Source organism: Engystomops pustulosus, chromosome 10 (genome assembly GCF_040894005.1).
Source record: "Engystomops pustulosus chromosome 10, aEngPut4.maternal, whole genome shotgun sequence".
Classification (NCBI taxonomy): Eukaryota; Metazoa; Chordata; class Amphibia; order Anura; family Leptodactylidae; genus Engystomops; species Engystomops pustulosus.
This window is the reverse complement of record NC_092420.1, coordinates 101,656,989-101,896,055: the sequence shown is the minus strand read 5'-3', so window position 1 is coordinate 101,896,055 and position 239,067 is coordinate 101,656,989. Positions and strand designations below refer to the sequence as shown.

The window sequence follows — 239,067 nt, the reverse complement described above, 5'->3', positions numbered from 1 at the left end:
TAAGTATAAGGGGAACATTTACTGAGAGCAGTGCAGACTGCACTATATGCAGTGTCCGGTGTAGTGTGCAGGCGGTGCCAGATTTAGGGTGACCTTTAACATGGGGCGTGCGACGCACTTCTGGTGCATATTAAATCCTTCACTGCAGAAATTTGTTTGGCGTGAAGAACACTGCAGGCGCGACACAAAAGTGGTGCGGACACTTCTTATATACCTCTACAAGAGGTTGTACTAGCAAAAACGTGCAAAGTCCGACAGAAAACTGTCGCAAAGCTCTTAGTAAACTCGCCCACAGAGGAACTTAAAGGACATCTACCACCAGGATGAAGGACTGTAAACCAAGCACTGACACACAGGATCCACTCTCCTTTACGCTTTTTTTGCCCTTGTTTTTAAGAAAAAAAAAGCTATAAAAATTATGCAAATGAGTCTGAGGGGCTCCATTAACACATATGGAACCCGTAGCCCCTCAGACTCATTTGCATAATCATAAAAGCCTTTTTAAAAAATTATATATATGCTTAGAAAGACATCTGTGCACGGCAGGTGTGATGGGCTCCTGTAGTCTGTCCTTAGTGAAAATGAGGTCCCTGGTGACAGGTTCCCTTTAACCAGTCATCAAGCCACCACAGTTCCAGACATGTCCGGTCTCACATCTCTTAGACCGTATCTCCAGGTCAGTATTGACTTTTATCAGATCATCAGCAGGCGGATGCCCTGGGGGGACCTTCCTAATTTACAAGTTATGTCCCAGGACCCCCTTTTATTTAGAAATTAAATGGAAAATGACTTATCCGACCCCCCCAGTAAGTTATGGTTTAGGGGACTTATCCTTTAGGCTCTGTCTGGGACTTGGTTGCCATCTTGAGAGCCGCCATATTGGATGAAAGGGCACACCTTCTCCAGTGTGATGTTGGTCGTGTAGAGGATCAGAGAGTATCTGCAGTATCTATAAGCCTCTAGTTGTGAGCGATTCCCCTTGATGTGGGGGGTCTTGTCATTCGTGATGTGGGGTCTCGGGGGTCTCTGATGTTTGCATACAGGTGGGGACGTCCTCATCTTTCTTTCCTACCGTTCACACATCAGCCAATTATTTAGTTACAGAATATTCATGTCCCCCCCCTGGATACTTGGAATTCATCACAGACACAATGTAACAAGTTCACACTTCTCACTTACAGGGAAAAAAAATCGCTTTTCTTTAAAATACAGAAAAAAAGGTCAATTTTCCTGAACATTTATCTCATTTTGCAGTTGCTACGGCAACAAGAATATTCCTTAGATATGAAACGGTAACATTTACTATCGTCTCATACGACGGACATAAAAAAATGTCTTTGTATCCGATGGAAAACAAGATGAGAAAAACTTCACAGATGTAAAGCCTGAAGTTTTCTGAGGTCACATCCGGCAGTGGGGGTTCAGTGACCCCTCTGATTCCCATGTGTGTGCTCCCAGCTTCTGTCCACTCTGCAGCCATCGCCATCTAAGAGGGTCACATGACTCAATCTCACATTCTCTATACTCATAATCACTGCTACCTGCAGCCACCACTAGGGGGAGCTCACTGTATACAGATTATTCAGATCTCTATAAGCCCAATACTAGTAGTATAAACCCATATGCAGTTACCCCCCTCTAGTGGTGGCTGTGAGTACTATTCGTATTACTAGTACATACGTGGAGGATGCATTACCACCATCTCAGTGCTTCCCTCCCCATTGTATGGATTATCATCAGTACCGGGCAATGTGCTAGCAATAGTCTTACATGTATAATGCAGCTGGATAAATGGAAGGACATACAAGGTGCCCGGACATGGTGCTGCCAAATGCTTCCCAATCTTTCAAATAGCCAGTACTGGTGCTTAAAGGGATCATCCCAGATAAACAAACCCACACTAACTATCCAGCAGTACAACTATCCCTATATTGTTCCTTCACATGCCCGGATACTATACATACAGTATTCGTTCTCTTCTAGCTCAGAGAGCCTCCAGCTTCCCTTGGTAAGGGGCCTTTTTCTCTTCAGCCTAGAGAACTCCAATATTCACTCCTCCATCAGAGAGATGCTGGATTTATGTGACTCGCCGGAGAAAAATCAGCTCCTCCCTCATTCCCCCTCCCTCATAATAACACTTTATAATAATAAAACTTTATTTATATAGCGCCGTCACATTCCACAGCGCTGTACAGAGCAATAACAAAATCAGATGAAACCAAAGGAAAGAGCTTACAGTCTGTAGGAGGAATTCTCTAGTCACACAGCCAGCATCTCTCTCATTCATGAGGGAGGGGGGAAGATCTGGAAAAAAATTAATATACCCGAAAAAGTCAAAGATCAGACTCACACTGGGTCATTTCCATAGATGGTGAGCAGGGGTGTAACTAGGTGAGGCAGGCCCTTTCCTGCTCAAAGGACATCTACCACCAGGATGAAGGATTGTAAACCAAGCACTGACATACTGGTGTGGGCCCCCTCTGGTAGGATCTGCTACCTGAGGGGCTCCGGGCTCCATAGATACCAATGGAATCTGGATTCCCTAAGGCTCATTTACATCATTTTTTAAAACTTTTTTTTCTTAAAAATAAGGGCAGAAAAGCTAAAAGAAACACAGATCCTGGCAGAGGGGGCACACACCAGTCTGTCAGTGCTTGGTTTACAATCCTTCCTCCTGGTGGTAGGTTTCCTTTAAGACTCTTGTCAGACATAACAAATAATACGTTAGTATCTCTGTTGCTTCCAGGCATGTCAGAGAAGAGCACAGTAAGAGATTTGCATGAAGAGGTTTGGAGAAAGTTTTTCGACCAATCAGGGGAGGGGACATAAAGAGAAAAACTCCTCAATCGTGCGACGTACCGGATCTTTACACTCGGAAGCCGAGAACCGTCTGGAGTAAGCGTGTAACTTTGATACTTACCTATTGAGGTGTAAATGTAGATTTTTGGACAGGTGCATTGTTGTTATCTCAGAGTTTCTTTGGGATTAATCGTTGTCTTAGTCATATATTATTATACTGTGTGTAATCGCATTGTGCGGTGTATTTGGCGATACGTGAGATGTTTGCATGTACTATGTATGTGTTATGTACTTATGTATGTACTATGTATGTGTTATGTATGTGTTATGTATGTGTTATGTACTTATGTATGTACTATGTATGTGTTATGTATGTGTTATGTACTTATGTATGTACTATGTATGTACTATGTATGTGTTATGTACTATGTATGTGTTATGTACTATGTATGTACTATGTATGTGTTATGTACTTATGTATGTGTTATGTATGTGTTATGTATGTGTTATGTATGTGTTATGTACTATGTATGTACTATGTATGTGTTATGTACTTATGTATGTGTTATGTATGTGTTATGTACTTATGTATGTGTTATGTATGTGTTATGTACTTATGTATGTGTTATGTATGTGTTATGTACTATGTATGTGTTATGTATGTGTTATGTATGTGTTATGTACTTATGTATGTGTTATGTATGTGTTATGTACTATGTATGTGTTATGTATGTGTTATGTACTTATGTATGTGTTATGTATGTGTTATGTACTTACCTGCCCCCGTGGAGATGGCCGCGTCTGTCTCTTCTTCCCACGTAGTGACGTTTTCTCACATGACGCGATCACATGATCAGGACAGCTCCGCCCATCTGATGACGTGTTTGGTGGATACTTTTAAGGCCCCTTTCACACTTACGTTTTTCATGCGCGTTTTCTGCGGGTGCTTTTGATGCGCAGAACTTGCATTGCACTCTGACCCATTGTAACCAATGGCTCTTTTCAGACTTGCATTTTTTTTCATGCACACACACGCGTTTTTTTTAGTGAAAAACGCACCATACAAGTCTATGGAGACGCATCAAAAACGCATCGCACTCTGAGACACAGGCAAGTGCAAAGCGTTTTTCACGCATCAATTGCCATAGAAAAGATAGAGCTCAGCCCTGAGTCCTGAAAAACTGAGACACTGAACAAACTCTGACTGAAAACTGACTGCACTCTGATGGAAAATGTGCGTTTTTCACTGACCGGACCCTGATCGCCCCCTGATCAGACTCTGACGTGATCTGCAACGCAAGTGTGGAAGGGGCCTAAGTGTCTTTTTTGTTCGCCCGAGAAGTCGGTCATGAGTAAGACGCCATGTGCCGAAACGCGCAGACCCTCTGGTATCGCCGGATGCTAAGTTGTAGGACGTTTTTAAAATTCTCAATAAAAAAAAGTTTCTCCTATATCCCGGCGGTCAGTGAGTTATGCCGGACAATTTATCTCTTATATAAGAAGAGGTTATGATTGAGGGTCCGACAGCTGGGACCCCCAGCGATCAGGAAAATGGACCCCAGGGGGTCTGGTCCTAACAGGTGGACTCTAAACTATTCTCACGCAGTGATTTTTTTATGCTGATTTTGTGGCATGTTGTAGGGTATAACAAGCTTATTGGTGGGGGTCTGACTGCGTGGACCCCTACTAATATCAGGAATACCAGTAATTCAGAGAATGGGGGTCCTGTTCTCACTAAGTGATGGAGCAGCATGGTGTGCGTGTGCCCTGAAGATCACAGCGCTCAGGTATCTCCAGGAGTCGCTTAGACAGCGATTGGGTGTGCTAGAGATTCAGGAGCGCTGTGCTTGGCAATTTCTGACACTCCTATTCTATGGAATGGAGCAGGAGGGCAGATCTTCACCATGCTGCTCCATCATTTAGTGAGAACAGGATCCCCATTCTCTGAATTACTGGGGGTCCATAGAATAGGAGTGTGGAAATTGAAGATCACAGCGCTCAGGTATCTCCAGGACTCGCTTAGACAGCGATTGGGTGTGCTAGAGATTCAGGAGCGCTGTGCTTGGCAGTTTCCGCCACTCCCATAGTATTGAATGGAGCAGCAGAGCAGATGTTCATTCAACCTGCTGCTCCATCAGTTAGTGAGAATGGGACCCCAGTTCTCAGTGGGACCCCCATCTATCAGCTTTGGGGATAACATGACACAAAATCAGCACAACAAAATCACAGTGTGAACACAGCCTTTGAGTCGGCCTGGCTGATAATGTAAGGATGTGCAGAGCTCCGCAATCTGATGGCTCCAGTATAATAACAGACCCCCCCGCCCCTCCCGTCTTCTCTCCGTGCGTCGCTCGCTATTCAATAGTAGAAATACTCCGGTGACAAAGCCGCAATCTTAAAAGTAAAAACCCTGTGTTTTCCTAAATCGCTATTTGTTCCATCAGCAGTGAAGGAAGGAGCCGTTCATGCAAGAAATTCTCATTTAGCTTCGAGACGGCGGCGTCCATCAGTCTTACGGAATCTGAGAGCGGCCTCCGCTGACACTCGCCGCTGTTTTGCTACAACAATCCTCTTATTATTTTCGAGGGCAGCCTCTTGTTTTCTGGCGTCGGATCAGATCACGTAGATCCGTCTCCTTAGACAAAGGCGCAGTCAGTACCGCTGAAATCTTCGCAGACTGCGCCATAGTTTTATAGTGTCGCTGGTATGTCAGTGTAAGGTGTAAATTATTGCTTTTATTTGATATTTTGTTGTAGTTTATTACCATTCTTTTCCTTCTGCATACAATCTTTCATCCTGGTGGTAGATGCCCTTTAAAGGAAATCTACCCCCAGAATAAATCCTCATAAACCCGGGACATTACTAATATACCCAGGCACCGGGACGTATGCTCAGCCCGACGCTCAATCAATTGTTGGTAAGTGGGCCAACTGCTTTCATTCACTTTGGGCGCTACTACGTATCTAATTTTTTGCGCCATCTCATCCCAATTGTGTTTAAACTTGCTGCAATGATCAATTACTCACTTTCGCAGAAATAGCAATGGTGGGGCTCATTTACTAAAGGTCCGCGGACTGCGTTTTTGTTGGGTTTCCCAACGATTTCCATGTTGCGCCGCATTTAGAAGGAGTTTTTGCCGCACGCAATCGGATTTTGGCGCATTTGCGCTGGCTTTCATGCGACACAAATCGGGGAACGATCTGACGGATTCGGACAACACGCAGGATTCAACAAATTGTGCCTCAAGACAATGCACTTACATACACCCGGAAGAAGCAGGTGAACTCCGGCGGACCTGAGGCGTCACGGAGGCTATGGACCCGCTTCTTGTTACTGTCCCCACAGTCTCCATTGTATAGATGGATTACTCTGCATTATCCAAGGTAGACGCTTCTATCACTACCTCCCCTGCCCGAGACCACCAGACACCACCAGCTTCTATCCATTCACTGCCCTAGACCACCAGACACCACCAGCTTCTATCCATTCACTGCCCTAGACCACCAGACACCACCAGCTTCTATCCATTCACTGCCCTAGACCACCAGACACCACCAGCTTCTATCCATTCACTGCCCTAGACCACCAGGGATGTTACCCATTCATTATAACTTCCTTCAATACTTTAGATCACAAGAGATGTAACCAACAACCCCTTTACCACCAGGGATGTTATGAAAAGAGTAAATTACTCTGAATATGAGAAGTCCATTAGCTGAATGTACATGTAATGAGCTCCTAGTGGAGGAGAATTGGGTGTAGTAGTACATGCCGCCACAAGACAGAGTGTAGTAGTGTGTGTGATCCACTAGAGGGAGCTCTAGCATTCAGTATTGTCAGCATTTAGAGCTGTAACCTGTAGTATCACACAGCGGCCACTGCAGGGCGCATGTATGTATGAGGATCAGGTGATACACGGTGGTCCCATCTCACACCCATGCTACGTTCAGATCCCACCTACACCATCTCAAATATTAGGAAACACTTTAAGGCTTATATTATGATATTTCCGTGACCAAACAATAGGAAATATCCATTATAACATTCAGTATTATTCCTGTCGCTCCCTGGATCCAGTCACAGGATATAAAACGCGTTGATTTAGTCGCTTAGAGCCGAGACCCGGCCACAGGTTTTATTTCTGCAATCATTGTGGCAATTCTCCTGAATTTAATGCAGAATATTTTATTGGAGGATATTATGGCGCTGTATAACTTTATCGCTTCGGTAATGACTGCGCCAGGCAGAGTCAGTATGGCCGAGCGCAGTAAGGCGGGGGAGGGGGATAGTGGTTTTATATCGAGCAGCTGGAGTTTAATAAGAACAGAAATGAAGTGACTTGACAAACAGGGGCTCCTTTCATCATATATCACAATGGTGCAAGGAGTCCTGTTCCCGGCACTGTGCTCCATCCGTGGAATCTGGCCAGCCCATGACCTGGTTGTTACAGACTGAGTAAAAACTAAGTCATGAGGCCTTGGTTCGTTTGCTAATGACCCCTATCACACTGGGAAGGAACCATTTTTGAGTCCTCCTATGAGAATTGTAGTATATTAGGTTCAGCAGATGCCCTACTACCTGGACACTATCATCACAGCAGGGATGCTGCAAATGTCACAGACTCGGCTCGTGAAGAAAGCTCTCAAAATATAGATCCTGTCTGTACACTGAATGCTTGGCTCAGTAGATTTACAGAATCTCACTGGATCTGCCCCTAACCACTCATGGGTGCTATGGGCAGCTTGTAACTGACTCAGATTTAGGGCAAAGATAGGAAGAGGTTGGTCTCCTCCCTTTCCAGTGCTAATGAGCAAGATTCTTTACAAGTCGAAAAAGAAAAATGTTATAACTTTAGTAAAAATCATTATAATATTGGAGTTTAAAATATATTGTTCTGTATCCCTAAAGACAAAAATCATGCAGTGCAAGTATTTGTTTAATATGCATTTGGGGATCTTCTCGTCTTCTGCCACATAAATTATTTAAAAAGTAAACAAAAAAGTTCATGTTATTGAAAATTATACTATTAAAAACTAGTTTGTCCTGCAAAAAAAAAACCCTCATCAACAAAGACACATTTTTTTAAGTGATTGTAGTTGCAATCAAAAGACAAGAATTAATGATAAGAGCGCAGGCTCTGCCTCTATACACTCCCCCTCCTTCTCCTCCGCAGACATGAGTGTTACTGCAGGACCGAGAGTGATGTCACTATCATGTGACTGATCACATGCTTTCTGCATCACTGCAAGGCCCTCTTAACCTTTTGTGCTGCCAGGGAATGGGACCAGAGAAGAAGTTAGCTAGATGTGTGAGTGAATGGTTGTAACAGAGCTTTGTGTGAGTATGGATATAGCAGAGCTGTGTGTGTATGGATGTAGAAGAGCTTGTTTGTGTGTGAGTGTATGCATGTAGCAGAGCTTCGTGTGAGTGTATGGTTATAGCAGAGCTGTGTGTATGGATGTAGTAGAGCTTGTTTGTGTGTGAGTGTATCCATGTAGCAGAGCTTTGTGTGAGTGTATGGATATAGCAGAGCTGTGTGTATATGGATATAGTAGAGCTTGTTTGTGTGTGTGTACATGGATGTAGGAGAGCTGCGTGTGAGTGTATCCATGTAGCAGAGCTTTGTGTGAGTGTATGGATATAGCAGGGCTGCGTGTGAGTGTATGCATGTAACAGAGCTTTGTGTGAGTGTATGGATATAGCACAGCTCTGTGTGTATGGATGTAGTAGAGCTTGTTTGTGTGTGAGCTTATGGATATAGCAGAGCTTTGTGTGAGCTTATGGATATAGCAGAGTTGTGTGTATGGATGTAGTAGAGCTTGTTTGTGTGTGTGAACATGGATGTAGGAGAGCTGCGTGTGAGTGTATGCATGTAGAAGAGCTCTGTGTGAGTGTATGGATATAGCAGAGCTGTGTGTGTGTATGGATGTAGTAGAGCTTGTTTGTGTGTGAGTGTATGTATGCAGCAGAGCTGTGTGTGTATGGATGTAGTGGAGCTTGTTTGTGTGTGAGTGTATGCATGTAGCAGAGCTTTGTGTGAGTGTATGTATGCAGCAGAGCTGTTTGCGCTGTGCTTGTTTGTGACCAACCAGAATTTTTACTATAAAAAAATATATATTTTATATGTCACGAATAGAATATAGAAAAAGTCCAAGCAGCACGGCAGTATTATCAGAAAAAAGCACAAAAATTAAGATTATGTGCAAAGCCGTATTAGGTCCGGGCAGGAAAGGACCATCCAAGTAATAATAAATGAAAAGGCAGCACAAAAAAATTCTGGTGAAAAAACGGTGGTTTTAATCCATAGAAGACGACGTTTCAACGTCGTCTTCTATGGATTAAAACCACCGTTTTTTCACCAGAATTTTTTTGTGCTGCCTTTTCATTTATTATTTATTATTTTATATGTCAAATATATTTTCCTTTTTTGGATGACTAAATCTCTTTTTTTAAAGTCTGAAAAATGCAGTAATTTTTATTTGTATTTTGAAATGCACGATCAGTGCGCCAGGTTCTGTAATAATCTCAGTATTGTTCCCATACGTATAACAATCCAATGAATAAGATCAGGAAAAGAAGGGAAGGGAGGTGGGGGGGGAAGGAAAGATGACTCAACCATCCACTGCTTGTGGTGGATAGTCCCGGTAATTATGATGGGACCCCTCACTCCAGAGTATCACACCAAAACAGTGCCACAAAATGACACAATAGGAACCAAAGTTACCTTCCCTGAGGGAAGGAGAAAGGCACTGATACAATTTTAGAAATGTCAAAAATATCCTTTATTGATACAGCAATACATAATGCTGTTAAAATCTATTAAAAAGACCATGAAAACAGAGAATGTGGCCTCACTGTGAAGGAGGTCCACAGGATACAGTATGATACAAGGTGGTAGGACACAGAAACAGAAGCAGTGGTCAACCGATGGGCAAGGTGGAACTATATTGTATATGTATAACAGGGGGAACAAGGGTAGCAAATAATATAGACGTTGTTCATGGACAGTGCCAATGTATACAATGAACAAGGGGTGCTTGGCGAGTTGTGTGTTGTCACACCAAGTACCCTTAATGGGAGCTACCACTTCTTACCTAGATCGTGATTATGTTCCAACGCCCGGGAAGACCACCTCCCCGACGCGCGTTTCGGCTCGGGCTGAGCCTTCGTCTGGGGGTGGCGTCCTCCCGGACGGGAATCTCCTCTTAAATCATGAATGGAAACCCTGAAACCCCAGGGGCTCAATGAGACACTGAGCTTTGCTCCGTTCCTCTAATGGGCAAACCACCCACCATATCCTCACCCCATAGGCTTTTGGGCCATTGGACCTTATTGGTTCTATATGGGTCACGACTTGCATTTGCGCACTGGCGTCATCATACACCAGCTTTTAAGTGTTTTTAACTAAACAGTCCTTGCAATTTTTGTATCCTAGCCAGATACTTTTTCTCCCGGCCGTTCTCCTGAGTCACTTCGATGCTACAGATATGAAGATCACGGACCATTTACCTAAAGAAATAAAACGGCAATGTACCCATAGAGCCATGAGGTTATCTACATCCTGGGACAGCTGAGTATGAGTACATCATTGGTTATACCAGACTGTGGGCATCCACCCACCTTTGAACCAAACAAGCATCCAATGCCTCAGCATTATATAGTCTAAGTTACGTCGCAACAAGATACTGGAAGGTGTGACAGTAGATACAGGTCTTAACAACAACAAAAAGTGAATAGTTAGCACTAGTTTATAATCAAAAGTCTTATATGCGTTTAAGGTATTATATCTACAGTCCAGCTTACATTGACATATGTCGAGTTATTATACGGAACGTTATAAAGGTATATGGAATGTTAGAATGGTAAATCTTGCTTTGGCCATACATCACTGTTATCACACCCCATACACCCCAATCTTCCCTCACCTTTTGGCACTTCACTTTCCCTTCCTCACGTTTATCCCCCTTCCCCCTTCACTTTCACTACACACATACCAGTGTGTTAATGTATATATACAAAGTAGATTTGCTTGTCTGGGATTTAACGAACTAAAGATTTTGTGGCCATTAAGGACTTACCTAACGACAAGGGTATCACATCCAGCCATAAATGGCTATTGAACTAGATTGACCGTAGCCGATGATGTTGTACTATAGGATGGTTGCATTGTTAATAATGTTTTTATACAGTATAATGCAGTGTCACCTCTTGACACATCAATATTAGTATATGTCGATTCTGTATGTCATTTCCCATTTTTATGTATTTATTATAGCACATGCACCTTATTACTCTAATTACACCATAGATTCATCATACTAGTCTATATCATCAGACACACCTATAGATACACTACATATTTTAGATACAACGTCACTACAGCACTTTATACTCACATTTGCCGAAGCACGTTATACCTTGGGCATCACGCTATACACAAGACATGCTAGACACATTTAAATTTTGTTACTTTAAAGCACGGACTTCATTAAACGTATTTTAATCATAACTGTGTCAAATATACACTCCATGGCCGTAGTAACTCAAACACATAGTACCTCTACTTTCGAGTGTCCGGTATCATAACTCGTCTGATTGATTTCTATGTCCCCATTACCTTGTTGGTCGGACTGCAGCATCGGCGCATGCGCCATGGTACGCCGGTTTCCATGCTGTAGTCTCCACCGCAACCGCGGCTCCCCATAGACACGGTACACGTGACCGATCGGTCATGTGACATGGCCACGTCATAGGCCTCACACGATCTCGGTCACGTGACCGGCCACATGCAGTTTCATTGGTCCATTCATGATTTAAGAGGAGATTCCCGTCCGGGAGGACGCCACCCCCAGACGAAGGCTCAGCCCGAGCCGAAACGCGCGTCGGGGAGGTGGTCTTCCCGGGCGTTGGAACATAATCACGATCTAGGTAAGAAGTGGTAGCTCCCATTAAGGGTACTTGGTGTGACAACACACAACTCGCCAAGCACCCCTTGTTCATTGTATACATTGGCACTGTCCATGAACAACGTCTATATTATTTGCTACCCTTGTTCCCCCTGTTATACATATACAATATAGTTCCACCTTGCCCATCGGTTGACCACTGCTTCTGTTTCTGTGTCCTACCACCTTGTATCATACTGTATCCTGTGGACCTCCTTCACAGTGAGGCCACATTCTCTGTTTTCATGGTCTTTTTAATAGATTTTAACAGCATTATGTATTGCTGTATCAATAAAGGATATTTTTGACATTTCTAAAATTGTATCAGTGCCTTTCTCCTTCCCTCAGGGAAGGTAACTTTGGTTCCCCTTCCCATACGTATAATATATCACATGTTCTGTTTATGAATGGGAGGGTGACATTGTTACATTATGGCTTCTGGTCCAGCCCAGTCAGTGCAGGAGATATGTGACACGTGGCAGCACCCCCACCCCCGGCCGTGTCTCTTCTGTGGTCCCTGTCGTGGCTTCACAATGGGACTTTTTGAGTCCCGACCTTCAATAACAGAAGAAATCACTTGTTCCCCTGCTGAATGTGTTATTTATTTCTGGAAATGTCCCCGTGGCCGCTGATATGAAGGTCACTGCTCTGCAAGTCGATAAGTTTAAAAAAAATCCGCAAACTAGAGACATTTGGAGGAAAAAGGTCACCATTGTCGTCAGGATGGTAAGGTCATGCAAGGGTTAACCCGTAATAATAAGATTACTTATAATATAGAAGACCGTCCTTATCAGATATATGACTATTATTTGTTCATAGAGGGCACCTCCACAAGTGCCGCATTCCCTCCATTATTTACCAGGACAGCGCCGCACTTCTAGTAGTGGGGGTTTCTGGTATTGCAGCTCTTCCCAGTCTTTTGTATCAGGTTCACTAACATTAGCTGTAATACCAGACACAGCCACTACACAAAGCACAGCGCTGTCACTATAAAACAAGGAAGGGATCGTGGTGCTTCCCGTGGCGGCTCAGGCGATACCTGTGCGCTGTGAGCAGGAGGGGAAGAGATTTTATTGGGTCTTTAAGAGAAAGAAGGACATCAATCCTTTATTTTCTCAGTGCATTTAAAGAGTTAAAGGGGGTTTTCTAGGTTCAACAGGAAACCCCTGCAGGAAATATGAAAAAAATCTAATAAATGATACTGGTCTTGTACAACCCGCTCCCCGTGGACTTTGTCACATGACAGAGATTATTTCCCATGAATCCCTAGGACTTGCAACACTTTATCCTTTCATGGATATTATTCCTTCTGGTTGTAGCAATCATGAATCATTTAATCTCTCCACTGTCAGATGGGAGGTGCCAGTAAATCCAGTAATTTACTTTTGTATATATTATGGGGGAAATGGAAATTATTGTTTACATTTATTATTTATGTTATTTTTCTTTTATTTGTGTGATTATTGTTACGTTTTGTATCATAAATTTTAATAAAAAGATGTACAATAGGCACAGGGAGGGAGAAGTGCCGAGAGCAGGAGGGAGGGTGAGACATGCTTCGGCACAGTGTAATAGCCTGTGAAGCTACAACACGGAGGGGCTCTGGCAAAGCTCTCCAGAGCCCTTCTTACTCATTAGCATAATTTTACATTTCATTTTAGAAGGCAGGAGGCAATGGGTAACAAATATAAGAAGATCCCACAATCCCATTGGCTGGATCTATGAGTAATGTCCCGGGTCTATCCGGATGGATTTGATGATTGATGACATCTCCGTTTTGTGTCAGTATTGTCTGTTTTTTGTTGATGTCGGCAAAAATTAGACCGAAGTCCACGTGCATGAAAAAATTAGGGTCAGTTTGCCATCAGTGAAAATCTTACAAAGTAAAAATCCTCCTACTGATTAGTCTCCGGAGGTTACAAAAAGTTGGAGTTGATGGCGGTGATGAAACATCCCCTTTAAAAACAAACAAATATGTTTAACAGGAGCGATATTATCAGTATGAAACAAACGTATCATTAGTTATGAATGAATTATTATTATTAGTGATCATCTATGGCTGAAGCTGACGGCAGTGTCTCTACAGCTCCCCCGCAGGAGAAAGTCAGAATTACACGGCTCTCCTAGCAATGCACAGACACTCCAGGTCCTCCAGGCTGAGAGTTGCTACTAGTATCCAGTATAAAGATGAGAAATATTATAGACAGTCACATCTAAACTTCTGACTTAACGCGTTCCGTAATTTTTTCTCTCCAGCTGATGCAGCTTTTCCGCCGCTCAAAGTCTTGTTCTTAAAAGCCGTTTTAATGGCGCAGCAATTGTTGTATCCGGAGGGATTGTGTGCGGGTGTCTTCATTATGACTGCCTCCGCTTTAATGTCTTGTAATCATCGTGCGGCTCCGTTGTAGGTTTTTTTTTAAAACTCTGCGATTCCTCGCTAAGTGCCTCTGCGTGCGAAACGCGTGGCTACAATGGCCGCCAGGATCGCGGTGATTAGAAGGTAATGTACCTCCGTCTAATTGTTTCAATTTCATGACTAAATGTTTCCAGCGTAGATAATTCTGTAGATGTTCAGATCCTACAGATATCACAGTATCTGAGACACGGCGTCCCCGGACCTGCGGAGGAGAGCGGCCGCTACGCGCCAAACAGATGGGAATTTTGTACATTTTAATTGAAATCATATTTCACGTCAGATAATAGAGCAGGAGACTAACAGCTCCCCCAAGCGAGGCTGCGGAGCGTAATGTCACATGAGCGACGCCTCCCGCCCGGACGCACAGCTATAAGGTGTCCTGTGTCTGACTGATGGCCCCTCCAGGGCAGGATCTGGCGTAATATCGTACGTTATGCGGAGGCTTCCAGGCAAAATAATTAGTCTGGTTACGATCTAAAGCAGCTGCAGATAATGAAGGTAACGCAGCGGCCGCAACTACAAGGAACTCTGGATACTCAAAAGGAACCTATCAGCAGTTTTGACCATGTAAACTGCAGACAGAGTTAGATATTGTCCCTGGAGAGATGTGTAATCAGACCTTTGTGTGTTTTGTTAGTAGCAGCAGGACTGTGACATATGGATTTATATTCTTGGATTGAGGGCTTGTCCTCACACTGCTGTTTTCTAAGCTCTCTGCAACTCAAGCTCAACTGCCTCAAAGCCCCTGCCCTCTGAGTTGAGTGACTGCTGTCGTCAGGGAAGGCATCAGAAATTTTGGGGACCTTAAACAGGCAAATTTTGGGGGCCTAGCCCATCCCAGCGTACACATTCCAATATACTGTAGACCAAATTACATATATACAAGAGATTGGGGGTCATTTACTAAGGGCCCGAATCACTTTTTTTTCGTCGGGTTGCCCGAAAATTTTGGCACACGCGATCGGATTGTGGCGCATCGGCGCTGGCATGCACGCGATGGAAATTGGGGGGCGTGGAAAACCTGACGGATTTGGAAAAACCGCCGTATTTATAAAAAAAAAATGTGTCGCTCGACACGCACTTACCTGCACCCAGGATAGCTTGGTGAACTCCGACGGACTTCAGCGCAGCAGCGACACCTGGTGGACATCAGGCGCACTACCTTAGTGACTCGCCAGAAGACCCGAATCATCGTCGGAGAACCTGCCGATGGATCGCGAATGGACCAGGTAAGTAAATCTGCCCCATTATCTACTCTTGTGGGTAGAAAACTGCACGGTGACTTCTTGAATTTCTGCTGAATTTGCCCCCAGATGACTTCAGTTCCTTGCAGCACATTCCCACACTGCGCCCCTAAAGATACTGCAGAAGTAATATATAGCCTCACATCACAACTGCCCTCCCAGAAATACCAAATATGCACTGAGACTCCTCCATAAATCCTGAGATACAATTCTTCTTGAATAAATTAAATAGAACCCCCTGAAAAAAATATAAATACTGTGCCCCTAAATCAGCATCTGTGCAGCCGTCCTGTAATACATGATCGTAAATACTTTATATTCTTTGCTGTTCTATTTAATAATACACATATACATTGTATATCACTCCCTGATCATGAATTTTATAATATGAATATTATATAAATTAACCCCCCCCCCCATAATTAATAATAATACATATTACTCCCATAATACCTGGAAACCCCCATAAATGTTGTGGCTCTCAATTACTTATGGGAACAATATATGTAATTACTATTAATTATAGCGGCGAATCATTAGTGAGAGGAAGCTGCTGGACATTTCATTAGTGAGAGGAGGCTGCTGGATATTTCATTATTGAGGAGAGGCCGCTGGACATTTCATTAGTGAGGAGAGGCTGCTGGACATTTCATTAGTGAGGAGAGGCTGCTGGACATTTCATTAGTGAGGAGAGGCTGCTGGACATTTCATTAGTGAGGAGAGGCTGCTGGACATTTCATTAGTGAGGAGAGGCCGCTGGACATTTCATTAGTGAGAGGAAGCTGCTGGACATTTCATTAGTAAGGAGAGGCCGCTGGACATTTCATTAGTGAGAGGAAGCTGCTGGACATTTCATTAGTAAGGAGAGGCCGCTGGACATTTCATTAGTGAGAGGAAGCTGCTGGACATTTCATTAGTGAGAGGAGGCTGCTGGACATTTCATTAGTGAGAGGAGGCCGCTGGACATTTCATTAGTGAGAGGAGGCCGCTGGACATTTCATTAGTGAGAGGAAGCCGCTGGACATTTCATTAGTGAGAGGAAGCTGCTGGACATTTCATTAGTGAGGAGAGGCCGCTGGACATTTCATTAGTGAGAGAAGGCTGCTGGACATTTCATTAGTGAGGAGAGGCCGCTGGACAATTCATTAGTGAGAGGAGGCTGCTGTACATTTCATTAGTGAGGAGAGGCTGCTGTACATTTCATTAGTGAGAGGAAGCTGCTGGACATTTCATTAGTAAGGAGAGGCCGCTGGACATTTCATTAGTGAGAGGAAGCTGCTGGACATTTCATTAGTGAGAGGAGGCTGCTGGACATTTCATTAGTGAGAGGAGGCCGCTGGACATTTCATTAGTGAGAGGAGGCCGCTGGACATTTCATTAGTGAGAGGAAGCCGCTGGACATTTCATTAGTGAGAGGAAGCTGCTGGACATTTCATTAGTAAGGAGAGGCCGCTGGACATTTCATTAGTGAGGAGAGGCCGCTGGACATTTCATTAGTGAGAGAAGGCTGCTGGACATTTCATTAGTGAGGAGAGGCCGCTGGACATTTCATTAGTGAGAGGAGGCCGCTGGACATTTCATTAGTGAGAGGAAGCCGCTGGACATTTCATTAGTGAGAGGAGGCTGCTGGACATTTCATTAGTGAGGAGAGGCCGCTGGACATTTCATTAGTGAGGAGAGGCCGCTGGACATTTCATTAGTGAGAGAAGGCTGCTGGACATTTCATTAGTGAGGAGAGGCCGCTGGACATTTCATTAGTGAGAGGAGGCTGATGGACATTTCATTATTGAGGAGAGGCTGCTGTACATTTCATTAGTGAGAGGAGGCTGCTGTACATTTCATTAGTGAGGGGAGGCTGCTGGACATTTCATTAGTGAGAGGAGGCTGCTGGACATTTCATTAGTGAGAGGAGGCTGCTGGACATTTTATTAGTGAGGAGAGGCCGCTGGACAATTCATTAGTGAGAGGAAGCTGCTGGAAAATTCATTAGTGAGAGGAGGCTGATGGACATTTCATTATTGAGGAGAGGCTGCTGTACATTTCATTAGTGAGGGGAGGCTGCTGTACATTTCATTAGTGAGGGGAGGCTGCTGGACATTTCATTATTGAGGAGAGGCTTCTGTACATTTCATTAGTGAGGGGAGGCTGCTGGACATTTCATTATTGAGGAGAGGCTGCTGGACATTTCATTAGTGAGGGGAGGCTGCTGGACATTTCATTAGTGAGGAGAGGCCGCTGGACATTTCATTAGTGAGGAGAGGCTGCTGAAAATTTCATTAGTGAGGGGAGGCTGATAGGTGTAGAGGATGTCCCCTGTCTATGGTGATGGTAGAACCTCCTCTCCTCTAGGTGTAGAGGATGCCCCCTGTCTATGGTGATGGTAGAACCTCCTTTCCTCTAGGTGTAGAGGATGCCCCCTGGCTATGGTGATGGTAGAGCCTCCTCTCCTCTAGGTGTAGAGGATGACCCCTGTCTATGGTGATGGTAGAGCCTCCTCTCCTCTAGGTGTAGAGGATGACCCCTGTCTATGGTGATGGTAGAACCTCCTATCCTCTAGGTATAGAGGATCCCCCCTGTCTATGGTGATGGTAGAACCTCCTCTCCTCTAGGTGTAGAGGATGCCCCCTGTCTATGGTGATGGTAGAACCTCCTATCCTCTAGGTATAGAGGATCCCCCCTGTCTATGGTGATGGTAGAACCTCCTCTCCTCTAGGTGTAGAGGATGCCCCCTGTCTATGGTGATGGTAGAACCTCCTCTCCTCTAGGTGTAGAGGATGCCCCCTGTCTATGGTGATGGTAGAACCTCCTCTCCTCTAGGTGTAGAGGATGTCCCTGTCTATGGTGATGATATAACCTCCTCTCCTCTAGGTGTAGAGGATGCCCCCTGTCTATGGTGATGGTAGAACCTCCTCTCCTCTAGGTGTAGAGGATGCCCCCTGTCTATGGTGATGATATAACCTCCTCTCCTCTAGGTGTAGAGGATGTCCCCTGTCTATGGTGATGATATAACCTCCTCTCCTCTAGGTGTAGAGGATGCCCCCTGTCTATGGTGATGATATAACCTCCTCTCCTCTAGGTGTAGAGGATGCCCCCTGTCTATGGTGATGATATAACCTCCTCTCCTCTAGGTGTAGAGGATGCCCCCTGTCTATGGTGATGGTAGAACCTCCTCTCCTCTAGGTGTAGAGGATGCCCCTGTCTATGGTGATGGTAGCACCTCCTCTCCTCTAGGTGTAGAGGATACCCCCTGTCTATGGTGATGGTAGAGCTTCCTCTCCTCTAGGTGTAGAGGATGCCCCCTGTCTATGGTGATGATAGAACCTCCTCTCCTCTAGGTGTAGAGGATGCCTCCTGTCTATGGTGATGGTAGAACCTCCTCTCCTCTAGGTGTAGAGGATGCCCCCTGTCTATGGTGATGATAGAACCTCCTCTCCTCTAGGCGTAGAGGATGCCCCCTGTCTATGGTGATGGTAGAACCTCCTCTCCTCTAGGTGTAGAGCATGCCCCCTGTCTATGGTGATGGTAGAACCTCCTCTCCTCTAGGTGTAGAGGATGCCTCCTGTCTATGGTGATGGTAGAACCTCCTCTCCTCTAGGTGTAGAGGATGCCCCCTGTCTATGGTGATGGTAGAACCTCCTCTCCTCTAGGTGTAGAGGATGTCCCCTGTCTATGGTGATGGTAGAACCCCCTCTCCTCTAGGTGTAGAGGATGCCCCCTGTCTATGGTGATGGTAGAACCTCCTCTCCTCTAGGTGTAGAGGATGCCTCCTGTCTATGGTGATGGTAGAACCTCCTCTCCTCTAGGTGTAGAGGATGCCCCCTGTCTATGGTGATGGTAGAGCCTCCTCTCCTCTAGGTGTAGAGGATGACCCCTGTCTATGGTGATGGTAGAACCTCCTATCCTCTAGGTATAGAGGATCCCCCCTGTCTATGGTGATGGTAGAACCTCCTCTCCTCTAGGTGTAGAGGATGCCCCCTGTCTATGGTGATGGTAGAACCTCCTATCCTCTAGGTGTAGAGGATGTCCCCTGTCTATGGTGATGGTAGAACCTCCTCTCCTCTAGGTGTAGAGGATGCCCCCTGTCTATGGTGATGGTAGAACCTCCTCTCCTCTAGGTGTAGAGGATGCCCCCTGTCTATGGTGATGATAGAACCTCCTCTCCTCTAGGTGTAGAGGATGCCCCCTGTCTATGGTGATGGTAGAACCTCCTCTCCTCTAGGTGTAGAGGATGCCCCCTGTCTATGGTGATGATATAACCTCCTCTCCTCTAGGTGTAGAGAATGCCCACTGTCTATGGTGATGGTAGAACCTCCTCTCCTCTAGGTGTAGAGGATGCCCCCTGTCTATGGTGATGGTAGAACCTCCTCTCCTCTAGGTGTAGAGGATGCCCCCTGTCTATGGTGATGGTAGAACCTCCTCTCCTCTAGGTGTAGAGGATGTCCCCTGTCTATGGTGATGGTAGAACCCCCTCTCCTCTAGGTGTAGAGGATGCCCCCTGTCTATGGTGATGGTAGAACCTCCTCTCCTCTAGGTGTAGAGGATGCCTCCTGTCTATGGTGATGGTAGAACCTCCTCTCCTCTAGGTGTAGAGGATGCCCCCTGTCTATGGTGATGGTAGAACCTCCTCTCCTCTAGGTGTAGAGGATGCCCCTGTCTATGGTGATGGTAGAACCTCCTCTCCTCTAGGTGTAGAGGATGCCCCCTGTCTATGGTGATGATAGAACCTCCTCTCTTCTAGGTGTAGAGGATGCCCCCTGTCTATGGTGATGGTAGAACCTCCTCTCCTCTAGGTGTAGAGGATGCCCCCTGTCTATGGTGATGGTAGAGCCTCCTCTCCTCTAGGTGTAGGGGATGCCCCCTGTCTATGGTGATGGTAGAACCTCCTCTCCTCTAGGTGTAGAGGATGCCCCCTGTCTATGGTGATGGTAGAACCTCCTCTCCTCTAGGTGTAGAGGATGCCCCCTGTCTACGGTGATGGTAGAACCTCCTCTTCTCTAGGTGTAGAGGATGCCCCCTGTCTATGGTGATGGTAGAACCTCCTCTCCTATAGGTGTAAAGGATGCCCCCTGTCTATGGTGATGGTAGAACCTCCTCTCCTCTAGGTGTAGAGGATGCCCCTGTCTATGGTGATGGTAGAACCTCCTCTCCTCTAGGTGTAGAGGATGCCCCCTGTCTATGGTGATGATAGAACCTCCTCTCCTCTAGGTGTAGAGGATGTCCCCTGTCTATGGTGATGATAGAACCTCCTCTCCTCTAGGTGTAGAGGATGCCCCCTGTCTATGGTGATGGTAGAGCCTCCTCTCCTCTAGGTGTAGGGGATGCCCCCTGTCTATGGTGATGGTAGAACCTCCTCTCCTCTAGGTGTAGAGGATGCCCCCTGTCTACGGTGATGGTAGAACCTCCTCTTCTCTAGGTGTAGAGGATGCCCCCTGTCTATGGTGATGGTAGAACCTCCTCTCCTCTAGGTGTAGAGGATGCCTCCTGTCTATGGTGATGGTAGAACCTCCTCTCCTCTAGGTGTAGAGGATGTCCCCTGTCTATGGTGATGGTAGAACCTCCTCTCCTCTAGGTGTAGAGGATGCCCCCTGTCTATGGTGATGGTAGAACCTCCTCTCCTCTAGGTGTAGAGGATGCCCCCTGTCTATGGTGATGGTAGAACCTCCTCTCCTCTAGGTGTAGAGGATGTCCCCTGTCTATGGTGATGGTAGAACCTCCTCTCCTGTAGGTGTAGAGGATGTCCCCTGTCTATGGTGATGGTAGAACCTCCTCTCCTCTAGGTGTAGAGGATGTCCCCTGTCTATGGTGATGGTAGAACCTCCTCTCCTCTAGGTGTAGAGGATGCCCCCTGTCTATGGTGATGGTAGAACCTCCTCTCCTCTAGGTGTAGAGGATGCCCCCTGTCTATGGTGATGGTAGAACCTCCTCTTCTCTAGGTGTAGAGGATGTCCCCTGTCTATGGTGATGGTAGAACCTCCTCTCCTCTAGGTGTAGAGGATGCCCCCTGTCTATGGGGACACACTGCTACATGCACATGCACACAGTCACACTGCTACATGCACGCAGTCACACCGCTACATGCACACAGTCACACCGCTACATGCACACAGTCACACCGCTACACGCACACAGTCACACCGCTACATGCACACAGTCACACCGCTACACGCACACAGTCACACTGCTACACGCACACAGTCACACTGCTACATACACACAGTCACACTGCTACACACACACAGTCACACTGCTACACACACACAGTCACACTGCTACACACACACAGTCACACTGCTACACACACACAGTCACACTGCTACACACACACAGTCACATTGCTACATACACACAGTCACACTGCTACATACACACAGTCACACTGCTACACACACACAGTCACACTGCTACATACACAGTCCCACTGCTACACGCACACAGTCACACTGCTACACGCACACAGTCACACTGCTACACACACACAGTCACACTGCTACATACACAGTCACACTGCTACATACACACAGTCACACTGCTACACATACACACAGTCACACTGCTACATACACACAGTCACACTGCTACATACACACAGTCACACTGCTACATACACACAGTCACACTGCTACACACACAGTCACACTGCTACATACACACAGTCCCACTGCTACACACACAGTCACACTGCTACACACACACAGTCACACTGCTACACACACACAGTCACACTGCTACACACACACAGTCACACCGCTACATACACACAGTCACACCGCTACATGCACACAGTCACACTGCTACACGCACACAGTCACACTGCTACACACAGACAGTCACACTGCTACACACACAGTCCCACTGCTACATACACACAGTCACACTGCTACATACACACAGTCACACTGCTACACGCACACAGTCACACTGCTACACGCACACAGTCACACTGCTACACATACACACAGTCACACTGCTACACACACACTGCTACACACACAGTCACACTGCTACATACACACAGTCACACTGCTACATACACACAGTCACACTGCTACATACACACAGTCACACTGCTACATACACACTGCTACATACACACAGTCACACTGCTACATACACACTGCTACATACACACAGTCACACTGCTACATACACACAGTCACACTGCTACATACACACAGTCACACTGCTACATACACACAGTCACACTGCTACATACACACTGCTACATACACACTGCTACATACACACAGTCACACTGCTACATACACACAGTCACACTGCTACACACACACAGTCACACTGCTACATACACACAGTCACACTGCTACATACACACAGTCACACTGCTACATACACACTGCTACATACACACAGTCACACTGCTACATACACACAGTCACACTGCTACATACACACAGTCACACTGCTACATACACACAGTCACACTGCTACATACACACTGCTACATACACACTGCTACATACACACAGTCACACTGCTACATACACACAGTCACACTGCTACACACACACAGTCACACTGCTACATACACACAGTCACACTGCTACATACACACAGTCACACTGCTACATACACACAGTCACACTGCTACATACACACAGTCACACTGCTACACACACAGTCACACTGCCACACACACACAGTCACACTGCTACACACACAGTCACACTGCTACACACACAGTCCCACTGCTACATACACACAGTCACACTGCTACATACACACAGTCACACTGCTACATACACACAGTCACACTGCTACACACACACAGTCACACTGCTACACACACACAGTCACACTGCTACATACACACAGTCACACTGCTACATACACACAGTCACACTGCTACACACACAGTCACACTGCCACACACACACAGTCACACTGCTACACACACAGTCCCACTGCTACATACACAGTCACACTGCTACACACACACAGTAACACTGCTACATACACACTGCTACACACACACAGTCACACTGCTACATACACACAGTCACACCGCTACACACACACAGTCACACTGCTGTTCTCTGTTAGGCACTGTCTCTCCTCCCCTCAATCACAGTCTTCCCTCCCATTTCCAGCCCCAGCAGCTTCATCCTTTGCTCAGTACAAACACAGTAAGTGTCACCCAGGCAGGGACCCTCACATGCCATTACAGCGGCAACAAAGAGCCCCCTGACTCAGCCGGGAGACCGTCTCCTCCAGCCGGGGGAAGATGGGCAGGAGGGGGGGTGCCCACACCTCTCCATTTGGTAAGTCCTTTTACACTGCTGCTTGTGGTATGGTCCATTCTGTGCTTGGGGGGCTCCGGCTGGCTCTGGGGTCTGCACTGGATACATTGTGCACAGTTGTATCTGCATAGAGGAGGATGCGGTTACATTGTTTCCCTGTGGTGCATGGATGGATGCAGGGTCCTGATGGGGGAAGGGGGGTGCTCTATAACTGGGCCTATGCCCACCATTGCCATCCCTATAGCGGGACTATCCTGGGTGCTTGTGGGCTCCCCCTTCCCCCCAGGGCTGATTTCATGAGGACAATACATTGTGATGCCAGAGCCAGACTGAGATGTGAAAGTTCCCACAACAAAGACCCCCGAGCGCCCGCAGGAGCTGCCACCGGCCTGCCTGTTTATTCCATGCAGGATACTATTATTATTCCAAGAAGGAGCCCGTGTCAGGTGCAGCGAGGCGATCCCGAGGTCACATGAGGGTGACTGATCAGAAGAGCTAGCAATCACCTTACAATCCGTGTGATGGGATTTTTTTCCGTTGTTTATGGTGGGAAAAGTACCAGGAACTTGGTTATTGATCCCTGGGTTGGGGTGGAGGGGGTGATGTGGTTTGGCTTTTTCGGTATACAATGCACAAAGATACAAAGCAATGGTGCGGGACTACAAGTCTCAGCATGTCTTTGGTGTCCTGTAGATTGCATATGTCTAATGAGTCGAGGTAGGTAACTACTTACAGGGTCGACTGGGATAGGAAAATCTTTATAAGATGGGTATTAGGCAACAAGTGAATCAGCCCCATCGACATATGCGTGAACACTGCCCTACTGTGCCAAATTATTAATACAATGTCCACATTATACCGCCACATCATTCCCACACAATACTGCAATTCAGTCTCTGAATACAATGACAACAAATCTGGTTACACAATTCCTAAAAACAATATAGACATACAATAAATTATACCACCATGAAGTATACATAAAATACTGCTATGCAGCGCCTAGTGCCGCCATACAGTAAGCTAAAAATACTGCTATACAGAAAGCCCAGTGCTACCATACAATATGCAGATATCACCGCCATACAGTAAGTAGATAATACCGCCATACAGTAAGTAGATAATACTCCTATACAAAGCCTAGTGCTACCATACAACATGCAGATATCACTGCCATACAGTAAGTAGATAATACTCCTATACAAAGCCTAATGCTGCCATACAGTAAGTAGATAATACTGCTATACAAAGCCTAGTGCTACCATACAACATGCAGATATCACCGCCATACAGTAAGTAGATAATACTCCTATACAAAGCCTAGTGCTACCATACAACATGCAGATATCACCGCCATACAGTAAGTAGATAATACTGCTATACAAAGCCTAATGCTGCCATACAGTAAGTAGATAATACTGCTATACAAAGCCTAGTGCCTCTGTACAGTATACCAGTACTGATACATGATACTGCCATACAGTAAGCAGATAATACTGCCATACAGTAAGTAGATAATACCGCCATAGAGTAAGTAGATAATACCGCCATAGAGTAAGTAGATAATACTTCTATACAGTAAGTAGATAATACTCCTATACAAAGCCTAGTCCCTCTGTATAGTATACCAGTACTGATACACAATATACCGCCATACAGTAAGTAGATAATACTTCTATACAGTAAGTAGATAATACTCCTATACAAAGCCTAGTCCCTCTGTATAGTATACCAGTACTGATACACAATATACCGCCATACAGTAAGTAGATAATACTCCTATAGAGCCTAATGCTGCCATACAGTATGCAAATAATACCGCTATACATTGTTTAATGCTGCAAAATAGGCACTTCACTAGATGATACAGATCCACAAAGACAACATATTTTATATAGAGGATCATGGTTTGGGGGTGTCTGACCACTGGGGCCTCCATGTATCAGCAGAAGAGGGAACCCTAGTACCAGTGAATGTGTCATCATGGTGCAGGGGCTCCAAGCTCCCTCAGCATCCCCTGAGCCTGCGTGTGACCATTGTTCTGTATGACCCCCCCCCCCCTCTCATAATCCCAGCCCCCCCTATGATCTACCGTAGATGGGGGATAACTTGTCTTTGTGGGAAAACCCATTTGTTTTTGTCCTTTGGTTCTAAACTGGATTTTCCTGAAGTTTACAAAAAGTTGCAAAGACGCATTTCCCCGTGGAAAAGGGTTTTTAAAGTTCTCTTTGTCCAAACACATTTAAAGGGACGGCACAACCATGTAAGGTCCATAATATCGCGTGGAGCTGCGTACACCCGGCGAGCACAACTTCTTCTGGGATTATCGGGTGCTCGGCTCCCAAGGATCTGATCCTATTGACCTCCAATGTGGTAGATGGAGGAGGTGGTCCTGATGCTAGGACTTTTACAGAGAGTTTTGTAAATTGGGAGATTTTAGGTAAAAAGTTGATGAATGGGCATGAAATAGTTAACCCTGGACTTCCTCATTACCCTCTTCTGTCGTTTAGTAATTTCCTCCGACCTCCACGTGGTGCAATGATTACTGGAACATTGGCCAACATCAACACGGTAGCATGTCGCCAGCATTGACTTCTCAACCCCCAGATTTTATCTTGGGGGACAAATATGAGATCAGAGACATTTCATTATTATTATATCAGAGTCTTCTCATTACACCACAGTGTAGTCATCGGAGTCATCTCTGGATATAAGAGTCAGCAGAGTCATCTCATTATCACTAGATAGAAGAGTCAGCAGAGTCATCTTATTATCACTAGATAGAAGAGTCAGCAGAGTCATCTCGTTATCACTAGATAGAAGAGTCATCAGAGTCATCTCGTTATCTCTAGATAGAAGAGTCAGCAGAGTCATCTTATTATCACTAGATAAAAGAGTCAGCAGAGTCATTTCATCATCATTGGATAGAAGGGTCTGCAGAGTCATCTCGTTATCACTAGATGGAAGAGTCATCAGAGTCATCTCGTTATCACTAGATAGAAGAGTCAGCAGAGTCATCTCATTATCACTAGATAGAAGAGTCAGCAGAGTCATCTCGTTATCACTAGATAGAAGAGTCAGCAGAGTCATCTCGTTATCACTAGATAGAAGAGTCAGCAGAGTCATCTCGTTATCTCTAGATAGAAGAGTCAGCAGAGTCATCTTATCACTAGATAAAAGAGTCAGCAGAGTCATTTCATCATCATTGGATAGAAGGGTCTGCAGAGTCATCTCGTTATCACTAGATGGAAGAGTCATCAGAGTCATCTCGTTATCACTAGATAGAAGAGTCAGCAGAGTCATCTCATTATCACTAGATAGAAGAGTCAGCAGAGTCATCTCGTTATCACTAGATAGAAGAGTCAGCAGAGTCATCTCGTTATCTCTAGATAGAAGAGTCAGCAGAGTCATCTTATTATCACTAGATAGAAAAGAGTCAGCAGAGTCATCTCGTTATCACTAGATAGAAGAGTCATCAGAGTCATCTCGTTATCTCTAGATAGAAGAGTCAGCAGAGTCATCTTATTATCACTAGATAAAAGAGTCAGCAGAGTCATTTCATCATCATTGGATAGAAGGGTCTGCAGAGTCATCTCGTTATCACTAGATGGAAGAGTCATCAGAGTCATCTCGTTATCACTAGATAGAAGAGTCAGCAGAGTCATCTCGTTATCTCTAGATAGAAGAGTCAGCAGAGTCATCTTATTATCACTAGATAGAAGAGTCAGCAGAGTCATTTCATCATCATTGGATAGAAGAGTCAGCAGAGTCATCTTGTTATCTCTAGATAGAAGAGTCAGCAGAGTCATCTCGTTATCACTAGATAGAAGAGTCAGCAGAGTCGTCTCGTTATCTCTAGATAGAAGAGTCAGCAGAGTCATCTTATTATCACTAGATAAAAGAGTCAGCAGAGTCATTTCATCATCATTGGATAGAAGGGTCAGCAGAGTCATCTCGTTATCACTAGATGGAAGAGTCATCAGAGTCATCTCGTTATCTCTAGATGGAAGAGTCATCAGAGTCATCTCGTTATCACTAGATGGAAGAGTCATCAGAGTCATCTCGTTATCACTAGATGGAAGAGTCAGCAGAGTCATCTCGTTATCACTAGATAGAAGAGTCAGCAGAGTCATCTCGTTATCACTAGATAGAAGAGTCAGCAGAGTCATCTCGTTATCACTAGATAGAAGAGTCAGCAGAGTCATCTCGTTATCACTAGATAGAAGAGTCAGCAGAGTCATCTCGTTATCACTAGATAGAAGAGTCAGCAGAGTCATCTCGTTATCTCTAGATAGAAGAGTCAGCAGAGTCATCTTATTATCACTAGATAAAAGAGTCAGCAGAGTCATTTCATCATCATTGGATAGAAGAGTCAGCAGAGTCATCTCATTATCACTAGATGGAAGAGTCATCAGAGTCATCTCGTTATCACTAGATGGAAGAGTCATCAGAGTCATCTCGTTATCTCTAGATGGAAGAGTCAGCAGAGTCATCGCATTATCACTAGATAGAAGAATCAGCAGAGTCATCTCGTTATCATTGGATAGAAGAGTCAGCAGAGTCATCTCGTTATAATTAGATGGAAGAGTCATCAAAGTCATCTCATCATCATTGGATAGAAGAGTCAGCAGAGTCATCTTGTTATCACTAGATAGAAGAGTCAGAGTCATCTCATCATCACTGGATAGAAGAGTCAGCAGAGTCATCTCACCATCACTAGATAGAAGAGTCAGCAGAGTCATCTCATCACTAGATAGAAGAGTCAGCAGAGTCAGTTCATCATCATTGGATAGAAGAGTCATCTCGTTATCACTAGATGGAAGAGTCAGCAGAGTCATCTCGTTATCACTAGATGGAAGAGTCAGCAGAGTCATCTCGTTATCACTAGATGGAAGAGTCAGCAGAGTCATCTCATCATCACTAGATAAAAGAGTCAGCAGAGTCATCTTGTTATCTCTAGATAGAAGAGTCAGCAGAGTCATCTCGTTATCTCTAGATAGAAGAGTCAGCAGAGTCATCTCGTTATCTCTAGATAGAAGAGTCAGCAGAGTCATCTTGTTATCTAGATGAGTCAGCAGAGTCATTTCATCATCATTGGATAGAAGAGTCAGCAGAGTCATCTCATCATCACTAGATAGAAGAGTCAGCAGAGTCATCTCGTTATCTCTAGATAGAAGAGTCAGCAGAGTCATTTCATCATCATTGGATAGAAGAGTCAGCAGAGTCATCTCATTATCACTAGATGGAAGAGTCATCAGAGTCATCTCGTTATCACTAGATAGAAGAGTCAGCAGAGACATCTCATTATCACTAGATGGAAGAGTCAGCAGAGTCATCTCGTTATCTCTAGATAGTTCCTCAGGATAGAAGGCGATTGCTGTGATCCCATCTACTGAGCCGTATATATATATATACAGGAGGGGGGGGGTGATATATATACAGGAGGGGGGGGTGATCCCCTGTACTGAGCTGTATATATATATATACAGGAGTCGGGGGTGATCCCCTGTACTGAGCTGTATATATATATATACAGGAGGGGGGGGGTGATCCCCTGTACTGAGCTGTATATATATATATATATATACAGGAGGGGGGGGGGTGATCCCCTGTACTGAGCCGTATATATATATATACAGGAGGGAGGGTGATCCCATGTACTGAGCTGTATATATATATAGATATATATATATATAGGAGGGAGGGTGATCCCATGTACTGAGCTGTATATATATATATATACAGGAGGGGGGGGGTGATCCCATGTACTGAGCTGTGTGTGTATATATATATATACAGGAGGGGGGGGGTAATCCCCTGTACTGAGCTGTATATATATATATATATATACAGGAGGGAGGGTGATCCCCTGTACTGAGCCGTATATATATATATATACAGGAGGGAGGGTGATCCCATGTACTGAGCTGTATATATATATATATACAGGAGGGGGGGGGTGATCCCATGTACTGAGCTGTGTGTGTATATATATATATACAGGAGGGGGGGGGTAATCCCCTGTACTGAGCTGTATATATATATATATATATACAGGAGGGAGGGTGATCCCCTGTACTGAGACGTATATATATATACAGGGGGGGGGGTGATCCCCTGTACTGAGCCGTATATATATATACGGGAGGGGGGGTGTAGCCTTCATGCACATTTCCGTTTTGTTATGGTCCCTGATTCCGTGCGTTTCCTCTGACATTATGGGGGGTAGTTCTAGTTTGAGGACTGGTGATTTGATGCAGTACTGCATTACACCTGCAGGTGGCGCTATTATTGCAGGTTCCAGCAGTGGATGTGTCAGGCAGCACGGGTTCAGCTCTTTCCTTAGACCCACACCAAAAACTGCAGCAAATACTCCAAGTGTCTGTCCAGCTTCACAGGGATGTAACACTGATCCCCCCCCCCCCCGCAAGGGATAATACAGCGCCACCTACCTGCTGTACACAACCATCTCTATCATAGTTACTGCACGTCTAAGAATAATATGTAATGACTTTTTAATTTTTTTTTTAAATTGAACAATACAAATAAACTGAAATAACATGAAATATAACTAAATCCCTCGCCCATCACCCTCCCCCCAGACACTGGTCTAACGTCCAAAGTTCGCGCTATATAGTCCAGACCAGTGCCCAGGATCGTACAGTCCAAGTACCGTCCACCCCCCTCCCAACCTAACACCCTAACACCAACACCCCAAAACCAACCAACCTATATACACTCACCGGCCACTTTATTAGGTACACCTGTCCAACTGCTCGTTAACACTTAATTTCTAATCAGCCAATCACATGGCGGCAGTGCATTTAGGCATGTAGACATGGTCAGGACAATCTCCTGCAGTTCTCCCGAGCATCAGTATGGGGAAGAAAGGTGATTTGTGGCCTGTGAACGTGGCCTGGTTGTGGGTACCAGAAGGGCTGGTCTGAGTATTTCAGAAACTGCTGATCTACTGGGATTTTCATGCACAACCATCTCTAGGGTTTACAGAGAATGGTCCGAAAAAGAAAAAACATCCAGTGAGCGGCAGTTCTGTGGGCGGAAATGCCTTGTTGATGCCAGAGGTCAGAGGAGAATGGGCAGACTGGTTCGAGCTGATAGAAAGGCAACAGTGACTCAAATTGCCACCCGTTACAACCAAGGTAGGCAGAAGAGCATCTCTGAACGCACAGTACGTCCAACTCTGAGGCAGATGGGCTACAGCAGCAGAAGACCACACTGGGTGCCACTCCTTTCAGCTAAGAACAGGAAACTGAGGCTACAATTTGCACAAGCTCATCGAAATTGGACAGTAGAAGATTGGAAAAACGTTGCCTGGTCTGATGAGTCTCGATTTCTGCTGCGACATTCGGATGGTAGGGTCAGAATTTGGCGTCAACAACATGAAAGCGCGGATCCATCCTGCCTTGTATCAGCGGGTCAGGCTGGTGGTGGTGGTGTCATGGATCCATCCTGCCTTGTATCAGCGGCTCAGGCTGGTGGTGCTGGTGTCATGGATCCATCCTGCCTTGTATCAACGGGTCAGGCTGGTGGTGCTGGTGTCATGGATCCATCCTGCCTTGTATCAGCGGGTCAGGCTGGTGCTGGTGGTGTCATGGATCCATCCTGCCTTGTATCAGCGGCTCAGGCTGGTGGTGCTGGTGTCATGGATCCATCCTGCCTTGTATCAGCGGCTCAGGCTGGTGGTGCTGGTGTCATGGATCCATCCTGCCTTGTATCAGCGGCTCAGGCTGGTGGTGCTGGTGTCATGGATCCATCCTGCCTTGTATCAGCGGCTCAGGCTGGTGGTGCTGGTGTCATGGATCCATCCTGCCTTGTATCAGCGGCTCAGGCTGGTGGTGGTGGTGTCATGGATCCATCCTGCCTTGTATCAGCGGGTCAGGCTGGTGGTGGTGGTGTCATGGATCCATCCTGCCTTGTATCAGCGGCTCAGGCTGGTGGTGCTGGTGTCATGGATCCATCCTGCCTTGTATCAGCGGCTCAGGCTGGTGGTGCTGGTGTCATGGATCCATCCTGCCTTGTATCAGCGGCTCAGGCTGGTGGTGGTGGTGTCATGGATCCATCCTGCCTTGTATCAGCGGCTCAGGCTGGTGGTGGTGGTGTCATGGATCCATCCTGCCTTGTATCAGCGGGTCAGGCTGGTGGTGGTGGTGTCATGGATCCATCCTGCCTTGTATCAGCGGCTCAGGCTGGTAGTGGTGGTGTCATGGATCCATCCTGCCTTGTATCAGCGGCTCAGGCTGGTGGTGGTGGTGTCATGGATCCATCCTGCCTTGTATCAGCGGCTCAGGCTGGTGGTGGTGGTGTCATGGATCCATCCTGCCTTGTATCAGCGGCTCAGGCTGGTGGTGGTGGTGTCATGGATCCATCCTGCCTTGTATCAGCGGCTCAGGCTGGTGGTGGTGGTGTCATGGATCCATCCTGCCTTGTATCAGCGGCTCAGGCTGGTGGTGGTGGTGTCATGGATCCATCCTGCCTTGTATCAGCGGCTCAGGCTGGTGGTGGTGGTGTCATGGATCCATCCTGCCTTGTATCAGCGGGTCAGGCTGGTGGTGGTGGTGTCATGGATCCATCCTGCCTTGTATCAGCGGGTCAGGCTGGTGGTGGTGGTGTCATGGATCCATCCTGCCTTGTATCAGCGGCTCAGGCTGGTGGTGCTGGTGTCATGGATCCATCCTGCCTTGTATCAGCGGGTCAGGCTGGTGGTGGTGGTGTCATGGATCCATACTGCCTTGTATCAGCGGCTCAGGCTGGTGGTGCTGGTGTCATGGTGTTGTTGCTGCCCATGTCCATCCCTTTATGAGCACAATGTACCCTGTAACATCTGATGGCTACTTTCAGCAGGATAATGCGCCAGGTCATAAAGCTGGAATCATCTCAGACTGGTTTCTTGAACATGACAATGAGGTCACTGGACACAAATGGCTCCACAGTCACCAGATCTCAATCCAATAGAGCATCTTTGGGATGTGGTGGAACGGGAGATTCGCTTTATGGATGTGCAGCCGACAAATCTGCGGCAACTGTGTGATGTCATCATGTCACTATGGAGCAAAATCTGTGAGGAGCTTCCAGCACCTTGTTGTATCTATGCCACGAAGAATTGAGGCAGTTCTGAAGGCAAAAGGGGGTCCAACCCGTTACTAGCATGGTGGACCTAATAAAGTGGCCGGTGAGTGTACACAAGAACTATAACTACTATATAACTATATACACACTGTACACAAGATACCAACACATTAAACATATCAACATATAACAAAGCAATACCATAAAGCCCAGTTTCGGCAGCTGCAGCCCCTACATCACTATAACCTCAGAACACAAAACAAAAATCTACTGTGCAGCTTCAGCCGACTAAGGCACACTAAAGGAGAAGCCCCTCCAAAGGAGAGAGGTCCTCCCCGTGCCCAGCCCCTCATACTCCAGAGAGCGCACCTTCACCAGGAGGGAGAGGACAGACTAAGGAACACTAAGGAGAGAGGCCCTCCCCGTGCCCAGCCTCTCATACTCCAGAGAGCGCACCTTCACCAGGGGGGAGAGGACAGAATAAGGGACACTAAGGAGAGAAGCCCTCCCCGTGCCCAGCCTCTCATACTCCAGAGAGCGCACCTTCACCAGGAGGGGAGAGGACAGACTAAGGGACACTAAGGAGAGAGGCCCTCCCCGTGCCCAGCCTCTCATACTCCAGAGAGCGCACCTTCACCAGGAGGGGAGAGGACAGACTAAGGGACACTAAGGAGAGAGGCCCTCCCCGTGCCCAGCCTCTCATACTCCAGAGAGCGCACCTTCACCAGGAGGGGAGTGGACAGACTAAGGGACACTAAGGAGAGAGGCCCTCCCCGTGCCCAGCCTCTCATACTCCAGAGAGCGCACCTTCACCAGGAGGGGAGAGGACAGACTAAGGGACACTAAGGAGAGAGGCCCTCCCCGTGCCCAGCCTCTCATACTCCAGAGAGCGCACCTTCACCAGGAGGGGAGAGGACAGACTAAGGGACACTAAGGAGAGAGGCCCTCCCCGTGCCCAGCCTCTCATACTCCAGAGAGCGCACCTTCACCAGGAGGGAGAGGACAGACTAATGGACACTAAGGAGAGAGGCCCTCCCCGTGCCCAGCCTCTCATACTCCAGAGAGCGCACCTTCTCCAGGTCACCCAGAATGTTCCTAAGCACCTCATCCACCGGGAGGATTTTACGCTGCATCGATACTAAGCACCGTGCCTTCCACGTGTGGTACCTGACCACTAGACTGACTAGAAATAACGTGCAGCGGTCCCGGCCACCCAGGCCTCTGAATGCTCCATAGGCCCACTCCGCATAGGAGAGACCGGCCAACCCGGGCCAATGGATGGAAGCGCCCACCCGGTTGTACACCTCTGTGTTAAAGGGGCACTGAAGCAAGAAGTGGTCCATGCTCTCCAGCAGGCCACCGCACTCCTCCCGGGGACAACCCCTTTCCTCAGAGCTCCTACACTTCAGATTGTCCCTCACACACAGCTTTCCATGGAAGCAGCGCCAAGTCACGTCCCAAAACTTCAAGGGGATCCTGATGGATTCAATAAACTCAAACCCACCCTCAGATCCTGACTTGGGCAATCCCTGAGGGCCAGAGGCTTCTGGAAATGGGTCAACAGAACCCTCTTGTCAAGGAGTTTCCTCGACATGGTCCTGATCTCCCACATTCCCAGACCCCACCGGCGAATCACCTTCAGAACCGGGGTAGCGTAAGCCGGAAGATGCCCATGCGGTGTGCGAAGATCCTTCACTTGCCCTCCTGTCTCCCATTCCTGGAAGAAAGGCCGAAACCATCCCCTGCAGGAGTATACCCACGGAGGAGCCCTCTCTTTCCAGAGGTTTGCTACATTGATCTTAAGAAAGGTATTCACTAGGAACACCACAGGGTTGACCATACACAACCCTCCTTGTCTCCTCGTGCGGTAAGTAACCTCCCTCTTGATTAGGTTCAGCCTATTCCCCCATAACAGCTGGAAGAACAGACTGTACACCCGAGTCCAGAGGGGTTCTGGCAACATGCACACACTGCCCAGATAAATCAGCAGCGGGAGCAGGTAGGTTTTGATCAGGTAAACCCTTTCCCTGAGGGTCAAAGACCAACCCTTCCACTGGTCCACCTTCTGAGCGGCGATCTCAAGCCTGCCGTCCCAGTTTTGCATGGGGTAATCCCCCTGGCCAAATTCGATGCCGAGAACTTTGGCGGAATCTTGGGGCCCTGGAAGAGTGTCCGGGAGATCAAAGCCTGGACCTCCCTCTCCCAGCCAGAGACTCTCACACTTATCCCGGTTGATCTTGGACCCAGAAGCCTCTGAGTAGAGGTCGACCTCTGACATCACCCATTGCGCCTCCCCTCCCGAGGACACAAAAACAGTGACATCATCGGCATATGCTACCACCCTTAGAGTGGCTTCCGGTGCTGCCCGATCCATCCCGACTCCCACCAACGTCCCACAATCAACCCTCCTAAGGAATGGGTCGATTGCGAACACGTACAGTAGTGGGCTCAGAGGACAACCCTGGCGAACACCAGACCCGACCTCAAAAAAGCGGCCAATCCAACCGTTCACAAGCGGGAAACTCTCTGCCCCTGCGTACAAAACTTTCAGCCAATTGACAAACCCACCCGGCAGGCCATACCTCAGAAGGACAGACCAGAGGTACTCGTGGTTAACCCGATCAAACGCTTTTGCCTGATCCAAGGACAGCAAGTACCCCTTCCAGTTACCAGCCCTGCCCTGCTCCACTGCCTCCCGGACACAAAGCACAGGACTAAATGTACTGCGGCCTGGAACAGAGCAGTGCTGGGTCCCCGAAAGGAGCCGGGGTGCAAACTGCACCAGCCGATTAAACAGCACCTTTGCCAAAACCTTTCTGTCCGCATTGAGAAGCGCTATGGGACGCCAGTTCTCAATACGAGATCGGTCCTTACCCTTTGACAGAATGATCAGGGCTGACCTCCTCATTGACTTCGGCAGAGCGCCCGAGGAAAGACACTCATTGAATACCTCAGTCAAGAGGGGAACCAAGGCGTCCTTAAAGGTCTTATAAAACTCGGATGTTAAGCCATCCGGACCCGGCGATTTCTTGAGGGCGAGCCCTTCAATCGCCAGGCTGACTTCCTCTTCCCTGATCATCTCTGTCAAAACATCAAGAGAGGGGTCTACTCCTGGCTCAGGGACAGTTTCAGCCAGGAAAGCCAACATAACATCTAGATCCTTCCTGCCCAAGAGGTGCGAGTAGAAGGATCTGACGACCTCCAGAATCCCTGATCTGGACCTTTTCAGGGATCCCGTACTGTCAACCAGTCCCGTGACAACTTTACCACTCACTGAGATCTTGCAGTTTCTGTAAGGGTCGGGCGAGCGGTATTTCCCGTAATCCCTCTCAAAAACCAAAGATGCGCGTCTATCGTACTGACACCTCTTCAGCAAGGATTTCACTCTGGAGATGTCCTCACGACTACCTCCAGTCGAGACGAGATGCTCGAGTCTCCTCCTCAGGCCCTGATACAGGTGGTACCTGTCCAGGCTCCTGAGGCTCGAGAGCTGGCGGAAGAATCTCGCCACCCTTTTCTTGAGCATCTCCCACCACTCTGACTTACTGCTACAAAGGCCCAGCAATGGTACTTGGTTCTGTGCAGCTACCCCTATAATAGGTGAACCCCGCGTGGCCTGGGGTGTGCCGGATGTGGACATCCACCAGGCGAGCCTCACTAGCTATGCTATTAAGAGTGACGCTATCATAAGTCAGCTTGTCTCTGGAACCTCCCCTATCCTGGGACCTCGTGACAGCATTGAAGTCCCCTCCAAAGACCACCTGCCGACTTGTGAAAAGGTAGGGCTTGATCCTCATAAAGAGACACTTCCTGTCCCACTTGGACTGGGGACCATAGATGTTAATAAGACGAAGTTCTTGTCCCTTCATGAGGACATCCAGGATCAGGCACCTCCCCATTTCTAACTCAATAACTCGTCGGCATTCTACCGGTGCGGTAAAAAGGACCGCCACTCCGCTATACGGCTCGGCCGCAAGAGACCAATAGGAAGGCCCGTGTCTCCATTCCCTCTTAGCTTTAAACACGGCCGCCAAATCTGGCAGCCTGGTCTCCTGCAAAAATAAAATGTCGGCTTCAGCACGGCCGAGAAAATCAAAGGCCGCAAATCTAGCCGCATCAGACTTAATGCTGGCGACATTAATGGACGCCAGCGTCAACGGAGTGGGTGCCGCCATCATGAGTGATTGAGTTAGACGGCTTTCTTTTTACCCATCTTACCACCACCCTCGGGAAACTTTTTAGACATATTGGGGGTCATTTACTAAGGGCCCGAATCGTGTTTTTCCGACGGGTTATCCAAATATTTCCGCATCGGTGCCGTCATGCATGCGATGGAAACCCGACGGATTCGGAAAAAATGCTGAATTTTAAAAAAAATAGTGTCGCTTGACACGCGCTTACCTGCACCCAGCGTAGGACGGTGATCTTCAGTGCATTCCGAGGGAATTCAGCGCAGCAGCAACACCTGGTGCACAACGGGTGAACTATCTTAGTGAATAGCCGGAAGACCCGAATCCTCCACAGAGAACGCGCCGCTGGATCGCGATTGGACTGGGTAAGTAAATCTGCCCCATTGTGGTGTCCATCTCCCGCACCTCTGATGTTTCAGGGGCAGATCCAGGACCTGCCCCCTCATCCTCGTCTCCAGACTCTGGGCCAGTCTCCCCTTCTGAGGACCCTGACTCCCCAGGGGGAGACTCGGCACCCCCTGCAGGCCCCTCCGCCACCTCTGGCCCTTCACCCTCAGCCTCTCCATCGGCAGGAGAGGCTCCATCCAGGGCCAGGAATCGATCTCTCTCCTGTAGACGCTTCTCTAGACGCCTTAGCTGGGCAGGCGTCTTTTTCCTGTCTTTCTTCCCTGGCCCCTCTATTCCTCCGCCTCGGCTAGTCCCCTCCCCAACAGATTCAGCCTCATGGCTTTCATCCGCTGAGGCTGAGCCCGCATTAGCGAAGGAAAGAGGACAACGACTGTATGGGTGACCGAGATCACCACACAGGTTACACCTAATCTGCCCTGTACAGGATGCAGCGAGATGGCCGACACCCCCTGTGACACAGCTTAGGCTGCCCCCGGTAGAAGATCAGGATCCGATCCCTCCCCAGGAAGGCTGATGAAGGGATGTGGGCGACTGAGTTACCTGAACGCCTCAACTTCACCATGACGGTCCAGGCCCCTGACCAGATACCATACTCGTCTCTATTTTTTTCGGGTACTTGCAGTACCTCTCCATAACGATTCATCCAGGGTGGTTTGCAGCCAGATCTTGTGCAGTGAGCTCTGCAGATTTTTGTGGCAGATAACTTTTAAAAAAGCATTAGCAAAGCGAGTGTATGAGCTTGGCGGCGAGTGTGCATTGATCTGAAGTGTTTGCAGTGTCTTAAGTGTGACTTACGTTTAAGGGAAAGAGTACTTTTTGGATCCAGCAACAAATAGATAAGTGCATCTACATTTTTTATTTCCTGATATTCATTGTGTGATTTTTATTGCAACCAATCTGAAGGTATTTTACTTGCATAATCTGTATATTGTGTGGGGGGTATAGGGAGGCATTCACCTTGCTTATCTAGACAGTATAGTCACAGGTGCTGCCTAATTAATAGTGGGGTGTGGCTATCTAATTAGCAGCCTTTATATACTTCTGTGGTCAGTTTGTTTGGTGGTTTGCAGCCAGATCTTGTGCAGTGAGCTCTGCAGATTTTTGTGGCAGATAACTTTTAAAAAAGCATTAGCAAAGCGAGTGTATGAGCTTGGCGGCGAGTGTGCATTGATCTGAAGTGTTTGCAGTGTCTTAAGTGTGACTTACGTTTAAGGGACTTAAGTTTGAGGGGCTTTAGCAGGTACCTGCTGTGTTTTGTGTTACTTTGACTGTAAATTCTTCTTTCTGTGCATAATTCTATTGTAATCCCCATTAGAATAATGGACTCCATAAGTGGCATTGCTACACGGTGTACATCCTGTGCCATGTATGCTTTCCTTGAACAGCCGTTCGAGGGGGTATATACTGCTGTGTGGGGTGTGTGAGGGGGAATATACTGCTGTGTGGGGTGTGTGAGGGGTATATACTGCTGTGTGGGGTGTGTGAAAATTGCTCATCTGGAAGCCCAGATTCTGGATCTAAATGAGCAAGTTTCAAGGCTGCGGGCAATTGATAATATGGAACGAAGTTTGCTGCTCCTGGAGCACAAACTCTCTGGGGAAGATGGTTGTGGGGAGGGAAGTATGGAGGTGCAGAGTGAGGGGGCAGCTAGTTGGGTAACATGTAGAAGGCGGGGTAGAGGGAAGAGTTGCAGGGAGTCTAGTCCTGATCTGGTGCACCCCAATAAGTTTGCCAGGCTGGTGGATGAGGGGGATATCAGCTCTGGGGTAGCAATGCTGCAGAAAGATGTGGCCGCTAGCAACCAGGGGAATGTGTGCTCCAGTAAGAAGGGTAATGGGAGCACAGGCAAGGTCAGACAGGTGCTGGTAGTGGGAGATTCCATTATTAGGGGAACACACAGGGCAATCTGTCACAAAGACCGTGCATACAGAACAGTGTGTTGTTTGCCGGGTGCTCGGGTTCGGCATGTTGCGGATCGGGTTGATGGATTACTGGGAGGGGCTGGTGAGGAACCAGCGGTCATGGTCCACATTGGCACTAATGACAAAGTAACAGGTAGGTGGAAGGTCCTTAAAAATGATTTCAGAGATTTAGGCCATAAGCTCAGGGCAAGGACCTCAAAGGTAATTTTCTCCGAAATACTGCCTGTACCACGTGCCACACCAGAAAGGCAGCGGGAGATCAAGGAGGTAAATAAGTGGCTCAAAAGTTGGTGTAGGAAGGAGGGGTTTGGGTTCATGGAGAACTGGGCTGACTTTTCTGTGGGCTACAGGCTCTACAGTAGGGATGGGCTGCACCTCAATGGGGAGGGGGCTGCTGTTTTAGGGGAAAAAATGGCTAGAAGGTTGGAGGAGTGTTTAAACTAGAGACCTGGGGGGAGGGCAACTACACTTGTGCAGGGCAAATAGACGGTGTACATAGAGAGCTGGGAAGAGCCATAGTCCATGGGGGAGGAAGGGGGGCTGGAATGAGATTGGGGAATAAGGACCAAAGGAATACGGACAGGGAAAACCATATAAAGTGTATGTACACAAATGCCAGAAGCCTCACAAACAAAATGGAGGAACTGGAACTCTTGATGTTGGAGCGGAAATATGATATAGTGGGTATCAGCGAGACATGGCTGGACAGTAGCTATGACTGGGCTGTTACTATAGATGGTTATAGTCTTTTTAGAAAGGATCGTATAAATAGACAAGGGGGAGGGGTTTGTTTATATGTGAATTCTTGCCTCAAGCCCGTCCTGCGAGATGACATCAGTAACGGAAATGTGGAGTCCCTATGGGTGGAGATAAGAGGAGGGAAAAAGAATAATAAAATATTACTAGGGGTTTGTTATAAGGCTCCAAATATAATGGAGGCAGCAGAGGAAATGCTGAGAAGTGAAATGGATGCGGCTTCAAAGCACAAGGAAGGACTTATCATGGGGGACTTCAATTACCCAGATATTGACTGGGGGGCAGAAACCTGCAGGTCCTTCAAAGGCTGCAGCTTCTTGTCAACAACAAAAGACCATTACCTGGCGCAACTAGTCCTGGAGCCAACAAGAGGGGGGGCACTGCTGGACCTTATCCTTACCAACAGACCTGATAGGGGATCAAAACTACAGGTTGGGGGGAACCTGGGGAATAGTGATCATAATATCATTGATTTTGTATTACGCTTTACTAAGCACGTTAGTGAAGGGGCAACCAACACTCTTAAGCTTCAGGAGGGCAAATTTTCATCAACTAAGGGAAGACCTTAAAGGCATAGACTGGGATAATGTTCTCAAAGACAAAAGCCCCCCCCAAAAATGGGACTTTTTCTCATATATTCTGAAAAAGTCCTGTGAGAAACACATACCTTATGGGAAAAAGCATAAAAGGAACAACAAAAAGCCTATGTGGCTAACTAGTCTTGTAAGGAAAGCAATAAGCGAGAAAGATAAAGCGTTTAAGGTGCTAAAACGTGAAGGTAGCGATGAGGCATTACAGGATTATAGAGAGAAAAATAAATCCTGTAAAAAGCAGATAAAGGCCGCAAAAATAGAGACTGAAAGAAATATTGCCAGGGAGAGCAAAAATAATCCCAAATTATTTTTCAAGTATATAAATGATAAGAAACTAAAAACAGAGAGTGTGGGTCCCCTTAGAAATAACATGGGGGTCATGGTGGAAGGAGATGAGGAAAGGGCCAATCTACTGAATGTCGCCTTCTCAACTGTCTTTACCCAGGAAAATCCCCTGGTGGAAGACACAATGAGGAATAATGCAAATTCTTTTTATAATGTCAACAGTTTAACCCAGGAAGAGGTACGGCGCCGCCTCGCAACCACTAAGATAGATAAATCACCTGGGCCAGATGGCATACACCCCCGGGTTCTGCATGAATTATGTACGGTGATAGACAGACCGTTATTTTTAATATTTGAAGTTCACTGAGGACTGGTTATGTTCCACAAGAATGGCGCATAGCAAATGTGGTACCAATATACAAAAAAGGATCAAATAGCGATCCTGGAAACTACAGACCCGTAAGTCTAACTGCTGTGGTGGGGAAAATATTTGAGGGGTTTATTAGAGATGCTATCCTGGAGTATCTCACTGTGCACAACCTTATAACCCAGCGTCAGCATGGGTTTATGAGAGATCGGTCCTGTCAGACTAATCTGATTGGTTTCTACGAGGAGGTAAGTTCAAGACTGGATCTGGGGGACGCTGTGGATGTTGTATATCTGGACTTTTCAAAGGCATTTGACACCGTGCCACATAAAAGGTTGGTATATAAAATGAGACTGCTGGGAATAGGAGAAAATCTGTGTATTTGGGTAAGTAATTGGCTTAGTGATAGAAAACAGAGGGTGGTCATTAATGGCACATTCTCAGATTGGGTTGATGTTACCAGTGGAGTGCCACAGGGGTCAGTATTGGGGCCCCTTCTGTTTAATATTTTTATTAATGACCTTGTAGTGGGTTTACACAGTCAAGTTTCAATATTTGCAGATGATACTAAGCTGTGTAAAGTAATAAATACTGAGGTCGATAGTTTAGCATTACAGAGGGATTTGTGGAAGCTTGAGGGATGGGCAGAGAAATGGTCGATGGGGTTTAATGTAGATAAATGTAAAGTTATGCACTTGGGCCATGGAAACAAAAAGTATAATTATGTTCTAAACGGTCAATTACTTAGTAAAACTGAAGCTGAAAAGGACTTGGGCGTATTGGTGGATGGTAAACTTAATTTTAGTGACCAGAGCCAGGCGGCTGCTGCTAAAGCAAATAAAATAATGGGATGTATGAAGAGAGGAACAGATTCTCATGATAAAGACATAGTTTTGCCCTTATACAAATCCCTGGTCAGACCACACATGGAATATTGTGTACAGTTTTGGGCACCAGTATATAAAAAGGATATAGTAGAGCTGGAACGGGTGCAGAGGAGAGCAACCAGGATTATTAGGGGAATGGGGGGACTAGAATACACTGACAGATTACAAAATTTGGGATTATTTAGTTTAGAAAAAAGACGACTGAGGGGAGACCTCATTACAATGTACAAATACCTGAACGGACAGTACAAGGATCTCTCCAAAGATCTTTTTATACCTCGGCCTGTGACCAGGACAAGGGGGCATCCTCTGCGCCTGGAGGAGAGGAGGTTCTTCCATCACCATAGACAGGGGGCATCCTCTACGCCTAGAGGAGCGGAGGTTCTACCATCACCATAGACAGGGGGCATCCTCTACGCCTAGAGGAGAGGAGGTTCTACCATCACCATAGACAGGGGGCATCCTCTACGCCTAGAGGAGAGGAGGTTCTACCATCACCATAGACAGGGGGCATCCTCTACGCCTAGAGGAGAGGCGATTCTACCATCACCATAGACAAAGGTTCTTTACTGTAAGAGCAGTGAGACTATGGAACTCTCTGCCGCAGGAGGTTGTTATGGCCGACTCTATGTACATGTACAAGAGAGGCCTGGATGACTTTCTGGAGAGAAAAAATATCACGGGTTATGGGGAAAAAACATTTATTTAATTCTTGAAGGTTGGACTTGATGGACTTGCGTCTCCTTCCAGCCTTATATACTATGATGATGTCAAAGCAAGATAGTGATTTGTTACGGGTAAGAACGGTCACTTTCTTGACTTCGCTCTGGTGGGACACTGCTTGCACAGCAAAGTCCCACCACTCGGGCTTGAAGTCCATCTTCAGCAGCAGCTCAACTACCCGTGCCCGAGGGGGACACACATCACTGCCACGCCACCGAAGACGCACCACATTCCTACGGTTAGCACCCGGCCCGGTTGTCGGGAGCGACCATGGTGTCTCCCTGCCTCTTTGCTCTCGGAAGGCAGACAGGCCGTGCCTCTCTATCCAAAATGACAAATCAACCTCCTGCCCAGCTACATTGATCGTCCTTTCTCCCTTCTGTAAGGCCTGCAGGAGGCGCCGCTGCAAAAAGCCGTCCCCAGAGCCCAGAGACGAGGATGATGGAACCCTACTTCCCCCAGCAGCGACACTGGCATAGCTCTTAATAGGGGCCGCCACTGGGGGAGCAACCGGACCAACCCCTGCACCCACCACATTAACACTACCCACCTCCATGTTACACTCAGCCACGCCACTCACACCACCAGTCACTCCATCACTCACCCCCATAACTGGTAATGTTTTTGCACCACTCACACCAGCCACCACAACATTACTGACACCACTCACACCATTCACATTATCCACCACAACATTACTGACTCCACTCACACTGGCTGGACCAGCACCAACATCAGGGGACATGACCACCTCCGCATCTTCAGGCACAAGGGATGGGGGTCCCCCCGCAGAGCATCTCCCAGAGGGGACCCCAACTTGTGTCACACTTGTGCCCTCCGCATCATCGGTAGCAGATGTTATTTTACTTTTCTTAGAGGAAGGTAGGAGTCGCCGCTGATCTTTGGCTGGTATGTGGCACCGCCGATCCCCACCTTCCTCAGCACTCCTCTGCAGACTATCTCCAACACCAACACAAAAGAGAACTTTTTGTTTGGGAGGTTTGGCCCTCAGCCTCAGCGACCCCTTCACACTGCCGCCGCCGCCCCCCACCTAAGTGGTCAGCGGCAACAGCATGAAGAGGCACCGAGGCACTGGAAGCTGCCGGAAGGCACCACAGCACTGGATTTCGATGGTATCGCCACTGCCGAGACGCCCTCCCCTGCTCCCCCACTGTTACCACAAACAGAGACGGAGCCCATCGCCACATCAGATGTCACATCTGTAATCTCCCTGCACCTTTGCACCAGGTCCACAGCAGAACTCGGGGGGGTTTGGGTAGCAGGGCTTGCACAGTGAGCTGACAGCCTTGGCGCAGGCACATCACAGCTCCTCCCGGGAGGCATAGGTGGATAAGGACTCCCGGGGCCCCTGCACCGCCCAGCCTCCCCCCGCATGGTCAGCCTTACCTCTGTGAGCACTCCGCTTCATGGCTCCAGCCCCGGAAGGACCGCTCTCACCCGCACCATCATGGACATCCAGCTTCTTATTTTGTCCCTTCACATTAGACTCAGGGGGAGCAGGAGCCGCATTGCTACGACTCCTGGTGGAACGTCTCACCCCTGAGTCCTCCATAGCTCTGTCCAGTAGCTGGCTACCCCTGCCGGCCTGGCCCGGGAAGTAGGAGCCTGGGGCTTGCCGCTCTGGCTCATGCCTGGAAACCCACTCCCTCCCTGGGAAGGGAGAGAGCAGGCCCCAGGTGGAGGTGGATTATTCCTGGAGCTCAGAGCAGCAGCAGCACACAGCCTCTCACAGCAACAGACAGGGATAACGAGCTAACGAGCTCCAGAGATGCACTCACTATTCTGCTGGTGCAGTCATTCTGTATAATATGTGAGTTTCTCTCCTAGGGCTTGCACAGTAAACCAGTGACACCAGTAGATATTTCGGTATAATCGCACATTATTGCAGCGGCTCCAGACATAATCGCTATTTACATGTATTAATATTTAGGCAGTGACCTCTGATGAATGTGTAACTGATGACTAGTCGCAGGTTCCTGGGACATCACTTTCTATTCCTGTCAGCAGCGATTACCTGAGCGCGGATGTAGGAGCGTCGCCGCAGCAGAAGGATCTCAGCTCCGCCGCAGAAGAGTCTGAATATTCTGTGATACGTATAATTATAGAGCGAGAGTCTGCAGCGACGTGAGGTCACTCATATAAAGCATCAGAGAGATGATGTCACTGATAATAATAATACAAAGGGTTAATGGGCGCGTCCTCAAGAGCAAAGGTCATCGTCAGGAAAAGTGATTAATTCTGATTAATTAACATATTGTTCAGAGATCATAATTATCTCCAGTCTTGGGGATTAGATTTAAAGGGATTGACCAGGGTTTCATTTTAACGAAGTAAAGTGTAGTTACAGCTTCCAGCCACTACGGAGCCACCTGCTTTCAGGACTCTGTATATGTCAGGCAGAACAGTTGATGGGTGCAGTGACCTGGTGTTGACCCCCCCCCCCCCCCCAGGGGTTTTGGCCTTTCCTGAGCCTTTTTATACCTGGTTTAACCCTTTAACCTTGGGACGACCCCTTTAAGTGGATGTTGACACATTAATGATCATCTGATCGCAGCAAATCCCGTGGAGGAAGGTCCTGCTGATGTGTGGAGCGCGATGGCGGCCACTGGAGGTGAAATGTGGTATTACATGCTGATTACATGATCCATATAATACATGGACCTCCAGGGGGGGGCAAAGGTTTGGGGATTGTTGTAGTTAATGGAGGAACTACCCCATATGGGTCTATGTGTCTGGGTTGCAATGACTGGTTAAAGGGCTTGGCCAGTGTTTTAATGTTATTCTCTGTCTATAAGAGACTATGGCGAGTACTTTCCTTGCTGTGAATAGATCCCTGCGCTCGGACCTTCATCAATTGGTTACACCCAAATCTCGGTCCTACCGTTTAATGTTGAGTTTTACAAAACAGATCTGTACTACAGAGCCGTATACATTTCATATACCGCCATATGGTGCTAATGCAAAGACCACGATAATACAACATACTGTAAGTAGAGGCACAACACGGGGCCATGGACTCTTCTAGACTCTATATTATGGGTCAATACAACAAAACGGCACTGAGCATGAGGCCCAATCGCCTGTCACCCCCTAGTGGTCGGGCAGGGTAATGGCGCTCACCCACAAGCACTGGCTGGATGATAATGAGCCCTCACCACCATCTTTTCGGCGGCTTCTCGTTCTGCGCCTCTGATCGCTGTGAATGGGAATTTTTGCTCTTCCCTTGAAGAAGATTTGAGAGATTGTTACAGAATGAGACGTATTGTACCAGGAAATAAGAGACCTCGTATCTGAGTGGATATTGATTTGCGATAAAAGCCTTTTGGAGATGAGTTTCCCCCGAATGAATTTGCTTTCAGCTGCTTTGAAGGGGAAACTTTCGTATAATTTTGCGGTTTTAAGTGATTACACAAATGCCGAATAAATCAAGATCCATAAAAACAGTGACATCATTATTCAGGAGCCGCTTTATAGGGAAACATTCAGATTGTTTCATACAAGTGTAAGGTCAGCTCTTCATGATGAAATCAGACAGGGACACATCAAGTATCACATCTAAGAGAATATAACTACTATAATACTGCTACCTACGTACAGGAATATAACTACTATAATACTGCCCCCTATGTACAGGAATATAACTACTATAATACTGCCCCCTATGTACAGGAATACAACTACTATAATACTGCTCCCTATGTACAAGAATATAACTACTATAATACTGCCCCCTATGTACAGGAATATAACTACTATAATACTGCTCCCTATGTACAAGAATATAACTACTATAATACTGCCCCTATGTACAAGAATATAACTACTATAATACTGCCCCCTATGTACAGGAATATAACTACTATAATACTGCCCCCTATGTACAAGAATATAACTACTATAATACTGCCCCCTATGTACAGGAATATAACTACTATAATACTGCCCCCTATGTACAAGAATATAACTACTATAATACTGCCCCCTATGTACGAGAATATAACTACTATAATACTGCCCCCTATGTACAGGAATATAACTACTATAATACTGCCCCCTATGTACAGGAATATAACTACTATAATACTGCTACCTACGTACAGGAATATAACTACTATAATACTGCCCCCTATGTACGAGAATATAACTACTATAATACTGCCCCCTATGTACAGGAATATAACTACTATAATACTGCCCCCTATGTACAGGAATATAACTACTATAATACTGCTACCTACGTACAGGAATATAACTACTATAATACTGCCCCCTATGTACAGGAATACAACTACTATAATACTGCTCCCTATGTACAAGAATATAACTACTATAATACTGCCCCCTATGTACAGGAATATAACTACTATAATACTGCTCCCTATGTACAAGAATATAACTACTATAATACTGCCCCCTATGTACAGGAATATAACTACTATAATACTGCCCCCTATGTACAGGAATATAACTACTATAATACTGCCCCCTATGTACAAGAATATAACTACTATAATACTGCCCCCTATGTACAGGAATATAACTACTATAATACTGCCCCCTATGTACAAGAATATAACTACTATAATACTGCCCCCTATGTACGAGAATATAACTACTATAATACTGCCCCCTATGTACAGGAATATAACTACTATAATACTGCCCCCTATGTACAGGAATATAACTACTATAATACTGCTACCTACGTACAGGAATATAACTACTATAATACTGCCCCCTATGTACAGGAATATAACTACTATAATACTGCCCCCTATGTACAGGAATATAACTACTATAATACTGCCCCCTATGTACAAGAATATAACTACTATAATACTGCCCCCTATGTACAGGAATATAACTACTATAATACTGCCCCCTATGTACAAGAATATAACTACTATAATACTGCCCCCTATGTACGAGAATATAACTACTATAATACTGCCCCCTATGTACAGGAATATAACTACTATAATACTGCCCCCTATGTACAGGAATATAACTACTATAATACTGCCCCCTATGTACAAGAATATAACTACTATAATACTGCCCCTATGTACAGGAATATAACTACTATAATACTGCCCCTATGTACAAGAATATAACTACTATAATACTGCCCCCTATGTACAGGAATATAACTACTATAATACTGCCCCCTATGTACAGGAATATAACTACTATAATACTGCCTCCTATGTACAAGAATATAACTACTATAATACTGCCCCCTATGTACAGGAATATAACTACTATAATACTGTCCCCTATATACAGGAATATAACTACTATAATACTGCCCCCTATGTACAGGAATATAACTACTATAATACTGCCCCCTATGTACAGGAATATAACTACTATAATACTGCCCCCTATGTACAAGAATATAACTACTATAATACTGCCCCCTATGTACAAGAATATAACTACTATAATACTGTCCCCTATATACAGGAATATAACTACTATAATACTGCCCCCTATGTACAGGAATATAACTACTATAATACTGCCCCCCTATGTACAGGAATATAACTACTATAATACTGCCCCCTATGTACGAGAATATAACTACTATAATACTGCCCCCTATGTACGAGAATATAACTACTATAATACTGCCCCCTATGTACAGGAATATAACTACTATAATACTGCCCCCTATGTACAGGAATATAACTACTATAATACTGCCCCCTATGTACAAGAATATAACTACTATAATACTGCCCCCTATGTACAAGAATATAACTACTATAATACTGTCCCCTATGTACAGGAATATAACTACTATAATACTGTCCCCTATGTACAGGAATATAACTACTATAATACTGCCTCCTGTGTACAAGAATATAACTACTATAATACTGCCCCCTATGTACAAGAATATAACTACTATAATACTGCCCCCTATGTACAGGAATATAACTACTATAATACTGCCCCCTATGTACAAGAATATAATTACTATAATACTGCCCCCTATGTACAGGAATATAACTACTATAATACTGCCCCCTTGCTGGGAGGTTGTGTGAGAGCAGAGCTCCTGAAGTCTCCTGATGCCTGGAGACAGCCCAGGGCGGGGCCACCCTGGGTGGGGAGATTCCCCAAGCAAGGCCCAGGCTTCCAGGCCTACACCGGGAGTGAACTCCCAAAAACTTTCTACCAGGGATGCAAATCCCAAAGTCATGAAGAGTGAAGATTGTGGACGTGATGTCGCTGTATTGAAGAAAGAGAAAGATTTGAACATGAATACTGCAGTGAAAGCAGCAAGTTCTATGACCAGCCAGCGTGGAGGAGCACAGGTGATGCAGCAGAGTGTGAGATCAGCAGCAGGTGCACAGCCCCCCACTCCTGCACCCAGACAGAGGAGAACGTCTCTGGAGAGACAGACCCTGCAAGAAAACCTGCAGCAGAGGGATGTGGTGTCCAGTATGGCCGCTACAGGCCGCACCAGGTCAGCAGTAAAGCCGCAGACTGTTACCATGAGCACTGCTAAGTGTGAACAGGCCCCTGCCAGTGCAAGCCACAAGCCTGGGAAGGAGACGGGTGCACCCAAACCATCTGGAGCTGCACCCCGACCAGCACAGCAGGGGAAGGAGACCGCACGGGCACCGGAGCTGCAGATGGCGGAGGAGATACCGACCCTGGTAAGGAGGATGGGGGAGCTGACTAACCATAAGAAAATGCTGCAGATGCAAATAGACTGTATGTATTCACTTAGAACTGCGCACCCTGAAAGCAGCACTCTGTATAACTCCAAGCTGCAGGGACTAGGCATAGAGCTGGCACAGGTGGTCAGGGATATGGACTGTGTCCTGGAGAGGATGGGACCCCTGGCCGAGTCTTACAGGAACCAGGAGCGCTTCTCCCAGCAGAGGCAGAGCTGTGACTCTGGGCCCCGGGCCCCTACAGCACAAGCAGGACCTGCCCCCCCAGATGTCCCCCAACGTGTGACACAGATTATCAAGCCTGCGAGCTTCTCATTCCAGAAGGGACAGACACCAGATCAACCGCAGAGCTCTGCAGCGGTCCCAGAGCAGGTGCATGGACCCGAAGTACCACAAGTCCCAGCAGTGTCTGTGCAGCAGAATGGTGAACTTTCATCTATGGGTCAAGGTGATGCGGTGACCCAGGAGAACTCTAATGTGCTTGAGACTGGGGACATTGTTGGACATTCTGCTGTAACTGAGGGGTCGGGAGACGGAGGGGACCCTCAGTCTATTTGGGAGGTGCAGCCACAGGGGGATAACATAGAGGTGGATGGGGGGCAGGGGGCTGTACAAGATAATGTGTGTGACTTCCCCCCTTTAACATCGAGCCCCCTAGTAGAGTCAGGTCCCTCTAGATCAGACCCTCCCCCCAATACCCGTAGTGAGCCCCATCCGGAACCTCCTAAAAATGCCTGGAGCCGCGGCGCTCCCTCCTTCACCTCCGGCGCACACAACTACTCCGGGCAGGCGTTTAAGAGGAGGAATGTGGTGCGCTTTAAGATCAGAGGCGCTAAGGAAGATCTCCCAGACAGGAGGTTTGTGGTGCGGGATCTCCTGTGTCGCCAGATGGGGTTCTCCCCGGATGACATCCTGGCAGTCATCAACCTGCCAGACAGACAGGGCTACGATGTCAGCTTTAAACTCATGTCCAGTCTGGATAGGTTCTGGGATAAATTCCCCCGGCTTAGGGACACTGACGGCTGGAATAAGTTTATTTTTGTCCCCATATCCAGGCCAGGTACCGTGGCGCTGAATATAATATTCTGGAATGAGTCTGTTCCTCCTCAGGATGTTCTAGTGTGGCTCAGGCGCCATTGTGATCTGGTGTCTGACCTCACTAAGAACAGAGACAGTGATGGCATCTGGACTGGTGGGTGGAAGGTGCTGGTAAAACTGCGCCAATATAACAACATTACCCTGCACCTCCCAAACTCCTTCTATATAGGCAGAGAGAAAGGTGTATGCTTCTATCCCGGGCAGCCACGGAAGTGCTTTAGGTGCGGTAAAATCGGTCACGTGGCCAAAGTATGCACAGTGGCAAAATGTAACCTGTGCGGGGAGGTCGGTCATCTCAGTGCCACCTGTGAGACGGTCCGATGTAACCTCTGTGGAGAGATGGGCCACCCACACAAGGAATGCCCGGAGGCCTGGCATAACATCGCAAGGGACTTATCAGATGATGAGATGGTGCAGGAGGCAGACGCCTTAGAGGAGGAGGCCCTGGTGTCGGGGCAAATTCTGACCAGGCGGGAGGTACAGGGGTCAGGTGATGCAGAACCCCAGCAGTCAGACAGCGCTCAGGGGAGTGTGGAGGTTGTAACCCAGGAGAAGCCTCAGGCAGCCACCTCTGTAACAACATCTGAATTTGAGGAGTCAAAAAAGAACAAGAGGAAAAAAAAAGATAAATCCTCTCGTAAACCTGAGGAAGATTGTAATTTAGGCCCAAAAACCAGGAGAAAGTCCAGTGGTGATGCCGGGGTCATGGTCCTATCTAACAGATATGATGCTCTGTCAGAGTCGGATGGGGATTATGAGAGAGAGTTACAGCGCATTCAAAATGAGTGTGAGGTGGACACAGGGGATCCTCCAACTAAAAAGAAGCCCCCTCCTGTAGAGGCTGCTGAGGAGTCAGACATGGAGACTGGTGGTGTACAGGGGGACTCTGACTCTGACTCATGATGATGGGGGTCACTGCTCTGCTTTTTCTCATTGTGATGGCTGGGTTCTCTCTAACAGTTGCTTCCAGCAACGTCAACAGTATTAAAGTAAGAAGGACCAGACACGCTGTGTATGACCACCTGAGATATCTGGACGCTGATGTCATCTTCCTGCAGGAGACCCGTCTGACCACCTTAGGGCATCTCCGTGAGGCTGAGCGTGAGTGGCGGTCTGGTCCTTCTTACTGGTCACTGGCTGTGGAGCCCTACGCCGGGGTCGCCATACTGTTTAACACCACAGACGTGACGGTGCACAGGCTGACGGAGGTCGCTATGGGGAGGTGCCTGGTGCTAGAGGTGACCATCCATGGTAGGCGGCTCCGGCTGATCAACATCTATGGCCCACAGACAGTGACAGAGAGAATCCAGCTGTTCAATGAGGTGAAGCAGCATCTATTTACCTCAATCCCTGTGATAATGGCGGGCGACTTTAATGCTACCATGACATCGGGTGACAGGTCCTCGGGCAGAGCAGTGGTGAGAGACTCCAGGGTCCTACAGAGCATAATATCACAGGCAAACCTACGTGATGTATTTACCTTGGACGGGAGGAAGCCTCGGTACACCTACTCCTGTGCTGACAGGCATAGCAGAATTGATATGGCTTTTGTGAGTCCCTCGGAGAATGTTAGTGGGATGAGCGAGAGAGTTGTCCCATATTCTGACCATCTGGCCTTATTGTTTTCCATGGGAGCCTCTAACCGCTCAGACATTGGTCGGGGGTTATGGAGGCTCAATTCCAGCATCCTGGATGATGTCTGTGTCCAGAATTGTATCCACTCCCTTTTTCAGGACCAGCTCCAGAGACAAGACTTCTACAACAATATATCTGACTGGTGGGAGAACGTCAAGGAGGAGATCAGGTCCCTCTTAAGGAGACTGTCAGTGAAGAAGGGTAAGAGCAAGTACAGCCAGTATCTCAACCTGCGGAAAGAATTGGAGTCACTGTATTCGGCGGGCGGGGATGACAAACAAAATATTGACCGACTGAAATCTGAAATAAAGCAGTATCAGTACAGCCGCTACACGTCCCTGGTAATAGAAAGAGATTACGGAAAATTGGGCGTTCCTGATCCGTATGAAAATTGCCGGGAACGTGTGGCCAAGAAATCGATCACAGGTCTCACTGACTCCCAGGGAGTTTTACAGGAATCTCGGGAGGGTATCCTGGGGGTGGTGAGATCCTACTATGCTGAATTATTTCAGAGGAAGGTTTTGGATAAAGACAAAATGGCTCAATTCTTGGAGGCAACTCCAGGCCCTGACACTAGAGATTTGGACTTTTCTCCTTTGACAGCAGGAATAACAGAGGAGGAGGTTAAAGAGGCCATTGATAAGTTACATCTGAAGAAGGCACCAGGTCCTGACGGTATTACAGCAGAATTCTATAAGAAGTTCAGAGACCTCTTAGCCCCGATCCTTGTGGATGTTTTTACTAATTGTCTAGAAAATCACCTGATGCCTCCATCCATGAGAGTGTCCTCCCTTATTCTGCTGTCTAAAGGGAAAGAGCCTAGTGACATCAAGAACTGGAGGCCGATCGCCCTCTTGAATGTCGACAGGAAGATTCTGGCAAAAATTCTGTTTTCTAGGTTAGTCTGTTTGTCCCCGGCACTGTTGGCAGGCTCTCAGTACGGCACAGTAAGAGGGCGGAACATCTCTGGAGCAGTCATCTCGATAAGGGAGATGTTTGAGAGATGTAAAGCTCTGAGGTGTGGGAGATATGTTGTAGGTCTGGACCAGGCTAAAGCCTTTGACAGGGTTGATCACGATTATCTATGGGCCACTTTGTCAAAGTACGGTATTCCGGGACAATTTATAGATTGGCTGAGAACTTTGTACAGAGAGGCGAAGAGCTTTCCTCTGATCAATGGTTGGCAGGGGGACACTTTCAGGGTAGAGGCCGGGGTGCGACAGGGCTGCCCCCTGAGTCCGCTGCTGTATGTGTTTGCGATAGACTTGTTTCTGCGATCACTGCAGCGGTGTGATTTTCAGGGGGTGCCGGTCCCCCATTGCTTGCCCCTGGATGTTGTTGCCTACGCGGATGATGTGACTGTGGTGATATCTGAACCTCGTGAGGTGGAGATGTTATCTGCAGCCATCAGAAGTTACTCAGGGGCCTCCGGGTCTCTGGTCAACCTTGAGAAGAGTCAAGCTTTCTGGACATTGGACACTGCTGCTGGCTTTGATCTGCCACAATTCGCCAAGGCCTCCACCCATATTAAGATCCTTGGGGTGAAATTTGGGAGGGAAGATAATGCCAAACTAAATTGGGAAGAGAAGTTGGAAACCGGAAATGCAAAGGTTCAGCGATGGAAGAACTGGAGGCTGACCTATAGAGAAAGGGTTACTCTGCTGAAGACTTACCTGGTCCCTGTCTTCCTCTACGTCTCTGTCGTATTTCCTTTGCCAGAATCTTTCTCCGCTAGGCTCTTTAGCCTGTTCTTCCAGCTTTTATGGGGGAACAGGTTGAACCCAGTTAAAAGAGGGATCACCTACCTGCAGAGGAGAGAGGGTGGGCTGGATATGTTAAATCCAAGGGTCTTTTTTGACTCCATGTTTCTGAAAGTTAATTTTGGTTGCCTGGACTCAAATGATGGTCTCCTGTGGGTAAGTAGTGTCAGGGACTGGATATTGCCTTTTGCAGAGTCTTGGGTGCGAGGCGGCAGTCTCAAGAGGGGCCGATGGACTCCTGGCTTCCTCCCCCAGTATCTGGAGTATGGTCTGAGGTGTTTGAAAAAGTGGAGAATAGATAAGACCTATCTGGAGAATAAGACCAGGAAGGACCTCTATACCAGTGTCTGTAGGACCTTTTATTCGTTACAGCCAGCTCTGAGGGACTGCACAACGGCCACCCTGCAGGAGAGTCTGAAGCTCCTTAATGGACCGAGGCTTCCCGCCAAATTCTATGACATTGCCTGGTTATCTCTGCATGGGAGGCTTTTCGTCAAAGGAAATTTAAAATTCCTGAGTCTTTCTGATCGTATGTGCCCCCTAGGATGTCAGCAGGAGGAGACTATGGAGCACTTTACCACCGAATGCCAGGGAGGGAGGCAGATATGGCAGGAGGTGTCCCGCAGGCTGAATATACCAAGGCTGCAGTCTCTTAGATACCCAGATATCATCTATGGGGTAACATCACACATAACGGACATTGACCGGGGGACCATGTACCTCATTATCACCATCATAAAGTATTACCACTGGCACAACAGGACCCGAGTCTCCATCCACAGCGAGACCTTCCAGCACATGACCGCAGTCACACTCATTATGTCTGAGCTCAGGTGGATCCGATCCATAGAGATTGGGAAAAGTGATGGGAATAGAAAGTTATGGATGAATTTATGTCTATACTGATGCATCATGTAATTCTGTTTATTTCTGACTTTTTTTTCCCTTAAACCAGTGATGGACACTTAAGTTATTACAAATGTATTTTTGATGTATGATTTCTTGTAAATTCTGATAAGAATGTATAATGTATTTTGTTTGTTTTTACTAATAAAAATTGCCCCCTATGTACAGGAATATAACTACTATAATACTGCCCCCTATGTACAAGAATATAACTACTATAATACTGTCCCCTATGTACAGGAATATAACTACTATAATACTGTCCCCTATGTACAGGAATATAACTACTATAATACTGCCTCCTGTGTACAAGAATATAACTACTATAATACTGCCCCCTATGTACAAGAATATAACTACTATAATACTGCCCCCTATGTACAGGAATATAACTACTATAATACTGCCCCCTATGTACAGGAATATAACTACTATAATACTGCCCCCTATGTACAAGAATATAACTACTATAATACTGCCCCCTATGTACAGGAATATAACTACTATAATACTTCCCCCTATGTACAGGGATATAACTACTATAATACTGCCCCCTATGTACAAGAATATAACTACTATAATACTGCCCCCTATGTACAGGAATATAACTACTATAATACTGCCCCCTATGTACAGGAATATAACTACTATAATACTGCCCCCTATGTACAAGAATATAACTACTATAATACTGCCCACTATGTACAAGAATATAACTACTATAATACTGCCCCCTATGTACAGGAATATAACTACTATAATACTGCCCCCTATGTACAGGGATATAACTACTGTAATACTGCCCCCTATGTACAAGAATATAACTACTATAATACTGCCCCCTATGTACAAGAATATAACTACTATAATACTACCCCCTATGTACAGGAATATAACTACTATAATACTGCCCCCTATGTACAAGAATATAACTACTATAATACTGCCCCCTATGTACAGGAATATAACTACTATAATACTGCCCCCTATGTACAGGAATATAACTACTATAATACTGCCCCCTATGTACAGGACTATAACTACTATAATACCGCCCCCTATGTACAGGAATATAACTACTATAATACTGCCCCCTATGTGCAGGAATATAACTACTATAATACTGCCCCCTATGTACAGGAATATAACTACTATAATACTGCCCCCTATGTACAGGAATATAACTACTATAATACTGCCCCCTATGTGCAGGAATATAACTACTATAATACTGCCCCCTATGTACAAGAATATAACTACTATAATACTGCCCCCTATGTACAAGAATATAACTACTATAATACTGCCCCCTATGTACAGGAATATAACTACTATAATACTGCCCCCTATGTGCAGGAATATAACTACTATAATACTGCCCCCTATGTGCAGGAATATAACTACTATAATACTGCCCCCTATGTACAAGAATATAACTACTATAATACTGCCCCCTATGTACAGGAATATAACTACTATAATACTGCCCCCTATGTACAAGAATATAACTACTATAATACTGCCCCCTATGTACAAGGATATAACTACTATAATACTGCCCCCTATGTACAAGAATATAACTACTATAATACTGTCCCCTATGTACAAGAATATAACTACTATAATACTGCCCCCTATGTACAGGAATATAACTACTATAATACTGCCCCCTATGTGCAGGAATATAACTACTATAATACTGCCCCCTATGTGCAGGAATATAACTACTATAATACTGCCCCCTATGTACAAGAATATAACTACTATAATACTGCCCCCTATGTACAGGAATATAACTACTATAATACTGCCCCCTATGTACAGGAATATAACTACTATAATACTGCCCCCTATGTACAAGAATATAACTACTATAATACTGCCCCCTATGTACAGAAATATAACTACTATAATACTGCCCCCTATGTACAAGAATAAAACTACTATAATACTGCGCCCTATGTACAGGAATATAACTACTATAATACTGCCCCCTATGTACAGGAATATAACTACTATAATACTGCCCCCTATGTACAAGAATATAACTACTATAATACTGCCCCCTATGTACAGAAATATAACTACTATAATACTGCCCCCTATGTACAAGAATATAACTACTATAATACTGCCCCCTATGTACAGGAATATAGCTACTATAATACTGCCCCCTATATACAGGAATATAACTACTATAATACTGCCCCCCTATGTACAGGGATATAACTACTATAATACTGCCCCCTATGTACAAGAATATAACTACTATAATACTGTCCCCTATGTACAGGAATATAACTACTATAATACTGCCCCCTATGTACAAGAATATAACTACTATAATACTGCCCCCTATGTACAAGAATATAACTACTATAATACTGTCCCCCTATGTACAGGAATATAACTACTATAATACTGCCCCTATGTACAGGAATATAACTACTATAATACTGCCCCCTATGTACAGGAATATAACTACTATAATACTGCTCCCTATGTACAGGAATATTACTACTATAATACTGCCCCTTCCAGTGTTCCCCATCGCTCCTCACATGGTCTTGCGGTTATATTTCTGTATTGTGTGACTTTTATGTTACATTATTATTATTGAGCTGCCACATATTTGCAATGACTTTAGTGCGTTGTGTTTTCCTGTCTGATTGCGGAGCAGTGATATGATCAGCGTCGCTGTAGATGGAGGTGGCAGCCGCACTGAATACAAAGTATCGGAGCCCCCGCCCCAGGGCGACCCCCCTCCCCCCGGCCCGCTCCAGGGATTAGACCCAAATCTTCACTTTGTCTAATTAGGAAGAATCTATAGATTTTCTTCATCTTTTCAACATCCTCTGGACGTCAAGATGTCCTGACAACCTGCGCATCCAGATATTAATAAATCCGCCAACCCCTTAGTGACAGCACAAGTATCCACCGCCATGGACAACTACATGGGAACAGCCGCTCACACATTCACAAATCTGACAGCGATAATATCTGTGATTTCTCCGAACACGTCCTGAAAAGCGGAAAATATTCTTATACAGAGCAAATGTCAAATAAGAGCAAATCTAAAGAATCCGTGAAAAATTGTACCGCATTATACTACTTACGGTATAGTCTTGTACATAGGGGGCGGTATTATAGTAGTTATATTCCTGTACATAGGGGGCAGTATTATAGTAGTTATATTCTTGTACATAGGGGGCGGTATTATAGTAGTTATATTCCTGTACATAGGGGGCAGTATTATAGTAGTTATATTCCTGTACATAGGGGGCAGTATTATAGTAGTTATATTCCTGTACATAGGGGCAGTATTATAGTAGTTATATTCCTGTACATAGGGGACAGTATTATAGTAGTTATATTCTTGTACATAGGGGGCAGTATTATAGTAGTTATATTCTTGTACATAGGGGGCAGTATTATAGTAGTTATATTCCTGTACATAGGTGGCAGTATTATAGTAGTTATATTCCTGTACATAGGGGGCAGTATTATAGTAGTTATATTCTTGTACATAGGGGGCAGTATTATAGTAGTTATATTCCTGTACATAGGGGGCAGTATTATAGTAGTTATATTCCTGTACATAGGGGGCAGTATTATAGTAGTTATATTCTTGTACATAGGGGGCAGTATTATAGTAGTTATATTCCTGTACATAGGGGGCAGTATTATAGTAGTTATATTCCTGTACATAGGGGGCGGTATTATAGTAGTTATATTCTTGTACATAGGGGGCAGTATTATAGTAGTTATATTCCTGTACATAGGGGGCAGTATTATAGTAGTTATATTCTTGTACATAGGGGGCAGTATTATAGTAGTTATATTCTTGTACATAGGGGGCAGTATTATAGTAGTTATATTCCTGTACATAGGGGGCAGTATTATAGTAGTTATATTCTTGTACATAGGGGCAGCATTATAGTAGTTATATTCCTGTACATAGGGGGCAGTATTATAGTAGTTATATTCCTGTACATAGGGGGCAGTATTATAGTAGTTATATTCTTGTACATAGGGGGCAGCATTATAGTAGTTATATTCCTGTACATAGGGGGCAGTATTATAGTAGTTATATTCCTGTACATAGGAGGCATTATTATAGTAGTTATACTCCTGTACATAGGGGGTAGTATTATAGTAGTTATATTCTTGTACATAGGGGGCAGTATTATAGTAGTTATATTCCTGTACATATGGGGCAGTATTATAGTAGTTATATTCTTGTACATAGGGGGCAGTATTATAGTAGTTATATCCCTGTACATAGGGGGCAGTATTATAGTAGTTATATTCCTGTACATAGGGGGCAGTATTATAGTAGTTATAATCCTGTACATAGGGGGCAGTATTATAGTAGTTATATTCCTGTACATAGGGGGCAGTATTATAGTAGTTATATTCTTGTATATAGGGGGCAGTATTATAGTAGTTATATTCCTGTACATAGGAGGCAGTATTATAGTAGTTATATTCCTGTACATAGGGGGCAGTATTATAGTAGTTATATTCCTGTACATAGGGGCAGTATTATAGGGGTTGTATTCCTGTACATAGGAGGCAGTATTATAGTAGTTATATTCTTGTATATAGGGGGCATTATTATAGTAGTTATATTCCTGTACATAGGGGCAGTATTATAGTAGTTATATTCCTGTACATAGGGGGCAGTATTATAGTAGTTATATTCCTGTACATAGGGGGCAGTATTATAGTAATTTTATTCCTGTACATAGGGGGCAGTATTATAGTAGTTATATTCCTGTACATAGGGGGCAGTATTATAGTAGTTATATTCCTGTACATAGGGGGCAGTATTATAGTAGTTATATTCTTGTACATAGGGAGCAGTATTATAGTAGTTATATTCCTGTACATAGGGGGCAGTATTATAGTAGTTATATTCCTGTACATAGGGGGCAGTATTATAGTAGTTATATTCCTGTACATAGGGGGCAGTATTATAGTAGTTATATTCTTGTACATAGGGGGCAGTATTATAGTAGTTATATTCTTGTACATAGGGGCAGTATTATAGTAGTTATATTCCTGTACATAGGGGGCAGTATTATAGTAGTTATATTCTTGTACATAGGGGGCAGTATTATAGTAGTTATATTCCTGTACATAGGGTGCAGTATTATAGTAGTTATATTCTTGTACATAGGGGGCAGTATTATAGTAGTTATATTCTTGTACATAGGGGCAGTATTATAGTAGTTATATTCTTGTACATAGGGGGCAGTATTATAGTAGTTATATCCCTGTACATAGGGGACAGTATTATAGTAGTTATATTCCTGTACATAGGGGGCAGTATTATAGTAGTTATATTCCTGTACATAGGGGGGCAGTATTATAGTAGTTATATTCCTGTACATAGGGGGCAGTATTATAGTAGTTATATTCCTGTACATAGGGGACAGTATTATAGTAGTTATATTCCTGTACATAGGGGGCAGTATTATAGTAGTTATATTCCTGTACATAGGGGGGCAGTATTATAGTAGTTATATTCCTGTACATAGGGGGCAGTATTATAGTAGTTATATTCCTGTACATAGGGGGCAGTATTATAGTAGTTATATTCTTGTACATAGGGGGCAGTATTATAGTAGTTATATTCCTGTACATAGGGGGCAGTATTATAGTAGTTATATTCCTGTACATAGGGGGCAGTATTATAGTAGTTATATTCCTGTACATAGGGGGCAGTATTATAGTAGTTATATTCCTGTACATAGGGGGCAGTATTATAGTAGTTATATTCTTGTACACAGGGGACAGTATTATAGTAGTTATATTCTTGTACATTGGGAGCAGTATTATAGTAGTTATATTCTTGTACATAGGGGGCAGTATTATAGTAGTTATATTCCTGTACATAGGGGGCAGTATTATAGCAGTTATATTCTTGTACATAGGGGGCAGTATTATAGTAGTTATATTCTTGTACATAGGGGGCAGTATTATAGTAGTTATATTCTTGTACATAGGGGGTAGTATTATAGTAGTTATATTCTTGTACATTGGGAACAGTATTATAGTAGTTATATTCTTGTACATAGGGGACAGTATTATAGTAGTTATATTCCTGTACATAGGGGGCAGTATTATAGTAGTTATATTCCTGTACATAGGGGGCAGTATTATAGTAATTACATTCTTCTAAACACTTTGGGGCAGTATTACGGAAGTGACTTCTTAGTATTTTCCCTTATTCCCTTATTATGTGCCCTAAATTTGAAGTACGATATTTTTTATTGGTAAGATCCCAGTAAGAGGCAGAATTATCGCTGTTATTATGTATAACCACAGATAACACATTGAGCAATTATTGTTGCAATGTAGAAACTTGGCATAACTTCCTTTCCTGCCATCACTTCTGCTCTTTATACTTTCCCATGGTGTGAGACCTATGAGCCTGTGGTTCTCTCTCAGTCCAGTTTCCCATTGCTGCTGTGATATGATATGATGAAGATCACGTTTCATTCCAGGAGTTTCCAGCATTGTGATCCTGATAAATGTGGATTCTGAATACATAGTTACCGTGAGCTCCCCCTAGTGGTGCCTAAAGGCAGGAATTACCTTAAAGGGGTTTTTCCACTTTCAGAAAATAATTGATATTCTTTGTTTTATGAAAAGTTATACAATTGTCCAATATATTTTCTGTACCAATACTTCACCGTTTTCCAGATCTCTGCTTGCTGTCCTGCTATAGGAAACTTCTATGTATATATATATATCCAGTTGATAGTAATCTGTCCATGTGATGTGATGGAGGTGCAGGAGCCATTGGTATCACACGACCTCCTGCTACTCTCAGTGATGATAACGGCTCCTGCACTTCCATCACATCACATGGACAGATTACTATCCACTGGAAGTAAACTTCGAAGCTGTCTATACAATGACAGCAAGCAGAGATCTAGAAAACCATGAGAAATTGATACAGAAAGTAGAACTTGTAGAACTTTTCATTATACAGATAATATCAATTATTTACTAAAAGTGGCCAACCCCTTTAACAATAAAGGTTTTCACGAACAGCGCCAATGTTGTCTACTGGCCATGTCTAGTACTGCATTATCCAAGTAAATGAGGCAGAGCTGCAATACCGCATCCAGCCTGTGAATATAAGTGGCGCTGTTACTGGAGCATCCACATGATGGTGACAATTCTCGTTTTTCTTGCCCTTTAGTTGCTCGCAGTGCAGTCTCTATAGTGAATGCGGTTTCTGGCCACAAGTCGTCGCTGCCGGAGAATAATAAGAATTGTTTTTCTCCCGTTTGCAACAAAACGCTCATTTGTCACAGTCCATAAATAGCGGAATGTAACCGCAGGCAGATATCAGCCACAATCGCTGCCTCCATCTTACTGGTCACTCGCCCGGATCTCAGTCACATCGTGTACAATGGACCCATACGCTGCGACCTTTAACCTGCACTTGGGGGGGGGGGGCGCTAAAACGAAATCGTCTTCTGCTGATATATTGAGCTTATGGAGAAGACATTATTCTGATACATTGTAACAACAAACAGCTGTGAGAAGAATAAGGTCCTGCAGGCAGAGGTCTTTTAGATTTCCTGTCCCATTGATGGACATTGTGTAATGCTTGATTTCCCCTGTGGGGGCGCAATAGGAGAAATGAACACCTACAGAGATTACAGCTGATCACTGGGGGTCACAGCAGAGGGAACATATTGTGCAACATGGAAAATCACCTAAACTAACCCACAGCAACTAAATATATCTCTGAAAGCTGCTGTCATACAGCAGTACAACTATCCCTATATTGTTCTTTCCAAGGCCTGAAGAGTCTGTACAGTTAGATCACCATCTATGCACATGACCCCATGTGAGTCCGCTCATCATCTTTCCTCTGAACTGTGTCCGGCATATTCATGTTCTACTCATTCCCTTCTTTGAAGAGAATTCCCAAGGGAGGGATGAGCCAATTTCTCTCAGCCAATCACACGCAGGCAGCATCTCTCTCAGCTGTCAAACTGTAGTGCATAGGGCCCACCAGTAACAATTTTTTTGGGGCCCACCACTATACAGCTACATGCAAATATTACCATCTACAAATCCATAAGACTGACCCATTGCTCTAGTCGTTGCCTTCACCTGTTATGGTTCTAGGATCCCTGTCAGTCACCTGCTGACTGGCCATTGCCTTTAACGTAGGTCCTCTTGGTTTAGTGAGTCTACCACATATGCCCATAAAATAGGTCCTGGGGGCCCACCAAGCTCAGTGACCCACCGGTGGGTTCACCTGTACACCAGTCAGAGCCTGCCCTCAAACACTTCAATTAACTCCTCCCTCGGGAATCCACTTTTGCGAGTCACACACAGCTTCTCTCTCATTCCTGCGGAAGGGTGAATGATGGGACAGATCTGAGAAAGGAGGCTCCTTGTCTGGAGGAGGGGCTGAGCTAGAAGAACATGACATATACATAGGTGGTGAGTCGGCTTTAGCAAAGGACTGGGGAACTTTACAGGCATGGGGGGGAACAATATAGGGATAGCTGTACTATAATGGCAGTTTTCAGAGCACATGTAATTAAAGGGGATGTTTCTAGTAGTCTGTGTAAGTGCTATAAATCAGTAGTAGATGCCCTTTAATACTTTGCCTCATGAACCCCTTAGGTAAATGTGAAGCTAGCCTTGTCTGACACCGGTTCTGGCTTCAGATAGTGATCATCTGTGATCGCTAAGGACACCTGGTATCAGCCACACCATTCGCTCACAGTGGCCTCTAGTGGTAAAATGTGGTATTACATTCTGGCCATTCAAATATATTGTCCACATCATAATCCTCGCCGGCCCATAGAGGGGAGGGGCCTAATAGGTCAAGAATAATCCCAAATTATCTACAGATAGAGATATCTACAGTAGAGAAAATGACGTGAAAATGAAATATATAACTATATATACAGCGTCTAGTATATACATCTCCAGGTGGAGCAGGATGTGAATTCCAGGGACGTGACATTAGGTTGATGAGACGGGGGTGGGGGGTGGGCGGGGGAGCACCGCTATGTTACCATGTAGATTCCGGGATGGAATATTTGCCCTGCTTTCTCCTGATTGGCTGCTCCATGTTCTATTTTAGAAATTCTATATAGAGATGAGGGTGCGGATATGAATTTTTAATACACATTCCTCAAACCTTGGAAAGTAGAAAATTTCCTTATAGCTCAATCCGCAGCTGCTCCAATTATTTCAGAAAATGCAGTGGAAATGGGAGAAGGATGCAGGATTCTGGGGCAGGAGCGTCATCTCGCCTCTAGGTCACTACCTTTACAGGTATATAACGTAGTAACAAGTGCAGAAGCCCCTTTTTTGGAGGTTTCAGACCCCCATTAATCAAGTATCAAGCTGTATAAGGACTTTCCCCCAGAAACTGGAATATAAATCCATATGTCACAGTCCTGCTGCTACTAACAACATACACAAAGGTCTGATCACACATCTCTCCAGGGACTATACCTAACACTGGCTGCAGTCTGTATGGTCTAAACTGCTTATAGGTTCCCTTTAAGAATCCTGAGTTACAGATGTACAGAGGGCACAGTGCACAGCAGTGTAGGTACAAATGCTTATTTCACAGTCCTGCTGCTACTTACAACATACATAAAGGTTTGATCACACATCTCTCCAGGGACAATACCCAACACTGGCTGCAGAGAACACAGAACACAGCAGTGTAAGTACACACACTTCATGCACTTGTAGAAGCTACAATCCTGGAATATAAATCCATATTTCACAGTCCTGCTGCTACTTTAACCATAAATACAGGTTTGATCACATATCTCTCCAGAACTGGAATAGTAAGAACATATCACAATCAACATACTAGAATATCACTGCAGAAGCAATGTCAACAGCTTTATGTTCATACAGTAAATTAAGCAGCTCCTCTTGCCTCTCTCACAGCAGGAAATCCCAGCTAGATGTAAAGTAGCTGTAGAGATTTAGTCAGTGAAGTGTTAAACTGTCACCATCTCTGTGCCCAGCATTCAGTGTCAGCATCGGTGGTGGGTGCTTCCTGTCCCATCATCCTCCGTGGTCAGTCACTGATTGATTCTCTACTGCCTCCTGGTGGACACCGTACCTCCTGCTACCGTATTACACATCAGTACCCGATATTATTAGCATTTATGTTATATCTCCAAAAGTGGCTGATAGCAGAACAATAACATTACAATGTCATCATTCAGATTTCTCCACATTTCGAGTAAAAGTTGCATGAAGGTGTAGTAGTGAAGTAGTTTAAATTTTTGCCACATCTGGTGTAAAAGTTGCATGAAGGTGGAGTTATATCACAGTTTGTGTAAAAGTTGTATGAAGTTCGAGTTTTATGGGAAAATATGCAAAAAGTTTTCCAGGATGGGATAAGGAAAACCACACCTCTTGTGCTACCTTGTAAGGCAGCCCCCCTTATCACCAAGCATGACTTTCAGGAAGCCTAATGACATGAGGCAAGATTCAAACCAAACCAGTCTATCTATTCCAGCAGGAACAGACTCCCAGCTGTAGACGGCGCTGCTTCTACCTGGTTGTATCTCTACAGAAGAGCGCAGGGAACTGGTACTGCTGAGTGTAGTAAGAGCTCTCCTGTTATTACAGTTTATGTAAAAGTTGTATGAAGGTGAAGTTTTATTACAGTTTATGTAAAGTTGTATGACGGTAGAGCTTTATCACAGTTTGGGCAAAAATAACATGAAGGTAAAGTTTTGTAAGATTCGGGGTAAAGGTTGCAGGAAGATGGAGTTTTCACATTTTGTGTATAAGTTGCATGAAGGTGGACTTTTACAATAGGGAAGTTTAGGATTACTGCACACAATTTGTAGAGATGACGCCTCATCCTGTAATCTTCAAATTCGGGTAAGGCTCAGCTCGTAACCTCGTGTACCGGCTCTAGATTCTTTGGGGCTTATTTACTAAGGGTCACGGATCGCACTTTGGTCAGATGTTTTCGGGATTTGTGCGGCTTTGACAGGTATAACAGGTGTCTGCGCTGGGTTTGTGTCGCACGGACAATGCACTTTGGGTGAACCACAGCGGAGGGGTAGGTGAATGAGCCCCATTGTGTCCGGAGCTTTCTTAGATACTAAGTAGCTGCAGCTAATGGTCACGGAGCTGTGAAAGATGCACGTGATCGGTAAGGGTGATGCCATTTGGTCCATTTTTAAGGAGTCCGTTAAAAAACGCATGCGCTAAAATACGCATCTGTTTTTGACAGTTTTTACCAATTATCTTAATTAAAACTGGTCAAAATGCGGGGGCGTTAACAGGGGGGGTGTAGAGGGGTGTGACAAGTGGAGGGCGTGACAAGGGGGCGTGGAGGGGGAGTGACAAGTGGCGGCATGACAAGGGGGGCGTGGAGGGGGAGTGACAAGCGGAGGGTGTGACAAGGGGGGCGTAGAGGGGTGTGACAAGCGGGGGCATGACAAGTGGGGCGTGACAAGCGGGGGTGTGACAAGCGGGGGTTGTCCCGTTCGGGATGTTACTGGCCCAGTGGCGGTGCACTCGTTGCTACCAGTGATTTATCACAGGAGATCTTAAAGGGGTCGTCCACTTTCAGCAAATATTTGATAAGGTTTTTGTAAGGAAAACTTCAACAATTTTCCTATACACTTTCCGTATCAATTCCTCGTGGTTTTCCAGATCTCTGCTTGCTGTCCTGCTATAGGAAGCTTCTTTATTAACGCCAGTGGATAGAATCTGTCCATGTGATGTGATGCAGGAGCTCCTATTACTCCCTGAGATACTAACAGCTCCTGCACCTCCATCACATCACATGGAGAGAGTCTATCCACTGCACAGCAAGCAGAGGTCTAGAAGACCTGAGGAATGAATCCGCACTGTTGGGGGTAACATGTGATCTCTATATCTTTAGCTGTAGTTCGTCCTGCGGATCCGGCTGCGGGGAGGATCATTCGTATATTTTCATATATTTGAATAATTGTGCAGATTTTTTTGAAAAGGAAAATGAAATAAATGTTAGAAGATTTCAGGTAAAATCTGATGTAATTTTCACTTTCTCTCATCTAAAAATGTAACGAGGCTTCGCGCTCAGGACCCGGGGACTCGCGGCTTCAAGGGAAATAAGATGAATATATTTTGTTTTCCTAACTTCATCCAGGAGACACATTAGTGGCGGAGGCTGTGGGGGCGGCGCTGGTTTTCTTGTGATGTTAGTGGCGCAGTATTACAGGGTTACAGTATTATAATGTTACGGTATTACAGGGTTAAGTTATTACAGTGTTGCGGTATTATAATGTAACAGTATTGCGGTATTAAAGGGTTATAGTATTAGAGTGTTACAGTGTTGCAGTATTACAGGGTTACAGGGTTATAATGTAACAGTATTGTGGTATTAAAGGGTTACTGTATTATAATGTTACATTATTACAGGGTTACAGTATTACAGGATTGTGGTATTAAAGGGTTACAGTATTATAATGTTACATTATTACAGGGTTACGTTATTACAGGGTTACGGTATTTATTACTGGGCTCCTGACTTGCTGTTTGCTCAGGGCGGGTGACAGCGGACCTGCTATTCCTGTATCTCCATATACTCGCACATAAGGGGCAGTGTGAGCGGATAGTGGGGGTTGTAGCTCCTCATGTGAACATAACCCAACACTACAACATTAAAGGGATTTTCCCAAAAACAACTGGTTCCCGATTCCCAGCATCAGTTTGGAGCTGACCCAGAAGTCCAATGTGATTTACGGGTTTCAGGAAATCCCATGATCGCTGCCGCTTGTTCTGCCGCTGCCGAGTTCTGCCTAGAAACCCCTTTAATATGGAAACCCCATTTAAAGGAAATCTATCATCATAATCCATTATTAATAGCTCCAGGCACCGGGACTGTGGTATCCATGGCCTCCTTCCTTCTAAAATAAACTTTTAATGCTAATTAGTCTAAAGGGCCCCTGAGGGTGCTACCAGAGCCCCTCCATGCTGTTGCTTTCCAGACTGTTACACTGTGCAGGAGCACCCCCCCCCCCCCTTCCACTGTGTGATATTACAGTAGGCTGAGGGAGGGGGAAGTGGTAAGGAACAGGGGAGGCGTAGACAGTGTAACAGCCTGTGAAACTACAGCACAGAGGGGCTCTGGTAACACTACTGGCTCACTAGCTTGATTTTAAAAGTTGATTCATTCACGTGTTCATTGATTTTATATCTATTTTATTTATCCCTCTCAGTGCTATCTGCATGTTAAATTTGCAATGTGAACTACCCCTTAGCACAACCACCTCCATTATCTGTATAAAGTGCAGCTAAGAAATCGCTTTTACATTCCCTTGAATGCTTTTTCTATATAGCGCCAACATTTTAACAGTGGCAGTGCCTGGTATTGCAGTTTAGAGCAGATCAATTCCATCCAGGTGAAAAGACAGAGCTGCAATACCAGGCACGGCCACTAGTAAACATATGGAGCCGCATCTACCTCTTCCTTTGGTGCCTAAAATCATTTACTTTAGTTCATAAATGTTGGAGAACCCCTTTAAGTCTGGTACTTATTAGCGGGATACAGGTCCCCCCCCCCCCCCCCCGGGATAATCCTGCTGACAGGTCTACGAGCCCCCGAGCATCTGCACTGCCTCATGTTTTATTACTTTTAATAACATTTGTAAATGCAGCGGAGTCTGACACTTGTTATATATAAGTATCAGGTAAGTATTGCAGCCTCTGTGGGGTCATACTCTCCTCTGTGGGGTCATACACTCCTCTGTGGGGTCATACTCTCCTCTGTGGGGTCATACTCTCCTCTGTGGGGTCATACACTCCTCTGTGGGGTCATACTCTCCTCTGTGGGGTCATACTCTCCTCTGTGGGGTCATAGTCTCCTCTGTGGGGTCATAGTCTCCTCTGTGGGGTCATTCTCTCCTCTGTGGGGTCATACACTCCTCTGTGGGGTCATACACTCCTCTGTGGGGTCATACACTTCTCTATGGGGTCATACTCTCCTCTCTGGGGTAATACTCTCCTCTCTGGGGTCATACACTCCTCTGTGGGGTCATACACTCCTCTATGGGGCCATACTCTCCTCTATGGGGTCATACACTCCTCTGTGGGGTCATACTCTCCTCTGTGGGCTCATACACTCCTCTGTGGGGTCATACTCTCCTCTGTGGGGTCATACACTCCTCTGTGGGATCATACTCTCCTCTGTGGGGTCATAGTCTCCTCTGTGGGGTCATAGTCTCCTCTCTGGGGTCATACACTCCTCTGTGGGGTCATACACTCCTCTGTGGGGTCATACACTCCTCTATGGGGTCATACACTCCTCTGTGGGGCCATACTCTCCTCTATGGGGTCATACACTCCTCTGTGGGGTCATACTCTCCTCTGTGGGGTCATACTCTCCTCTGTGGGGTCATATTCTCCTCTATGGGGTCATACTCTCCTCTGTGGGGTCATACACTTCTCTATGGGGTCATACTCTCCTCTCTGGGGTCATACTCTCCTCTCTGGGGTCATACACTCCTCTGTGGGGTCATACACTCCTCTATGGGGCCATACTCTCCTCTATGGGGTCATACACTCCTCTGTGGGGTCATACTCTCCTCTGTGGGGTCATACACTCCTCTGTGGGGTCATACACTCCTCTGTGGGGCCATACTCTCCTCTGTGGGGTCATACACTCCTCTGTGGGGTCATACTCTCCTCTGTGGGGTCATACTCTCCTCTGTGGGGTCATACACTCCTCTGTGGGGTCATACACTCCTCTGTGGGGTCATACTCTCCTCTGTGGGGTCATACACGCCTCTGTGGGGTCATACACTCCTCTGTGGGATCATACTCTCCTCTGTGGGGTCATAGTCTCCTCTGTGGGGTCATAGTCTCCTCTCTGGGGTCATACACTCCTCTGTGGGGTCATACACTCCTCTGTGGGGCCATACTCTCCTCTGTGGGGTCATACTCTCCTCTGTGGGGTCATACACTCCTCTGTGGGGTCATACTCTCCTCTGTGGGGTCATACACTCCTCTGTGGGGTCATACTCTCCTCTGTGGGGTCATACTCTCCTCTGTGGGGTCATACACTCCTCTGTGGGGTCATACACTCCTCTGTGGGGTCATACTCTCCTCTGTGGGGTCATACACGCCTCTGTGGGGTCATACACTCCTCTGTGGGATCATACTCTCCTCTGTGGGGTCATAGTCTCCTCTGTGGGGTCATAGTCTCCTCTCTGGGGTCATACACTCCTCTGTGGGGTCATACACTCCTCTGTGGGGTCATACTCTCCTCTGTGGGGTCATACTCTCCTCTGTGGGGTCATACACTCCTCTATGGGGTCATACTCTCCTCTGTGGGGTCATACACTCCTCTGTGGGGTCATACTCTCCTCTATGGGGTCATACACTCCTCTGTGGGGTCAAAGTCTCCTCTGTGGGGTCATACTCTCCTCTGTGGGGTCATACTCTCCTCTATGGGGTCATACTCTCCTCTGTGGGGCCATACTCTCCTCTGTGGGGTCATACTCTCCTCTGTGGGGTCATACACTCCTCTGTGGGGTCATACTCTCCTCTGTGGGGTCATACACTCCTCTCTGGGGTCATACTCTCCTCTGTGGGGTCATACACTCCTCTGTGTTGTCATACTCTCCTCTATGGGGTCATACACTCCTCTATGGGGTCATAGTCTCCTCTGTGGGGTCATACACTCCTCTGTGGGGTCATACTCTCCTCTGTGGGGACATACACTCCTCTGTGGGGTCATACACTCCTCTATGGGGTCATAGTCTCCTCTGTGGGGTCGTACTCTCCTCTGTGGGGTCATACACGCCTCTGTGGGGTCATACACTCCTCTGTGGGATCATACTCTCCTCTGTGGGGTCATAGTCTCCTCTGTGGGGTCATACTCTCCTCTATGGGGTCATACACTCCTCTGTGGGGTCATACTCTCCTCTGTGGGGTCATACACTCCTCTATGGGGTCATATTCTCCTCTGTGGGGTCATACACTCCTCTGTGGGGTCATACTCTCCTCTATGGGGTCATACACTCCTCTGTGGGGTCCAAGTCTCCTCTGTGGGGTCATACTCTCCTCTGTGGGGTCATACTCTCCTCTATGGGGTCATACTCTCCTCTGTGGGGCCATACTCTCCTCTGTGGGGTCATACTCTCCTCTGTGGGGTCATACACTCCTCTGTGGGGTCATACTCTCCTCTGTGGGGTCATACACTCCTCTCTGGGGTCATACTCTCCTCTGTGGGGTCATACACTCCTCTGTGTTGTCATACTCTCCTCTATGGGGTCATACACTCCTCTATGGGGTCATAGTCTCCTCTGTGGGGTCATACACTCCTCTGTGGGGTCATACTCTGCTCTGTGGGGTCATACACTCCTCTGTGGGGTCATACACTCCTCTATGGGGTCATAGTCTCCTCTGTGGGGTCGTACTCTCCTCTGTGGGGTCATACTCTCCTCTGTTGGGTCATAGTCTCCTCTGTGGGGTCATACTCTCCTCTGTGGGGTCATACACTCCTCTGTGGGGTCATACTCTCCTCTGTGTGGTCATACTCTCCTCGGTGGGCTCATACTCTCCTCTGTGGGCTCATACTCTCCTCTATGGGGTCATGCACTCCTCTGTGGGGTCGTACTCTCCTCTGTGGGGTCATACACTCCTCTGTGGGGTCATACTCTCCTCTGTGGGGCCATACACTCCTCTGTGGGGGTCATACATTCCTCTGTGGGGTCATACTATTCTCTGTGGGCTCATACTCTCCTCTATGGGGTCATGCACTCCTCTGTGGGGTCGTACTCTCTTCTGTGGGGTCATACACTCCTCTGTGGGGTCATACTCTCCTCTGTGGGGTCATACTCTCCTCTGTGGGGCCATACACTCCTCTGTGGGGCCATACACTCCTCTGTGGGGTCATACACTCCTCTGTGGGGTCATACACTCCTCTGTGGGGTCATACTCTCCTCTGTGGGGTCATACTCTCCTCTGTGGGGCCATACACTCCTCTGTGGGGTCATACTCTCCTCTGTGGGGCCATACACTCCTCTGTGGGGTCATACACTCCTCTGTGGGGTCATACACTCCTCTGTGGGGTCATACACTCCTCTATGGGGTCATGCACTCCTCTGTGGGGTCGTACTCTCCTCTGTGGGGTCGTACATTCCTCTGTGGGGTCATACACTCCTCTGTGGGGTCATACACTCCTCTGTGGGGTCATACTCTCCTCTGTGGGGCCATACACTCCTCTGTGGGGCCATACACTCCTCTGTGGGGTCATACATTCCTCTGTGGGGTCATACTCTTCTCTGTGGGGTCATACACTCCTCTGTGGGGTCATACACTCCTCTGTGGGGTCATACACTCCTCTATGGGGTCATACACTCCTCTATGGGGTCATACACTCCTCTGTGGGGTCATACACTCCTCTATGGGGTCATACTCTCCTCTGTGGAGTCATACACTCCTCTGTGGGGTCATACTCTCCTCTGTGGGGTCATACTCTCCTCTGTGGGGTCATACACTCCTCTGTGGGGTCATACACTCCTCTATGGGGTCATACTCTCCTCTGTGGGGTCATACTCTCCTCTGTGGGGTCATACACTCCTCTATGGGGTCATACTCTCCTCTGTGGGGTCATACACTCCTCTGTGGGGTCATACTCTCCTCTGTGGGGTCATACTCTCCTCTGTGGGGTCATACACTCCTCTGTGGGGTCATACTCTCCTCTGTGGGATCATACACTCCTCTGTGGGGTCATACTCTCCTCTGTGGGGTCATACTCTCCTCTGTGGGATCATACACTCCTCTGTGGGGTCATACTCTCCTCTGTGGGATCATACACTCCTCTGTGGGGTCATACTCTCCTCTGTGGGATCATACACTCCTCTGTGGGGTCATACTCTCCTCCGTGGGGTCATACACTCCTCTATGGGGTCATACACTCCTCTATGGGGTCATACACTCCTCTGTGGGGTCATACACTCCTCTATGGGGTCATACTCTCCTCTGTGGGGTCATACACTCCTCTGTGGGGTCATACTCTCCTCTGTGGGGTCATACTCTCCTCTGTGGGGTCATACACTCCTCTGTGGGGTCATACACTCCTCTATGGGGTCATACTCTCCTCTGTGGGGTCATACTCTCCTCTGTGGGGTCATACACTCCTCTATGGGGTCATACTCTCCTCTGTGGGGTCATACACTCCTCTGTGGGGTCATACTCTCCTCTGTGGGGTCATACACTCCTCTGTGGGGTCATACTCTCCTCTGTGGGGTCATACTCTCCTCTGTGGGGTCATACACTCCTCTGTGGGGTCATACTCTCCTCTGTGGGATCATACACTCCTCTGTGGGGTCATACTCTCCTCTGTGGGGTCATACTCTCCTCTGTGGGGTCATACTCTCCTCTGTGGGATCATACACTCCTCTGTGGGGTCATACTCTCCTCTGTGGGATCATACACTCCTCTATGGGGTCATACACTCCTCTGTGGGGTCATACACTCCTCTGTGGGATCATACACTCCTCTGTGGGGTCATACTCTCCTCTGTGGGGTCATACTCTCCTCTGTGGGGTCATACTCTCCTCTGTGGGGTCATACACTCCTCTGTGGGGTCATACACTCCTCTATGGGGTCATACTCTCCTCTGTGGGGTCATACTCTCCTCTGTGGGGTCATACACTCCTCTATGGGGTCATACTCTCCTCTGTGGGGTCATACTCTCCTCTGTGGGGTCATACTCTCCTCTGTGGGGTCACACTCTCCTCTGTGGGGTCATACTCTCCTCTGTGGGGTCATACACTCCTCTGTGGGGTCATACTCTCCTCTGTGGGGTCATACTCTCCTCTGTGGGGTCATACACTCCTCTGTGGGGTCATACTCTCCTCTGTGGGGTCATACTCTCCTCTGTGGGGCCATACTCTCCTCTATGGGGTCATACACTCCTCTGTGGGGTCATACTCTCCTCTGTGGGATCATACACTCCTCTGTGGGGTCATACTCTCCTCTGTGGGATCATACACTCCTCTATGGGGTCATACACTCCTCTGTGGGATCATACACTCCTCTGTGGGGTCATACTCTCCTCTGTGGGGTCATACTCTCCTCTGTGGGGTCATACACTCCTCTGTGGGGTCATACACTCCTCTATGGGGTCATACTCTCCTCTGTGGGGTCATACTCTCCTCTGTGGGGTCATACACTCCTCTGTGGGGCCATACTCTCCTCTGTGGGGTCATACACTCCTCTGTGGGGTCATACTCTCCTCTGTGGGGTCATACTCTCCTCTGTGGGGTCATACACTCCTCTGTGGGGTCATACTCTCCTCTGTGGGGTCATACTCTCCTCTGTGGGGTCATACTCTCCTCTGTGGGGCCATACTCTCCTCTGTGGGGCCATACTCTCCTCTATGGGGTCATACACTCCTCTCTGGGCTCGTACTCTCCTCTCTGGGCTCATACTCTCCTCTGTGGGGTCATACACTCCTCTGTGGGGTCATACTCTCCTCTGTGGGGTCATACTCTCCTCTATGGGGTCATACACTCCTCTCTGGGCTCGTACTCTCCTCTCTGGGCTCATACTCTCCTCTATGGGGTCATACACGCCTCTGTGGGGTCATACTCTCCTCTGTGGGGTCATACTCTCCTCTATGGGGTCATACACTCCTCTCTGGGCTCGTACTCTCCTCTGTGGGGTCATACACTCCTCTGTGGGGTTGGGGGAGGTATATTTTCGGCCGGTGTGTGAGCAGTGAGGGGAAGGTGTGATGAATCAGTGTGTGGGCCGGGCCCCGTCCTCCCGCAGCAGCCGGAGCCTCTGAACAGGTTTATTTTTAACCTAGTTATAGAGAGTGTTGTGCGCCTCCTCATGTGCCGCTCCTAAATATCCCGGAGGAGACGCTGCAGGAACATGGCCAGTGCCGGGGAGGAGAACTACTACGGGAAACACGGTGAGAAACCTTCTGTCAGGTGCAGATCCTATAGGTGTCCTGTGGTCGCTCAGAGGGCGATCAGACGGGTTACTATAGGATGTATAGGATTTAATCCGACTAAACAAATACATTGTATTATACCCTGTGACCCGTGTGACCCTGTGACCCGTGTGACCCTGTGACCCTGCGATCGCGCGGGATGATACGACACAACATTACAATGTATCTCCCGGTCATTGGTCACAAATCACTGGCGACTTTTATGATGGATTTACGTTGCGTGTGAATGCGACACTTTGTTGGTTTTCCGGTTTCTAAGTTTTGGGTTACAGTCTGGGTTTAGTCCGAATTTCACATTTACCATCAATCACCGGATCCGACTCCTTTATTAATATTTGTGACCACCAAGAAGTTATTGCGACTTCTAGTTATAAAAAAAACAAAGATACAGTGACAAAAATTGTGACACCCGTAAAAGGGTTTTTACCTGGGGGGAGGGGTGGGGGGGAGTAATAAAAGTAAAAGCTGCTTTCGGTGACTCTTGACTCTCCTGACATGGCGCCAGGTATCGGCTGTTGTGTGACCGGTGAGTGGCTTTGGCCGTCACACGAGCAGGAGGCGCCGCTCTTGCCCTGGAGGACTCCGCAGGTCCTTGCGAATGTCCTGTTGATGTTGATCAGATAAGTGTAATGCCCCTTTTCCCCTGCGGTGGCGCTGCAGTATAATGAGACACTTCCTGCAGGTCCTTCTATATCTGATCGCCGGGGATCAGAGGTGCGGGACACATTCCGATCAGTTCTACATTGGCCGATGCTTCGTTACTGGTGATTCGTTATGGTAATTATAATAATGTAATATTATAAATACAATGTCATAATAAATATATAACAATCTATTTCATTCTTGATGTTTTTATAGTCGTTTACATTTTATTTGCAGTTGCTCCGTCTAAATAAAATGTAAACGACTATAAAAACATCAAGAATGAAATAGATTGTTATATTTATTATGACATTGTATTTATAATATTACATTATTATAATTGCATTATCTGATTGGCTGCAGTAGTCACCTGACACTTGTGGCCTGTGACCGGATGCTGCGTTGGGGACTTGGGTTTGTCGGTGACTTTTAGTTTTTTATCAGTTTTTTTTCGGTAGAGATCACCGTTTAGCTCATTGCTGTAGCAGGACTGGCGGGAGGTGAATCTCTGGTCCTGATGATCTTCATTTTATCTCCTATTCTGTGGATTGAGATGAAAGAAGTTAAACCCCTTTAATACAGCAAGATCCCCCCTCTATAAACAGCGCCTCTCATGTCCCGGAGGACTCAGCATGTCCTGGTCCACCATAGACAGCCCATTGTATAGTGTAATACCACATTTCCCCTGTGGTGGCGCTGCAGTAAGATGAGACACTTCCTGCAGGTCCTTCTATATCTGATCGCCAGGGATCAGAGCTGCAGGAATCTCTATGATCATCTTCTAGGAGCTCGTTATCGGTGAGATCTGAGTAATTAGGGACATTCGTTAGGATAATTGCTCAGTGTAAATGAAATGAAAACAATAAACTATAAAAACATCGTGAATAAAATAGATTTTTCGGGGATAAGATTAGAGCCATCCGTTACCCGTGCGCTGACGGTTATTGCTTTGCTTGTTAGTTGTTAATTGTCGTCTTAACGAACATCATGTCCTGCAGATGCTTGGTGGATACAGACTTAAAGGGAACCTGTTCTTAAAGGTCTATTTGGGACACTAAACCGCACAGTGGCTCAGTGGTTAGCATTACAGTCTTACAGCATGGTGGCTCAGTGGTTAGCATTACAGCCTTGCAGCATGGTAGCTCAGTGGTTAGCACTACAGCCTTGCAGCATGGTGGCTCAGTGGTTAGCACTACAGCCTTGCAGCATGGTGGCTCAGTGGTTAGTACTACAGCCTTGCAGCATGGTGGCTCAGTGGTTATCATTACAGCCTTGCAGCATGGTGGCTCAGTGGTTAGCATTACAGCCTTGCAGCATGGTGGCTCAGTGGTTAGCATTACAGCTTTGCAGCATGGTGGCTCAGTGGTTAGCATTACAGACTTGCAGCATGGTGGCTCAGTGGTTAGCATTACAGCCTTGCAGAGCTGGGGACCTGGTTTCAAGTCCCAGGGTCAACATTTGCAAGAGTTTGTATGTTCTCTCTGTGTTTGGGTGGGTTTCCTCCGGGTCCTCCTGTTTCCTCCCACACTCCATATATACTGGTAGGTTAATTAGATTGTGAGCCCCATGGGGACAGGGACTGATCTGGCAGCTCTGTGCAGCGCTACAGAATCTGTGTGCGCTATATAAATAAAGGAATTATTATTATTATTATTATTATGAAACCCGGCGGTAAGTGTCCGTTTCCCTGCAGTGCCTCTAGAGGGGAAATTATGTATTACACTGCGATCCATTAGTCGTCTGCGTCATGAAGGACAGGACAGATCCAGATCAAGAGACGCTCTTGTTGGGGGGTCCTACCCTCACACATCTGCTGTTCTTAGCAGAGAACAGGAAGCAGACAGCGCCTTTCCCTGTGTAGTGGCTGAATCAAGTCACTGCAGCTTAGATGCCATTCAAATAAGAGAGAAAATCTGCAGTACCCTGATCTGACCACTCTACAGAGAATGGCGCTGTCCTCATGTATATCATGTGCTGAGTGCAGCCGATCTGTGTGTGTGTGTGGGGGGGGGGGGGGCGGTGGCTGCTGGACCTCTAACATCTATTCTATGGAATTGTTATCTAGACTTTTAGCCATTCCCTTTAAGAAACCGATCAGTGCCAACGGACCTTTAATGTAAAAAAGAATTTCGATCTTATACAACTTCTTATTGTTCATTATAATCCAAGACCTCTTCTTGCTGTCAGTGTATAGGGGCCATTCTTCTACAGGTACATGTCCTGATCGTGTGTCCTTACACAGCTGCAGGTCCGTTACAGTGTTTCAGGGATAGCTGAAACTTTAGGGTATTACTTTTAGGTTATGTGTTCAGTCTCTGGACTCTCTGGCAGCAAGCAGAGATCTTGAAAATAATCTAATTTTATTAAAACATGGAGGTCTAATGAGTTATTTTGGTTTTGCTGATGTGTCTGGGATCCTGCGCCCTCACACCCGTCACACGTCACCCGAGGGACTGATAAGGGATCTGCAGTACAACAATGGGGGGCAAAGTCTCCTGGTTAATAGGTTAGATATTAGGGAACCTGGATGTGTAGTCAATGTCACCCATAAAGGGAAAGAGAAACTCGAATAATTAAAGGGATATTCCAAGGCAAGAACATAGCGCACTGACCCGGCGGTGGTCCCCAGCCATTGGTCCACTAGGAGTGCTGTCTGTCATGTGACCTGCAGAGGCCAATCGGTAGCCTCAATGGACCTAGTGGGGGTAGAATGGAGTCTGATGGGGGGTCCGTAACCCCCAACCCAAGAAAACCTGGAGGTCTATTACTTTTTATGTTATTTTATAGTATTACATATGCAACATCCCCCACCGGGGCCTAGCTCTTGAGATGAGGCCTGGAGTCAGCCGGAATAGTCGGTCACAGTGTTAATAACTCCTTTTAATTTTTTAATTTTAAATGCGGTGGTTTTTACGAATCCGTCGGGTTTTCGTTCGGCCACGCCCCCGATTTCCGTTGCATGCATGCCGGCACCGATGCGCCACAATCCGATCACGTGTGCCAAAATCCCGGGGCAATTCAGGGGAAATCGCCGCAAATCGGAAATATTCGGGTAACACGCCGGGAAAATACGAATCGGGCCCTTAGTAAATGACCCCCATTGTACTTCCTACCAGCAGCGTTTAATATTCCAGGCCGTGTACATCCATTGCCATGTGAGTGGGGGGGTCTCAGAGAGAGAAGCCGACACCGATCAGCAGTAACACCCCCATACGGTGGTAATGCAGTATATGGCAGGAGCAATCAGACCCCCTAGGGCTCAAGTACCTTTATGGTTTTTGAGAGATGGGAAATGGAAGGGCATCCGCAGACACGGGGTTAAAGGGATTTGCTGGGTCTGATAATGGATCCTTAGTATTGGTGATCAGTATCAGATTGGTGGAGGTCCATCACCTGGCGCTGATCAGTGACATCCCATCACGTCCCCCGGGACATTTGCTCCAGTGCAGGGCGTAACGAAGGGCGTAACGCGGGTGAATGATATCTCACACCTGTACATTAATAGAAGGGGCCGAGCGAACACCTCCCTGTGATAACTAATTCAATGCTGCCGCCTGTGACCCACTGAAGTGCAAACATAGGATGTGATTAATGCTCCAAAGATAGGGATCACGCCCCGACACCCATAGGGATCAGTAACAATCCTATACCGGGCACAGCAAAGACTCCAAGGAACAACCCGAGAGTAGGAGATGTAAAGATTCACTGCCCAGGACCCCTGTGGGCTTTATCATCAACCCCTGCAATGCCCTGGACCACCAGGAACATAACAGGGATCAATGATAGGGATCGCATCTGCGCCAATCATAGGGATCAGTAACAATCCTATGCAGGGACATTTGCCAAGAACAGTCCTATAGTGGGAGATGTAAACTGTAAGTGCCCAAGACCCCTATGAGCCCTGCAATGCCCTGGACCACCAGGAACATAACAGGGATCAGTAAGAGTCCTCTACAGCAACGTTACCCCAGTTCACAACCTAAGATTGAGATACATAAACTGTCAGTGCCTGAGGGACTTTATCATCAACCCCTTCTGCACCTGGGACACCCTAGACCACCTGGGACATTATCAATGATAGGGATCACGCTGGGATCAATAACATTCCTATACAGGGACCTTTGCTTAACCTAAGATTGAGATATATAAACTGTCAGTGCCTCAGGGACTTTATCATCAACCCCTTCCCCACCTGGGACACCCTAGACCACCTGGGACATAACCATTATTACAGATTACACCCGGCCACGCAGGGGGACGACTGATATAGGGACATTTCCAAGAGGGACACCAAAAAAGTAGACGCTGCTGAGAGTTGCACTATACAATTTAAGTGCCTCAGACCCCCAGGGACGATATCATCAATCCCACCCATCCGCTAGACATTACCGATATCACCCGTTTCCTAGTGGGACCCTAACAACTGGTACCACAGGAGAAAACTAAGAGAGGGAGATATATGCCCTGGAGCCCTAGTGGCCCCTATTATTTGGACAGTAAATAAATGGATTCTCTTGGCATGGAGTGTGTGACGGTATTTACATAATGAATGGCAGTATTGGGTAGAGGACATGGCGCTGTTATGTGGGCTCTATATGGGTGTAGTATTTTGATACAGTATAAGATGGAAGTATTATTCAGCATTGTATGACACTGAGTGACAATATATGTCAGAGTGATGTAGACACCATTGTATGTCAGTATTTATACACTGTATGGCGGTATTTATATACTGTATGGCGGTATTTATACACTGTATGTCAGTTTTTATACACTGTATGGCGGTATTTATATACTGTATGGCGGTATTTATACACTGCATGGCGGTATTTATCCACTATATGGCGGTATTTATACACTGTATGGCGGTATTTATACACTGTATGGCGGTATTTATATACTGTATGGCGGTATTTATACACTGTATGGCGGTATTTATATACTGTATGGCGGTATTTATATACTGTATGGCGGTATTTATCCACTATATGGCGGTATTTATACACTGTATGGCGGTATTTATATACTGTATGGCGGTATTTATACACTGTATGGCGGTATTTATACACTGTATGTCAGTTTTTATACACTGTATGGCGGTATTTATATACTGTATGGCGGTATTTATACACTGCATGGCGGTATTTATCCACTATATGGCGGTATTTATACACTGTATGGCGGTATTTATACACTGTATGGCGGTATTTATATACTGTATGGCGGTATTTATACACTGTATGGCGGTATTTATATACTGTATGGCGGTATTTATAGCCTGTATGGCGGTATTTATCCACTATATGGCGGTATTTATACACTGTATGGCGGTATTTATATACTGTATGGCGGTATTTATACACTGTATGGTGGTATTTATATACTGTATGGCGGTATTTATACACTGTATGGCGGTATTTATACACTGTATGTCAGTATTTATATACTGTATGGCGGTATTTATACCCTGTATGGCGGTATTTATACACTATATGGCGGTATTTATACATTTGTATGGTGGTATTTATACACTCTATGTCAGTATGTATATACTGTATGGCGGTATTTATACCCTGTATGGCGGTATTTATACACTATATGGCGGTATTTATACATTTGTATGGCGGTATTTATACACTGTATGGCGGTATTTATACACTGTATGGCGGTATTTATATATTTGTATGGCGGTATTTATATACTGTATGGCGGTATTTATACACTGTATGGCGGTATTTATATACTGTATGGCGGTATTTATACACTGTATGGCGGTATTTATAGCCTGTATGGCGGTATTTATACACTGTATGGCGGTATTTATACACTGTATGGCGGTATTTATAGCCTGTATGGCGGTATTTATACACTGTGTGGCGGTATTTATACACTGTATGGCGGTATTTATACACTGTATGGCGGTATTTATAGCCTGTATGGCGGTATTTATACACTGTATGGCGGTATTTATACACTGTGTGGCGGTATTTATACACTGTGTGGCGGTATTTATATACTGTATGGCGGTATTTATACACTGTATGGCGGTATTTATACACTGTATGGCGGTATTTATATGCTGTATGGCGGTATTTATATACAGTATGGCGGTATTTATACCCTGTATGGCAGTATTTAAATACTGTATGGCGGTATTTATATACTGTATGGCGGTATTTATACCATGTATGGCGGTATTTATATACTGTATGGCGGTATTTATACCCTGTATGGCGGTATTTATACACTATATGGCGGTATTTATACATTTGTATGGTGGTATTTATACACTGTATGGCGGTATTTATACACTGTATGGCGGTATTTATATATTTGTATGGCGGTATTTATATACTGTATGGCGGTATTTATACACTGTATGGCGGTATTTATATACTGTATGGCGGTATTTATACACTGTATGGTGGTATTTATAGCCTGTATGGCGGTATTTATACACTGTATGGCGGTATTTATACACTGTATGGCGGTATTTATAGCCTGTATGGCGGTATTTATACACTGTATGGCGGTATTTATACACTGTATGGCGGTACAGGAAGAAAGGGGTGAGGGCGGCACAGTAAAGCAATCGGATTAAAATCCAGGTGGGTGCAAGCTCTACGAGCCCGACTCGAGGCTCCAAACGGATCCAAGGAAAACAACAGGAGAGCAGCACTCCGTGGTGGTCAGTATTTATTCATACACCAGTGGTAGTACAATGCGACGTTTCAGCTAACTCCATGTAGCCATTTTCAAGCAATGTTGCTTTCACATTGCTTGAAACGTATGGCAGTATTTAAATACTGTATGGCGGTATTTATACCATGTATGGCGGTATTTATATACTGTATGGCGGTATTTATACATTGTATGGCGGTATTTATATACTGTATGGCGGTATTTATACACTGTATGGCGGTATTTATATACTGTATGGCGGTATTTATATACTGTATGGCGGTATTTATACACTGTATGGCAGTATTTATATAATGTATGGCGGTATTTATACCATGTATGGCAGTATTTATATGCTGTATGGCGGTATTTATATACTGTATGGCGGTATTTATACCATGTATGGCGGTATTTATATACTGTATGGCGGTATTTATATGCTGTATGGCGGTATTTATATACTGTATGGCGGTATTTATACCATGTATGGCGGTATTTATATACTGTATGGCGGTATTTATACCATGTATGGCGGTATTTATATACTGTATGGCGGTATTTATATACTGTATGGCGGTATTTATACACTGTATGTCAGTATTTATATACTGTATGGCGGTATTCACATACTGTATGGCGGTATTTATACCCTGTATGGCAGTATTTAAATACTGTATGGCGGTATTTATATACTGTATGGCGGTATTTATATACTGTATGGCGGTATTTATACCATGTATGGCAGTATTTATATGCTGTATGGCGGTATTTATATACTGTATGGTGGTATTTATACCATGTATGGCGGTATTTATATACTGTATGGCGGTATTTATATACTGTATGGCGGTATTTATACCATGTATGGCAGTATTTATATACTGTATGGCGGTATTTATATACTGTATGGCGGTATTTATACCATGTATGGCGGTATTTATATACTGTATGGCGGTATTTATATACTGTATGGCGGTATTTATACCATGTATGGCGGTATTTATATACTGTATGGCGGTATTTATACCATGTATGGCGGTATTTATATACTGTATGGCGGTATTTATATACTGTATGGCGGTATTTATATACTGTATGGCGGTATTTATACCATGTATGGCAGTATTTATATGCTGTATGGCGGTATTTATATACTGTATGGTGGTATTTATACCATGTATGGCGGTATTTATATACTGTATGGCGGGTTATGTACTGTATGGCGGTATTTATATACTGTATGGCGGTATTTATACACTGTATGGCGGTATTTATATACTGTATGGCGGTATTTATATACTGTATGGCGGTATTTATACCATGTATGGCGGTATTTATATACTGTATGGCGGTATTTATACACTGTATGGCGATATTTATATACTGTATGGTGGTATTTATACACTGTATGGCGGTATTTATACACTGTAAGGCGGGTTATGTACTGTATGGCGGTATTTATATACTGTATGGCGGTATTTATACCATGTATGGCGGTATTTATATACTGTATGGCGGTATTTATACACTGTATGGCGATATTTATATACTGTATGGTGGTATTTATACACTGTATGGCGGTATTTATACACTGTATGGCGATATTTATATACTGTATGGTGGTATTTATACACTGTATGGCGGTATTTATACACTGTAAGGCGGGTTATGTACTGTATGGCGGTATTTATATACTGTATGGCGGTATTTATACACTGTATGGCGGTATTTGTATACTGTATGGCGGTATTTATACCCTGTATGTCACTATATACTGTATGGTTGATTTATACACTGGATGACCGTATTGTGTGGGAAACATCAGTGATATGTGAGAAATATATACTGAGCATTTTTGGGATATTTTATAGCGGTATTATTTAGGCACTGAATATCAATTTCGTGAGGTTATTATATGGAAGGATTATTTAGTATTAGTATAATTTTGGACACTGTGTAACGCTGTGTGTGGGATGTCCGTGTCCGGGTCACATGGCTGCTGTGTACTTGTGTTTACATACTGTATGGAGGGATTATTTTATGATTTATGGCGGTATTATTTACACAGTGAATGGTAGCGATGCTATTCCTCTGCACCTCTCAGCATAGATGACTATAATCTGCATAACCAAAGTTTTACTAATCTCTACTGCATGACACAGCAGACGCTTACTGCCCCTGAAAAGCCGCTTCGCTGCCTGTTACACAGATCACAGCCGCAGAGATGATTGTTATGTGTGCAGAGGAGCTGCTGCACGTAATATAATGGGATATAACACTGTGAATACAAAGCCAGGACTGCAGTGAAGACTGACACACGGTTATAGTAATATATAATGTCGGCTTCTGTTTTCTGTATTGTAGGTGAACCAAGGAAGTTTGACCCAAAGTTTAAAGGACCCATTGGGAACAGGTAAGTGTCCAGTACTTTATAACATGTGACCTTAGGATGATGAATAATATCATTAATAGTTCTGGTAAATGTCCTGAGAAGTCCGACATCTTATGTGTCCCCCCACTGGCATCGGACGTGCACCCGCTAAGTTATCACAGTCACAAATAACGTATTTAAAGGAATCTACCACCAGGATGAAGGATCGTAAACCAAACACTGACCTGCTGGTGACCGCCCCATCTGCCTGGATCTGCTATTCTTTTAGCTTCTTATGTCCTGGATTTTACAAAAAAAAAGGCTTTTACAATTATGCAAATGAGCCTGAGGTGTTCCAGGCTCCTAAGACGTTACTGGAGCCTAGAGCCCCTCAGGCTTATTTGCATAATGTTTAAAGCCTTTTTTTTCGTAAAAACCAGGGCATAGAAAGAGCAGATCCTGCCAGAGGGGGCATTCACCAGCAGGTCAGTGCTTGGTTTACAATCCTTCATCCTGGTAGTAGATGTCCTTTAACTCCCAACATCACATCCTAAACTGTTACCCCAGATCATGCAAATAAAGACCGCCCCCCCTAAGCTAAGAACCTTAAAGGACATCTACCACCAGGATCAAGGATTGTAAACCAAGCACATCGACATACAGGCAGGATCTGCTCTTCTTTTAGCTTTTTCCCCCTGGTTTTTAAAAGAAAAAGGATCTTAGTGTTATGCAAATGAGCCTGAGGGGCTCCATAGGTTGTAATGGAGCCTGGAGCCCCTCTCTTTCACTTGCATAATATTTAAAGGATTTTATAATTAAAAAACAAGGGCATAAGAAGCTAAAAGAAAAGTGGATCCTGCTAGACGGGGCACACAGTATGATGATTTGCTTGGTTTACAATCCTTCATCCTGGTGGTAAATTTCCTTTAATATTTCAGAATCACTTAATAAATACAGACCCCAGACCTGACCCACCTAACACCCTAAACAAATGAAGTTGTAGAGCTGAGTCTAAATACAGAAACCACACAAATTCTTTTAACTAATACAGAACCCAAATCATAAACCATAGACCAATAAGGACCCAAAATCTGATTCAAGAAACAATTAGAAACCTGTAAATAAAGAACCCACAAATGCAATCATTTACAGTACAGACCCCAGACCGGTCCTCTGTACCATTACAGACCCCAGACCGGTCCTCTGTACCATCACAGACCCCAGACCAGTCCTCTGTACCATTAAAGACCCCAGACCGGTCCTCTGTACCATCACAGACCCCAGACCGGTCCTCTGTACCATTACAGACCCCAGACCAGTCCTCTGTACCATCACAGACCCCAGACCAGTCCTCTGTACCATTACGGACCCCAGACCAGTCCTCTGTACCATTACAGACCCCAGACCGGTCCTCTGTACCATCACAGACTCCAGACCGGTCCTCTGTACCATTACAGACGCCAGACCAGTCCTCTGTACCATTACAGACCCCAGACCGGTCCTCTGTACCATTACAGACCCCAGACCGGTCCTCTGTACCATTACAGACCCCATACCAGTCCTCTGTACCATTATAGACCCCAGACCAGTCCTCTGTACCATTACAGACCCCAGACCAGTCCTCTGAGCCATTACAGTCCCCAGACCAGCCCTCTGTACCATTACAGACCCCAGACCGGTCCTCTGTACCATTACAGACCCCAGACCGGTCCTCTGTACCATTACAGACCCCAGACCAGTCCTCTGAGCCATTACAGACCCCAGACCAGTCCTCTGTGCCATTACAGACCCCATACCAGTCCTCTGTGCCATTACAGACCCCAGACCAGTCCTCTGTACCATTACAGACCCCAGACCGGTCATCTGTACCATCACAGACCCCACACCGGTCCTCTGTACCATTACAGACCCCACACCGGTACTCTGTACCATTACAGTCCCCAGACCAGTCCTCTGTACCATTACAGACCCCAGACCAGTCCTCTGTACCATTACAGTCCCCAGACCAGTCCTCTGTGCCATTACAGACCCCAGACCAGTCCTCTGTGCCATTACAGACCCCAGACCAGTCCTCTGTACCATTACAGACCCCAGACCAGTCCTCTGTACCATTACAGACCCCAGACCAGTCCTCTGTACCATTACAGTCCCCAGACCAGTCCTCTGTACCATTACAGTCCCCAGACCAGTCCTCTGTGCCATTACAGACCCCAGACCAGTCCTCTGTGCCATTACAGACCCCAGACCGGTCCTCTGTACCATTACAGACCCCAGACCGGTCCTCTGTACCACTACAGACCCCAGACCGGTCCTCTGTACCATTACAGACCCCAGACCGGTCCTCTGTACCAATACAGACCCCAGACCGGTCCTCTGTACCATTACAGACCCCAGACTGGTCCTCTGTACCATTACAGACCCCAGACCGGTCCTCTGTACCATTACAGACCCCAGACCGGTCCTCTGTACCATTACAGACCCCAGACCAGTCCTCTGTGCCATTACAGACCCCAGACCAGTCCTCTGTACCATTACAGACCCCAGACCAGTCCTCTGTACCATTACAGACCCCAGACCGGTCCTCTGTACCATTACAGACCCCAGACCAGTCCTCTGTACCATCACAGACCCCAGACCGGTCCTCTGTACCATTACAGACCCCAGACCGGTCCTCTGTACCATTACAGACCCCAGACCAGTCCTCTGTACCATTACAGACCCCAGACCGGTCCTCTGTACCATTACAGACCCCAGACCAGTCCTCTGTACCATTACAGACCCCAGACCAGTCCTCTGTACCACTACAGACCCCAGACCAGTCCTCTGTGCCATTACAGACCCCAGACCGGTCCTCTGTACCATTACAGACCCCAGACCAGTCCTCTGTGCCATTACAGACCCCAGACCAGTCCTCTGTACCATTACAGACCCCAGACCGGACCCTCTTTACAACATGTCTAAAACCAGAGTGGATTCCTCAATAAATACAGAACCCACAGACCCCAGAGCAGCACATCTATACCATTACAGACCCCGGACCAGTCCTCTGTACCATTACAGACCCCAGACCAGTCCTCTGTGCCATTACAGACCCCAGACCGGTCCTCTGTACCATTACAGACCCCAGACCGGTCCTCTGTACCATCACAGACCCCAGACCAGTCCTCTGTACCATTACAGACCCCAGACTAGTCCTCTGTACCATTACAGACCCCAGACCAGTCCTCTGTACCATTACAGACCCCAGACTGGTCCTCTGTACCATTACAGACCCCACACCGGTACTCTGTACCATTACAGTCCCCAGACCAGTCCTCTGTACCATTACAGACCCCAGACCATTCCTCTGTACCATTACAGACCCCAGACTAGTCCTCTGTACCATTACAGACCCCAGACCAGTCCTCTGTACCATTACAGACCCCAGACCGGTCCTCTGTACCATTACAGACCCCACACCGGTACTCTGTACCATTACAGTCCCCAGACCAGTCCTCTGTACCATTACAGACCCCAGACCAGTCCTCTGTACCATTACAGTCCCCAGACCAGTCCTCTGTGCCATTACAGACCCCAGACCAGTCCTCTGTGCCATTACAGACCCCAGACCAGTCCTCTGTACCATTACAGACCTCAGACCAGTCCTCTGTACCATTACAGACCCCAGACCAGTCCTCTGTACCATTACAGTCCCCAGACCAGTCCTCTGTGCCATTACAGACCCCAGACCGGTCCTCTGTACCATTACAGACCCCAGACCGGTCCTCTGTACCACTACAGACCCCAGACCGGTCCTCTGTACCATTACAGACCCCAGACCGGTCCTCTGTACCATTACAGACCCCAGACCGGTCCTCTGTACCATTACAGACCCCAGACCAGTCATCTGTGCCATTACAGACCCCAGACCAGTCCTCTGTACCATTACAGACCCCAGACTAGTCCTCTGTACCATTACAGACCCCAGACCGGTCCTCTGTACCATTACAGACCCCAGACCGGTCCTCTGTACCATTACAGACCCCAGACCGGTCCTCTGTACCATTACAGACCCCAGACCAGTCATCTGTGCCATTACAGACCCCAGACCAGTCCTCTGTACCATTACAGACCCCAGACTAGTCCTCTGTACCATTACAGACCCCAGACCGGTCCTCTGTACCATTACAGACCCCAGACCGGTCCTCTGTACCATTACAGACCCCAGACCAGTCCTCTGTGCCATTACAGACCCCAGACCAGTCCTCTGTACCATTACAGACCCCAGACCAGTCCTCTGTGCCATTACAGACCCCAGACCAGTCCTCTGTGCCATTACAGACCCCAGACCAGTCCTCTGTACCATTACAGACCCCAGACCGGACCCTCTTTACAACATGTCTAAACCCAGAGTGGATTCCTCAATAAATACAGAACCCACAGACCCCAGAGCAGCACATCTATACCATTACAGACCCCGGACCAGTCCTCTGTACCATTACAGACCCCAGACCAGTCCTCTGTGCCATTACAGACCCTAGTCCGGTCATCTGTACCATTACAGACCCCAGACCATTCCTCTGTACCATTACAGACCCCAGACTAGTCCTCTGTACCATTACAGACCCCAGACCAGTCCTCTGTACCATTACAGACCCCAGACCGGTCCTCTGTACCATTACAGACCCCAGACCGGTCCTCTGTACCATTACAGACCCCAGACCAGTCCTCTGTGCCATTACAGACCCCAGACCAGTCCTCTGTACCATTACAGACCCCAGACCAGTCCTCTGTGCCATTACAGACCCCAGACCAGTCCTCTGTGCCATTACAGACCCCAGACCAGTCCTCTGTACCATTACAGACCCCAGACCGGACCCTCTTTACAACATGTCTAAACCCAGAGTGGATTCCTCAATAAATACAGAACCCACAGACCCCAGAGCAGCACATCTATACCATTACAGACCCCGGACCAGTCCTCTGTACCATTACAGACCCCAGACCAGTCCTCTGTGCCATTACAGACCCTAGTCCGGTCATCTGTACCATTACAGACCCCAGACCATTCCTCTGTACCATTACAGACCCCAGACTAGTCCTCTGTACCATTACAGACCCCAGACCAGTCCTCTGTACCATTACAGACCCCAGACCGGTCCTCTGTACCATTATAGACCCCAGACCAGTCCTCTGTACCATTACAGACCCCAGACCAGTCCTCTGTACCATTACAGACCCCAGACCAGTCCTCTGTACCACTACAGACCCCAGACCAGTCCTCTGTGCCATTACAGACCCCAGACCAGTCCTCTGTGCCATTACAGACCCCAGACCAGTCCTCTGTGCCATTACAGACCCCAGACCAGTCCTCTGTGCCATTACAGACCCCAGACCAGTCCTCTGTGCCATTACTGACCCCAGACCAGTCCTCGGTACAGAGGACTGGTCTGGGGTCTGTAATGGTACAGAGGACTGGTCTGGGGTCTGTAATGGTACAGAGGACTGGTCTGGGGTCTGTAATGGTACAGAGGACTGGTCTGGGGTCTGTAATGGTACAATTACAGACCCCAGACCAGTCCTCTGTACTATTACAGACCCCAGACCAGTCCTCTGTGCCATTACAGACTCCAGACCAGTCCTCTGTACCATTACAGTCCCCAGACCAATCCTCTGTACCATTACAGACCCCAGACCAGTCCTCTGTGCCATTACAGACCCCAGACTAGTCCTCTGTGCCATTACAGACCCCAGGCCAGTCCTCTGTACCATTACAGACCCCAGACCGGTCCTCTGTACCATTACAGACCCTAGTCCGGTCATCTGTACCATTACAGACCCCAGACCAGTCCTCTGTGCCATTACAGACCCCAGGCCAGTCCTCTGTACCATTACAGACCCCAGACCGGTCCTCTGTACCATTACAGACCCCAGACCAGTCCTCTGTACCATCACAGACCCCAGACCAGTCCTCTGTACCATTACAGACCCCAGACCAGTCCTCTGTACCATTACAGACCCCAGACCGGTCCTCTGTGCCATTACAGACCCCAGACCGGTCCTCTGTACCATTACAGACCCCAGACCGGTCCTCTGTACCATTGCAGGCCCCAGACCAGTCCTCTCTACCATTACAGACCCCAGACCAGTCCTCTGTACCATTACAGACCCCAGACCAGTCCTCTGTACCATTACAGTCCCCAGACCAGTCCTCTGTACCATTGCAGACCCCAGACCAGTCCTCTGTACCATTACAGACCCCAGACCAGTCCTCTGTACCATTACAGACCCCAGACCAGTCCTCTGTACCATTACAGACCCCAGACCGGTCCTCTGTGCCATTACAGACCCAAGACCGGTCCTCTGTACCATTACAGACCCCAGACCAGTCCTCTGTACCATTACAGACCCCAGACCGGACCCTCTTTACAAAATGTCTAAACCCAGAGTGGATTCCTCAATAAATACAGAACCCACAGACCCCAAACCAGTCCTCTGTACCATTACAGACCCCAGACCGGTCCTCTGTGCCATTACAGACCCCAGACCGGTCCTCTGTACCATTACAGACCCCAGACCAGTCCTCTGTACCATTACAGACCCCAGACCGGACCCTCTTTACAAAATGTCTAAACCCAGAGTGGATTCCTCAATAAATACAGAACCCACAGACCCCAGACCAGTCCTCTGTACCATTACAGACCCCAGACCGGTCCTCTGTGCCATTACAGACCCCAGACCGGTCCTCTGTACCATTACAGACCCCAGACCAGTCCTCTGTACCATTACAGACCCCAGACCGGACCCTCTTTACAAAATGTCTAAACCCAGAGTGGATTCCTCAATAAATACAGAACCCACAGACCCCAGACCAGTCCTCTGTACCATTACAGACCCCAGACCGGACCTCTGTACCATTGCAGACCCCAGACCAGTCCTCTGTACCATTACAGACCCCAGGCCAGTCCTCTGTACCATTACAGACCCCAGACCGGTCCTCTGTACCATTACAGACCCTAGTCCGGTCATCTGTACCATTACAGACCCCAGACCAGTCCTCTGTGCCATTACAGACCCCAGGCCAGTCCTCTGTACCATTACAGACCCCAGACCGGTCCTCTGTACCATTACAGACCCCAGACCAGTCCTCTGTACCATCACAGACCCCAGACCAGTCCTCTGTACCATTACAGACCCCAGACCAGTCCTCTGTACCATTACAGACCCCAGACCGGTCCTCTGTGCCATTACAGACCCCAGACCGGTCCTCTGTACCATTACAGACCCCAGACCGGTCCTCTGTACCATTGCAGGCCCCAGACCAGTCCTCTCTACCATTACAGACCCCAGACCAGTCCTCTGTACCATTACAGACCCCAGACCAGTCCTCTGTACCATTACAGTCCCCAGACCAGTCCTCTGTACCATTGCAGACCCCAGACCAGTCCTCTGTACCATTACAGACCCCAGACCAGTCCTCTGTACCATTACAGACCCCAGACCAGTCCTCTGTACCATTACAGACCCCAGACCGGTCCTCTGTGCCATTACAGACCCAAGACCGGTCCTCTGTACCATTACAGACCCCAGACCAGTCCTCTGTACCATTACAGACCCCAGACCGGACCCTCTTTACAAAATGTCTAAACCCAGAGTGGATTCCTCAATAAATACAGAACCCACAGACCCCAAACCAGTCCTCTGTACCATTACAGACCCCAGACCGGTCCTCTGTGCCATTACAGACCCCAGACCGGTCCTCTGTACCATTACAGACCCCAGACCAGTCCTCTGTACCATTACAGACCCCAGACCGGACCCTCTTTACAAAATGTCTAAACCCAGAGTGGATTCCTCAATAAATACAGAACCCACAGACCCCAGACCAGTCCTCTGTACCATTACAGACCCCAGACCGGTCCTCTGTGCCATTACAGACCCCAGACCGGTCCTCTGTACCATTACAGACCCCAGACCAGTCCTCTGTACCATTACAGACCCCAGACCGGACCCTCTTTACAAAATGTCTAAACCCAGAGTGGATTCCTCAATAAATACAGAACCCACAGACCCCAGACCAGTCCTCTGTACCATTACAGACCCCAGACCGGACCTCTGTACCATTGCAGACCCCAGACCAGTCCTCTGTACCATTACAGACCCCAGACCAGTCCTCTGTACCATTGCAGACCCCAGACCAGTCCTCTGTACCATTACAGACCCCAGACCAGTCCTCTGTGCCATTACAGACCCCAGACCAGTCCTCTGTACCACTACAGACCCCAGACCAGTCCTCTGTGCCATTACAGACCCCAGACCAGTCCTCTGTGCCATTACAGACCCCAGACCAGTCCTCTGTACCATTACAGACCCCAGACCAGTCCTCTGTACCATTACAGACCCCAGACCGGTCCTCTGTGCCATTACAGACCCCAGACCGGTCCTCTGTACCACTACAGACCCCAGACCAGTCCTCTGTGCCATTTCAGACCCCAGACCAGTCCTCTGTGCCATTACAGACCCCAGACCGGTCCTCTGTGCCATTACAGACCCCAGACCGGTCCTCTGTACCATTACAGACCCCAGACCAGTCCTCTGTGCCATTACAGACCCCAGACCAGTCCTCTGTGCCATTACAGACCCCAGACCAGTCCTCTGTACCATTACAGACCCCAGACCGGTCCTCTGTGCCATTACAGACCCCAGACCGGTCCTCTGTACCATTACAGACCCCAGACCAGTCCTCTGTACCATTACAGACCCCAGACCGGACCCTCTTTACAAAATGTCTAAACCCAGAGTGGATTCCTCAATAAATACAGAACCCACAGACCCCAGACCAGTCCTCTGTACCATTACAGACCCCAGACCGGCCCTCTGTGCCATTACAGACCCCAGACCGGTCCTCTGTACCATTACAGACCCCAGACCAGTCCTCTGTACCATTACAGACCCCAGACCGGACCCTCTTTACAAGACCGGACCCCCCCCCCCGGCACTTGATGTGGGGCTCGGTTTTTGGCAGCGGTAGAAGTTTTTGTGACTGACGCATCTGAGTCTGACCGCTCCGGCCGCCCCACGCTTTCCTCACAAACAACCAGCAAGCTGTCCCACGTGTTTTCATTGCCAATGTGTTAGGATTGTGCGGATCCGACAGATGTCATCATGGAAAAGAATCCGGAAGAATTCCAGAAATGTATCTGCGAGGATCGGTGCCCCCACATTCCCCGCAGCCTGACAACAACATGGACCCTCTCCCATCTATTCACCGGCCTCACGAGCACGGAGCGCCCTCATCCCCGGGGTCACACTGCCAGAGCTCCTCGGGGGAGGGCGGGAGGTCAAATATAGGGAGCAACGGTCCGCAAGATGTTCTCCTCCTCATGATGACAATTTACAGAGGAAACAAAGGGGAAATCTGCTGAAAGTGCTCCCCAATAATGGCCCCAATTTATCATAACTATGTGCAGGGTCCTGTGGAGTGTGCAGGGGGTCTTCATTAGTCTGGCGCCCCCTGCACTGCTCCGGAAGTGGGCACCATTTTTTTGGTGCTCTTTGTTCATGCTGCAGAATTGTAGCACAGACGCAGACTAAGCCCTAACTCGTAGGTGCACATTTTGTGATATGAGTTCTGTACTTGTACAACATCCCCCAGCGAAGTGGCTGGCAGTTGCGGCGAAGGGAGCCCTGATGTCCCGGTGCTTGGTATGGGGGACCGGAGGACTGTCCTACAGCCTGGCAGCTCTCCAGCCGGTGGTGTGTGCAAGAAATATGGAGGGAGAGGATGATGTACTGGATCTCCCCACTGTACATGCCCGTTACCACCCCTACCTGTGATGTGGGCGCTGTACATGCCCGTTACCACCCCTTCCTGTGATGTAGGCACTGTACATGCCCTACCACCCCTTCCTGTGATGTGGGCGCTGTACATGCCCGTTACCACCCCTTCCTGTGATGTGGGCGCTGTACATGCCCGTTACCACCCCTTCCTGTGATGTGGGCGCTGTACATGCCCGTTACCACCCCTACCTGTGATGTGGGCACTGTACATGCCCGTTACCACCCCTTCCTGTGATGTGGGCATTGTACATGCCTGTTACCACCCCTTCCTGTGATGTGGGCGCTGTACATGCCCGTTACCACCCCTACCTGTGATGTGGGCGCTGTACATGCCCGTTACCACCCCTTCCTGTGATGTAGGCACTGTACATGCCCTACCACCCCTTCCTGTGATGTGGGCGCTGTACATGCCCGTTACCACCCCTTCCTGTGATGTGGGCGCTGTACATGCCCGTTACCACCCCTACCTGTGATGTGGGCACTGTACATGCCCGTTACCACCCCTTCCTGTGATGTGGGCATTGTACATGCCTGTTACCACCCCTTCCTGTGATGTGGGCGCTGTACATGCCCGTTACCACCCCTTCCTGTGATGTGTGCGCTGTACATGCCCGTTACCACCCCTTCCTGTGATGTGGGCATTGTACATGCCTGTTACCACCCCTTCCTGTGATGTGGGCACTGTACATGCCCGTTACCACCCCTTCCTGTGATGTGGGCGCTGTACATGCCCGTTACCACCCCTTCCTGTGATGTGGGCATTGTACATGCCTGTTACCACCCCTTCCTGTGATGTGGGCACTGTGCATGCCCGTTACCACCCCTACCTGTGATGTGGGCACTGTACATGCCCGTTACCACCCCGACCTGTGATGTGGGCGCTGTACATGCCTGTTACCACCCCTTCCTGTGATGTGGGCACTGTACATGCCCGTTACCACCCCTACCTGTGATGTGGGCGCTGTACATGCCCGTTACCACCCCTTCCTGTGATGTGGGCACTGTACATGCCTGTTACCACCCCTTCCTGTGATGTGGGCACTGTACATGCCCGTTACCACCCCTTCCTGTGATGTGGGCACTGTACATGCCCGTTACCACCCCTTCCTGTGATGTAGGCACTGTACATGCCCGTTACCACCCTTTACTGTGATGTAGGCACTGTACATGCCCGTTACCACCCCTTCCTGTGATGTAGGCACTGTACATGCCCGTTACCACCCCTTCCTGTGATGTGGGCGCTGTACATGTCCGTTACCACCCCTTCCTGTGATGTGGGCACTGTACATGCCCGTTACCACCCCTTCCTGTGATGTGGGCACTGTACATGCCCATTACCACCCCTTCCTGTGATGTGGGCACTGTACATGCCCGTTACCACCCCTTCCTGTGATGTAGGCACTGTACATGCCCGTTACCACCCCTACCTGTGATGTGGGCGCTGTACATGCCCGTTACCACCCCTTCCTGTGATGTGGGCACTGTACATGCCTGTTACCACCCCTACCTGTGATGTGGGCGCTGTACATGCCCGTTACCACCCCTACCTGTGATGTGGGCGCTGTACATGCCCGGTACCACCCCTTCCTGTGATGTGGGCACTGTACATGCCTGTTACCACCCCTTCCTGTGATGTGGGCACTGTACATGCCCGTTACCACCCCTTCCTGTGATGTGGGCACTGTACATGCCTGTTACCACCCCTACCTGTGATGTGGGCGCTGTACATGCCCGTTACCACCCCTACCTGTGATGTGGGCGCTGTACATGCCCGTTACCACCCCTTCCTGTGATGTGGGCACTGTACATGCCTGTTACCACCCCTTCCTGTGATGTGGGCACTGTACATGCCCGTTACCACCCCTTCCTGTGATGTGGGCACTGTACATGCCCGTTACCACCCCTTCCTGTGATGTAGGCACTGTACATGCCCGTTACCACCCTTTACTGTGATGTAGGCACTGTACATGCCCGTTACCACCCCTTCCTGTGATGTAGGCACTGTACATGCCCGTTACCACCCCTTCCTGTGATGTGGGCACTGTACATGCCCGTTACCACCCCTACCTGTGATGTGGGCACTGTACATGCCCGTTACCACCCCTACCTGTGATGTGGGCGCTGTACATGCCTGTTACCACCCCTTCCTGTGATGTGGGCACTGTACATGCCCGTTACCACCCCTTCCTGTGATGAAGGCACTGTACATGCCTGTTACCACCCCTACCTGTGATGTGGGCGCTGTACATGCCCGTTACCACCCCTTCCTGTGATGTGGGCACTGTACATGCCTGTTACCACCCCTTCCTGTGATGTGGGCACTGTACATGCCCGTTACCACCCCTTCCTGTGATGTGGGCACTGTACATGCCCGTTACCACCCCTTCCTGTGATGTAGGCACTGTACATGCCCGTTACCACCCTTTACTGTGATGTAGGCACTGTACATGCCCGTTACCACCCCTTCCTGTGATGTAGGCACTGTACATGCCCGTTACCACCCCTTCCTGTGATGTGGGCGCTGTACATGTCCGTTACCACCCCTTCCTGTGATGTGGGCACTGTACATGCCCGTTACCACCCCTTCCTGTGATGTGGGCACTGTACATGCCCATTACCACCCCTTCCTGTGATGTGGGCACTGTACATGCCCGTTACCACCCCTTCCTGTGATGTAGGCACTGTACATGCCCGTTACCACCCCTTCCTGTGATGTGGGCGCTGTACATGTCCGTTACCACCCCTTCCTGTGATGTGGGCACTGTACATGCCCATTACCACCCCTTCCTGTGATGTGGGCGCTGTACATGCCCGTTACCACCCCTTACTGTGATGTGGGCGCTGTACATGCCCGTTACCACCCCTTCCTGTGATGTGGGCGCTGTACATGCCCGTTACCACCCCTTCCTGTGATGTGGGCACTGTACATGCCCGTTACCACCCCTTCCTGTGATGTAGGCGCTGTACATGCCCGTTACCACCCCTTCCTGTGATGTGGGCACTGTACATGCCCGTTACCACCCCTTCCTGTGATGTGGGCGCTGTACATGCCCGTTACCACCCCTTCCTGTGATGTGGGCGCTGTACATGCCCGTTACCACCCCTTCCTGTGATGTGGGCACTGTACATGCCCGTTACCACCCCTTCCTGTGATGTGGGCACTGTACATGCCCGTTACCACCCCTTCCTGTGATGTAGGCGCTGTACATGCCCGTTACCACCCCTTCCTGTGATGTGGGCACTGTACATGCCCGTTACCACCCCTTCCTGTGATGTGGGCACTGTACATGCCCGTTACCACCCCTTCCTGTGATGTAGGCGCTGTACATGTGCAACACCCTCGCCGATGCAATGGTGAGGTAGGGTTTGCGAATACGTCCCACCTGCATGTAATCCCAGTACACAACATGGTTCTGATAGGACATAGAGGTATTGCAGTGGTGAATCCTGCCTGGCAAGGCAGAGGTTAAGTATTTTGTATAATGCAAGATGCTATTGTCCAATCATATGTGTTACATCCTGTCCTTTGTAAGCTGAGATGTGATTGGAGGAGCAGCCACCACCTGACCAAAGGGAGGTAATAAAACCTCTGGCCAGGAATGTTCTGGAGAACAGTTTAGTCTGAGCTCAGCTCAGATCGGAACATTAGATGATTATTCTAGTGTGGAATCCTAGGAGAATCAGTGAGTGAGTGAGTAATCTCTGTCTAGCCCATACCAGAGCAGGAAGAGCCTAGCCCCTGCCTCTGAAGAGTGGAGTAATGGATTAGAGTTAGTGTAGTGAGGAAAAGGGGTATCATCTTACCTTTAAAGGTGATACCTGAAGCCCTACAGGACAAGCTGAAGCTTCCTACCAGGACACAGCTGCCTCCCAGCCTGCCCTCTACATCCAGGCTGGTGAACTATCTCCTGAGGCTCCCTCCAACTCACATCTCAGCACTCCATCTACCTGTTAAAGGCACGTTGCTGCGGTTCCTGCCGGTTCAAAAAAAGAACTGTAAGTTGTTTTCTTCAACTTCTGTCTCCGTCTGGTCCCTGCTAATACGGCTGCCTTCATCACCGGCACCCTGCCCATCACCCAGAGACTCACACTCGGGACATTAAGGGGTTGCCCCAGGGAGATCCGCTATAGCAGCCGCTCCCTCATCTTTTCTTGCCAACACCACCCTGCTGGAGACCTGCCAGGCTGTAGGACAGCCCTCCGGTTCCCCCGTACCAAGCACCGTGACAATAGCGTGCTTAGGCCGCAACCGCCAGCCACTCCGGTACCGCGGGCCCCGGCTGACTCCAGGCCTCACCTCAAGGGCTAGGCCCCGGTGGGGGATGTTGCAAGTGGCGTCACGAACAGGATTGATACTTCTGTGCCTTATTACGGCATTAAAGACTTTCCTTTATTGAAAAAGACTGTGCTGCCTAACCCTGCTGCCATCCGGGTTTAGGCCCAAGTATTTGTGTGTTTCTGGAATGAACTGTGTTATACTGCTGCCACGTGCTGTCGAGCGCCGCTCCCGCACTCCAGAGGTTAATCCTGGCAAGAACTGTACCAGCTCTGCTACATCCGGTGCTGCCGCGCCCGAAGATTTTTAACTCAGAAACTGTGGCGCAGCAAATAATTCAAGCCCGCCAAAACCTTCACTGGCGGGAAACCCAGATGACGCATCAAGCTCCACCCACGCGCGAATGGCGCGAACCCCGCCTCCTGTGGCGCAGGAAAAATTAGAGCCCGCCACAGCTCTTGGCGGGAAGGACTTGGACTCCTCCCACTGGCTAGAGTCGGACTTCCTGCCCCGCCTCAGAGAAGCGCCAGAACTTGAGTGGATTTTGGACAGCGAGGACAACACCATGTGGGGTCCTCCGCCCTTCCCTCCTGTGGAGCGTCCTGAATTCTATGAGGTACTAGAGACTATGGTGGTGGTCTCTGCGCAGCCGGTCCGGAGACCCTCCGCTGGACATCGGCTGCACCGAGGATTGACTCGGGCCTTCGTCACCAGGACGTGTTATCAAACGGTGACGCAGTACCAGGTCCCACCCAGGCGGTTCCTCATACCTATCCCGGTTACCATCCCGGTACCGCAGGCCCACGTGGAGGCGCCACGTGGGGAGGCCCCGACTCCTGCCGAGCCAACGCCTGGGCCTACTGCGGCCGTGCCACCTGCTCCGAGGCCTACCATCCCTGCTGTTCGGCCTGCTAGCCCTGCTGTGACGGTTCCTGATCCTCCGGCTGCTCCTGCTCCTGTTCCGGCACCTGCCCGACCATCACGGAGATCCGAGCCTGCACCGGAGCCACGAGCCCCAGCACCGGCACCTCCGCAGCCTCGAGGCCGAGGTGAGGCCGCCCGCCAGCGACTCCGGGACGCTGTCTCGGAGCAGCGACGCCGCGAGAAGGAGGCCCAGCGCTACATGGCCGGCCGGTCTACAGCTGGAGCCTGGGTGGAGAAGAACCGCACCACCGGCATGGTCCGGTTCTTCGACAAGCAGCGTGGCTATGGCTTCGCCACCCAGGACTACACCGGACGGGAAGTATTTATACCCCGCCGGTCAGTCAAGAGGCCTGATCTGCCGGAGAGCCAGCACAACCTGAAGCCAGGCGAGTGCATTGAATTCTCCCTGCAAGAGGGGCCCCGAGGACCTTGGGCGGCTGGTGTGATCCGGATCCCCGACTCCGATGAGGACCGCTACTTCCCGCACGATGACTGGTATGAGGACGACGAGTGGCCGGAATCTCCGAACACCTCTTCTTCCTCGGCTGCCAGTCCCCGGGCGGTGACCCACGTGAATGCCCCATCCACGGTAATCGTGAGTACGGGTCCCATTGCCATTCATGGGCCGGGCATGATACAGGGCGCCACCCCCACTGTCTCCCCTGCCGGGAGTATTGCCAGGTCCCACGGCTCTTCTGTGGGAGAAGACATCCCGGCTAGCGGACCTTGTCCGGAGGTTCCATCTAGGCCCACATCTCCCCTTGCCGGCTACCGATGGGGTGATGACCCGGCCCCGGAAGAACCGGAGCTGGAAGGAGCCGCGGCTCGGCCGCCGGGCTCTGTTTATTTCTTCTTGGACCCCTCCGTGGTCCCTGGCTCAGTTGAGCCCCCGGCTGGAACAGCCGACATCCCGGGCGACAGCGCTCCTCCCCCTGAAGGTCCGGAGGATGTTGCTGCACCTGCAGTACCCACTACTGCCACCGGGTGTCCCCAGCCGGCACCTACTCCCGCTGAGGATGCACAGGATTCCCTGCTGACTTTGGATCCTGTCCCTGCTGAACCCAGCAAAGATGCAGAGTAACCCCTGAAGGGCTGTAGCCCACTTCAGGTACTGTACCATGTGTACATATTGTATATTTCTGTCCTTACCCCCAAAGAGCCAGAGACTTTCCTGAGACTCTCACCCTTATTTATCTCAGTCAAGAGACATACCTTGAACTGATTATTGGCCTGTGCTATGATAGCACCCCTTCCTCTGCCACAGCAGAGATTTCTTCAAAGGACTCTGTCCCTCTACACATAGAGGAGACCCTTTGCTTCTCAGTGCACTTTTCCCCACATCAAGGGCTGTACCCAGAAGATGGACTTTGTCATTAGAGACCTTCTGTGAGACTTTCGCCAACCTCAAGGAAAAGTTGCTATGTAAATTATTATTTTGCACTTAATGCCTTCCTTTTTAGGTACGGACATTCTGTTTGCACTTTTTATGCCTTTTCTTTGCAGGAAAAGAGACATTTGCTATCGCGCTACCCTGAGTAGCCTATCCACCTCTGTAACGTTTGTAACGTTCAAGATGTGTACCCATTGGGCTCCTAAGCCAATGTGAATTATCCTGTTTGCACACTGTCAGAAGATATGCCAATAGTCTGCATTAACCCTTTCATAGGCTTTTCAGGTTGTAGTGTGGCTGTGTCGGACCGTCTTTTATGTAAAACACTGACCGCTACCTGATCCTTCAAACTGAGGTTTGCACGTGGGGGTAGTCCGTAAACTGCGGGTCTTTAGGGGACCGGGGGTGTTACAAAGTTAGCACCTGGATACCACCCATACATGGGTAAGGATGCCAGTCAGGAGGTACTCGTGTCGCATATGCTAACGCAATGCAGATAGACACACTATGTAATTGCCGCCAGGGAAGAAGCGTTGATAAAACAAATATACAGGCCTTGGTGCAAGGAGTGGATTACAGGACATGACACCACACCTTTCCTACTGTACAGTTCGGTTTAATGGCGTCAGCGACCAACTGTCATACAGCTACATGTTTTTGTCTTAGTCCGACACCAACCCAGGTGCCTGTCTCCAGGACCATGGGCGGTTTGTCCCTACACTTCACATAGCCTGCACTTCCCAGAAGTGCCCTTAGCCCCCTCTGTGCCCCAAAACATCTGTAGTCGAGCCGAGGGCGGCTCTTTCAATTGCCCCCGGGGTATGCAACACCCTCGCCGATGCAATGGTGAGGTAGGGTTTGCGAATACGTCCCACCTGCATGTAATCCCAGTACACAACATGGTTCTGATAGGACATAGAGGTATTGCAGTGGTGAATCCTGCCTGGCAAGGCAGAGGTTAAGTATTTTGTATAATGCAAGATGCTATTGTCCAATCATATGTGTTACATCCTGTCCTTTGTAAGCTGAGATGTGATTGGAGGAGCAGCCACCACCTGACCAAAGGGAGGTAATAAAACCTCTGGCCAGGAATGTTCTGGAGAACAGTTTAGTCTGAGCTCAGCTCAGATCGGAACATTAGATGATTATTCTAGTGTGGAATCCTAGGAGAATCAGTGAGTGAGTGAGTAATCTCTGTCTAGCCCATACCAGAGCAGGAAGAGCCTAGCCCCTGCCTCTGAAGAGTGGAGTAATGGATTAGAGTTAGTGTAGTGAGGAAAAGGGGTATCATCTTACCTTTAAAGGTGATACCTGAAGCCCTACAGGACAAGCTGAAGCTTCCTACCAGGACACAGCTGCCTCCCAGCCTGCCCTCTACATCCAGGCTGGTGAACTATCTCCTGAGGCTCCCTCCAACTCACATCTCAGCACTCCATCTACCTGTTAAAGGCACGTTGCTGCGGTTCCTGCCGGTTCAAATAAAGAACTGTAAGTTGTTTTCCGTCTGGTCCCTGCTAATACGGCTGCCTTCATCACCGGCACCCTGTCCATCACCCAGAGACTCACACTCGGGACACTAAGGGGTTGCCCCAGGGAGATCCGCTATAGCAGCCTCTCCCTCATCTTTTCTTGCCAACACCACCCTGCTGGAGACCTGCCAGGCTGTAGGACAGCCCTCCGGTTCCCCCGTACCAAGCACCGTGACAATAGCGTGCTTAGGCCGCAACCGCCAGCCACTCCGGTACCGCGGGCCCCGGCTGTCTCCAGGCCTCACCTCAAGGGCTAGGCCCCGGTGGGGGATGTTGCACATGCCCGTTACCACCCCTTCCTGTGATGTGGGCACTGTACATGCCCGTTACCACCCCTACCTGTGATGTAGGCACTGTACATGGCCGTTACCACCCCTTCCTGTGATGTAGGCACTGTACATGCCCGTTACCACCCCTTCCTGTGATGTAGGCACTGTACATGCCCGTTACCACCCCTTCCTGTGATGTAGGCACTGTACATGCCCGTTACCACCGCTTCCTGTGATGTAGGCACTGTACATGCCCGTTACCACCCCTACCTGTGATGTGGGCACTGTACATGCCCGTTACCACCCCTTCCTGTGATGTGGGCACTGTACATTCCCGTTACCACCCATTTGTTTGGGTCCAGAATCAAATATGAAACATTTAGGAGCCTTTGAGATCCTCCGGGTCTTTCCAGGAGAGTCGAAAAAGTGCGTAACATTCTTATGGTAGTTCCTGCTATTGAATTTTGAGGACTATAGGACTAGAATTTTCCTTGGACCAATGTTAATTAGATTTGCTGAATTAGGAGATTACAGAAAATAAAGAAGGAATTTTCTCTGCCTTCTCCAGAACGACTTCACTTTAAAGGAAATTCGGTAAAGCCATGAATGCGTCTCGTTCCTCTTGTGTATGAATTTGCTTATCTGGCAAAAGCTTTTCAAGGGGAAGCCGCGATTTATTTGTAAAGCGAAATGTCAGGAATAATTGGCAAACAACGCTTTCACCTTGCGATAAAATCTAATCACCTCCCTCCACATTCCGGCAGGTTCTAGACGCCATCGCGGCCCCGCCTGACCGTCCTGCATCTCACACCCGTCCTCACTGCGGTCGCCAGGCGCAGGTTCCATATTGGAGACATTGGGGGTCATTTATTAAGAGCCTGATTCGTGTTTTCCCGATGTGTTACCCGAATATTTCCGATTTGCGCCGATTTCCCCTGTATTTCCCCGTTTTTGGTGCACGCGATTGTGGCGCATCGGCGCCGGCATGCACACGACGAAAATCGGGGGGCGTGACCGAACGATAAACCGACGGATTCGGAAAAACCGCCGCATTTTAAAAAAAAAAAGTGTTGCGGAGCTTGCACTTACCGTCACCAGGAATAGGCCAGTGAACTTCAATGCATTCCGGCGGGCCTCGGGGAACTTCAGCGCAGCAGCGTAAACCTGGTGGACGGCGGAGGAACTTACTGGACCCGAATCCACCACAGAGAACGCGCCGCTGGATTGCGAATGGACCGGGTAAGTAAATCTGCCCCATTGGCTGCTCATTGGCCGCTTCCTGGATTTCTAGCCTGAAGATAATTAAGGGGGAAGCTGGGAATTAAAGTTAAGGGGATATGTGCAGTGCAGGAGGGAGACACCAGGCAAGGAGCGAGCGCAGGAATTTATTCAAATTACGTCGCCTTGAATATCACAGAACCCGGAATCGGCAAAATGTTAAGCATCTCATCATGTTTTAAAGCGAGAGCGTTAGCCATGAGAATGGGGATTTATTGTGGTCGAGTGTGGATAAAGCTGATGTAATACTGGTGGCAGCCATGGAGAACTTCTAGGAAATGTCCCATCACAATCCATCCTGATAAACCAGGGACATTCCTCCTAGATAACCAAAAAAGCCCACATATGCAGTCTCATATCGCCCTCAAAAAATAAATAGTAGCAAGACCAAAAAACAAAGTGCTTAAATAAATGTGCTTTATTTACATACAAATAATAATACAAGTAAACAACTTCCAGTGAATATGTCTAGAAGTATATCTAGGGCAGTGATGGCAAACGTTTTAGAGACCGAGTGCCCAAACTACAACATAGACCCGCTTATTTATCGCAAAGTGCCAACACAGAAATGTAATTTGTGATTTATACTCCCTTCTCTGTCACAGTTTTCATTGATACCAGCACCTGAGGACACCCATAAAGCAGAAAATAGTCCCAGGTAGAGCTGTCACTTTAAAATAGCTCTGTGCACAGCAAGTCCTGGGCTGTCTGGGACTGCAGGAAGGCACCTGGAGTCATCTCTGGTAATGGCCTGGGTGCCCACAGAAAGGGCTCCGAGTGCCACCTCTGGCACCAGTGCCATAGGTTAGCCATCACTGATCTAGGGGAACCAAGTTGTCCCAGATGGAATATGGGACGACCACAGAGTACCTATGACCCCCCTCCTCCATGTGCCCCAAAAACTGCCAAACAATGGGGCAGATTTACTTACCCGGCCCATTCGCGAACCAGCGGCGCCTTCTCTGCGCTGGATTCGGGTCCGGCTGGGATTTGTGAAGGTAGCCGGAATACACCGAGCTGGACCAGGTGAAGGTAAGCGCGAGTCCAGCGACAGATTTTCGTTTTTTAAATGCGGCGATTTTTCCGAATACGTCGGGTTTTCATTCGGCCACGCCCCCCGATTTCCGTTGCGTGCATGCCAGCGCCGATGCGCCACAATCCGATCACGTGCGCCAAAATTCCGAGGCAATTCAGGTACAATCGGCGCAAATCGGAAATATTCGGGTAACACGGCAGGAAAACGCGAATTGGGCCCTTAGTTAATGACCCCCAATGTGTTTATTCAAATACATAGTTCGTCAAAGAAATAAGACAAGTAAAGGGAAGATGGACCCAAATGCACCTAAGTAACTACACAAATCCGGAGGTACCGTCCGGTGTATATATAACTGTCAATAGTGCAGGTCACACTTACCCAGAGGCATGGTGAAGGTAGACAAAGAGGCGGTCAGAGGGGAGGCCAGAAGATACACCCCAACGAAGCATCAGGACCTCCTGACGAAGCATCAGTGCGAAACGCGGGTCGGGGTGTATCTTCTGGCCTCCCCTCTGACCGCCTCTTTGTCTACCTTCACCATGCCTCTGGGTAAGTGTGACCTGCACTATTGACAGTTATATATACACCGGACGGTACCTCCGGATTTGTGTAGTTACTTAGGTGCATTTGGGTCCATCTTCCCTTTACTTGTCTTATTTCTTTGACGAACTATGTATTTGAATAAACACATTGTTTGGCAGTTTTTGGGGCACATGGAGGAGGGGGGGTCATAGGTACTCTGTGGTCGTCCCATATTCCATCTGGGACAACTTGGTTCCCCTTATGTTTATACTTCTAGACATATTCACTGGAAGTTGTTTACTTGTATTACTATTTGTATGTAAATAAAGCACATTTATTTAAGCTCTTTGTTTTTTGGTCTTGCTACATTCCTCCTAGATCCAGGCACCGGGACTGTGGGATCTTCTTATATTTCTTATCCATGGCTTCCCTCCTTCTTTCTACAATCAACTGTTAAAACAATACTGATGCTTCAGGGGGGCGTTACCAGAACCCTTCTCTGCTGTAGCTTCACAGGCTGTTACTCTGTCTCGCCCTCCCTCAATGCAATAGTGCCCCCCAGTGACGTCCTTTGTCATCTGATTCAACTACTGAAATAAAACAATAATGCAGATTGCAGAAGTCGGTCATAAGGAGGAGGCATATAAAAATACTGAAAAATACCAAAAATTGTGTCCTTGTTACTGAGTTACTCTGGTTCTAACGATTGTTTATTCGTCTTTTCCAGGCATTGCACTGACGTCCTTTGCTGCATCATATTTGTGGTGGTCATTCTAGGTTATATTGCGTTGGGTATTGTGGGTAAGTTGCATAAGTGACTACATACATATATATATACATCCTTATTGTAATGTATCTGCTGTACTGTACACGCTGCATTGCTGGAATTTGCACAAATTGTTACAAAGTGTTTGGTAAATTGTGAGTCCAGGGCTTGACACATCCTTCTATTTTGTATAGAAATCAGATACAATAAGAAGGAATGTGACAATCTGGGCTCACTAGCGCCCCCCAGAACTTGAGGCACGTCCAGGGTCCTGCAGCAGCCTTCAAGCTTTGCCATAAGCAGATAATTATAAAATAATGTCCTCCTCCATAAAGCAATCAGCGCTAACGGCTAATAATCTCATCTGGAACAGGTGTTGTTTTGCGGGCTGACCAGCGCCAGGATCGGGCCGGTAGCCAGACGCTAATATGCTTTATTACATTGCAGACGGGGCTGCGGTCTGGACATGCAGCCAAGATTGTTAAGATAAGAAAGATAATAATTGTAAAGCGTCTGCGGATACAACAGATGGGGAGAGATTATCCCCCAAAGCGGCAAACATCCTCCCAGCTCCCTCTCTGCACTATAATCCTCCAGCTCCCTCTCTGCACTATAATCCTCCAGCTCCCTCTCTGCACTATAATCCTCCAGCTCCCTCTCTGCACTATAATCCTCCAGCTCCCTCTCTGCACTATAATCCTTCAGCTCCCTCTCTGCACTATAATCCTCCAGCTCCCTCTCTGCACTATAATCCTCCAGCTCCCTCTCTGCACTATAATCCTCCAGCTCCCTCTCTGCACTATAATCCTCCAGCTCCCTCTCTGCACTATAATCCTCCAGCTCCCTCTCTGCACTATAATCCTCCAGCTCCTTCTCTGCTCTATAATCCTCCAGCTCCCTCTCTGCACTATAATCCTCCAGCTCCCTCTCCGCTCTATAATCCTCCAGCTCCCTCTCTGCACTATAATCCTCCAGCTCCCTCTCCGCTCTATAATCCTCCAGCTCCCTCTCTGCACTATAATCCTCCAGCTCCCTCTCTGCACTATAATCCTCCAGCTCTCTCCGCACTATAATCCTCCAGCTCCCTCTCTGCTCTATAATCCTCCAGCTCCTTCTCTGCTCTATAATCCTCCAGCTCCTTCTCTGCTCTATAATCCTCCAGCTCCTTCTCTGCACTATAATCCTCCAGCTCCCTCTCTGCACTATAATCCTCCAGCTCCCTCTCTGCACTATAATCCTCCAGCTCCCTCTCCGCACTATAATCCTCCAGCTCCCTCTCTGCTCTATAATCCGCCAGCTCCCTCTCCGCACTATAATCCTCCAGCTCCCTCTCTGCACTATAATCCTCCAGCTCCCTCTCCGCACTATAATCCTCCAGCTCCCTCTCTGCTCTATAATCCTCCAGCTCCCTCTCCGCACTATAATCCTCCAGCTCCTTCTCTCCTCATCCCCTGTGGTGTAATACTCCCATCCTCTCCTCATCCCCTGTGGTGTAATACTCTCATCCTCTCCTCATCCCCTGTGGTATAATACTCCCATCCTCTCCTCATCCCCTGTGGTGTAATACTCCCATCCTCTCCTCATCCCCTGTGGTGTAATACTCCCATCCTCTCCTCGTCCCCTGTGGTGTAATACTCCCATCCTCTCCTCATCCCCTGTGGTATAATACTCCCATCCTCTCCTCATCCCCTGTGGTATAATACTCCCATCCTCTCCTCATCCCCTGTGGTGTAATACTCCCATCCTCTCCTCACCCCCTGTGGTATAATACTCCCATCCTCTCCTCACCCCCTGTGGTGTAATACTCCCATCCTCTCCTCACCCCCTGTGGTGTAATACTCCCATCCTCTCCTCGTCCCCTGTGGTGTAATACTCCCATCCTCTCCTCATCCCCTGTGGTGTAATACTCCCATCCTCTCCCCATCCCCTGTGGTGTAATACTCCCATCCTCTCCTCATCCCCTGTGGTGTAATACTCCCATCCTCTCCTCATCCCCTCGGGTATAATACTCCCATCCTCTCCTCGTCCCCTGTGGTGTAATACTCCCATCCTCTCCTCCTCCCCTGTAGTATAATACTCCCATCCTCTCCTCATCCCCTGTGGTGTAATACTCCCATCCTCTCCTCGTCCCCTGTGGTGTAATACTCCCATCCTCTCCTCATCCCCTGTGGTGTAATACTCCCATCCTCTCCTCGTCCCTTGTGGTGTAATACTCCCATCCTCTCCTCGTCCCCTGTGGTGTAATACTCCCATCCTCTCCTCATCCCCTGTGGTGTAATACTCCCATCCTCTCCTCGTCCCCTGTGGTGTAATACTCCCATCCTCTCCTCATCCCCTGTGGTGTAATACTCCCATCCTCTCCTCGTCCCCTGTGGTATAATACTCCCATCCTCTCCTCATCCCCTGTGGTGTAATACTCCCATCCTCTCCTCATCCCCTGTGGTGTAATACTCCCATCCTCTCCTCACCCCCTGTGGTATAATACTCCCATCCTCTCCTCGTCCCCTGTGGTGTAATACTCCCATCCTCTCCTCATCCCCTGTGGTGTAATACTCCCATCCTCTCCTCATCCCCTGTGGTATAATACTCCCATCCTCTCCTCGTCCCCTGTGGTGTAATACTCCCATCCTCTCCTCATCCCCTGTGGTGTAATACTCCCATCCTCTCCTCATCCCCTGTGGTGTAATACTCCCATCCTCTCCCCATCCCCTGTGGTGTAATACTCCCATCCTCTCCCCATCCCCTGTGGTGTAATACTCCCATCCTCTCCTCCTCCCCTGTGGTATAATACTCCCATCCTCTCCTCGTCCCCTGTGGTGTAATACTCCCATCCTCTCCTCCTCCCCTGTGGTGTAATACTCCCATCCTCTCCTCATCCCCTGTGGTGTAATACTCCCATCCTCTCCTCATCCCCTGTGGTGTAATACTCCCATCCTCTCCCCATCCCCTGTGGTGTAATACTCCCATCCTCTCCCCATCCCCTGTGGTGTAATACTCCCATCCTCTCCTCCTCCCCTGTGGTGTAATACTCCCATCCTCTCCCCATCCCCTGTGGTATAATACTCCCATCCTCTCCCCATCCCCTGTGGTATAATACTCCCATCCTCTCCTCATCCCCTGTGGTATAATACTCCCATCCTCTCCTCATCCCCTGTGGTGTAATACTCTCATCCTCTCCTCGTCCCCTGTGGTGTAATACTCCCATCCTCTCCTCATCCCCTGTGGTGTAATACTCCCATCCTCTCCTCATCCCCTGTGGTGTAATACTCCCATCCTCTCCTCATCCCCTGTGGTGTAATACTCCCATCCTCTCCCCATCCCCTGTGGTGTAATACTCCCATCCTCTCCCCATCCCCTGTGGTGTAATACTCCCATCCTCTCCTCATCCCCTGTGGTGTAATACTCCCATCCTCTCCTCATCCCCTGTGGTATAATACTCCCATCCTCTCCTCATCCCCTGTGGTATAATACTCCCATCCTCTCCTCGTCCCCTGTGGTGTAATACTCCCATCCTCTCCTCATCCCCTGTGGTGTAATACTCCCATCCTCTCCTCATCCCCTGTAGTATAATACTCCCATCCTCTCCTCATCCCCTGTGGTGTAATACTCTCATCCTCTCCTCATCCCCTGTAGTATAATACTCCCATCCTCTCCTCGTCCCCTGTGGTGTAATACTCCCATCCTCTCCTCATCCCCTGTGGTGTAATACTCCCATCCTCTCCCCATCCCCTGTGGTATAATACTCCCATCCTCTCCTCATCCCCTGTGGTGTAATACTCCCATCCTCTCCCCATCCCCTGTGGTGTAATACTCCCATCCTCTCCTCATCCCCTGTGGTATAATACTCCCATCCTCTCCTCATCCCCTGTGGTGTAATACTCCCATCCTCTCCTCATCCCCTGTGGTGTAATACTCCCATCCTCTCCTCATCCCCTGTGGTATAATACTCCCATCCTCTCCTCGTCCCCTGTGGTATAATACTCCCATCCTCTCCTCATCCCCTGTAGTATAATACTCCCATCCTCTCCTCATCCCCTGTGGTGTAATACTCCCATCCTCTCCTCATCCCCTGTAGTATAATACTCCCATCCTCTCCTCGTCCCCTGTGGTGTAATACTCCCATCCTCTCCTCATCCCCTGTGGTGTAATACTCCCATCCTCTCCCCATCCCCTGTGGTGTAATACTCTCATCCTCTCCTCATCCCCTGTGGTGTAATACTCCCATCCTCTCCTCATCCCCTGTAGTATAATACTCCCATCCTCTCCTCGTCCCCTGTGGTGTAATACTCCCATCCTCTCCTCATCCCCTGTGGTGTAATACTCCCATCCTCTCCCCATCCCCTGTGATGTAATACTCCCATCCTCTCCTCGTCCCCTGTGGTGTAATACTCCCATCCTCTCCTCATCCCCTGTGGTGTAATACTCCCATCCTCTCCTCATCCCCTGTAGTATAATACTCCCATCCTCTCCTCGTCCCCTGTGGTGTAATACTCCCATCCTCTCCTCATCCCCTGTGGTGTAATACTCCCATCATCTCCCCATCCCCTGTGGTGTAATACTCTCATCCTCTCCTCATCCCCTGTGGTGTAATACTCCCATCCTCTCCTCATCCCCTGTGGTGTAATACTCTCATCCTCTCCTCATCCCCTGTGGTGTAATACTCCCATCCTCTCCTCATCCCCTGTTGTATAATACTCCCATCCTCTCCTCATCCCCTGTGGTGTAATACTCCCATCCTCTCCTCCTCCCCTGTGGTGTAATACTCCCATCCTCTCCTCATCCCCTGTGGTATAATACTCCCATCCTCTCCTCGTCCCCTGTGGTGTAATACTCCCATCCTCTCCTCCTCCCCTGTGGTATAATACTCCCATCCTCTCCTCATCCCCTGTGGTGTAATACTCCCATCCTCTCCTCATCCCCTGTAGTATAATACTCCCATCCTCTCCTCGTCCCCTGTGGTGTAATACTCCCATCCTCTCCTCCTCCCCTGTGGTATAATACTCCCATCCTCTCCTCATCCCCTGTGGTATAATACTCCCATCCTCTCCTCATCCCCTGTGGTATAATACTCCCATCCTCTCCTCATCCCCTGTGGTGTAATACTCCCATCCTCTCATCATCCCCTGTGGTGTAATACTCCCATCCTCTCCTCATCCCCTGTGGTATAATACTCCCATCCTCTCCTCATCCCCTGTGGTATAATACTCCCATCCTCTCCTCGTCCCCTGTGGTGTAATACTCCCATCCTCTCCTCATCCCCTGTGGTATAATACTCCCATCCTCTCCTCGTCCCCTGTGGTGTAATACTCCCATCCTCTCCTCATCCCCTGTGGTATAATACTCCCATCCTCTCCTCATCCCCTGTGGTATAATACTCCCATCCTCTCTTCGTCCCCTGTGGTGTAATACTCCCATCCTCTCCTCATCCCCTCGGGTATAATACTCCCATCCTCTCCTCATCCCCTGTGGTGTAATACTCCCATCCTCTCCCCATCCCCTGTGGTATAATACTCTCATCCTCTCCTCGTCCCCAGTGGTATAATACTCTCATCCTCTCCTCGTCCCCAGTGGTGTAATACTCCCATCCTCCTCTCGGCTCCTCTCTGTATAACACCCATTCTCCTCCTCCTCTTCTAATATTCTCGGTATTATGTCATCACATATAATCCTCTTCATCCTCGCACTTAATACTCCCACCCGTGTCGTCTCTATTACTCCTACTCCCATCATGTTTCTCTGAAGTCTATCACTATGACTCCGCTCGCCCCTCACTTCCTCATTCTGATGTTTGGGGGGTTCAGATCTAATATTTGGGGTGACTGAGGTCTCCCCTATAAGTTCTCGGAGACCAGCACTTACACCTCATCCCCGTTAGCTCGGTTATGATAGGCCGGGCCTGTACAGTGAGTGAAGCCCCCCAGCCTGTGCCCCCTGGGACCTCCGCAGACATGACGCCTCCATCTAGTGACACCGCACAGATTGTCACATAACCGTGATTCACGGAGAACAATAGATGGAAGAAATGGATGTGATTTCATTAGAGGGAACACGGGAGACGTCTCCTCCTGTCACTCCCACAGATATTTACATGGTGCGCAGGAAGATCAATGTGAACAGGAGGGAAATTTATGAGATCAGCAGCCGCGGGGGCATAAAAAAAATTAAAAAATAATTCATTTTTGTGTCACACAATGTTCCCAAACTCATCACGTGGCAGAGGTAATGAGGAGGTGATGGAGGGAAACATCTTTCTGTGAAATCCACATTGACCGTGGCATCTAAGGGGTTAATCTGTGGCTACTGAATGTGACATCTCAGGGGTTAAATGTTAGAACCCTCCAATCACAGGCTCCGGAGCTGAGGCGCGTCAATCAAACATGGGACAACGTGTATAAAAATGGTAAAATCCCTTCGTGTTCTGAATCCTTAAGTGGAGACTCTTCCTTCATCCTAAAATAATCCATATAGTAGTAAGTGAGCAGGTGAAGTGGTAGTCAGAGGCGATCAGGTGTTATGTCTTGTGAGAGATATATACTGATATACTGACACGTCCCTGGTCTGTTGTGGTGGCCATTTTTGAAAACAGGAAGTGAATGAAGAGCCATTGTATGTAAACAGGAAGTGAATGAAGAGCCATTGTATGTAAACAGGAAGTGAATGAAGAGCCGTTGTATGTAAACAGGAAGTGAATGAAGAGCCATTGTATGTAAACAGGAAGTGAATGAAGAGCCATTGTATGTAAACAGGAAGTGCAGCCATATTGTCTGTCACCTCTGATTTAGGGCCTTAGAAATGAATGAGCAACCCTCATATAATCAATAAAGAAATCCCAACCAATATGGCCGCTCTTCTGGTTGACTCTTTTGTAAGATGGCCGCTACAAGAAAACTTTTCTTACTTTAGAACCTAAAAAGTGCAACAGAACCATTAAAACATTGACCTCTATCCAAAACTTTTTTTGTTTCACCATTTAGCCTGGATTCATGGTGACCCCAGGAAGATCGTATATGCAACAGACAGCTATGGGCAGTTCTGCGGACAAAAGGGGACTGCAAATGAGTAAGTGCTGCGACAGTCTCTTCTATAGGCGACTGCTCCTCCCATTCCTGTATATACCTTATATACCCTATAGTAGGATCTGGCTTCATAAAGCAGATGTAATGTGGCTGCAGGTTGATCCATAGACATTGTGCTGTGATTTGCTGCTGCGAGAGGGAGAGAAAGAGCTGCTCCATACATATAATTGTGTATATACAGCCACTCATTTAGCTGCTGCAGAATATTTGTTATAAGAAACTGATTAGATCAATGGAAAAACCTAAAAGCACAGATTATAAATTTGGGGGTAAAAGGAATTTATGTTGACACTGTGTGGTTGAGTGAGGCCATGGGAGAGTATTAATATGATGGGGGTAGGGTTCAGGGGGTTAATATGTAATGTTTTTATATATTTATCACACAGGAGGAATGTTTTTTTGTTGCTGACCCTTTCTTTAACCCTTTCTTTTCCTGGCTCTTTTAAGAAACAAGACCGTCTTAATGTATTTCAATATCCTAAAATGTGCAAGTCCGGTGGTGCTTATAAACCTGCAGTGCCCTACAACCCAGGTGAGCCCTTTGTTGGATTTTACATCATTTCTTCTAAATCCCTTGTAATAAAATATACGTATGATGTTCCTCTGTTACTCCTCCTGGAAAGCTATGAACTCATTGACTAGTGGGCGTTAGTTGGGGGTCTCTCTACATAATTTGGCCTTGTGGCCACTGATTGGAATGGTAATTTTACTAAAAAAGAGAATTGTACTGTCCAGTTGTCAATTTTATTGCATTTCCCAGAGGAATAACTGAGTAAAGATTCCTAACAAAGCTTCTTTTTATGGGAATGAAAGGACATGTCAGGAGGTGACATGTGGTCGTGTATGTTATAGGCTCTTATACTTGTCTTTTGTCTCCAGCTTTGTGTTTCCAAATGCCCGGACAGATTTGCCACCTACCTGGACATGCAAGCGAACTGGGGCAACAGCAGCTACTGGGACTACTACAGGCAGTTCTGTAAACCAGGGTTTAATAACCCCAGGAAGGTGAGTGACTATAAGAGGACATCAGATACATGGACTTAACCTTCAGGAAATCTTTGGGGTCACTCTATTAGAATGTAACTATTACACAATGACTGAATATGAGAAACTGTACATTAACTCCTTAACGCTCTGCGCCGTAGCTCTACGGCGCAGAGGTATAAGGAGTGTATGAAGAGGGCTCACGGGCTGAGTCCTCTTCATACAAAGGTGGGGGTTTTTGCAAAATGCATAAAACCCCCACCGCTAATAACCGCGGTCGGTGCTTGCACCGATCGCGGCTATTAACCCCCTAAACGCCGCCTGCAAAGTCGCAGGCGGCGTTTAAAAGACGGCGGCGCGTGGGCGCCGCCATCTTTTTTTTGATCGCCACGCCCCCGAACGTCATCGGGGGGTGGCGATCAGTTGCCATGGTAGCCTCGTGTCTTCTCTTGACACGAGGCTATCTGGCAGCTGCATATTCGTTACAATGAGCCAGTGGCTCATTGTAATGAATGTGCTGCAAAAATGCCATATATTGCAATACAGAAGTATTGCAGTATATGGTAGCAGCGATCTGACCATCTAGGGTTAATGTACCCTAGATGGTCTAAAAGATAGTGAAAAAAAAAAGAAAAAAAAAAGTTTAAAAAATAAAAAAAATTAATAAAATATTAAAAGTTCAAATCACCCCCCTTTCCCTAGAACGGATATAAAACATAACAAACAGTAAAAATCACAGACATATTAGGTATCGCCGCGTCCCAAAATGCCCGATCTATCAAAATATAAAAACGGTTACGGCCGGCGGTGACCTCCGAGGCGGGAAATGGCGCCCAAATGTCCGAAATGCGACTTTTACACCTTTTTACATAACATAAAAAATGAAATAAAAAATGATCAAAATGTCGCACAGACCTCAAAACGGTAGCAATGAAAACGTCGCCTCATTTCGCAAAAAATGACCCCTCACACATTTCCGTGCGCCAAAGTATGAAAAAGTTATTAGCGTCAGAAGATGGCAAAAAATTTTTTTTCTTTTTTGTACACATTCGTTTAATTTTTGAAAATGTATTAAAACACAATAAAACCTGTATAAATTTGGTATCACCGCGATCGCACCGAACCAAAGAATAAAGTAGGCGTGTTATTTGGAGCGAAGAGTGAAAGTCGTAAAAACTGAGCCCACAAGAACGTGACGCACGTGCGGTTTTTTTTCAATTTTTCCACATTTGGAATTTTTTTTCAGCTTCGCAGTACACGGCATGTTAAAATAAATAACATTACGGGAAAGTAAAATTTGTTACGCACAAAATAAGCCCTCACACAGGTCTGTACACGGAAAAATGAAAAAGTTATGGATTTTTGAAGTTGGAGAGCGAGAAATGAGGCGAAAAACCCTGCGTCCTTAAGGGGTTAAAGGGGATGTCCCACAAATAATACACACTGTATGTGTATTCAAGGGGAAGAACATGTTTTCAACCCCTTCCTTTTCCATTGACGTCTAAGATGGAATGACTCCTTTAAATGCGGCTTCTACCTCCGACCTAAATGAGAAGCTAAAGTTCCGTCATACGGAAATATTGACTTTTTCCTGTCTGGTCACAGCGGCCATTTTTGAAAACAGGAAGTGCCGTTTATCATAACAGGAAGTGCCGCCATATTGCTTGTCGTCACAGAAATAAGTGACCTACTATCATTTGATCCAATAACTACTGAGAATCGATGGTAGTAATGACAACCAATGTGGCGGCGCCTCCACCTGGTGAAATGGCTCCTGCAACCAAAATGTCAAAATATTTTTAAAAAAAAAGATAAAAACATAGGAGAAGCGGACGACACAGTCACAGGCAGCTCCGACTAAGAGACGTGTCCTAGCCATAGGGGTGTTCCAGGCATGAAGATGTTTTACCTGATCTGTGATTCTTTCAGTCTATTACAGAAGTTCTACGGGATGAGGACTGCCCAGCCATGATCATTCCCAGCCGGCCGTGTAAGTGTCTACAGGAGCGCACAAAATACATCAAAAAATTGGTGGATAATTCTGTCATTTTTAGGTCTTTTAGACGTGATCCAGACGTGTGCTCTCTCCCCACAGTCCTCCAGAGATGCTTCCCAGATTTCTCCACCAGGAACGGCGTTCTCACCGTGGCCAATAAGACGCTCTTCAAGGACGGAAGCGGTCAGATGAGGAACGTGACCGATCTGAGGGAAGCGGCTAAGTAAGGATCCTAAATAATCCTCCTGTCAATGTGTTTTCTCATGGGGTGAACCTTCTATATGGGCCCCAAGATTGTGAGGTATGGACTGTAGGAACAATGATACAAATGTCATGCAGAACGTTGGGGACAGTGAGGTCCAAGCCCCAGGCCGGCGTCAGTCATGATGATATTTGGGGTTCTAGAACAAGAGATGGATGGGTCACAGCTGGTACCTAGAGGATCCCCCAGGTCTCCAGCATGGAGCTTTGTAGCGTCATCTCCGCTATGGGACTCTCCACAGAAGTCTCCAGACTGGACCTGGTTCAGAGCTTGGAGAAGAAGTCTCCAGAATGTAGTTGTCCAGACGGTCGCGTAGCCTCCAGGATGGAGCTGTGTGCGGCTCAGTCATCACCTTGATAGAGACCATATTATTTAACTCTAAAATTGAACTATGCGCCATGATTTCCATGATGGATCTTTTAACACATAAGAAACTTCTAGAATGAAGTCCTGCACACAGTGGGGCTCATTTACCCACCCGGTCACTCGAGTTCACTAAGTGTCCGTGTACAATGCTAGGTGCGGTGATTCACTAAGATCGTGCGCCAAAAATCCTGAATCTGTCGCTTCCCTGCACTGGCCCCACAGAGTTCACCAACTTTTTTGTGGTGTCGCTTGCTACACAATCCCAGCGCAGACGCTTCTTATACCTGTGCAGCCGTTTTAGCCTAGAAGAACGTGCACGGTCCGACTAAAGTGCAGCGCAAAGCCCTTAGTAAATGAGCCCCAGTATATTGATACAATGGAGCTCTGCACATAATATAGACTAGAGACCAGGGTCAGCTCCAAGTTTCAGTGGGCCCCTGGGTGACAGAGCCTTAGTGGGGCCCCATCCCAAACAGCCCCCTCATGGTTACCAGTCACTATGACGGTATTATATTGTATACTGGTCTCTATGATGGAGTCCTGCACAGCGGAGCAGTCTCTATGACGGTATTATATTGTGTACCAGGTATTATAATGGAGTCCTGCACATTAGACCAGTCACTATGACGGTATTATATTGTGTACTGGGCTCTATAATGGAGTCCTGCACAGCTGAGCAGTCACTATGACGGTATTATATTGTGTACCAGGTATATCTATGTAGATTTTCCTCCTGGGGGTCGTGTACTTGCAGGATCTGTCAGATTCTAATCCTGATTGATTTCATCCTCATAACAGCCTTTATTTTGTTTTATAGCCATGTAACAACCATTCAACATGGGACTACAAGGTTACCAATCACATTCCCTAACCCTGTGTGTACGGCTTGTGCGCTCAGCTAGAACAAAGCAATACTGACACGTCTTATAGTCTCCTATGGAATAAGGGCTCGCCGGCTACTTCAATTTCATTCGGGGAGTGGGGGGGGGGGGGGGGGGGGTGCGGGGGAGGGGGGATTTGGGGAAGCCTGTGATGACTTTGACAAGTTTCCCTACTGGGTCACAGAATTATCAACTGTGAACTGTACTAGAAGTAGGTGTTCAGCCTCCCCACAGCGCCTCCGCAGGAGATATTGGGGATTGCACAAAGCTGAATCGGTTGTCATTGTGAGAGGACAGGGCAGGTCCCCACTATAAGATCTCTTATGGGTTCTTACATTTCTGTTCTGGAATCATTGGGTTATTGGATGCAGAATAAAAGGCATTTAGGGAAGTAAATAGGACTGCACTGTTTAAAGCCGCAGTTTATGCAGATTCGGCAGAGACTTTGGCGTCTTATTGCTTTGTTCAGAAGCTGAATACATAGACGATGCATGGAAGCCAGAACCTGACCCGCCATCAGATCTTAACCCATTAATAACATGTGGTGACCTCCCCAAAGGAGTCACATCCAATGCTGCAGGGGTTACGCCGTCTCCACTGCAGGGGTAACAAGGGCTCTGCTGCAGGGGTAACAAGGGCTCTGATGCAGGAGTAATGCTGCCTCTGCAGCAGAGGTGGCATTACCCGTACAGCGGAGGTAATAACACCTCTGCAGCAGGGGTAACACCTCCGCTGCAGGGGTAATAATGGCTCTGCTGCAGGGGTAACGCCTCTGCTGCAGGGGTAACAAGGGCTCTGCTGCAAGGGTAACAACTCCGCTGCAGGGGCAATAATGGCTCTGCTGCAGGGGTAACACCTCCGCTGCAGGGGTAACAATGGCTCTGCTGCAGGAGTAACGCTGCCTCCGCTGTACGGGTAATGCCACCTCTGCTGCAGGGGTAACAAGGGCTCCGCTGCAGGGGTAACAACTCCGCTGCAGGGGTAACAACTCCGCTGCAGGGGTAACAACTCCCCTGCAGGGGTAACAAGGGCTCTGCTGCAGGGGTAACAACTCTGCTGCAGGGGTAAAAACTCCGCTGCAGGGGTAACAAGGGCTCTGCTGCAGGGGTAACAAGGGCTCTGCTGCAGGGGTAACAACTCCGCTGCAGGGGTAATAATGGCTCTGCTGCAGGGGTAACACCTCCGCTGCAGGGGTAATAATGGCTCTGCTGCAGGAGTAACGCTGCCTCCGCTGTACGGGTTATGCCACCTCTGCTGCAGGGGTAACAATGACTCCACTGCAGGGGTAATAATGGCTCTGCTGCAGGGGTAACACCTGCGCTGCTTTTCTGCATGACATGTTTTAATCTTTTTATTTTTTAGGCCATGTTTGACAGCATGGGGCATGTTGGATATTGGGTTCCGCCTGTCATTCACACTCAGAGGAGACATTTTTGTAGGCTGTTTGCCTATAACATTTCTACCTGAGAGTGTGTGGCAAGTGTGCAGTATACAAGGGCCCTAATAAATGCCGGACCTTTCCTAAATCCTCACCTTTCAACATGTAGTCTGAAAGTTTGTGCAAAGTCCACCCACCGGGGCCTCACCCCATTGTGGGGGCATCTGGATTCCCTGGGACCTGAGTGGCTGTAGCGTGGCCCAGAGCCAAAGTTATGTCACAGGGGGCTTGGTTATGGCTTGGTTCAGGAGAACAGGATTTGTCCACATCTGAGAGGGGATGCAAGAAAAGGAGGCGGCCGCAGACTAGTGAAGGGACCCCCCTGGGATACTCCAGGTGTAAGTGTAATGGTAGATCCCTGGGCAGATGGTGAAGGGGAGGCCTGTGATGTTAGTGACAGCCGGGGATCACACGTGGAGGCAGGCAAAAACTCAGTTTCTTTAATGTCACCTAGTCCAACAAACAGAAGGTTGGCTGGATGTGGAGCTTGAGTTTGGATGCAGAATTTGGCACCCAGAGCTTCTGGTCTCTCATAGGAAAGAGATACCTGGTCCTGTCTCTTAACAGGTGCTGAGAGAGAAACAGAAAGACATAGACAAAGACCCTGCACCTGCACATACACTGCCCTGAAATCCAGCCAGAGGGAATATATATATATATACGTATTTCCAAATCTGGGAATTTCTAAGGGCTACAACCAACTACTAGTCTGGAGTTGCAACACAATCTCAGAATGAAACATTTAATGTAAACCTTACAAATGTTAACCCTAGACTTCACAGGCATACCATAAGGCAGCTGTAATACCGCATGCTGACAGTAGATGGCAACATAGGATAGCAAATAAGGAGGATTTCCAAGTGAGAAAAGACTCCCAGGATTAACTTAAAATTGATGGCCGCCGCTAACCAGGAAACCAACTAGAACTACTAGAACTAGTAATGTCCCATCCAGCGAGCCATTACATCCGCACAGTCAGTTCAGAACCCTTGGGCACAAGTAACAAATGCCTATATTAGTGTAGTTAAAGGGAAGCCACGTCCCATTGGGTTTACATTGCAATCGCTGGCATTTAGTGATGAGGTGAGACCTTAGACTTAGGGCTTTGGTTAAAGGATGAATAAGTAATAATCTGAATCTGTAATATTAAATACATATTAAGTTTGTTGCTGAATCTGGATATAGTGTCTGTATCCTGCAGCCTCCTATAGTGTAACCTGGGGCAGACCATGTACCTAGGGGCAGTGGTCACATGACGCCCTATCTGCTGTATAGTGCACTGCCTCTACATATGGCACAGACTTGATGTACAGACCTCCCAGCAGGACCCATGTGATAGGAGAAGGATTTGGGTTGTTTTAGGATATTTTAGGCTCTGGATTTATTGGGGCTCTGAGAATCCATGTTCCTGACATTTGCCTTGTATAACGCTGATAACCTGTAACACGGCTGATACAATCCCCACTAATTCTCATTACTCCACAGGATTTTGCTGACATTTATGTGATAATATTTTGTAATCCTCAGCGGGATAAACGCCGTCCTGGATGCCAGATCCATTGGGATGAAGATCTTTGAGGACTATGCAAGTTCCTGGTACTGGATCCTAATGTAAGTGGCCGATATGACACCTACCTGTACGGAGCCTACACCTGGTGTGTCCATCACATGCACAGCACACACAGCAAGCAGAGATCCTGAAAACTGAAAAATTCCACTACACAAAAATTACTTTTATTTAAAGGAAAATCTCCCATCACAATCCATCCTGATAATCCAGGGACATTACTCATAGATCCAGACACCGGGACTGTGGGATCTTCTTATATCTGTTATCCATGGTCTCCTTCCTTCTAAACTCAACTTTTCAAATTATGCTAATGAGAAGGGCTCCGGGGGTGTTACTAGAGCCCCTGCGTGCTGCAGCTTCACAGACCGTTACACTGTCTCCCCTTACCCCTGCTCCCTCACATACACCATATATATATCACAGATACAGCATATACACACACACATACATACAGTATATACAGACATGTGTATACACATACAACTCACAGATACAGCATATACAGACATGTGTATACACATACAAATCACAGATACAGCATATACACATACAGAATATATACATCACATATATGTTATATACACATTACGGTGTACAAGGCTCAGCATAATAAGTATATAATGGTGCACATCTTCCACTCTTTGGCATGTGAAGTCAAATGCTGGGGCCCCCTGACACTGCGGGCCCCAAAGCAGCTGCTACCACTGTAGTTACGCCCCTGTAATCGGCTGAGATGTCACATAAGAGAAAATTCTAGAAACTACATTTCATGCCTGAGGGGACTAATAGTAAATCCTGTTGACAGGTTCCCTTTAACCCTTCCTCCATGACAGATTTGATAACCAGGACTAAATACTAGAATTTGCTGTTACACCCCCCCCCACGTGTCCTGAAAGAGTTAATGGATAGGACCCCTCATAATGAGTTCCAGCCGGGGACCTCTCCCCTTTCTCCTTGTTTTTGCTGCTTTTATGTCAAGTCGTCAAAAAGCAAATAATCGAATTAACCCGCGAGCGATAAGAAACCTCTCAGGTGCCGCGGCCTCGAAATTCTAAACAAACTGCGATTTTTCGGAATTTGGGGGGTAAAAACGTGATTTTCCTTTCCCTGTGCTTGTCTCTTAGAGCCCTGTTCATTGCGATGGTCATCAGCCTCCTCTTCCTCATCCTCCTAAGATTCACCGCCGGGGTATTCTTCTGGATATTTATTATCGGTGTCATTGGCGTCGTGGGGTACGGTAAGTCTGATGCGTCCCCTGTCTATACACTGATAGTGGTGGCAGCGGCTATTCCCCTCAGCCGCCTCATTCACATGCATGCTCGGCTTTGGTAGCTAACAAGGATTGGACATATTGAAATTCAACATGCCTGACATGATCCAGAGACCAGGGGTGCAAGTACATGGAGAGGTCGAGAGGAATAGCTATTACGTGTATACGGCCCTCTGTATATCCCTTCTAGACTAGGGCCGGGGATGGACTGGTGGTCTCACTACATTATAATTGTCTCAGTAGCGTCAGTGATCAGATATTGTAGATCCCGTCTTATACACAAGATACACAAGACAGCCCCCCCCCCCCCCCCGTATCCTCCTCTATAGACGCAGCGTCTGTCTGGTGCCCCCTCCCCCATGTTGTATGGTTTGTGCCCCGTGCAGGACCCATGACCTCCATGAAGGAGCTGTTGGGGGTCTGTAAAGTTATCAGTAGATAATTCTCTCTCTTCCAGGCATATGGCATTGCTTCTGGGAATACAACAACTTGAAAGGAGTCCCAGGATCCGACCTAACCATCTATGACATCGGGCTGCAGACTGACTTCAGGGTCTACTTACAGCTGAGAGACACGTGGTTAGCGTTTAGTAAGTATTATATGTGCAGGGAGCAGTCTACAGGAGGTGACTGCACCAGCAGCAGAATAGTGAGTGCAGCTCTGGGGTATAATACAGGATGTAACTCAGGATCAGTACAGGATAAGTAATGTCATGTATGTACACAGTGACTGCACCAGCAGCAGAATAGTGAGTGCAGCTCTGGAGTATAATACAGGATGTAACTCAGGATCAGTACAGGATAAGTAATGTCATGTATGTACACAGTGACTGCACCAGCAGCAGAATAGTGAGTGCAGCTCTGGAGTATAATACAGGATGTAACTCAGGATCAGTACAGGATAAGTAATGTCATGTATGTACACAGTGACTGCACCAGCAGCAGGATAGTGAGTGCAGCTCTGGGGTATAATACAGGATGTAACTCAGTATCAGTACAGGATAAGTAATGTCATGTATGTACACAGTGACTGCACCAGCAGCAGAATAGTGAGTGCAGCTCTGGAGTATAATACAGGATGTAACTCAGGATCAGTACAGGATAAGTAATGTCATGTATGTACACAGTGACTGCACCAGCAGCAGAATAGTGAGTGCAGCTCTGGAGTATAATACAGGATGTAACTCAGTATCAGTACAGGATAAGTAATGTCATGTATGTACACAGTGCCTGCACCAGCAGCAGAATAGTGAGTGCAGCTCTGGGGTATAATACAGGATGTAACTCAGGATCAGTACAGGATAAGTAATGTCACGTATGTACACAGTGACTGCACCAGCAGCAGAATAGTGAGTGCAGCTCTGGAGTATAATACAGGATGTAACTCAGGATCAGTGCAGGATAAGTAATGTCATGTATGTACACAGTGACTGCACCAGCAGCAGAATAGTGAGTGCAGCTCTGGGGTATAATACAGGATGTAACTCAGGATCAGTACAGGATAAGTAATGTCATGTATGTACACAGTGACTGCACCAGCAGCAGAATAGTGAGTGCAGCTCTGGGGTATAATACAGGATGTAACTCAGGATCAGTACAGGATAAGTAATGTCATGTATGTACACAGTGACTGCACCAGCAGCAGAATAGTGAGTGCAGCTCTGGGGTATAATACAGGATGTAACTCAGGATCAGTACAGGATAAGTAATGTCATGTATGTACACAGTGACTGCACCAGCAGCAGAATAGTGAGTGCAGCTCTGGGGTATAATACAGGATGTAACTCAGGATCAGTACAAGATAAGTAATATCATGTATGTACACAGTGACTGCACCAGCAGCAGAATAGTGAGTGCAGCTCTGGGGTATAATACAAGATGTAACTCAGGATCAGTACAGGATAAGTAATGTCATGTATGTACACAGTGACTGCACCAGCAGCAGAATAGTGAGTGCAGCTCTTGGGTATAATACAGGATGTAACTCAGGATCAGTACAAGATAAGTAATATCATGTATGTACACAGTGACTGCACCAGCAGCAGAATAGTGAGTGCAGCTCTGGGGTATAATACAGGATGTAACTCAGGATCAGTACAGGATAAGTAATGTCATGTATGTACACAGTGACTGCACCAGCAGCAGAATAGTGAGTGCAGCTCTGGGGTATAATACAGGATGTAACTCAGGATCAGTACAGGATAAGTAATGTCATGTATGTACACAGTGACTGCACCAGCAGCAGAATAGTGAGTGCAGCTCTGGGGTATAATACAGGATGTAACTCAGGATCAGTACAGGATAAGTAATGTCATGTATGTACACAGTGACTGCACCAGCAGCAGAATAGTGAGTGCAGCTCTGGGGTATAATACAAGATGTAACTCAGGATCAGTACAAGATAAGTAATATCATGTATGTACACAGTGACTGCACCAGCAGCAGAATAGTGAGTGCAGCTCTGGGGTATAATACAGCATGTAACTCAGGATCAGTACAGGATAAGTAATGTCATGTATGTACACAGTGACTGCACCAGCAGCAGAATAGTGAGTGCAGCTCTGGGGTATAATACAGGATGTAACTCAGGATCAGTACAGGATAAGTAATGTCATGTATGTACACAGTGACTGCACCAGCAGCAGAATAGTGAGTACAGCTCTGGGGTATAATACAGGATGTAACTCAGGATCAGTACAGGATAAGTAATGTCACGTATGTACACAGTGACTGCACCAGCAGCAGAATAGTGAGTGCAGCTCTGGGGTATAATACAGGATGTAACTCAGGATCAGTACAGGATAAGTAATGTCATGTATGTACACAGTGACTGCACCAGCAGCAGAATAGTGAGTGCAGCTCTGGGGTATAATACAGGATGTAACTCAGGATCAGTACAGGATAAGTAATGTCATGTATGTACACAGTGACTGCACCAGCAGCAGAATAGTGAGTGCAGCTCTGGGGTATAATACAGGATGTAACTCAGGATCAATAAGTAATGTCATGTATGTACACAGTGACTGCACCAGCAGCAGAATAGTGAGTGCAGCTCTGGGGTATAATACAGGTTGTAACTCAGGATCAGTACAGGATAAGTAATGTCATGTATGTACACAGTAACTGCACCAGCAGCAGAATAGTGAGTGCAGCTCTGGGGTATAATACAGGATGTAACTCAGGATCAGTACAGGATAAGTAATGTCATGTATGTACACAGTGACTGCACCAGCAGCAGAATAGTGAGTGCAGCTCTGGGGTATAATACAGGATGTAACTCAGGATCAGTACCGGATAAGTAATGTCATGTATGTACACAGTGACAGCACCAGCAGCAGAATAGTGAGTGCAGCTCTGGTGTATAATACAGGATGTAACTCAGGATCAGTACAGGATAAGTAATGTCATGTATGTACAGTGACTGCACCAGCAGCAGAATAGTGAGTGCAGCTCTGGGGTATAATACAGGATGTAACTCAGGATCAGTACAGGATAAGTAATGTCATGTATGTACACAGTGACTGCACCAGCAGCAGAATAGTGAGTGCAGCTCTGGGGTATAATACCGGATGTAACTCAGGATCAGTACAGGATAAGTAATGTCATGTATGTACACAGTGACTGCACCAGCAGCAGAATAGTGAGTGCAGCTCTGGAGTATAATACAGGATGTAACTCAGGATCAGTACAGGATAAGTAATGTCATGTATGTACACAGTGACTGCACCAGCAGCAGAATAGTGAGTGCAGCTCTGGAGTATAATACAGGATGTAACTCAGGATCAGTACAGGATAAGTAATGTCATGTATGTACACAGTGACTGCACCAGCAGCAGAATAGTGAGTGCAGCTCTGGGGTATAATACAAGATGTAACTCAGGATCAGTACAAGATAAGTAATATCATGTATGTACACAGTGACTGCTCCAGCAGCAGAATAGTGAGTGCAGCTCTGGAGTATAATACAGGATGTAACTCAGGATCAGTACAGGATAAGTAATGTCATGTATGTACACAGTGACTGCACCAGCAGCAGAATAGTGAGTGCAGCTCTGGAGTATAATACAGGATGTAACTCAGGATCAGTACAGGATAAGTAATGTCATGTATGTACACAGTGACTGCACCAGCAGCAGAATAGTGAGTGCAGCTCTGGGGTATAATACAGGATGTAACTCAGGATCAGTACAGGATAAGTAATGTCATGTATGTACACAGTGCCTGCACCAGCAGCAGAATAGTGAGTGCAGCTCTGGGGTATAATACAGGATGTAACTCAGGATCAGTACAGGATAAGTAATGTCACGTATGTACACAGTGACTGCACCAGCAGCAGAATAGTGAGTGCAGCTCTGGAGTATAATACAGGATGTAACTCAGGATCAGTGCAGGATAAGTAATGTCATGTATGTACACAGTGACTGCACCAGCAGCAGAATAGTGAGTGCAGCTCTGGGGTATAATACAGGATGTAACTCAGGATCAGTACAGGATAAGTAATGTCATGTATGTACACAGTGACTGCACCAGCAGCAGAATAGTGAGTGCAGCTCTGGGGTATAATACAGGATGTAACTCAGGATCAGTACAGGATAAGTAATGTCATGTATGTACACAGTGACTGCACCAGCAGCAGAATAGTGAGTGCATTCTCATTCTGCTGTGAGCTGCTGACGGGTGTGGTTGTGTGCTGCTGAGCTCCTGCACCACCTGGAGCAATCTCCATCCACCCAGGCCTGCTCTCTCCTCCCCAGGGAGGGAGTGGGTTCTCTGGGATGAATCAAGCTGGAAAGTCCCAGGCTCCTGTCTCCCGGACCAGGCCGGCGGGAGGCAGGAAAAACAAGTTACCGGCCAAAGCAGAAGGGGTGAGAAGATCTGCCCGGAGCCAAGGACGCAGCGATGTGACCTCGGCTGCCACCCCCAAGACCCAGGGAAGCCGCAAGGTCTCCGGTTCACAGAAGATCAAGGCAAGTGACATCAGCCTGAGTGCTCCTCCTGGAAAGCTGGATGTATGTGCGGGAAAGCTGGGTGGTTCAGCTGAAAAGCTGGGTGCTCACGGGGGTGTGCAAAAAGCATGGGGTGATCTTAAGGCCCGGGAGTCTGCTTCCATCTATGGCTCCCGGATTGCTGAGCACCTCCGTGAGTACGAGGAAGCTGGAAAAGCGCTGAGGAGGCTCCAGGAGGAGATAAGGGAGACCTTGGCCCTAGCGGGGGTGGCTACGCAGAGAAAGAAAAAGTCTGATCTACTTACCACCATAGACAGACTAAAAGCCGAGGTCACCGCTCTGCAGGAGAAGCGTCATCTTATCCGTGAGCACAGCGGTCCGTTTCGTGAAAAATTGGAGAATGATGCGAGGTTTGATGACATGCGCCAGGAGCAGCTGAGAAAGCTGAAGGGGCTTGAGATCCAGGCGGATGATGGCGATGATGAGGAGGAAGAGGAAGACCTGCCGTGTCCGTCTGGTGGCCTGCACCAACACCAGCAGGCCTCGCACGACAGGCTGCCTGCGGAGCAAGCGCCATTACCATCAGGCTGCGGCTCTGCCAACCTGGAGGAGGAAAGTGATGACAGCGGCCAGGGGGGGCGCTAATGGCTCAGATCCGTCAGCTTGAGTCCCCAGTTCACCTCCAGAACTTCTCCTTCGGCGATGATATCCCGAGTGACGACCAAAAGAGAAAGAAGACGAGACCCAAGAAGACCAAGGCGTCTCAGGAGGTGAATCTGGTGTTTCGTCCCCTCCCTGTTCCCTCCGGGCGGGCAGCAGTGCCAGCCTGTCGTGTAGGCCCCGTTACCCAGCCCAGCACGAATCCTGCAGTGGACTCGGTGCCAGGGTGCGGGGAGAGTGCAAAGCCACGTTCCATCATGGCGCAGAGCACCAGCCTTGTTTGTAGTAGCAAGGATGGTGCAGGGAAGGCATCGGCCGAAAGGCCGGACAGTGAGGGCGATCTGGCAGGTCCTGGTACTGTGCGCTGCCCCCCAGTGGGAGGGGGGGGTGGCCCAGTGCCAGGGGCAGTGGCGGTGGCTCCTGTGGCCCTTAGCGCTGTTGCTTGCTCCGGTGAGCAGCGGCAGTGTGATGGGGCTGCTGGGGCTTGTAGTGCGGCGCCTCCCAAACATCCCGTGCAGCCTGCAGAGAAAGTCGCAGGAAAAGTGTTATTCTGTATTGGTGCATCAAACTCTGAAGATATGAAAGGGGCAAAAAGACTGTCTGGAGTCTGTAAGGACAAGAGGCCTCTACCACCAATCGAGCAGCGATGCTCAAACATTATAAAAACTGCAGGACAACAAGGGGTTAATGCCAATGAGGCAGAGGGCACAAGTAAGATCGGGGTTGGAGCTGCCTCTTCTCAGGCTGTATCAGCTATGGAGGTAGCTCTACCCCCAGTGCCCAGTGACGCCGAGGCAACCCCAGGTCCTCCTGGCCCAGCTGGTGTGAGTGATGCAAGGAAGCGAGGCAGTGATGCAAGGAAGCGAGGCAGTAATGTATATAGTGTGGTGAATGTGGGGGTGGTGAATGGCGCTGAGGGGGATCCTGGTGTGAGTGCTGGTCCATCTGCACCCCCAGTGGTGGCCGCTCCCATAAGGAGCTATGCGAGTGTCACCGCTGGGGCAAGTGGGGTTAACTCCTTGTCTCCTGGCTCTGGGAACAGCGTTTTGCAAAGGCGTCTTCTGGAGGCTCTCAGGAGAGGGGAAAAGTCAATCACTGTAGAGGGGAGAGATGTTGATCTGTCCTTCTGGACAGACAGGCATGGCCTGGCAGCCTTCCAAGAGAAAAGGGGGGGAGAGACTGTATGGTCTTTACCCACAACCGGGCCCGGAGCTGCCCGTAGGAATGTGGTTCGTCTTCGCTGGAGGGGCAGTGACGCATGCCCACCCAGGTCAAGGGTGGTGGAGCTCCTCCTGAAGATGAACTTCAGGGCTAGTGACATCTTTGCCCTGATACATCCTTATGGTACTCCGGAGTTCGATGTCAGCTTTGTTCGGCCGGAGGGCTTAGAGCTCTTCTGGTCGAATTATGAGCTGGCAAAGAACGAGCCCGCATGGCGAGACTTTGCTGTGCAAGCAGTGTCTCGCCAAAACACAGTCAGGAAAGTGACCGTTTTGACCCGTAACGAGTCACTTTCTTGCATGGACATCATGACGTGGCTCAGTCGTTATGGTGAGGTTGTACAGGTACCTCAGAAAAACCGCGATGAATTTGGCATTTGGTCTGGGGCCTGGACCTTCATGATGAAGTTGAAGTGTTCAGGCGGCACAGTCGCCCACATTCCCTCTTCAGCCTTTCTTGGGCGGGACAGAATCCTGATTTTCTACCAGGGGCAGCCGAAATTGTCACGGCGAGGACGCCGCCGCCTCGTCACGTGACGTGGGGTGCAACTGTACGGGTTAATTTAGCCTACTCAAACTTGCGCTCACCTTTCACTCAGGACACAAATTGAGCCTAAATCACACCTCATACAGCTCCAGCACCAGAACCAGACCCGCTGCCACCACTTATTGCATTTATACCGGGACCAATAAGTATCCCACTCTACATCAACTCTTGCTCTCAAGCAGTCACCTTGTCACACTCAGCACTCCAGCAGTCACACAGTTAACCACACTTCACAAGGCTATGAGTTCGCAGAGCATACAGGGACCAAAATTAAAGTGAAAAGCTTTAATTACAAAAAGTTGATCAGTGCATAAAAAGATATTAAAAACAAAAGAATTACAGAATAAAATGACACACAACACGGCAAAACAGTTATAAAATAAAAAGGGAGAAAAATAACAGAAACTTACAACTTAAAGTAAATCCTGTTCCCTGGAGGTGGAAGAAATAAGGGACACACTCAGCTTGTCAAGCAGCCCCCAAAATGTGAACACCAATTCTTGGATTTCATATTGTTTTATAACTTCTCAGTTTGGTTCAGATTTCAGAACCTCCCATTCATTAATTAGTCCAGAGGGTCATTCACGATTGGGCAAAGTGTTAATGAGGGGGGAGAGTCCAGGAATATTTAAACAGTCTTTTGTTTCCAAATCCTGATGCAGAAGAGGGGGGGGGTAGGGAGACCAAATGTCCTTTGGGGTCTGAACAGACCAGTCTTCAGTTCAGAGGTTATCAGGCTGTAAAAGCTCCAGGATGTCATAAAAGCTGCCTGGACGCTTCAATAGATGCCAACTATTTAAACAAAGTTTGTAATTGCCCTAAAGTTAAACCAGTCTTATACATTCACAATTAATATCTCCTTGACACCTCCCCCTTTCAAGATTGGGCAAATTTGAAATGACCCACGCCATTTTAAATTTTCCCAAGCCAATTACCAATAATACATTGCAGAAGTTCAGTATCATAAAAATCATTGCCATAAGATGTGATTACCTGTGCACATCAACCACCTGGTCCTTTGTCCTGTGTATAAGGCGAAGTAATATCTCCCCTGGTCACTTGTACATTGCTGTGCTGGGACCCCCTGCTGACTTTATGGCTTTGTGCTGCAGAAACACTAAGTTCTGTGTCCCCTCTCCCAAGTGTGAAACGTTTAACCCTCTCCCTGCTGGATGAAATACCAATGTAGTTAGTTGTGGGACTACTGTACCCAATTACATTATGTTTTGGTTTTCCAGCTGTACAGCTATTAGAGTCCCTCTCTTTATCATTTATACTACAGGGCTTAGGTTGGACCACTGACTGAACGCTCTCCTGAGAGTCCCTATGCCCCTGCTCCCCTTTCTGATCGCTCCCCAAAACTGCACTGGCAACACTCATCACTGGGAACCCGACCTCACTGTGGACCCCAGTCTCCTCTCTCAGCACTGGTTCTAGTGTACACGCTGTCTTTGGCTCATAGACACACTGCATCTCCCCAGTCTGAGTAGAGGCATCTTTGTGGCTCATGCTCTGAGCCTTACTCATCTTGACACCTCTTGTCTGCTCTAGGACCTCTCCTTGAGTAATGGCCTCCACCAGATCCACACTCAGGACCTTAGAGCTTTGAGGTGCAGATTCAGAGACTCCATCTTGGCAGCCTCTCACACCCTTCACCATATCTGCTGACTGCATGGTTATCTCTGGGGGCCCATTCACCACCCCCTCCCCCGTAGCTTCCTCATACTGGGACACCTCTGGTTCTGGAGCAGGCATAGCCTTGCTCTTGCTATCCTGTCCTCCCTCCCAGACCAGTCCCCTTGGGCTTCTGCCCATTTTCTCACATGATTGTTGTACATCAGGCACATACACAGTTGTCATTTTTCCCAAATCATTTCCCAACAATACATCCACAGGCAATTCTTGTGACACTCCCACTTGTCTGATACCTCTACCAGAACCCCAGTCCATAAAAACCTTGGCGACGGGCACTCCTGGATGGCACCCAGTTATCCCCTTTACAGGCAAAGTCTTTTCTGGAATGATGTCCTTAGGGTTTATAACCTCAGGGCGAACCAATGAATAACTTGCTCCTGAGTCTCTTAATCCCTGGGTGACTCTATCACCCACTATCACAGTCTGCATATGGTGCTGTAACTTGTCCATATCACCAGAAAGCAGCATGACTACTGGTACTGTAGAGTAGACAGTTGCCCCTCTCTCTGGGCACGCAGACCTCAGATGACCCACTTTGTTACAAATAAAACATTTGCGCATATCCCCCTGATTTATAGACTCCCTCAGTGTAATGTTCTCACCCACTTTGGAGACAGAAGGCTGTGATGTTGTCCTGGCTTGTTTCTCCTTCCAGCTGGAGGACCTTTGGGGGGATGTTTCCCTCTTGGCTTCAGGCATCCGGTTGGCAGTATAGGAGTCTGCAATCTGCGCAGCTTCATCCGCAGTTTTAGGCTCCCTGTCACAAACAAACTGTCGTACATCCACAGGACACATGTGCAGAAACTGATCTTTTATCATGAGATCCTCCAGGTCCTCACGGCTGTTGACAGAAAGTCCTCGGGTCCACTGTAGAAAGGTAGTCCTTAAGTTGCCTACTGTATCAGCGTAGCTCGCAGTTGTTTCTCGCTTTACACTCCGGAATTTCCTACGATACACCTCTGGAGTTAAGTTGTACTTTTTAATCAAAGCAGCTTTTATAGCATCATAGTCCTCATCAAGCTCAAGAGGAAGGTCAGCAAATACTTCCAGGGCTTTGCCTCTTAGCCCTGGGCTCAAATACTGTGCCCACTGCTCACGGGGCAGATGGTATTGTCTGCAGGTCTTCTCAAAAGATCGCAGAAAAATGTCCAAGTCCCCATCCTTGTCCAGTACTGGAAAACGTTCTTGACGAGGTCTTTTGGGGTCTACATCTTGGGATTGGGGTTGCACAGAATTGATACCCCTTTCAATACGCGCCATTTCCAGCCTGAATTCTCTATCAGCCTGGCGCTCTGCGGCTGCTCTCTCCTCTCTCTCTGCGGCCGCTCTCTCCTCTCGCTCTGCGGCTGCTCTCTCCTTCTCTCGCTCTGCAGCTGCCTGATTAAACTGAAGGATAAGCTGCATACGCAGGCTAGGATCACATTCACCTAGCTGCTGTAGGGCCATTTGTAGAGACACATCCATGCCTACCTGAGGGCTCCTGCTGTGGGTAGCCTCAGGGGAAACTCTTCCAGGATTAATGTCCATATCTTGGCTCCCTTGAGCCGTGCCAGATCCTTGCTCGGCATCTTGCTCCATCAAAGCACAAACCAGCAGCTCTTTGGACTTGTCAGCCGGGTCGATACCTCTCTGCTCACAGAGGTGGACTAGAGCCTCCTTGCTCTGTCTCTTGTAGATGGTTGCCATCACTGAGTGCAACCTTTGCCAAATAAAAGATAGAAAAGAAAAACGGGGAAGGGAAACTGTTTGCACGTGTGTCTTAGAACAGCACTGATTTGGTCCGTGTAAAACTAGGGTACTCCTCGCAAGGATTCCACTAGTCCTTAAGTGCAGGGGTTAGTTACTTAATCCCAACACTTAATGCTCTGACAAAAATGAATTTATCCCACCGCTGCCACCAATTTGTCACGGCGAGGACGCCGCCGCCTCGTCACGTGACGTGGGGTGCAACTGTACGGGTTAATTTAGCCTACTCAAACTTGCGCTCACCTTTCACTCAGGACACAAATTGAGCCTAAATCACACCTCATACAGCTCCAGCACCAGAACCAGACCCGCTGCCACCACTTATTGCATTTATACCGGGACCAATAAGTATCCCACTCTACATCAACTCTTGCTCTCAAGCAGTCACCTTGTCACACTCAGCACTCCAGCAGTCACACAGTTAACCACACTTCACAAGGCTATGAGTTCGCAGAGCATACAGGGACCAAAATTAAAGTGAAAAGCTTTAATTACAAAAAGTTGATCAGTGCATAAAAAGATATTAAAAACAAAAGAATTACAGAATAAAATGACACACAACACGGCAAAACAGTTATAAAATAAAAAGGGAGAAAAATAACAGAAACTTACAACTTAAAGTAAATCCTGTTCCCTGGAGGTGGGAGAAATAAGGGACACACTCAGCTTGTCAAGCAGCCCCCAAAATGTGAACACCAATTCTTGGATTTCATATTGTTTTATAACTTCTCAGTTTGGTTCAGATTTCAGAACCTCCCATTCATTAATTAGTCCAGAGGGTCATTCACGATTGGGCAAAGTGTTAATGAGGGGGGAGAGTCCAGGAATATTTAAACAGTCTTTTGTTTCCAAATCCTGATGCAGAAGAGGGGGGGGGTAGGGAGACCAAATGTCCTTTGGGGTCTGAACAGACCAGTCTTCAGTTCAGAGGTTATCAGGCTGTAAAAGCTCCAGGATGTCATAAAAGCTGCCTGGACGCTTCAATAGATGCCAACTATTTAAACAAAGTTTGTAATTGCCCTAAAGTTAAACCAGTCTTATACATTCACAATTAATATCTCCTTGACAGACATCATGACGTGGCTCAGTCGTTATGGTGAGGTTGTACAGGTACCTCAGAAAAACCGCGATGAATTTGGCATTTGGTCTGGGGCCTGGACCTTCATGATGAAGTTGAAGTGTTCAGGCGGCACAGTCGCCCACATTCCCTCTTCAGCCTTTCTTGGGCGGGACAGAATCCTGATTTTCTACCAGGGGCAGCCGAAGGTCTGTCACAGGTGCGGTGACCCCACACACTTTAGCGCCAGCTGCCAAGTGCAGAAGTGCGCTTTGTGTGGTGGGCTAGGTCATCTCGCTGCATCCTGTAAGGACATTAGGTGTAACCTGTGTGGTGAGCTCGGTCACCCTTTCAGCCGTTGTCCTCGCTCCTTTGCCAATGCGGTTGTGACCCCAGTGGAGGAGAGCCAGGAGGTTGCTTCTGCTGGGGAAGGTACCAGCAGAGGTGGAGGAGCTGAGGGGCCTGTGAAGAAAAGCAAGAAGAAGTCGCCTTCTCAGTTAAGGCGGCTTGAAGCCAGACAAAAAGGGAGAGAACTGGGGAAGCCTCAGGTTGCTGGGGTGACCCTTGGTCCTTCCTCAGAGGCTGGTCATGCTACTGAGGCCCTGAGGGATGATGAGTTGGATGAGGAGGTCAGGAGGATGGAGCGCGAGAAAGGTGCCATGTCCTCCACGTCCTCCCATTATGAGAGTATGGATGAGGATAACAGGATTTGGCTAGAAAATAAGCGCAAGCAGAAAAAGAAAAAACGCGGCCTATCTAAGGTACCTAAGGAAGGGAAAACTTCCTCCCCTCTGGTTGAGCTTTCCAACCAGTTCCTCACCCTCGATGAGATCGCCTCCTCGGAAGGAGAGGCTGAGGGTGGGGTTCTGGAGGTGGCGGCGGAGCAGCCTGCAGGGGGCGCCGAGTCTCTATCCTCTGGGGATGCTGGGTCCTCAGAGTGGGAGACTGACTCAGAGCCAGGAGACAAGGACGAAGGAGAGGGTGGTCCGGGTGGGTCCTTGGGGGCCAGTAATAACATGGACACCTCAATTTCGTTAAAAAGAAGTTGCCCCAATTCTGAAGGGAAAAGGGAAAAGGGATCATCCTCAGAGGACAGTAGAGGGAAGGGAGTTAGTAAGAAAAAAGCCGTCTAACTCAATCACTCATGATGGCGGCACCCACTCCGTTGACGCTGGCGTCCATTAATGTCGCCAGCATTAAGTCTGATGCGGCTAGATTTGCGGCCTTTGATTTTCTCGGCCGTGTTGAAGCCGACATTTTATTTTTGCAGGAGACCAGGCTGCCAGATTTGGCGGCCGTGTTTAAAGCTAAGAGGGAATGGAGACACGGGCCTTCCTATTGGTCTCTTGCGGCCGAGCCGTATAGCGGAGTGGCGGTCCTTTTTACCGCGCCGGTAGAATGCCGACGAGTTATTGAGTTAGAAATGGGGAGGTGCCTGATCCTGGATGTCCTCATGAAGGGACAAGAACTTCGCCTAATTAACATCTATGGTCCCCAGTCCAAGTGGGACAGGAAGTGTCTCTTTATGAGGATCAAGCCCTACCTTTTTACAAGTCGGCAGGTGGTCTTTGGAGGGGACTTCAATGCTGTCACGAGGTCCCAGGATAGGGGAGGTTCCAGAGACAAGCTGACTTATGATAGCGTCGCTCTTAATAGCATAGCTAGTGAGGCTCGCCTGGTGGATGTCCACATCCGGCACACCCCAGGCCACGCGGGGTTCACCTATTATAGGGGTAGCTGCAGGTCTAGAATAGACAGGTTTTATTTAAAGGAGGAAGCCATCTCTTCAGCAGTGTCCGTTGTTGAGGTGGAGTTCTCCGACCACTGTCTAATTTTGTTTTCTCTGAATGTTACAGAGACCCCCCGGATGGGAAGAGGCTACTGGAAGCTCAATTCGTCTCTCCTGGAAGAAGCAGAGATAAGACAATCCTTTGAGGACTTTCTTCAGAGCCAGGTACCATTGCTGGGCCTTTGTAGCAGTAAGTCAGAGTGGTGGGAGATGCTCAAGAAAAGGGTGGCGAGATTCTTCCGCCAGCTCTCGAGCCTCAGGAGCCTGGACAGGTACCGCCTGTATCAGGGCCTGAGGAGGAAACTCGAGCATCTCGTCTCGACTGGAGGTAGTCGTGAGGACATCTCCAGAGTGAAATCCTTGCTGAAGAGGTGTCAGTACGATAGACACGCATCTTTGGTTTTTGAGAGGGATTACGGGAAATACCGCTCGCCCGACCCTTACAGAAACTGCAAGATGTCAGTGAATGGTAAAGTTGTCACAGGACTGGTTGACAGTACGGGATCCCTGAAAAGGTCCAGATCAGGGATTCTGGAGGTCGTCAGATCCTTCTACTCGCACCTCTTGGGCAGGAAGGATCTAGATCGGGATGTGATGTCGGCTTTCCTGGCTGAAACTGTCCCTGAGCCAGGAGTAGACCCCTCTCTTGATGTTTTGACAGAGATGATTAGGGAAGAGGAAGTCAGCCGGGCGATTGAAGGGCTCGCCCTCAAGAAATCGCCGGGTCCGGATGGCTTAACATCTGAGTTTTATAAGACCTTTAAGGACGCCTTGGTTCCCCTCTTGACTGAGGTATTCAATGAGTGTCTTTCCTCGGGCGCTCTGCCGAAGTCAATGAGGAGGTCTGCCCTGATCATCCTGTCAAAGGGTAAGGACCGATCTCGTATTGAGAACTGGCGTCCCATAGCGCTTCTCAATACGGACAGAAAGGTTTTGGCAAAGGTGCTGTTTAATCGGCTGGTGCAGTTTGCACCCCGGCTCCTTTCGGGGACCCAGCACTGCTCTGTTCCAGGCCGCAGTACATTTAGTGCTGTGCTTTGTGTCCGGGAGGCAGTGGAACAGGGCAGGGCTGGTAACTGGAAGGGGTACTTGCTGTCCTTGGATCAGGCAAAAGCGTTTGATCGGGTTAACCACGAGTACCTCTGGTCTGTCCTTCTGAGGTATGGCCTGCCGGGTGGGTTTGTCAATTGGCTGAAAGTTTTGTACGCAGGGGCAGAGAGTTTCCCGCTTGTGAACGGTTGGATTGGCCGCTCTTTTGAGGTTGGGTCTGGTGTTCGCCAGGGTTGTCCTCTGAGCCCACTACTGTACGTGTTCGCGATTGACCCATTCCTTAGGAGGGTTGATCGTGGGCCGTTGGTGGGAGTCGGGATGGACCGGGCAGCACCGGAAGCCACTCTAAGGGTGGTAGCGTATGCTGATGACGTCACTGTTTTTGTGTCCTCGAGAGGGGAGGCGCAATGGGTGATGTCAGAGGTCTACCGCTACTCAGAGGCTTCTGGGTCCAAGATCAACCGGGATAAGTGTGAGAGTCTCTGGCTGGGAGAGGGAGGTCCAGGCTTTGATCTCCCGGACACTCTTCCAGGGCCCCAAGACTCTGCCAAAGTTCTCGGCATCGAATTTGGCCAGGGGGATTACCCCATGCAAAACTGGGACGGCAGGCTTAAGATCGCCGCTCAGAGGGTGGACCAGTGGAAGGGTTGGTCTTTGACCCTCAGAGAAAGGGTTAATCTGATCAAAACTTACCTGCTCCCATTGCTGATTTACCTGGGCAGTGTGTGCATGTTGCCAGAACCCCTCTGGACTCGGGTTTACAGTCTGTTCTTCCAGCTGTTATGGGGGAATAGGCTGAACCTAATCAAGAGGGAGGTTACTTACCGCACGAGGAGACAAGGAGGGTTGTGTATGGTCAACCCTGTGGTGTTCCTAGTGAATACCTTTCTTAAAATCAATGTAGCAAACCTCTGGAAAGAGAGGGCTCCTCCGTGGGTATACTCCTGCAGGGGATGGTTTCGGCCTTTCTTCCAGGAATGGGAGACAGGAGGACAAGTGAAGGATCTCCGCACACCGCATGGGCATCTTCCGGCTTACGCTACCCCGGTTCTGAAGGTGATTCGCCGGTGGGGTCTGGGAATGTGGGAGATCAGGACCATGTCGAGGAAAACCCTTGACAAAAGGGTTCTGTTTGCCCGTTTCCAGAAGCCTCTGGCCCTCAGGGATTGCCCAAGTCGGGATCTTGGGGTGGGTTTGAGTTTATTGAATTCCATCAGGATCCCCTTGAAGTTTTGGGACTTGACTTGGCGCTGCTTCCATGGAAAGCTGTGTGTGAGGGACAATCTGAAGTGTAGGAGCTCTGAGGAAAGGGGTTGTCCCCGGGAGGAGTGCGGTGGCCTGCTGGAGAGCATGGACCACTTCCTGCTTCAGTGCCCCTTTAACACAGAGGTGTACAACCGGGTGGGCGCTTCCATCCATTGGTCCGGGTTGGCTGGTCTCTCCTATGCGGAGTGGGCCTATGGAGCATTCAGAGGCCTGGGTGGCCGGGACCGCTGCACTTTATTCCTAGTTAGTCTAGTGGTCAGGTACCACACGTGGAACGCACGGTGCTTAGTTTCGACGCAGCGTAAAATCCTCCCGGTGGATGAGGTGGTTAGGAACATTCTGGGTGACCTGGTGAAGGTGCGCTCTCTGGAGTATGAGGGGCTGGGCACGGGGAGGGCCTCTCTCCTTTGGAGGGGGTTCTCCTTTAGTGTCCCTTAGTCTGTCATCTCCTCTCCTGGTGTTGGGCTGAAGCTGACACTGTAGATTTTTGTTTTGTATATGAGGTTATAGTGATGTAGGGGCTTGCAGGCGCCGAACCTGGGCTTTATGTGGTTTTGATATATGTTGATATGTTTAATGTGTTTGTATCTTGTGTACAGTGTGATATAGTTATATGTAGTTATAGTTCTTGTGTGTATATAGGTTGGTTGGTTTTGGGGTGTTGGTGTTAGGGTGTTAGGTTGGGAGGGGGGTGGACGGGACTTGGACTATACGATCCTGGGCACTGGTCTGGACTATATAGCGCGGACTTTGGACGTTAGACCAGTGTCTGGGGGGGGAGGGTGATAGGCGTGGGATTTAGTTAGTTATATTTTATGTTATTTATTGTTATTAATGTTATTTCCGTTATATTCATTGTTATTTCTGTGTTTATTTTTTGTTTATTTATTTATGTGTATTTTGCTGTGTATTTTGATATAAAAAAAAAAAAAAAAAAAAAAAAAAAAAATTTAGGTGGTGGGACTGGGTGAAGGTTTTGTTTGTTTTCATGCTGAGTGTGTGTGGCTGGGCCAGGAGGTTTTGTAAGTTTATTTTCGTTTATATTTGTTCTTTTGTAATTCTTTTGCCAGAAGTTATGGCTTTATTTATGTTTATTATTGTTATGTTTTTCACTTTTATATAAAATAAAAGATTTACAGGATGTAACTCAGGATCAGTACAGGATAAGTAATGTCATGTATGTACACAGTGACTGCACCAGCAGCAGAATAGTGAGTGCATTGTCATTCTGCTGTGAGCTACTGACGGGTGTGGTTGTGTGCTGCTGAGCTCCTGCACCACCTGGAGCAAACCCAATCCACCCAGGCCTGCTCTCTCCTCCCCAGGGAGGGAGTGGGTTCTCTGGGATGAATCAAGCTGGAAAGTCCCAGGCTCCTGTCTCCCGGACCAGGCCGGCGGGGGGCAGGAAAAGCAAGTTACCGGCCAAAACTGATGGCGTGAGAAGATCTGCCCGGAGCCAAGGACGCAGCGATGTGACCTCGGCTGCCACCCCCAAGACCCAGGGAAGCCGCAAGGTCTCCGGAACACAGAAGATCAAGGCAAGTGACATCAGCCTAAGTGCTCCTCCTGGAAAGCTGGATGTATGTGCGGGAAAGCTGGGTGGTTCAGCTGAAAAGCTGGGTGCTCACGGGGGTGTGCAAAAAGCATGGGGTGATCTTAAGGCCCGGGAGTCTGCTTCCATCTATGGCTCCCGGATTGCTGAGCACCTCCGTGAGTACGAGGAAGCTGGAAAAGCGCTGAGGAGGCTCCAGGAGGAGATAAGGGAGACCTTGGCCCTAGCGGGGGTGGCTACGCAGAGAAAGAAAAAGTCTGATCTTCTTAACACCATAGACAGACTAAAAGCCGAGGTCACCGCTCTGCAGGAGAAGCGTCATCTTATCCGTGAGCACAGCGGTCCGTTTCGTGAAAAGCTGGAGAATGACGCCCGGTTTGATGACATGCGCCAGGAGCAGCTGAGAAAGCTGAAGGGGCTTGAGATCCAGGCGGATGATGGCGATGATGAGGAGGATGAGGAAGACCTGCCGTGTCCGTCTGGTGGCCTGCACCAACACCAGCAGGCCTCGCACGACAGGCTGCCTGCGGAGCAAGCGCCATTACCATCAGGCTGCGGCTCTGCCAACCTGGAGGAGGAAAGTGATGACAGCGGCCAGGGGGGGGCGCTAATGGCTCAGATCCGTCAGCTTGAGTCCCCAGTTCACCTCCAGAACTTCTCCTTCGGCGATGATTTGCCAGATGACGACCAAAAGAGAAAGAAGAGAGCCAAGAAGATCAAGGCGTCTCAGGAGGTGAATCTGGTGTTTCGTCCCCTCCCTGTTCCCTCCGGGCGGGCAGCAGTGCCAGCCTGTCGTGTAGGCCCCGTTGCCCAGCCCAGCACGAGTCCTGCAGTGGACCCGGTGCCAGGGTGCGGGGAGAGTGCAAAGCCACGTTCCATCATGGCGCAGAGCACCAGCCTTGTTTGTAGTAGCAAGGATGGTGCAGGGAAGGCATCGGCCGAAAGGCCGGACAGTGAGGGCGATCCAGCAGGTCCTGGTACTGTGCGCCGCCCCCTAGTGGGAGGGGGGGGTGGCCCAGTGCCAGGGGCAGTGGCGGTGGCTCCTGTGGCCCTTAGCGCTGTTGCTTGCTCCGGTGAGCAGCGGCAGTGTGATGGGGCTGCTGGGGCTTGTAGTGCGGCGCCTCCCAAACATCCCGTGCAGCCTGCAGAGAAAGGCGCAGAAAAAGTATTATTCTGTATTGGTGCATCAAACTCTGAAGACATAAAAGGGGCAAAAAAACTGTCTGGAGTCTGTAAGGACAAGAGGCCTCTACCACCAATCGAGCAGCGATGCTCAAACATCATAAAAACTGCTGGACAACAAGGGGTTAATGCCAATGAGGCAGAGGGCACAAATAAGATCGGGGTTGGAGCTGCCTCTTCTCAGGCTGTATCAGCTATGGAGGTGGCTCTACCCCCAGTGCCCAGTGACGCCGAGGCAACCCCAGGTCCTCCTGGCCCAGCTGGTGTGAGTGATGCAAGGAAGCGAGGCAGTATTGTACATAGTGTGGTGAATGTTGGGGTGGTGAATGGCGCTGAGGGGGATCCTGGTGTGAGTGCTGGACCATCTGCACCCCCAGTGGTGGCCGCTCCCATAAGGAGCTATGCGAGTGTCACCGCTGGGGCAAGTGGGGTTAACTCCTTGTCTCCTGGCTCTGGGAACAGCGTTTTGCAAAGGCGTCTTCTGGAGGCTCTCAGGAGAGGGGAAAAGTCAATCACTGTAGAGGGGAGAGAGGTTGATCTGTCCTTCTGGACAGACAGGCATGGCCTGGCAGCCTTCCAAGAGAAAAGGGGGGGAGAGACTGTATGGTCTTTACCCACAACTGGGCCCGGAGCTGCCCGTAGGAATGTGGTTCGTCTTCGCTGGAGGGGCAGTGACGCATGCCCACCCAGGTCAAGGGTGGTGGAGCTCCTCCTGAAGATGAACTTCAGGGCTAGTGACATCTTTGCCCTGATACATCCTTATGGTACTCCGGAGTTCGATGTCAGCTTTGTTCGGCCGGAGGGCTTAGAGCTCTTCTGGTCGAATTATGAGCTGGCAAAGAACGAGCCCGCATGGCGAGACTTTGCTGTGCAAGCAGTGTCTCGCCAAAACACAGTCAAGAAGGTGACCGTTTTGACCCGTAACGAGTCACTTTCTTGCATGGACATCATGACTTGGCTAAGTCGTTATGGTGAGGTTGTACAGGTACCTCAGAAAAACCGCGATGAATTTGGCATTTGGTCTGGAGCCTGGACCTTCATGATGAAGTTGAAGTGTTCAGGCGGCACAGTCGCCCACATTCCCTCTTCAGCCTTTCTTGGGCGAGACAGAATCCTGATTTTCTACCAGGGGCAGCCGAAGGTCTGTCACAGGTGCGGTGACCCCACACACTTTAGCGCCAGCTGCCAAGTGCAGAAGTGTGCGTTGTGTGGTGGGCTAGGTCATCTCGCTGCATCCTGTAAGGACATTAGGTGTAACCTGTGTGGTGAGCTCGGTCACCCTTTCAGCCGTTGTCCTCGCTCCTTTGCCAATGCGGTTGTGACCCCAGTGGAGGAGAGCCAGGAGGTTGCTTCTGCTGGGGAAGGTACCAGCAGAGGTGGAGGAGCTAAGGGGCCTGTGAAGAAAAGCAAGAATAAGTCACCTTCTCAGTTGAGGCGGCTTGAGGCCAGACAAAAAGGGAGAGACCTGGGGAAGCCTCAGGTTGCTGGGGTGACCCTGGGTCCTTCCTCAGAGGCTGGTCATGCTACTGAGGCCCTGAGGGATGATGAGTTGGATGAGGAGGTCAGGAGGATGGAGCGCGAGAAAGGTGCCATGTCCTCCACGTCCTCCCATTATGAGAGTATGGATGAGGATAACAGGATTTGGCTAGAAAATAAGCGCAAGCAGAAAAAGAAAAAACGCGGCCTATCTAAGGTACCTAAGGAAGGGAAAACTTCCTCCCCTCTGGTTGAGCTTTCCAACCGGTTCCTCACCCTCGATGAGATCGCCTCCTCGGGAAGAGAGGCTGAGGGTGGGGTTCTGGAGGTGGCGGCGGAGCAGCCTGCAGGGGGCGCCGAGTCTCTATCCTCTGGGGAAGCTGGGTCCTCAGAGTGGGAGACTGACTCAGAGTCAGGAGACAAGGACGAAGGAGAGGGTGGTCCGGGTGGGTCCTTGGGGGCCAGTAATAATATGGACACCACAATCTCATTAAAGAGAAGCTGCCCCAATTCTGAAGGTAAAAGGGAAAAGGGATCATCCTCAGAGGACAGTAGAGGGAAGGGAGGCAGTAAGAAAAAAGCCGTCTAACTCAATCACTCATGATGGCGGCACCCACTCCGTTGACGCTGGCGTCCATTAATGTCGCCAGCATTAAGTCTGATGCGGCTAGATTTGCGGCCTTTGATTTTCTCGGCCGTGTTGAAGCCGACATTTTATTTTTGCAGGAGACCAGGCTGCCAGATTTGGCGGCCGTGTTTAAAGCTAAGAGGGAATGGAGACACGGGCCTTCCTATTGGTCTCTTGCGGCCGAGCCGTATAGCGGAGTGGCGGTCCTTTTTACCGCGCCGGTAGAATGCCGACGAGTTATTGAGTTAGAAATGGGGAGGTGCCTGATCCTGGATGTCCTCATGAAGGGACAAGAACTGCGCCTAATTAACATCTATGGTCCCCAGTCCAAGTGGGACAGGAAGTGTCTCTTTATGAGGATCAAGCCCTACCTTTTTACAAGTCGGCAGGTGGTCTTTGGAGGGGACTTCAATGCTGTCACGAGGTCCCAGGATAGGGGAGGTTCCAGAGACAAGCTGACTTATGATAGCGTCGCTCTTAATAGCATAGCTAGTGAGGCTCGCCTGGTGGATGTCCACATCCGGCACACCCCAGGCCACGCGGGGTTCACCTATTATAGGGGTAGCTGCAGGTCTAGAATAGACAGGTTTTATTTAAAGGAGGAAGCCATTTCTTCAGCAGTGTCCGTTGTTGAGGTGGAGTTCTCCGACCACTGTCTAATTTTGTTTTCTCTGAATGTTACAGAGACCCCCCGGATGGGAAGAGGCTACTGGAAGCTCAATTCGTCTCTCCTGGAAGAAGCAGAGATAAGACAATCCTTTGAGGACTTTCTTCAGAGCCAGGTACCATTGCTGGGCCTTTGTAGCAGTAAGTCAGAGTGGTGGGAGATGCTCAAGAAAAGGGTGGCGAGATTCTTCCGCCAGCTCTCGAGCCTCAGGAGCCTGGACAGGTACCGCCTGTATCAGGGCCTGAGGAGGAAACTCGAGCATCTCGTCTCGACTGGAGGTAGTCGTGAGGACATCTCCAGAGTGAAATCCTTGCTGAAGAGGTGTCAGTACGATAGACACGCATCTTTGGTTTTTGAGAGGGATTACGGGAAATACCGCTCGCCCGACCCTTACAGAAACTGCAAGATGTCAGTGAATGGTAAAGTTGTCACAGGACTGGTTGACAGTACGGGATCCCTGAAAAGGTCCAGATCAGGGATTCTGGAGGTCGTCAGATCCTTCTACTCGCACCTCTTGGGCAGGAAGGATCTAGATCGGGATGTGATGTCGGCTTTCCTGGCTGAAACTGTCCCTGAGCCAGGAGTAGACCCCTCTCTTGATGTTTTGACAGAGATGATCAGGGAAGAGGAAGTCAGCCGGGCGATTGAAGGGCTCGCCCTCAAGAAATCGCCGGGTCCGGATGGCTTAACATCCGAGTTTTATAAGACCTTTAAGGACGCCTTGGTTCCCCTCTTGACTGAGGTATTCAATGAGTGTCTTTCCTCGGGCGCTCTGCCGAAGTCAATGAGGAGGTCTGCCCTGATCATCCTGTCAAAGGGTAAGGACCGATCTCGTATTGAGAACTGGCGTCCCATAGCGCTTCTCAATGCGGACAGAAAGGTTTTGGCAAAGGTGCTGTTTAATCGGCTGGTGCAGTTTGCGCCCCGGCTCCTTTCGGGGACCCAGCACTGCTCTGTTCCAGGCCGCAGTACATTTAGTGCTGTGCTTTGTGTTCGGGAGGCAGTGGAGCAGGGCAGGGCTGGTAACTGGAAGGGGTACTTGCTGTCCTTGGATCAGGCAAAAGCGTTTGATCGGGTTAACCACGAGTACCTCTGGTCTGTCCTTCTGAGGTATGGCCTGCCGGGGGAGTTTGTCAATTGGCTAAAGGTTTTGTACGCAGGGGCAGAGAGTTTCCCGCTTGTGAACGGTTGGATTGGCCGCTCTTTTGAGGTCGGGTCTGGTGTTCGCCAGGGTTGTCCTCTGAGCCCACTTTTATACGTGTTCGCGATTGACCCATTCCTTAGGAGGGTTGATCGTGGGCCGTTGGTGGGAGTCGGGATGGACCAGGCGGCACCGGAAGCCACTCTAAGGGTGGTAGCGTATGCTGATGATGTCACCGTTTTTGTGTCCTCGAGAGGGGAGGCGCAATGGGTGATGTCAGAGGTTGACCGCTACTCAGAGGCTTCTGGGTCCAAGATCAACCGGGATAAGTGTGAGAGTCTCTGGCTGGGAGAGGGGGATCCAGGCTTTGATCTCCCGGACACTCTTCCAGGGCCCCAGGGCTCCGCCAAAGTTCTCGGCATCGAATTTGGCCAGGGGGATTACCCCATGCAAAACTGGGACGGCAGGCTTAAGATCGCCGCCCAGAAGGTGGACCAGTGGAAGGGTTGGTCTTTGACCCTCAGGGAAAGGGTGAACTTGATTAAAACTTACCTGCTCCCATTGCTGATATATCTGGGCAGTGTGTGCATGTTGCCAGAACCCCTCTGGACTCGGGTCTACAGTCTGTTCTTCCAGCTGTTATGGGGGAATAGGCTGAACCTAATCAAGAGGGAGGTTACTTACCGCACGAGGAGACAAGGAGGGTTGTGTATGGTCAACCCTGTGGTGTTCCTAGTGAATACCTTTCTTAAGATCAATATCGCAAACCTCTGGAAAGAGAGGGCTCCTCCGTGGGTATACTCCTGCAGGGGATGGTTTCGGCCTTTCTTCCAGGAATGGGAGACAGGAGGGCGAGTGAAGGATCTCCGTACACCACATGGGCATCTTCCGGCTTACGCTACCCCGGTTCTGAAGGTGATTCGCCGGTGGGGTCTGGGAATGTGGGAGATCAGGACCATGTCGAGGAAAATCCTTGACAAAAGGGTTCTGTTGACCCATTTCCAGAAGCCTCTGGCCCTCAGGGATTGCCCAAGTCGGGATCTTGGGGTGGGTTTAGGTCTTTTGAATTCCATCAGGATCCCCTTGAAGTTTTGGGACTTGACTTGGCGCTGCTTCCATGGAAAGCTGTGTGTGAGGGACAATCTGAAGTGTAGGAGCTCTGAGGAAAGGGGTTGTCCCCGGGAGGAGTGCGGTGGTCTGCTGGAGAGCATGGACCACTTCCTGCTTCAGTGCCCCTTTAACACAGAGGTGTACAACCGGGTGGGCGCTTCCATCCATTGGCCCGGGTTGGCCGGTCTCTCCTATGCGGAGTGGGCCTATGGAGCATTCAGAGGCCTGGGTGGCCGGGACCGCTGCACGTTATTCCTAGTTAGTCTAGTGGTCAGGTACCACACGTGGAACGCACGGTGTTTAGTATCGACGCAGCGTAAAATCCTCCCGGTGGTTGAGGTGGTTAGGAACATTCTGGGTGACCTGGTGAAGGTGCGCTCTCTGGAGTATGAGAGGCTGGGCACGGGGAGGGCCTCTCTCCTTTGGAGGGGGTTCTCCTTTAGTGTCCCTTAGTCTGTCATCTCCGCTCCTGGTGTTGGGCTGAAGCTGACACTGTAGATTTTTGTTTTGTATCTGAGGTTATAGTGATGTAGGGGCTTGCAGGCGCCGATCCTGGGCTTTATGTGGTTGGTTTGTTATATGTTGATATGTTTAATGTGTTTGTATTTTGTGTACAGTGTGTATTTATGTAGTTATAGTTAATGTGTATATAGCTTGGTTGGTTTTGGGGTGTTGGTGTTAGGGTGTTAGGTTGGGAGGGGGGTGGGCGGGATTCGGACAATATGATCCTGGGCACTGGTCTGGACTATATAGCGCGGACTTTGGACGTTAGACCAGTGTCTGGGTGGGAGGGTGATGGGCGTGGGATTTAGTTAGTTTATATTTAATGTTTTTATTTCCTGTTTGTCTTTTTTTTGCTGTGTATCCTTTAGTTATTTATGGAAAAAAAAAAAAAAAAAAATTTATTATAAAAAATTATATAAAAAAAAAAAAAAAATTAGGTGGTGGGATTGGGTGAAGGTTTTGTTTTATAATGCTGATTGTGTGGTGTGTGTGTGGCTGGGCCAGGAGATTTTCGTAAGTCTCTTTTAGTTTGTATTATTGTTTTGTTATTATTATTATTGTTTTGTTTTGCCAGAAGTTATGGCTTGATTTATGTTTATTGTTGTAATGTTTTTCATTTTTATATATAAAATAAAAGATTTACAGGATGTAACTCAGGATCAGTACAAGATAAGTAATATCATGTATGTACACAGTGACTGCACCAGCAGCAGAATAGTGAGTGCAGCTCTGGGGTATAATACAAGATGTAACTCAGGATCAGTACAGGATAAGTAATGTCATGTATGTACACAGTGACTGCACCAGCAGCAGAATAGTGAGTGCAGCTCTTGGGTATAATACAGGATGTAACTCAGGATCAGTACAAGATAAGTAATATCATGTATGTACACAGTGACTGCACCAGCAGCAGAATAGTGAGTGCAGCTCTGGGGTATAATACAGGATGTAACTCAGGATCAGTACAGGATAAGTAATGTCATGTATGTACACAGTGACTGCACCAGCAGCAGAATAGTGAGTTCAGCTCTGGAGTATAATACAGGATGTAACTCAGGATCAGTACAGGATAAGTAATGTCATGTATGTACACAGTGACTGCACCAGCAGCAGAATAGTGAGTGCAGCTCTGGGGTATAATACAGGATGTAACTCAGGATCAGTACAGGATAAGTAATGTCATGTATGTACACAGTGACTGCACCAGCAGCAGAATAGTGAGTGCAGCTCTGGAGTATAATACAGGATGTAACTCCGGGTCAGTAGATTAGAAATAGAAGTATTTTATTGCTTTTCAATATGATTTTTGTACTTTCTCTTTGCTCTTCCTCAGTGATTATTCTTTGCATTGTTGAAGTTATTATCATCCTCATGTTGATCTTCTTAAGAAACCGTATCAGAATAGCCATCGCGCTGTTACAGGAGGGGAGTAGGTAAGATCACGTGTTCTGTACACTACACAGTCAGTTCTGTCCGTTTTCCGTTGGGGAATGGGGCGGGCGCAGGGCAGGGGAGCACAAGCACCTGGGCCCCTACATTTACTATAGACACATTATAGTAGATACATTTATCACATGTAGTTATGGTTCCAGGTTCTGGAGTGTAATACGCGGGCTGCATCGTGTTACATGGGCTCAGCCTCGGACTCTGTGGGTCTGGGGTTTGCTTGGTGCCCCCCCCCTCCCCCCCAGCTTTATACTAGGCCCCCCAATCATTACACTGCTGAGGTTGGAGACAGCACATGTCATGCGCCCCCGGAAGTTACAGCCCTGATTCTCATCTACTGAGTGCAGTGGATTTCATTATAGTAACTCCATGAGCACCGGCACCTCTGAGATGGATTATCTGCAAAAGAAGGAAAAGTGTACAGTATATAGCAGGACACTATGGGCCTATATATCACACTATGGGCCTATATATCACACTATGGGCCTATATATCACACTATGGGCCTATATATCACACTATGGGCCTATATATCACACTATGGGCCTATATATGACACTATGGGCCTATATATGACACTATGGGCCTATATATGACACTATGGGCCTATATATGACACTATGGGCCTATATATATCACACTATGAGCCTATATATAACACTATGGGCCTATATATATCACACTATGAGCCTATGTATCACACTATGGGCCTATGTATCACACTATGGCCCTATGTATAACACTATGGCCCTATGTATAACACTATGGCCCTATGTATAACACTATGGCCCTATGTATAACACTATGGGCCTATATATAACACTATGGGCCTATATATCACACTATGGGCCTATATATCACACTATGGGCCTATATATGACACTATGGGCCTATATATATCACACTATGAGCCTATGTATCACACTATGGGCCTATGTATCACACTATGGCCCTATGTATAACACTATGGCCCTATGTATAACACTATGGGTCTATGTATAACACTATGGGTCTATGTATAACACTATGGGTCTATATATAACACTATGGGCCTATATATCACACTATGGGCCTATATATCACACTATGGGCCTATATATCACACTATGGGCCTATATATGACACTATGGGTCTATATATAACACTATGGGTCTATAGATATTTTGGATTTGTAATACAGTTATGTACGTGAAGCCTAAAGATGTATTTGGGGCTGAATAAAAACCTGACTGCAAACTGCAAAACATCCACTAGAGGTCACTACATCATCTTATTCCCAACAGAAGTGCAGTCCTGTGTTTATAGCATTACACCACCAGATGGGGGCGCTGTGTAGTCACTGATAACATTACACCACCAGATGGGGGCGCTGTGTAGTCACTGATAGCATTACACCACCAGATGGGGGCGCTGTGTAGTCACTGATAGCATTACACCACCAGATGGGGGCGCTGTGCAGTCCTGTGTTTATAGCATTACACCACCAGATGGGGGCGCTGTGTAGTCACTGATAGCATTACACCACCAGATGGGGGCGCCGTGTAGTCACTGATAACATTACACCACCAGATGGGGGCGCTGTGTAGTCACTGATATCATTACACCACCAGATGGGGGCGCTGTGTAGTCACTGATAGCATTACACCACCAGATGGGGGCGCCGTGTAGTTACTGATAGCATTACACCACCAGATGGGGGCGCCGTGTAGTTACTGATAGCATTACACCACCAGATGGGGGCGCTGTGTAGTCACTGATAGCATTACACCACCAGATGGGGGCGCTGTGTAGTCACTGATAGCATTACACCACCAGATGGGGGCGCTGTGCAGTCACTGATAGCATTACACCACCAGATGGGGGTGCTGTGTAGTCACTGATAGCATTACACCACCAGATGGGGGCGCTGTGTAGTCACTGATAGCATTACACCACCAGATGGGGGCGCTGTGTAGTCCTGTGTTTATAACATTACACCACCAGATGGGGGCGCTGTGTAGTCACTGATAACATTACACCACCAGATGGGGGCGCTGTGTAGTCACTGATAGGATTACACCACCAGATGGGGGCGCTGTGTAGTCACTGATAGGATTACACCACCAGATGGGGGCGCTGTGTAGTCACTGATAGCATTACACCACCAGATGGGGGCGCTGTGTAGTCACTGATAGCATTACACCACCAAATGGGGGCGCTGTGTAGTCACTGATAGCATTACACCACCAGATGGGGGCGCTGTGTAGTCACTGATAGCATTACACCACCAGATGGGGGCGCTGTGCAGTCCTGTGTTTATAGCATTACACCACCAGATGGGGGCGCTGTGTAGTCACTGATAGCATTACACCACCAGATGGGGGCGCTGTGTAGTCACTGATAGCATTACACCACCAGATGGGGGCGCTGTGTAGTCACTGATAGGATTACACCACCAGATGGGGGCGCTGTGCAGTCCTGTGTTTATAGCATTACACCACCAGATGGGGGCGCTGTGTAGTCACTGATAGCATTACACCACCAGATGGGGGCGCTGTGCAGTCCTGTGTTTATAGCATTACACCACCAGATGGGGGCGCTGTGTAGTCACTGATAGGATTACACCACCAGATGGGGGCGCTGTGTAGTCACTGATAGCATTACACCACCAGATGGGGGCGCTGTGTAGTCACTGATAGCATTACACCACCAGATGGGGGCGCTGTGTAGTCACTGATATCATTACACCACCAGATGGGGGCGCTGTGTAGTCACTGATAGCATTACACCACCAGATGGGGGCGCTGTGTAGTCACTGATAGCATTACACCACCAGATGGGGGCGCTGTGTAGTCACTGATAGCATTACACCACCAGATGGGGGCGCTGTGTAGTCACTGATAGCATTACACCACCAGATGGGGGCGCTGTGTAGTCACTGATAGGATTACACCACCAGATGGGGGCGCTGTGTAGTCACTGATAGGATTACACCACCAGATGGGGGCGCTGTGTAGTCACTGATAGCATTACACCACCAGATGGGGGCGCTGTGTAGTCACTGATAGCATTACACCACCAGATGGGGGCGCTGTGTAGTCACTGATAGCATTACACCACCAGATGGGGGCGCTGTGCAGTCACTGATAACATTACACCACCAGATGGGGGCGCTGTGTAGTCACTGATAGCATTACACCACCAGATGGGGGCGCTGTGTAGTCACTGATAGCATTACACCACCAGATGGGGGCGCTGTGTAGTCACTGATAGCATTACACCACCAGATGGGGGCGCTGTGCAGTCACAGATAGCATTACACCACCAGATGGGGGCGCTGTGTAGTCACTGATAGCATTACACCACCAGATGGGGGCGCTGTGTAGTCACTGATAGCATTACACCACCAGATGGGGGCGCTGTGTAGTCACTGATAACATTACACCACCAGATGGGGGCGCTGTGTAGTCACTAATAGCATTACACCACCAGATGGGGGCGCTGTGCAGTCCTGTGTTTATAGCATTACACCACCAGATGGGGGCGCTGTGTAGTCACTGATAGCATTACACCACCAGATGGGGGCGCTGTGTAGTCACTGATAGCATTACACCACCAGATGGGGGCGCTGTGCAGTCCTGTGTTTATAGCATTACACCACCAGATGGGGGTGCTGTGTAGTCACTGATAGCATTACACCACCAGATGGGGGCGCTGTGTAGTCACTGATAGCATTACACCACCAGATGGGGGCGCTGTGTAGTCACTGATAGCATTACACCACCAGATGGGGGCGCTGTGCAGTCCTGTGTTTATAGCATTACACCACCAGATGGGGGCGCTGTGTAGTCACTGATAGCATTACACCACCAGATGGGGGCGCTGTGTAGTCACTGATATCATTACACCACCAGATGGGGGCGCTGTGTAGTCACTGATAGCATTACACCACCAGATGGGGGCGCTGTGTAGTCACTGATAGCATTACACCACCAGATGGGGGCGCTGTGTAGTCACTGATAGCATTACACCACCAGATGGGGGCGCTGTGCAGTCACTGATAGCATTACACCACCAGATGGGGGCGCTGTGTAGTCACTGATAGCATTACACCACCAGATGGGGGCGCTGTGTAGTCACTGATAGCATTACACCACCAGATGGGGGCGCTGTGTAGTCACTGATAGCATTACACCACCAGATGGGGGCGCTGTGTAGTCACTGATAGCATTACACCACCAGATGGGGGCGCTGTGCAGTCACTGATAGCATTACACCACCAGATGGGGGCGCCGTGTAGTCACTGATAGCATTACACCACCAGATGGGGGCGCTGTGTAGTCACTGATAGGATTACACCACCAGATGGGGGCGCTGTGTAGTCACTGATAGCATTACACCACCAGATGGGGGCGCTGTGTAGTCACTGATATCATTACACCACCAGATGGGGGCGCTGTGTAGTCACTGATAGCATTACACCACCAGATGGGGGCGCTGTGTAGTCACTGATAGCATTACACCACCAGATGGGGGCGCTGTGCAGTCACTGATAGCATTACACCACCAGATGGGGGCGCTGTGTAGTCACTGATAGGATTACACCACCAGATGGGGGCGCTGTGTAGTCACTGATAGCATTACACCACCAGATGGGGGTGCTGTGTAGTCACTGATAGCATTACACCACCAGATGGGGGCGCTGTGTAGTCACTGATAGCATTACACCACCAGATGGGGGCGCTGTGTAGTCACTGATAGCATTACACCACCAGATGGGGGCGCTGTGTAGTCACTGATAGCATTACACCACCAGATGGGGGCGCTGTGTAGTCACTGATAGCATTACACCACCAGATGGGGGCGCTGTGTAGTCACTGATAGGATTACACCACCAGATGGGGGCGCTGTGTAGTCACTGATAGGATTACACCACCAGATGGGGGCGCTGTGTAGTCACTGATAGCATTACACCACCAGATGGGGGTGCTGTGTAGTCACTGATAGCATTACACCACCAGATGGGGGCGCTGTGTAGTCACTGATAGCATTACACCACCAGATGGGGGCGCTGTGTAGTCACTGATAGGATTACACCACCAGATGGGGGCGCTGTGTAGTCACTGATAGGATTACACCACCAGATGGGGGCGCTGTGTAGTCACTGATAGGATTACACCACCAGATGGGGGCGCCGTGTAGTCACTGATAGCATTACACCACCAGATGGGGCGCTGTGTAGTCACTGATAGCATTACACCACCAAATGGGGGCGCTGTGTAGTCACTGATAGCATTACACCACCAGATGGGGGCGCTGTGTAGTCACTGATAGCATTACACCACCAGATGGGGGCGCTGTGTAGTCACTGATAGGATTACACCACCAGATGGGGGCGCTGTGCAGTCCTGTGTTTATAGCATTACACCACCAGATGGGGGCGCTGTGTAGTCACTGATAGCATTACACCACCAGATGGGGGCGCTGTGTAGTCACTGATAGGATTACACCACCAGATGGGGGCGCTGTGCAGTCCTGTGTTTATAGCATTACACCACCAGATGGGGGCGCTGTGTAGTCACTGATAGCATTACACCACCAGATGGGGGCGCTGTGCAGTCCTGTGTTTATAGCATTACACCACCAGATGGGGGCGCTGTGTAGTCACTGATAGCATTACACCACCAGATGGGGGCGCTGTGTAGTCACTAATAGCATTACACCACCAGATGGGGGCGCTGTGTAGTCACTGATAGGATTACACCACCAGATGGGGGCGCTGTGCAGTCACTGATAGCATTACACCACCAGATGGGGGCGCTGTGTAGTCACTGATAGCATTACACCACCAGATGGGGGCGCTGTGTAGTCACTGATATCATTACACCACCAGATGGGGGCGCTGTGTAGTCACTGATAGCATTACACCACCAGATGGGGGCGCTGTGTAGTCACTGATAGCATTACACCACCAGATGGGGGCGCTGTGTAGTCACTGATAGCATTACACCACCAGATGGGGGCGCTGTGCAGTCCTGTGTTTATAGCATTACACCACCAGATGGGGGCGCTGTGTAGTCACTGATAGGATTACACCACCAGATGGGGGCGCTGTGTAGTCACTGATAGCATTACACCACCAGATGGGGGCGCTGTGTAGTCACTGATATCATTACACCACCAGATGGGGGCGCTGTGTAGTCACTGATAGCATTACACCACCAGATGGGGGCGCTGTGTAGTCACTGATAGGATTACACAACCAGATGGGGGCGCTGTGTAGTCACTGATAGCATTACACCACCAGATGGGGGCGCTGTGTAGTCACTGATAGCATTACACCACCAGATGGGGGCGCTGTGTAGTCACTGATAGCATTACACCACCAGATGGGGGCGCTGTGTAGTCACTGATAGCATTACACCACCAGATGGGGGCGCTGTGTAGTCACTGATAGGATTACACCACCAGATGGGGGCGCTGTGTAGTCACTGATAGCATTACACCACCAGATGGGGGCGCTGTGTAGTCACTGATATCATTACACCACCAGATGGGGGCGCTGTGTAGTCACTGATAGCATTACACCACCAGATGGGGGCGCTGTGTAGTCACTGATAGCATTACACCACCAGATGGGGGCGCTGTGTAGTCACTGATAACATTACACCACCAGATGGGGGCGCTGTGTAGTCACTGATAGCATTACACCACCAGATGGGGGCGCTGTGTAGTCACTGATAGCATTACACCACCAGATGGGGGCGCTGTGTAGTCACTGATAGCATTACACCACCAGATGGGGGCGCTGTGTAGTTACTGATAGCATTACACCACCAGATGGGGGCGCTGTGTAGTCACTGATAGCATTACACCACCAGATGGGGGCGCCGTGTAGTCACTGATAGCATTACACCACCAGATGGGGGCGCTGTGTAGTCACTGATAGGATTACACCACCAGATGGGGGCGCTGTGTAGTCACTGATAGCATTACACCACCAGATGGGGGCGCTGTGTAGTCACTGATAGCATTACACCACCAGATGGGGGCGCTGTGTAGTCACTGATAGCATTACACCACCAGATGGGGGCGCTGTGTAGTCACTGATAGCATTACACCACCAGATGGGGGCGCTGTTTAGTCAGTGATAACGTTACACCACCAGATGGGGGCGCTGTGTAGTCACTGATAACATTACACCACCAGATGGGGGCGCTGTGTAGTCACTGATAGGATTACACCACCAGATGGGGGCGCTGTGTAGTCACTGATAACATTACACCACCAGATGGGGGCGCTGTGTAGTCACTGATAGGATTACACCACCAGATGGGGGCGCTGTGTAGTCACTGATAGCATTACACCACCAGATGGGGGCGCTGTGTAGTCACTGATAACATTACACCACCAGATGGGGGCGCCGTGTAGTCACTGATAGCATTACACCACCAGATGGGGGCGCTGTGCAGTCACTGATAGCATTACACCACCAGATGGGGGCGCTGTGTAGTCACTGATAGGATTACACCACCAGATGGGGGCGCTGTGTAGTCACTGATAGCATTACACCACCAGATGGGGGCGCCGTGTAGTCACTGATAGCATTACACCACCAGATGGGGGCGCTGTGTAGTCACTGATAGGATTACACCACCAGATGGAGGCGCTGTGCAGTCACTGATAGCATTACACCACCAGATGGGGGCGCTGTGTAGTCACTGATAGCATTACACCACCAGATGGGGGCGCTGTGTAGTCACTGATAGCATTACACCACCAGATGGGGGCGCTGTGTAGTCACTGATAGGATTACACCACCAGATGGGGGCGCCGTGTAGTCACTGATAGCATTACACCACCAGATGGGGGCGCCGTGTAGTTACTGATAGCATTACACCACCAGATGGGGGCGCTGTGCAGTCACTGATAGCATTACACCACCAGATGGGGGCGCTGTGCAGTCACTGATAGCATTACACCACCAGATGGGGGCGCCGTGTAGTTACTGATAGCATTACACCACCAGATGGGGGCGCTGTGTAGTCACTGATAGCATTACACCACCAGATGGGGGCGCTGTGTAGTCACTGATAGCATTACACCACCAGATGGGGGCGCTGTGTAGTCACTGATAGCATTACACCACCAGATGGGGGCGCTGTGTAGTCACTGATAGCATTACACTACCAGATGGGGGCGCTGTGTAGTCACTGATAACATTACACCACCAGATGGGGGCGCTGTGTAGTCACTGATAACATTACACCACCAGATGGGGGCGCTGTGTAGTCACTGATAGCATTACACCACCAGATGGGGGCGCTGTGTAGTCACTGATAGCATTACACCACCAGATGGGGGCGCTGTGTAGTCACTGATAGCATTACACCACCAGATGGGGGCGCTGTGCAGTCACTGATCGCATTACACCACCAGATGGGGGCGCTGTGCAGTCACTGATAGCATTACACCACCAGATGGGGGTGCTGTGTAGTCACTGATAGCATTACACCACCAGATGGGGGCGCTGTGTAGTCACTGATAGGATTACACCACCAGATGGGGGCGCCGTGTAGTCACTGATAGCATTACACCACCAGATGGGGGCGCCGTGTAGTCACTAATAGCATTACACCACCAAATGGGGGCGCTGTGTAGTCACTGATAGCATTACACCACCAGATGGGGGCGCTGTGTAGTCACTGATAGCATTACACCACCAGATGGGGGCGCTGTGTAGTCACTGATAGGATTACACCACCAGATGGGGGCGCTGTGTAGTCACTGATAGCATTACACCACCAGATGGGGGCGCCGTGTAGTCACTGATAGCATTACACCACCAGATGGGGGCGCTGTGCAGTCCTGTGTTTATAGCATTACACCACCAGATGGGGGCGCTGTGTAGTCACTGATAGCATTACACCACCAGATGGGGGCGCTGTGTAGTCACTGATAGGATTACACCACCAGATGGGGGCGCTGTGTAGTCACTGATAGCATTACACCACCAGATGGGGGCGCTGTGCAGTCCTGTGTTTATAGCATTACACCACCAGATGGGGGCGCTGTGTAGTCACTGATAGCATTACACCACCAGATGGGGGCGCTGTGTAGTCACTGATAGGATTACACCACCAGATGGGGGCGCTGTGCAGTCCTGTGTTTATAGCATTACACCACCAGATGGGGGCGCTGTGTAGTCACTGATAGCATTACACCACCAGATGGGGGCGCTGTGTAGTCACTGATAGGATTACACCACCAGATGGGGGCGCTGTGCAGTCACTGATAGCATTACACCACCAGATGGGGGCGCTGTGTAGTCACTGATAGCATTACACCACCAGATGGGGGCGCTGTGTAGTCACTGATATCATTACACCACCAGATGGGGGCGCTGTGTAGTCACTGATAGCATTACACCACCAGATGGGGGCGCTGTGTAGTCACTGATAGCATTACACCACCAGATGGGGGCGCTGTGTAGTCACTGATAGCATTACACCACCAGATGGGGGCGCTGTGTAGTCACTGATAGCATTACACCACCAGATGGGGGCGCTGTGTAGTCACTGATAGCATTACACCACCAGATGGGGGCGCTGTGTAGTCACTGATAGCATTACACCACCAGATGGGGGCGCTGTGTAGTCACTGATAGCATTACACCACCAGATGGGGGCGCTGTGTAGTCACTGATAGCATTACACCACCAGATGGGGGCGCTGTGCAGTCCTGTGTTTATAGCATTACACCACCAGATGGGGGCGCTGTGTAGTCACTGATAGCATTACACCACCAGATGGGGGCGCTGTGTAGTCACTGATATCATTACACCACCAGATGGGGGCGCTGTGTAGTCACTGATAGCATTACACCACCAGATGGGGGCGCTGTGTAGTCACTGATAGCATTACACCACCAGATGGGGCGCTGTGTAGTCACTGATAGCATTACACCACCAGATGGGGGCGCTGTGTAGTCACTGATAGCATTACACCACCAGATGGGGGCGCCGTGTAGTCACTGATAGCATTACACCACCAGATGGGGGCGCTGTGTAGTCACTGATAGGATTACACCACCAGATGGGGGCGCTGTGTAGTCACTGATAGCATTACACCACCAGATGGGGGCGCTGTGTAGTCACTGATAGCATTACACCACCAGATGGGGGCGCTGTGTAGTCACTGATAGCATTACACCACCAGATGGGGGCGCTGTGTAGTCACTGATAACATTACACCACCAGATGGGGGCGCTGTGTAGTCACTGATAACATTACACCACCAGATGGGGGCGCTGTGTAGTCACTGATAGCATTACACCACCAGATGGGGGCGCTGTGTAGTCACTGATAACATTACACCACCAGATGGGGGCGCTGTGTAGTCACTGATAGGATTACACCACCAGATGGGGGCGCTGTGTAGTCACTGATAGCATTACACCACCAGATGGGGGCGCCGTGTAGTCACTGATAGCATTACACCACCAGATGGGGGCGCTGTGCAGTCACTGATAGCATTACACCACCAGATGGGGGCGCTGTGTAGTCACTGATAGGATTACACCACCAGATGGGGGCGCTGTGTAGTCACTGATAGCATTACACCACCAGATGGGGGCGCCGTGTAGTCACTGATAGCATTACACCACCAGATGGGGGCGCTGTGTAGTCACTGATAGGATTACACCACCAGATGGAGGCGCTGTGCAGTCACTGATAGCATTACACCACCAGATGGGGGCGCTGTGTAGTCACTGATAGCATTACACCACCAGATGGGGGCGCTGTGTAGTCACTGATAGCATTACACCACCAGATGGGGGCGCTGTGTAGTCACTGATAGGATTACACCACCAGATGGGGGCGCTGTGTAGTCACTGATAGCATTACACCACCAGATGGGGGCGCTGTGTAGTCACTGATAGCATTACACCACCAGATGGGGGCGCCGTGTAGTTACTGATAGCATTACACCACCAGATGGGGGCGCTGTGTAGTCACTGATAGCATTACACCACCAGATGGGGGCGCTGTGTAGTCACTGATAGCATTACACTACCAGATGGGGGCGCTGTGTAGTCACTGATAACATTACACCACCAGATGGGGGCGCTGTGTAGTCACTGATAACATTACACCACCAGATGGGGGCGCTGTGTAGTCACTGATAGCATTACACCACCAGATGGGGGCGCTGTGTAGTCACTGATAGCATTACACCACCAGATGGGGGCGCTGTGTAGTCACTGATAGCATTACACCACCAGATGGGGGCGCTGTGCAGTCACTGATCGCATTACACCACCAGATGGGGGCGCTGTGCAGTCACTGATAGCATTACACCACCAGATGGGGGTGCTGTGTAGTCACTGATAGCATTACACCACCAGATGGGGGCGCTGTGTAGTCACTGATAGGATTACACCACCAGATGGGGGCGCCGTGTAGTCACTGATAGCATTACACCACCAGATGGGGGCGCCGTGTAGTCACTGATAGCATTACACCACCAAATGGGGGCGCTGTGTAGTCACTGATAGCATTACACCACCAGATGGGGGCGCTGTGTAGTCACTGATAGCATTACACCACCAGATGGGGGCGCTGTGCAGTCCTGTGTTTATAGCATTACACCACCAGATGGGGGCGCTGTGTAGTCACTGATAGCATTACACCACCAGATGGGGGCGCTGTGTAGTCACTGATAGGATTACACCACCAGATGGGGGCGCTGTGCAGTCCTGTGTTTATAGCATTACACCACCAGATGGGGGCGCTGTGTAGTCACTGATAGCATTACACCACCAGATGGGGGCGCTGTGTAGTCACTGATAGCATTACACCACCAGATGGGGGCGCTGTGTAGTCACTGATAGCATTACACCACCAGATGGGGGCGCTGTGTAGTCACTGATAGGATTACACCACCAGATGGGGGCGCTGTGCAGTCACTGATAGCATTACACCACCAGATGGGGGCGCTGTGTAGTCACTGATAGCATTACACCACCAGATGGGGGCGCTGTGTAGTCACTGATATCATTACACCACCAGATGGGGGCGCTGTGTAGTCACTGATAGCATTACACCACCAGATGGGGGCGCTGTGTAGTCACTGATAGCATTACACCACCAGATGGGGGCGCTGTGTAGTCACTGATAGCATTACACCACCAGATGGGGGCGCTGTGTAGTCACTGATAGCATTACACCACCAGATGGGGGCGCTGTGTAGTCACTGATAGCATTACACCACCAGATGGGGGCGCTGTGCAGTCACAGATAGCATTACACCACCAGATGGGGGCGCTGTGTAGTCACTGATAGCATTACACCACCAGATGGGGGCGCTGTGTAGTCACTGATAGCATTACACCACCAGATGGGGGCGCTGTGTAGTCACTGATAGCATTACACCACCAGATGGGGGCGCTGTGTAGTCACTGATAGCATTACACCACCAGATGGGGGCGCTGTGCAGTCCTGTGTTTATAGCATTACACCACCAGATGGGGGCGCTGTGTAGTCACTGATAGCATTACACCACCAGATGGGGGCGCTGTGTAGTCACTGATATCATTACACCACCAGATGGGGGCGCTGTGTAGTCACTGATAGCATTACACCACCAGATGGGGGCGCTGTGTAGTCACTGATAGCATTACACCACCAGATGGGGGCGCTGTGTAGTCACTGATAGCATTACACCACCAGATGGGGGCGCTGTGCAGTCCTGTGTTTATAGCATTACACCACCAGATGGGGGCGCTGTGTAGTCACTGATAGCATTACACCACCAGATGGGGGCGCTGTGTAGTCACTGATATCATTACACCACCAGATGGGGGCGCTGTGTAGTCACTGATAGCATTACACCACCAGATGGGGGCGCTGTGTAGTCACTGATAGCATTACACCACCAGATGGGGGCGCTGTGTAGTCACTGATAGCATTACACCACCAGATGGGGGCGCTGTGCAGTCACTGATAGCATTACACCACCAGATGGGGGCGCTGTGTAGTCACTGATAGCATTACACCACCAGATGGGGGCGCTGTGTAGTCACTGATAGCATTACACCACCAGATGGGGGCGCTGTGTAGTCACTGATAGCATTACACCACCAGATGGGGGCGCTGTGTAGTCACTGATAGCATTACACCACCAGATGGGGGCGCTGTGCAGTCCTGTGTTTATAGCATTACACCACCAGATGGGGGCGCTGTGTAGTCACTGATAGCATTACACCACCAGATGGGGGCGCTGTGTAGTCACTGATAGGATTACACCACCAGATGGGGGCGCTGTGTAGTCACTGATAGCATTACACCACCAGATGGGGGCGCTGTGTAGTCACTGATATCATTACACCACCAGATGGGGGCGCTGTGTAGTCACTGATAGCATTACACCACCAGATGGGGGCGCTGTGTAGTCACTGATAGCATTACACCACCAGATGGGGCGCTGTGTAGTCACTGATAGCATTACACCACCAGATGGGGGCGCTGTGTAGTCACTGATAGCATTACACCACCAGATGGGGGCGCTGTGTAGTCACTGATAGCATTACATCACCAGATGGGGGCGCTGTGTAGTCACTGATAGCATTACACCACCAGATGGGGGCGCTGTGTAGTCACTGATAGCATTACACCACCAGATGGGGGCGCTGTGTAGTCACTGATAGCATTACACCACCAGATGGGGGCGCTGTGTAGTCACTGATAGCATTACACCACCAGATGGGGGCGCTGTGCAGTCACTGATAGCATTACACCACCAGATGGGGGCGCTGTGTAGTCACTGATAGCATTACACCACCAGATGGGGGCGCTGTGTAGTCACTGATAGCATTACACCACCAGATGGGGGCGCTGTGCAGTCCTGTGTTTATAGCATTACACCACCAGATGGGGGCGCTGTGTAGTCACTGATAGCATTACACCACCAGATGGGGGCGCTGTGTAGTCACTGATAGGATTACACCACCAGATGGGGGCGCTGTGTAGTCACTGATAGCATTACACCACCAGATGGGGGCGCTGTGTAGTCACTGATAGCATTACACCACCAGATGGGGGCGCTGTGTAGTCACTGATAGCATTACACCACCAGATGGGGGCGCTGTGTAGTCACTGATAGCATTACACCACCAGATGGGGGCGCTGTGTAGTCACTGATAACATTACACCACCAGATGGGGGCGCTGTGTAGTCACTGATAACATTACACCACCAGATGGGGGCGCTGTGTAGTCACTGATAGCATTACACCACCAGATGGGGGCGCTGTGTAGTCACTGATAACATTACACCACCAGATGGGGGCGCTGTGTAGTCACTGATAGGATTACACCACCAGATGGGGGCGCTGTGTAGTCACTGATAGCATTACACCACCAGATGGGGGCGCTGTGTAGTCACTGATAGCATTACACCACCAGATGGGGGCGCCGTGTAGTCACTGATAGCATTACACCACCAGATGGGGGCGCTGTGCAGTCACTGATAGCATTACACCACCAGATGGGGGCGCTGTGTAGTCACTGATAGGATTACACCACCAGATGGGGGCGCTGTGTAGTCACTGATAGCATTACACCACCAGATGGGGGCGCCGTGTAGTCACTGATAGCATTACACCACCAGATGGGGGCGCTGTGTAGTCACTGATAGGATTACACCACCAGATGGAGGCGCTGTGCAGTCACTGATAGCATTACACCACCAGATGGGGGCGCTGTGTAGTCACTGATAGCATTACACCACCAGATGGGGGCGCTGTGTAGTCACTGATAGCATTACACCACCAGATGGGGGCGCTGTGTAGTCACTGATAGGATTACACCACCAGATGGGGGCGCTGTGTAGTCACTGATAGCATTACACCACCAGATGGGGGCGCCGTGTAGTCACTGATAGCATTACACCACCAGATGGGGGCGCCGTGTAGTTACTGATAGCATTACACCACCAGATGGGGGCGCTGTGTAGTCACTGATAGCATTACACTACCAGATGGGGGCGCTGTGTAGTCACTGATAACATTACACCACCAGATGGGGGCGCTGTGTAGTCACTGATAGCATTACACCACCAGATGGGGGCGCTGTGTAGTCACTGATAGCATTACACTACCAGATGGGGGCGCTGTGTAGTCACTGATAACATTACACCACCAGATGGGGGCGCTGTGTAGTCACTGATAGCATTACACCACCAGATGGGGGCGCTGTGCAGTCACTGATCGCATTACACCACCAGATGGGGGCGCTGTGCAGTCACTGATAGCATTACACCACCAGATGGGGGTGCTGTGTAGTCACTGATAGCATTACACCACCAGATGGGGGCGCTGTGTAGTCACTGATAGGATTACACCACCAGATGGGGGCGCCGTGTAGTCACTGATAGCATTACACCACCAAATGGGGGCGCTGTGTAGTCACTGATAGCATTACACCACCAGATGGGGGCGCTGTGTAGTCACTGATAGCATTACACCACCAGATGGGGGCGCTGTGCAGTCCTGTGTTTATAGCATTACACCACCAGATGGGGGCGCTGTGTAGTCACTGATAGCATTACACCACCAGATGGGGGCGCTGTGTAGTCACTGATAGGATTACACCACCAGATGGGGGCGCTGTGCAGTCCTGTGTTTATAGCATTACACCACCAGATGGGGGCGCTGTGTAGTCACTGATAGCATTACACCACCAGATGGGGGCGCTGTGTAGTCACTGATAGGATTACACCACCAGATGGGGGCGCTGTGTAGTCACTGATAGCATTACACCACCAGATGGGGGCGCTGTGTAGTCACTGATAGGATTACACCACCAGATGGGGGCGCTGTGCAGTCCTGTGTTTATAGCATTACACCACCAGATGGGGGCGCTGTGTAGTCACTGATAGCATTACACCACCAGATGGGGGCGCTGTGTAGTCACTGATAGGATTACACCACCAGATGGGGGCGCTGTGCAGTCACTGATAGCATTACACCACCAGATGGGGGCGCTGTGTAGTCACTGATAGCATTACACCACCAGATGGGGGCGCTGTGTAGTCACTGATATCATTACACCACCAGATGGGGGCGCTGTGTAGTCACTGATAGCATTACACCACCAGATGGGGGCGCTGTGTAGTCACTGATAGCATTACACCACCAGATGGGGGCGCTGTGTAGTCACTGATAGCATTACACCACCAGATGGGGGCGCTGTGTAGTCACTGATAGCATTACACCACCAGATGGGGGCGCTGTGTAGTCACTGATAGCATTACACCACCAGATGGGGGCGCTGTGCAGTCACAGATAGCATTACACCACCAGATGGGGGCGCTGTGTAGTCACTGATAGCATTACACCACCAGATGGGGGCGCTGTGTAGTCACTGATAGCATTACACCACCAGATGGGGGCGCTGTGCAGTCCTGTGTTTATAGCATTACACCACCAGATGGGGGCGCTGTGTAGTCACTGATAGCATTACACCACCAGATGGGGGCGCTGTGTAGTCACTGATAGCATTACACCACCAGATGGGGGCGCTGTGCAGTCACTGATAGCATTACACCACCAGATGGGGGCGCTGTGTAGTCACTGATAGCATTACACCACCAGATGGGGGCGCTGTGTAGTCACTGATAGCATTACACCACCAGATGGGGGCGCTGTGTAGTCACTGATAGCATTACACCACCAGATGGGGGCGCTGTGTAGTCACTGATAGCATTACACCACCAGATGGGGGCGCTGTGCAGTCCTGTGTTTATAGCATTACACCACCAGATGGGGGCGCTGTGTAGTCACTGATAGCATTACACCACCAGATGGGGGCGCTGTGTAGTCACTGATAGGATTACACCACCAGATGGGGGCGCTGTGTAGTCACTGATAGCATTACACCACCAGATAGGGGCGCTGTGTAGTCACTGATAGCATTACACCACCAGATGGGGGCGCTGTGTAGTCACTGATAGCATTACACCACCAGATGGGGGCGCTGTGTAGTCACTGATAGCATTACACCACCAGATGGGGGCGCTGTGTAGTCACTGATAACATTACACCACCAGATGGGGGCGCTGTGTAGTCACTGATAGGATTACACCACCAGATGGGGGCGCTGTGTAGTCACTGATAGGATTACACCACCAGATGGGGGCGCTGTGTAGTCACTGATAGCATTACACCACCAGATGGGGGCGCCGTGTAGTCACTGATAGCATTACACCACCAGATGGGGGCGCTGTGCAGTCACTGATAGCATTACACCACCAGATGGGGGCGCTGTGTAGTCACTGATAGGATTACACCACCAGATGGGGGCGCTGTGTAGTCACTGATAGCATTACACCACCAGATGGGGGCGCCGTGTAGTCACTGATAGCATTACACCACCAGATGGGGGCGCTGTGTAGTCACTGATAGCATTACACCACCAGATGGGGGCGCTGTGTAGTCACTGATATCATTACACCACCAGATGGGGGCGCTGTGCAGTCACTGATAGCATTACACCACCAGATGGAGGCGCTGTGTAGTCACTGATAGGATTACACCACCAGATGGGGGCGCTGTGTAGTCACTGATAGCATTACACCACCAGATGGGGGCGCTGTGTAGTCACTGATAGCATTACACCACCAGATGGGGGCGCCGTGTAGTCACTGATAGCATTACACCACCAGATGGGGGCGCTGTGTAGTCACTGATAGCATTACACCACCAGATGGGGGCGCTGTGTAGTCACTGATAGCATTACACCACCAGATGGGGGCGCCGTGTAGTCACTGATAGCATTACACCACCAGATGGGGGCGCCGTGTAGTCACTGATAGCATTACACCACCAGATGGGGGCGCTGTGTAGTCACTGATAGCATTACACCACCAGATGGGGGCGCCGTGTAGTCACTGATAGCATTACACCACCAGATGGGGGCGCTGTGTAGTCACTGATAGCATTACACCACCAGATGGGGGCGCTGTGTAGTCACTGATAACATTACACCACCTGATGGGGGCGCTGTGTAGTCACTGATAGCATTACACCACCAGATGGGGGCGCCGTGTAGTCACTGATAGCATTACACCACCAGATGGGGGCGCTGTGTAGTCACTGATAGCATTACACCACCAGATGGGGGCGCCGTGTAGTCACTGATAGCATTACACTACCAGATGGGGGCGCTGTGTAGTCACTGATAACATTACACCACCAGATGGGGGCGCTGTGTAGTCACTGATAGCATTACACCACCAGATGGGGGCGCCGTGTAGTCACTGATAGCATTACACCACCAGATGGGGGCGCTGTGTAGTCACTGATAGCATTACACCACCAGATGGGGGCGCTGTGTAGTCACTGATAGCATTACACCACCAGATGGGGGCGCTGTGTTGTCACTGATAGCATTACACCACCAGATGGGGGCGCTGTGTAGTCACTGATAGCATTACACCACCAGATGGGGGCGCTGTGTAGTCACTGATAGCATTACACCACCAGATGGGGGCGCTGTGTAGTCACTGATAGCATTACACCACCAGATGGGGGCGCTGTGTAGTCACTGATAGCATTACATCACCAGATGGGGGCGCCGTGTAGTCACTGATAGCATTACACCACCAGATGGGGGCGCTGTGTAGTCACTGATAGCATTACACCACCAGATGGGGGCGCTGTGTAGTCACTGATAACATTACACCACCAGATGGGGGCGCTGTGTAGTCACTGATAGCATTACACCACCAGATGGGGGCGCCGTGTAGTCACTGATAACATTACACCACCAGATGGGGGCGCTGTGTAGTCACTGATAGCATTACACCACCAGATGGGGGCGCTGTGTAGTCACTGATAGCATTACACCACCAGATGGGGGCGCTGTGCAGTCACTGATAGCATTACACCACCAGATGGGGGCGCTGTGTAGTCACTGATAGGATTACACCACCAGATGGGGGCGCTGTGCAGTCACTGATAGCATTACACCACCAGATGGGGGCGCTGTGTAGTCACTGATAGCATTACACCACCAGATGGGGGCGCTGTGTAGTCACTGATAGGATTACACCACCAGATGGGGGCGCCGTGTAGTCACTGATAGCATTACACCACCAGATGGGGGCGCTGTGTAGTCACTGATAGCATTACACCACCAGATGGGGGCGCTGTGCAGTCACTGATAGCATTACACCACCAGATGGGGGCGCTGTGTAGTCACTGATAGCATTACACCACCAGATGGGGGCGCTGTGTAGTCACTGATAGCATTACACCACCAGATGGGGGCGCTGTGTAGTCACTGATAGCATTACACCACCAGATAGGGGCGCTGTGTAGTCACTGATAGCATTACACCACCAGATGGGGGCGCTGTGTAGTCACTGATAGCATTACACCACCAGATGGGGGCGCTGTGCAGTCACTGATAGCATTACACCACCAGATGGGGGCGCTGTGTAGTCACTGATAGCATTACACCACCAGATGGGGGCGCTGTGCAGCCACTGATAGGATTACACCACCAGATGGGGGCGCTGTGCAGTCCTGTGTTTATAGCATTACACCACCAGATGGGGGCGCTGTGTAGTCACTGATAGCATTATACCACCAGATGGGGGCGCTGTGTAGTCACTGATAGCATTACACCACCAGATGGGGGCGCTGTGTAGTCACTGATAGCATTACACCACCAGATGGGGGCGCTGTGTAGTCACTGATAGCATTACACCACCAGATGGGGGCGCTGTGTAGTCACTGATAGGATTACACCACCAGATGGGGGCGCCGTGTAGTCACTGATAGCATTACACCACCAGATGGGGGCGCCGTGTAGTCACTGATAGCATTACACCACCAGATGGGGGCGCCGTGTAGTCACTGATAGCATTACACCACCAGATGGGGGCGCTGTGTAGTCACTGATAGCATTACACCACCAGATGGGGGCGCTGTGTTGTCACTGATAGCATTACACCACCAGATGGGGGCGCTGTGTAGTCACTGATAGCATTACACCACCAGATGGGGGCGCTGTGTAGTCACTGATAGCATTACACCACCAGATGGGGGCGCTGTGTAGTCACTGATAGGATTACACCACCAGATGGGGGCGCTGTGTAGTCACTGATAGCATTACACCACCAGATGGGGGCGCTGTGTAGTCACTGATAGGATTACACCACCAGATGGGGGCGCTGTGTAGTCACTGATAGCATTACACCACCAGATGGGGGCGCTGTGTAGTCACTGATAGCATTACACCACCAGATGGGGGTGCTGTGTAGTCACTGATAGCATTACACCACCAGATGGGGGCGCTGTGTAGTCACTGATAGCATTACACCACCAGATGGGGGCGCTGTGCAGTCACTGATAGCATTACACCACCAGATGGGGGCGCCGTGTAGTCACTGATAGCATTACACCACCAGATGGGGGCGCTGTGTAGTCACTGATAGGATTACACCACCAGATGGGGGCGCCGTGTAGTCACTGATAGGATTACACCACCAGATGGGGGCGCTGTGTAGTCACTGATAGCATTACACCACCAGATGGGGGCGCCGTGTAGTCACTGATAACATTACACCACCAGATGGGGGCGCTGTGTAGTCACTGATAGCATTACACCACCAGATGGGGGCGCTGTGTAGTCACTGATAGCATTACACCACCAGATGGGGGCGCTGTGTAGTCACTGATAGCATTACACCACCAGATGGGGGCGCCGTGTAGTCACTGATAGGATTACACCACCAGATGGGGGCGCTGTGTAGTCACTGATAACATTACACCACCAGATGGGGGCGCTGTGCAGTCACTGATAACATTACACCACCAGATGGGGGCGCTGTGTAGTCACTGATAACATTACACCACCAGATGGGGGCGCCGTGTAGTCACTGATAGCATTACACCACCAGATGGGGGCGCTGTGCAGTCACTGATAGCATTACACCACCAGATGGGGGCGCCGTGTAGTCACTGATAACATTACACCACCAGATGGGGGCGCTGTGTAGTCACTGATAGCATTACACCACCAGATGGGGGCGCTGTGTAGTCACTGATAGCATTACACCACCAGATGGGGGCGCTGTGCAGTCACTGATAGCATTACACCACCAGATGGGGGCGCTGTGTAGTCACTGATAACATTACACCACCAGATGGGGGCGCCGTGTAGTCACTGATAGCATTACACCACCAGATGGGGGCGCTGTGCAGTCACTGATAGCATTACACCACCAGATGGGGGTGCTGTGTAGTCACTGATAACATTACACCAGCAGATGGGGGCGCTGTGCAGTCACTGATAACATTACACCACCAGATGGGGGCGCTGTGTAGTCACTGATAGCATTACACCACCAGATGGGGGCGCTGTGTAGTCACTGATAACATTACACCAGCAGATGGGGGCGCTGTGCAGTCACTGATAACATTACACCACCAGATGGGGGCGCTGTGCAGTCACTGATAGCATTACACCACCAGATGGGGGCGCTGTGTAGTCACTGATAGCATTACACCACCAGATGGGGGCGCTGTGTAGTCACTGATAGCATTACACCACCAGATGGGGGCGCTGTGTAGTCACTGATAGCATTACACCACCAGATGGGGGCGCTGTGTAGTTACTGATAGCATTACACCACCAGATGGGGGCGCTGTGTAGTCACTGATAGCATTACACCACCAGATGGGGGCGCCGTGTAGTCACTGATAGCATTACACCACCAGATGGGGGCGCTGTGCAGTCACTGATAGCATTACACCACCAGATGGGGGCGCTGTGTAGTCACTGATAGCATTACACCACCAGATGGGGGCGCTGTGTAGTCACTGATAGCATTACACCACCAGATGGGGGCGCTGTGTAGTCACTGATAGCATTACACCACCAGATGGGGGCGCTGTGTAGTCACTGATAGCATTATACCACCAGATGGGGGCGCTGTGCAGTCACTGATAGCATTACACCACCAGATGGGGGCGCTGTGTAGTCACTGATAGCATTACACCACCAGATGGGGGCGCTGTGTAGTCACTGATAGCATTACACCACCAGATGGGGGCGCTGTGTAGTCACTGATAGCATTACACCACCAGATGGGGGCGCTGTGTAGTCACTGATAGCATTACACCACCAGATGGGGGCGCTGTGTAGTCACTGATAGCATTACACCACCAGATGGGGGCGCTGTGCAGTCATTATGTTATTGTTGTGGTAACAATGTTTCTCTTTATATTTCAGGGCTATCGGTTACATTATGTCCACTCTGTTTTATCCAATCATCACGTTCGTCCTGATCGCCATCTGTATCTCGTACTGGGCGGTCACCGCTGTGTATCCTTTTTATCGCCTCGGTATTTGGCGCCGCTGTCACGGCCGCTGATAATTGTATGGAAATGATGAGAGTGATTGTCCTTAACTCTGGGTACAAGGTTCCTGGCCACCTCCGGAGAGGCTGTGTATAAGGTGATGGCCAATAAGAGCCACTGTCAGTACGCAGGGACGGTGTGTACCCCGGAGGTAGGTCATTGTATAACGGCCTATTACAATCTATTATTCTGTAATAAAACCGTCCTTATGGCGTCTTATATATTCCAAGAGTCCAATATAATTATAACACGTCCCCCCCTCCCCCCCTGCAGCACGTTGTGATAAATCTTCCACCGTCCCGTTTGTTTTGCAGACCTTCAATACGACGAATGTGACGCGTCTCTGCCCGGGGGCTCAGTGCACGTTTGCCCTTTATGGGGGTGAGAGCTTCTACTATCAGTACATCCTGATCTTTCAGCTGTGTAACGTCTTTGTGTTCCTGTGGTTGGTGAATTTCTCCATCGCTCTGGGGCAGTGCACCCTGGCCGGGGCGTTCGCCTCCTATTACTGGGCCTTTAAGAAACCCGCTGACATCCCAGCATGCCCCCTGTTTTCATCCTTTGGACGAGCAATAAGGTAATTATCCTGAACTTTAAGTGATTTTTACAAATTTCAGAGAGTTTCAGGGCTCGACTGATATCATTTGGATGGGAATTTATACTTCAGAGCTGTAATCATAATTCTGCTGATGGGAAACAGTCCATAAGATTGTCCCCTGATCTCCTATTATGCCTCAGGACAGTGACTGCTGGAAGGACTACAATACCCAACATGCAAATCACTAGTGCACTTACGGTTTATCTGCTCTTTACACCTCCAAGTGGCTGATAGTGGTATTACGCAGCGATAATGGTGCGTTTACCTCCTTCCTTACAGATATCACACGGGGTCGCTGGCCTTCGGATCCCTCATCCTGGCTCTCGTACAGTTTATACGAATCATTTTGGAATATTTAGATCATAAACTTAAAGGTAAATGTCCTGAATCTGAGCACCATTGAGTCTCCGGCCCCCCTGGAGGGGTATTGTCCCTGGTGGTCCGGCAGTGCACATCGCGTGATACATTGTATCTTCTCTCCTCCCTGCAGCCTCCCAGAATTCCTTTGCTAAGTTCCTCTTGTGCTGCCTGAAATGCTGCTTCTGGTGCCTGGAAAAGTTCATCAAGTTTATAAACCGGAACGCGTACATCATGGTGAGGACGCGTGGCGGTATACGGTGTCATGCCGGACTGAATACACAGAACTGATGATGGTTTTCTATTGCAGATCGCAATCTATGGGAAGAACTTCTGCACCTCCGCTAAGGACGCCTTCTTTTTACTGATGCGGAATGTTGTGCGGTAAGTGTCAGCGCCTTCCATATACAGGCGGTCCCCTACTTAAGGACACCCGACTTACAGACAACCCATAGTTACAGACGGACCCCTCTGCCCACTGTGACCTCTGGTGAAGCTCTCTGGATGTTACTATAGTCCCAGACTGCACTGATCAGCTATAAGGTGTCTGTAATGAAGCTTTATTGATAATTCTTGGTCCAATTACACCAAAAATTTTGAAACTTCAATTGTCACTGGGGCAAAAGAAAAAAAATTGTCTAGAACTTCCATTATAAAATATACAGTTTCGACTTACATACAAATTCAACTTAAGAACAAACCTCCAGACCCTATCTTGTATGTAACCCGGGGACTGCCTGTATATATTGAATATTTCCACTATAAAGTACTTATGTATAAGTATAATGCTGTCATACAGTGCTTCAATAATACCACCAACAGTACTTGAATATCACCACTCTAAAGTTCTTTAAAAACAAATAGAATGATGCCCATAGTGCGCTGCTTGCCTTTTCTTTTATGGCATTTTCAGTTATGAAGCTGCTTGTTACAAATCTTCTTCAGCAGCAGTGAAGTGGGCGGAGACTAACCTCTTCCTGTATCTGCCCTGAAGCTAATTTAAATTGAAGTTGCCCTCACTTCCCATGATGCCTTGTGATCTATCATTCAGTCATTTAGCTGCAAATTCAGTGAAATCCCTACAAGTAAATCCACTGTACACTGCATAATGTACATTCAGGATCTATATAGTGATTTCATCATATGGAGGAGCTTGCAGCAAGTAATAAGTAGTAGAAACCAGCAGCGAAACAGTTACATGAAGTGTATAGTCTGTGATATGTGAGCACTAGGGTTTCATAGCTTCTCTGCAATGTGCAGAAAGTGCCGAGTAGAAGTTGGTTGAGGGGGTGCAGTATGAGTTGAAGAGAGAGACAGAGAAAGTTCTGTAGAATCACATATGGAGGGACTGATAGGGAACAAGGGGGATCTTGTACCTCACTATTCTGTGCATCCATATCACGGATCACGCGGACCTGTTCTACATCTTTCTTTGCTACACACAGCGAGCACAGTCACATGACCTACCCCCTTCCTCCTCTCTGAGCAGTAGCCCCTCCCTTCTTCCAGTCCGTGTCTTGTTTACAACTTTACGGATCATAAGAGAAATTAGCGCAGCCAGGAGACAAAGCCGGTGCATGAGCAGCCGAACCGAGGAGGGCAACAAAGAAACCGATCCACATAGTTAACCAAGATAATCACAGGAGCTATTAGGTTGTTACGAAAAGTCGGAGTTGTGCTTTAAATAATTACATCATACATTGCCGGAATAATGATCCATGAATTCCCGGAATAATAATCCATGGATTGCCGGAATAATAATCCATGGATTGTCGGAATAATAATCCATGGATTGCCGGAAAAATAATCCATAGATTGCCAGAATAATAATCCATAGATTGCCAGAATAATAATCCATAGATTGCCAGAATAATAATCCATGGATTGCCGGAATAATAATCCATGGGTTACTGGAATAATAATCCATGGGTTACTGGAATAATAATCCATGGGTTACTGGAATAATAATCCATGGGTTACTGGAATAATAATCCATGGGTTACTGGAATAATAATCTATAGATTGCCAGAATAATAATCCATAGATTGCCGGAATAATAATCCATAGATTGCCGGAATAATAATCTATAGATTGCCGGAATAATAATCCATAGATTGCCGGAATAATAATCCATAGATTGCCGGAATAATAATCCATAGATTGCCAGAATAATAATCCATGGATTGCCGGAATAATAATCCATGGGTTACTGGAATAATAATCCATGGGTTACTGGAATAATAATCCATGGGTTACTGGAATAATAATCCATGGGTTACTGGAATAATAATCCATGGGTTACTGGAATAATAATCTATAGATTGCCAGAATAATAATCCATAGATTGCCGGAATAATAATCCATAGATTGCCGGAATAATAATCCATAGATTGCCGGAATAATAATCTATAGATTGCCGGAATAATAATCCATAGATTGCCGGAATAATAATCCATAGATTGCTGGAATACTAATCCATGGGTTGCTGGAATACTAATCCATGGGTTACTGGAATAATAATCCATGGATTGCCGGAATAATAATCCATAGATTGCTGGAATAATAATCCATGGGTTACTGGAATAATAATCCATAGATTGCTGGAATAATATAGAGTCCCAGTATAATGCCGTCATACAGTGAATACATATCACCACCATACGGTGCTTACATAAGTGACAATCATGTATATGGATCCTACTTCAGGATGCAGTTATTGGGGTGCAGACGCATTGGCTCCTGAACCCCAGAACTTGATGATGACCTATGACTGACCCTTTCCTTGCCCCTCAGGGTCGCAGTTCTGGACAAGGTCACAGATTTCCTGCTGTTTCTTGGGAAGATTCTGGTTGCAGGGTCGGTGGGTAAGTGATCCTGAGCTCGGACCTACATGTGTGTGATGTGTATATATGGGATATTAAACTGTATGGAATATTTATATGAATATTATCTCCTTGTATATTCCGCACGCAGGGGTCCTCGCCTTCTTCTTCTTCACAAGAAAAATACCAGTCATTACAGATGAAGCCCCCGCACTGAACTACTACTGGGTGCCGCTCCTGGTAAATTATAATTCACTTCTGATACAGAGCTCCAAACCCCCTGCAGTGACAATAAAGTCAAATTAGAGCATTCTAGCTGCAGGCAGTCACCACTAGGTGGAGCTAATAACCTCACTGCATACAAATGGAACTCAATCTGTATGCGGGAACCTCCGGAGCTCCCTCTAGTGGTAGACGTTTTATCATTTCACTCTCTATGAAGAGGGTTTGGTGCTCTGTATCATAATAATATGCACAGATTTTGTTCTGGGGTCATTACTAATAGTTTTCTCATCATTACTCACAGACGGTGATCATCGGATCTTATCTCATTGCACACGGATTCTTCAGTGTCTACGCCATGTGCGTCGATACACTTTTCCTGTGTTTCTGTAAGTGGCAAATTTATTTTAACTCTTTTTCATTAATATTTCATAAATAGGGACTGGATTTGCTCGTTATAAATGTTCTCATAGATTAAAATATTTTAAAGGGGGTTTCCAGTGGGAATCGAAAGCTAGTCTGTCACCCAGGGTTAGGTAATGTCCCTGGAGAGATGTGTAATCAGACCTTTGTTTATGTTGTCAGTAGCAGCAGGACTGTGAAAAATGGGTTTATATTGCATCGGGAGATGTCTTCACACTGCTGTGCTCTGTACATTCACTTGTCCCTTAGTTCCTCCAGTCTGCTCTGCGTAAAAGCTGCATCAAGCTCCTAATTTGGGACTACAGCTGTCATAGTTAAGGGAAGGGACTGCAGAGCAAATCAATGGAGAAGCTACAATAAAGAAATATAAATCACAGTCCTGCTGCTACTTACAAGATATGATTACAAGTCTCCAGAGGGACAATACCTAACACTGGCTGCAGGGAGCACAGAGCACAGCAGTGTGAGGACACATCCCAGTGCACTTCCACAATCCTGGAATATAAATCCATATTTCACAGTCCTGCTGCTACTAACAACATACACAAAGGTGTGATTACACACGTCTTTATAACCCTGTAAGGCAAGATTGCAGCTCCTGAGGGTAAACAGTGAATGGAGCTGGTCACTGTTGGCAAGCAGAGATCTTGAGACTGGAAATGAAACTCTGAGAACTTTTGATTTTGCAGAAATGAAGGTTTATTGTACAGGACTGGATAGTAAGACGCCAGGAGTCGCGATTCACTGCACAAGATCTGTCGCATTTCGCTTGTTTCCCACCGCCTGCTCTGAGCTTTCCTTCCGCATGTGCAATCATCTGCATCTCATTAATATTGGATGCAAATAATCTGCAGACCCCGGGGCTCATTAATATTGGATGCAAATAATCTGCAGACCCGGGGGCTCATTTACTAACACAACCCTCAAGTTTACAACCTCCACAGGGCACAGCACAGCACAGCGCTGCACCCATCTTTCAGGGCCCGTATCCTGCTGTGGCCCCATAACGTACCTCCCCGTGCCTCTGACTCTAGATATAGTGCCGTATTTCATTCCCTGGCAGTGGCACCATATGGCGGCACATTATTTACCTTTAGACAATTTATTAGCAGCTCATTTGAAAAGTTTTTTTCCAATTTTCTCCAGTAAATGAGCCTTAGAATCCAACTGTTATGACCTTAAAGGGATTTTCCAGGATCCTATGCTCAGGATCGGCCATCAAAATCCGGTTGGTGTCACCCAAACCCCTGCACTCATCTTACAGAGCCACAAACAGTTGGCTCCGGGATTTCTGTCGTGGCCATATGGAATCTACTCCTATGTCTGGGAGTTATGGTTGTAATTACAGCTTCTGGCCACTATAGAGAGCCTAGAGTCAGTCAGGATCCTGACCAATCAATCGTGAAGATAGGTCATCCATAGTCATTCCTGGAAAACCCCTTTAAGTTCATCTCACTATAAGCTTGGAGCTCGATGACCATGAAGTCACCTGTTCTTCTAGGGCAGTGATGGGGAACCTTTTAGAGACAGAGTGCCCGAACTACAACCAAAATCCAACATGGCATTTTAAGCAGTAACTTATTGTTACCTGTTCTTCCACTTCTTTCAATTGTATCGACCACCTGAGGCCACCAATACAGTTGAAAGAAGGAGGGCAAATTCAGATTTTCATTATAGCTTCTTTCCAAGTTGCCTGGGACAGCAGGAACATTTGATGGGTTTGGTCCTGTTTGGTGAATTCTGTCCTGGGGTAATGGTCTGAGTGCCACCTCCGGCACCCGTGCCATAGGTTCGCCACCACTGTTCTAGTGTCTGTGGATCTTCCGGGAATCTGCTTCTCATTTTCTTCCTTCTTCTCTCCTTCTCTGTCCTGTTCCTGTCCCTTTTGCTACCGCAAACCTTTTACCTTCAGGCGAAGATCTTGAGAGGAACAACGGATCCGCGTCCAAACCATACTACATGTCTCCGGAGCTCCATAGGATCCTGAGGAAAAAAGAACTCGGCTCTAAGAAGGCAAAGCGTTAATTTATGGCACAATCGCTTTCGCTAACAAAATGCTCCTCTAACCCAATAACTAAGCATTGAAGAGGCGCCAGGAGAGGAGATACTTTACCACCTGAGGTCCAGAGGTGGGAGATCTTAGAGGTGACGGAGATGAGGACCTACGGGTGAGGGAAGCAAGGAGGACCCATCCGGGGGCAAAGGTCTTGAGTTTGCAGCAACTGGTGAGGGAGATTCACGGAGTTGAGGATCTTCTGTTGAGGCAGTTTAGCTGGAAGGACCTTCTATCCAGGGTGACCTTGGATGAGGAACACCATGGGAAGTGAATCTGCTGTGGAGGACCTTCTTTTTTTTAGGGTGACCTTGACTTTTCAGACCTTCTGATGAGGAAGGGTCTTGACCTGGGACAACCCAAGAATGCGACTCTCCCGGTGGAGACATACTAGGAGGGTCCTGGATGTACATCACGAGGGACAGTGTTACATTTTAGTGCCTATGAACAGGAAAAAATGTCAATATTATAGCTTTTTCCTAAAAAAAAATTGCATTTAGGGTTTTAATATTTTTGATAGCGCCGGGGTCGGTGTCGGGGAGCGGCACTTTTTATAGTTAGAACCGTTCACTTTTCGTAGAGGGAGAGACAAATACTTGATCTAAACGGTTCGTTGGTAGAATCAGCCATATCCGCTTTTCTTTTCCTATCGTTGTGTTTTTGAATTTTTTGGTTTTTTTTTTTTCAAAGATTTGGCTCCGCAAACTTGACTCTCTCCGAACATTTTGGTGCTAAGTAATATTTGCACTTCACAGAACAACCAATGAAACTGTGATTTCCTGATCTCCGGTTGGGTCTGAAGTGAGAGTCTCCCGCGGGGCACGTAGTCTGCCGAGCGCCACCATCACCGAGGGCTTCTCCCAAGTGTTACTGTTGTGTCATTGAGGCGGCCATTTTTTTTCTAAAATCAACCAATGAGGGTGCGGGCTATCCATTCACTGATGAGAGTCCATCGTACTACATTTCTGATTTAGGTTTTTAACTGTTACTAAAATATTTTTCGTAGTTTCGATAAAGGTGGGGGGGGGGGCGTCTTCTATATATGATCCTAATTTCTTGTTGAGACCGATACAAAAAAGAAAATTTCTCTCTCTCTTTTTGGAGGACCCGTCCTGTACAGATAATGAATAGTGTGTAATACTTTGTTTGGCCTTTGGGGGCAGTGCAGAGAATTGAACCCGGATTCCCCACTGATCACAGCTGATTTCTGGAGGTCCCGTTATGGAAGGATACTTTGGACAATTCTTCTTTTTACATTTTTCTTGATCACAAAGTGGAAAAACACTTTTTTAACACATGTGTAATACTACATGGAGTCGTGGATCTCAGACCAAACTCTAAATCCTCCATCTGACCAGGGGGCTATTGGCTCTATATGGCCATTGTCCCTCTGGGGCCACTGTAGACCCCAATGGTCAGTTTGCCCCTTCTGCTTATTATACTTTAGTACATTAATAGTTTTATCTTTTACTACTTCTCCCAATATTGTAGATAAAGAAGCCAGACTGACCGGTCATGTAGGCCCCGGCTCCAATTCTTGCTCTACACTACGGCTTACCATAGGGTGACCAGAAAATAAAAATTCTCAGAATCTACATAAACCAGTCACAAAGTCATTACAAACTACAGTAAACTAAATCACCAGAGAGAAAAATCCAGATCAAAGACCTGAAAAATCCATGATTGTTCAGATTTACCACAGCGGCCACTACAGGTGAAAGGTAGAATTACATGCCGACCATTCAGATGAATGGGCAACTGTGCAGCACATGGACAGGGCGGGTTCTCCAGGGCAAGAGAGAAATGAGACAAACCCTTTCAGATATTATTTTAAAGCCACTTAAATATAATTTTCAATAAATTCCTGACAGTGTTTGTGCATAATAGACATTATTCATAGCATTCACATCATTACACATAAACAGTTTGACACTTTCAGATCTTCAACTTTTTTTTTGCCATTTCTGCTGCTTTATATGATTTACACCCGTTCCGTGCTCTTATATTATCATTTTATTTCATTTGTTTATGCTGAATATATGCCTTTGGTCAGGAAGTAAATTTTTCGTATGTGACCCCCCCCCCCCCCCCCCATGTACATGCAGGTCATTTGGCTTTTTTTTTTTTGGACATTTTTTTTTATATTTAAATACATTGATGATGTGAGGCAAAACTTTTGTCCCATTAAAATATATGACAATTTAAAAAAAAAAAAATAAATAATTGAAATAATTTCTTTTATAATTTTAATATATTAACTTGGAATAAAGTAATTAAACAAATCAATTTCTTTACTTTCTGATTTGCAAAAAAAATAAGTTTTAAAAAAAAGGCAATAAATTTTGTAGCAAAAAAAACTAACACTTTTTTTTTTTTTTTTAACTTCAGATTTGTTTAAATTTTTTTAACTTTTTTTTTTTTTTTAAGATTTGGTTAAAATGAATTTTGCCTAAACACAAAGGTTTTAAAAAAAAAATCCTGTAAGTTTTGACCATTTTATGCATTAAAACACGATTTATATTTTGCACCTTTGTTGTGACATAAGTGCACTTAGGAAATGGGGGGAAAAACCGATGATTCAGAAATTGTGCGACGTTTCGTGCCGCGGATGTGACGTTCTAGGGGAATATTTCTGGCGCTCGTCTGCAGTTCTGCCAAACACTTTTTATGCAAGCTTCAAATCTCACATTTTTCATAACGATGGGTAAATTTTTATAACTTGTGGTTTAAAAAAAAAAAAAAAAAAAATTTAAAAATTCAATGATTGGGTGTTTTCTACATTGCAATGTACAGAATTAGGTCGTTACTTTTATTGAATAAAATATTGGACGGATTTAATGTTTCCAATTTTTCTGAAACCGAATTCCGTTGTATGAAATGTTTAGAATAGAAACCGATCGCTGTCCGGAATTCTGTGATCTCTGACGTGTCGGCAGGCGCTGTGTAACCCGGCCGTGGGGTGGAATTGAAATTTATTAACAAAAAAAAATTTTAGGATGGAAATTTTTGAGGTTCACACTGAAGACGGATTTTATATAATAAAAACCATAGAATAAGGAGCGCGATGCGTCTTCTACCCGTCTGTTTATTATACGTCTTTATATGGAATAAATCACAAAGAGCCGCAGAGTTTTTAGAAATTAGAAATCTGATTGAACATTTTGGAGAGAAAAAAAAAATCTGACTTTTTTTTTTTTATATATCGTATTTTTCGGACTATAAAATCCTTGTCCGGTGCGCCTTATATATGAACCGCACTGTACAGACAACACGTACTGCTTTGAACTGTGCACAGGTCTGCCACCTGCTGGCCATTTATTGTGCTGCGCCTTATAGTCCGGTGCGCCTTATATATGATCCTAGACATTATATAATCCTAGACTGTTTTAAATTTGGGGGGGAAAAACTTTTTTTAAAATATTTTCTTTTAAAAGTTCTAAAGTTTCTAAAAGTTTTCTTGAGTCTTTCAGTAGTTTAGTAATGGGCTTAGCATTTCAGCCAATAGTCTCTTGGAGGGGGGGGGGGGATTGTATTAAATCCATTTTTTGGGGGTGGGGAAAAAAGGCGTGTCAAGGATGAGGAATAGGCGGAGCCCCCCCCATATGTATCACATGGTTTTCTAATCTGGCATGTCATAGGACAGTCCAGTTCCCCCTTACACGTCACATGACCTCCCAATCTGTGGCGTCATAGGCATTATGTATTACCGTGATATCTGCTTTACAGTTAGTGGTAATAACATCGTGTTATCATTCAGTATACAGTGAGCTCCCCCTAGTGGTGGCTGTAGGTGAGCAGAATATTATAAGTCACCTCTATAGCTACACAGAGGAGAGGATTTGGAGCTTTAACCATCATAAAGAGATGATATAAACCCAAATAACACAAGACTCGAGGGGGAACCTTCACTCCCAGGATGATAAGACGAGTGTCGGTCTCCACTGCTTCCTCTTTGTCTCTGAGTCACTTATTGTGTATTCATTTTTCACTCCTAGTGGAAGATCTAGAGCGACACGACGGCTCGGCTGAAAAGCCGTATTTTATGAACAAAACCTTGATGAAGATCCTGAACAAACGCAACGTCGTGGCCAAACCGCAGTGACCGCTCCGATTGTATCAACTACCAAAGAGTCGTAGACGTGTATGACCATTAATGGTGCGGGAAGACGAATAGCAACGTCCGGTCCTGTTCTAAAGGGACATCCTGGGCCAAACCGGTCCAATCAGCCTTATTTATCAGTCAGCCAATCAGAGCACAGCTTTTAGTTTTTTTACACTGCTGCATAAAGATGAGAGCTGAGCTCTGATTGGCTGCTATGCTCGGTACATCTACAGTTACAGGAAGATGTTGACCTTCCACCCGTCTGATTTTTTTATTATTATTGTTGTAAATATAATCCTGTAGATAAAAGGTCCAGCAGCAAATTATACAGAACGATTATTGAATATTTATTTACTGAACCTGCTGGGTTTTTTTTGGTTTTTTTTTTATTTAAGGGTCATGTAGGTAGAATGACTTACCTCCCGCGTTGTATTTTAAAGGGGATGTACAAAAACCACGTCCACCTTTTTTTTTTTGCACAAACAGCTCGGCTCACATTCACAGGTTGTATCTGGTATTGCAGCTGGACTACGACACACATGGGGACACGATAATCACATAATAACCACAACACAAATTGTATCTTCATTTTAAATTAGCAAAAATTAATATCCACATATTTTAATGCTGTAATAGCAATACAAGGAAATCAGCTTAATAAATTCGGGTTTTTGTTGTAAAGCGGCTGAAAAATGCTGCGCCTAATATTATTGGGACCACAAATCTGGACCCGGTCACTAAGGACCAGAACCTACAGCATCTTGTAATGAGGGGCATCGCTGTAGGGGCTACAGGGGAGAAACCAAACACAAAGACCCCTCTACACGAGAGGCACTCGGGGTAATAAATGGCGCCTATAGGGTCCGGTCCTGGATGACCCAGGATTTGCAGATGTAATGGATATTAGATTATCATCAAGTGACCCCTAATATTCATAATGGCCGACAATTGGTTAATTACCAATGTAATCCATTTATGTTAATTTTATGCAATTAAATTTAAATTCTATACAAACCGCCTCTATATATATATAAGGCCGGATTCACATTATGGTCACGACGTGAGAAGATGCACAGAGTTCTCAGACATGTAGCAGATCCGACTGCATAGGGATCAGTCCGTGACGCGGCACTTGTAACCGGACCCAAGAAAAAGGGGTAACAAAAAAAAAAAAAAAAAAACCCAAAACAATCAAGCGTGACGGAAATTTTTACCACCAAAATCACACCTGATAACCAGGGCCACGATGTGCAGCTGTAGCATGGAGGGGCTTTGGTAACACCCGTCCCAGAGCCATTCAGGCTCATTAGCATAATTATAGAAGTTGCTATTAGAAGGGAAGCAGCCATGGATACCACAAGAAGATACCACAGGCCCGGTGCCCAGATCTATGAGAAATATCCCTGGTTAATCAGGATGGATTGTGATAGGATATTTCCAGACCTACTCCTCCAGTTGGGTGCGGAGGGGGGCTGTGGACGCAGGCTATAGCACAGCTGTGCCAGGCAGGACTATGCCCAGTAGCTGCACCCGAGCCACAAGATATCATCAGGTCATGTATCCCCCCGGCTGCTCGATTCATATATCTATCTCTATATATATCTATATATTGTACCGACAGACGACCCCACTGCTCCTGTCAGTGCCATAGACAGTGCTCCTCCATTTACTTGCAGTACAATGATCCCACATTCTCCTGGATCCATAGGGGGTCCCAACACTAGGACCCCTTCAAACCAGCAATTGTTCCCCTCAGTCTGAGGGTCGGAATCTGAGTCAATGCCACATGCACATCTATATATACCCCAAGAATGGCGCTCGGCAGCCGGTAAGGAGACAACACCGAGTATACAAGGACCTACCTAATCCACGAGGACGCCCCAGAGGTTTGTGTGTTGCTTTTTTGTTGCTTTGTCCTGAAAACTTATTGTATTTTCTACAGAATAAAAATTTGTTCATAAACTGTAGATTTCCTGTGCACATTTATATTATTTATGACTCCGATTCTTTGCCTACATACAAGGCTTTGTTCACACTAACAGTTATGCAGTAGGGACTGGTCCTTACATTGTCTGTTCTGCAAGAAGCCGCGATGCTGCCACATACCAGGGCAATAAAACTTAGAGGGGTCCACATAATAGAGATCATTGGAGCTTCCCATGGGCAGGAGACGAGACATTTTTGAAAGAAGCCAAGTTTTTCAACCCCTGGACAACTCCTTTCAGAGCATGTCTGCTCAATGTCCATCCAAACTGCAGCTACTATAGGCATAGGGGAGACAGTGTAACAGCCTGTGAAGCTGCAGCTCAGAGGGGCTTTGTCTCAGCAAAAATTTTAAGCGTTGATTTTAGAAGGAAGGATAATAAGAGATCCAGATATCGAGACTGGTTACAAACCGAACCTTTGGCAGAATGTAATCAAAACTTTATTCAGTTCACTTGGAAAAAAAAAAAAAAAAAGAAAAAAAAAAAATTCCAACTGAGTCTCATCAGTTCACAGATGAAAAAAAATAATAAATCTGAACTGTTAAAGCAAAATTAACATACATACATACATATGCACTTGTGTAATAATTTACAGATACAAACTAATGAAAAATACAATTTCACAAAAAGAATTGTAAACATTTTTTGCACACTTGTCAGTCCTTGTTTTTCTTCGTTTTTGGCAAAGTGCTTCTCTCAATGACAAATAAATAAACACACAACTAAGTTTGGACTAATTCCAGACAAAAAAAAAAAAAAAGACGTGCGAGTCCGGAAGTGTCGCGGTGATCCTCAGGACGCGGTCATCGCTCCGGTCAGTGGAGGGGATGGCGCCGAGGAACACGCCGGTCTGGGAGGAGGAGTTAGAAAAATAACCAGTGATCTTCAGTCTATTTTATACACAATAAAGGACTCCAGACTTTGTTTCTTTTTACCCAAACATTTACATTCTCGCAAAAAAACAAAAAAAAAACAAAAACCAGAAGTGAAGTTTACGCGTGACTTATAGGTAGCTGTGCCATGGAGTGAGGCAGGAGAGACTGAAGACCGATGGGGGTCGGAGAGTGAGCTGAGGAGAGAAAGGAGATGGAGTTACATTGTATCGAGGCCTAGAACCACAAAACACAAGCCCCTCCCCTCATTGGAGAACCATCAAATAGACAACAATCATCCTTCCCGATCCTGCACACACAACCCCTAAAGGTGCAAGTGAAGGTAATGAATGGGGTAGTGGAGTCCGGACTTGTCTGATCCTTGTAACCTCCACATCTGCCATCGGTGGAGAGTCTAGAGGCCCCATACATCATTAGAGGCGGCCTTATCCGGGGATTGGACCATTTTTCATCTAATGTGTATGGAGGTCTCATCACAGATCAGGAAAAGCCTAACAAATGTCCTTCTTATAAGTCACATTACAGGTGGGGAGATTCTGTCCACAGTTAGGTCTGACTTGCCGGTGGCTTAAGTCTCCACCACCATTTCCAGCAGTGGCCCCTACAGAGGAAGAAGCCCCTTTGATTCTGTGATTCATTGTAATTTGGTACAAATGTTCTCCAGATCTTTGAATTCAATAGTGGTCAATGTTTGGAGAACAAGAACATTGATGCATTATAGAGAAGCTTGTGTTCTGTAGAGTTCTTCCTCTTGAGGGGCCACCATAGACAAGGTCTTTCTTCTTGATGGCACCAAGAGGAGAGAAGTCCAAGCCTCACAGGGCAGGAGGACGTCCTTACACACATGGTCACTTTGGTCAGTATCCACAAAATCAGAAGGTGTAACCAACATTCGTGCACCATGAAGGCCACCTACAGCACACTGCACCAACTCATCAAGACCCCCCCCCCCCTTGAAGACCATCAAAGGCAAATCTACCAGAGTTATTCCCCATCTGGAGATTATACGAGAAGAGGACTTCAGGTGACCAAGTTACCCTGAGGTGCCCACAAGGAAAGGGCTGGGATATTCCCTCCTTGTGTGGAAACTTTCCGGAATCTAAAATTTGTGAAGTTAGACAAGAACTTCTGCTAGAACCTCATGTGGACCCAATGTTCTACAACACTGAGAATTTCTACCAAGGGTGGTGACTCCATCTATGGAAAGTAGCAATGAGTAACAGCCTAAGCTTTAGTCTACAGCCACACACGAGCTCACCATCCATGTAACTGTGCAGGGCAGTCAGCATGGGCCCATCTTGAGGTACGTAGGCAGAGTAGGTCATTTCATCCATCATTGGTGGAGAAAGCCTTGAGGACTGAATGGCTGTAACTGGTGCGGTTGAGGAGTGAGTAGGACTCACGTGCTTCTTGTGACGAGCTCTACAATTCTGGAACCAGACCTGGAAAACACAACATTGGCCAAATCAACATGGAGCCGAGAGAAGCATCGATCACTACAAGTAGGGACAAAACAGAAATAACCCGGTGCATTAGGAGATTTCTAAATTTCTGTACAGACCAGGAAAGTATCAGGACTTAAAAATCTGAATTTTAATAAAAGTCTGATGTGTTACAGTTCCATCCTGTATAATACTCTAGAGCAGCACTAATTACATTGGTTATTAAAAGATGTAACAAAGCAGAAAGCAAGTCACCTAAGAAAGTCAAGTGGGCATCAAGCTAGCAGAATAGTGAGTGCAGCTGTGGAGTTCTATGATTTGTAAAACACTACAGAATTTGATAGCGCTATATAAATAAATAAAGATTATTATTATAATACAGGATAAGTAATGTCATGTATGTACACAGTGACACCACCAGCAGCAGAATAGTGAGTGCAGCTCTGGAGTATAATACAGGATGTAACTCAGGATCAGTACAGGATAAGTAATGTCATGTATGTACACAGTGACTGCACCAGCAGCAGAATAGTGAGTGCAGCTCTGGAGTATAATACAGGATGTAACTCAGGATCAGTACAGGATAAGTAATGTCATGTATGTACACAGTGACTGCACCAGCAGCAGAATAGTGAGTGCAGCTCTGGGGTATAATACAGGATGTAACTCAGGATCAGTACAGGATAAGTAATGTCATGTATGTACAGTGACTGCACCAGCCGAAGAATAGTGAGTGCAGCTCTGGGGTATAATACAGGATGTATCTCAGGATCAGTACAGGATAAGTAATGTCATGTATGTACAGTGACTGCACCAGCAGAAGAATAGTGAGTGCAGCTCTGGGGTATAATACAGGATGTATCTCAGGATCAGTACAGGATAAGTAATGTCATGTATGTACAGTGACTGCACCAGCAGAAGAATAGTGAGTGCAGCTCTGGAGTATAATACAGGATGTAACTCAGGATCAGTACAGGATAAGTAATGTCATGTATGTACACAGTGACTGCACCAGCAGCAGAATAGTGAGTGCAGCTCTGGGTATAATACAGGATGTAACTAAGGATCAGTACAGGATAAGTAATGTCATGTATGTACACAGTGACTGCACCAGCAGCAGAATAGTGAGTGCAGCTCTGGGGTATAATACAGGATGTAACTCAGGATCAGTACAGGATAAGTAATGTCACGTATGTACACAGTGACTGCACCAGCAGCAGAATAGTGAGTGCAGCTCTGGGGTATAATACAGGATGTAACTCAGGATCAGTACAGGATAAGTAATGTCATGTATGTACACAGTGACTGCACCAGCAGCAGAATAGTGAGTGCAGCTCTGGAGTATAATACAGGATGTAACTCAGGATCAGTACAGGATAAGTAATGTCATGTATGTACACAGTGACTGCACCAGCAGCAGAATAGTGAGTGCAGCTCTGGGGTATAATACAGGATGTAACTCAGGATCAGTACAGGATAAGTAATGTCATGTATGTACACAGTGACTGCACCAGCAGCAGAATAGTGAGTGCAGCTCTGGGTATAATACAGGATGTAACTAAGGATCAGTACAGGATAAGTAATGTCATGTATGTACACAGTGACTGCACCAGCAGCAGAATAGTGAGTGCAGCTCTGGGGTATAATACAGGATGTAACTCAGGATCAGTACAGGATAAGTAATGTCATGTATGTACACAGTGACTGCACCAGCAGCAGAATAGTGAGTGCAGCTCTGGAGTATAATACAGGATGTAACTCAGGATCAGTACAGGATAAGTAATGTCATGTATGTACACAGTGACTGCACCAGCAGCAGAATAGTGAGTGCAGCTCTGGAGTATAATACAGGATGTAACTCAGGATCAGTACAGGATAAGTAATGTCATGTATGTACACAGTGACTGCACCAGCAGCAGAATAGTGAGTGCAGCTCTGGGTATAATACAGGATGTAACTGAGGATCAGTACAGGATAAGTAATGTCATGTATGCACACAGTGACTGCACCAGCAGCAGAATAGTGAGTGCAGCTCTGGAGAATAATACAGGATGTAACTCAGGATCAGTACAGGATAAGTAATGTCATGTATGTACACAGTGACTGCACCAGCAGCAGAATAGTGAGTGCAGCTCTGGAGTATAATACAGGATGTAACTCAGGATCAGTACAAGATAAGTAATGTCATGTATGTACACAGTGACTGCACCAGCAGCAGAATAGTGAGTGCAGCTCTGGGGTATAATACAGGATGTAACTCAGGATCAGTACAGGATAAGTAATGTCATGTATGTACACAGTGACTGCACCAGCAGCAGAATAGTGAGTGCAGCTCTGGGGTATAATACAGGATAAGTCATGTCATGTATGTACAGTGACTCCATGCTATAAAGCAGCTTCAGCTGACCACATCCTGTACATAGTTGAGGCTTCTGTAATACAGTGAATGGGAAAACAATAGGAACACATTTTAACCCCTTGATGCCTCGGCTCGTTACCTGTATTACACGTCTGCTGAGACCTGTCCTTTCTGACAATTTCTGTAGCGTTTGTGCGTCGGGGTTATTGTCTTGAGCAAATTGCGCTTGCATAACCTATAGGAAAAAGGCAAATCTTCAATTTGGTGAAACCCTCCAGCGACCATCCCATTCCCTGTATATACACTATGACAACACTTCCTGGCACTGCCGGTATACACGGAGCGGTCACTCACTTGGAGCTGGTCGGCGGTGAAGCTGGTCCTTGCCCTCTTTGCTGGTTTCGGTTGGTTAATATCCTGTTCCGTCAGCAGAGCCCCTTCCACACTGACCCGATTCCCTGAAAAGAAGAAGAATACATAGAATCCACTTTCCATATTTGCAGCGTTACTCCAGCGCGGTCCTGCAGGGGGCGCACGCACCGTTCTCCACGGCCCTCTTCAGGTTATCCAGCATACAGTCATAGTGCACGCGGCACAGGACCTTCTCCTCCACCAGAGCAAACTCCTCCCCCGTGGACAGCTGCCTCTTACAGGAGTAGCAGGCGAAGCACGCCAGGTGGTAGACGTTACCCTTCGCTCGTCTGACCCAGTCTGTGGCGTGGATGTGTCTGCCGCAACGCGAGCAACGTGTCCCATATCGCCTGCGGAACAGAAGCTGCATTACAATACGGAGACTACACAGAACAGCACAACATACAACTATTCCCTACAAATAAACGTATTAGGGAATTGGGAGGTCCATGGAGACTCCCCCCACCCCGGAGAAAGTTACATCAGTGGAGGACCCAGCGCTGTAATACTGCAGGTCTCCTGTGGAGGCGCTGATTAACATCCCAGCAAGATGATAGAAGCCCCAACAAATTGCAACAATTGAAACATATATACAGTTGGCCAAAATGGCAAACCAGTATATACACACGACATATGGATGTGGCTGTATACATCTGTCCTGTACAGCTTAGGCTCACGCACACAGAACTTGGCCGGGGGGGTGGGGGGTGGGTGGTTGTGCTGCCCCTCTCCAAAGGAAGTCTGTATAAAATGCCTTGTGCCCCATTTATCAGGGTGGAGCTGGTATGGATTCAGGTTGGGGGTTTCAGCTCTGCAAGCAGCCGCCCCTGGTATCCGGCCATCGCCAGGACTACACGGGGCACATGGGATATGCGATACCTCAGAGTCACGCAGCCAAACCCAAACAGCTCCGCTCCTCTCTAATCAAAAGTTACAACTTTTTTTAGCCACTTTTCCGACTTCGAGGCCACGTACTCCTGGAAAAGGACCTCGCAGGAAAGGGGCGTGGCCAATAGAAAATCCGCACGCCAAAAATTCTGGCTCACAGGTCAGACAAACTAAAAATAGGTCTAAAGTAGGAACAGTCATATAATACACCCGACTATCACAGTGATACATCCGACACCATTAGAAACTACCCGAGAACAAAACTCCCCTGTGGTTACCGCACCGTGACCGGGGGCAATAGACCCGTGATCTATGTGCAGCCAAATCACGGCCCCGCAGACAGTTGTGTGCACGGAGGGTTAAACTGCAGAGGATCCCAGGAGGCAGAGTATCAGCAGCGCCTCCATAGGAGAAGTGAATCAAAACAGTTCTGGGTCCTCCACGGACTTTATACGAGCAGTTCATTTTAACATGAAAACAACCTACTGTCCCTATGGTCCCACTAATGTTGAGAACTGGGTCATACAGCTGTGGTCAAGTCTACGGGTTCAGATTATGTATCTGGGAGAGTCGCCCAAAACCAGACGAGGGCCAGATCCAGCAATTCCATAAAGGGACTTTTCCAAAGATTTATTAGACCCTTTACTCCCCGTGATACTCCCAGATATGCAGGACCTCAGGTGTTGCGCACACACACGGGCAGCGCACACACACGGGCAGCGCCTTGTAGGGGCATCAATGGAGATGATTTATGAAACCTGGAGTAAAGATGGAAAAGATTCCACCAGTTCTGATGAAGCCCAGAACAAGCACAAGGAGTTCATCTAGGCAGGAGCTGAGCCATGAGCTGGTGATGAATACATACATGAATATTACCTGAAATAATCAAGTTTGCAGAATATGTCTTTATCTTTGATGTAGCAGCTGGTGTGTCTCCCCAGGGACGTCCGGCAGACGCTACAGGACAGACAGCGGACGTGCCAGCACAGCTCGTTTACCTGCGGGAGAGACACAAACCTCGTTATCAGAGATCTACATAGTGTATTAGGAGAAGGAATTACTGGAGCGATGAGCAGACGAGGATCCGGCTCAATATGACACATTGTTTAGTAGAATATTCTATGTATACGGACATTTGGCGTTTAGGCTTATTCACATGGTTACTATAGAATTCACTATGGCCCAATACAGACTAATATGGATACATGATACAAACCCAACTACTGACCCAAACTATCAGCACCAAAAGGGATTCATACAAATGTAAGGTCAGGGATGATCTCAGGACGTAATAACCCACAAAACGCGTCCACGTTACGCAAGACGTAAGGCATTTACAATATACAGAAGAGGCAGAGAATAAAGTACACGGAAGCCTGGACTGAAAACTAACAAAACATGTAAAATACAAGAATAATAGAGAAAGCGCCAATTCTATGGAGAGGTCACCCCCTCGGGCTACACTGTATGAAGTCAGGTTTAGAATACTTGGACATCACCACTTCTCTAGTTCTTGGAGGAATATTTTGGAGACGCCCCCCAGGCGATCTGACGTTTGCCAACGCGTCCCCCGACCCTCTGCTGACGTGTGAAGGGGCTGGAGATAGTCGCTCGCCTGAACCCTGCAACAACCCAGCTGTTCACAGATGCTGCAGAGCAGAGTTTGTCATCCAGCAACAAGTAAAACCCTACGATCCGTCCGCTGAAAGATCATTCACTGCTCCAGGAGCGATCACAGAACAAACAGGCACAATGCAAACTCAGAGTGACACATCCAGCTCTGCTACATCCGATACACGACTATGGGAAGTATAAATGATGCTACATATCCCATACAGCATAGTATACAGGACACGAGGAGCCTCCTTCCCCGCGCAGAGCCCCCCGCCCAGCCCGTTTGTTTATACGCGCTGGAATGTAGGGCGCTGTTTAGATGCCGGAGGGAACAGATTAAGAATTATGTTCAATTTCATTATCGCTGGAAGGGATGACTGGCAATGGGCTAAATCCCCCAAGAGGGGGGGGGGCAAACCCTAGCGATCACCTGGGGACAGTGTTTATTTCCTGCAGCTCCTCCACAGGTGAAATGAAGTATTACAGTGATGCTATTAAAGTGAATGGGCCGTCTATATAATGTACGAGCGCATCACATCCTTCATATATAGCGATTTAGGGAGCGGCCGCTGGTTCCAAGAAACTGACAATCCCCCTTTTATTCCAGATACAGTATCCGAGAACTGGTCGCCCACAGAAGTCACAGACTCCACTTTATGTAAATGCGGCCCAATACATCAGAAGATTCATAGTAAGCGACGAGTGATGGGGAATAAGGAGAACAACATTTACACCTCTGCAGGCGCAGAGCCGTGCAAAATCCAACCCATAAGAGCTGCACATTGCAAAGGGACATGAAAGACGCCTGAGATACAGGAGGGATAGCAGGGCCATGAGAGTACGCAGCTCTCCTGCACAATAATGACCATGAACTGCAAATACTAAAAAGTTCTTTTTATAAGTTGTTCTGCAGCAAAGTAATACAAGAAAATGTTACAATCCAAGGAGAGGAAATATTGATGTCTAAATATTCTAGCAGTATAGTAGCAGGAGTCTAGACAAATCTCACAAGTGACCTGAAGCACCAAGGATCAAGAATAAAAACAAAATCCTGACGGTCCAAAGCTGTCGGCACATAGCGGAGCGTCATGCTGGAAACATTATGTGGATTTGTATTATGTTGTGCATCCCCCCCCCTCACACTTATTTTGCCATCTGTTATTTTAAGGAAAAAGCTGCATCGATACAAAGTGTCTGGATTTCAGGTGGATTGTCCCCAACCCCATAGACTTTAATGACAAACAAAAGTAATATACAAAATAAATAAATGAAAAAGTAAAATCATATTTTTTTTCCCTCTGTTGCATTCACTTAAAAGCCGTTGTACTACGGAGAACAGGAAAAAAAAAAAAAAAAAAAAAAACTACAAATCCGACAATCTAATGTCCCAGAACAGTATTTACTAGACAAGACCAGTGATCATCCATAACATCACACATGACAGAAAGATGTCCCTTTGCAATTCTAATCCTTAAAAAGTCGCATCTATTATTTGTAGCAAATTGCTAAACCATTCATCTACTGTATTGTTCTCTGGTATCAGCCGTTACAGGATGGGGAGAATCTCACCATGTTAGCACAAGTGTCTTTGTTAGTGTCCAGTCCCAATCCTTAGACGGACACATTGTGTCACTACATCAATGTATCCACCAATACAACCTCCTGTATCACAACCCAAAATTATTTAACACATTCAGTTTCCCATAGCAGGGATCGGTGCTCACAGTGCATGCTGGGAGTTGTAGCCGCGTCTGAGGACAGACCTGGGGTGTCGGTAGATTCTATAGAATCAGCCATGGAAGTCGCTATGGACCCAGATGGCGCAGGGGTTCATGGTCATATGGAATATATGAGGGAATAGAAAGATGGAAAAATCCAGGAGTATTAACCCCTAATTATCCATCTACTTCTTCTTATTGTATCAAACATCAAGATGGAAACTCTGCAAACTTCCAGATGGAAAAGTTAACATATTGCCGGATCATTATCCCAAAATAATAAAGAAAAATAATAAGCCCCAATCTCCTGGTGGAGGATTCCTCACCTTGAGCAGGTATTTATCCACAATTTCCATGCCGCAGCTGCTGCAGAGACTCTTTCCTTGTGTGTGGCCTGTAGAAGGCATGGAATGAGGAGAAGATGACGACACTGGAGACAGAGGGGCCGAAGAGCAAGAATCCTCGTCCAGCGCTGCCCCGGGGCTTCCCTGTAGCTGGGAGGAGAGAGAGGAGTCAGCCATAGCACACAGGACATAGGGACCTATAGGACAATCTATAAGGAACGTGGGCCCAGCTCTCACATCTGACAAGTCTTGTACTTGTCAAACCAGAGGGGTTCACACGCACCACATTTGTTGCCAAATTCTGATGTGGAGTCGTAGAAACCCGCGTGCAACAAACCGCCAGCTCGTAACTTACTGGGCGCAGCCATTAGCAGCTAACGCCAAATATTGGAGACAATGGTTACAGAATTTTACACAGATACATAGATGTAAAAAAAAAAAAAAAAAAAATTATATATATATATATATATATATATATATATATATATATATATATATATATATATATATATATATATATATATATATTGTTCCAGAAATGTCGCCTTTGCGTTACAATAACCGATATTCCTGGGATAAAACCACAACACAAAGAGATTTCCCAAGATCTCGTCCACTTTCCTGCCTAAATAAAATGTTGCAGATTCTCTGCAGGGTTTCAGTCCTGTGTGAACGGGGCCAGTGTTATAATATGGAGGGTCCGGCTGCAGACCCCAATGTGTAGCATTAACCACAGAGAAGCCCCTTCTACCCATCACAGGAGCCGAATACAAAAATCCCTTACGTAACGTATGGAGCCTCCAGATTCACCCAAATAAATGGGATTAAACAAAAAAAAAACTAAGAAGGTCAAAAATAAATAAAAATCTGAAAAACATCTGGTCACTTGGCTCCACTACAGCTACAATGATCTTCTGCGCATGCGCTGTGCACATAGATGTAGCAGAGCCGGATCTGACCTCTGGCTCCATGTGCTGCAGACACACCCACACTGCGAGATTGGGGCTCATTCACACTACAGGGAAAATCTGATTGACAATAAGCCCCATTCAGGTACAAATAAGAATAAGTACAAACATAGTACAATTTTTTATAACAAAAATAGTCCAAAGTTTAAAAACTGCTATTTAGGGGGGAATTTTAAAAAAAAATATTTGCATCATGCAAAAAGGGTAATTAAAAACTCCATGATTGCGGTTTAATGGGTCCGCATAAAATATGTATATATACACAGTATAATTCATCATTTATAAATAGACTGTATACAATGTACACAGTATAAGGACACTGCCGTCCTATATGAAGCCAAGGCTGAAATACTCTGCGCTGCTGTGAAAACATTAGGAGGAGATCAATGTGTAACACGGCACATACATGGATGTAGAGGAGCTGAACATCAGATGATGGACATGTACAGTATCTCAGAGCTATAGCTGACATCCTCTGCGCTGCTGTGGACACTACAGATAGGAGCTAGATCTCCATGTACAATATATATATATACACACAGAGGAAATCACCACAAATTACTGATAGATAAATAGTCCTTTACATTACTCACAGCAGCGCAGAGGATTTCAGCAGAAGACAGAACACGTTTATGTCATGTAAACATGTGCAGCATAAACTATACAACCACAGATACTTCTATGTAGCATCCACAGCAGCACAGAGGATGTCAGCTGTAACTATATCCGTACTGTACACCCGGAATAAAATTCTATTCATCCGTCACAGCAGCACAGAGGATGTCAGCTGTAACAATACTGTACACCCAGTATACAGCAAGTGTAACAAACATCACCAACTATAGCTATACTACAACATTGCATCCAGTGTAATATGAATAATATTACCATGTATCCGTCACAGCAGCACAGAGGGTGTCAGCTGTAACTATATCCGTACTGTACACCCAGTATACAGCAAGTATAGCATAGTAATATCAGTCTCCACAGCAGCACAGAGGATGTCAGCTGTAGCTATATCAGTACTGTACACCCAGTATACAGCAAGTGTGACAAACATCACTATAGCTACACTATAACATTACATCCAGTCTAATATGAATAATATTCCTAGGTATCCGGCACAGCAGCACAGAGGATGTCAGCTGTAGGTGTAACAAGGCTTTACACCCAGTATACAGCGAGTGTAACAAACATCACTAACTATAGCTACACTATAACATTACACCCAGTCTAATATTAATTATATTACTATGTATCCGTCACAGCAGCACAGAGGGTGTCAGCTGTAACTATATCAGTACTGTACACCCAGTATACAAAGAGTGTAGCATAGTAATATCAGGGGCCACAGCAGCACAGAGGGGGGTCAGCCGTCGGGGCCACAGCAGCACAGAGGGGGGTCAGCCGTCGGGGCCACAGCAGCACAGAGGGGGGTCAGCCGTCGGGGCCACAGCAGCACAGAGGGGGGTCAGCCGTCGGGGCCACAGCAGCACAGAGGGGGGTCAGCCGTCGGGGCCACAGCAGCACAGAGGGGGGTCAGCCGTCGGGGCCACAGCAGCACAGAGGGGGGTCAGCCGTCGGGGCCACAGCAGCACAGAGGATGTCAGCCGTCGGGGCCACAGCAGCACAGAGGATGTCAGCCGTCGGGGCCACAGCAGCACAGAGGATGTCAGCCGTCGGGGCCACAGCAGCACAGAGGATGTCAGCCGTCGGGGCCACAGCAGCACAGAGGATGTCAGCTGTCGGGGCCACAGCAGCACAGAGGATGTCAGCTGTCGGGGCCACAGCAGCACAGAGGATGTCAGCTGTCGGGGCCACAGCAGCACAGAGGATGTCAGCTGTCGGGGCCACAGCAGCACAGAGGATGTCAGCTGTCGGGGCCACAGCAGCACAGAGGATGTCAGCTGTCGGGGCCACAGCAGCACAGAGGATGTCAGCTGTCGGGGCCACAGCAGCACAGAGGATGTCAGCTGTCGGGGCCACAGCAGCACAGAGGATGTCAGCTGTCGGGGCCACAGCAGCACAGAGGATGTCAGCTGTCGGGGCCACAGCAGCACAGAGGATGTCAGCTGTCGGGGCCACAGCAGCACAGAGGATGTCAGCTGTCGGGGCCACAGCAGCACAGAGGATGTTGTGGAGCACTCACCAGGCTGCCCTCGGTCTTGCGGCCCATGCTCAGCGCTGCTCCCCCGCACTCCTCGGACATGAGGGAGGTGAACTGTGAGGGGAGAAGAAAACCGGGAGTCAAATATCCGGGTGTGCATCACCCCCAGTCACCCGCCCGCCCGTCACTGCGCCCCCTCCCGCGCGCGCGCGCCGCTTTTTGTAGCGCCATTTAACCCCCTGCGCGCCGCTCACCTCAGGCCATGAGGCGCCCATTGCCACCGCCTGCCGCCCCCAGCGCCTGCCGCAGCTGCACGGCTCACAATGCTCGCCTATGGGACAACCCCTGGAAGGTGAAGAGGTTTTATAATCGGACACTCGAGAGAATAATTGTCGCGGCTTCTGCGTCCACGATTTGAATGAAAATGCAGCAAATTAAGGCCCTTCACACATCACCCCCCCCCCCTCTTGACGATAAAATGCGCCGGTCCACCTGCCGCTGATTACACCTGGGATGACCCATTTATTGTCCTAGAGGGGGGGAGCGGTGATAACGGGACAATTACCGGGGAACCTAAAGCCAAGATCATTTACCTCAAATTTTGTATATTTTACCTGGAGAATTTTACTGTGAAATCTGACATTAAAATATTGCCCGGCACTGGTTATAATACAGTAAAATGCTAATATAACCCAAAAATCCGCGTAAAAAGCAGGACACTATTCACACGGACACTAAACGTCAATATCCAATGTAACTGTCAGTCACTGGGCAGATTTACAGCAAAAACTGCTGCGGTTTCTCCTAAACTGTCATCTATTTTTTTTCTTGCAGAAATCCAGGTACATGCTGCAAAACTTATGGAAGGGATTTTCAGGATCAAATGTCAATAACAAGTGTGAACAGCCCCCAAGTATCGGCCACAGCCAGTAACATCAATAACCGCATCTCCCTGCGCATATTTGCTGTGCACACGGGTTATTGCTGATGGATGAGACACCACAACTGCAAATACACGAACAAATAGGGATTATCCACTAATCTGTACACACAGGGATGGGAGACAGGTAATCCCTACAACTGCGACATTACACCAATGGTAACCACTGAGGAGGAAGATCATTAGTGATGGATCAATAGAAGGATGAAAATCTAACAAATACTGCAGTATACACTCACTATATATCACTCACTGTATATACAGAGGAGAGTGCGGAGCCCTAGATAGGGGGGATATTATATATATATAGTAGATATTAGATTATAGATTTGTCAGTATATTTATAGTGTATTTCTAGTATTATATCACATGTATGACATTATCTGGAACAAGCAGAGGTCATATTCTAGATATTCCAGTTTAACATAATGACATATATACAGAATATATTCGGTCTCCTACTATAATAGTAGTGATAATAATAATAATAATAATAATAATAATAATAGTAGTGATAGTAATAACAGTAGTAGCGGTAGTGATGATGGTAGTAGTAGTAGTAGTTGTGTTAGTAGTTGTGGTTAGAATAATAGTTGTGGTAGTAGTTTTGTGCCTCGTCATTAACCTCCAGAATTATTTTTTTAGTCGTGTTCAATGGAAAACGTAATGTCTGTGTCTATACATGTGAAAGTGTTGTGTATGAATATATTACTCTGTTATGTTGTGTCTGTAAAATATATATACATTAATTTATCCTACAGCAAAGGAAATACATTTATATATTATTACTTATATGTCTACTATTAAAAAAAAAATACGGATATATAATATATATTACTACTGGTATCCTATAGCTTCATCCTATTATTATACCAGTGACCTTTCCACAATTTTATAAACTACCAGTAATACATATAGTAATATCAGTATATATAGTAATACAATCCTCTCTTATACTCTACACACAAAGTGACAGCATTTCTGTTTTCATCCTCCAAATTTCTCAATTTTATCTCTGGGAATTCTACTAAGTTACTAAATCGATACATATATAGATAGATGAATTATTATATGATACTACGTTATTTGTTACTTCCCAATATTCGGACCCTTATTTCTAGTGATTGTATTTTGAGTGAGACAAAAATTAGTAAAGAAAAATAACTCGGGTATATGAGGAAATAAGTCTTTATATATAAATATATGGGTACTATAATAATAACAATATATATGGATTCTATGTAAAATAATATGTATGGGTACTATGAGATATATATATATACACACACACATATACATATATATATATATATATATACACACACTAGGCAGCAAGTATGGATACTATGTAATACTATATATTTGGATACTATTTGAAATTACAGAACTTTAATTTAGGATTGCCTTATGTTTTGTGTAAGATTTTTTGGGCCCCAGTAATTGTTTATTTATACAAACAAATATATATATGTGTAATATATAAAAATACACAATGTATATATATTTATAGATCTCTAGAAATTGGCACTCCAAGGATATATCCATTGAAAAAGTGTGTTTATGACGCCTCATTTCAGTCCCTCAAGCACAGTTTATTGTATAATATATATATATATATATATATATATATATATATATATATATATATATATATATATATATATATATATACACACATATATATACACACACACACACACACACACACACTGTATACACATATTAGTTACTATGCAGTAGACACATTCATAAGAAACAGATACACACATGTACAAAACAGACTATTTGCTATATGTTTCCAATCCAGTAGTGATATAACAATGTATATTATAGATTCTACACACACGTACATCATATGTTATACATATAGAAATATAGAAGGCGTCAGGAATTTCTACACCAGTTTTTAGAGGATTTCAAAAATGTTCTCGATTCTTTCTCGCCATTGCAATAAATGTATCAATCCCCCAATTCCCCTGAGACCTTGATCTCTGCCCCTGAACCGGTGGCAGGACCCAGCTTTGCCCCTGCCCTCACCTTGTCAGCTGGCACCGCAGGGATATCCTTGTCTTCCAGTTTACAGAGGAACATCTGCTCACTCTTCCAATACATGGCACAGCCAGGCCAGGTCCTTACATCCCAAGTCCAGAGCTAGTGATCCAGGGCCCCAGCACCTCTCTCCCTGCACCTCTCTCCCTGGCAGCCTCTGCCACTGCCTCTGCCCGAACACATGAAAAGTTTTTGTTTGCATGTGGGAGGAACCAGGGAGCACAACATAAGATTTCTCCATCTGCCTGGCCGCACCTCCAGGGTCTCATCCCCTCCCCCTGCTGCTGGGGGTCTTCTCCAGGACAGGGACAATGTCACCAGGGCTGCAAAATTAAAAGTGCAATTACTAGACAAGCTGAGCCAAGCATTTTACTAGCATTATTCATGTAGCAGACCATTTCTCCACCAATTCATGCTTATACTTGTAGTCCTTCTGTATATCTCTATAGTTCACTTAATAATGTGCCATTTGAATATGTTGAGAGTTGTAGTTCTCACTTAAATGCAGAAGCCTCAACCTGCCCTTCCAGAATCCGCTGTAGACCCTGTAGTAAACCCTTACCTGCACCTGGTGAAGAGCTAGCCCTTCTCATAGCAAGGCATGCTGTCACCTGTAGTTCTCCTACAACATGGTGCTGAAATGCACCTGAACCTGGTACTGCAAAACCTAAACTACAATCATCTCTAACATTAGACAGCTGATTCTTGTAGTCCTCCACCAGCCAGGTGAATATTCCTATTTGTGAGTGAGATGAAAGACAAGGATCTACAAGTCATAAGGTAATGCAATGTATTCCTCCATCAGAACAACAAGTCGCAGCATGCCAAGCCCTGCAGTGCCGATCCCTAGGTCTTCTTTTAGAATATTTTGTGACCTGCAAGTCATTAAACATCCAGAGGAACTAAAACGGGTCATTCTATGCCTTCACCTATCACAGAACTTGCTGCGACTTGTAGTCGGCTGGACTATAGTGAAGAACTACAACTCCTAACGTGTTCCAATATGACCTGCTAAGGTCTGTAGTCTCCAATGACTAACCTGTTCAGCTCCTGTCCCATTAATGTTGATGCCCACTCCCCCATATTCGCAGCTCTCGGACTGAGCCCCTCCAGAGACCCCCAAGTAGTAGTCGCAGCCTCTCCCTGCTGCGCTATCCCTCTGCCACTTCTCCAAGTCCTTACTATGAAATCTTTCTCATTAGGATAAAGCACAACATGTGATTGACCCCAAATCATATGTGAGGAACTAGGAAAAATCAAGCCTACCCCAAGCAGTGTGGGGCTAATTAACATCCAGCTCCTCCAGCCTGACACAGGGTAGAGCCCAAATCACCGAGTCCTGGCTGGGAGTGATACGTGAGGCTGCAGCAGTCATCGTCTTCTCCTTCATCTTCTTCTTCATGACTTTAGGGGGATCTTTCCTGATAATAACTTTTCTTTATCCTTTAGGAGGTTTTCTGCATCTTCCAAGACATAGAAGAAGATCAGCTCCAGGTGAGGACATGACATTTGGAATCTGATCAGCTACAATGTTTATCTTCTAGATGTAACAGAGATGAATTTGCCATTGAACATTTTGGGGAGACATTTTAGACACAGTTTACCTTAGTCACAGGTTTAATCCCCTAGTGGTAGTGACTGACCTCTGCTGCATTATCAGATTTTCCATTTTACTCCTGCACAAGGCAGTGGTTTGCAGTCCTGTGCAAGGACACAGCTCAGACTGTAACATGCGTGTTAATGCTGTTCTTATAACTCTAAAAAAATGTAATTTTTTACAAAAATTGCACAAAAATATTTTTGATGATTCCCCCCCCCCCTCCCCTTACACTTAACATTAATAAGCTGAAACCTCAAGTTCAGACTTTAGTCTGGATTCACATGCAGAAACTTTTCCCTAATTTTTTCAATTAGTTCTGCAAATGTGTTTTTGTAACAACTTTTATCTATATTATATTATCTATAGTATATTATTATATTATCTATAGTATATTATTATATTATCTATAGTATATTATTATATTATCTATAGTATATTATTATATTATCTATAGTATATTGTTACATTATCTATAGTATATTATTATATTATCTATAGTATATTATTATATTATCTATAGTATATTGTTACATTATCTATAGTATATTATTATATTATCTATAGTATATTGTTACATTATCTATAGTATATTGTTATATTATCTTTAGCAGAATATTGAAAAGAAAACCTCTTTTTGGGATCAGTATTTGTTACGTATGTGATGTTTGCACAACGCTGCGCGCTCAGGGCCAGGGTGTTTTTGTAAATTGAAAAATGGAAAAATTCAATTAAAAAAAAAAGTGCAATCAAAATTTTTTTATAACTTTTCTGAAAAAAATCTGAGTAGTTCGATGGAGCCCAAAAATCAATGACTTCATGGGGACTTTGATTTTATCGCAAATTGAGACTTTTTTTTTTACAGTGTTGCAAATATTTGACATATTTATCTTCTGCATAAGGAGCTGCTGAAGCTGTGATTGTAAGTGACTGTAGGGGTCTGTGTGGTGTCCGAGCCAAAGCCATGATTTTTTTTTTTTTTTTTATGGATTAGCAATCAGATTAGATACATGAAGGGCGAGTTCACATGTGACGGATCTATAAATCACTTCTGTTCATATGAAGGGCTTGTTTTTGCTTTTCTACAAGCCCTGTTCACACTGAGACGAGAGCCACAGACAATAAATGTAACGCGTGTGATTGCGTCCTACGTTCCCTCAGGAATAAAACGCTGCAGAATATCCGTGCAGAAAATCCGCAGAACTTAACAGTAGCAGAAAAGTGGATAATCAGAAATGACAAAATTACAAATTATGCGCATAGAATTTTAACCCTTTGCCAACAATGTCTTTTTTTTCCATTTGGCGTTTCCGTTTTTTTGCTCCCCCTTTTTACAAAATCCATTATTTACATATTCTTTTTCCATAATCAGAGCTGTACGAGGGCTCTTTCTGCATAACAAATTGTCCTTCCTATAGGCAGTATTTTATATTCCCTACAATGGAGAATTCCGAATGCGTTGAAACTGGTGAAAAAACACGTTTGCGCCATTTTCTTGTGAGCTCTGTTTATTGTTTGCGTCTTTCAATGTGCGCCCCAAATGACATCTCTACTTTATTTATTTGGGTCAGTACAGAAATACCAAATTTATATAGAATTTATTATGTTTTGATACATTCAAAAAATGGAAATCTTTTGTCGCAAAAAAAAAATAAATTCTTTGTTTCGCCAAACACTTCCATGTACAGAAATGGGTGATGTTTCCAAAACTTTATTTTTAGTTTTTGTTTAAAATTTTTTATCTGTCTGGATTCAGACATTATCTCTGGATTCACCACCAGGGATAATGTTTTTATTATATTTTGATCTGCCTCCGGGAGATTATTCACAGCAGGGATTAATAATTTTTTATATTTTGGCTGTATTTGGATTGCGGCAAAACTGAATATGTTTATGTTTGTTTTTATTTCAGTCTGAGGCGGATGATTTGAACTTTGAGGTTTTATCTTTATTTTTTTTTAAACTTAAAAAATTATTATTTTTTACTGTTTTGTTTTTTTGCCCCCTGGGGTATCTGAACCCTAGTGTGTCTGATCACTTATACCACATAGTGACATTCTGTATTCCAGTATTTGGGAAACTCCCGGCTTTCATTGCAGATGATCCCCATGCCTAATGACGCCACAGGTGGCCGATATGGCGGTCCACATGCAATGGCGATGTTTAGATGCCCCGGGTGACTTTACCCAACCGCAGCCTGTAACTGGTAGGTGTTTGCTGCATTGTGCAGAAAACACTTGGTATTTATGAAGAAGGTCAGTCCACGAGCCTCTTCATGCTTCTTTAATAACACTTGGACGTATAGATTCATCACGCGACGTTCAGGTTTTAGACCTGCAACAAAAAGCAATGAAATTGAGAACAAAAAAATCTAACTTTCTATCCAAAAATTGCATCCTATGTGTGTGATATGCGCTGTATGACTGCATGTATATGAGTTTCCTTATATACAGTGTGTGTGTTTATAGCAGCACGTATGATGTGGCTCTAGCATTCAGTACTGCTGCTCACATCCTACACAAAAAGACACCAACAATTCACAAAATTGCAGGAGATTGAAGAAATTTCAGTCACGTAGACACTTGCACCTTCCTTTCCTTCCCCTAATAATGTCCCTGCTGTACTCCTATCCTAAGACTCGTCTGCATCTGCTGCATTCATTGGGCTTAGTAGAACTCCCAGAATGTTATTTTTTATTGTTGGACTTTACACTGTAAACAAAATGTAAACCTGTCAGCACAATAGATACAATACAATGAGTATATAATGGATAGTTTATATCATTCTGTTACTTGAATTCCATCTATTTAGATTATAAGCTTCTAATTGTATCTATAATAATATACAGTAGATGTATAAGAGGCTGCACACACGATGCCCTGTGCTGGGGGGTTGGGGGGCATCCTGGCATTTTGATTGCGAGCTCCTTAGTGCTGCCAGTGGGTATAATATAAGATCTTAGAGATTTTAGTTAAATAAGTGATCACTTACCCGGCTGTATTATGTATAATCTCCTAATAACCTGAAAGGAACTTGTTGACAAATCTTCCCCCCCAAAACAAGCCCAATCCCTATACTTTACCCTTCCTTACACTCCGCAGGCTCCATTGACAGGTCCCATTCATCTCCTGGGTACAGCGCTCGGCCCTATCTGCCCCCATTGAAACTTGATATTTTAATGAAATAAATGTGAATTAGTAAATTATGACTCCAGGAGATAAGTTGGGGCCTGTATGAGCAGAGCACAGAGAGTAAACACAGGTTATTAGGAGAGGGTCTGGGGTGCAGGCAATGACTGGGGAGGGCGCAGAGGATTAGAGCCGCTGAAGGGTCCTACAACTAAGCTCTGCCCAGAAATGTACCAACCTGTGGCCAGGCCGCGAATGTGCGACATAAAAATAGATTTTTGTTTCAAATTTTTTTTTTAATATATTGGAAAAATGGACAAATAATGTGATTTTTTTTTTCTTAATTTAATTTAAACAAATGAAATTGAAAATGTATTTAGTAATAAATGCATTTTTATATTATTATTATTATTATTATTATTATTATTATTATTATTTTTTTTTTATTATTATTTTATTTTGGATTAATTTAGGAAAAATTACAGAATTGATCAGAAATTATTATTTTTTGGTTGGAAATTTATGTAAAAAATGTCATTTTTAAATTGTTATGATCTAATATTTAAAATATTTAAATTACAATTTTTGTAATAATTTAGTTGATTAATGAATGCATTTATTGCATATTCAAATAATTACTTCTGGGACTGCCCCATAAAATAAATGACTGCTGATTATAAAGTAATTATTGGACGCAGGGGTAATGAGAGGGATATGACCAATTTGATATGCTTGTGCAGCGCTGCGTAATCTGTGTGCGCTATATAAATAAAGAATTATTATTATTATATCAGGTGAATTGTTGGGGGTCTTGTATACTGAGTATATGAACATTTTCTATATTGACACATATAATATAGGAAATATAAACCAGGATCCCGCTGTCCATGAGTTCACATATTGTGTAGGGATCAGGGGGTGAGTCTATTACATAATCTTTATTATGTTTTTCTTTTGTGCATATTTTATATATACATTGTAATTTTACATAGTTTTGCACATGCAAAGCAGATTGGCCTTATGTTTCATGGTTTTAGTGCAGTATCCAGTATTATACCCCAGAGCTGCAGTCACTATTCTGCTGCTGGTGCAGTCACTGTGTACATACATGACATTACTTATCCTGTACTGATCCTGAGTTACATCCTGTATTATACCCCAGAGCTGCCCTCACTATTCTGCTGCTGGTGCAGTCACTGTGTACATACATGACATTACTTATCCTGTACTGATCCTGAGTTACATCCTGTATTATACCCCAGAGCTGCACTCACTATTCTGCTGCTGGTGCAGTCACTGTGTACATACATGACATTACTTATCCTGTACTGATCCTGAGTTACATCCTGTATTATACCCCAGAGCTGCCCTCACTATTCTGCTGCTGGTGCAGTCACTGTGTACATACATGACATTACTTATCCTGTACTGATCCTGAGTTACATCCTGTATTATACCCCAGAGCTGCACTCACTATTCTGCTGCTGGTGCAGTCACTGTGTACATACATGACATTACTTATCCTGTACTGATCCTGAGTTACATCCTGTATTATACCCCAGAGCTGCACTCACTATTCTGCTGCTGGTGCAGTCACTGTGTACATACATGACATTACTTATCCTGTACTGATCCTGAGTTACATCCTGTATTATACCCCAGAGCTGCACTCACTATTCTGCTTCTGGTGCAGTCACTGTGTGCATACATGACATTACTTATCCTGTACTGATCCTGAGTTACATCCTCTATTATACTCCAGAGCTGCACTCACTATTCTGCTGCTGGTGCAGTCACTGTGTACATACATGACATTCCTTATAATGTACTGATCCTGAGTTACATCCTGTATTATACCCCAGAGCTGCAGTCACTATTCTGCTGCTGGTGCAGTCACTGTGTACATACATGACATTACTTATCCTGTACTGATCCTGAGTTACATCCTGTATTATACCCCAGAGCTGCACTCACTATTCTGCTGCTGGTGCAGTCACTGTGTACATACATGACATTACTTATCCTGTACTGATCCTGAGTTACATCCTGTATTATACTCCAGAGCTGCACTCACTATTCTGCTGCTGGGGCAGTCACTGTGTACATACATGACATTACTTATCCTGTACTGATCCTGAGTTACATCCTGTATTATACCCCAGAGCTGCACTCACTATTCTGCTGCTGGTGCAGTCACTGTGTACATACATGACATTACTTATCCTGTACTGATCCTGAGTTACATCCTGTATTATACCCCAGAGCTGCACTCACTATTCTGCTTCTGGTGCAGTCACTGTGTGCATACATGACATTACTTATCCTGTACTGATCCTGAGTTACATCCTCTATTATACCCCAGAGCTGCACTCACTATTCTGCTGCTGGTGCAGTCACTGTGTACATACATGACATTCCTTATAATGTACTGATCCTGAGTTACATCCTGTATTATACCCCAGAGCTGCAGTCACTATTCTGCTGCTGGTGCAGTCACTGTGTACATACATGACATTACTTATCCTGTACTGATCCTGAGTTACATCCTGTATTATACCCCAGAGCTGCACTCACTATTCTGCTGCTGGTGCAGTCACTGTGTACATACATGACATTACTTATCCTGTACTGATCCTGAGTTACATCCTGTATTATACTCCAGAGCTGCACTCACTATTCTGCTGCTGGGGCAGTCACTGTGTACATACATGACATTACTTATCCTGTACTGATCCTGAGTTACATCCTGTATTATACCCCAGAGCTGCACTCACTATTCTGCTGCTGGTGCAGTCACTGTGTACATACATGACATTACTTATCCTGTACTGATCCTGAGTTACATCCTGTATTATACCCCAGAGCTGCACTCACTATTCTGCTTCTGGTGCAGTCACTGTGTGCATACATGACATTACTTATCCTGTACTGATCCTGAGTTACATCCTGTATTATACCCCAGAGCTGCACTCACTATTCTGCTGCTGGTGCAGTCACTGTGTACATACATGACATTCCTTATAATGTACTGATCCTGAGTTACATCCTGTATTATACCCCAGAGCTGCACTCACTATTCTGCTGCTGGTGCAGTCACTGTGTACATACATGACATTACTTATCCTGTACTGATCCTGAGTTACATCCTGTATTATAGCCCAGAGCTGCACTCACTATTCTGCACACACCCACTGCACGGCCCGCACACCTCCCTGCACAATGGACGTAGAACGCAGAGAACTGTTGTGAATTGCGATTAAATCCCAGTTTGTGAGCCTGTTTTCAGGTGAACAAACTGTGATGAATCTCCCCCAATATATTCTGCTACAGGTCAACATTCATAATTCTGCTCCTTAACAAAGAAATTACTCAGCAAGTTTTTCAACAAACTCATCCCAAACCAACTATTTCCCAGTTCTCTCCTCCATGTTGCTGGTCTTTGTTGTGAACGTCCATTTTTACAGTATTTATGGTGATGACGTCGGTGGACATTAATAGGAAGAGACAGGGATCGGAAAGATCTGGGTGTAACTTGTGTAAGCCCCTGTGCCCACCAGGGCAAAAACTGTGCAGACATTTAACCAACAAAAGAAAACTGGGAGATTTCAGCTCTGAGGCCTCCAGCATAGTCAGTGCAGCTGTGTATTATAGTACAGCCTGTAACTTGGGTCTACATGTTCAATAACAGGACATCAAGGCGTCATGGGAGTTGTAGTTTCTGAACACCTGGAGAGCCCTGTGTTTGGAGATGACATCCCACCTGTATCTAAGATGTTTGTGTTTCTGAACATTGTGTCTGTGTGTGGGGGGGGGGGGGGCGCCATAATTATTGCCACCTCTGTGATGCCATCTAGATGCCCACAGTGTCGTATATACCCCGGGCAGGTGTAATGACCGCCCTGCTGAGTGTCCGCCATCACAGTTGGTCCCCCGTGTTTATTTACATGGCTGCTTCAGGTGCTGGAGGAGTCTGTCTGACATAGGAAATCTCCAGACCCCCGGACTCTGGAAGTCTCTAAGGTAATAGCTCCCTTCTGTTGAGTAGGAAGTGGGATGACCTTGGGGGTCAAGGTCTGACCCCATCCCCCTCCGGTGAGGGGGGGTTAGGGTGTAATTGCCTTTAGACCTTGAATGTTGGCAGTGGCATTTGGCATGAAAGTGGTTGAAGGTTTATTCAGCTAAATATTAGAGATCGGCCGGGATATCGGTTACTTCCCCCCTTTCATCATCGCTCTGTAAATATGAAGCCGGCCCTCGATCCCGCTCATCCTGCTATCATGCCGAGGGGGACTACAGGTTGTGTCAGGACTCTCTGGTCGCAGAATGGTCCCTAAATTTGTATTCTTTTTAATTTCCGGTTACATTTGTCCCCTATAGGATTCTATTATCTCTGCGATATTAGGCCAAGGTCACATGGGCATTGATATGGTAGATGGGTTATTTGCTGTGATATATGATATCGGATCCATGGATGAGAACAACCTCAACAAGCAAACATTATAACCTCCCAAAGTGCACGAGCACAGACTGCTAAGAATATACCTGTAGTGATCCCAAGAGCTTGCAATCTACTGCAGCACTTTAATCTTTTTACAAGCAAGAAAAACCCACATTCCTCCCCCCATCCCTGTGTCCATGAATGCTCCACTTACTTTCCCAAATCAACACTTTATATCCCCTTCCATGTGATAAGACGCTGGAGAAGTTAACTCCATGTTGCCTGGACTGAAGTTGATCACACAGATGACATCATGGGGGGTGTTTGTGGTTAAGCTCCTCATGTGATTTGAAGCAGAGTTTAAAGGCTGCAATTAGCTGCAGGAGAAATTAACGAGCTGTGGATACTGATAATGTGTAAGGGTGATGCCTCATGCGGCGTTTTTGGTCCGTTTTTCCCAATTATCTTAATAGATAAACAGGTTGTAAGCAGCCAAATGCATGGTAAACCGCCAAAAACGGACTGAAAACGGATGTTTAAAAACAGACCAAAAATGCCATTTTTTAACATCACCCTTAGGGTGAATACACACATGGCGTTTTTGGGCCGTTTTTAAACATCCGTTTTCAAACGTTTTTTGAAAACGCATGCGTTTTTGACAGGTTTGACCAATTAGCTTAATTCAAACTGGTCAAAAACGCATGCGTTTTTTACGATCTGAAAACTAAACTAAAACTAAAAACGCCACGTGTGTCTTCACCCTAAGAGGGAGAAAAGTTGCAAAAACAAATTTGCTAAATTCTACTGTCCAGCCATGAATATGTTTCCTTTCACCTCTCCTCTATTTGGTATTGGACTCTCTCACTATTTAGTTTGTTGCTGAAACTTTGGAAGACGACGATGACTCTTCTTTTTGACCACCTCCCCAGTGCATAAATTTTAGGGGGGTTACACGGGGTGCGGTCACCCTACATAATGGTCACGCCGCTTTTTCAGGTCCTGACCAAGTTCCCATATCTTATATAAAATAAGATATTTTCGGAGACTCCTTTTTGGGAGACTACATATAACGTATCCTCACGCTGTGGTTAGTGTGCACAATTATAGCGCAGCTATTATAGCAAACCCGGAGGCTGAGCATATAGGGGTTTTAGAAATACTCGTATCCTGGTGCCCGAGGGGGCCTTACCCCCCATTATTATAGGTAGCACCGGAGCACCATCCTACTCCCCTGTACCCATCTGTCTGCTGGTTCGTCCTTTGTAACAAAGCTGATGTGCACAGTTTGAAGTTTTTGGTTTTTCTCATTCTTATTGAAAATAAATATTATTTTATTTCCCTGGAAACTGGAAAGCGGAATCTGAATTTACCAGATGTCCAATGAGACATCACAGGAGTTCATCCCGAAACGCGCTGTGCCAGGTCAGACGAGCCGGCTCTGCATCCCATCAAAGCGGGGAAGGGGTAAAGCGGAGGAAGTGGGAAGGGCAAAATCCAAGGAAGCAATTAAAAATGTGTCTATATTATAGGAATGATGGCGAGAAAACACCTGGGGGCCATATGCTGCTGCCTGAAATGGAGGACTACAAATCTCAGCAATTTTCATCAGATGATATACTTATAGATGAAATATAGATTGGAGAACTAGCAAGAATAAGGATGCGGTCACACGATGCATTTTAAAACGCATTAAAATAACCTAGGAGAGGTGATCTGCCAAATTACATTACTGTTAACATTTATTTGCATTTAGAAAACACAATGTAAACGAATGTGTTAACATACATATTTCGTTAACATAACGTAAATGCCACGTTAACAAAAATGTGTTTTATAAACGCTAATGTTTGCAGTAATGTAATTGAGTAAATCTCCTTTCATCAGATGTTGTAATGTATTGAAAACGCAAACACAGCGTTTCTGTTGAGCGTTGAAACAATGCAAAACCTGTGGTTCCTGTTCCGGAATGCACCTGCGATCGGTCTAGCCCCTCCCTCGCAGCACTTGTGTTGTGTTTCATCACGGATGTTGCGTGTGAACGCTGCCTGAAGCAGAATATCCTCCACTACTGATTCGTCTTGTATTTGGCATCTGGTTGTTATGATGTTTCTATTCAATGACAAGAAGCAGAGATCCTGGAATGATGCCACATGATGGCTCGTGCCACTGCACAGGGTCCAGTCAAGTTTGTAACTACATTTTGGAAAGCTCCACCTGGTAATGGAAGGTGTAATTACTAGAAGAGAAGACATCAATCATCGAGAACAAAAGAAGGAAAACAGGAGAAAGTCACAGCTGCCAATAAACTGCCCCTCCGGCAGCCGTGCAGTGACCCCTCCAGAGGGCAATGACCCGGGAAACATGGCCGCCGCCTTCATGTTCGGGCCTCAGTCCTGTGGAAGGCTCCAAAATGCTGCGTAGGCCTCATTTACCAAAGAAGTGGACCTGTTGCCCATAGCAACCAATAAGAGATCAGCTTTCAATTCATAAATGGTTCGGGAGAAATGTGAGCCGTGATCTGATTGGTTGTTGAGTGCATCTTCCTGATAAATTAGTCTGACATATTTCCGCATTATCTCCCCGACTGAACATTGTCCTGGGACCTGGACTGATAATAGTCCTCATAGTCCTGAGTGATGCTGGAAGCCCCTGGCTCCCCATGGGACTAGTAACACTATTACAGGAGTCTTTTATGGGAGCAGGGACTCCCCGCATCTTATTGTATTACAGATGACGATGAAGCCAGGTCCCCGAAATATTCAGTAATGAAATAAAGGCACAAATATGAATTGTGTGACATTTGCACTCCAGAAAACTGACGGAAGAGCGATGATACATTCTACCCAAAGGGTCAGTGGAAAAGAACCAGAAAGCGCCCGACTTCTGGTTACATACAGAAAATAAACATGGGCGCAATGTATCCAATGAAAATCTGCTGTGAAAAATAAATGTTATTGTCTGTTTTTCTCAACCCAGAACCGGCTCGATTGTGTGAATAAGGCCTGAAAAAAGTTTTTTTTTTCTTTTTTGCTCTGTAAAATATGCCTGAATTTTAAAAAAAGTTACAAAAAAGTTTTCCAGTATATTTATGCAGAATTATGCACAAAAATTCTTATCCTGAAATGCCGCCATATGGTGCTCCCATGTATCACTATGACAAGGTTTTCTCTCTTTGCCTCTATATGGCATCCAATGGATTTTCCATCTTGTTCCTTATATCAGGGAGACTGTTGTGGGTGCAGTGACTTCTTTATTACCAGGATAATCTCCGGCTAGGGATACAATACATTTGTTGGAGCTTGATAGATACAGTAACGACTCTTTGTACATATACATCATTATATATATATATATAGGGCTCATGTACTTTGCCACATTTTACAATAAGAGTTTTGCTGATTGTCTCGTCCTTTTGTCCCACTTCCCACAGAACTTTGTGGATCCAGGTGAGGATCCTTATTGGGAGAATAATAGACCCTCATTCCTAAAACCAACACCCCATCCAGCACTTGAGTGTGCTGCGCCCTGTAGGTATCAGCTGCTGTAGGTCGCATTGTGCTGCGCCTCATCCCCTCCACTAGCGCAGGACACCGTGAGCTCTTCTCATTCCATTAACTCTGACAGCTCTGCCTGTCGCAGCCAAACACAACAATCTGAGGGTCACTAACATTTTGTCACATTCCTTTAAGGTTGCCGCGCTACCATGACAGCTTCTCCTATTGTTCCCGGAGGTCTATGGACTGGGTGATGTCTGCTCATTACCACACAGGAGAGCCGCAGCTAGAGGGACGGGTGTTACCCACCCTGAGACTGGAATGTGTCCGATATCTGCTGAGAGTCACTCCCGAAAAAATCATCACGGGGCTGAAATGTGGCGGCATCTTGGTCTGGACCTTACGGATGTGAAAATGTGTCCATACACAGGATGGCAGGTGATCCATATAAAGAGAAGTGAAGAAACCACAACACTCATCCATTCCCTTCTTACCAAGCACAGCACCATACAATGTACAGTGGTTGTGCCCGGTACTGCAGTCCAATGACTTGAATGGCGCTGAGCAGTGCACAGGCCAAAGGAAGAATCTATCTTATGTTAGAAGGTTTTTGTGCAGGTACCAGGTGTCGAGCCTTTCCATTCTCAAATGAATTACCCATCTTAATTATTGGGGATATTATGGGACATTATTCAGGCATCAGTAAAGTTGGCTGAAAAATCATATTTTCTTAACCGCTGCTTTCTGTGTGACCCATTTCTTAGGGCAAACCTATAACAAATAAGGCACTTGGAAGGGGGGTGGGGGACAGAGTAACAGCCTGTGAAGTTGCAGCACAGAGGGGCTTTGGTAACGCCCCCATATCACTTCAGGCTTATTAGCAAAATTTTAAAAGTTGATATTAGAAGGAAGGAAGCCTTGGATAACAAATATAAGAAGATGCCACAGTCACAGTACAGGAATCAATCCATTGGTGGTCAAATTTCATGGACCCATAGACTACGTATGATCCCATTGATTATCTTCCTACAATCTCTATCTTCTCTGATGTTGGCAGGACCCCAGATTCATTAGAACAAAAATTTCCTTAATTTTGTTTACCAGGTGGAAGACCTGCACATTATAGGCTTAGATACGTCATCTCGGCCGCATGCTACACGGTGAAATTATTTTACAATCCTGGATATTTCTGCCCGGAAAATACTTTCTCCTGATATATTTTTCCTACATTTTGGTAAATTATTGTAATCCGTATAATCCAGGACCTTATATCATTTACATGAAGGTATAAGGAGGTTGTGAGATGTTCCAGAAGCGTCTCTCTGTCTCTTGTACCATCTCTGCATGTGGCAAAGAATTTTCAGTTTTATACCAACTAAGCCAAATCTTTATATACATGAAAAGTTTTACAACTTTCCAATTTACCTTTTAGAATTTACTTTACCTTTGTTTTAAAGATTCAATGGACAGAAATCTGGTTTAATCTGCATCTAAAATGCGACAAACTTTTCAAGATTTTTAGACATTTTTAAAATACATTTTCGGCCTAAGGGGTGTGGCCTAATGAAAAGGGTGTGGTTTTAAGATACAACTATGCAAATACTTCCAAACGCCCAGAGTAAAATGTGCAATTGTGGGTCCCAGAGCTTTGTCTAGTTATGAGAAGAGAGGTCCTTTTGTGGACCATGTTACAGGAGCACTCCAGGCAAAGCTGAATAATTGAATAATGCAGAATAATAATGGAGCAGGACTCCTTCTCGTGTCCTCCCTTTAAGCCCTGCACAAGGTATAATTCAATGAATCGAGTCTTTCTTTAAGGAACAGTCACAGAGTCCCGGAGCAGCGCCGGGAGATCTGGTCCTGCATCTTGTGATCGTTCGGGCGGCCGCAGGTGAATGATCCATTTCCTAATTCTAATCATTCACATTTATTGCCAAATCCCTTTAATAGAAATTGTTGCCACAAGGAAGCGTTTGCCCCATTGTGTTCTGTGCGGAAGGCTCGGAGCTCACATCCTGCTTGGTATTTAATTTGGCTTTACTTGTCAATTTGTTTAAAGATACATTGGCTCAACTTGTCAGATCTTTTGCCCTGGTTTGCATAGGCATCGGCCGGGCTGTTTGCACAATGGTGAATGGTAATTGGAAAGAACTTGAATCTATATGGTCCCGGTGCTTAAAGGGTCTGGCATATTGTACCATCCTGACCCTTTCTGGAGGTTCAGCACAGCTCCGTTTTCTGTGTAGTGGTTAAGCTGTGTTACTGCAGCTGCTCGAGTTAATAGGAGCTGAAGTGCAGTTCCCAGGACCGACCACTACATAGAAGATGGAGCTAGTCTTTAATTTCTAGAGTTTATTCCTGCATCAAAGTAAACCAGAATCTTCAAGTGCTGGACCTTTACCCATCTATTACTGAGAAATTAAAAATTTCTTCCATTTTTTTTTTCCAGTTCAAAAAGTTCTATATTCAGAATCTCTTGGCCAGAAAATGCCAACAAAGATCTGTGGTTATTTTGGAGGATGTGTCATGCATTACATGAAAAGGTCACTGCTAGAAATGAGAGGACCTGGAGTGTCCATTCCAGTCTTGTGATGGCCATAGCAGACTAGCCATGGCTGTGATTGGTCAGAGGTGGAAGACATATTGACAGCCAATCCGGCACCTAGCCATGGCTGTGATTGGGTGTCAGGGGTGTCGGCCATGGCGAGTAGCTGTTCGGCCGCCAATTCGGCAATATGTCTGGGTCGCGTAGGACGCACATGAATCCGAACTGAAAATTTTGATCTGTTCATCTCTATTTACGGCAATGCTTCATGTTCCCTGTGGGGGCGCTGTAGGAAACACTCACTGCCATATTTCCCCATAGATGATCACTGGGCGTCTTTGTGATCCTGAATACTGTAAACTGAACGTCAAAGAGCCTCTTATAACATAAAAATTAAAAATTATCTATGATGTTGAACCCATTGGGGCTCATTTGCAATGGGCTCCACGGCCACACTTTCGTTGAGTTTCCCAAATGTTTCCGTTTTGCAACGAATTCTGGCGGAATTTTGGAGCACGCGATTGGATTGTGGTGCAATCGTGCCGGCTTTCACGCAACAAAAATCGGGGGCGTGGCCGTCGGACAACCCCGACGGATTCGGAAAAAACGCGTAATTTAAAAAACTAAATGCGTCGCAAGACACGCACTTACATGCACTGGGAAGAAGGTGAACTCTGGCGGACCTCGGCACAGCAGCGACACCTGCTGGATATCGAGCGCACGACCTTAGTGAATCCCGGCAGAACCCAAATCCACGTCGGAGAACGCGCCGCAGGATCGCGTCTGGACCGGGTAAGTAAATGTGCCCCATTGTGTTTCAATATTTGCAATAACTGTGGAAAAATACCTTTCAACTGAAAATGTATTTTTTCAGAATTTGATATTTTCTTCCAGTTTTTTATTATTTTATGTCTCCATCAATATTTATTTCTGCAAAATAATAGAAAATTGGAATATTTAGACTGGATTTACCCCACAAGTCAATCCCAACTTTTCTGTTTCGTCATAGTCAAGAGTTTTATTTTTTATATATTTTTTATTTTTTATGTTCGTGCTCTCTCTATAGTTAGTTGAAACTTACTACAAAGCCTCAGGAAATAAGATTGGGAGCCGCTCAGGGGTGTTGAAAATGCAATGATGGTATCAACCAGGATGTAGGAAGCAGAAGTCGGAGCGGGACATGAGGAGTCCTGTCTCCCAGAATCGCATTATCTGCAAACACCAATTTCCATTTATTTTTGAGATTTTAATCAAAGAACATGAATTGTAGCGAGTACTTAGCCAAGTTAATGGATCTCCGTTCGGGGAAGCGTTGACTAATATCTTCCTTGTGCGGTTCTGTAGATTATCCTTGAAAGATAAAAATACACACAAACAATAAGCCGCTGGTGAAAGCTAAACAAGGGCGTCCGAGGCATTTGGAAACGTTCAAAGGCAAAAACTTCACAGATTTCGAGGCTTTTAGAACGTGGCCTTTTTGCTTTTGATGCTTTTGGTTGACACATTTCCCCTGAAAACTTGGAAGCCGGACAATGGCTTATGGAACGGATGAAAATCGGATGCGAGTTTTTGCTTTTATCCCACACAAGCCGTGGAAAAGGAACATATAAAACAAACATCTGAACGTCTCCGAGCGCCCGGGATCACAGGAGGCGTCTCATGTGTCTGTTCTCCGCCAGAGTAATGTGTAACAATATTTCAATTTTGTGGTTCCGGTTGGACTCGAAGAATATTTTGGGAAGGGAAAACCACAGACAGAAAGAAAGATTGGAGCAAGTCATGGATATAGCAGGTTTAATGACTTCTTACAAGACTGTTTTACAGGATTTTTTTTGGAATGGTAAAGAAGAATTGAATTGTATAGAACAATGGCTTCTTCTAGACCTGGCGCTAAACCTGTTAGTAGGCCGTGTCTAGTATTATGGTAAAGAGGACTAAGCTACACGATAACAGACAACCCCATGTCTAAAACTCATGAATGGGCCAAATGAACAGGTAGCCACGCACGACAGTCCCTCTCCATCCTAGTCCAAGGGAGTCTACAGGATACTGGTTGTGAAAAGGGAATTAACGATTCTTTTTGGGTAAATTTGTTTTATAGGTATGTCTAAAAACTAGAAGCAACAGATGTTGCCAAAATTGCCACAAATTTTATTGGGGAGATTGGGGAACCTTTGGAATAAGGTTTTCTTGCAATATGTCTATGAACTTATGAACAGGAGAAGGAGATACATGTCACTCGATGTCTTGGGGTCTCGGGGTGCACAAGTAGGTTACAACATCATATTTGTCAATGAAGAAAAACGTGGCACTCCGGATTGCTAGGTAGAGCAGGTGAAGCGGAGGTAGTGATATGCGGTGCTATGACTGCTGTAGCACTGAGGGGTCCCCGCTTTTCACGCTACCACTCCGCTACAGCGGTCGTAGCACCGCATATCACTTCTACCCCCCTTTTATGGATGCCTCATTGGGAAGCACTGTTGCCCTGAAGAGCTGTGGTCATGGGTCTAAATCCAGGAAAGGGGAACAATGGGGTTGCAAAAGAATTTCCAGATCCAGCCGTGTTAGGAGCAACTCTTTCTTTATTTAGGCAAATCATTAAAATCCATAGCGAGAAACTTGCCGACGCGTTTCAAATGGAGTACCCGTTCTTAGCTATGACTAAGAACGGCTAGTCCATTCGAAATGCGTTGGTAAGTTTCTCGCTATGGATTTTAATGATTTGCCTAAATAAAGAAAGAGTTGCTCCTAACACGGCTGGATCTGGAAATTCTTTTGCTGTCTATGTTGCCCTTGCAGAGGGGTGATCCGCGCCAAACCTGGAGACTCTGAATTGTTGGAAGGGGAGCTGGACTTTACATAATTTTCCCATTGCACAATGGGGTTGCCAATGTTGGAATGTAAAATCACATTCACCATGGAGACTAGTATAAAATCCCTGCTATGGCAGTAGATTACCGGCAGTCTAATGAGAGCTTTTGGCTGCAGTTGGATGGAGTTTTTGGGTTCTCCTTGTTTTTCCTACGTATTGCAGTTTTTCTAACACTTTCCTAGTGGAGCAGGAACTGATGTGAGTCTTCATGTTCTCTGTATTGAGCTGTTGAACCTAAAATGTGACAAAAAGGCCATTTGTTCCTGGTGGACTTGTTTCCATGCAGTAAAGATTGTATTTTCTTAGCTGTAGACTCCTGGTAATGTTCCTCCAGTTAGGATTTGCTCTTCGATGACTTCACATTCCCCCCAGTGGAAGATTCTACGTGTTGGGGGAATGATTAGACCACGTGTCCTGAGAATGATTAGACCACGTGTCCTGGGAATGATTAGACCACGCTCTGCTGCTCCTGTGATGATACTCCGGCTGAGTAATGACACGGGGAGCTTCGTATAGGAGCTATAATGTCGGCTTTCAATGGATCCATTCATTGGATGGTGTCGCTTGTCCTTGTATGTAACGTAAAGCTCCCACGTTTGATAGATTTGTGTTATATTTGGATTGGTATCAAGTGCTATGTAAATTCTAGCTGCTGCTCCGGGTGTGTAATTGTTTGTCTTAGTCCTGAGGCTTTACGATGTAGACACCTGGAGAAAGTCTCCTCCACGTTGTCTGTCTTTCGAATTCTTCCACTTCTCCGTCCGTGCTTGTAACTGGTGACCGCTTGACATGCGGCTATTTTCCTTCAATTCACCGTTCTGGAATATATTCTTTCCACTGACTCATGTTTCTTATGTGGAGATGAGACTGAGATGGCTAAGTGTGCGCTCAATGAGTTTAAGTGATTGATCTCAGTCCTTGTCACCATTGGGGGCTGTTGTAGCTCGTACACAGAGGGATCATTTCATGTTAATTAAAGAGGTTCCAATGATGAAATCTACTTCTCATCTCCATATTTTTTTCTTTTCCAGAAGGATTTTCCCAAGAATAATCTCATCCATGTTTCTAGCTTTCACTTGTAATCTGTGGGGATCCCTGCCGCTTGTGTGTCTATTTTCTTCAGCGGAGAAACGGAGTATTGCAACAGTGAAATGAGTGCATCATCTAGAGGTAGAGGTGTTCAACTTTGGCTAAAAGGGTGAGAAGAGGATGTTAGACCCACCTGAGGCGGCCGGGTATTCATGGGTATTGATACTAGAGAACTATCAAGCGTACAAGAGTTTTTCACATCATCCAAACTGATTCCCAAAATGTTCAAATAGTTCAGTGGAAAATAAATGCAAACATGGCACGTTACTGTTTTTTGTTTAAAGGTTGTTTTAAAAAGTATGTGAATTTGGGGGTCCTTAAACAGTTGATGTTTACGCAATAGAGATAAGTTTTAACCCCTTACTTTATTGTTATTGCTATTTAGCTCCTATCACTCAGTGATGGTCGGTGTAAGACTCCAGAGTGTGAGCGGGGACTCTCTGAGCAGACACTTCATGATCCCTCTGTGCTGTGAGTGGGGACTCTCTGAGCAGACACTTCATGATCCCTCTGTGCTGTGAGCGGGGACTCTCTGAGCAGACACTTCATGATCCCTCTGTGCTGTGAGCCGGGACTCTCTGAGCAGACGCTCGTTGATTCCTCTGTGCTGTGAGCAGGGACTCTCTGAGCAGACACTTCATGATTCCTCTGTGCTGTGAGCAGGGACTCTCTGAGCAGACACTTCATGATTCCTCTGTGCTGTGAGCGGGGACTCTCTGAGCAGACACTTCATGATCCCTCTGTGCTGTGAGCGGGGACTCTCTGAGCAGACACTTCATGATCCCTCTGTGCTGTGAGCCGGGACTCTCTGAGCAGACGCTCGTTGATTCCTCTGTGCTGTGAGCAGGGACTCTCTGAGCAGACACTTCATGATTCCTCTGTGCTGTGAGCAGGGACTCTCTGAGCAGACACTTCATGATTCCTCTGTGCTGTGAGCGGGGACTCTCTGAGCAGACACTTCATGATCCCTCTGTGCTGTGAGCGGGGACTCTCTGAGCAGACACCTCATGATCCCTCTGTGCTGTGAGCGGGACTCTCTGAGCAGACACTTCATGATCCCTCTAGTGCTGTGAGCGGGGACTCTCTGAGCAGACACTTCATGATCCCTCTGTGCTGTGAGCGGGGACTCTCTGAGCAGACACTTCATGATCCCTCTGTGCTGTGAGCGGGGACTCTCTGAGCAGACACTTCATGATCCCTCTGTGCTGTGAGCAGGGACTCTCTGAGCAGACACTTCATGATCCCTCTGTGCTGTGAGCGGGGACTCTCTGAGCAGACACTTCATGATTCCTCTGTGCTGTGAGCGGGGACTCTCTGAGCAGACACTTCATGATCCCTCTGTGCTGTGAGCAGGGACTCTCTGAGCAGACACTTCATGATCCCTCTGTGCTGTGAGCGGGGACTCTCTGAGCAGACACTTCATGATCCCTCTGTGCTGTGAGCGGGGACTCTCTGAGCAGACACTTCATGATCCTTTGTGCTGTTAGATGCCGTGAGCTGACAATGTGCTTAGATTATCAGGGTACAAGGTGTATATACACTTTCATTTAGCTTCTGAACATTTACTAGTATCTGACACATACAAAGAGAGGTGATGCTATCCATGAGATGGATATAACACACAGGGACGATCTCAGCTCTGCCCTTTCACCTAGAAAAATAAAATGCACAGTCAGCTCTGCTATAAAGACCTCATCTGTCTTTAACTAGTAGAGTAAGTCTTTGCACTCTGCTGCTTGCCGTCAGGAAGTGCCTGTGTCTGAGCTGATCTTGTAATACAGGGGGGGGGGGCAGGAGGCAGAGAGCACTGCAGTGTGCAGATAGAAGAAGCTATTCATAAGAAGATTTACGATTGTATCCAGGGACCGCCAAAATTTTGTACACCAGGACTGATAGAGACAGGTTGGAATTATATCTGTGAAATGCTGTATTTTTATTAATAACATTAAATCAGAGACTGTGATAATTTGTTATCTTGTGTATATTTATACTATATTTTATACTTGTCTTCGTGGGACAACCCCTTTTAAGTCGGGGACTGTATTGTCTTATTTTTGTGGGTGGACTTTATATTATTTTCATAAATTAACAATTAAACAATGTTTCCCCAATTATTGACTCTTTAGTAGAATCGTATTTGCAGGAACCTAAAAATTCCCCATGTACACATTCACAGTAATATTCGGAAGCGCGAATCCTTGCTTCATATATTTTTGAAAACTTGCAAACAAAAAGAAAAATATATTTTGTTAAACCAAATAAAACGTAAGATTTATTTCTTCCGATGACACTAATTATCTTTGTCTCTGTGAGTTTATTTTGCACCCGCTAGGACCCCACCAGCAGATTTCTTTAGGAATATATGTATTTATTTTTGGAATTTTTATTTCTTTGCAAAAGCATAGACAGAATTCTAGTCTCCGAATAAACCGAAATGAATTTGTATTTGATACTGATGCAACTTTTTGAAAATTTGAATTTTAGTTTTAAATTTTTCCGAGTTTCTTTTTCCGATCCATAAAACCTCTCTCTATATATGAGTGTCCCTTGGGACTCTAATGGGTTTAGTCTGTGGGATTTCCTCCCCTGTGACATTATCAGGAGGAATTAGCCGCTATCATTACCAGCGCTCAATGAGGTTTGACAGGCCGCTCTTGCCTATACAAAAAGATTGCACAGAATTTTTTTTTTTCTTCCCGACAGGAAAGTGTTGTCTAGACTGGAAGCTTTGATGTCCGCTCCAGCTCCATCCTCGAGTCGGACGACTTTCTGCCTTTTGTACTTTTTGCTGTGTTTGCCTGTGAAGTTGTTGGTTCACTTCTGCGTCTTTACTGTACAACTCAGCAGTCGGGGAGAGGAAACTGCAGGATAGACCTGGAATGTTCTGTGTAATGAGCTCCATCCCAGACATGGGTGGCCTGAGGTTTGACTCCATCAGAATGGAATTATGCCGACTCTATGGGGCAGGTCGTAGGACATTTATTTTTGCATTACATTAATCTTCCAGGATCCTGAGCTCCGAGCTGATGTATTCACGAGTAGTCACAATCCTCGTTGGAGAAAATTCTCCGATCTGCAAAAATTCGGCATCTAACTGAAATCTTTTTGAGCTCTTATTGGTGTTTACAATTGTTTTTGGTGTTTTTTTTTTCCCCTCAATTTTTCAAACTGTAAAATTTTTGTAGGTTTGTTCTTAAGTTGAATTTGTATGTAAGTCAGAACTTTATCATTGTAACCCCAGAGAATTTTTTTTTTTGGTCTCTGTGACAATTGGATCTTAAAAATGTTGGATTGTCATGAGAACCAGAATTAGCCATAAAGTTTCATTACAGACGCCTCTGATAACTGTTATAGCTGTTTCTTGTAGTCTAAGGCTAAAGTACAGGAAATTACCAGAGGTCTGTCTGTAACTAGGGGTCGTCTGTAAGTCGGGTGTTCTTAAGTAGGGGACCGTCTGTATTGTATAATTGGAGCACCAAATTCTTTGGAAATAAGAAACTTCTGGATTTCTACGCAGGACAAACTCTTGTAGATGCGACTAATCTCAGGACTCTGCAGACACCAAGACACAGTAAAGATTTAGATGAGTTTTGTTAAAAGAGAAATTTAGATTTCGATTTTTAATTTTCTGAAGAAAACTTAGTATGTTGCTTTATTTAATATTTGTTAAATAAATATAATTATTTTAATAATTATTTAATATAATTTTTTTCAAATTTATTCATTGGAAACATTTTAAAAAAAATTAACTGAAAGTCATAAATTCCTGAAGGGGAGACTTTAGTTCTTCAGCCAAAAAAAAAATTAAAAATTTTGTAAGAAATCCCCCCCTCCTCACGACAGTGGTAAGTTGTATCTTTCTCTAACTTGCAACCAATAAGTGTGTCGAAAAGTTTTAAGGATGGAAAGTGCAGCACAATTTGGGACTTTTCCCCGCAAAATGTCTAATGCAAATCGTTTTAGTTACTACAACCCCCCCCCGAATCTCCCCCTATATTGTTCAATGCTACTAATTGACTCAAAGCAGAAAACTTTACAATGTTTGTCTTAAATACATAAAATTTGTCACAAATTGAAGCTGTAAATTCCTCATTATCAGAATCTGAATTTCGATTTATTATAAAGTATCTTTTAAATGCTGATGGGAACTGTAACATTTCTGTTGCACAATGTGATGTTCTTCCGCAACTCACCTAAGAGCCACGTGTTACTGTTATGTACAGGCGGTCCCCTACTTAAGAACACTCGACTTACATACGACCCCTAGTTACAGACGGACCTCTGGATATTGGTAAGTTACTGTACTTTAGCCTTCGGCTACAATAATCAGCTGTAACAGTTATCACAGGCGTCTGTAATGAAGCTTTAGTGTTAATATTGATTCTTATGACAATCCAAAATTTTGAAAATCCAATTGTCACAGAGACCAAAAAAGTTCCGTCTGGGGTTACAATGATAAAATATACAGTTCCGACTTACATACAAATTCAACTTAAGAACAAACCTACAGACCCTATCCTGTATGTAACCCGGGGACTGCCTGTACTTGCAATACTCCTTTTTTTATCCTTTCTTATATGTTATGTACTCAATAAAATGATTGAAATCTAATTAACTATTTTTTATCATTTATTTTGTAATTTATAATTACATTTTAATTTTGAATATTTAAGTGTGAATATTCCTTGACAGCGATGAAACGTATGAAATATATTAATAAGTAACTTTACAAACGTATTAATAGGAATATACAGGCGGTCCCCTACTGAAGGACACCCGACTTACAAACAACCCATAGTTACAGACAGACCCCTCTGACCTCTGGTGAAGCTTTCTGAATGCTTTACTATAATCCTAGATTGCAATGATCATCTGTACGGTGTCTGTAATGAAGCTTTATTGATCATCGTTGGTCCCATTACAGCAAAAAATGTTTAAACTCCAATTGTCACTGGGGCCAAAATTTTTTTTTTCTGGATATACAATTATAAAATATACAGTTTCGACTTACATACAAATTCAACTTAAGAACAAACCTCCAGACCCTATCTTGTACGTAACCCGGGGACTGCCTGTATGTAAATTGCAACATTATGAATGATTCCATTGTTTTTTGTTACGGTAATTTTGGAATATTAAATATAATAAAAAATAAAACAAATAATTTTTTTAAATAAAATTCTAAAATGAAAAATTTTGTAATCGTCTTTATTTTAGTGTGTGAGTTATTTTTATATATATTCCCTTCGCTACCCAAATATATATATTTTTGAAATTGCTATCCACATAGCCAATCGGGGTAAGAGACTCATCTTTGGGCATGGAGCGGGGATGGGGCAGGTCCAGATTTGGGGAATTTTTGAACAAAATTGAAATTCTGAAATGTTGCAGTAATGTTATTGGGGCCTGTAGTGAGAGGAAGTAGTTCCCTCATCTGGTAGTGATTTGTCACTCACTGTGTTTTCGGCTTTCTGCCAGGGCATCTGTTACCAAACGAAGGGAGACAGGGGAATACAATGATTATCGGGAAGAATCAAGGAAATTTAGTGAATGAACACAAAACGGCTCAGACTAAGGTAACTGTCCGCATGAGGCATCGGCAAACTGCGCAGTAGGGAGACGCGGTCCTAAGGGATTTGTCATAGATTTATTTATTTTTATAGCTTCCAAATCTTTTTTTTTTTTTTTTTTTTTTTTTTTTTTATTTTGAAACTTTTTTTTTTATTAAAAAATATATAATTTTTTAAAAAAAAATCTGGAATAGAGAATTAATCTTCTGCAATAATATGTTAATGAAATTTGAAAAAAAAAAAAATTCAAGCTCGGCAATCATCCTAGTAATTATTCCGACTTCCTTAAACCTCATAATAAGGTTATATCGAGCATAGAACAAAAAAAATGTATGTAAGACTCGGATACTTGTACGTTCCTGCTGTGAGGTCCCTGATTCTAAAGTATTTAAATTGCAAATGGCTTGTAATTACAGAGGAAAATTCAACTTTTTTTTTGTTTTTGCTTTGTGTGTGGTGTAGGATGAAAATAATTCCTTTTATTTGGGGTGGGGGATGGGTGAACTTGTATTTCAGGTTTAACCAAAACAAACCACAAAAACAAAGGAATTAATAGTGGAAAATTATTTTTAAAAATAAGGGATTGAGCGCTATACGTCAGGCATTGCATAGGGCAATGTGATTAGACTTGTGTTATAAACATTTTCACCGGGATCGGGTTATCAGCAGTTTTTGTTACTTACTATAGAGAAAATGACTTATTGGGGGTCATTTACTAAAGGCCCGATTCGCGTTTTCCTGACGTGTTACCCAAATATTTCCGATTTGCACCGATTTTCCCTGAATTGCCCCGGGATTTTGGCGTACGCGATCGGATTGTGGCGCATTGGCGCTGGCTTGCACGCGACGGAAATTGGGGGGGGCGTGGCCGAGCGAAGACCCGACGGATTCTGAAAAACCGCAGCATTTAAAAAACAAAACGTGTTGCGGAACTTGCACTTACCTTCACCAGGTATAGGCCGGTGAACTTGAGTGCATTTCAGCGGACTTCAGCGCAGCAGTGCCACCTGGTGGACATCGGAGGAACTGCCTTAGTGAATCCCGGCCGGACCCGAATCCACCGCAGAGAACGCGCCGCTGCATCGCGAATGGGCCGGGTAAGTAAATCTGCCCCATTGTGTTAATTTTCTTCTATGTAGCCTAATGGGTTGTATCGTTATGACATCCCCCATCCACGTGCTCCATTAGGGCATACGGACATGATACAAAAGGTACCCACTCATAGTATGGAGGGGATCTTAGGGGATGTTTCAAGTTTTAGTTTTTTCCTATAATTTATTTAATATATTTATATTTTATCTTTAATATTTTTCACGTGATTCCACATAGTTGTAGTTTTCCTGTCCTCCTCGCTCGGCCGCGTCAGGTCTGAAGGGGTAAATAGCGCAGACTCAGCTAAATCTTCCCCGAAATCCGGAACATCATTTAAGTTTAGAAATTCAAGCTGTGGGTTTGGCAGATACTTCAGAAAAAGCCGCAGGATCAGTCAATGTGTTTTTTCTGCACATTAAAATAATCCGTGATTTGAGAAGGGAACATCACAACATTTTTATTTTACTCTGTCATCAGAAGAATCGTGAAAAATTAGTCTCTAAAAGGAAACTCTTCAATGTCAGAGCCTGAGGGTCTGGAGAACGACTGCAGCGCAACGTGCTAAGGTGCTGGAGTGCAACGTGCTGGAGCCCAACGTGCTGGTGCCCAACGAGCCGTAGCCTAACGTGCTGGTGCCTAACGTGCTGGAGTGCAACATGCTGGTGCCTAATGTGCCGGAGTGCAACGTGCTGGTGCCTAACGTGCCGGAGTACAACGTGCTGGTGCCTAACGTGCCGGAGTGCAACGTGCTGGTGCCTAACGTGCCGGAGTGCAACGTGCTGGTGCCTAACGTGCCGGAGTGCAACGTGCTGGTGCCTAACGTGCCGGAGTGCAACGTGCTGGTGCCTAACGTGCCGGAGTGCAACGTGCTGGTGCCTAACGTGCCGGAGTGCAACGTGCTGGTGCCTAACGTGCCGGAGTGCAACGTGCTGGTGCCTAACGTGCCGCAGTGCAACGGGTTGGAGCCTAACGTGCCGGAGTGCAGCGGGTTGGAGCCTAACGTGCCGGAGTGCAACGTGCTGGTGCCTAACGTGCCGGAGTACAACGTGCTGGTGCCTAACGTGCCGGAGTGCAACGTGCTGGTGCCTAACGTGCCGGAGTGCAACGTGCTGGTGCCTAACGTGCCGGAGTGCAACGTGCTGGTGCCTAACGTGCCGGAGTGCAACGTGCTGGTGCCTAACGTGCCGGAGTGCAACGTGCTGGTGCCTAACGTGCCGGAGTGCAACGTGCTGGTGCCTAACGTGCCGCAGTGCAACGGGTTGGAGCCTAACGTGCCGGAGTGCAGCGGGTTGGAGCCTAACGTGCCGGAGTGCAACGTGCTGGTGCCTAACGTGCCGGAGTGCAACGTGCTGGTGCCTAACGTGCCGGAGTGCAACGTGCTGGTGCCTAACGTGCCGGAGTGCAGCGGGTTGGAGCCTAACGTGCCGGAGTGCAGCGGGTTGGAGCCCAACGTGCCGGAGTGCAACGTGCTGGTGCCTAACGTGCCGGAGTGCAACGGGTTGGAGCCTAACGTGCCGGAGTGCAGCGAGTTGGAGCCTAACGTGCCGGAGTGCAACGGGTTGGAGCCTAACGTGCCAGAGTGCAGCGAGTTGGAGCCTAACATGCCAGAGTGCAGCGAGTTGGAGCCTAACATGCCGGAGTGCAAGGAGTTGGAGCCCAACGTCCCGGAGCGAAACATGCTGGAGCGGGGGTGGACACTGAGAACTTTCTAGGATCCTCTCAGTTGTTACAGGTTTATGTGTCATCAGGGCGGAGGCTTTGACTCTTTATATGTAAATATTTTGTTCCACTGGTGAAACACTCAAAGCTTTTATTTTGTGTTCTATGAATGTTTTTTTGCAGGATATGACGATTGTTTCGATGAACAATATATTTTGTGTGTTTTATGTGTAGATTTTGGTTTAGTTCTTTTTCCGTTTTTGAATAAAATGTTATTTTTTTAAAAACTTGATCATTTTGAATTCAATGCTTTCAATACTTAGATATTCCGATGCTTTATCATATTAGAGGGGTTGTGCTCTCAGCAAATATGTGATATTGTTTGTGGCTATAAATATTACACTTCCTCTCTGCTCAAGGGGGTAACCAGGAGAGGAAAGGCCTCATAGCAACTTCTGAATGACGGGGCCCCCTGACACAGCGGGCCCCATTGTGCCTGCTATGGCTGCTACCATTGTAGTTACGCTCCCGTCTCTGCTTTTTTTTATCTCTGCTATCTTTCAGGTTTTTGGTGTTTTTTTAATTTTTTTATAAAGAGCCATGCACCTGTGTGACATCACATGACCAGGGATATAACCAGCCGTGCACCTGTGTGACATCACATGACCAGGGATATAACCAGCCGTGCACCTGTGTGACATCACATGACCAGGGATATAACGGGCCGTGCACCTGTGTGACATCACATGACCAGGTATATAACGAGCCGTGCACCTGTGTGACATCACATGACCAGGGATATAACCAGCCGTGCACCTGTGTGACATCACATGACCAGGGATATAACGGGCCGTGCACCTGTGTGACATCACATGACCAGGTATATAACGAGCCGTGCACCTGTGTGACATCACATGACCAGGGAAAAAAAATTCAAACTGGACCAAAACTTCTGGAGACATTTAAAAAACACTAGGTCGTGCTTGGTAGGGAATAATCTAAAGCAGGAGGCAGGTTTTTTTAATGTCTCCAGAAGTTTTGGTCCAGCATGTTCTGCTGCTAGAGATGCCCCGTATGTCTTCTGTCAAGTGGGAGGGGCCAGGCTTTTGGCTTCAGCTGGTGCTGCTCATCTGATAAAGGAACTAATTGACATGAAGGGTGAGAAATCCTGGAGATTTCCTGGAAAAAAAGGTTTCTGGTGTCCGACATGGACCCTACAAAATCCTGGGATATAGGTTCCCAAAAGCTGAAAGTTCCCGTTCCCTTCATGTGGAGCGGCCGTCATCTGGGCTCAGGACGTTCTTCATCTGGTAACAACTTTCCAATTAGTGTTGAGTGAACCGGAACCACAAAGTTTGGTACCAAGTTCGGGTGTCCCGGAGGTTAACTTCTCCCTGCAGTTAATGTTGGCGATTGGCGCTGGTTCCGGGCAGTAACTCTTTAAATGCCACTGGAAGAGTCGCCAGCAGCATATAAATGGTTGTGACCGCGCTTCAGCACTAACCCGCCCACGGTGCTGGGCAGCAGGGGCAGATAAGACTGCCCCGGGCCCTGGGCTGTAGGAATATTATTGCCCCTACAAGTCTGGGGTCACTTCCTACCTCTGGTACTAAAATCGACTTTTTTAGGGGACGGAGGATGAGACCCCTCTGCTGCTTTTATTTGGCGGTTTCAGGACCTTTGGAGCACCTTGAAAGGTCCTGAAATGGCTCTTTTGTGTTTATGTACATTGATAGCAGGAGCCGATGTACAAGGATTTCATGGGTGAAGGTCCTTCTGAGTAAAAAAATTTGGTGGGTTTTTTGAGTGGCCACGGGCCCCCTAGAAGCCTTGGGTCCTGGATACCACCCGAACGCCTGTATTATAATCCCCTACTGCTGGGCGACGCTATTTTGGGGAGGATTGTCTCTCCCTGATGACGCAAGCAATGACCCTCCCCAAAATATCTGCATGTGCGGCCACAGTCGTTTAAACCGTTAACACCCGAGACCGGTGCCAGTACCAATCGCTGGTGCCGCTGGTTCGGATCGCGATTCGCTATCTGAACAGAATTTTAAAATTTGGGTTCAGCCAAACCTGAATTGTAACTTGTCTGCTCCCCAATGTACAATAATATAGACAACGACTGAATCCCTGAAATTTGCGCCAATTCCAAACCTCAAACTTTAAGCACAATTGAATGTGGTCTTTAGATGGACTAAACGTGAATCCTGTCTACAAGGGGTTAAGATCTGGATCCTGGATAAGACCAGATATATTCCAAAGTCCTCCGGAGAGTCCACATCAGCAGCCGCTGCCAAATTATCCTGGTAACATCTCCGTAGATGTTTATTTTTCTGTTCACTTTCGGAGAGGGAAGAATCCGGGGCCGTCGCTGCGCTGTCTCATTGCTTGTTTGCAAATCGCATTTTCCTTAATTGTTTATTTAACAAACTGTCTCCGTTCCTCTCTGTCGCCCCGTTCTCATTTCTATACAGGGAGAAAGATACTACGTATAGACAAAAATCATCATGAAAGTAAGTGAACCCTTCTCTAGACTGGACTAATCCCCGTGTGGGACTGGGGTAAAATATTTGTCAATTGTCCCGAATTTGTATGAACAATTCTGGTTAATTTGGACAATTCCCAGTCTGAAAAGAAGCAGGTTACATAAAACCCCTCTCCAATATGGGGGCCCCTATGGATCCGCTCGGGGCCTGGCGTAGCTTTTACTACAGCATTGCAACATTTATGGGCGAGGAACATAGAGACGTCTTCCATCGCTCTTTCCAGGTTGGATTGTCCTCCTTGTAAAGACTCCATCAGCGAAGAAGCTTGAAGTCTCGGTGTAAATATATATATCTGATCCATCTTTTCCTAAGTGGTTACAAACACTCATTTAAGCTGATTTATGGTCAGTCTCCAGTCTTGAAGGAACCTGTCACCATAAACCCAGGTTGACCCATTGACCCAGCACATGTTCCAGAACGCCATTACATGAGCATTGCATTGGTGGTTCACTTAGTGGAGGTTACCTGGCTCCCTGCCATGATGGCACGCTGAGTCCTGGTGGGGGCATTTCAAATGTGTTCTGACATGTGCAGTGTCACCACATCTCACTGTGCATTTCAGGGTGATCAAGTGCAGGAAATACTCGCTGCGGTGAGCTGTCTGGTGGGGAGGGACTGGTGTGGAGAGACTGGTGTGGAGGGACTGGTGTGGGTGGACTGGTGGGAAGGGACTGGTAGGATGGGACTGGTGTGGGTGGACTGGTGGGAAGGGACTGGTGTGGGTGGACTGGTGGGAAGGGACTGGTGTGGAGGGACTGGTGGGAAGGGACTGGTGCTTGTGGGCTGGATGCAGGAGCAGATGGTCGTTTAAACTTGAAATACCCCTTCCCACCCACTGGAGGGCTTGTTTTCTGCCGTGTGATCATGACAGGGAGCCAGGTAACCTCCACTAAGTGATTGTACCCACCCTCTACTACTCAGAAACATGCCATGGCCTTTTGGAACATGTACTGGGTCAAACACTGGGTTTGTGGTGCCAGGTTTCCTTGGGTGTTTCTCGGCATTTATGAGCAGATAAATGCACAATGAGACATCAGGCGGCTTCTCTGGAGGATTTCTCTGTATAAAGGATGAAGCAGCCGGCAGTGAGACAACCCATGATTATTGGCTCATGATACTAGATCAATAAAAGTCCTTTCACCAACCACTTGGTCCCACCATACACTGTCCTCCTTGGAGGTTTCTCTAGTCTTCTCCTCTGCCTACATCAGCGATGGACTTGATCATCTACCAATAGGATATAACATCAATAAGATGAAATATTCCAACCACATACTGAATCCATGAAGAGATCTATAGGTTGTTCTGAGCCCAGCTCCGAGTGTCACTGGCCCAGTTCACATCTTCATTAGGTCTTCAGTTATTTTTCATTGGTTGTTTTGAGCCAAAACCAGGTCTGGCCAACAGAAGAGATGCAAATCTTTTCTTAACATCTCACCTCTGTGTAGGCTGCTCCGTGCGATGGACCAGACCTGAAGACCTAACGGAGATGTGAACTAGTCCTTACTCCATGTGGTATTTTCTAGGAGCATTGCACCGACATTCTCCTGGAGACCCCCATAGAGACCTTGTATATTGCAGTACAGGGTCCACACAAATAGCCATGTGAACTTTAGGGCAGACCTAAAGAAGGAGTCACCCAGAGCAGACCCAAGGACACACAGTTAGTTGACTCTTCATGCCTAAAGTATAGTCAAATTTAGTTTACTGTGTGGAGAGTTACATTGCGGTTCCCATAGGAGTGACTGCACGTGGTGGCCGAGGATGTCTCCTTGGTTTCGGTGCGTCACCCGTCCACCTCTCGTCGGGTGTGTACTTTCATTTGAATACATTGCTCAGGGGTTTATTCGTGTCGGCCTCTTCTCCTGAAATGTGTGCTTAATAAGTTTGCAGATTTTGGCTGTTTGCTGTTCCAACGGCTGGCAATGAAACTTACATGAATATATATCAGCAATGGGTCGTCACATGGTCACCTACCTGTCCAGGTAGATGGCTCCACCCACATGCCCCGGGAGATTGCTCAATGGCGACTCTGGTGAAATGCAGCTAAAGGTAGAGGAAGCAGCGGCATCCAAGATCTGGTGACTCTGGTGGCCCAAAGGTCCTTCTGCCGCCAGGAGACTTAGGGGGTCCTTTATCTTGTTTCCCCTTCTCTTCCCTCATTATGCGCCTGCTGTGAGTCTAATTTTTGCACCTCATTTGTCTTTGTCGTTTTGGCTCTTTGTGAAAAAAGGTTCAATTTGTTGCGCAAATCCCTCCATTGCCTTTCCTGAGCACGGTCAGGACTGGCGTGTTATTGTGCAATTAGTGTGGCCATATAGGTGCAATAGTGTAATAAATTGGGCGCAAACATCTGTAAAGAGGCGCAATGTAATGACACACAGCGAATTGAGCCGTAACATTCCAAAAAAGCACAAAGTAGGCGCATAAACAACAATGGAAGGAAAAATAACAAAAGATAAATGAACCCCAATGTTTTCAGCCCCGGAGAGGACTTGGTGGATGTTGTGACCCCTGAAGGATTCCTTAAGGATTTCTATCCCTAAATATCAATCTGGATAAAGCAGAACAAATCCTGCACCTTTGGGGTCTCCGGAGGGTCTTTAGTTTCAATACGAAAAACCTGAGACTAATTGACAGAACAAATTGTCGCTGTGATTCCTAATTGATTGAGTTAGTCGGACGTTATCTGCGTTTACTTTCCGTCTGTGATGACATTTTGGGATAATTAGATTGGATTTGGGAATGTCCCGGGATCTTGTAGGATGTGTTTATTATCTCTCATAAACATTAATAGACTTTATTTTAACCCCTTAAGCACCTGGCCCTTTTTGGTTTTTGTGTTTCCATTTTTTACTTCCCACTTTCAAAACTCCAGAACTTTTTAAAAAAATTTTTAAATGAGGTTTTGTTTTCTGTGAAATTGTACTTCTTACTGATGGTATAGAAAATTTCCGACCATGTTTCGGAGAGCTAGGAAAAAATTTCGAATCCAGTGAAATTGACTAAAAAAACACATTTGCGCCATTTTCTTTTGTCCCCAGTTTTTACATCTTTCACTGTGCGCTCCATATGACACCTGTACTTCATTCTTTGGGTAGGAATGACCATATTTATCCAGGTTTTATTATATATTTTATAGTGGCAAAGAAACTTCAGCAAAGTAAACTACAGATCACTTATGTTTTAGTAGATTTAAAAAAGATTCTGAGGCCAATGGCATTTTCATTATGGGGACGGTACAACCAAATGATCAGTTTTTATTAAAAAAATGTTTCCGCTAAGGGGTTCACCACTGGGAATAACAGTTTTTATATTCTGATCATGCATTTTGAGACAAGATTTTGCTTAACATATTTATGATTTTATTTTTTGGTTACCTTTATTTCAGTTATAAAATACTGCATTTTAAACCCCCTGGGGTATTTAAACCCTAGGGGGTCTGATCAGTCCTAACATATACTACAATATTACAATATTGCAGTCTATGCCCCCGGCTGCTTTGCTGAGGGAATTTAAATGTTTAACACATGTGATCAATGTCAGAATGAAGACCTGAGGTCCCTTTACCTGGAGTATGAAGACCTGAGGTCCCTTTACCTGGAGTATGAAGACCTGAGGTCCCTTTACCTGGAGTATGAAGACCTGAGGTCCCTTTACCTGGAGTATGAAGACCTGAGGTCCCTTTACCTGGAGTATGAAGACCTGAGGTCCCTTTACCTGGAGTATGAAGACCTGAGGTCCCTTTACATGGAGCATGAAGACCTGAGGTCCCTTTACATGGAGCATGAAGACCTGAGGTCCCTTTACCTGGTGCATGAGGACCTGCGGTCCCTTTACAAGGTGAAGACCTGAGGTCCCTTTACCTGGAGTATGAGGACCTGAGGTCCCTTTACATGCTGAAGACCTGTGGTCCCTTTACCTGGAGTATGAGAACCTGAGGTCCCTTTACCTGGAGTATGAAGACCTGAGGTCCCTTTACCTGGAGTATGAAGACCTGAGGTCCCTTTACCTGAAGTATGAAGACCTGAGGTCCCTTTACCTGGAGTACGAAGACCTGAGGTCCCATTACATGGAGTATGAAGACCTGAGGTCCCATTACATGGAGTGTGAAGACCTGAGGTCCCTTTACATGGAGTATGAAGACCTGAGGTCCCTTTACATGGTGAAGACCTGAGGTCCCTTTACCTGGAGTATGAGGACCTGAGGTCCCTTTACCTGGAGTATGAGGACCTGAGGTCCCTTTACATGGTGAAGACCTGAGGTCCCTTTACCTGGAGTATGAGGACCTGAGGTCCCTTTACCTGGAGCATGAAGAACTGAGGTCCCTTTACATGGTGAAGATCTGAGGTCCCTTTAACTGGAGTATGAGGACCTGAGGTCCCTTTACCTGGAGTATGAAGACCTGAGGTCCCTTTACCTGAAGTATGAAGACCTGAGGTCCCTTTACCTGAAGTATGAAGACCTGAGGTCCCTTTACATGGAGTATGAAGACCTGAGGTCCCTTTACATGGTGAAGACCTGAGGTCCCTTTACCTGGAGTATGAAGACCTGAGGTCCCTTTACCTGGTGTATGAAGACCTGAGGTCCCTTTACCTGGAGTATGAAGACCTGAGGTCCCTTTACCTGGAGTATGAAGACCTGAGGTCCCTTTACCTGGAGTATGAAGACCTGAGGTCCCTTTACCTGGAGCATGAACACCTGAGGTCCCTTTACCTGGAGTATGAAGACCTGAGGTCCCTTTACCTGGAGTATGAAGACCTGAGGTCCCTTTACCTGGAGTATGAAGACCTGAGGTCCCTTTACCTGGAGTATGAAGACCTGAGGTCCCTTTACCTGGAGTATGAAGACCTGAGGTCCCTTTACCTGGAGTATGAAGACCTGAGGTCCCTTTACCTGGAGTATGAAGACCTGAGGTCCCTTTACCTGGAGTATGAAGACCTGAGGTCCCTTTACCTGGAGTATGAAGACCTGAGGACCCTTTACATGGAGCATGAAGACCTGAGGTCCCTTTACATGGAGCTTGAAGACCTGAGGTCCCTTTACCTGGTGCATGAGGACCTGAGGTCCCTTTACAAGGTGAAGACCTGAGGTCCCTTTACCTGGAGTATGAGGACCTGAGGTCCCTTTACATGCTGAAGACCTGTGGTCCCTTTACCTGGAGTATGAGAACCTGAGGTCCCTTTACCTGGAGTATGAAGACCTGAGGTCCCTTTACCTGGAGTATGAAGACCTGAGGTCCCTTTACCTGGAGTACGAAGACCTGAGGTCCCTTTACCTGGAGTATGAAGACCTGAGGTCCCTTTACATGGAGTGTGAAGACCTGAGGTCCCTTTACATGGAGTATGAAGACCTGAGGTCCCTTTACATGGTGAAGACCTGAGGTCCCTTTACCTGGAGTATGAGGACCTGAGGTCCCTTTACCTGGAGTATGAAGACCTGAGGTCCCTTTACCTGGAGTATGAAGACCTGAGGTCCCTTTACCTGGAGTATGAAGACCTGAGGTCCCTTTACCTGGAGTATGAAGACCTGAGGTCCCTTTACCTGGAGTATGAAGACCTGAGGACCCTTTACATGGAGCATGAAGACCTGAGGTCCCTTTACATGGAGCTTGAAAACCTGAGGTCCCTTTACCTGGTGCATGAGGACCTGAGGTCCCTTTACAAGGTGAAGACCTGAGGTCCCTTTACCTGGAGTATGAGGACCTGAGGTCCCTTTACATGCTGAAGACCTGTGGTCCCTTTACCTGGAGTATGAGAACCTGAGGTCCCTTTACCTGGAGTATGAAGACCTGAGGTCCCTTTACCTGGAGTATGAAGACCTGAGGTCCCTTTACCTGGAGTACGAAGACCTGAGGTCCCTTTACCTGGAGTATGAAGACCTGAGGTCCCTTTACATGGAGTGTGAAGACCTGAGGTCCCTTTACATGGAGTATGAAGACCTGAGGTCCCTTTACATGGTGAAGACCTGAGGTCCCTTTACCTGGAGTATGAGGACCTGAGGTCCCTTTACCTGGAGTATGAGGACCTGAGGTCCCTTTACATGGTGAAGACCTGAGGTCCCTTTACCTGGAGTATGAGGACCTGAGGTCCCTTTACATGGTGAAGACCTGAGGTCCCTTTACCTGGAGTATGAGGACCTGAGGTCCCTTTACCTGGAGCATGAAGAACTGAGGTCCCTTTACATGGTGAAGATCTGAGGTCCCTTTAACTGGAGTATGAGGACCTGAGGTCCCTTTACCTGGAGTATGAAGACCTGAGGTCCCTTTACCTGAAGTATGAAGACCTGAGGTCCCTTTACCTGAAGTATGAAGACCTGAGGTCCCTTTACATGGAGTATGAAGACCTGAGGTCCCTTTACATGGTGAAGACCTGAGGTCCCTTTACCTGGAGTATGAGAACCTGAGGTCCCTTTACCTGGAGTATGAAGACCTGAGGTCCCTTTACCTGGAGTATGAAGACCTGAGGTCCCTTTACCTGGTGTATGAAGACCTGAGGTCCCTTTACCTGGAGTATGAAGACCTGAGGTCCCTTTACCTGGAGTATGAAGACCTGAGGTCCCTTTACCTGGAGTATGAAGACCTGAGGTCCCTTTACCTGGAGTACGAAGACCTGAGGTCCCTTTACCTGGAGTACGAAGACCTGAGGTCCCTTTACCTGGAGTATGAAGACCTGAGGTCCCTTTACATGGAGTGTGAAGACCTGAGGTCCCTTTACCTGGTGTATGAAGACCTGAGGTCCCTTTACATGGTGAAGACCTGAGGTCCCTTTACCTGGAGTATGAGGACCTGAGGTCCCTTTACCTGGAGTATGAGGACCTGAGGTCCCTTTACAAGGTGAAGACCTGAGGTCCCTTTACCTGGAGTATGAGGACCTGAGGTCCCTTTACATGGTGAAGACCTGAGGTCCCTTTACCTGGAGTATGAGGACCTGAGGTCCCTTTACCTGGAGTATGAGGACCTGAGGTCCCTTTACAAGGTGAAGACCTGAGGTCCCTTTACCTGGAGTATGAAGACCTGAGGTCCCTTTACCTGAAGTATGAAGACCTGAGGTCCCTTTACATGGAGTATGAAGACCTGAGGTCCCTTTACATGGTGAAGACCTGAGGTCCCTTTACCTGGAGTATGAGAACCTGAGGTCCCTTTACCTGGAGTATGAAGACCTGAGGTCCCTTTACCTGGAGTATGAAGACCTGAGGTCCCTTTACCTGGTGTATGAAGACCTGAGGTCCCTTTACCTGGAGTATGAAGACCTGAGGTCCCTTTACCTGGAGTATGAAGACCTGAGGTCCCTTTACCTGGAGTATGAAGACCTGAGGTCCCTTTACCTGGAGTACGAAGACCTGAGGTCCCTTTACCTGGAGTACGAAGACCTGAGGTCCCTTTACCTGGAGTATGAAGACCTGAGGTCCCTTTACATGGAGTGTGAAGACCTGAGGTCCCTTTACCTGGTGTATGAAGACCTGAGGTCCCTTTACATGGTGAAGACCTGAGGTCCCTTTACCTGGAGTATGAGGACCTGAGGTCCCTTTACCTGGAGTATGAGGACCTGAGGTCCCTTTACAAGGTGAAGACCTGAGGTCCCTTTACCTGGAGTATGAGGACCTGAGGTCCCTTTACATGGTGAAGACCTGAGGTCCCTTTACCTGGAGTATGAGGACCTGAGGTCCCTTTACCTGGAGTATGAGGACCTGAGGTCCCTTTACAAGGTGAAGACCTGAGGTCCCTTTACCTGGAGTATGAGGACCTGAGGTCCCTTTACATGGTGTATGAAGACCTGAGGTCCCTTTACCTGGAGTATGAAGACCTGAGGTCCCTTTACCTGAAGTATGAAGACCTGAGGTCCCTTTACATGGAGTATGAAGACCTGAGGTCCCTTTACATGGTGAAGACCTGAGGTCCCTTTACCTTGAGTATGAGAACCTGAGGTCCCTTTACCTGGAGTATGAAGACCTGAGGTCCCTTTACCTGGAGTATGAAGACCTGAGGTCCCTTTACCTGGAGTACGCAGACCTGAGGTCCCTTTACCTGGAGTACGAAGAACTGAGGTCCCTTTACCTGGAGTATGAAGACCTGAGGTCCCTTTACATGGAGTATGAAGACCTGAGGTACCTTTACATGGTGATGACCTGAGGTCCCTTTACCCGGAGTATGAGGACCTGAGGTCCCTTTACCTGGAGTATGAGGACCTGAGGTCCCTTTACATGGTGAAGACCTGAGGTCCCTTTACCTGGAGTATGAAGACCTGAGGTCCCTTTACCTGGTGAAGACCCGAGGTCCCTTTACATGGAGTATGAAGATCTGAGGTCCCTTTACATAGTGAAGACCTGAGGTCCCTTTACCTGGAGTATGAGGACCTGAGGTCCCTTTACATGGTGAAGACCTGAGGTCCCTTTACCTGGAGTATGAAGACCTGAGGTCCCTTTACCTGCAGTATGAAGACCAGAAGTCCCTTTACCTGGAGTATGAAGATCTGAGGTCCCTTTACATAGTGAAGACCTGAGGTCCCTTTACATAGTGAAGACCTGAGGTCCCTTTACATGGAGTATGAAGACCTGAGGTCCCTTTACCTGGAGTACGAAGACCTGAGGTCCCTTTACCTGGTCTATGAAGACCTGAGGTCCCTTTACATGGAATATGAAGACCTGAGGTACTTTTACATGGTGAAGACCTGAGGTCCCTTTACCTGGAGTATGAAGACCTGAGGTCCCTTTACCTGGAGTATGAAGACCTGAGGTCCCTTTACCTGGTGTATGAAGACCTGAGGTCCCTTTACCTGGTGTATGAAGACCTGAGGTCCCTTTACCTGGAGTATGAAGACCTGAGGTCCCTTTACCTGGAGTATGAAGACCTGAGGTCCCTTTACCTGGTGTATGAAGACCTGAGGTCCCTTTACCTGGTGTATGAAGACCTGAGGTCCCTTTACCTGGTGTATGAAGACCTGAGGTCCCTTTACCTGGTGTATGAAGACCTGAGGTCCCTTTACATGGAGTTTGAAGGCCTGAGGTCCCTTTACCTGGTGTATGAAGACCTGAGGTCCCTTTACATGGAGTTTGAAGACCTGAGGTCCCTTTACCTGGTGTATGAAGACCTGAGGTCCCTTTACCTGGAGTATGAAGACCTGAGGTCCCTTTACCTGGAGTATGAAGACCTGAGGTCCCTTTACCTGGAGTATGAAGACCTGAGGTCCCTTTACCTGGAGTATGAAGACCTGAGGTCCCTTTACCTGGAGTAGGAAGACCTTAGGTCCCTTTACCTGGAGTATGAAGACCTGAGGTCCCTTTACCTGGTGTATGAAGACCTGAGGTCCCTTTACCTGGAGTATGAAGACCTGAGGTCCCTTTACCTGCAGTATGAGGACCTGAGGTCCCTTTACCTGGAGTATGAAGACCTGAGGTCCCTTTACCTGGTGTATGAAGACCTGAGGTCCCTTTACCTGGAGTATGAAGACCTGAGGTCCCTTTACCTGGAGTATGAAGACCTGAGGTCCCTTTACCTGGAGTATGAAGACCTGAGGTCCCTTTACATGGTGTATGAAGACCTGAGGTCCCTTTACCTGGAGTATGAAGACCTGAGGTCCTTTTACCTGGAGTATGAAGACCTGAGGTCCTTTTACATGGAGTATGAAGACCTGAGGTCCCTTTACCTGGAGTACGAAGACCTGAGGTCCCTTTACCTGGTCTATGAAGACCTGAGGTCCCTTTACATGGAGTATGAAGACCTGAGGTCCTTTTACAAGGTGAAGACCTGAGGTCGCTTTACCTGGAGTATGAAGACCTGAGGTCCCTTTATCTGATGAAGACCTGAGGTCCCTTTACCTGGTGTATGAAGACCTGAGGTCCCTTTACCTGGTGTATGAAGACCTGAGGTCCCTTTACCTGGAGTATGAAGACCTGAGGTCCCTTTACCTGGAGTATGAAGACCTGAGGTCCCTTTACCTGGTGTATGAAGACCTGAGGTCCCTTTACCTGGTGCATGAGGACCTGAGGTCCCTTTACATGGTGTATGAGAACCTGAGGTCCCTTTACCTGGAGTATGAACACCTGAGGTCCCTTTACCTGGTGTATGAAGACCTGAGGTCCCTTTGCCTGGTGAAGACCTGAGGTCCCTTTACCTGGAGTATGAAGACCTGAGGTCCCTTTACCTGGTGTATGAAGACCTGAGGTCCCTTTACCTGGAGTATGAAGACCTGAGGTCCCTTTACCTGGAGTATGAAGACCTGAGGTCCCTTTAAGACCTGCTGTTTTGTCTGGTTTTGCAGATGTTGCGCTGGCTTTTCTATCGCCGCTGTTACCTGCCAACTCCCCGTCTCTCTTCTCTCATCGC

General features: G+C 47.1%; 2 protein-coding genes across 7 annotated transcripts; one reads left to right on the top strand and one right to left on the bottom strand.

Annotated features, from left to right (window-relative positions):
- The first annotated feature begins 23,475 nt into the window (after positions 1-23,475).
- On the top strand, positions 23,476-182,932 carry SLC44A5 (solute carrier family 44 member 5). Of its 4 annotated transcripts, none has more exons than XM_072128548.1 (22): positions 23,476-23,683; positions 84,670-84,718; positions 106,447-106,520; positions 113,460-113,544; positions 114,009-114,093; positions 114,441-114,566; positions 116,475-116,535; positions 116,641-116,764; positions 121,016-121,099; positions 122,183-122,295; positions 122,786-122,917; positions 147,897-147,996; positions 170,288-170,380; positions 170,479-170,566; positions 170,730-170,992; positions 171,293-171,387; positions 171,504-171,607; positions 171,681-171,754; positions 174,164-174,234; positions 174,344-174,432; positions 174,719-174,803; positions 176,750-179,723. In XM_072128548.1, exons 1-22 carry the CDS (start codon positions 23,647-23,649, stop codon positions 176,860-176,862), a joined length of 2,145 nt encoding a protein of 714 aa, XP_071984649.1. In that variant the 5' UTR covers positions 23,476-23,646; the 3' UTR covers positions 176,863-179,723. The 4 variants fall into 4 exon arrangements, with proteins under 4 accessions (XP_071984649.1, XP_071984650.1, XP_071984648.1 ...); XM_072128549.1 differs by lacking the exons at positions 23,476-23,683; positions 176,750-179,723 and adding exons at positions 74,827-74,940; positions 180,886-182,932; XM_072128547.1 differs by lacking the exon at positions 23,476-23,683 and adding an exon at positions 74,827-74,940.
- Positions 182,933-183,456: 524 nt separating this feature from the next.
- Positions 183,457-200,472, bottom strand: LHX8 (LIM homeobox 8). 3 transcript variants are annotated; one of them, XM_072127526.1, is made up of 10 exons: positions 199,977-200,470; positions 198,699-199,033; positions 195,764-195,835; positions 192,629-192,796; positions 189,847-189,968; positions 188,212-188,432; positions 188,026-188,129; positions 187,811-187,906; positions 185,129-185,312; positions 183,457-184,046 (listed from the first exon to the last, which is right to left on the bottom strand). In XM_072127526.1, exons 2-10 carry the CDS (start codon positions 198,771-198,773, stop codon positions 183,970-183,972), a joined length of 1,119 nt encoding a protein of 372 aa, XP_071983627.1. In that variant the 5' UTR covers positions 198,774-199,033; positions 199,977-200,470; the 3' UTR covers positions 183,457-183,969. The 3 variants fall into 3 exon arrangements, with proteins under 3 accessions (XP_071983627.1, XP_071983628.1, XP_071983629.1); XM_072127527.1 differs by lacking the exon at positions 195,764-195,835 and having other exon boundaries at positions 199,977-200,472; XM_072127528.1 differs by lacking the exons at positions 198,699-199,033; positions 199,977-200,470 and adding an exon at positions 195,976-196,113.
- Between the last annotated feature and the right edge of the window lie 38,595 nt (positions 200,473-239,067).

Excerpts from the sequence above, each read along its gene's own strand:
- SLC44A5 (XM_072128547.1), top strand. The coding sequence starts at position 74,901 with ATGGCCAGTGCCGGGGAGGAGAACTACTACGGGAAACACG. Across the intron at positions 170,381-170,478 it reads TACTGGGCGGTCACCGCTGT|GTTCCTGGCCACCTCCGGAG; the intron begins GTATCCTTTTTA and ends TCTGGGTACAAG. Across the intron at positions 171,388-171,503 it reads TTTAGATCATAAACTTAAAG|CCTCCCAGAATTCCTTTGCT; the intron begins GTAAATGTCCTG and ends TCCTCCCTGCAG.
- LHX8 (XM_072127526.1), bottom strand. The coding sequence starts at position 198,773 with ATGTATTGGAAGAGTGAGCAGATGTTCCTCTGTAAACTGGAAGACAAG. Across the intron at positions 188,433-189,846 it reads TGCAAACTTGATTATTTCAG|GCGATATGGGACACGTTGCT; the intron begins GTAATATTCATG and ends TCTGTTCCGCAG. Across the intron at positions 188,130-188,211 it reads GAAGAGGGCCGTGGAGAACG|GGAATCGGGTCAGTGTGGAA; the intron begins GTGCGTGCGCCC and ends TCTTCTTTTCAG.